This window comes from Temnothorax nylanderi, unplaced genomic scaffold (assembly GCF_030848795.1).
Source record: "Temnothorax nylanderi isolate EJ_2023f unplaced genomic scaffold, tnyl_v1.0 TNYL_tig0098_pilon, whole genome shotgun sequence".
Classification (NCBI taxonomy): domain Eukaryota; kingdom Metazoa; phylum Arthropoda; class Insecta; order Hymenoptera; family Formicidae; genus Temnothorax; species Temnothorax nylanderi.
This window is the reverse complement of record NW_027249160.1, coordinates 189322-413752: the sequence shown is the minus strand read 5'-3', so window position 1 is coordinate 413752 and position 224431 is coordinate 189322. Positions and strand designations below refer to the sequence as shown.

General features: G+C 35.1%; 22 protein-coding genes and 2 pseudogenes across 60 annotated transcripts; 11 read left to right on the top strand and 13 right to left on the bottom strand.

Moving 5' to 3' along the window:
- Positions 1 to 15101: 15101 nt before the first annotated feature.
- Positions 15102 to 21433, bottom strand: Kr-h1 (kruppel homolog 1). The gene is made up of 2 exons (XM_071711324.1): positions 21095 to 21433; positions 15102 to 17835 (listed from the first exon to the last, which is right to left on the bottom strand). Exon 2 carries the CDS (start codon positions 17820 to 17822, stop codon positions 16080 to 16082), a length of 1743 nt encoding a protein of 580 aa, XP_071567425.1. The 5' UTR covers positions 17823 to 17835; positions 21095 to 21433; the 3' UTR covers positions 15102 to 16079.
- Positions 21434 to 40815: 19382 nt separating this feature from the next.
- Positions 40816 to 88921, bottom strand: Nfi (Nuclear factor I). 11 transcript variants are annotated; one of them, XM_071711387.1, is made up of 14 exons: positions 87425 to 88921; positions 82887 to 83042; positions 75256 to 75447; positions 74896 to 75079; positions 72828 to 72881; positions 72517 to 72615; positions 71355 to 71495; positions 68991 to 69134; positions 67894 to 67980; positions 55148 to 55335; positions 54377 to 54739; positions 53975 to 54209; positions 53741 to 53880; positions 40816 to 53704 (listed from the first exon to the last, which is right to left on the bottom strand). In XM_071711387.1, the coding sequence occupies exons 1-14, from the start codon at positions 87503 to 87505 to the stop codon at positions 53585 to 53587; spliced, it is 2184 nt and encodes a 727-aa protein (XP_071567488.1). In that variant the 5' UTR covers positions 87506 to 88921; the 3' UTR covers positions 40816 to 53584. The 11 variants fall into 11 exon arrangements, with proteins under 11 accessions (XP_071567488.1, XP_071567495.1, XP_071567489.1 ...); XM_071711394.1 differs by adding an exon at positions 84307 to 84480 and having other exon boundaries at positions 40816 to 53880; positions 87425 to 87441; XM_071711388.1 differs by lacking the exon at positions 87425 to 88921 and adding exons at positions 84307 to 84788; positions 85742 to 86570 and having other exon boundaries at positions 40816 to 53880.
- A 1032-nt stretch (positions 88922 to 89953) lies between these two features.
- Positions 89954 to 93382, bottom strand: Arpc4 (Actin-related protein 2/3 complex, subunit 4). The gene is made up of 4 exons (XM_071711397.1): positions 93039 to 93382; positions 92201 to 92527; positions 91948 to 92118; positions 89954 to 91859 (listed from the first exon to the last, which is right to left on the bottom strand). The coding sequence occupies exons 1-4, from the start codon at positions 93039 to 93041 to the stop codon at positions 91854 to 91856; spliced, it is 507 nt and encodes a 168-aa protein (XP_071567498.1). The 5' UTR covers positions 93042 to 93382; the 3' UTR covers positions 89954 to 91853.
- Positions 93383 to 95137: 1755 nt separating this feature from the next.
- Positions 95138 to 103491, top strand: LOC139775444 (dnaJ homolog subfamily B member 6). Of its 7 annotated transcripts, none has more exons than XM_071711447.1 (8): positions 95138 to 95379; positions 98611 to 98717; positions 98894 to 99003; positions 100501 to 100611; positions 101398 to 101574; positions 101677 to 101941; positions 102054 to 102143; positions 102502 to 103491. In XM_071711447.1, the coding sequence occupies exons 2-8, from the start codon at positions 98653 to 98655 to the stop codon at positions 102668 to 102670; spliced, it is 987 nt and encodes a 328-aa protein (XP_071567548.1). In that variant the 5' UTR covers positions 95138 to 95379; positions 98611 to 98652; the 3' UTR covers positions 102671 to 103491. The 7 variants fall into 7 exon arrangements, with proteins under 7 accessions (XP_071567548.1, XP_071567554.1, XP_071567550.1 ...); XM_071711449.1 differs by lacking the exon at positions 95138 to 95379 and adding an exon at positions 95668 to 95799; XM_071711451.1 differs by lacking the exon at positions 95138 to 95379 and adding an exon at positions 95761 to 95785.
- A 93-nt stretch (positions 103492 to 103584) lies between these two features.
- Acbp1 (Acyl-CoA binding protein 1) lies at positions 103585 to 106721 on the bottom strand. Its single transcript, XM_071711455.1, has 3 exons — positions 106565 to 106721; positions 104096 to 104210; positions 103585 to 104007 (listed from the first exon to the last, which is right to left on the bottom strand). Exons 1-3 carry the CDS (start codon positions 106577 to 106579, stop codon positions 103868 to 103870), a joined length of 270 nt encoding a protein of 89 aa, XP_071567556.1. The 5' UTR covers positions 106580 to 106721; the 3' UTR covers positions 103585 to 103867.
- Positions 106722 to 113330: 6609 nt separating this feature from the next.
- On the bottom strand, positions 113331 to 126909 carry Glct (ceramide glucosyltransferase). Its single transcript, XM_071711356.1, has one exon. It carries the CDS (start codon positions 125351 to 125353, stop codon positions 124157 to 124159), a length of 1197 nt encoding a protein of 398 aa, XP_071567457.1. The 5' UTR covers positions 125354 to 126909; the 3' UTR covers positions 113331 to 124156.
- Positions 126910 to 127129: 220 nt separating this feature from the next.
- Hay (ATP-dependent DNA helicase hay) lies at positions 127130 to 132253 on the bottom strand. The gene is made up of 15 exons (XM_071711354.1): positions 131880 to 132253; positions 131124 to 131329; positions 130919 to 131029; positions 130676 to 130825; positions 130418 to 130591; positions 130129 to 130320; positions 129900 to 129997; positions 129687 to 129793; positions 129293 to 129589; positions 128949 to 129217; positions 128694 to 128858; positions 128383 to 128569; positions 128150 to 128298; positions 127458 to 127574; positions 127130 to 127334 (listed from the first exon to the last, which is right to left on the bottom strand). Exons 1-15 carry the CDS (start codon positions 131911 to 131913, stop codon positions 127206 to 127208), a joined length of 2385 nt encoding a protein of 794 aa, XP_071567455.1. The 5' UTR covers positions 131914 to 132253; the 3' UTR covers positions 127130 to 127205.
- A 97-nt stretch (positions 132254 to 132350) lies between these two features.
- LOC139775418 (uncharacterized) lies at positions 132351 to 139397 on the top strand. Of its 6 annotated transcripts, none has more exons than XM_071711358.1 (4): positions 132351 to 132427; positions 136036 to 136242; positions 136323 to 136716; positions 137883 to 139397. In XM_071711358.1, exons 3-4 carry the CDS (start codon positions 136548 to 136550, stop codon positions 138332 to 138334), a joined length of 621 nt encoding a protein of 206 aa, XP_071567459.1. In that variant the 5' UTR covers positions 132351 to 132427; positions 136036 to 136242; positions 136323 to 136547; the 3' UTR covers positions 138335 to 139397. The 6 variants fall into 6 exon arrangements, with proteins under 6 accessions (XP_071567459.1, XP_071567464.1, XP_071567463.1 ...); XM_071711362.1 differs by lacking the exon at positions 132351 to 132427 and adding an exon at positions 135548 to 135695 and having other exon boundaries at positions 136036 to 136197; XM_071711360.1 differs by lacking the exon at positions 132351 to 132427 and adding an exon at positions 135548 to 135695 and having other exon boundaries at positions 136036 to 136233.
- Positions 132978 to 135495, bottom strand: Dus2 (Dihydrouridine synthase 2). The gene is made up of 5 exons (XM_071711355.1): positions 135157 to 135495; positions 134247 to 134760; positions 133922 to 134167; positions 133511 to 133846; positions 132978 to 133432 (listed from the first exon to the last, which is right to left on the bottom strand). The coding sequence occupies exons 1-5, from the start codon at positions 135335 to 135337 to the stop codon at positions 133324 to 133326; spliced, it is 1386 nt and encodes a 461-aa protein (XP_071567456.1). The 5' UTR covers positions 135338 to 135495; the 3' UTR covers positions 132978 to 133323.
- A 3618-nt stretch (positions 139398 to 143015) lies between the features above and the next one.
- On the top strand, positions 143016 to 144366 carry Tpnc25d (Troponin C at 25D). Its single transcript, XM_071711364.1, has 3 exons — positions 143016 to 143173; positions 143452 to 143872; positions 144246 to 144366. The coding sequence occupies exons 1-3, from the start codon at positions 143171 to 143173 to the stop codon at positions 144272 to 144274; spliced, it is 453 nt and encodes a 150-aa protein (XP_071567465.1). The 5' UTR covers positions 143016 to 143170; the 3' UTR covers positions 144275 to 144366.
- A 138-nt stretch (positions 144367 to 144504) lies between these two features.
- Hex110 (hexamerin 110) lies at positions 144505 to 148533 on the bottom strand. Of its 2 annotated transcripts, none has more exons than XM_071711352.1 (7): positions 148396 to 148533; positions 147469 to 148076; positions 146915 to 147336; positions 146204 to 146826; positions 145895 to 146031; positions 145511 to 145799; positions 144505 to 145432 (listed from the first exon to the last, which is right to left on the bottom strand). In XM_071711352.1, the coding sequence occupies exons 1-7, from the start codon at positions 148493 to 148495 to the stop codon at positions 144654 to 144656; spliced, it is 2958 nt and encodes a 985-aa protein (XP_071567453.1). In that variant the 5' UTR covers positions 148496 to 148533; the 3' UTR covers positions 144505 to 144653. The 2 variants fall into 2 exon arrangements, with proteins under 2 accessions (XP_071567453.1, XP_071567454.1); XM_071711353.1 differs by having other exon boundaries at positions 146915 to 147333.
- A 5486-nt stretch (positions 148534 to 154019) lies between these two features.
- On the top strand, positions 154020 to 155458 carry Veli (L27 and PDZ_signaling domain-containing protein veli). 2 transcript variants are annotated; one of them, XM_071711367.1, is made up of 5 exons: positions 154020 to 154346; positions 154480 to 154521; positions 154595 to 154722; positions 154803 to 155048; positions 155122 to 155458. In XM_071711367.1, the coding sequence occupies exons 1-5, from the start codon at positions 154310 to 154312 to the stop codon at positions 155278 to 155280; spliced, it is 612 nt and encodes a 203-aa protein (XP_071567468.1). In that variant the 5' UTR covers positions 154020 to 154309; the 3' UTR covers positions 155281 to 155458. The 2 variants fall into 2 exon arrangements, with proteins under 2 accessions (XP_071567468.1, XP_071567469.1); XM_071711368.1 differs by having other exon boundaries at positions 154023 to 154346; positions 154595 to 154707.
- Positions 155459 to 157505: 2047 nt separating this feature from the next.
- Ckiialpha (casein kinase II subunit alpha) lies at positions 157506 to 163125 on the top strand. Of its 3 annotated transcripts, none has more exons than XM_071711345.1 (8): positions 157506 to 157698; positions 158594 to 158791; positions 158882 to 158993; positions 159095 to 159307; positions 160078 to 160272; positions 160723 to 161074; positions 161319 to 161396; positions 162864 to 163125. In XM_071711345.1, exons 2-8 carry the CDS (start codon positions 158697 to 158699, stop codon positions 162980 to 162982), a joined length of 1164 nt encoding a protein of 387 aa, XP_071567446.1. In that variant the 5' UTR covers positions 157506 to 157698; positions 158594 to 158696; the 3' UTR covers positions 162983 to 163125. The 3 variants fall into 3 exon arrangements, with proteins under 3 accessions (XP_071567446.1, XP_071567445.1, XP_071567447.1); XM_071711344.1 differs by having other exon boundaries at positions 158566 to 158791; XM_071711346.1 differs by having other exon boundaries at positions 158566 to 158791; positions 161319 to 161412; positions 162864 to 163003.
- A 4188-nt stretch (positions 163126 to 167313) lies between these two features.
- Uba5 (Ubiquitin-like activating enzyme 5) lies at positions 167314 to 170253 on the top strand. The gene is made up of 6 exons (XM_071711343.1): positions 167314 to 167862; positions 167986 to 168121; positions 168201 to 168397; positions 168541 to 168727; positions 169443 to 169779; positions 169874 to 170253. Exons 1-6 carry the CDS (start codon positions 167723 to 167725, stop codon positions 170062 to 170064), a joined length of 1188 nt encoding a protein of 395 aa, XP_071567444.1. The 5' UTR covers positions 167314 to 167722; the 3' UTR covers positions 170065 to 170253.
- On the bottom strand, positions 170240 to 175309 carry LOC139775405 (actin-related protein 6-like; annotated as a pseudogene).
- A 7167-nt stretch (positions 175310 to 182476) lies between these two features.
- On the bottom strand, positions 182477 to 186149 carry LOC139775406 (pre-mRNA-processing factor 6-like). The gene is made up of 9 exons (XM_071711335.1): positions 185998 to 186149; positions 185830 to 185889; positions 185617 to 185743; positions 185007 to 185557; positions 184132 to 184912; positions 183825 to 184040; positions 183382 to 183723; positions 182961 to 183304; positions 182477 to 182834 (listed from the first exon to the last, which is right to left on the bottom strand). The coding sequence occupies exons 1-9, from the start codon at positions 186090 to 186092 to the stop codon at positions 182555 to 182557; spliced, it is 2796 nt and encodes a 931-aa protein (XP_071567436.1). The 5' UTR covers positions 186093 to 186149; the 3' UTR covers positions 182477 to 182554.
- Positions 186150 to 186173: 24 nt separating this feature from the next.
- On the top strand, positions 186174 to 188000 carry LOC139775411 (uncharacterized). Of its 3 annotated transcripts, XM_071711350.1 has the most exons (4): positions 186174 to 186298; positions 186553 to 186936; positions 187073 to 187599; positions 187736 to 188000. In XM_071711350.1, exons 3-4 carry the CDS (start codon positions 187167 to 187169, stop codon positions 187960 to 187962), a joined length of 660 nt encoding a protein of 219 aa, XP_071567451.1. In that variant the 5' UTR covers positions 186174 to 186298; positions 186553 to 186936; positions 187073 to 187166; the 3' UTR covers positions 187963 to 188000. The 3 variants fall into 3 exon arrangements, with proteins under 3 accessions (XP_071567451.1, XP_071567452.1, XP_071567450.1); XM_071711351.1 differs by having other exon boundaries at positions 186201 to 186975; XM_071711349.1 differs by having other exon boundaries at positions 186203 to 186936.
- A 69-nt stretch (positions 188001 to 188069) lies between these two features.
- LOC139775410 (ciliary microtubule associated protein 1A-like) lies at positions 188070 to 189280 on the top strand. The gene is made up of 4 exons (XM_071711347.1): positions 188070 to 188270; positions 188358 to 188570; positions 188655 to 188859; positions 188996 to 189280. The coding sequence occupies exons 1-4, from the start codon at positions 188225 to 188227 to the stop codon at positions 189252 to 189254; spliced, it is 723 nt and encodes a 240-aa protein (XP_071567448.1). The 5' UTR covers positions 188070 to 188224; the 3' UTR covers positions 189255 to 189280.
- A 520-nt stretch (positions 189281 to 189800) lies between these two features.
- LOC139775407 (E3 SUMO-protein ligase ZBED1-like) lies at positions 189801 to 195156 on the top strand. 6 transcript variants are annotated; one of them, XM_071711339.1, is made up of 6 exons: positions 189802 to 190116; positions 190498 to 190728; positions 190875 to 190965; positions 191164 to 191408; positions 191492 to 191687; positions 193445 to 195156. In XM_071711339.1, coding segments are annotated over exons 3-6 (2013 nt in total). In that variant the 5' UTR covers positions 189802 to 190116; positions 190498 to 190728; positions 190875 to 190964; the 3' UTR covers positions 195016 to 195156. The 6 variants fall into 6 exon arrangements, with proteins under 6 accessions (XP_071567443.1, XP_071567442.1, XP_071567441.1 ...); XM_071711336.1 differs by having other exon boundaries at positions 190347 to 190728; XM_071711337.1 differs by having other exon boundaries at positions 189802 to 190507; positions 190581 to 190728.
- LOC139775412 (ethanolamine kinase 1-like) lies at positions 191461 to 193064 on the bottom strand (annotated as a pseudogene).
- A 2395-nt stretch (positions 195157 to 197551) lies between the features above and the next one.
- On the top strand, positions 197552 to 203327 carry LOC139775431 (uncharacterized). Of its 2 annotated transcripts, none has more exons than XM_071711399.1 (8): positions 197552 to 197785; positions 199940 to 200143; positions 200221 to 200482; positions 200636 to 200758; positions 201101 to 201262; positions 201386 to 201568; positions 201676 to 201875; positions 201970 to 203327. In XM_071711399.1, exons 2-8 carry the CDS (start codon positions 199953 to 199955, stop codon positions 202133 to 202135), a joined length of 1287 nt encoding a protein of 428 aa, XP_071567500.1. In that variant the 5' UTR covers positions 197552 to 197785; positions 199940 to 199952; the 3' UTR covers positions 202136 to 203327. The 2 variants fall into 2 exon arrangements, with proteins under 2 accessions (XP_071567500.1, XP_071567499.1); XM_071711398.1 differs by having other exon boundaries at positions 197643 to 197895.
- Positions 203328 to 204445: 1118 nt separating this feature from the next.
- On the bottom strand, positions 204446 to 206420 carry Slv (sugar transporter SWEET1). The gene is made up of 4 exons (XM_071711408.1): positions 206204 to 206420; positions 205723 to 205800; positions 205351 to 205633; positions 204446 to 205188 (listed from the first exon to the last, which is right to left on the bottom strand). Exons 1-4 carry the CDS (start codon positions 206269 to 206271, stop codon positions 204973 to 204975), a joined length of 645 nt encoding a protein of 214 aa, XP_071567509.1. The 5' UTR covers positions 206272 to 206420; the 3' UTR covers positions 204446 to 204972.
- Positions 206421 to 208241: 1821 nt separating this feature from the next.
- Positions 208242 to 216047, top strand: LOC139775433 (leucine-rich repeat flightless-interacting protein 2). 4 transcript variants are annotated; one of them, XM_071711405.1, is made up of 9 exons: positions 208242 to 208905; positions 209982 to 210159; positions 211162 to 211288; positions 213406 to 213545; positions 213625 to 213888; positions 214347 to 214491; positions 214563 to 214688; positions 214824 to 215038; positions 215154 to 216047. In XM_071711405.1, exons 2-9 carry the CDS (start codon positions 210076 to 210078, stop codon positions 215262 to 215264), a joined length of 1212 nt encoding a protein of 403 aa, XP_071567506.1. In that variant the 5' UTR covers positions 208242 to 208905; positions 209982 to 210075; the 3' UTR covers positions 215265 to 216047. The 4 variants fall into 4 exon arrangements, with proteins under 4 accessions (XP_071567506.1, XP_071567505.1, XP_071567508.1 ...); XM_071711404.1 differs by having other exon boundaries at positions 208242 to 208989; XM_071711407.1 differs by lacking the exon at positions 209982 to 210159.
- An 872-nt stretch (positions 216048 to 216919) lies between these two features.
- On the bottom strand, positions 216920 to 224125 carry LOC139775432 (lanC-like protein 2). 3 transcript variants are annotated; one of them, XM_071711401.1, is made up of 11 exons: positions 223962 to 224125; positions 221922 to 222076; positions 221644 to 221812; positions 221350 to 221529; positions 221123 to 221274; positions 220461 to 220608; positions 220174 to 220314; positions 219847 to 220029; positions 219615 to 219761; positions 217507 to 217609; positions 216920 to 217404 (listed from the first exon to the last, which is right to left on the bottom strand). In XM_071711401.1, exons 3-11 carry the CDS (start codon positions 221728 to 221730, stop codon positions 217328 to 217330), a joined length of 1218 nt encoding a protein of 405 aa, XP_071567502.1. In that variant the 5' UTR covers positions 221731 to 221812; positions 221922 to 222076; positions 223962 to 224125; the 3' UTR covers positions 216920 to 217327. The 3 variants fall into 3 exon arrangements, with proteins under 3 accessions (XP_071567502.1, XP_071567504.1, XP_071567501.1); XM_071711403.1 differs by having other exon boundaries at positions 221922 to 221970; XM_071711400.1 differs by lacking the exon at positions 221922 to 222076.
- Between the last annotated feature and the right edge of the window lie 306 nt (positions 224126 to 224431).

Below are 224431 nucleotides of genomic sequence, written 5' to 3'. Positions count from 1 at the left end.
TAGAAAAAAACGAAATTAAGAAATATTGGTAAATTAACAAAGTTCACTCTTGGAAAATTGTTTAAATACAACTATAGCTCAAACGATTTGATTATAAACAAAAGTAAAATTACTAAAAACAACTACAAACAATTCTGAAGCACATAGAAAAAAAACAGATTTGGGAAATCTTGATAATTAATAAAGTAAACTCTTGGCGAATTGTTTAAACAATCGTAACTTTTGAACGATACAACTACAAACGAAAGTAAAATCACTACAAATAACTACAAACGATTCTGAATCATACGGAAAAAAATAAAATTAAGAAATACTGCGATAATTAACGAAGTTCACTCTTGGCGAATAGTTCAAACGCAACTATTACTCAAACGGCAGAATTACAAACAAAAACAAAATCACTACAAACAACTACAAACGATTTTAAGTAACATAGAAAAAGTGGATTTGAAAAAAAAACTTGATAATTAATAAAGTTTATTATTAATATTGTTTAAACAATCATAATTTTTAAATGATACAATTATAAACAAAAGCAAAATTACTACAAATAACTACAAATCATTGCAAATCATATAAAAAAAAACATTTGAGAAAAAAGGACCGGTATAAATGAGGCCAAACTTTGCACACACATCCTGATGGGACCTAAATTAATTTTTAAAAATCCTTTTTCAGATCCTAAGAAATAGGAAAATAACAGTCATTTATCCGAGAAATGGTGGGAGTTGTAAATAATAGCGTATTAAAAAGTATTAGAATTTATTATTGGTTTATATATAGAAACCAACTATCTGCTCTATACAAATTATAAAAAAAATTTTTTTTTTTAAGTGGAATATGAACCAATACTGTTTTATTTATGACATTTATGAGTAGCTAACGTATTCTGGAATAGCCCTTAGTCTAGCCACGCATAAAAGGAACTCACGATATGTGACGTATTACTTCCATGGTAACATGTGTGAACACTGGTTACTTGCTTTTAATAATTAACTGTTATCGATTTTTTTATTGTGATTATTAATTTATTAATTGTTTTAAAAAAATTAAATAAATATTAAATCTTAAATCAATAAAGAAATTAGAAACTGGAAAAAAAGTTTTAAAATAAAAAAAATTCTTTTAAAGCGGACAGTTGGTTTCTGTAAACCAATATTAAAATCTAATATCGCAATGCACCATTTTCGCAACTTTTCCACCATTTCGGATAAATGTTAACTATGTTCGTATAATCAACAATCGTGTGCCAGTAAGAGACATTAAGGCTGCTGAATACTCATGTCTGTTTTATGACGTCAAAAACGATAAACGTCGTTCATAAAAAATTCTTGCAAAATAAATTGAAAGATAAGAATACATCCGCAAAACAACGCTTGCAATAAATTCAGTAAAATTGTAAAATGCTTTGAATGCTTTTTCTTTCTCATAACAAACAATAAATAGCTGTAAAAGTGACATAATAGAAAACATAAAGAAAGTCAAATGAAAAGGTGAGTAATGTGACGCATTAATTTTATGGATATTTGTTATTATACGGAAAAGAAAATGTTTGAAGCATTTTACAAATTTGCTGAATTGACTACAAGCCTCATTTTGAGAATATATTTTGTCTTTAAATATATTTCACAAGAATTTTTGGCAAGCCATTAAACTTCTAATGCCATCAAACACGATAGACGAATATAAATACTCATGAGTATACTTTTGCAAAAATATATTTTTTTAATTTTTTCCGATTTTTGTCTTGAAATCAACACACGCGCTATGTGTTTTCGTGCATACTTTAATTGTGTAAAAACAAATTTAAGTTCTGTGCAGTCTACGCAAAACTAGACCCTTCCCTGCAATTGTCGGTAATTTGGCTTTAGGATCACCTTAAGACGATCTTGAAGACTATGGCCGGTATTCATAGTTATTTAAGACCGTCTTAAGTTCAATCTTAAGATGTCATGAACCAATCACAGAGCCGTACTTAAGACGATCTTGAAGACTATGGCCGGTATTCATAGTCTTCAAGATCGTCTTAAGTAATGTCTTAAGACGCTAATCCGGCTCTGTGATTGGTTCATGACATCTTAAGATTGAACTTAAGACGGTCTTAAATAACTATGAATACCGGCCTATGAATACCGGCCTATGAATACCGGCCTAAAGAGAGGCCGGTATAATTGAATTTGAAATTTAAGGCTATCTTAAATGCTGTCTTAAGATATCATCAATCAATCACAGAGCGATATTGGGAGCTTTCCAGCAAGCGACACAAGTCGACACAAACGTCATTCTATCTTTCTTTTTTGGCAATGAGTAACAAAGACAAAACGACACTTGTGTCGATTTGTGTCGCTTGCTGGAAAGCTCCCATTAGTATTTTAAGACGTTATTTGAGACGGTCTTGAAATAAGAATCAATTTTTTTCGTTCAACTACAAGTTTATTTGTTAGCACAATACTTTTATTAACTCAAATGCATTAGGTTTCTTACTGGAAATACAGTATTTCTTTCGTTTAACAATATATTTAATTGCGCGTATTTAAGCATTCTAGTTTCTTATTGCAAATAAATTATTTCTGACATTCAACAAAATATTTCTTTGCAAGCATTTTTATTCATTTAAGAATATTATATTTCTTGTTGCAAGTATAGTATTCCTTTCGTTCAACAAAATATTTATTTGAAAATTGTTTTATTCTTTAAGTTTCTTATTACAAATAAATGATTTTCTTTGTTCAATACAATATTTATTTCACGTCATTTTACTTTTTTAAAAAATTCGGTTTTTTTATTACAAAGAAATGATTTACTTTAGTTTAATAATGATACTATTCATGTCATTATATCATTACTTAAAGGAACAAATCAGAGATATATGAAATGATTTTCTTAAAACAATAAAATATTTATTTACAAGCATACATTATTTAATGCTGTGAAAAAAATATTTATTTGTTTCGAAGAAATCTGTTTCAAGAAAATGCATTTACGTGTTTGAAAGAAATTTTTTTTCTTAGTGTATTTCTTAGGATTTAAAGAATTTTTATAGATTAGATTTTATAGATTTAGGTTCCAGGTTTAAGTTGCGATGCAAAATTTGACATTGTTTATTAGTCTTTTTTGATAATTAACAAAGTTTACTCTTGGCGAATTGTTTTAACACAATTATTACTCAAACCGTACAATTCTAAACAAAAGTAAAATTACTACAAACAACTGCAAACGATTCTGAAGCACATAGAAAAAAAACAGATTTGGGAAATATTGATAATTAACAAAGTTTACTCTAGGCGAATTGTTTAAACACAACCATTACTCAAACGGTACAATTTTAAACAAAAGTAAAATTACTACAAACAACTACAAACGATTTTGAATTATATGGAAAAAACGAAATTAAAAAATCTTGATTATTAACAAAGTTCACTCTTGGTAAATTGTTTAAACAATCGTAACTTTTAAACGATACAACTACAAACGAAAGTAAAATCACTACAAACAACTACAAACGATTCTGAATCATATAGAAAAAACGGAATTAAGAAATCTTCATAATTAACAAAGTCAACAGTTGGCGAATTGTTCAAACGCAACTATTACTCAAACGGTACAACTACAAACAAAAGTAAATTCACTACAATCAACTACAAACAAAATACTATTATTTTCTGTATTCAAAAATCATTTTTTTTTAAGTGGGGTTCCAGGTTCACAAACCTGCTATCGGGTGGTGCGCGATGAAAGAGTCATCGAAGCTTTAAAATGCGACGAACAACAACACTGGACATATCTCGAGAAATACGTTTATTTTAACATTGTTATCCTTTAATGCTTATTCTTTCTGCAGATGTAATTAGACGCTAAAAAGTTTTAAAATGCTACAGCATAATGTTAGACAAAGAGAAAAAGGTATATTTCTATCGTTTGCGATTGCCGAGATATATATAAGCGTTTAATGAAAATAAAAAATCGCGCCGCTTGGCGGCCAAGAATCCTTAAGATTTTGCGCGCTTATATTTCTCGTCTTAATAAACGGAAATAAATAATTGCCAATAATAAAAGTGAGCAATTCTAATAGAGTAGAGCACGATTTTGAATTATCTTTCTGTCTTTTACAATTGCCGAGATATAAACGTTTAATGAAAATGATGAATGCGCGGCGGCGAGGCGCGCGATTCTTTCGGCTAACTCGCGCTTTATTGTTTTAATAAACGAAAGTACATAATTGCGAGTAATACCAATAGGGCAAAGTACCAAGTACAAAGTCTTTTTTTAATCATCTTTCTATCATTTACGGTTGCCAAGATATGCGCGTTTTATGAAAGTCAGAAGTCAGAAATCATTTGGCGCCCGATCTTTACGGCACGCGCGCGCTTTATCATGTTAAATAAACGGAAGGACGTAATTGTTAGTAACAAAATCGAGATATTCCAGTAGCGCAGAGTATAAACTAAACAGTCCTTTTTGAATCATCTCAATATCTTGGGTGGTTGCCCAGATATTTGCGATAAACGATAGGGAAGATTTTCTCGCGCCAAGCCAGCGACACATGGCCTTGACCTACTTGAGCGATGATGGCCGGCGCGGCGGGCGGCGGGACACTTTTGTCACGAGCTGTACATTGACCTAGATTCTTGACCTTGAGCTAGATCGCCGAGTCCGGGAATGCCGGCGCGCGGCGTGCACGGAAACGTCTATCATAAATATTTCGGTGTTTTCGCTAATTGATTTTTAAAGGTTTACTTTAAGTATAATAGCGAGTGACCTGCTTCCAAAGCAGCGTCGTATACGCTGTCACAGCTTCCTGCCTAATGTGAGATGTAGATATTATTAATATGTAATATTGCAATCACATTAGCGCTAATTACAATATTTTGTCGTTTTTGAATGATGTTTATATCTGCGGTTGTTGCTGAGATATTTAAGAATTTATTAATCGTTGGCTATGCATGCTGCAAAAGCATTTTATAATTCGATCCTTATCGTTTAATCTTGTTCGAGAGAGCCTCACGTTAAAGGACACATAACAATGATAAGATAAACGTATTTCTTGAGATTAGTCCTGTGTCGTTCGTCGCATTTCGGACCGTCTCCCTGCCGAGCACGAGCGACACGGCATTCGTAGTTTCCTTTTTTTTCGTTGGCTAGCATTATGCATTCTATAACAGCATTCTATAACTCTTTATCGTCTAATCTTGTTTGAGAGAATATACTTCGCATTAAAGGATACATGACAATGATAAGATGAATGTATTTCTCGAGATTTGTTTAGTGTCGTTTGTCGCATTTTCGACGCTCTGTCTTTCTCGCCGAGTGAATTACAACGGCATTCGTAGTTCCTTTTTCTCGCTGGCTTGCATTATATATGCAACAACATTCTAAAACCTTTTATCATTTAATCATGTTTGATACAGTATGTTTCGCATTAAAGAACACATGGCAATGATAAGATGAGCGTATTTCTTGAGATTAGTCCAGTGTTGATCGTCACATTTCGGAGCTTCTTCATCCAGAACGCCGCCCGATGGCACTCGCCGCTACCTCTTTCTCGTTGCCTAGCATTATGCAACAATATTCTGAAACTTTTTATCGTTTAACTCTGTTCGAGAAAACATGCTTTACATTAAAGGGCACATAACAATGTTAACCTCATATATAACCTGATTTTTAAAGAATTCGTTAAAATTCGTATGCTGATTTATTGGGTGCTCTCCATTTACTGACAAAGTCGACAGTGTCGACACAAGTGTTGTTCTGTCTTTGTTACTCATTGAATGCAAAGAAAGATAGAACGACGTTTGTGTCGAATTGTATATCAATACATTGTGTTGTGTGATACATAACATATAATTCACGCGTACGTATAAGCGATATACACATATGTATGTAATGAATGTTTTATCCAACGAAGTATACCTTTTTTAGGAAACAGTTTGTTTCATTGATTAATAAACACAAATTAAATATTGCAGGTACTATTTTATAATCAGGAGAATCTTCGTATAATGCAAAATTCATTTGATCAGTAAGTATACGAACAATTGCTTTCTCGTTGATTTAATATCCTATATGTAATAATATCCTGTCAGTGATTACCGTCGGATCTTTTGGTTAAGATATATTTAAAATATTAATACATTGTTTATGCCTTCATGCCAATAAACAATATGCGATTCAAAGATTTTAAAATAAAATGTTTTAAAACGTTATTGAATAAAAACAAAACCATAATAGAAACGTTTTCTAAATCAGCATAGAAATTTTAAAGAATTCTTAAAAAATGACGTTAACATTGTTATGTGCCCTTTAACATAGGACATGATCTCTCGAACAAGATTAGACGATAAAGAGTTATAAAATGCTGTTGCATAATGCTAGCCAACGAAAAAAAGGAAACTACGAATGCCGTCGCTCGTGTTCGGCAGGGAGACGGTCCGAAATGCGACGAACGACACGGGACTAATCTCAAGAAATACGTTCATCTTATCATTGTCATGTGTCCTTTAACGTGAGGCTCTCTCGAACAAGATTGAACGATAAAGATCGAATTATAAAATGCTTTTGCATAATGCATATAGCCAACGATTAATAAATTCTTAAATATCTCAGCAACCACCGCAGATATAAACATCATTCAAAAACGACATAAAATATTGCAATTAGCGCTAATGTGATTGCAATATTATTAATAATATCTACAGCTCACATTAGGAAGGAAGCTGTGACAGCGTAAACGACGCTGCTTTGGAAGCAGGTCACTCGCTATACTTAAAATAAACTTTTAAAAATCAGTTAGCGAAAACACCAAAATATTTATGATAGACGTTTCCGTGCACGCCGCGCGCCAGCGCTCCGGCATTCCCGGACTCAGCGATCTAGGTCAAGGTCAAGAATCTAGGTCAATGTACAGTTCGTGACAAAAGTGTCCCGCCGCCCGCCGCTCAAGTAGATCAAGGCCATGTGTCGCTGGCTTGGCGCGAGAAAGTCTTCCCTATCGTTTATCGCAAATATCTGGGCAACCACCCAAGATATAGAGATGATTCAAAAGGACTATTTAGTTTATATTCTGCGCTATTGGAATATCTCGATTTTGTTACTAACAATTACGTCCTTCCGTTTATTTAACATGATAAAACGCGCGTGTGCCGCAAAGATCGGGCGCCAAATGATTTCTGACTTCTGACTTTCATAAAACGCGCATATCTCGGCAACCGTAAATGATAGAAAGATGATTAAAAAAAGACTTTGTACTTGGTACTTTACCCTATTGGTATTACTTAATTGTATTACTCGCAATTATGTACTTTCGTTTATTAAAGCAATGAAGCGCGAGCTGGTCAAAAGAATCGCGCGCCTCGCCGCCGCGCATTCATCATTTTCATTAAACGTTTATATCTTGGCAATCGTAAAAGACAGAAAGATGATTCAAAAAGCACTTTTTAGATCATGCTCTACTCTATTAGATTTGCTCACTTTTATATTATTGACAATTATTTATTTCCGTTTATTAAGACGAGAAATATAAGCGCGCAAAATCTTAAGGATTCTTGGACGCCAAGCGGCGCGATTTTTTATTTTCATTAAACGCTTATATCTCGGCAACCGCAAACGATAGAAAGACGATTCAACAAGCACTCGTTAGTTTGAAATCTGCCCTATTGGAATTATAGTCATTATTAATACTGGCAATTTTACAGTTTCGATTACTAAGACGAGAAAGCGCGCGAGATCTTAACGAAACGTGCGCCGCGCCGCCGAGCGACTTTTTATTTACATTAAACACTTATGGTATATATTTCGGCAATCATAAATAATATATAGAAAAATGATAGAAAAACACTACATGGTTTTAGCCTTTTTCCTCGTTTATAATGTTTTTTTTTTAAGCTAATTTCATGGATTTTTGTTAAGTATTTTTGTTCCGCGCCGACTCCGGAACTATATTAAAATCCGAGTCATTTTTGGCTAAAATTATTTGGAATAAATATGTTCTCGTCAAGATATAAGGTAAATTTATATTATTTGTTCACTATCGTCAAAATCGCCAATGTACCACTTAATATTGTCAATTTATATAGTGTCGATCGTGAAACTATATGCTTTTTATCGTTACGGTTAATTTAACGGCATAGTCATCAAAGTATATTATATGATTGAACGGTATAACTTTTCGGGACATTCTCTCATTTCTAAGATTTCGGGATTATGACATTTCGGCACATTGTCACGTTTCTAAGATTTTAAGATTATGCCCTTTCGGCACATTGTCATAGTTTTCAATTTTTGTGATTTTGATTTTTCGGGACATTGCATGACCCAGTGTTCGACGTCGAGAATCGCCATTTTCCTCTAACTTTTTATCCTAATATGTTTCTTTTAAACATTTTTATGAATCTCTAACGAGATTCTTTAATTACACAGGCCCACAAAAAAAAAGTATATTGCTCTGAGGTTGAGACCACATTACTCCTATGTATTTTGACCCGCTGAACACGAATCTGCAATAAAAAATAGGGGTCGCCCAGAGGATTTCAAAGATAACCTCAAAAAACCGTAAAAAACCACGTTTTTTAGTGGTAAAGGCTTAAAAAAAAGAATATGATTTGTCCCAGGTCAAGACCAACCAGAATTTTATTGGTAAACGCACAAACACACTTGTGTCATGTTGAAAAGAGAGAGAGAGAGAGAGAGAGAGAGAGAGAGAGAGAGAGAGAGAGAGAGAGAGAGAGAGAGAGAGAGAGAGAGAGAGAGAGAGAGAGAGAGAGAGAGAGAGAGAGAGAGAGAGAGAGAGAGAGAGACTATTTGCGTGTCTTATTACATATGTCCTCCGGGGCGAAGCCCGGGTAACCAGCTAGTCCTTTACATAGGTCGTTCGATGACAAACGCATACGCAAGCGTAAACCAATTTAGTTCTCGTTCATAAGATCACCTTCATTTAAGGCCTCATGCAGGTTTTCAATCACTAAATTCCCTTACAGTATAAAATCTTCTGATCACCAAAGTGGACTTAGGGTAGACCGGGGCACGTTGTCACATCGGCTTTATTTAAAAAACTAATAACCAGAGGGCAGCACCCGTCATTCCCAAAACGTGTTAGTGTATGCCCATCTTTGGTGTGTTTACAGTGTTGAGATTGCTCCAGCCGTGTTGACGTAAAATCAACTTGGAAGTTTTTTGCGACCGTAAGTAAAATTTTATTGTCTAATATTCAACGTACTGGACATGAAGCTTATGTTTTTTCAGAATAGACCTTTATATTATCTTAAAGTATGTACTTTTACCTACCGCGTGCAATACCTAACCTTATGAATATCTCAAACGTGTCGGCTATGAGGCTGTTTGGAGTAAAAAAATGCCCTCGGGGCACGTTGTCACGAATTTTAATGTCATAGGTGCAATTGGGATATGGTGCGCTCCTACAAACGGAAAACTGCGAGAGCCGCAGTAGTCGATCTAGAAGTAATTCGTCTTGATGTTAACGATCAATAAGTTGCGCATTCGAGTGGAATTCTTGTATTTAGATTAAGACGAAAACTTCGTGCTTTTTGTACTTTTTTGAAATAAAATAAATGTTTCTGTGAAGGATTTTACTTTTTTACATTGCAGCGCACTATAATATATTGATATTTACGTTGAATACAGTTTGGATAACATTTTGCATGCAATTACATTTGACCTGTCGTTATTTATTGTTATGTAACAACTGTAGAGTAACAATCACACAAAATTCGATACTGTCCAATTGAAGCTGAGGGTTCACTCGAAATTTTGGCATATCACAGTACTCTCAAATATTGAATGTAAAAAATACAAAAAATATTGAAAAAAATGTGTGACAACGTGCCCCGGTCTACCCTACAGACGATAACTGTGCGAGTATTGCCAAATTTTCCCGCTCTCAGAGGTATAACCATCTTCAGATTCGCCTTCAGCCTGCTGTTGTCTTCAGTTTTTTTTATAGTCTAAACATCAGGAAAGACTGACACAAATGTGTTTGTGCGTTTACCAATAAAATTCTGGTTGGTCTTGACCTGAGACAAATCATATTCTTTTTTTTTAAGGCTTTACCACTAAAAAACGTGGTTTTTTACGGTTTTTTGAGGTTATCTTTGAAATCCTCTGGGCGAGCCCTATTTTTTATTGCAGATTCGTGTTCAGCGGGTCAAAATACATAGGAGTAATGTGGTCTCAACCCCAGAGCAATATACTTTTTTTTTGTGGGCCTGTGTTATTATTGCATTTCTTTATATTATATTCATTTAAATTACAAATAATTTACGCGTGAGCAACATGCAAGACGCGGCAACATAAAGATATTTCTTGAGATTCGTGCAATGCCGCATATTTTAGTATTTGGTTTCCGTCATTTTTCCATCACAATTATACAACATTAATCTAAAACTTTAATGAATAATTTAGAACTTTTTATCGTGAAATTCTTTTGAAGAAGATATGTTGTGCATTAACACGTTCAGTGAGCATGCATAACGTAGTTTTGTGCCATTGCATACTTTTAGCAGTGCGCATAGCACATATCTACGTTTTATTATGCATCGGAATATTCCATATATGCCTGTATTACACACTGAGAAACCCATTTAGTTGAATCAACTAAAATCTTTGGTTGGATATGAGTTTGGTTGGATAAACAAATTCTTTAGTTAACATAACAAAAAATTTGGTTAACATAACAAAAAGTTTAGTTATTTAAAAAAATTTATTTTATGTTAACCAAATTTTTTGTTACATTAACTAAAGAATTTGTTTATCCAACCAAACTCATATCCAACCAAAGATTTTGGTTGATTCAACTAAATGGGTTTCTCAGTGTAGGTACGTCTTCACGCACGTTACTGATCAAGTGATTACTACTTATTTGTTTAAAATACTTCTTAAATTTTTTTTTAAATTAAATTTAATCCCTAAAATTAGAAAATTAGTCGAAAAAATCAGAAAGTAACTTTTGACTATCCACTGCCGCGTACATTTCTATGTACGCAAGTCTCGCGAGACAATCGTTCAATCCAAAAGAAATAAATATTACAAAAGAAGAGAAGAGAAGACTATTGAATTCAAAGACCAAGAATCACAAGACACACGTCATATACTCGGTGTTATTGATCATGAAATTGAGACATTAATTTCTTTCGAGAAATTTTGAAATGCATAAAAGCGAGTCGCGAATCATAACTACTCCGTTACATCGATCCATAGTGCTGCATAGTCTAGTAATTCGTGTCATTCGTGACTTTTGTGCATTGCAGAATTGATCGAAGAAAAAGTATCTCAATCATATTGTATACACACAAACGCATAACGCGGCGTTAGGCATCCTTAAAAAAATGGCATCCCATATGCCATGCTTAATTCGCTTTATTATAGTGTTACGCCGTCCTGATAACGATGTTATCTCATATATATTGAAAAAAATATCAGTGCAATTAATGATCCCGACATCAATCCCTTGCTTGACGTACGAAATCTCTCGGAGCGAAAATAGGTGAGCTCGATGCCCGCAATGTATGCAACACGTTGCATCGAGCTGCACTTTTGTTCAATGCAAATCCGGATTTGTTGACTTTCACGTAAATTACTATGTTTTATATGACTTATATGTATCAATTTTCAATTTTGATCAATTCCAGGAAAAGGAGGGTGTATGCATGCAAAGATGAAGGATATACTTATTATATAAAATCGACAAATCACCGATAAAAAAGAATACCGAACATACCACACATTTGGAAACTCACAGTTTTTTTATTCATTTATATTAAATTTTATAAATACAAAAACAATAATAAATTTTTATACAACTTTCACAACGCTCTAAAATGCTAAATTAAGAATGGGCCTCCGCTTGTACTTCGAAATAGGTTGCTCTCATTCGATTTCGCGAGAAAATATTCTCAGATAATGATTCTAACATACGTAATGAAATGGAAAATGCGCGGTGAAATGGTGTACCGTTTTTCTTTTATAAAAATGATACTTTTATATGTAATCAGTTCTACACGCCAGTTGAGACAAAATAGTTCTCATTTCACTAGCATGTACGCGGTTTCACAATAGTAATTATAAATAATAAATTGATATTAATAAAATTATAATATTAATAATGACAATGACAATAATAATAATAATAATGATAATAATAATCGTAATAGTACCGTGAAATAATAATAATAGGCATTCTATGCTAGTTATAGTGACGTTGTTATGCTACTTTTCCTCTCGTCATTAATATGTAATACTTATAATAATTAACACTCTCAATTCGCGTTACACCGCGCGGCTTACATTCGTCATACAATTACAATTGCCATCAGGGAGCAATTAAAGTCCCTCTAAAATTAAAATTTCGAAATTTTTAGAGTTAATCCAAACGTGAGTGAATTTTAACAACCCCCCTCCTTCGTAGCTTCCGAATCCCAGCTTCAGAATTTTTTGTTATGACATATCTCGTAATAAATTACATTACTTGAAAACATAGTTTCTATAAAAAGTCCATCATGGAAGAGTTTATACATTGGTAAGATGCGGTCCGTGACCGGTCGAGCTTAAAATTACGATTGCACTGTTTTCAACGCTAAAAGGGTATCGAAAGTAAGTAGAGAGTGGGCTGCGCGGTGTGCTCTCGTGACGATTGCGAATATTATGTGTGCGAATACACGATACAAGTTACACTACTCGTTATTGTTATGTGAACTTGGATGAACGCATATATGTACACGCATGTTACGGTAGCCAGGCGTCGCGAGCGGGCGTGTATTTTATTACTATCAGCGTCGTTTGCGGCAGAGCTCGGTTTGCCAGGCTAATTTAAATATGATGTATTAGAGTATCCAAAAATATTCGAGAAAACGATTGTTGGATAACAAATACGTTTTGAAGAAACAAAAATCTATAGATGGGATCTGAAAAACTCAAAATCATAAAATGTAAAATACGTCGACCAGAATGTAGAATTTGTTTAAAATTTCGGATTTATAACTTTAGGATTTGTAATTTATCTAAGTATGCGATTTAAGATTTACGTAGAATTCCGTAGAATTTCCGTGGGATTACTTTAAACTTTCAAAAATCGACAAAGAGTTTACGTAAGTTGAAAATCTTCCTGTATCAAACTGAATTCCGTCGTGATAGTATATCGTTACCGTTATACGATGTGTCATTGTAGTTTCGCATCACACTAGCATGCATGTGCACATATACGCTTGTACTCTGGCAGTGGGCTCGGCTCCGCTTAATACTCTGGTACTATGGAGTTCTTATCACAGAGATATTAAATTGTTTGGTGCACTTTTCTCCCCCTCCCCTCCCCCTCCCCCCTTCCCCATCCTCCTCCACCTCCACCATCCTTACTTGCGCTGTCAATCCTCTTTCTTTCTTACAATTCCGCAGCGATATATCGTTCTGGCTATGCCGATTAATATATATTACGCACTAATTTTCACGCACTAAATAACGACCAATTTCGAATTCTCACAAAAGCGATAAACAACTGCGACGATACCATTAAGGTCCGTTTTCCTTCCTTGCCTCTTCCTTCGTCAATTCAGTTTGTCGTTCTTGTTCCGTATCTTTTATATGCAAGCTGTATCTTATTATCTGTATTATACCTACGTATAAATATATATAATAATATAATCGAAAGCGTATGATTGTGGGAGCAAAATTCAAAGATTTTCCAAAGATCCACACGGTCGGTTTCGCCAAAGTTGATCAATCTGACTTTAGTGTGTTTAACATTGACTTCTCTATCTTCTCTAGTATTAGGACTGGAAGGTGGCAAAAGGCGTAAATTGGATCTGTGGTTGATAATTAATCGACTTTGGCAAAACTCGCCCCGGAATCTTTGAAAATTTATCTAAATTTTCTGACAAATTGTCGACGAATAAAAATTCGCCCGTCCGATCCAAACGTTTGATACGAGAGATTCCAGTGGCATCGTCGTCGAGCAAATAATAACTTGTATCTGTTACATTAAATACAATATGGTGTCAGATGGAACATATTTATTCCAAGTGTAGCACAAATTAGTTTTTGATAAAAGTTATGATTTGAAAAATAAAATTCTTAATTTTCTGAACTTGAGGAGAGTTATTATAAAAGTTGTTAAACGTCTGAAATCCTTAATAAGTTAAATTTTTTTTCTTACTTTGGGATTTCAAATTAAGACAGGCACATAGGCACATCTATCGCATGTGTTACTTTTATAAAATTATAGCAAACTGCCGAGAATAATATATGCGCTAAAAAATACATGATCTGTCTTAAATTTGTCATCTTTTACACAATTGGCGAATATTCAAACAATGACGATGATATTGACACTGGCAACTCCCCGTTAAATCGAATCGTGACACTAACGAGGTAAACTGACGTCAGTCTTGTTAAGGCTGGCAAGAGATTAGATGTTCGGCCTTCGAGCGTGCATCCGACACAGCGAAGGGCGAGTCGATCGGCATGAGTTAGACAACTACATGACAACACATGACAAATACACGACGTCGAAAGTTATACCCAAAAGTGGGCATGTAAATTATTTAAAAAAAACGGACATCGCTCGCGTGCAGCGATGAGGTAATACGTGCAAACGTCCGAGTTACAATTCCTTGCCTCGCTCTACTCAACAACTGAACGTTCATACACTGAACGGTCAACACTTTCTTCCATATCATATTGCATTAATCGATAATTGCGTTAATGATAGTCGATTGGTTGACCACGATATATTCGGCAGTTGTATGGCTAGCGATAATCATCTGACAAAGTTGGCCGGCCATTTAAATATAGCTTTAATCATTTTTTACGTTGATTACTGACCGCTAAATATTGCTGGCAATAGCTGCCGTACAATGTAAATTTACAGTAGCCAAATACCACAAATATATCTAACATATTTCTCTTATACTTGAACGAACCGCCTTTTTACCACAAGCACATTCTCTCTTTCAGGAATACTAAAAATTGTGCATCAGAGATGCTTGTGGTACTCTATTGTGGCCGCTCTATTACGAATCGCACAATGTTAAAAAGACGTAACCCCTCACATAATAAATCTACCATATACTTGAAATATAGACAACATGTACATAAAATAAATATAAAATATAAATAATATATTTTTAATAGCATATTTAAATTAAACGCAACATGAAATTTTCAATAAAACTTTTAAAGAAGCGAAATACATATGTGTGTTCGTGTATAACGTTTTAAAATTAACGTACAGATTTTTCCATCAAAAAAATTCTTTGTTTTTAATATAAGCTTCCCTTTTTTTCCAAACATTATTTACATTTTTATTCCAAATATTTAGTTTAACGAGATTACGTTTTTTTAATAGCTATAGTATTGCGTACGCGCGACTACCTCACGATGCACGCTCACGATCTATACGATCTTTTCGCGATCGAGGAATATATCCAGTCTCTCTCTTCATTTCTCACGCATCTAACATACATATGTAACGTTAAAGCCTCAAAAGACTAAGAGGCTATCGAACAAGATCGAGAAGTTGCGAGTGTTGTCGCACGTGAGCCGTTAGGAAAATACACGCAGTCCGTGGATGGATTGGATTAATCCTTATTAAATGTCATTAAGTAACAAACGCGGCTTCGATCGCCGAGCTAACTTGGCGCGATTGGCTTTTTCTCAGATCATGCTGATTGCGAATGGAAAGTTAAGCAAGGCCAACGAGCTACAATTTACTGGTTACGTTCAGGAGTTACCCAAGAGGCATGTGAGCATCTCCTCTTCCGTCCGATTCCGAAAACGAAACGCCCGCGCCGCCGTGCTTGTCGAACGCAGTTTCGCATCGCGGTTGACGAGTTAAAAGTCCGTTACTCGTTACACACTTTGCGATTATCATTTAACGTTGGAAAACCAGCAAAACTCGCGATGACTTTAAGTTCTCCTTCCTCTCAAATTCGCCCTACACTAGCCAAAGGAACAAATCGATTCTTTTCAGCTCTGGATCTCGGTATTACCAAAGTGGGATACCTTCCGGGGGATCCTTTCTTCTAGTCTCTAAAGTTCGCAATCTTCGCGAAGATTTGCTGGCGATTTCGGCACGTTCACTATGAAGCTCGCGCAAATTGTATGACAGAATTTTGTCTCTGTGAGGTCGCAATTAGGCCGCCACTACCACCGCCGTTTCTTCTGTATTCGCTCTCCATAGACTGAAGAATCATCTTGCTGCGTTTTCTGGGCGGCAAGATCAGCGTCTCCCGCGGTGGTATCGCTAGATCCAGGGCCAGATCAGGCGACGACGCCGGGCTCTCGGGATTGCTGCACGGTGGCGTGAGCAATGGATCCCGATCAACTTTGACGATCCCGGCGCTGTATTCTTGCCTCTGACGTTCTTCCTCGACCGCCTCTAGGGCGGCCTCGACTCTTCGACGCGCGTCATTACCCGGCAGATTTAGGAGAGACGAACAGTCGGTGGCATCGAGATCGACGTCGCTGCTGGTGGTCAAACTGAAGCTGCCGTACGCTGGCTCAGGATAGAAAAATACATGATGGGCCACTGGTTCCAGCGGCGCGCTCACCACCACGCTCGCTTGGAAGCGCTTCTCGTCGATGTCAGCGAGGACGGGTTCCGCTGTGTTCGACGGTGCCATTAATGGCTGAGAATACTGCTGCTCCTTGTTGCCGGAATAGAGATAGTACGCAAGGTCGCGTTGAACGACGTAAGCGTTCGATGTCGAATCCGGATAGGGTTCTTCAGTCTTCAGGTTCTCCTTGTTGTCGACAGCGATCCCCGGTAAATTTGGACTTGCCAGGATCGCGACCGGACCAAGATTGCCGCCGCTACCGCTGCTTCCGCTGCCGCCGATACCCTGAGAAATTTCAACATTCGGTTCGATCGGCGAACCGATCGCCGCAGGCGAGGAGATGCCGCTGTCGATGACAGTGGAGGTAACGGATGCCGGTGACTCCGGGTGCTTCTTGATATGCAGCTCCATCGTTTTCTTGGACCCGAAGGTCTCGTTGCAGATCGTGCACTTGTACACCTTCTCGCCGTAGTGCGACACCTGGTGCAGCTTGAGCACGTGGTTGTAGCCGAACGCCTTGCGACAGATGTCACAGGTGTAGGGCTTCTCGCCGGTGTGGGTGCGCGTATGTACCTTCAATTGTTTGGAACAGGTGAAGCCCTTCTTGCATGACTTGCACACGTACGGCTTCTCGCCGGTGTGCGTGCGCATGTGTATCACCAGCTGGCCGCTCTGTATGAACGTCTTGGCGCATACGGTGCACTTGTGTGGCCGTTCACCGGTGTGGATGCGCATGTGGCGGTGCAGCTTGCCGCTGTGCTCGAACGCGCGTCCACACACATCGCACTTGTACGGCCGTTCCTTCGTGTGGATGCGCCGGTGCACGCTGAGGTTTTCCTTCACTGAGAACGACTTATTGCAGTACTCGCATTGGTACGGTTTCTCACCAGTGTGAGTGCGATAGTGACGCGTCAGTCGCGCCGGCACCGCGAACGTCTTGTTGCAGATGTTGCAGCGATACGGGTCCTCGCCGTCCTTGCCGTGCGACCTTAGGTGACTTTGATACACGCTCTTCTGCGCGAAGCTCTTCTGACAGAGGAGACACTGGTATTTCCCGACCTCCGCCGTCGTTGGACTGGCCGGACCCACGCCTTCGACCCCGCTGCATCCTGGCGTAGCCGCGAACATTGTGAGATCTGGGCTGCACACCAAGCTCTTCACCGAGTTCATCGTCTCTAAGCCGGCCGCAGCCATGCCGCTACCCGGCGCCGACATCGACATCGCTGGATTCGGCGGCACGGACTCCGTCTGATAATAGCCCAACATCGAGGACGGCAGACTGAAACGAAAACATTTGGAGGAGCCCGATTAGTTGAATTATTCTTTATCTTTTATTTTCGCATGTAAATAATTTAACAATACGAAATCATAGTTTAGTCGCTCAGATTTGCCATACTCGCGAGACTCTCCGGTTGTACGGTGTGTACGGTGTGTAAATTACGATCGTGCAGCTTCCGTAGGTTCTTGATTACGCTTAAACTAAGACAGCCAAGGCTGTCGAAAACAAATCTTGTCAAATATCTGCTACACATTTTTTTGTCGGCAAAAAGACTACAAATTTGATGTCGGTTTTAACATATCACATGATGTCGGCAGAACACCAACAAAAGTCTAACAGAGTCTGCTAACATAATCAGACAACAGATTGGCGACAAAAATCAAGCAGAGCCTGCAGGAACCGCCCAAGCTCTGCGTGAGTTCTACTGCTACTCTGCTGTCTGATTATGTCAGCAGACTCTGCTGGCAGAACACGAGCTGAAAGTGGATGCATTTGATATCAGTCTGCTGATATGTTTGATCAAATCTATTACCAATCTGCCGACATATACTATTATTTTGCTTACTGGAAATATTACACGGTTAAGCATTTTGTTGAATTTTTCAAACTACGCGCTAAGATCGACAAGCTGTGCAAACTCGCATACAATTCTTGAACGAGCAGATTCTTGCCACAAGTTCATAATACCGTTACGATATTGTACATACGTGCGACATGTTATGGTAACAATTAATTGCGCTATTGTTAATGTTGCGCACGTCTGATTGTACGCAAACGAAATTTTAACTGCATCATTGTTTACGGACTAAAAAAGTACCAATAATAATTGCAGAACCCGTTATCGCTTTTAGAATATTCCGGCGATAAGATAGCTCGTAAGTGTTAACAAAAAAAGAATGTACGATTGCACATGGCTGCTCGTTAGCAGACAATTTACCGTAAATTCATCATGAATATAATACGATATCTTGTCGCGCTTGTCAAGGAAACTATAGGCAAACATGAAAAGAAAAAGAGGAAATATAAACCGTGCAAGAAGTTGAGCTAAAACGAGCAGGCCTTATATAACCGCGCGCATTGTAACAAAATTACGATATTTATCATCCGAAAGCCGATGCCTTTCGACTTGGATTTATGCCGTTCGTTCATGAAATTTTTGTCCAAACTAGGAAACAGACTCGAGATACCGCAATAGCAATTATAACAGCCTTGTGCAAATTTAAATTTTAGGTAAAAATAGGCAGTATTAGTGAATAAGTTGTAAATAAGCGGACGGAGGATAGTCTTATCTTTTAAATTATACGAATCGTCGAACCGCGTGCACGGCGCTAAGCGGCTGCACGCGCGCGGCGCTATCGTCCGACAACGGTCGCGGGAGGCTGCGGGCGTGGTTGGCGGCCCGTGCTGCCTGCTGCAAGCGTATTGCGCGCCGCCGCCGGCCCGCTTGCCCCCCGTCGCTTGCCTACCGCCGGCCGCGGCCGGTCGTCTTCGCACGCCGCGGCCGCCGAAACCCGCGCGGCCGCCTCCACGTGTACGTCGTGTACGAGTCGCATTTTTTTATAGCGATCACCGACCTCGTCCAACTCGGCGCGCAGTAAGGACGTCGAGAGTTACATCACAAGAGGAGCACGCGGCGGCACACGTCTGACGATAATCGCGCGCGATGTTTTTTCTTTCGTTTTTTTCCCCTCCCATTCTCTCAGCCCTCTTTTCATCCCTATGGTCCTTCTTTTCCTCCTCCACCTCCACCTCCTCCTCCTCCCCCCTCCATCTCCTCCTAATTCTCTCTATCCTCCCTCCTTCCTGCACTATCCATTTGTACAGGGACCGTTCTTCTTCTTCGTGGAGCTCGGACTAATCGGCCGACCCATGACGTGTATCGCAACGCGTAAAAAGGATACGCAAAAATCGTATTGATCCACGGAAACATCCCCCTTACTGAAGGAAAATCTCACCCTACGGCCAACCGTCACTGCTCACGCCCGGAAGACACTTTCGTGCCGAATTTCGTGGAACCGCGTCGCCACTCTTTCTCTTCGTGACTCGAATAACCTTGCGATGACTTCTGATCGCTCTTTATGAAAATTGGCCTAACTGCATAAGAGTAATTAACTGTAGTTTTTCGATTAACTAACAATCGATATCTTTTCCGGAGAGAAATTTAACGTGTCCACGTTTTATTGCGATTTTTTAAATCGCGATATTACTTATCGTTACTTATAACTGTTAGTTTTTACTTTCCTACTTCTTATTTGATTTATTTAACGAATTTCTGCTAATTTTGCAGATCTGCAATTATGCATTTTATATTATTATAATAAATCGTAAAATATGTTTGAAAATTAAAAAAAAATGCGTATAAGGCTCGCGAACTGTAATAAGTAGCGATTAAATGTTAAATGTCACATATACGATCACTAGCACAAGTATAATAAAAAGATAAGACTTTTATACAAGTATTTTTCTCGTGAATACATTATATCGATATATTCTATTACAAACCTTCTATTACAAAATGCGTTGACGTTGATATTATCTTTATTCTAACAATAAGAATATTCTAAGAATAAAAAAATTTGAGCTCTAATTTTAATAATAATCTGATAATATAATTTTAAAATATAATAAATTACATTTTTTTAAATAAGTTTACTGATAACTATTTGTTAAGTAAGAAAATGTTCCTATTAACATGCATGTACACAAGAAGAAAAAAGAAACGAGGTCTATCAGCAACCAGAATATGATGACGCGCGATTCTGGTTTAAAAAGCTGATGACAGTTGGTTCCTCTCCTCGCGCCTTCTCCGACGTGTTTTCTCTCTACGTCGCGAGAAAGTGACTTCGGAGTACAAGTCCACCATCCGTTTAATGCCCAAAATCAAAGTGGCAGACGCTCACTCTAGTCTAGAACCGTTAGAACCGTAGATACGATATATGTCAAAAGCGCTTCTCGCTTCGCTCAATATAATGGCAACTGTCTTTTTATTATGTGCGTGTGCTCAAATCTACAAGGTCTACAAGAAAACAAGAGATTGCAAGTCCGAGTATCTACGGATAAAGATGTATAAAAATAAAAGACAGCAGTCGAGAGAACTCTTAAAACTACGTGAAAAAAGAATTCGAAGGATCCGAAGACATCAGTTTTCACGAATCGGGGCTCGCGATGTCACTTCCAAACGAACAGTTAGGAAAGAGGACGAAATAAATGAAAAAAAAAAGAGGGATTAAATGTCCCGATAGAGGAGAGGAGCACCCACCTACACCGCCACGTTACACCCAAGTGTAATCCAAAATCTGGGCGCTGGTCGTCATCGTCCTTCGTTTCGGCGACATCCGGAAGAGTCTGCGACAGCGCCAACGATGAGTGGACTCGCAGAATCCCGATTTTGATCCAACCAGTCGGCGAGGGATCCGCGAAGCCGAAACCCGAGGAACTTGCACTCGAGAGATCGCGCAAAACTCGGAAAGAAAGGAAATCGCTCCTCTTCTTCTCGTAAAATACGAAGCCAAGACGAAAAAGCGAAAGACCCGCCGCCACGAGGCCGGCCAATCGTACTGTACAATGTTTACCTCCTCGGCCGCACCGAGCGATCACGGCCGAGGCGCACACGCACGAGCCACGAGCGCGCGATCCGCGTTCCCCATCCCCACCGCTCTCCTCATCGCATCACCCTTTTCAGCCCTCCCCTCACCCCGTCGTCGCGCTATCGCCCGCTCGCCTCATCCGCCCCACCTATCCCCGCGGCCCGCCGCTGCCTCTCGGTCTTCGCGAACCGACGACGCGGCGGACGGCGGCGACCTACAATTTCGGGCGGCTGGCTGAGTGCCGCTCGGCAGCACGTGGAGGCTGCCGGCGTGGTCGGCGCGACCTGCCTCGCGCGTGCAATTCGCCACGACGATGGGGCGCGCGGCGAGGGGCGCAGGGGGTGGGGCGCGGCGAGGCGAGGCGCGGCGAGGCGGACAACGGTGAGCGGTGAGCGGTGCCGCGAGAGAGTGCACAGGCGCGTAACCGGCGTTCGCGATGCCCTCACCACTTCTCGACGTGTCGATTATTTTTTCACATCCGCTATATTTGTTACATCAGTCATAATATTTTCTTCTGCCTGCAATATGCAAATGTGTAATTGATTGTCTTGACTCGACTTGAGTGATTAACGTTAACTTTTCGATATATCATATATCTTTAATACGACGTCCTAGAATCTAGAATCCTTCATTGAGGATACATATCCGTTTTTGTCAATTTCAATTAACGAAGAAATATCGCAAAACAGGTACTGACATATTTCATGTTGCATAATCCAAGAATTTGTTATCGCTTCGCATTATTACGCTACTATTGTTGTTCCCAACGGACTTAATCGTCTTAATCAGTAGCGCGCTTGTTACGCGTAGTAAAGCGTAGTTGCTGTTCATATATATAAGTGCTGTAAACAAGACCACACTCTTATCAATGATTCGTGTTGATATTTTCGTGTATAGTACGGCGCCTCACCGACCGCGATCGGCGGCTTTATTTCCAAGTTTAGGCGATAAAATGAAGCTTATTACTCTCGCTAATCAATTGACGTATTATTGTTATAAACGGCAATCACGTCACTCTTGTGCGAAAATAATCTCTGTTTAGTTCGTCAAGACCAATATCGATCGTAAAATTATACGAGACAACGGAGTTGGATGGTCAGACATCAATTAGATGTTTAAACTGTAATAAAAATTTAGCATTTTGATTAATACAATAATAAAGTGTGCAAAAAGCATGCCATCTCTTTGCAAATAACGCGTGACGATTTTTTAAGTAGATATAGAAATGAAGCTTAAAATGTTAGATTAAAAATGATCCAATTTTTAATTCTCCATAAAAAAGATTAAGCTCTGCTATATTCGAGACACGTCAGAAAAGATATTACAATTTACATATACTACGATGCACTTAAAATTAATACAAGATGCTCCGTACGATGTTGTCTGGAGAAATGCCCCTACACGAGATACGCCATTGTCTGAGAAGCGAGAAAGAAAAAGAAAAGGTGGAAAGGAAGAAAGGGAGTACATGAGATTGAAGAACGAGGACAACGAAAGGGACAAAGGGTGGCGGAAAGAGGAAGCGAGAGGGATTGCGAAGGGAAGCGACGCAAAGGGTGCAAAGGACGCGGTGACCTGCGGACTCTTCGCATGCGTGCAGTCACGGATTCACTGCCACACGTGCGCCCGCGCCCGCGCCCGCGCACGCGAATCTAACCCCTGCGTGCCAGCGTCACGTTAAGCGCACCCGCGACCCTATAACTTTACCAAATCCCAAATCCCATAAACACGAGGGGCTCTCCTAATATCGGTCTTCCCTAACTTTCGCTAGAGCTCTTTCACGAACTATTTAGCGAGGATAGAACCGCGATCTCTTCCCTTTATCGGTATTACGCACGTTCAGCTCCGTATAAGGGAGCGATATTTTGATTATAATCACGATATTGTTTAGTAGCGCGTATATCTAGACGTTTCGTTACTCCATATGTTTACATGTACGACGCGCAATTTTAGCATTTTTTCTTTCAAAAAATTATACTTGCTTATAAAAACAAAAGCTATATATATGTTATTTTAACTAATATTATTTTTCGGCGTATATATCAATCTACCTGTAGTTTAATTGTCTTTTTTATTTTGTATCTGACAAGATTTGACTTGAACATTAGAATAATAAATTGTAATATTTTTAACATGCGACAATTTTATTGCTCGCGCCCTTTTTAATACGATTCACAAGTAAACTCTCATATTATTTACGAGTTTAGATTTAATTAACAAATATATTGATTAATGAATAATTTTTGGAAGATGAAAAGCTTTTTCTTTTAAAATATAAAAAAATTATAAGTTATTCTTGAGAATAAACTCCTACAGGAAAATAACGTCTCACGTGTGTTAAAGAATGACTGTAATAGAGTTAATCATTTGAGGATTTGAGAAAATAAGTTAAAATTGTGCTCATGGCAAGGTAAATATTTCGATACGATACTGCACAGTACGCGTCCTGCTCGTCATTGATGGCTGCGTGCGCGCGCGCGTGTGTACGTGCGTCTGTATTCTGTATGTACATGCGTACGTAACGACTGATAGGGTCGCGTCTGTCTTTCGTTTTCACCGCGCTCTGCCTTGTCTTTCCTTCTTCGCAAACTCGGATAGCGCATGATCCACGTGGTTGCTACTACATTTATCAGAGCGGCGCGGCAGGGTGGCAAACGGGACAAAGATCGAAAAAGACTACACCCATATTATATTGAAAGAATGAGGAAACGCGATATCTGATTAAATTCTTTGCTTTATATTTTTCGACACCAATCCTCGGTCTCAGGCATCACCGTGCTATTTAGAGCAATTCAAATTCTTTTTTCTTTTTAATTAATGAGAATCTCGGGGCGGCACAGATCTTGGAGTGTTTCTAGATTCAAGGAATAACAATCAATAGATAGTACATAATTTAAAATGGATCTCAATAATAATAATAATAAATAGGTAGAAGGTAGCGCATGATTCTTTATTAAATTTTGAACGAATTTTATTTTATTAGAATTTAAATTCGAGCATTAGTTAAAATTTAAAAATTTTTAAAGCATAGAACATTCTAATAGACTACAAAAGACTTAAAAATTTGAAATATTTAATACCGATTAAATCAAAATTAACTTATAATTCAAAGGTCACAAGTACTAGAAAACTCCGGGATACGTTGAGCTGTAAGAGTTCTAAAATTCCAACAATATAAGCGCCATATGCATTGTGGATTATATTCGATGCAATGATGCCCTGAATCTGACGATTTCTTTTTTCTCTTTTTTCGTCGCTTTCACCGCCCAATCAGTCGATCGTAGAAAGTTCAAGAACACTGTGCGTCATAGGCGCATTTGGGTTCGTATAAGTATAAGTATTTAAACCATCATCATTAATCATCATTAAACGCACGTTTTTAACCCTACAAAAAAATGTTCTAGTAAACATTATGATAAAGTTTCTCTTATCCTAAGATCTATTGATATTATAACAAAAATTGCGAGATACTTTTATACAAAAAATTGTGCGCAGGTTTTATATTTTACATTATATATTTTTGCAAAAAATAATGTGTTTTATATTTTACAAGAGACTATATTGTATTATTTGACTTATTTTTATGTGTAATTTATAGATATGGAGATGGATAAAATTTCCTTCAAATAAAAATGAAATTTTATGATCTAACAAGAAAACATGAGCAAATAACCTCCCACAATTTCAATGAACTTACAATGTGTTATAGATCAACATAAGAGAGACATGTTTTTTTTTCTATAATTAAGTTGTCTTATGAAAAACAGACTATTGAAAAAGTCGATTTCTAAACACATATCGTGAGAACGATATAAGAGTTACGAGAGAATTAAGAAAAAATATTTTGACCAAAAGTTTTTTTAGTTTCAAAGGCACGTTAAAACAGCATATTTAAAAATATTGTACTTTTTAAAATAGCCTGACATCTATTGTTTTTAAAAAATTTAGAATTTTTTTCTGCAAATAATTTTGTCTTTAAATGAGCTTTAATCTTATTATTAAAAGATCTTTTATTTCTCAGAAATAGTAATGGCGTAGGCTACTTTGAAAAATATAACATTTTGGAAAAATTTAAATACTGCACCTTTAAAAAATCCCTTTAAAACTATAAAATGTATGTTTAACAATAAGACATTTCATATCTCTTACACTGTTTTATATTCTTTATATATACTAATAGATACGTACATTACCATTTTTTTATTATATATATATATATCTGATATACGCTCTTAGAAATATAAAATAGGATTTATTTTTCAAAGGGCTTTTACCCCCTTAACCCCTTGGCTATTAGGCGAAAAAAATGCTTTTGATAAAAGAGTTAAAAAAATTATTAAAAAGATGCTTTCTAGTGGGTTTTTTGAGTCGCTGAATCTAAAACTGAATCCAAATTTCAAAATTTTAAATGGTGGAAAAGTTTATAAAAATTCTTACAAATTAATTTTTATGTAAACCGAGTATTTAAAAAATTTTTTTGCCGTCATATTAAATTCGTCATTAAAATAAACCAATTTTAATTTTAAAAACAGAATCAGCGACTTCAAAAAAACCTTTAAAACTTTTTATGCAATTAAACCATATTTAAATTTTTTGCTTATTATATTGAATTTGCCGTTTTAAATTCTTGAATTTTTATTTTGAATTTGAAATCAGCGGTTTCAAAAAACTTTTAAATATAAATTATTATGCAAATCGAACAATTTTTTGCACTTTTGGTCTATTTTGAATTTCGCAATTTTGTTTCAGATTTGAGTTCAGCGACCTCAAAAACATATATAAAGAGAGAGATATAGGACCCTGTTCTAATTGCTCCTTTAAAAGTAACTTTTCTTGAATGTGCGGATTTTTCCATGAACAGTCCTGGCTAGTTTATTTTGCGGATATTTCCGTCATTGACAGTCAAGGGGTTAACATACGTAAAAGCATTCGAAGAATGTATCTCATAGAAATTCGATCTACAACATACATATTCATCAAAATCAGAGAGTGACTCTTACATAATACATACGTAAATGCAAATATCTGAATTATAATATAAAAATTTACGCAATTATTTCTACTTCATTTCTTACCATAATCGTGTACTCGTGACGCTCTGCTGATTCTTATATGAAATATATGATAGTGAAATATATGATAAGATGAATTTTTATCTGATTATGTGTGCATATAAAATTGATTGATCATTGTTGTGTAAAATTGATACATATTGTTGTGTGTGTGTGTGTGTGTGTGTTGTAAATTTTTACGTGGTCGTAGTAAGATTTACAATACCTACATGTCAAAACATGTACAATATTTGATTGGTAATATATATTTATGGAAAACTTTTGTTTTTAAGAGAAATCGTTTGATTGTTTTTTTAAATAAATACAATGATCAATAGTAAATTTATAATAGCGATAGGTATTGTAATCTTTAATAATACAAGTAAAAATTAATAAAAACTATGTGTAAGTAAAACATATCAGTTTTTATATCAATTTCATAAATCCTATAATGTCGTTACATTTTAGCTTAATTCATAAGAAGATGTAAAGAGAAATATATTTCTTTATGTAATCTGTATTATAATTATTTTTCCCCGTAGCATTACGAAAAAGTCTTTAATTAATATTAATTACGTAAAATATGTTGATTAATCATTATCTTCTGTTAATATTCTAGAATTAACACAATCACTATTCTTAAAAATTATTTGTAATACTACATTCTAAGTAATGTTGTATGTGAATATATTTTTCAATTCAATTTTACATTACGTGTCTTTAAAATGATATAATTAGATAAAAAACTCATCTTATCACTATCATGTATTTCATGTGAGAGCGTCACAAATACATGATTATGGCAAGAAACGAGTAAAAATAATTGCATAAGCTCTTATGTTATAATTCAGACTTTTTTCTTTGGATTTGGATACTCTTACGAGTATATACGGGATGAGAACCCGATGTAACACTTTGATACAAAGAATTAAAACGGCCCTCGATGAAGAGTTGTGTTGATTGTCTGAAAGCGCGCGTGGCACGTATCAATATTAGATAACGAACGTTCTGCGTTTTCATCAGACTAGCGACCTTGAATGGACGCAATAAGACACGTGTTGACTGCCGAAATGCGCAGCGATTAATATGTTATGCGTACATCAATAATGAGTAGAAAACATGTAAAATTCACTTAGGGGCGGTTGTTCCAACCGGTAAACTAACTAATAGTTAAATCATAACTATTTCTTTCTTTTTCCTTCAAATTAGAGAAAGATAGACATATGATTTAACTATTAGTTAGTTCACCAATAGGTTGAAACAACCGGCCCTTAGAGACGTTCAGCATATTTATGTATGCGCGTGCGCGTACACATACAATGTACAATTGTATATTTTTCCTTAAATTTTTCTTAAAATTAATTATTTTATCCATGGAAGCATTAAACTAAGATCATTAAACATTAATATGTTACGTGATGTATCTATTCCTTAGAGGAAGATGGAAAAATTCGAAGCACCTTAAGCCTTTTTCAAGATAACTTGAAAACTATTAAAGATAACAAACTTTGTTTTTGCTGAGTTATAATGCCAAATGTTTGTTACAACGTGCTCCTAACAAATTTTGTTTATTTATAGTAAGTTTAATATTATAACAAATTTTTTGAAGGTAGATTTTTTTGTAGAGTGATTTGAACCATGTTGGACAAGGTGACACACTTTATTAATCTCTGCAACATATTTATTATATTCTAATTTACTACAAACTCTAATTTTTGTGCGCTTTGTAACAATGCCATACAAATATATATAACATGTTTAAAACTTTTACTCACGATAATATATGTATACTCTTATAATGTATACTCATCATAATATTATTACTTCTAAAAGAAAGAAACAATAAAATATAAAATGCAATATTTTTCAAAAGTATTATACAAAACTATCTCAAAATTATCCGATATCGCTATTTTTACCTTTATATCGTACACAATGAAAATGTACACCATATGACACTTGCTAAATAGACTATTAAATTTCTTTAAGAAAATATTTTTTTAATGATAAAAAAAGTGCTAAGTTTATACGCGAAAATACTATTATACAGAACAATGCTTTTTTAACGCATTAAGAAGTTTAAAAATATTATGACTAGATAAATATTATTTATATAACATATTATGATTATTATTATTTCGCGCGCGCGCGCGTTTGTGTGTGTGTACATTTATACATTACTGTGACTGACCTTTTGAGATATTATCTGTAAACCTAAACGAGATGCAGTAACCAATCAACTTAGCGCTTTCTCATACGAGCGAAAGGCTCTGACGTCGCTTCTTTTCATACAGAAAATGTTTTCTCGCTTTGTTTGCATGAATCCTTAGCTTTTTATAATGATTAACATAAAAACAACCAATATTAATTGCAAGTTTCTTTAGGGTCATTTATATACGAAATTTGTAATTATATTTTTTTCTGACAATGATATTGTTTTTTGAATAAAAATTTCAAAATTTTTATTTAAGTAGTACCTATCATTAGGATATTACAATGAAAAGTACTCCCAAGCTGTATGTACTATCTCGCGTAAAGATACACTATTTGTCTCGCCGTAGCATGTGAACTTGGTGCAAAACACGACGATATACCTTAAATATTTTTAATTATAAAATTAAAGCTTCACTCCTTCTTCTCCGTCCGTATACATGTCAGCATATTTATGTTATATACTGATCAAAAAAATTATCGCAACATTCAATTCATAAAATTTCGCGTAACTCCAAATAAGCGTATCTTCGCGAAAAATTGTCGTATTTAAACAAATTTATTTTTATTGTAAAGGGTAAAATCCCTCCTTTAAGGAACTTTAGTTAGATTTTGATTTTATCCTCCTACCAACTCTTCAAAAGTAAGGACGTGTTTTTTCTCCAAAAAATTGCATAGTTTGACGAACTCTACGGGAATACATTTTTTTCGCAAATATCATGATAACATTGATAACCATCCTAAAATATGGATTTTTCCTTGCAGATTAAAAAGATTGAGGTCCGTACGATTTTTTTTTCGCGGAGTTACGGTGTATCAATGTTACTTATGCATTTTTGTTTTATGTAAGTTACCGCCAACTTTAATACACCGTAACTCCGCGGAAAAGAATCGTACGGACCTCAATTTTTTTTAATTTGGAAGAAAAAGTTCATATTTTACGATAATTATTATGATATTTGTGAAAAAATTTTATTCCACACCGTATAGAGTTCGTCAAACTATGCAATTTTTTGGAGAAAAAACACGTCTTTACTTTTGAAGAGATGGCAAGAGGATAAAATCGAAATCTAACGAAAGTTCCTTAAAAAAGGGAGTTTACCCTTTAAAATAAAAACCAGAAAATTTTTTTTAAATACGACAATTTTTCGCGGAGATAGGTATGCTTATTTGAAATTACGCAAAATTTAGATATGAATTGAGTGTTGCAATAATTTTTTTGACCAGTGTATATTAATATATATAATTTTATATTTGATATATATGTATCTATATGTACGGACATCGTATATGTGTAAAGGTACGATGATACATTCGTAATACATTCGCGATTGCCCGAAAAGGTCTATTGTGAGTACTAGTCTTCATTACGAAATTTGCTTCCTGCGCTTAAAATAGCCTCGACGAACATCGTCGTGTTTACGCTATCTAAGGATAGAGCGATAACGCGATGTCGTAACAGGCAGCATTGACGCAATTGCAGGTAGCTTGTTTTCGTTTGTTAATTAAAAGCACACAAGTATATATCTTTTATATAAGTCCGATCCGAGTAATGTTCAGCAATTGAGAGCTAATGAGAGTAATGCTATATAGTTAATCGAATCGTGAAATATATCACGATGATTTTTAAACAGACTAATAATATATTATCTAATTTTGCACCTAATTGTTGATAATAGTATTTAATTGCGAAAATAAATCAATGACATTTAGATGGGATTTATTACGAAATAATATGAAAACATCAAAATTAACATCGATTAAATAGGTACAAAGGTACAAAGCAAAAGCAAAAGATAAGAGCTCGTTGCGTTTTATATCCCCCGATATTAAACTCGCTTTCTCATGGACATATATGTTTGATATTCTCGAAATTCTCATTCCATTACGTATATCATATTACCAACATATATTACAGCTTTGTCAATCATATTTTTTTCCCTTCGGCCTTCGCTCCTCTACTACCTTCTTTCGAGGGTTGTATAATGTGTGTGGGGTATGTACGTGCGCTACATCGTGTAATATCCTGAATGCATTTCGTCGAAATTGAAGCTTCTGGACCGGTCTGCGAACGCCAACTTCGCAAGAGTTCCACGGTTACGCAGGACGACGCACGGAGAGCGGGTCGAGTTTGCGGCACGGCTCGCGCGATTTGGCGTGTCGTGGTCATGCCGCACACTATGCGGCAAGTGCTGTGGCAAGGGTCGGGTCGCTCCAGCTCGCTCCGACTCGTTCTGACTCACTCGCGATATTACTCGAGAGAGAGAGAGAGAGAGAGAGAGAGAGAGAGAGAGAGAGAGAGAGAGAGAGAGAGAGAGAGAGAGAGAGAGAGAGAGAGAGAGAAAGAGAGAGGGTGGAGGGGGAGGGAGAGGAGAGGAAGGAAGAGAGAAAGAGAAAGAAGGAGAGAACCGGAGTACGGAGAGCAATGACCTAGTGCGCGCGATGCACGTGTTCGGTTCGGGTAGAAACCACGACGACTGCCTCACGACGGGGCATTGGACGCCACGTGCGGTCTGTGGCGGAAGGTGGGAGAAGGGCAAACCGCCGGTTCCGCGAGAGGATCGCGGGAAGGAGGGTGTATGGTTGTGCCGGAGGTGCGCGGGGAAAGGAATGTGACGACAGTGGCACGCTCGCTTGTGTTCACGCACACAAGGACCAACGCTTGGTGCGATAGGAGCCCCTCGTCGATACGCCCTCGTTGATTCGGATAATGGAGATAGCTCGGTAAAACCCCGGCCCGGCGTTTCAGCGCTGGGCGCATGCGGGCGAAGCTGCGAATATATACGTTGCTCCAGGGACGAATCATAAAATCAGGATCGTAAATCGGGAATATTTAGGGAAGTTCCTAATATGTTGGATACATATGAGTTGTGAATGGAACCATTTATGACGATATTCTTTGACAGTATTGGCGCCATAAGATTTTTTGACAGAATTGCCTCTATGGATTTTACTCACTTTATCGATTTAGCTATACCTGTCGATGTCACAGCGATAATTTAAAATGCTCTATTTATTTTTATACTAGCTTGATACACCCGTGCTTCGCTACGGTATCCGTGAAACACGTTTTACCCCTTTTCATCCCGTTAGGGGTCGAATTTCTAAAAATCCCTTCTTAGTGGGTGCTTACGTCATAAGAGGAATACACTACCCGAATTTCATGTTCCTAGGTTCAGGGTTTCGGGCTGGGCGTTGATGAGTCAGTCAGTCAGTCAGTCAGTCAGGACATTTGTCTTTATATATATAGATTTGCTATGTTATAATCATAATTATTTAAAAATAATAAATGTTCCATTGACACAACAACAGATTCGAAAACTCTAAAAGTTCGAAAACTCTAAACTATATCTTTTAGGCAGAGCTTTTTACGTTTTTACATAGAAGAAGGTAGGGTAATTCGAACCATCCTAAGCTTTTTTCAAGATACTTGAAAACTATTAAAGATAACTAAACTTTGTTTTCGTTGAGTTGTAATGTCAAATGTTTGTTACAACGTGTTCCTAACAAATTTTGTTTCTTTATAGTAAGTTTAATGTGTTATAACAAATTTTTCGAAGGCAGATTTTTATAGAATAATTTGAACCATGTTAAGCAAGGTGACACACTTTATTAATCTCTGCAACATATTTATTATATTCTACGTTACTACAAACTTTAATTTTTGTGCGCTTTGTAACAATGTCATACAAATATATATAACATGTTTAAAACTTTTACTCACAATAATATATATACTTATAATGTATATACTCATCATAATATTATTACTCCTGAAAGAAAGAAACAGTAGAATATAAAATGCAATACTTCTCAAAAGTATTATACAGACTATCTCAAAATTATCGGATATCACTATTTTTACCTTTATATATCGTACGTCGTACACAATTGAAATGTACACCATATGACGCTTACTAAATAGACTACATTAAAGTTTCTATCTTAGTTTTACATGCATGCAACAAAAAGCGACTAAGAAGCTACGAAGTAAATTGACTGCGAAATAAAAGTTTATAACGTTGTAAGCGTTACTTACACATAAAAGTGTATCGCTTACAGCATAAGGTTATTATATAATCAGTTTTAATTTTTAACTTTATGACACATTGTGCCATACGTTAGCTTAGGGGGGGCCAGCAGCTAATAGTAATTCCACTGCTGTCCGCTAAGTTGTAACACTTAATAATCTAGATATCGTGATAGTTCAAGTTGCCCACGTGGTTCACGTTACCTCAACTTCCTCTATATGAGTGTACGCACACGCGAGTTTGTGTTTGTGCATACGTGCATGCATATATACATATCGCACACCGAGAAGAATACTGTCACAACTAAAAAAATTTCGATCTTAAGTCTATAAAAAGTACGGCTAAAATGATACCTACGTGCTATAATAGTGTCACAAGTTTATATGCGAAATCCGCTGCACGGGGCAGAAGTATCGTTATTCTTTTAAACCGATTATGTTGCGGTTTCCTGGATGAATAGTATCATAAGTGAATCACAGAATTGGCAAGTGAATCACAGCAGACTTCTTCAAGAAACAATATAAGTTTCATTGTATCGAAATATCGTAATTGTAATTGCGTTAGTTATTTCACAATTCAAAGAAATTAAATTAAATTTATTTTTTCTCTCTTTTAAAAATTGTGAAAATTTTGAGTTGTGACAGTATTCTTAGATAGTAGTATTTTAAAAGTATACAAAGTATACAAATATAAAAAACTAAAAAGCAGTTTTAGGTTTTCCACTTTTTGAATTTGTTGATGAAATAGTTATTATTATTATCATATTTCATAATTATGATTATATTATATATTTATGAATATATTAAAATATTTACAATTATAATATCTTAATTTATATATTTGTATGTAATGTATACGCGCGTGTATATGTTCATATTATGTACATATATAAAAATAAATAATTTGTTGCGCCTGTTGGTCTAAAATTCAAATTTTGTAGATACTTGTCGCAAAAATTTATAATGGACGTAAATATTGTGTTATTTCCTATAGATTACTTCGTATGATACGGGCCTGCGTATTATCAAGAGACCTTGACTTCACAACACTAAGCGCGCGAGATGCGACGAAAATTTGGCGATCAATACCTATAGAGCGGTCGCAAGCTCCAGCATCAGAGGTATAAGCAAATTGGATTACGGTAGGCCCGTTACCCCCCGGCACAGGCAGAAGGTTATATCCTTGTCTATAATTCAGGATAAACGAAGTTAGTTGATATCAATGTTTAATGAAATAAAAGTAGCAAAAGTGCTTCGTGTAAATCGCATGTTTGCATATTATCTATAACAAGCCGCTATTACACTCAGAAAAAAGTGTAGCATCAGATAGTACAATTGTGAAGATCTCTTCTACAAATAATAGTACAAATAGGGACAGGGATAAATTGTAGTAAATGAGTCTAAAAAATTGTTCTAAAAAATTATTCTCAGATTGTCTGAAATCAATTGACAAACTGTTTAAGACTGTAACATATTATAATATTAATTCGCGTGTTTGTTTCACAGAATCACAGTTTTTGTGTTTGCATGTGACAAAATAAATTTGCTACAAAATTGTAGTTAATCGGTGTATTTCATATTTTCTATTACATTACAATTTAAAGTTACTTATCTGACAAAATAAGGTCTACAATATTGTGTTAACTTTTTCCGAGAGATTTTTCTCAGTGTATGACAGACGTTACATTAAGTAAAACCATTGACCGCTTATACGAGAAAAATCATAACAATCTTACTAAGCTCGAAGAACAATTACACAAAATTGAGAAAAAGATAAATATATATTTATCATAATACAATATAATATATCAAATTTCACGATATGTTTATCCAATACTATTAATCTGTAAGTATATATAGTTTATGAAAAAGAACAAAGAAATTACAGTAATAATTTTATCATATGTATTTTTACATTTAAAATAAAATCCAACATTTCTATCTTCCCTAATGTTCGAGTTGCAAATTCCTACAAACACGTACAATTACTATCAAAATATCAGATTTGGATAAACGTTCGGTTGAAACTTCAATTGTGATTTAAGTCAGCTTATAGGTATCGTGTGATTTCTATTTATATATATTTACTACCAATCTCCTGATATAAAAGAGATCCTGAAAAATCCTTTTTAATAGAAAACACGACATCTCAGACTAGCTATGAGGGGCACTCTGTGTACTGGATGCCGTTCCTGGAGAACACGTGTGTCGTTTCGTTCGTACGATTCCCCCGAAACGGGGTTTACGTCGCTTTCAGCAGGGAAGCTGCGCGTTTGCATTGGGGATGGGACAGAGTAGACCGGAGACTAATGCTACGCTTGGAGGGTAGAAGGTAGAAGGGGGAGACGAACCAGCTTGAACCGGCAATGGAGGCGGTGGCAGCGGCGACAGCCGACAGCGCCGGCGGCGGCGGCATTGGATGGAGGGACGGAGTGGGAAAATGAAAAGGAGAAGTGAGGGGATAGGGAGAGGATCGAACGAAAGAGCGGGTCTAAAACGATGTCGTACCTTGACCAATCTCAACGCGACTTGTTTTAAGCTATGCGCCAGAGAGCGAGCAAGAGACGGCGAGTACGGCGACCTTAGAAACGAGTTGCGTGATCGCGCTGGCCGCTGAAACCGAAACGGCTGCGGCGGCGCGTGCTGGAGCGGGAGAAACGTGAACCCTCTCTCTCTCTCTCTCCCGATGGACCCTTGTTTTGCGCTTATTTGGGGCCAGGACTCATGTCCGCTGGGACTCACATTCGCGACTCGAATTCGGGCTAATGTCTTGTCGATGTCGTGGATATTGCGAATGTAGATTTGATTAAACCGATTTAAAAGAAATCGGAGTTGTGTACGCTTATATATGTTTGAGCGTCGCGGACTTTTGCCTGTTAGCTCACTGATACAAACATCGTGATGTCGAGTATTTTTATTAGCTTTTAATTAATGTAATAATATATTTTAGTGTTGGCGATAATCCATTCATGATAGACTAATTGTATAAGACTAAAAGAAAGGAAAAACATTCGCCACGTGAGACAACTTTATATTGATATAATATTCGACGCAAAAACATGAACAATAATGAACATATAGAAATGTAATCGCTATAGAATAAATAAATGCAAATTAAATTATAGAGATATGCAAACTATTCGATTCGAATTTCTATAATTTGAATACTATTCGGAAAATAAGCATCTAGATCGAATACGAATCATATACATATATATACCTACAAAATGAGGAAAAAGTATCGGACCGATAAAATATCTTGAAAACAATGAATTTCAGAAGAAAATGTTTCAGACAAAAGTTGTTCAAATTAATTAGTAGAAAAAGATAATACAGTAAAAAATTGGAATTTCCATTAAAAAAAAATAAAGCTAACCTGACTTTGGCAATGCTTATGGTCAACTAATATACTGCCATTAAATGGATCTTTTTAAACCTTACGACTTTTGTCTGAAACATTTTTTTCTAAAATCCATTGTTCTCGAGATATTTTACTGGTCCGATACTTTTTCCTCGTACCCTGCATGTATATCGCCAATTTCATAAAATCATATTTCCCATTAATAAGCAAAACAGTACGGTCATGTTACCTAATAGATATATATTCAGTGAGTGCATTCAACAGACAGTATTACAATCGCTCACTGAGCGGCTAAGTAGTAGTCCAAAAGTTTATTTCTAATTTTGTACACATGCTCTGTGACCCTATCAAATTGTAAATAAAAGTTTAAATATACATACAAAAATAGTAACAGTATATTGTGTTATTTTAATTTCTATCTATGTAATTATAGATAATGTTATTAGATGCTACATTAGAGTATTTTAATAATCTATGATTTTCCGTCTAATTGTTTCAGTTACTACAACATTAAATAAAGTATATTTAAATATGTTTTTTGCATTAAAAAGAATTTATATTATATATAATCAATACTATTTTTCCACAGAAAAATATTTTTTTATTATCTACGTGTTAAAATTCAATCTAATAATTATATTGTTAATTAAAAATCATATTTTAACAATTTGATTCAATTTTATTCGATTCGTTTCGATTCAGATGAAATTTTGTCGATTTGATTAAATTCGACATTAAAAATCTTTGAGAGATTCACACATCTCTACTAAATTATATGTATATTATACATTATACATGTATATAGAGGAAGTGTAGTTATTAATATTATGAGATAGTAAAGAAATATGATACATCACGACATCTAGCCTATTAAGTGTTACAACTTGGCAGACAACAATAGAATTAGTTATAGCTGTTGGACCCTTAATCTAACGCGTACAAAGCGGCAGCGTAATACAAAGTGTCATAGAACTAATACGTTAAATTGAAGATTTGGTGAGTATTGCTATACCTATCTGAAACTTTGAAACGCATTTTCTCGGAAATGATTGGGTCACAAGTAATTAAAAAAAAACTAAGCGCCATTGTAAAAAGAATTAAAAGACCTTTAAAATAATGCGCTTGACCCCTTTAATGCACTTTAATTGACCCCTGTTGCTATTTAAGATTTTTGAGAGGGTTGTTACCTCGCCTAAGGGTAGCCCAAAGTAGATAAATTTGTGACAAAGCTCTCCCTCTCGAAAATTGATGCGTCTCGGCGTTTTTCAGGAAAATAACTATCGCAGACAGCACATATATCTAAAAATAAAGACGTCGTATAGACATTTTAAAGACATGTTTTAGTCATACGTATCTAAAAGACATCTTAGACATTTTTATGGCGTCTTTTAGACATGCATGCTGTTTGCGTAATCTCCAAAATAATCCCAGTGGACATTCGTTGGGACCCTCTGTATAAAAAAATCGAGCATTTTTCAGTGCTCATTCCAAATTGGTTTTCATCGACATCTTCATCATTTGTAAGAACTTTTTATAGTTTTTATTAATATTTTATCATTTTTATTAATTTTCCATAATTATATTGCGCAATTTTGTTTATATTTGTATAGCGTATGCAATATTTGTGTTTTTTTGCACAAACTTTTGTAACAGTCAGAATAAAATCGAAAATAAAATTGATATCTAATAATAACTATATAATTGAGAAACTTCTGTTCGAGATTTTTGTCGTCGCAGATGTGCAGTGCCTACTCCAATTAATCCGCGCAAAGACTATACGTTCAACTTCATTCTTTAGGCATTTATTATTAAATATATCCAGAAATTATTTTATATAGGTAGTTTAAAATGTACAAGAAAAGAAATTAAATGAATTTAATTTCATTTTTAAATTGTAAAAACTTTGATATTTTCGTCATTTTTAAGTGCATCTTCTTCCTTAATTCCAATTGTAACTTTCTACCAATAGCACTCGCAAATAGCACTGTAAATTGAAAAGCTGTATCATTTAAATTGTAATATCAACTTTGTTGCAAACTGATGTTGCAATCTGTTTTAATCAAATATATTATGGAAACGATACTACAAATTTTGTAATTTTGTGAAACAAAGCTCAACGACTTCGCGAGCGCTATCGGGTTCCAAGCATTCGCGTAGAGATCAAATCTAGACAACAGATTAGAGAGTGCGTGAATGGATTTGAAAGGGGTCACTATTAGACGACACTAAAGTAGAAAGTGGAAAGAAGATTCCAATGGTAAGAGAGAAGAAAGAAAAGGGGATGGAGGAAAGAAAAGAAAGAAGGTCGACGACCTAACACACCACGTGCAACAATGTATAATGTATGCCATCGGCTGCATCACGCTCGCGGTACGTTATCCCTCAAGGCCGCGGTACCTTTGCTAAGTAAAGGGCTTAGTAGCTTTCTCCGCCTGGCCCGATTTCTCCTCTCGGCATTACGTAACACATGGGGTGTCATGTGTCGACATAACGAGAGAAAAAGGATGAAACGCGATCACCTCAACTCGTTAGGCCTCGACCCGGAAGCGATAAGTTCTCCCATGTGACAGATTGATCGCGCGGTTGACAACTGTACGTTTCCGACGAGGTTTAATCCTGCACGTCGCACATAATTAATTTAATTTTATATCAAATATATACTTAATTTCGTAGATTAAAATTTTGTCTATGCATCTTTTTTACATATTTTTACAACAATTAATTAAATCACGTTTTTGATCGCGTTTTAAAGAGGAACAACTAAAAATAAAACAATTACAAATGATGATGTTATTTATTTATACATAAAAACACCTTTTTAAAAAAAGGTAAAAAAAGGGCGCCAGGTGTTTGCGCCCTTTTTTGCGCAAAACAATATTGTTTTAATCTATTTTTGCTATAAAAGTAGTGATATTAGATATCGTGCCAAGTGAGCATGAATTTATACCTACTTAATAGAATATAATAAAATATTTAATGTCTGAAGACGAGCGTGGCCTAGTAGACAGTGTACTGGTCTATTGAACCGAAGTCCCGGGTTTGATTCCCGGCAGAGCCAAAATTATATTCGCTCGTTCTCCTCTCGGAAGGCAATGGCAAACCACCGAGAGTATGTCTTGCCAAGAACGCTTCTCTAAAAAATTATTCGGAATCGGCGTTAAACTGTAGGTCCCATATATAATGTGTATAATCCACGTGCGCAACACATGTATATGAAGAGGAGCCACCACGCTAGGACACGAGTAATAGGACTGAGGATGGATGGATTAATGTAAAAGAACTTGTTAATGAGCATGATCGGCCGATGGTGCGATGGTGTGATGAAAAATTATGTTTACCATGATATTTAATTCTTTTATTATTATGCCTATTAAAATAACAGAATATTTGTTCCCAAAAAACTTGGCGTTGCTAAATAAGCATCTATGCAAACCTTATAAGTCTACTTTATTCGCATAAGCTTCACACATGCCCATGAAACTTTGCATGAACATTTGTTTAGCGCAACACGCCAAGTTTTATTGGATCAAGTACCTATTCTGTTATTTTACTAGGCATAATAATAAAAGAATTAAATATCATGGTAAACATAATTTTTCATGCTCATTGACAAGTTCTTTTACATTAAATATTTTATTATTCTATTAAGTACGATAGAAAAATTAAATTATACATTATTTATGTGAGAAAGGATTAAATTATATATATATAAATTATAAATTCATGCTCACTTGGCACGATATCTAATATCACTACTTTTATAGCAAAAATAGATTAAAACAATATTGTTTCGTGCAATAGCTGTACGCACAATAGGGCGCGAATACTTGGCGCCCTTTTTTTACCCTTTTTAAAAAGGTTTTTTTATGTACCACTAGGCTAATTACTTCGTATCAATCTTTATAGCCTTTTAAAACGTCTTATTTTGTCAATTCGCGGTCATAAGCAGATTTATCCGTTTCAATTGCAATTTGTTATAAATACTTGAAAGAAAATATAAACACAGATACATATTCATATATAATAATGTACAATATATATATTTGTTTAATTGGTTTTCTTTTTTCCAAACTTTCGCAAAGTGCAGTTAAAACGGACAAACTATTTGTCATCATCATCGGGACGTAATCTGCGACTGTGTAACATTGTGTCACATTTAAAACGACTTTCTAAAGATAGAAGGGCTTCGTGAGTGAGGCGCGAAAGGGCCGAGCTCGAATAAATTCGAGTCAGATGAGACGTCCGACGTCCGACAAGTACGAGGCGATTACCGGAGACACTACCACCGAGCGCGTTGCTCAACGATGATGTTTCACTACATGATGATTTTCTCTCAGCGATGACCCAGAAACTGCCAAGAATTTATCATCTATCCGTTGTATAGCAGGGTCGACGCCCTCGAAGCCCATGCATCTACGAAATTGGGAGTTCTCGGTTGAAAATCTTACGTGATTCAGCCTACGAGTCATTGCCCGTTCCAATCGCATCTTCCAACACTTTTTTCGCGTTCAAGATGAAATAAATGCGTAATTGGTTCATGCGTATTTTGGATCCAGCAGATAGAAAGAGTAAATAAAGATATATGTAATGCCGAATAAATCTTTTTTATTGTTTTAATGCAAAAAAAGTAGAATCGCGATATCGTTAAAAGAAAGATAAATTACGACGTAATATGTCGGTTTATGGGAAAATAAAAAGGGTAATATATAGGAAAAAATAGGGGAAAAAATATGACATATATCTTTATAATATCAAGAAGTTTAATCAATATTGTCGGATATATAGTACATTATATATATATTTATATATATTAATATATATAAATGACAGTATGGACACAACGCATCATTGGCGTAGAAAGGTTACAAAGGAACCTTTCTTTTCTTAACTTTAAGTTCGTCGAAAGAATACCGGCCTTTACTATAAATATTATAGCTATTATTAATATTAAACATTAGAACTTTTACTCTTCTGCGCTTTCTTCCTCCCGCTATTTCTCTGCAGAAAAAGAGCTTACTCCAGGAGGCGTTCTAAGATAATTTTCGTGTATCGCAACATTCTTTTTTCTGTTTAATGCCGTTTAACATCACTATCACCACCGTGAATGCTTTCTATTTTTCTTATCTTGCTTTTCGCGCGCGTGCAGTGCACGTGCAAATAGATTTTTCCTGTCTTCTGCACGCGTTTCTTTCCCATCACTGCAAAGCGGTATTTATCACTCGTTTCTAACGGCGTATTACGCTAATTATTCTATTCCCTGATATATAACGTTCGTATCATAAAAAAACATTGTCACAAAAATGTGCAAATTGTGCATGAATTTCGATCAAGAAATAATGACTACTACGCTGCGTGTAACTTACACATTAAACGAAATTTAATTACATGTGTATTATAGCGATAGTGCGTGTAAAAAAAATATTACAAGAGACAACGAGTATTCTTACTGAAGGAACGATTACTCGAAAATAATTTTGATTGATATCACTGTGTTTTTTTATTTTCACATAATTTAATATAATCGCTTAATTGTGCGTTGTTCGTACCGAGTTTGAAATATTGACAAGAAAGAAATAAAGTTAATGAAAAAATATGTGCGTAACAAAAAAATATATAAAACGGTAAAAAAACCGGTGAAAAGTATGTTTCGTTACGTTACGTAATGTGTGAGTAGTTTATTTCTAAAAATAAACTTTTTTGTTGCATAATAAACTACGATTTCCAGTTTTGTTGTAGTATAGCTTTCCGAAATAAGAGATACATGTAAATTCTAATAAAAATCTCACGGAGAAACCAACACTTTAATTATATATAACATTATTAATGATCCTCTCGTTTCCTTCTTTTATAAAAAAGTCAACGTATACTCTTATATCAAACACACATACATACCAGCAAAATTATGTGTTTTAATAAAGAATATAATTATATTTATTAATTAATATGTGTCTATATGTAAAAATAATAACATATGTAAATAGAGCAATTTTAACGTTTTAATTATTAAGGACCTATCTCTCTTTCTCAAAATAAATAAGATAAAGCATACTGTATCATCAATTCACAAATTTTCTGCACATTACTTCTTTTTTTCTTGCTTATAGCTTCTGGAATAAATATTACATTTTATATCTTACAAATTAAGTTATGTGACCGGAAAACTGTCGTTTTTCGGTCACATTTCGACACTTGCTATGTAAAAAATTCTCGATAAAAGGTATAAAAACGAGCATTTGTTCCTTCTTCTAGTAAACATTGTCTTATTGATCTTTAAAGCTTTTTTAAAGTTTGCCAAAATGTCAAATATTAAATATTATATATACATCATATATAATATAAATTTTATTATTCGATGTATTACGCATCGGCGCAACATTAGCGCTTTCAGTCGAAGACTTCTCTAATTGTTATACATTTTATTGCTCTGACATTTCGACATTAATTTCAATATAAGTCGAATAAAATAAGCGCTTTACTTACTCTTACAGTATACTTAGTATACTATAATATACTAATCCTAGAAATCAATATCGAGTAACAACTTCTCATGTCAACTGACAACTTTTTAAATAATTATCGCCATTTCCCTATCAGTTGGATAAAAATTGTAGATGTATGTAAAACTAAATTGTATCATTATATATAAATTTTGTGTTTTACACTTTTAGATAGAGAGGGTTTAAGCACCTTGTATTTTTGTGCTACTTTGTAAACCTTTCTATTCGACTACATAGACAATTAAATAAAAAGATCTATACACAAAGTAGCATAAATATGCACACATACATATGTACGTAGATGTGCTATTTTGTATATAAACCTTTTTACTTAATTATACAGGTTTCCCCTGCTATCCGAAAGTTGAGCGTTTCTATGAAACCTTTCGTAAGCCGAAATGGCATGAAGCGAAGAAACAATTACCATTAATTCATATGGGGAAAATTTTCCTCGTAAAATTCTCCTCGGATTTCTTTTGGTTAGCGAAAACGGGTACTAATGTAGGTCTTTCATAAAAGCAAAGTGGCATAAAATGAACTTTCCAAAAGCAGAGGATATCTGTATATGTAATCAAATAGAGAGAAAGAGAGAGAGAGAGAGAGAGAGAGAGAGAGAGAGAGAGAGAGAGAGAGAGAGAGAGAGAGAGAGAGAGAGAGAGAGCTATATATAGTATACATATTGTATACTATACATAGCAATCTTAATGAGACGAAGCAAGCGTATTATCGAGACTTTTACTTTATAAAATAACTTTATATTAATGTATTTTTGATGCTCCTACGCTTTCCTTCAATCGTTTTGCACGTCTATTTGTCATTCTGTAAATACATTTTGCAATAATACTACACAACTATTTGCTAAATAAATATTCGATAAATATGTATAATAATAAGTACAACAAGAGCAATATTACCATTATTATTGTCATCTTTGTTGTAGTTATTATTATTATTATTAATATTATTATTGTTGTTATCATTATTATTATCATCATCATTATTATCGTTATTAGTACTATTACTATTATTACTATTTCATTTATTCATATAACTGTGTCTAATGTTATTGGTACCAGTATATTATTACTTACCGACTATTATATTATATTATTATTATATATTAATATATTTTATGACTTATATTTATAATACTTATTTCTAATGTTATCTCTCGCGGCTAAACTTGTACACGCACAGCTCTTTACTATCTTATCTAGCTTTACTACTTTATAAGTCGTAGCTATTGTTACCATCCTATCTCAGAATGCACATTGCACTGAATTGATGATGCAAGATTTTACCTCTCTATAATATTTCCTCATCTTACACCGCGCATGTTTACTCTTTAGACATTGTTTTTTTCCTGTCGAATTAAACACTTTTCCTATTTGTTTACTTACAAAGATAATTCCATATAAGACATGTCATAGTTTTCGTTACCAACAAATATAATTATTTTAAAATTTGAAAGACAAGATTTTGATCTTTTTTGCAAGTAAAAATAAAGTTAGGCATGCTATCATTCATTTTTATACATAATTACGTTGTCAATCGTATCATATTTAGCTACTGCCAATTTGAATTTTGTAGTTATTAATGGCATTGTCGTTATAAGCAACACCAAAAATTTTTATCAAAGACAGCTGTACCAACATTTTTATCAAAGAAAGCTGTACCTTATTTCGTCAATACCTTCATTATTTGATCTCTCTCATATCCATATTAAAGTAACATAAGAGCCATTCATATATTCGTACAGCTTTAGATCAAAGAGAAATTTACATATTTAATATTATAAGAAAATTAACCCATAGATATTTCCAAAAATTTAAATATTATAAATTCCGTTTTTTTATATGAAGATGCGACAAAAATCGCATACCATGGATACAAAGATGTAATGAAATGGAGGATATTATTGGCAGGATAAAATCTGAAACGGAAGAAATTTGATATCTATAGTAACATTTGCAAGCATACATGTACACTGTACACATGAGGATATATACACACACACTTAACGTTGCTCTCAGTTTTTAATATGGCCCTTTGTCGATTTTCTCTTTGTCTCGAACTTTAAATTTCTCATCATATATATTTTAATATTTTGCTGTATTGTATAAAGAAGCTCTTTTAACGAAAGTATAATAGAAATAAGGTGAGCAGAGACGTAGAATAACACACGAAAAAAAGGGAAAAAATATTATCTTGATATACTTGTCTGATATCATAAGAACAGCTGCCTTTTTATCTCAAATGTTTTGCATCCCTTAGCTAAACAAGTACCTTAAATCCTGAATTATCATATTTTAATGTTTATGATGTGCATGTATACATATATATTTACATACATATATGTATATGTATATGAATCATAATAAAATCAACTATATATTGTTTTATAATTTCAAATATAATGATAAACAAAAATTTCGAACTTTTTGCGAATTTTCTAGTATTTATATTTTAAATAATTGAAAATATCCATTATCAACCATTTATTCATGTCAAATATTCTTTAGATTTAATTTTTATATGCTTCTATTGTCTCTCCTGTTTTTTAATTATGTTTATCATTGAATAATGTAAATCTCACGATTTCTTCCGTGTGTGACGGCTTGCTCTAATTCTAAAAACTAACGTACCGCATCTCTTTTTGCGATACGTGAGTGGCTCGGGATAACGACGTTCGCGCTTAATTAATCGGAATTCCGAAGTTTCGACTTCCTTGACATAAATAATATAATTTATACATATTTCTACATTTTTTTTCTGCCTTCGTATATTAAGATTATGATTCAAAATCTGACATTTACACTTTAGTTTACCAAATTAGAAAAGGTTGTTCTGCATTAGAGTAGATTTAAAATTTATCTTATACGAAAACAGAGAGAGAGTTATTGATATCGGCTCATTGAAAAAGGGGATTGCGTGGAGCGACAAATATTGCTTATTGATACGAGACAAATACACTGCAAATCCAAGTGTGTTATTTTAACTGAAGCTCTTCTTACACATTTCTTGCCGTTTTAAATGACGTCATTTAACACGGTTGAACGTATTAATACGATTAAACGTGTTAATTTAACACGCAACAAAACATGTAAAACGAGCTTCAGTCAAATGTGTCATTTTTAAACGTTTATACGTGTAGAAATAACACACTTGGATTTACAGTGTACAATACAAATATAATGACAAAATGCAAAGTTACGAATCATTAGTGTGTTGACATTATGTCCTTGATGCATATACATATATAAATAATAATGCATTTAAAATATTTATTTAGCTAACATAGATTCTCCTTTTCAACCATCATTTATTTATGATAAATAAATTATGTCTCAGTAAAAATATGTATATCATGACCAGCGACTCTTGATTTCTATTCTGAATTATTCAATTATCATATCGATTTATCGCATAATCCATATTACAACTCCACATCTATTCTCTGCGACGGTTGAGATGAAACAATTTATTAATGCACTTTCGGTTCAAGGCAACTTGATATACTATACAAAATCTAAATATTTTAATCATTATATAAACTCGCGAACTGAATACAACTCTTTCTTACGTAAATTATTTAAATATATGTAGATAACTTCTTTTTAGCAAACGCCAAACGGATATAATATTAAGTAGAACAAAACAAATATTTTTACTCGACGGATATAAAAGCCAATGACTATTAAATTAAATTATGTCCTGTGGATAATAACAAGATATTCTTAAATATTTCCAAGGAATATAACGTCTCTCGAGTATTAGCCATGTCGCACGCGTGTCAATGATAGCATTAATTAATAATTAATAATTAATAATATTAACTACTCGTACAATTGTTCTATCTCTAATTAGATTTATATTTACTTATCATAATCGGATTTTCATGTATTTATCTTTGTGTATTTTTTTATGCGGCTATTCTGGATAAATAAATCTACGATCTAATTAACTTACATTATTATATCAGTTGGCACATTATTCTATCATCCACGCTTTAAAAGCGACATACTAATATCGTGATAATTGTATCATACGTATCACAACAACTTTTAACAATTTGTTAAAATTAAAATGAGATAGTTTCAATCTCATTTTAATTTTAACAAGTTGTTAAACTTTGTTACAATATAAAAAGTATCTAAGAAAACCAAAAGCGCTTTCAAAAATTATAACGCGATAAACTATTGCGAGAAACACAGGAGAAGAAAGAATTGACACATTAGAATTAAATTGCATTTAGTTCTGATAAATCGGCTGTTGAACCATTACAAATTTTTATCATAAATTGATCATAAAGGATAACATTGTATCCACCTATATAAATAATCCCAAGTTATTGCTTATATTGTTACTTTTTAATCAATTACACATTATCAATCACTTGATGTAAGGAACATTATTCAACATGAACGTACTCCTTCTTTCCTTTCTTCTTTCTCATGCATATCGGAAAAAAAATGTTTTGCGATGCACATATCCCGAACCACTCTGTTTTTTTTTAATTTATGTATATATTTTTTTAAGACATGTATATCACATCTTCAAGTTTTTAAACTTGTTTATTATTAATTAATTTTGTATTAACATGTTAAAAAATGGATAGCAATTTATCAACGCTGTTATCTTCTCACTTGCACATGCATACTTCGTATCGTCACGTACACATTTGTAATTTACTTTAGCTTAAAAAACTTTTAATAATATATTTTTTCCGCAATTAATATATTATCAAAATATCCTAACAAATAATAATTAATACTGACACTGCGACTTTGATGATAATTGCACGAAAAGAAGCAGTTACGCAATCGATAAAGAAATAATAATTAATATAAATTATAGCAACAATGTAATATCAATAACAACAATATTAGAGACTCGGTGGTAATAGTGATGATTCATACAATAATAATTGTAGTAATCACTCTGTTATTAGTAATACTAGATGTAGTAGAAATAATATTATTATAATTAATAGCTATAGTAATTGTAACAATGGTACTAATAGCGGTGGTAATAGTGTGAGATGGTGATAGGGGTAATAATAGTAGTAATAGTAATAGCTGTAACAACAGTACTAATAATAGAAATATGAAGATAATAATAGCATAAATATTAGTATAGTAATAGTAGAATAGAATCATTAATGATAGAACCATTAATAGCAGTGGTAGTAATAACTGCATAAGGCAGCAGTAGTAACAATAGAGAGTCATGGTCGTATCAATGACAATTGTTATCGTAACAGTAGCAGCAGCGATAGTAATAGTAAAGTACTTGTAGTATTTGTAGTAATAGAAGTATAGTAGCAGTAAGAATAATAACAGGAACATTATTAATAATAATGGTAGTAATGGTAATAATGGTAGTAATAGTAATAATAATAATAGTAGTAGCAACATTAGTAGTAGTAATGGTGGTGGTGGTGATAGTGATAGTAGTAGCAGAGCAATAGTAGTAGTAGTAGAAGTAATAGTAGTAGTAGTAGAAGTAGTAGTAGTAATAGTAATAGTAATAGTAGTAGTAGTAGTAGTAGAAGTAGTAGTAGAAGTAGCAGTAGTAATAGTACTAGTACCGATAATAGTATCAATAGTAGTAATAGTAATAGTAACAGTAGTAGTAGTAGTAGTAGTAGTAGTAGTAATAGTGGTGTGATAAATATTGGTAATGAGGGTGACAGTACGATGGTAATAGTAGCAGCAGCAGTAGTCGGTGTTGTAGTGGTAATATTAGTAGCAGTAATAGTAGTAGCAATAGCAGTAGTAGTAATAATATTAGTAGTAGTGTTAGTAGTAGTAACAGTAGTAGTAATATTAGTAGTAATAATAGTAGTGGTAGTAGCAGTAGTAATAGTGGTAGTGTCAGGAATAGTAGTAGTAGTAGTAATAATAGTAGTAGTATCAGGAGTAGTAGTAGTAGAGATAGTAGTGGTGGTAGTAGTAGTGTTGATGGTGTGAGAAGTAAAGGTACTTGTAGTGATGATAATATAAGCAGCATTGGGCGTTGTAGTAGTGGTATCATTAAGAGTAGTAATAGTAATAATAGTAGTAGTAGAGTAGTAGTAGTAGTATCAAGAGTAATAATAGCAGTAGCAGCAGTAGCAGTAGTAATAGTAGTAGTATCAAGAGTATTAGTAGTAGTAGTAGTAGTAGTAGTAATAGTAGTAGTAGTATCAGGAGTAACAGGAATAGTAGTAGTGGTAACAGCAACAGCATCAGAAACAGTGTTAGTGGTGATGGTGCTGGTGGTGGTGGTGGTGGTGAGTGGTAGTAGTAATGGTAGTCCTGATGATGATGGTACTAATAGTAGTAATGGTAGTATTAGTAGTAGTATAGTAGTAGTCGTAGTATTAGTATAGTAATCGTAATAGTAGTAGTATTAGAGTAGTAGTAGTCGTCGTAGTATTAGAAGTAGTAGTGGTAGTAGTAGTAGTAGTAGTAGTAGTAGTAGCAGTAGCAGTAATAGTAGTGATAGTAGTAGTAGTAATTATAGTGTTAATATTATAATAAAAATGGTAGAAATGTCAATATTAATAGTGATGGCAGCAGCAGTAAACATTGCAGTAAACATTGTATAAACATAGCAGTAACAGTGTAATAGTACAAGACAAGAGTAATAATAGAATTAGTATAATAATATATTTAATAGTAAAATATTAATAACAATAAATTAGTAATGGTGCACTACTCGTAGCACTAGTAATAACAGTTGTTGTTGCAGCAGTTTAATAATAAGCCTAGTTGTGATGTTAATAATAATATCGAACAATTTTATCATGATTATAATCTTCAATATAATTAGTAATTGTAAAGATGATATTATTTCGTATATTGCATATAACTGCACCAAAAAGATTCAATAATTTAATTTTATTATGAACTTATTAGTGCATTTTTATTATTGTTACCTAATCAAGTAATAGTATTTTTGTTTTTATCAATAAAACTTGAACTGCTTTTCTTCTTTTTTTGTGTAATTTACTTATTATTTCGTTATACATGTAGCATACTGTGTAGAGTTTTATATATATGTACCTTTTAAAATGTCAAACACTTTTTTATCTTGAAAAATGGTATGATTCTTTCATTACAGAGTGTGTGTTTCTGTTTTCAAGAAATTCCTCTTCTTCTTTTTAATAAACATATATTCATATGCAGGATATTTATTATTAATATAGGAGATACGCGTTGAAATTTGAACACTATTGCACGTTTTGAGAATGTTTGTAAAATGTTTATAAAATACTATTGATTAATTTAAGCAGAATTTTTATAAGAAACAAAGAATCGATGATTAGTGACTTTTAGATCAAATTAATGATAATTTTCAAATCCTACATTAAGAAAATGTATCATAGAAAAGTCACAAGACTCATCATTGATGAGACCATGTGGTAGAATTCATACACACCACAATCAATATATCTTTATAAAATTAGCAAGCTAAGTTAACCCTTGACACAGTACATGAGTAGAATTCCCGTATTTCTTAAATTTCCTTTATAGCTTTTGTTCGTACTGTAAATCAATAAATTGTTAGATTATTAATTTCGACGCAATTGTTTTTGTTCTTACTTTCTGTATTCTTAGGTATCTTATGTGATAATGAAGATAATGTGAATATAATTTCAAACGTAATGAGCAAGTAACCAACGCGTAACATCCAAATATTATCAATAAAAATGTAAAATAGAGGTAAAAGGATTCTATAATAGATTCCTCATCATCAATTTCATTATTTTTCCAACACTTTTGGTCACTACAAAAATTGTAACGATAACATGTTTTAATTAAGGATCGACATTAGTTTTAATTTAGTAAAAGAGGGAAAAACCAAGGAAATAAAACATTTTGCCGATCTGTGATCTTATTTTCATGATTCAAATAATAAAATATTTTACTTCTTATGATACAGTGCTCCCCTCCTCCTCTTTTTCACATCTCATCTTCTATCGCTGGGTTTATTTCGATTTTTCCACTTTACACGTGCGTCCACACACTCGCACTTTCTTCGTGCATCTTTTCTCGAGGAAACTTTATAACATATGTTATTTATGACTGTAAATTTAAAGTTGATACTTCATATCTCAACTCTCATAAAATAAATTGACTTATTTGGAATAGACAAGTAGAATTATCTCTCCATTTTTAGCAAGCGAGATATTGAATATTCAATCAAATAATCCATGTTTTCTAATGATGGATAAATAATTATAAAGATAAACAATTATATGTGCCGCTAGCACATGGAAAGTTATTTGTTCAACTACATTCGCAAACGTTTGGCTTTTAATCTTGCCTTATGATTTATCCACCATATTTACGTTTGTTAAAAAGAAATCGTGCTATAAATATAAAATATATTAATTAAAATATATTACAAAATAAGTTTCAAGAGATATTATGATTATAGTGAGATTTAATGCGATTTATATCTCGTTAAACTTTAGAAAAGAGAATATTTGTACTATTGGATTAAATATTCACTCGATTGAAAATAATTTTCAAAATATGGTTCTTCTCTTCCTACCGTGAATCTCCTCAATAAATCTTCATCAAATTTTTAAACGTTAATAAAACTAAAAAAAGGAACACATTAAAGAAAAAAACGCAAAAACATACGGTTGTTTGTTTCAACAAATAATCTTAATAATATAATATTAATATATAACTAATTTTTTTTTGTTATATGGATATAATGCACGTAAAATTGATAACATCTCGCTCACGTAAATCAAATGCTTTCATTATTTCATTTACATTCTTTTGTTTACGGATGATAACGAAAACAAGTTTGAATATTCTTTGTCACTTGTATGTAAAAAAAAAAGAAGAAAATTATTTTATAAATTAAGAATATTATTTCTGAAATATTTGATCAATTTACGAATATATACCAAAAATGTTTTGCTTGTCATAATTATAAAATAAATAACGAACATTTTTTAGTTATTATTGAATTAATCAAGTATCTTTTATATACAATATAGTAAACCCGTAGCAGTAATTTCATATTTTATGCATTTCTTTTCTCGATGTATTTTGTTGCCACAAAATTCATTATTGCCGAAAACAAAATTTATACAAAATTCGAACTTTATTCGCAATAATTGTTATATTGAATGCGATACTGCTCTATATATATATATATATATATATATATATATATATGTTTTCCTTCCTTCGATATATGTATATCGATATCGCCGATAACATATTTAAATAATTAAGCGTCTAAAATCCGCTACTAAACGATACATATCCATCTTGTCTCTAATTAGCAGCCTCTGATGACTAGTTATCATTAGCTCTCTTCTTCCTTAATATTAGTACTAGCCTGAGCATTATGCGACGTTGCTATATTTACTATCGAATATCACGCGTTCGTAAATCAGCAAATCTGCACAGATTTAACGGATCTCTAAAGTAGAACAGTTTATCTCCACCAACATTTTTCTCGCGTTAATCCGTTATTAATTTAATAATATTGTTATTCAAAGAGAATGGTGCGCACGCGTGCTGTATCATTGGCACGGAAAACTTTTATACATGGTTCGATTATTCGACGGATGAACCATGTGTGTTACCAATTCGTTTCTCATGAATTATTCATACATACCTTGATACGCGATACACGAGATAACGAATTTTATTTGTTCAAGCTACATCCGTATTTACTCCGATACTTTTAATACGCAATACACAATAAACTCTATAAAAGAGAAATACACGGAAATTCGTGTATGTACTTGTGCTCCAAAAATGTGGCGCAAGTTCTGAAATAAACGTAAAAGAATAATTTTTCGAAAGAGAGATAAAACTTTGGCACAGACATACAAAGAGTCGTTGATAAGCATATTGCTTTTTATTGCACTGTTAAACGAATATCAAAATATGCGGATGGGAATCTTTCGAAAAGTTTTCGACATAAAGAGGAGTATTCTGCGCTTGCGGGAACCGAATAAACGCTTTTACCGTTTTTGTATATGATACAAGAATCTCCCGACTTCCACACCTCCTTTCGGTATCATCATCGAAAACAAAGTAGTATTATAATTTTATACTTATTAGAAAGAACGTGTTTGCGGGTATATCACAATAATTTTACTATGAAAATAACGAATTTTTTTATTATAATACAGCACTAGAAGATTACCGTATTGCAATGCGATACAATTGCGATCGCGATCTTCTAAAGGATTACTTAAATAGCGTGAATAAGGGAACTCGGTTACTCTCATTTGTATATCTCGAGCCACAAAAAAACTATGGAAAAGAGAAAGAGAAAAAGAGAGAGGGTGAGGAGACAAAGAAATGAAAAGAAATGAAAACGATTTAGACCATTATTTGTAACTCATGGACCGTGTATCGATTGATACAAGTGCAGTTTATATGTAGTTGACTACAGATCAAAACAATACTCCACAATATCATGTAGTATCGTGTCCAACCGTTTGTGTGTACCAACTTTTGAAACTTTAAATTTGTCATTTTATCTAAATACGTTACATTATAGCTTGAACAATATTTCTTTGTAAGACACTGTACGTAGACAAGTTTCTGTTTTCGAGCAGGATAAGGCATGCACGGCGACGTTAACTTATGGCTATTCTAAGCGTCGCGAATTCTACCGCATGATAAACTATACTATAAAATACTTGGTTAGGTTGTCACAATATGAAACTTTGTATAGTACTAATCCATTCTGATAAATATGAATCAACGAATCTCTTCTTTTCTCAATTGCATTCCTCGAAAAGAGCATTCTTATTCTCTCACTTTGTAATATATAGATTAAGATCGAACTCTTAAGCATTCTATTCTCCGCAAGTTTAAATCACGTAATTGAATACGAGGCATAGCTTCCTGACAATTACTCTCGAACTCGGCTTCAGCCGTGACTTCGGCATAATTATTATATGCAACGCTAAGTACCGATCCTGACAAACACGACGGGTTTGTGAGTCTTTCGAGACTTTCCGTTCTCAGACTCCACTGTCACGGAGGAGACTTGGGTCCGCTGGATTTATCTGCCATTACTTGCTGCTGCTGCTGTTGCGAAGATGATTGCTGTTGCTGTACTTGTTGTTGCTGCTGCTGCTGCTGCTGCTGCTGCTGCTGCTGCTGCTGCTGCTGCTGCTGCTGCTGCTGCTGTTGCTGCTGCTGATGTTGTTGCTGCTGTTGGTGATGATGCGACGCAGGATCTGTGTTTACTCCGAGTTCGTTGCCTATTAAATTACCACTGCCATTTTTATCCACTACGCCACTCGTATGCACAGGATGAAAATACCGTTCTAAAACAATATATTTTTGTTTTAAGCAAGAAAAGAAATATACCTTACTAATATCGCTATTCAATGCTGGTAAAGACATTGAATTTAGCTTCACCTTCGTCCATGGCGGCTGGTGGCTCGCTGTTCGTTCCAGCGATGATCGGAGCGATCATGTTATAATCGTCTTCCAAATTGATAAATGGCCCGGTATTCCAACGCGGTGGGACATTAGAGACTGACCTTTGAGTGGCTACCGGTCTCGTTACCGACACAGGAGACGAGAATAGAGACAAGTTAGTCGGTGAAATTACTCCAGACATCGAGCTAATGGTCGGATACGTGAAGATTTGCTACAAAAGCGAAAGTAGATCACAACAATGATACATATACTTTCAAACAATACTTAGACTAGAATCAAAGAATGAAATGCGAGCGACTGTAATACAATAAAGATCAAATCGAATCCTCGACAAGACGAGAAAGGAATCGTAATATAAGAAGGCTCATTTTCACTAACCTGTCCGGGTTGTGAGTGAAAATGAGCAAATGTATATTCCCTGCTGGTGGTATGCGGTGTAACGAGAATTCTGGCGGGACTCTTTCGTCCAGCGGATTCGACAGAATTCTGGCAAGCGGAACCGACGAGACCGACTGCTGCCGCGGCGGTCATCTGTTCCTGGTTAGGCCCTAGCTCGGCTGGATCCGTGGGTGACGTGGACGATGTTGGTGGCGAGTTAGCGGTCGTCGCTGCTAGCTCACCCGTCGATCTTATTATCGCCACTGGTCTGGCCATAGGAGCAGGTGGCGGCGGCGGTAACATCGAACTCGGATAATACTGCGGGAACTTTTGTATACCGGTGCGTGATCCGGTTAGCTGCGCCTGAAAGTAATCAGTTACGCATAGCATCCTATTCTCTGTGTATTACTCTTTAACAATACGTTCCTCAAGTTAGAGACGAAATAAACCATCTCCTTTGTTAATTATTACTGGCGAAGAAAAAGATTACCACAGGTTTAAAGTTTAATTGTACAAGAGATTCATTTGTACATACAAGAGATTTGTACGATATGCTAAAGATTAGAAAGCTGCGATATATAATGATATTCCTCGATACTTTCGCTACGAAAAATGTCGAATCAAGGACTCTGCTGTTAAAAAATAAAACGCGAAAAGTAGAAGACACTGTGAAATTTTTGTCATTGCAGAAACGATAGAGATTTCATATAATCCATAAAACGTTCGCGAAACATCGCGTATAATTCTAAATGTTCGCTATATTAAGGGTACCTGGGAAAGTTGCTGGGTATTTTCCGCTTCTTGACAGACAAATGTCACAAAGTCTGAAAGAGTGTCATGTCCGTTCTCAGGATACTTTACTACCCCTGTAGATCCAGGATGTTCCGGCTGATAGTAAGCGAGTCCAGGCATACTTTGACCGGAGCCACCGGTTAGTCCTTCGTGAGGCGAATGCAATCCTGAAACACATTTCCCAATGATCATCTGGTCTGATTAACGACATCGATGTCATGATAAACCACCCCCTTAACTTAACGCTTGTTCTTTCCTTACCTTCGCGAGCAAAGAAGATTAATTTACTTAACCTTTGTCTTTCTCTCTTTTTTGTCTCTCTTTTTGATCGAAATTGGATGATTTACATTATATCGCGACCTATTTACAAAAATCCTATCTTAAAATCACATACAAAAAACGTTTCGATCTCTTTTGCGATACGCGAAAACGGCATTTTTCTTTCGAATTACAAGTCGTTAACGAGTCTTCACCTATTGCCGAAAGACAAAATTATTTTGTCCAATTTATTTGACGCCTCCGTGCAAATTTATTTCATCTAGGATTATTGCGTTTATTGTTTCTTTACATCATTTTAATTATCATCGATAGTAACGTGTAATTGAACAATTGGTAATAATGTTTCTTGTACAAATTAGTTGTGTTTAACACCTAGCTACGCTTAATATAGGAACATTAATTTTTTTTTATTATGATAATAAATCGCATTCAATTACGCTTACATATATGTACGCGTGTTTATACCGAATCACGAAATTGAGATAAGTTGAAATTGAGATAAGTTACACACATGGAGGTAGAGAGAATCGTAGAGGTAAAACGTATTAAGCTAATGAAAGTAAAATATTCGATTAAATCTCTCCCCGTATATACCGTTTCTTCTTTCGACGGCATTGTAGCTTAGCCCAGTTTCGTAACTAACACACGCATAAATATACAGATAGATAAATACATGGATAGTTAGATAAGGGCAGAAAAGTCGTTGTTACCATGAGCTTGTTAGGGGGTGGTTTTAGTGACGCATACAGAGCCGATCAAATTCTGATCGGCTTATATCGTCAGTACAGATTATATTCCGAAACTATCGCAGCTTCTTTCAATCACGAATTCTTCATAAATTTCGAATACTACTTTTAGTTCTAAATATTTCTGGTCATTTGGCCATTAAAATAGAAAAAATACAATTTCACTTAAATTCCTACAATTCTCATTGGTCGATTTAACAATCGAATATACCATCAAATTGTCACTGGAGCTTAGAAACATCGATCTCGGTGATTTAGTCGAAGAATTTATAGATGAAAGAAAGTACGATAATCCTGGAACACTGTACATAAATATATATATATATATACATATATGACGTACATACATACACATATACGTATGCATTGGATGATGCATTCCAAGCGTGAGACCGAATGGATGAAATGTACATTTATAAAATACTGCATTTTTAATATAATATGAGTTAAAATATATTGCGTGTTACAATAGTCACAGTTAATTAGTTATGGCTTTGTAATCCATCGCGTTGCTTTGTATCGAAAATGTAATAATATTTTGTTAAAATAATATATATATATACACACAAGTAAATCTTGCTGAAAGAAACTACAATTGGGTTGTAGATCATCAATTAGATCTCTCAATCGCGTTACAACAATCATGTGCTATTAATACTATCAATGCTATTAATTTAGTTTATACGACAACAGATAAGGTGTATTTTAATATGTGATATTTAAATAATTCTTATATATACATATCTGTGTGATTAGACATAGTATGGATATGGTATAAACTTTTTAATGGCGCTTTAAGTAATTTATTTTGTGCACGGCATAGATAATACGTGTACGCATAATACGTGATAAGAGATATATACATATACGTATGTAAGTGTGTGTACGTGGACACACCAAGTGCAACAATATAGTGCAAACATCAAACAAACAGCAAGATAACAACGACTAAACAACACATCAAAAACATCAAATTAACAACAACATCAACATCAATACAATGATTAGAGTATATATATATAGATATATTAAACAACAACACCAACATCGCAACGATAATAGTGTAAGTAGTACCGTACGGAAAGGGCATAAACGTTTAATCAATATATTCCACGCGAATCGAATGTTGATCAATTAAGTAAGTCAATTAATCCATCCAGCATACGACATACTCAGAGCATTGGCCGTGTGACAGTGAGTAATATGGAAACAATATCGAGTGTGTGAGATGAAACTAAATCATATAGTGCACGCTTAGACGGCAGCCTTGATCGTGGCTCGACCGATCGATCGTTACATCTATTTTCGGCTGAGAGACGTAATTAATAACCATAAAATAGGTCGCTCCTTGAATGTCATTCCTCAAAGGCGATTGAATGAAATTTGTATCTGAATGGCAGTCTTCGCTATTAAAAGTATTAACGCAAAAATATGTCTCTCCCAGAGAACTTTTGAATTTTGCTTTTTATCTTTCGTTTGTGTGTGTGTGTTCATTTGTATAAAAATGAATATATTGAAGATATTAATTCCGACGCACATTCTTTTTTTTTTTTTTTATTCTTTAGATACAACCAATGTAAAACACCATTTTAAAAAAATATATGAAGGAAGCAAGAGATCCGATCATTAACTTTTCATCGCCAACCATGTTATTTGCTTCCACGTTATCAATTAAAGTTTGCGATATATTATGTCATTTTAGTAGCCTAGAATGAAATATATTCTGATTAATTAATGAATATTAATTCCGATATTAAATAATGTTAATTCTGAAAATTATAAAGATTTGCTTTGGATCGCCGAGCCGCGTCGAGACTGTATCGTCGAATTATTACGTGGGGGTTGTTAAATAAAGACAAAAGAACAGATTAACAAAACAGATCGCCAAACATACAGACAGACAGACAGATAGATAGATAGATAGACAGACAGACAGACAGCAACAACTAGCTTGCTAGGTAGACCGTACTACGCATTTTAGCAAGAAAGGCCGTCCGTCTGTTTATCCACCCGGTTCCAATCACTATATCTGCCTTTACTATGTAATACAGACGATGCTTCCAAATGTGATGGAAAAAAGTTTTAGGAAATAATTACTTTTAATTTTGTTAAGTAGCATATTTATTAAGTTGAATAAGGCAGCCGTTAACAGGCAGATGAATCAGACGGACAGGCAAAGAACTTTATAAAAAGAATATACATATAATATATATAACGTTACATATACATAGATAATAAAAATATATTAAATATAGAGAACGTAAAATCTATCATTATTTTTTAACTGTTATTTTTCTTTTTTAAGATTGCAATATTGCAATATCTTTTTTGTAAAAGGTCAGAAAACTAGTATTTTATAGTATATTTATTTTATTCTGTAATCCATTTGTTTACCTCATATAAATGTTACTACCATTTTAATTGTAATTACGTTAGTTATATTAAAGAGAAAAGAAATGAGTCGACTGTAATAAAAGTTTAAATAAAAAAAAAAGATGACACGATTCTCAACTCGATATTTAATGCAAGCGTTGTTCCGACTAGTCGGGCTAATCTCGATCATACTACTGAATCGTTCAAGTTCAGCAAGTAAAACATTCGTCGCACAAATCGTGCGTAATAACGACTTGCAAGCAACACTAATCTGATAATCGCAAGTCCATAATCTGATAATGATAATTATTATATCCAAAAGACGTATCGTAAATTCGGGATGATTTATTATTGTAGTTCGGGCATTTAATTTATATCAATAAGTGTCACAATACGTGTGAGTATTTGAGGAGAGTGAGGCTCTGTGTGTGTGTGTGTGTGTGTGTGTGTGTGTGTGTGTGTGTGTGTGTGTGTGTGTGTGTGTGTGTAAAATACATACACATGTATCTTAATATTGATAAATTGCTTTTCTTTAATATATTTATGTTTATGTATATGTACATTTGGTATGTATATGCGATGAAATAAGCTGAATAAAAAAACACTCACAATGAATGGATTATTACTCAACTTATGACACGTGTGCAATAGAATCGAATGGAAAATATCGTCTCGTTTTGTTACCAGCAACACTATCAAAAGAAAGTAAGTAGATGATAGGACGATCAGTTTTCGGCTCGACAGTCAATGATATTACAGTACCGCATTAACGATGTTCGTGCATATAGCTGCAGGCGTATATATATGTATGTGTATAGATAAGAAACACAATATGCAACATCGATCTAACACATATATATATTGTCGTTAGTGCTAAAACATAACATTCTTGCGACCATGAGCGCAAACGTTTTACCATGTCGCAATCAGATGTCAGGCGGATTTCTCGCTCTAAGGAGGATTTGCCTGATAAACAGAGGATCTTGAATTAATCGACGTAATTTTTTTCGGTTTAAATTATTCGATTCCCGTTTAACAGGAATCAATAACAGGATTTGTTTTTTTTTTAGTGCTGCTTAAATGCTAAAGATATTTGAAGAACAAAGTCGTGAAGTAAAAATTTATTTATTTCATATTATATGTGATGGCTTTTCATGCTTTTTTTCACATTTTTTATTTTATTCTTACTAATATTATATTGGTGTATATGTATATACCGTATATATACATATATGTATATTACATACATATACATATATATACATATATATATGTATATATAAACTGTATATTAATAACGGGATTTGTTTTTCATATATGTATACATATACAAGGTGTCCTAAGTAAGTACAAAAAATTAAAGGGGATATTCCGTGACTTATTTTAGAAAGAAAAGGTCCTATAAACACATGCCCTAAACTGCTTCGTTTTCAAAATACAGGGTCAAAGACACTCCTAATAGATCTGAGAATGTTTCATCGGTACTGGAAAATGGTTCTTAATATCACATGTACGCATACTAAATTTGATTAAAATATCTTTAAACGTTTTCTGTAAACCTGTATTTTGAAAACGAAACAGTTTAGAACATATGTTTGTAGGACCTTTTCTAAAACAAGCCACGGAATATCCCCTTCAATTTTTTGTACTTACTTAGGAAACATCCTGTATATCAGAAGTGCGTTTCTCATATATCTTGTTCTTACATACGGTCTCGGATTTCAATCTGGACATGTCTCGATGACAGGTTGGGAGAATTACGGGCTGACATTTTATTGTAAATAAAAGATGATCAAGATCATGTTTCCGCGCTTACTTTATTTACGTAATAATCTGACGTCCGCGACGATACAACAAAAAATACTGCTACTACTATGGCGGACGTACGGATGCTTGTACATAAAGAAACATAAAGCGCGCTTATCAAAAATATTTCGGTAAGTTAATTCTATAATCAAACATAAGATTTTTATATAATATATTTAAATAATATATTCACTGATTTAAATAATATATTCCATCTCTATTGCATCTCGCATCATTTTCAACTTAAAAAAAATCTTGGTCTTACATTTTAGATAGAAATATATTTTAAACTCGTCACGTCTATAAATTATTTCAATTATCTCATCAAAATTCTAAGTAATTAGTCGTGCGACGGAAAAAAAGATAGAACGAAGCAAAATAACGGAAATTAACATGAGTGGAATAAAAACATAATTGTATTTATTAGAAAACGAAAAATGTGAAGTGATGTGCCGAATATGTGGAATTTGATGATTTCGAGTGGGATTAAGTTCCATAGAAAAACCTTTGGTATTAGTAGGCACTAGGCACAGCCTCCAATATTACTTTTTCGTCGGATATAAACATGAATAAAGCAATTTCACATACTGCTATTTGTACATTGAATTCCGTGTAGTCGTTTCAATAATTTGACTATTGACGGAATGCGTCAATAATCAGACATTCCAATTACGCGAAACTCAAAAAGAGTCCAATTGTATAAAATTTATTTTTTTTATTTATTTTTTCAAGTTCAGCGATAACGCTTTACAAGAAGTGGATGAGAAATGGAAAGATTATAGGATATACATATATGTATGGCTAAATGAATGGATATGGAATATATGTAGATGAATGGAGATTTTAAATAGAGAAAAGAATATGTAAATAAAAATATAATTAAAAACCATAAAGAGGAAGAAAAGGAAACAAAAATATGAATTTATGGTGATAATTTACTGCGCTCTTTAATATACCTTCCCTAAACACTTAATTAAAAATATACATACAACAATTATCGTGAACAATAATGACATAAAATAGTTGCATTGTAATTCTAGAAAGAGAGAGAAGAAGAGGATGGAAAGGGAAGATGGGAAGGGAGGGATAAAGGGAAAAGAAGAAAGAGGAGAGGAATAAAAAAGGCAAACAGGAATACAGGGATAAAAAAGAGAAATACGAAAATTGCTAAACGTTATGACAAAGATACTCAAGTTCGTATAAGATGTGATAAGCCTTCCTATTCGCGCCAATATTCCAGATACACATGTACATGAAGGCAGATAAACTGTCCTGACGACATCGATAGCAGAGCAGGAGAAAAAAATGTCATTCGTGTTAGTTTGATGACATCGCGCGCGAAAGTAAGAGCACGTACGCAGGAAAAACCTCGACGCGTTTCGATTCCGCCTTTCTAAAAAGTCTCACCGACACCCCATCTTCCGCATCTCGATAAGGACTACAAAATAGTATCATAGAGCGTATGACTCTCGTAATACGAGCGTACCAGAACATTTATGCACGAGTCCATGCGCATACAAAGTTATGAGTTTTTACCGAACTAAACCACGACATCCAGGAAGTATTTGCAAAAATCAGCCAAATTGTACATACAGCAAAATTGTACGGAGTTGCCCCTTCATGAAAATATTGGAGAATACGACGGAGAGAGGTTCGGCACATATACATATAATAATTCGTGAAGTAGCGAATTTCGCGTGACGCAAATATTTGGATACACTTTGAATGCACGGAATGATATTTACGATTTTTACGACTATACGATACAGACACCTACCAATCCAGAACAAATTTTCAATTTGGTTACGAATACTTCGTAAAAAATAAATACTAGTTTCAAAATACTCTTTTTTCATCGAGAGTTGACACGTCCCACATGAACGAATTCGATATAGCTTTTCCAGATACACAAGTATTTCGTTGACATATCTCGATCTATATACATGTACATTCACGTGATAGAAAGCATATTTGTTATTAAAGGAATAAATAAATTGGTAATTGAAAATGATTAATAAGTTTGACATTGATTATGTAAGATACTTTAATAATCATATCAGTTTTATATCTATTGCAAAATGTAAACGATATGGTGCTAGATACGCAAGCGTAGAATCTAAGAATATGCAGAGACTTACAAATCTCCCATTGTCTTGCAATTAACACATAATTATCCCGTATGTGTATGCGCGTACAATAAAACAGTCACGTGCGTAAAAATGTTTGTGTGTATGTGTGTGTATACATACATATACATGTAGAAAGAAAGAGAGAGAGAGAGAAAGAGAGAGAGAAATAGAGAGAGGAAAAGACAACAGTCAATAACCAGTCACAAAGTACCTTTTAGTCGAGTTAGCGAGCTTCTCTCTACGCTCAGGGTCAGACTGAAACAGACATCATGACGCGTCATTTTTAACGCGATTCATTAAGATAGTCGTTGATTGGTAGACAAGTCAGATAACTTGATAGGTTAATAGATGGAAAACGTTTTTCAAGACACAGACAAGACATAGAAATTGGCAACTCGATAAATCTACTTCGTCAATGTGACGAAAGATCAACGCGAAAATTATTTGTGATCGATTACACGTAGGATTTGCTCTACGATCGTTACATGTTAACCGTCGTGACGGAGCGAACTCGTTCTCTACTTTCTATATAGAATATAATTATGCAAGATATACAAAATATCCCACAATTTGCGATCGTAATTTTAATGACATATTTCTGAGCAAAAAATAAGACGAAAATGTCGAGGCTGTAATAAGTACTTTTCAAATAGAAAGCATTTACAAAAGATGAACCAGATAATCTAAAATTCGTACGTTTGGGGACGTTGCACAGTGATAAAGATGTTCTTGCACCCTTATCGACTCCTTATGAGAGTAAAGTTATTACATGTACAACAATGTTGAAGTCATTAATTGAGTCATATTTAAACATAGAAAATAAGTACATTGTACATGCTGGTAATCGTAATCACGTAAAAATATTTTTTATAGGATATTAAAAATAATATATATAATAAATTATCAATATTCATAAAATGTCACAGACAACTTCAAGAGCAAAAGCATCTTTCATCACTACGATGTACCGTCCATGAGTGCCTAAAATTTAGACTACTTGATTCGTCTACTGTAAATGTTTCCCATTTAAAAAGTATTACAGTCTTGATTTTATTGCCTTACGATTTTTGTCTTATTTTTTGCTCAGAAATATGTTTTATTCATTAAAATTACGAGTCGCGAGTTATGAGACACTCAGTATATGATACGTAATATATCAAAATATATATGAATATAATTGTGTGGGAGAATGTGCGAAAATTATTTATTTAATAATACTGTAACAGCATTTCTTTTCTTGTATAATCCCAAGACATATCTTATTGTTAGCAAGAACGTTACAGAGTCATTATAGTAATATAATTTTTTAAGTAAAATTTTCTTGACATAAGTGCTGCTCGATGATATAACAAAAAAGATCTTGTTAATTATTTGTACTTTTAAAGATTAATCGAATAAATTTTCTTAATATTTCCATTATTTATATTTAAAAAACCAACAAATAATTGTTAATAATGGAATAATGAGAGAACAGATATAATTTCTTTTTATATCTAACCAGATTTAATATATGTAATAGATCAGCTATCTATGTAAGTATACAGGATGTTTGATAATAGGTGTAACACCGCTCGAGGATAGATAGAGCAGGTTAAACTGAATAGAAAAGTCTTCTATCGTTTTGCGAGTTTCTCAATAATTAATAAGAAATTGATTAATAAAGAATCGCAACTGAATGTGCATCCGCGCAATTCAGCGGCGAGTCCAATTGTGCTGATTCTCGCAGATCTTTATTAATTAATTTCTCATTAATTTCATTAATTATTAAGAAACTCACAAAATAATAGAGGATTTTTCTATTTAGTTTATCCCGTTCTACCTACTCACAAAACAGTGTTACACCTATATCAGACACCCTATCCAATCCAGATAACACAGGTAATCGTTATGAACTCAAAAAGGATTCACCTTTCCAAATTTTTTACGAATTTGCGTAATTTGTTCGAAATAAACTTAAAAAGAATTCCTTGCTCTCGTCTTGATGCACTTCGCAGATAACATATATCATTTATATATGTAAAAACAGCATTGCTGCAATAATTAAATTCTTCTTCCCTATAATTCAATCATTTGCGAAAATGTAATACACACACGCATCACATCTTTGTTTTGATATTTCTCTAGAATCTATTAGATATTCAGATAATAATTTTTAATTTACATTCCCTACCAGGACCGATATTCAGTAACTTTTCATTCAGGCCGCGTTGATCGCATACATCTCAAGTTGCCGATATATTACATATACCTAATATTTATAAAACTATAAATTTATTATTATTAAGAAAAAGGTGTAATGTTTCGACGATGATAACTATATTATACATATTTTAAGCATCAATATGTAATTTTATGAATTTATTTTATGGCAGTATTATATGTATATTGTATGTATAGTAGCAAAAGTATCAAACGAAACGGAATGCATTAACAGCCTGAATTAAAAGTTCAGAACGTGGGACGCATACGCCCTATGCGGCAGGGGACGGGCATATTAAGATCGCAGGTTTTGCTGGCGTAAGGAATTGATCAAAACCGATCGACTACTCTAAGGAACGAATGATTACTTCTCAAAGAGACGAAACAATATAATATAATATGATAATAAGGGAGGTTTCGATCTTCTTCAACTATCAATTACCTACTTCGTATTTTTTATATCCAATCATCTCTAAACATTTACTCTATTTTGAACAAGCGTCTAATTAACGACGCACATTTGATTAGGTAACAGAAATAAATATATCGAATGTTGTGTCGGAAATAATCACAAATAAAGATTTGCACGAGGATTCTCATAGGTTTTAGTCCTTTTATATTTGACTTTTTAATTTTCAGTATATATTTCCCAGCGATCTCTGTATATCGACGATATCGCTTGTATAGATCCTGGACCGCTTGTTTAAATGTGCCTTACGACACATTTAAACAAGCGGTCACATTCTTTTGAATGTCATTGACGTTCTCGAAACGCCTTCCTTTGACGATTTTCAATTTGAGGAACAACATAAAGTCCGCAGGAGCCAAATCCGGAGAGTAGGGAGGGCGTTCCAACATTGATACCTCCTCTTTGCCAAAAATGTCTTCACAATGATACTCGATTGCGCGGGTGCGTGTCGTACGGAAGATGCCAACTGCGTTCGGCCGTACACACCGAATTCTGAGCAGTAGCCCCTGCGGACTTCATATTGTTTTCCAAATTGAAAACCACCCTGAAAGAAGACGTTTTCAGAATGTCAGTGACATTCAAAGGAATGTGACCGTCGAACTTAACAGCCTCTCTTGTGACACACTTAAACAAGCATTCCAAGATGTCATCGATGTATAGAGATCGCTGAGGAATATTTAAAACTAAAAAGCGTTTATTTTGTTCTATGTTACGTATTGTGATTTTTATTTCATCAGTCCCGAAACTTTTTGGTTTGACCTTGTATTATTGAGAAATTTACATTGTCAGAATTGTGTGTATTTGAGTAATTGTTATACGCGAAGACAATACCGCGTGTCACATCATAATCAGTCTGAGAAATTTCGGATATTACCGCATACACATACATAATTTTTTATATTTAATAATTCATATTTACTATTAAACAATATTTCTTTTTTAAAGTTTAAGCAATTTTCATAAAATTAATGAGCTCTATACGACTTAAACCGCTTCATATTTACTAGAGATATAATTTTTTTAAACATACATGACTCACTCGATATGAGTCAAAGGGTAACATAAACTTTAATCAATAATTTTAAATTGGCAATAAAAACAGAAGCAATCAAATACTATCTTCAAGATTCTTCATCAAATATCTATATGTCGATTTGATATATCAGTAAATTTAATTTAGACTTATCGCATAATAAATGTTAAAAATGTGTGAAACAATTTCAATCAAAATTTCAAGAAGGGTATGTATAATATAAAAATATACGCTGCATATTAATGGCAGATCATTTAAAATATATGGCTCGTTGATTATTAAATATAGATTAAATATAGATTAAATATAGATTGTTACACAGAAAAGAAAGAAAAAAGAAGGATGAACTGATCTTTCTAATTTAGCATATTTCCAACTTGTTATCACGTAAGTTTAAAAAAAAAACAATTATTCAGATTAATTATGTAAGTAAAATTTAAATTCTTTTTCTTATCGTTATTCACTTGCATAAATAGGTAGACTATGCTTTCCATTCAAATTTACATTTTAATATATTTAGAAAAGGATTAATGACACAAACTTTAAAAGATTAAATCAACTTAACAAGTTCACCAAAAAAGTACAAACGGAAGAAAATATTTATCAAACGGTAAGCCATTCCGTAAGCCAAATATACAGGATGTATCATAAATGTGGACCGTCACTTCAGGAGCATATTCTACTCATCGAAATGAGCAAAATAGTTCATATAAATATATGTCTAAAAATGTGTTTGTGAAAGGGTGAGAAGACGCTAAGAAGACGGGCGGAGCAGTGTATTTTGGCTGGGAGCGGTTACATTTGTGCTTTAAGATTTGTTTTTATTTCACTTTTATTTATTTTATTTCACTTTTATTTCTACTGTTTTGTATTGTTGGAAATAAAATAATACGCTTTGTAATTATTAAGTTTTAACCCAAACATGACTGTAACGTGAAAACACCCTATATAGAGAGAGAGATAAAAATATAATATATTATTAATTGCTGTATACAACTTTCAGTTTGATTTCACTAACCTATATAATTTATAGTATTCTTTTGTGAATTTCGATATGTATAATATGTACATGTACACATAGAATTATTAATGCCAATTAATTTCCAATAATGCCTCGATAAACACTGAAATTGACGTGTTGAGGCATTAATGGTACGGTGTACATACATTATTATAGTCTTTTATGAAACAAGATCATGAATGTCGTTGAAAAAAAATAATTGTTGCGAGTTCCAAACAGTGAGATTTAACTATTCGAATAGGTATAATTTTTCATTCGAATATCAGAAGTGACAAATTCGAGGAGAACAATACATATAACTGCTAACAAATAACAAATTAGCACACAACCCACCGCTTATCGCTTCTCAACAATATCGTTTCTCTATGATTGAGATGCATGCGATAATTAATGATCGACAAGATATATTAATTTGATTCTCTGCACTCAATGTGAAGCGCACTGATCGCTCTGAAAGCATGATCGACGCGATAAGTTCTGTTAGATGCGTATTAGTTAAATAGTTAAAAAGTTATTAGTCACCAAACATGCGCCCCAGATCCGTGCACGCACGCGAAAGGGAGAGAGGGAAGAAAAAACAGAGAGACAAGGGCGAGGAAAAGGAGGAGGCGGGAATAACGAAAGGACTCTACAGTCGTGTCGTGTCGTGTCTTACAGAATAATAGCGTACCTCGATAAAAGACATCGCGATTCGATGGTGCGAAGATTGTCGATGTCTCACTTCGATGATCACTCGTTTCAAATCGTAGTTGAAATTCTACAAATCTCCCAGTATTTATCGAGAAACACTTCCACGGAAATATTTACTAATGCGACGTACACGTTATTCGTTATGTATTACGTATTCTAATTTCGATTCTGCTATCGATAAGAAAACAGTAACTCCTTTTCCCTTGTTAGTACAATCTTCATTTATGTAAATCGAAGATTCCTAGATTCTAGCAGTTTCCACAAACTGTGGCTGCTTAAAAACAATGTAAGAATCTCATTCGTCATCAACCGCAATATTTAAGTTAGCTATCTTATAAATTATCACGTGCGGAGAATACACGGGAGAGTAACTAAATCTACATAAATCTCTAACTTCTTCTCGCGTTAATGAAACCTTAGCTTGTTAGCTCGATAAAGCAGGCTTACAAATATATCGTAAATTCTTCAAACAACAGAATATTTTCAAAGTTTTCGTTCGTTTTAAGTACCGCTAGATGTTATATAAAATCTATTCATAGCCTATTTTTCGTAACTTGACAAGCTTGGTTCATCAAATTGAAACGGTTTTATTAAATACGAATTGCAATATTTTCTCATTTCTAGTGAGCGTAAGATTTCGAGATATATCGCCGATATTTAAAATTTACATTAAGAAATCGTTTGTAAAAAAAACCCCTGATTTATAAAGAATTTGCATCGTTGGAAAAAGCATATCGCCCAACATTCTGCAGCAATTTTAGTAAATTATTCAATCCTCATATTAGAATATACATTTGCAGATGTCTCGTCCATCCTTCCCTCTTCATGCGAATCATTGGATGGCAGCTAGATTCGAAATAATTCGCAACGTTGCCGAGAGCGAGAGATAGAGAGAAAGAGAAAGAGAGAGAGAGAGAGAGAGAGAGAGAGAGAGAGAGAGAGAGAGAGAGAGAGAGAGAGAGAGAGAGAGAGAGAGAGAGAGAGAGAGAGAGAGAGAGAGAGAGAGAGAGAGAGAGAGAGAGAGAGAGACAATTCGTAGGTTCGATAACCGGCGAAAACTGAAAAACGAGTACATACCCGTTTGCGAATGCGGGGATTCTATTCCTCGGTGTCCATCTTCCGGCCTGAGAACCGACGAAAATGTCGGTGCACTCGAAACCGTTACTGTAGGCGGCTTCTCAGTCTTATCGTTCCTTATTAATTGATGAACCGGTGGTGGACCTACGCACGAAAGAATACATGGATCAACATGGATCGACATTTCCAAGCGACAAAGCGAAAATCTGAGATATTCTGCGAAATGATCGTAAGGCAAAACGCAATGTGATAGAGGAAGTGGGATAATTTGAAACACCTGGGCAAGTTGAGCTATCACAATGTCTAGATTATTAAGTGTTACAACCTAGCGGCCAGCAGTAGAATTATTAGTTGCTGGTCTCCCAATCTAACGCGTACAAAGCGGCAGCGTGGCACAACGTGTCATAAAGTTAAAAATTAAAACTGAAGATTTGATGCATATATCGCTTACAGCGTAAAGTTAGTATATAAACTCTTATTTTGCAGTCAATCTACTTCACAGATTCTTAGTCGCTTTTTGTTGCATGTAAAACTAAGATAGAACTTTAATGTAGTCTGTTTATTTAGCAAGTGTCATATGATACACATTTCTATTATGTACGATGAAAAGGTAAAAATAGCGATACCGGATAATTTTGAGATAGTTTGCACAAGAGCATAAAAATCAAAGTTTTTAATAAATTAGAATATAATAAATATATAATATAATTATTATTACAGACTATTTCATTATTAATATGCATTAAAATACGATAAAAATTACTTTTTGCAAGATTAATTAAGTGTTTCACCTTGCCCAATATGATCCAAAATACCCTACAAAATCTACCTTCGAAAAATTCTATAAATAAACGAAATTTGTTAGGAACGCGTTGTAACAAACATTTGGCATTACAATTCAGCGAAAAGAAAGTTCAGTTATCTTTAATAGTTTTCAAATTATCTTGAAAAGGCTTAAGCCCTTTGCACAATAGGCGATAGCGATAGCGATAGCGACAGCGACAAGATTGCCGACAAAGCTATACCTTTGTCGGCAACTTTGTCGCTGTCGCTATTGCTATCGCTATCGCTTATTGTGCAAGGGGCTTTAGAGTGGTCCAAATTACCCCAACTTCCTCTCCATATAAAGTTAGGACTGTGTTGTTCTTTCCAAACGCGACCGCACGGTACACCGCACGTGCCTCTTTTAAATACGTTTTTCATCGTTATCAAGTTATGAATAATATACGGTCGATCGCATGCTCCACGCGCCATCGTTAATATAAAGGGGAACGTACGTACGATAAAAAGAAAATAAAGAAAGATATCATGGAGATGCAGTTGGCAACGATTCACGTATGCTTATCGCTAAAATTTTTCTGTGCGTATAATAAACATGCTCGATAAAGTGGTTTTATTTTATTTCGACTGTAAATTTCGTCTATCTGTTTGGCAATTGGCACCGTCCCCTATTTTGCTAGGTAGGATTAACGCTTCTTACAACGAGGCTCATCCCTGAGTACCATCTCATGTATTTTCCTTTAATTATCCCTCTTTATGTCATCTTCTCTAAATCCTTACTTGTCCATTCTCGTTCTCGCTTCCCTTTATCCCTAACATCTTCATCGTTTCGTATTAGCCGAAAAAAGCAAATCTGTTCAATTACGCAAGTAAAATAGCTCGCTAGCTCAAAATATACGCTTCAGATATACTTTCGCTGGCGCGTTCTTCATCTCGTTATACGTTTCATCTTCATGAGTACAAAACTGAAAAAAATCACGTCCGCGGAAGACAAAGGGAAAAGATATATCGACAAACGACGTACAATCGATTATAACGCAAAACAGTTTAAGACACGCAAGTAATTTCATATTTTCTCTTCTTTCGCTTTCGATTTCGTCTACAATCTGACATTTATATCAGGAATGCATATATCTGTATATATGCTGAAAAAGAATATGGAGATAAAATAAAAGGTATCTTTGAGAGGAGACAAAACAATTCAAAGACACAAAAATTAACAGCCATCGTGATAATAATAGGATCAGCGCAACATATAGCTTTTACGATTCACGGACATTTGCGATTAAAAAAAAAAAAAACAACCAAGTAAGACCAGGTAAAGCGAGATTTCCCACCATTTCGATGACAGAATCAACACAAGGGAGCAACATTTACGTGCGAACGAATAATTTCCTCCCTCCCCTCCCCCTCCCCCTCCCCCGGACTCCCCCGGATCCCGGTTCCGAGTTCTTTCCGCTTATACGACGTGAACTAGTTTAGCGAGCCTAACGGACACGGACGAAAGCGTGTTACGCCGCGGCTACCGCTCGACCCCGACTCTGTCTACTAAAAATAAGGGCAAAGGCAGATTTTGAAACTCACTGAAGCTAGCCGCCGGCTGAACGTGATCCGCGGTCGTGGCTGCGGATGGTGGGGTGTAGCTGCTGCAGTAGTACGGCGGGTGCTCTATTTTGATCGCGTTTATTTGAGGCTGCATGTCGCTGAGGTCATGCAGTATGGACGCTGAAACCAGACGCACATTAGCAGCTACGGTTCTTAGCACGCTCGTACGTGTGTCATTCGTTTTCCTTGCACTCCGCGAGCACGATCGCGAAAGCGGTGCTTCCGCGCAAAAAACAAACAAAAAAACGAGATAGATAGAGAGAGGGGGGAGGGGGAGGGGGGAGGGGGAGAGAGAGAGAGAGAGAGGGAGAGAAGGGAAGGGGAGAAAAGAGGAAGAGAGGGAGGAAAAAATCAAATTATTTCTAATACTTTTAATAAGCGTAAAAAGAATTATTCGCATAAGCAGTTGTAGTTCTCTCTCATATTGTCAGTTATCGAGCTACGCACACAACGTACACGTATACGTAATAAATGCACGAGCACTAAAAATTCCGGTACACGGAAATAAAGACGTGTGGCAATCACACACAATATATGTACATAATTGAGAAATTATATTCTTCATCTAACACGCTCGCGTCTAAAAGATGTTGGACGTAAAATTCGGTCGAGTTATTCGAGAGAAGCGCGACAGTTTTTATTCGAATCATCTCCGATTTCTAACGAATGGCGTATTGCCATTCAGAACCGTTTGTTATTATTGAGATTGCCAATGATGAATCCACGCCGAGAACTCGCGTATAACCTTTCCAAAGGGGTAACGACCCGTCGCAGCGTTCAAAGCTTTTCATTGTAGACTTACCTCGAGATACTATATCGTATCCCTCTTACAGAAATATGACAATATGCATTTTTTTTTTTTCAAGCGGAAAAGTATCAACGTTTGTTTAACTATCAGGATGCTTTCAAAAGGTCTTTCGCATTGAGCTGTTCGTCACCTTTCGAAAGCATCCACAGAGGAATCATCGCGCATATGAAATATCTTGAGAAAAATGTTAATCTGGTAGTGCAAAGTCGATCCGAATGCGAAATTTATCGAACGTACAAACGCGGGTAAGCCGTGGTGAGGCTGCCAAAGTCAAGTTGCGTGCGATTAACGGGAGAAGTCGAGTTCGAATCTATGAGAAATGTAGCGCCGTACCTTTTGAAAGCATCCAGAGCTCTTTGGAGCTGAAGACACCTGTCGCAAGGATCGTATCATTGCAGACGACACCATTATATAGTTCATGGTATCCTGTACCTGGGAACAAAACCCAGCGAACAATATTTAATATCCGTTCAGATTCGCTAAGGCCCGATATATGTGAGTTTGGAAATGTGTCGGATGTACGTGTAAAAAATTTTATAGGAAACGATCAACCAACAAAAGCGCGTACGTGACTGCTTCTCTCGAAACGAGTGAATATAACGGATATAATTGCACAAATGTGAACTGCGAAATTGTGCGGGTACCTTTTCGACGCCTGTCCTCCTCCTTGCTAGCGTTGCAGATGCCGTTAAGTACCTCTATAACAGAAAAAAATGACAAACGCGCTCGATTAATGAAAAGTAATTAATTTACTTGCGACGATAAGTAATAGCGCGCTTCTTTCTTTTCCGCTTTATTTTTCAGATATCGAATAGTCATCGTGGAATTCTCGACGACTTTACAACATCGAAATATTCAAATAAAGAAAATTACATAAAACTTCTGTTTTGACGAAAAGCGCATAACGTTTTCCACCGCACGACGTTTAGGACCATCGCGTTTTACGCAAATCTCATTACGCAACATATCACCGAAATACTCGAGGGTCCGGAATGTACAGCGATTTCTCGAGTGGATCGAGAGGGGTAAAGAGGGATGCGCCGATAGAAACTCGAGCCTTATTGTAAATCCTACGAGAGATAAGCAAAAGTAAAAGAAGAATACGCGTAAAAAGAAACTACACAATTAATTATAATTGCATATTGTCGTACATTTGAAAAGTATTTTTCTCACTCTGTATATAACACACAAGTCGTATATTACAAAAGTCATATCCTAAAAAATCATTTAAAAATCCAATCAATTTGGAAGCATTTCTGAAAATATACGATTTACGTTTATTATACGTATAATAAAATAATGCGAGACAAATTTTTCAAATCTTGTTACAGTTGCCCGTCGTGAAAAAGCGAAGCTTCGTATCTCATAGATGGCAAACTGTTGAAAATCATGGATCACCGATCATTTTATTTCTTAAATGAATAGAGATTACGATATCCATTCGTATAAAATCCGACCTTTACTTACTTGAAATTCATATCATTTCATCATACTTCTTTTGAAACGCTACTTGGGGGTATCGCTTCGACATTTGAGAATCAATTGGAATGGCACACGACGAATCCTCACACAAGTGCAAAAATATTCAGGTATTTTCAGTGGCATGAGAGAAAATCAACGTATAAGCGAAGCTGTGTGAGCTCTCGCTAAAGATGTCCGTTGCCTATTTATTTATAGAGCGAGCATACAGCGGCAAGCATGGTCACGCGCTTGCGTGCACATTTTCTCTACATGTTCATTCGGCACACTGCTCGCGTCGATGCGCAGACATACGAAGACGCGAAAGACACGCATACAAACACGCAATAATATATATGGGAACATGCGTAGACTCTGGCTCGTACACGGATATTATACGACGTTGATACAGATATTTGGTGTGTCCGATAGAGACCAGGAGAAAGGTCCTTTTTCGTGACCTTCGCGAGGGAAATTGCACGGGAAATCGCACTATTTCTTTTCCACATTTTACGTACTTTTACGTACCTTTTTGCTCGTAACACTTGTTCACCAAGTAAATTATATTCGGATTAATTATGTCAGCCATGAATGTTAAAAAGAAAAAATTATGAAAAAAGATATTGGCGACGAGATTACTACATTAGCAATATTACCGATATTATGTATACTTTCTTTTTTATATTTTGCATTGGAAGTTGACGAAAATTCAGTCGAATCTATAGCTAGGTATGTATTTTGAGTTAATTACACAGTAAACTGAAAATGTATTATCATTTTCTGTGAGTGCTAGAGGGAGAAGAGAGGAAAGAGAGAAAGAGAAAGCAAACGTCAATGTACGTTTGTCGCTTCCGCGTTCGCCATTCGATTCGTTTCGCTTCAGTCTTATTGGAACTGTTTGAAAAATTCAAGTGAGAAAGATCACGTCACGTCGTCACCTTGATAATTTGATTGCGCGACTTGTCTCCGCATTGTCCAAAGTATGGATTCTCGCTAGCTGCGCTACGCTATGCTTAGCTTCGCTCTGCTTTAACAGCACGTTACGAGTCAAAGAGGTCACGCTTACACGTAATTACTGAGAAATATGATACGCATACACGCGATAAATAAATGTTTGCATAAATATAATTAATGTAAATGTTAGTGCTATGTTTGCTTTCTCAAATTAGATCCGATGAAAATTCTCGAGCAAATCGACCCCTTCTTTGGATCGACGATCCGATCGCGACGATTATCGATCGTAATCTTTCTTACCGTGACTCGTGATAAAGTTGGCGAGATAGAGATCCAGTTCCCGGACGGAAACGTTGATGTGATAAGGATTGACGCAAAGTCCTGGCTGCGCACATTCCGCAGTCTTCTCGAGCCGTTCGCCGTCTGTCGATTCCAATGGAATTGCCTTGAAAAGGATCACCATAACTAGATCCAGCCTCCATACCTATCACAGAGATGTCGAACGGAGATCGTTACGATCAGAGTGCGCGTAAAAACTTGTGTGAACTCTCGCTGTGTTAAATATCGGTGTTTCTTCACTAGCTCTTTAATAAAAATTCGTTTGAAATACAAATAAGGATGCGTGCGGAAGCGTACATAAATTCGATTCACCGGACTTACCTTGTCCGCTTGCCGAAGACAATCGATTCGACGCATTTTGCCCTTTTGATCAGGATTGCTCAAAACGCACATCGCTGGTCTCTTTCCCGTGATACTCAACACAAAGTCCTCTCGGTATTCTTGCGTTATATCCTTCCGCAACTTTCCAAGAAGCCGTGAGGCCCATTTCTGTTTTACTTCCAGCTTCTCGTTCTAAGGAAAAGAAAGGCATCGTAAATCGCAAATACCAGAGTACCAGAGTACCATTGACAATCGTTGACAATCCATCGATTGCTATCGTGATCTAACACGTGATTGCGCACACGTAATTGTCACTTCTTTCCTGATAAAAAAAAAAGGTACTTGCATGAGTTCAACGGTAATGTAACTATATAGAGAGCAATTTTGTTAGGGATTTAAATAAATATCGAAATTTTTGTACGGCGGAACGACCCGAAAGCATCTCAGTGACGTTCGATCTGGATATTTCGAGTCGAGTTTATAAAGTTCGTATGCCCCGAGCCGAGCGAGAATAGCGAGCAGCGACAATCGCTCGGCTCGAGGAGACGAGGGACGTCTTTCGGCCGTCCGCGATATGCAGCGCACGCGTGCGACCCCTGTCACCCTCGGAATAGCAAATACACGCATGCATAAGAACCCTGAGAAATGCATTGAAAGTGCGTGGAATGCATCCAAGCGTACTGCGCGCCGCGCGCGATCTATCTCGCCTAGCCCGTTTTGCTATGCACGTACACACGCCCGTACACTTTGTACGACAGGAGGCGGAAGATCTCTAGCCCACGTGTTCTAGCTTAGCGATGGAGGACGTTCAAGTTCTTCTCTTTAAAGTTTTCCAACAATTTCATCGTCTAAAGATTCGAATTGCTTATTTGAAACCGGAGGTCTCCTCAAGGTCTCGAATCCCTGAAAAATCTTTCCTCGGAAATCTTCTCCTCGAACACAATTGAAACATTTCGAATTTTCAAAGATGAACTTGTTTTCTATGTCTACCTGTAAAACGGATGAGGGGAAACTGAAATTATTGTAGATTCTGAAATGTTACGAAAACAAAAGATATAATTTAAGGAGAGAATAAAATTTAATTTTCAAAACACACATCCATGACTTTTGAAATATTCAAGCTCTTGATATTGATAATATTTGATACGATTCAAGATTATCGTTTTATGTACATATTTGAAACGAATGTGGGTTAGGTTAGATTAGGTTGTTGAGCCCATTGTTTGTTCTAACTCATCGCGATCAATCTTACAGTTAACTTTGATTAAACGGTTGTACGAGATAAAATTAAACAAATAACAAAATAAAATACAATATATCAGCAACTTGCAAGTAAATTCTAAAGAAATCTTTGGCAGGAAAATTATTACATCTACTGACAATATGGCCGGTATTCATAGTCGGTTCTTATCTCAAGACCGTCTTAAGTAATGTCTTAAGTAATGTCTTATATACAATTAACGGTATTAACTTGACGATCATTCGCATTTACCGTGAATTGCGATCAGACGAAGGGCGGTCGAGGAATAGAATAGTCGAAACGACGTCCCGACATTTCCGTGCACGGGCACGGGCGCGAGCGCGGGCCGCGGGCGCGCGCGGATAAAATGTCAGGCACGTTCTTACACGCTTACACGCTTGTATGTACGCGCCCGCGCGCGCATTCGCGAATAAAGCGGATAAGAGGTAAGAGGTGCATTTGCCGCTGAGGTCCGCTCCTCGCTGGAGAAAGCGTCGCGCGCTTACGGTGCATCCTGCGTATACTCGATATCAGGTATGCCGAATGCGAAGGAGAGCCGTGTTCACGGGAATTGTACCGAGAACGCATAATATCGTGACATGCGTACATGCGCTTGATGCGCTATCCCGAAGGCGCGGCAATCTCGCCCGCGTCACTAATTTCACACGATTGCGCTTATATCCCTTCGGCGTCTTCCCATCAGATAACACAATGTCCAAAATCGGGACACAAGATTCTAAAACGTCTTAAAGACGTCTTAATGACATCTTAATGAAAGAAGGAAGAAAGTTAAGAAATGTGCAATAACCAAACGTTTCAACTATACTATGTCTTCGTCAGCGGTGAATTAAATATTTAAAAACAAACATTGAATGTTGTTAAATAATGTATCTCGGATTGATATCAAAATTGAAGTACAATAATCAAAGCATACTTGATATGATAATATGTAACAATATATGTAAAAGAGCATCAAACGTCTTACGTCCCGATTTTGGACATTGTGTTATTTGGATTTCCCTTTATTGTCATTCGACAAAGTGTGACACGCGGAGCAATACCCTAAAACAATCAAGTTAAATAATCCAAACGTTTAATGTAAATTTTATTTACATGCCTCAGTGGCCGAATTGGTTTAATTAAACACCCGCACGGAATGCAGCTGTGGCTAGGTCCAGATTCGAATCCTGGCTGGGATGTTATTTTTCGCAACATATCCTATATATCCCGTACTTTCCATATAGTATATCTCTAATATTCTAAAACAATTTATATTAGTATCATTAAATTGATTATTAATTTAATTATGTAATGTTCCTTAGTTGAGACTGCGTTTCAAGTCCGTATAATAACGACGCTGGTTTGCTAGACCGATGAGTTGTACGTAAAATTCTCGCAAATAATATTATTAGGCTACTAAAATCCCGTCTTGACCGTAAATGGCATTTTCTCTAAATTAATTGTGAACTTTATTTTATATTAGATATTTTATTTTAGACTGAGAGGGAGATGAATCGATCGTTGCCGCTACGAATCTTATCGGGCGAATCTTACCCAACGACACCTGCCACGGCAGCTGCCGCCGATTTATTTTAGATCAAATATAAGAGTTCGCACCCTGTAATTGACCCTTTCTTTCTCTCCTTTTCCCTCCCTTTTTCTCGAGCGCATCGCGATTCTATCGATATACCTATATCGATACATTCCGTCGTATCCCGATAGATATCGCTTTGCCCGTGAAGAAAACCCTTCGTAGCTTCGCCGATGACATTATCAGAAGAGAACAATACTTTTAATTTGTCATACAGTATACCGCAACGATTTATTTCCTCGACGTAGTACACATTTCCTTCATTAATTTTATCATCGCTCCAACTCTCGATTTGACTTTGTCTTCCGCGATCTTGAATCTCTCGAGGCTAAAACGCGTCACTACGAACGTCCATATACTCACGAGCTATTTATAAACATGGAAAATAAAGTGCGTATTGCATTGTCGATCCAAAATGGTGAACGAACATTGGTAATGCATTTTGCATTATTGATATACAATTTTTCTCAAAGGCGACAACCGCTGTTATTTAGCGAGACAGAAAAATGAGAGAGAGCGTAAAGAGGAGAGAGAGAAAGAGAGAGAGAACAAAAAAGCGAAACAAAAACATCAAAATATTTTCATAATGTTATAAAGTAAATCACATCGGCCAAAAGACGAGTGATTTAGACGAGAAGTGAATTAAGGTGTTAAATACTAATTCATTCAATAAGAAGGAAGAAAGTTAAGAAATGTGCAACAACCAAACGTTTCGACTATATGTATAACTAAGTCTTCATCAGCGGTGAATTACTTAAATATTTAAAAACAGACATTGAATTTTGTTAAATGATGTATCTAGGATTGATATCAAAATTGAAGTACAATAATCAAAGCATACTTGATATGATAATATGTAACAATATATGTAAAAGAGCATCAAACGTAATGGCAATGTCGGACTCATTGTCAAAAATATAAAACAGAGTGAACGAAAACATTTCTCTCTCCCCCCCCCCCCCCGCATATTACAAGTCAGCGAATAAAAATGTACGAATTTCAACGGTTGAAGGCGCGAAACTGTAAATCCCCAAAAAATCATGCCTCCAGTCTAAAGTAATTCAAAAGATTTTAAAAGTATTTTAATTACTTTCGTAATGTATGAAGAAAACGTCATTGATCGAAGTGAAAACTAAACGTATGTAACGAGGATGAAATCTGTCATCGTACAAGTATCAACGCGAAATGCAACATCGCATTTGAGGTCGCGGATAATGTCAGTTCGGGCTGAATTGTCGTTCGACGGTAAGGATAAGTTGTAATACGTGGAAAGGAATGAAGAAAATTCCAAGTGTGGGATAGAGAGAGAGAAAGAGAGAGCCTGGGAATATATTTATTAATTTGGCAAACTTCCCAGCCATGTATATCTGCCCGACCCTTTACGTTACTACGTTATGACGCGAACAAAGCGACTCCGCGATTTCTTTATAGGCAATATTCCGAGGTCTACGTAAAACGCTGTAGTGATATTATATACTGTCTCTCGAAGCGGAGGGCATCGGCTGTCTTTCCCATTCCGAGTACGAACCACGGAAAGCATTAAAGTTGAAATCGTCGACACCCCTATGAGCTCGCTGTACTTTCTCCTTTCGTTTGAGGAGCAACACTTTCGTTTTACTTTTCCGCCCTGTGCTTCACAGTCAAGTACAAACAACTCGTAGTTTCGAGTTTTCGTTTAACGGTCGTGAAACGACGCGCGGATATCGAACATCCGCCGTCTCGAGATTCGCTGAAAATTTCTCACGGTGTTTTTACTCGCGATTCGCGAATCGTATTTGTTTTGGCGACGTCGCGTAACACGGCGACTCGCGTAACCTTTTAGATCCTCGTAAATTACGGATCTTACGCAAGAAAAGGGTCGTCTCGCTTACGTTTAAACATTTATATGCGAGTTGAAATAAATCTCAGCAATGCGCAAAAGGGAACTTTATGACACTGTACCACCAACCCAGACAGCATTTTACACCAGACAAATATTTAAGACATCTTAAAGATGACTTTATCTCGATTTTGGACATGGTGCAGTCTGGGAAGTTATTTTATTGAAACTAAAACATATTGTACCTGCTAATTATCGGCCAAACGACAAAACGTCTCAAAGTGTCTATTAATACGGATAATCGGACGATAAGGGACAAATGTGCCGAGATTCGTTTCAGCGCGGTATCGAGTACACCGGGTGTCGTAAAAACAGGATTTGTCTCACTCATCTTATAAAACGATTAATTTAACGTAGAATGTAGATGCAGGCGATCGGTTGTTATTCCTTTTGGATGAATGACGATTATAAGGCGTAACATATCTATCGAAGCGAATCCACAGTTACGTGGTAGTTCCCGGCTAACGAGCCGGAAAAGGTGACAATGCGAGCGACGAGCGGTACGGTAGAAAGGGTAGCGCGCTGCTAGTTTGCATAAATTTAGGAAATACAGGGTAGAAAATCGATATCTGCATAGAGATTATAGATGGTGGTTGGTAGGCGCCGCGTAGCCGCAGCCTCCGTCGCGACGGCGTATGCGCTACATGTCTACGTCCTCCAACACCATTTTCGACCGCCCCAAACCGACCGGCCATCCCTCCCTCTCCCAACCCCAACTCATCCCCCATTGCCGAAAAGTTGGTGCGCAACGCTCGCATAGCGGATACTTCTCGTGGGTGTTGGTGCCCTCCCCCTCCCCTTCTCACTCTCTCTCACTCTAGATCCTCCCGACCGTTCCTCCGCTTCTCTCGCACGGACTCTCTCGATCCACCGCGACCCTTTTCAACCCTCCGCCGAGCCGCACATACTCCTCTCGCATACGTACGCTCTTCCTTCCTCTTACGAGCGACGCGCCGCGCCGCGCCGCGCCGCGCCGGGAAGCGCCCGGTCGCACCGTACCGTACCGCGCGCACCCCCTTTCCCACTCTGGTTTATCCCCGTCTATCCGTCCATTGCTCACATTCTCTTTCTTTTGCTCTGACTTCCTACCTCTTTTCCTCCATGCTACTCGCTCGTCTCGGTCCCTCACAGCGCCCTACACCCGAATTGAAGTAGTCGATATCGTACTGCGGTCTGTCTCGAAATTAAGAGAAAACGACAGACTCGCGTCGCGCGTAGTCTGGCTCGTATCTCTCGTTGTTTTCCATCCACGTCCCTTTATTCCCGGATTTTCTTTCTCCCAACGTATAAATGCGCCGCGTCTCTACGCTTACAAAATGTACTGCACGTTACGACGATTGACAAGTCTCAATGGAGCTAAATAATGACGAAACGTGTACGGGAAGATATCTTGCTTTTATTAAAAACAATCGAGTTGAGGTCAATAGCTACGTGAGATTATCGTGTCTTTCGATCAGTCACTTTTCTTATTTCGCTATGACAATTAGACTTTAAACGAGACTGTTTCACAACGCTTATAATCCTATATCGTCGCTCGATCAAATCACGATTCAAAAGATCTTTGTTTTCCTCGTTCCAGCTTCCAGCTAAGTATTCTAATTAAATCGACCCGCTCTTTTAGCCTACAAAGTAAGCTACTTTGGAATAATGTCTATCACATCATTGGTTAATAGCCTTCAAAAATAGTTTGAAAAAGAAAAAAGAAAACGAAACTATATTTTGATTTCATAAAACGTAGTCATGTCACCGCATACAAACACCGCATCGTGCCAGTAGTTGTACAGAGAGAATATACTTTAGCATTGTGTGTTTTGTGTGTTGGCCAATGACCTTCCACTTTCATTTATTTTATTTATACGTTTACTGGACCGGCAAACTATCATTCGCGAATGATTGCGAATTTAAACGTAATTTTTTAGATGAAATTTTACCTGATGGGCTACTCCAAGAGACATTCCCGCGTCTCATGCGAAAATTATCGAATTTGTCGAATGTACAAAGATTCTTTACAATTAGCAATGTGAATTTGCATGAGACTCATTCTTCAGATGCATTCGGAAATGGGACGAAAACGGTGAAAATAGAGGAAGAAGAAACGCCTATGCGCCACTAGTTAATGCCGGCCGCTCTTCCGCTAAATACCGCAACATCGCGAAATTAAAATATTGATCGAACGCTGTCGCGAGGGAGGATGAGAATCACGGTGGAGAGAAGCAACGGGCCGATAGCATTAGCAATCGTGGTATCGTCAAACGGGCACGACGGGCCGCTAGAGAAAAAAAGTTAATCGAAAGATTCACTATTATTAACAATAATAATAAGTGAACTTTATTATTAACAATAATAATAAGTGAAACACGACCGTTATGATATGCAATCTATTAGAGAGAAAAACGCCATTTACGGTCTGGACTGGATTTCATGCTAGTGAGCATCCCTATTAAATGACCCCCTTCGGGTGATATTTTTCGCAATAAATTCTTTACAGTAATTTAATAAGGATGCTTATTAGCATCAAAATTTAAATCGATTATCGATTTAGATATGTGGGATTTACTGTTCCAACTAGGAGCTGTGTTTTAAAGACTGACAAAAAATCGACGCGTAATTGACTAACAATGAGTTTGGAAAAAGTATGCAAAACACAAGATTATTATTAGGTTATCAAGATCCAGTCCAGGTCGTAAATGGCGTTTTTCTCTTTAATCGAATTTATTATTAAGTTTTGTAATCGTTCAATTTATACCGCGCACGCAGACGCGCACACATCAAACACACACACACACACGCACAATTCTTGCCTCGAATTAATTGTTCGAAAAGCCAATTTATCCGTAGTTTGGTTTATGTATACCGATAAATAGGTGTTAAAAAAAGTCAAAGAGAAACGTCCATTAGATTAATTTCAAATAATCCCTTACCTGGAGTTCCTCTTTACACTGACGTTCCTCTTCTAAACTCATCCGTTTTTCGTGTTTCTTATAGTATCGCCTCTTGGCAGCTTGTAGGTTGAACCATGTATACGAGAAAGACTTCACGAATGGTAGAAGAGCCTCGATAAATGGATGGAACTCATCCTGCAATCGTACAATGTTTATTCCTTTCATAGGATTGTCCATATCCATATAGAATTGTCATCATATTAACACTTTTACTGCCAAGTGGAATAAAAAAATTACGCCCTGAGGCCAAGGCGGTTTTTTTTACCAGTTGCTGTATTTTATTGCCGATTCTTTCATGACAGTATTTAAGCTTTTCCATTTCTTTTTTTTGCAGCTTTTGACCTGATTACTCAGTGTATTATTTACGATACACCTGGCCTGCATGATTAGGTTTTAGATGTATCGTAAACACGTGGCAGTGAGTGTTAAGCACTTTAGGTCCCGCAATTTGAAAGTTTGTTTTCAAGTACACATGCAATTCTCGATTTTCATAAAAACGCAAGTTTTGTAAATCACTGATATCGGTGGAAAAATTCACGCAAAAGTAAAAAGAGTAAACGACACGAACAATATCCCAAACTAATTCAACTAGCTTTCATAGCTTGAAATATCTTTGTTAATAAAATAGACAAATACATCAAACATATGTTATTTACCCTATTATTTATGTATGTACACAAAACTGCAAACATTGAAGTAAACAAAATGTATGAGATTTATCATTTCTCTTGATGAACGTCTCTCGACGTAAGTCTTTACATAGAACTATTGAAAGAAACCGCTTTCTTTAAATTAAAAAAAAGTTTATCTGATTTAAAGAATAATCTAGTCTACTTAGTCTCGTTAAAAAAATATATAACCGTGTAGCAGAGAAAAAGCGAAAGAAAATTGAAATAATGGATAACAATGATGAAGTTATACCAATTAAATAAATTAAATTATAAAAATATTTAAAAAATTGAGGCTTGTGTGACACAGCTGTGTTGATCTTTTTATTAATTCCGCTATAAATTTAAGCTATAATTTTTGACTGAACAGTTTATGATAGTTTACACGTACCTACTTTGTAATACAACAAGTAATTTTTTTATCTTAATTTTTGTTTAACTATTCTTTCATGAACTTTTATTTTTGTTTTATTAGCGGTACTTTATCTCTTCATCGCTTATACTTGATTTATAGTTTCCTTTGTCCACGTATGTTAAATGAAATTTAAATTATATTTGCGATCCACTCAATATCAAACATATCGTATTTGATACGGACGATAGATAGCAGTGGACTTAATTCAATATCTTCTCCCCCCTCCCCCTCTCCTCTATTTATAACGAAAATTAGAATCCTTTCGTCGTGCGTATCTTGAATGCTACGAATAAACTGCTAAAGAACACAAACGAACCATCGAGTATTCGCAAACACTGCAGCCGCTGTAGCACACTACCGTCTGTCCGTCCCTCCTGTCAGCGTCCAGCTGTCAGATACAGCGATCCTCGCAGTAACGATTGCGAAGATCCCGATACTCCTTCGCGCCACAGTTGTGGATCGCTCGCGGCCTCATCTGTACCGATCGGATCTGTTCTCGAGAAGAAGCGATTGGTTTTCCCCGCGACTTTAAATCTTCCACGCGAGTAGCCGAGCAGCGGTTCAAGAATCAACAATCGTGAATCCTTCCGAGACTCCGAGACTCCGAGACTCGCTCGACTCCCGCGCTCGCGCACTTTTCTTCCTCACGTATTTTTCTAATTAATTCGACAAATCTATTTATCGGCACTCTTGACAAAATGTCTCACACCGTCGAGGAGCCGCCTGCCAACGCCGGCGATCTTGTTTGCGACACTGCGGTTTCCGTAAACGCTGTCGCGTCCATGTATTCCGCGCGTTCTGTATCAATCGTACGATAATAACGCATAATTTTTATCGATCGCCGTTACCGTGAAGTCATTTGGACATTCGTGCTAAGCGAGTGATCGTCCTCTCCAAGTACGTGGGATCTCTAACGTTAGGAGCGAGATGACGTTTCTTTCTTTAAGGAAAATCGTTCAAATTCGTCCCTATTGAATCTCACTTACGACTTCTTTTCCTTTATAAAAGAAACTATTCCAAACTCGCCGCGCAGTTTAAATTTTAAAAATCGAAAGCGCCAGCGATCTCGTCAGGTTCTCGAGACGTTTGCTCGCGAGACGAAGCGACGAAAAGAGAAAAAGGAATCGAAGGAGAAGTATATACTGATATGTGTTCGCGCTCTTTTTTTCGGCGCCTCGTCAGACGTCGGACGTCAGATGCGCTCGGTTATCAAACGAAGGAACGAACGTACGTACGAACGGAGTAATGAGAAACGAATGCAACTGGGAGACGAGGCCGTCGCTCACGGACGTTTTACGGACGCGCCATTGCACGTTTACCCGCGCGTCCATCTGTCTACGTAACGTTGTTATTTTCGGGGAAACCAACGAAAATCAGAAACGTTAAACACTCTCTCGTCATCGCGGCAGGGATAAAGAACACATTGGAGAGGAACGCGCGACGATTTTTGGGATATACTTCCCAGATAATATAATGTTCAAAATCGAGACATAAAAGAAGGTGTCTTAATGACGTCTTACTTGCCGATTTTGGACATTGTGTTATCTGGGCTGAGGGAGGTACAAGCGCGAGAAAGCCAAAGGAAACGCGTCCTCTCGTATTCTATTTTTTTTTATTTCGTTCTTTCTTTTTCTCTACTGTAAGTTACTTCTCACGCGAGAAAATTCATGCCAAAAACCGACGAGCAGCCAAGCGGGAAGAAGCGCAAAGTAAATCACTCCCGGAAAACGATGGTCACACGGGAAACGTACCATTGTCAGGTACGAGCGATTCGCGAACTCAAATTAGAGTCCGTCACCTCCTCCTCCTCCTTCTTCTCTTCCGCCACCACCGTCTCCTCCTCCTCCTCCTCCTCCTCCTCCTCTACCACCACCTCCTCCTCCTCTTCTGTTCTTACTCGCGCAATATCGCGTGGCGCAAACTTGTTCGAAAAAACTCACGAGTCACAACAATTTTTATCGCGGTCGTAGAGATTATGGAAACAAAGAAAAAAAAATAGAAATTCTCTACCTAACGGTAATAAATGAGCGGCGATAAAGAGACGACGGGAGCCGCTGTAAGAACGGGCCACCGGTAAATAGCTCTACGGTAAATAACGCATAAGAATGCACTAGATCGCGATCGGCGTGAAAAAACGTAAGGACAATCAATCGGCGGAACCAAACGTAAATTTAACACGTTGATTCGCCCACGCGAATAGCGAATCCGAATAGCGAGAATCCGTGTCGGCCGAGCATCTGGCTCTACACGAAGCGTGTGGTAGAGTTTTCCCATATTCTTTCGAGAGGTACGCTGCACCGCGCCATTTCAGCGCGTAGAAGCGATCCCCGACGAGGCGCAGCCGGGATGGACGATTTTGAAGGAACGTCGTAACTTTTTGGCACGAGATAACGAAATAACTGCTGAGACAACTTCTTTTTTTTTAGCGCGAACCCCGCTACCTCCGACAAGGCAAGTTGGACGCGTAATTACGTGGGAGGGCGCTGTTTTCGGATTCCGCGGGCTTCGTACGCGACCTACGTTTCGCCGTCGAACGGAACGGTGGATGCGACGTCGGTCGTCGCGACGACACTGAGACGCCGGTCGTCGGGACGCGCGTATCGAGACGCGGACGGTACCGCGCGCGCGGCGCCCAGGTACGGCATCCTAAACAGTTATTAATAGCCCCTGTCCTAGCTTACTAGATTTGCCCTCGAACTGACGCGACGCGACGCAACGCGACATCAACGCGATTCCTGCATCTCCTTTGTCAATCCCCCCTCTCTCTCTCTCTCTCCCTGTTTTAACGCTTTTTTTGTTCAAATGGTGAAATTCGTTGCTCAATTGTTCAAAATTCACGGTTTAACTCTGCGCACCGGTATATCCATGATACTCCGAATCAAATTTTAAGTTTGGAATTTGGAATAAGAAAGGCATCAAGGCACGTTGGATTGATGCGCAGTATATATACGTACGCACACGCGCGCACTCACACCAAACACACACATATATATATATATATATATACATCCCCAAAATTTACATCACACGAATTAATCGCGACATGCGGACATTATAGTCGAAAATAAACCGACGAGATTTTACGTATGCAGCATAAAATATCTCGCGGGACAGAAGAGAGCGGTCAAGTAAACAAGGTGATCCCAGACAACACAACGTCCAAAATCGGGACGTAAGACGTCTTATGTCCCAATTTTGGACATTTGTGTTGTTTGGGATGGAGCATCGAGAAGCGCGCGCATTTAAATCACGCGTACTCGGATGACCACCGTTACAATGTAAAAAAAACATTGATGTTTAAAAACTATCGATTAGCAAAACAAAATTTGAGTGGCAGCGGAAGCGCACGTAAACGAATCAGCAAAATCGAGCAACTTTCGCGCGCGCGCGCGGCGAACGTAAACGAGGCGTTTTAAAAATCTAATTGTAAGCACCTGTCCGACGGAAGGAGCCTGCAGGTAAGTCGAGACATCCGGTTCCACCATGCAGCTTCTCAGAGTGTCCGGGATGAACATGAGTAGTCTGAACGTTGTCTGAGAGCCAGGCTGGAGCTGGTTCGACCTTGCCGCCAGGGTCTGACGCCGCTCGACGCCGCGCTTTAACGCCCAAGTCCAACGGTGGTCGTTACCATGCGGAAGAAGAGCTTAATTCGGCCGACGAGCGCGGAGTCGAAGTTATCCGTTGTCGAAGCTCCGTTATCGTCCGAACGACGGGGACCACGTCCTAGGCGCCCTTCTCGGCGTACAGTTGCTGGCGTACGATCGCTCCCGCGAATTGCCGAGGGTGATGAGACACGTGGATCGAAGGTGCTCCGTTTCTTCGCGAGCTCGCGGGCGAGTTACGGACGACACGGTGGTGGTAGCGGCGGTGGTGATGCGGTCGTACGGAGTTGTCAACCTCCACGGGGATCTCCCGTCTTTGCAGGCGATTCGGCCGCTACCTCTCGCGAACGATCCCGCGCTCCCGAGAGACGTTCTCGCAGGACTGTCGTTGTCGTTCCCGGCACCGACGAATCCGCTGTTGGCGATGGTATTACGGATGCTGTTGACGTTGACACTGCTAAACTGTCGTTTGTCGGGTGGTGACGAGACGCCGCACCCAAGCACACGCATCCTACCTAACCGCAGCAGCCACAATTGCGAACTTTTCGATTTCGGATCTCCTTTGTGTCTTTCTCGCTCGCTCGCTCTCTCTCTCTCTCTCTCTCTCTCTCTCTCTCTCTCGTAACGCCACAATTCGCGGCTCTCCCCCACACACTATATGTCGCCCCTTCCTCGTATCTCTCTCTTACGCTTCCTCCCTCCTTCCCTCCCTCCCTCCCTTCTGCTTTTATCTTACCGACTTTCACCCCTTCCTGTTTTCGATATCGCTTTTTTTCTTTCTGGAAATGCCTGTAGGGATGTCTCCTATATTTCTATCTCTCTTCGGATCTTTATTTTTTATGTATTCCTTGCGCTCTCTCCCCCCCCCCTCTCTCTCTCTCTCTCTTTCTTTCTTTCTCTCTCCCTCTCTTTCTCACCCCTTTTTTGATTTTATAGCCTTGATTTTTGGTTGTTTTAATTTTCTCTCTCTCTCTCTCTCTTTCTCTCTCTCTCTCTCTCTCTCTCTCACTGTCTCCCTTTATCTTTATCAATAATTCGCACTTTTCCCTCTTTCTTTCTCCTTTTTTTGCCGCGTAATTTTTATATTGTCTCTATTACTCTCTTACTACATCGACGAGTACGATGACGACAACACAACGGTAGTAATGATGAAGGACTCTTTTGCTTCGGTTCCTTCTAGCTCCCCTGTGTCCGAAGACGGCGAGCCTCGGACTACATCGACTCCAAATCGCGAAAGCTGCGTCGACATCGGCGTCGGCGTCGGCGTCGGCGTCGGCGTCGGCGTTGGCGTCGGCGTAAAAAGCCAGCAGCGTCGCGCAAGCCCGAGTGCAGTCCGCTACGAGATATAGAAAGATAATCCAAAAGAACGAGAAGTAAAAACGTACGAATCGGAACGAATAGATAACGGGTTTAGATGATCCGCGTGTTGCGTGTTGCGAAATGGAACGTAATAGAAGAATGAGAATAAAAATCAATTTTGAAGCCTACATTTGAAGTAGAAATATCAATATACGTGTATAAGCTGAAAGATTTAACTTCGATGCATACGAAGAAATATTCTCGAAAGAAATGAGAAGGAATCTGGAGGAGTAATAATTCCGGCAAAAAGAAAAAAACAAAGCGAGAGACGTTAACGAAAACATAAAATAACGATAAAAATAACGATGACAAAGTTATCTCTCGATTGTTTTTTGTATCACTTGATTATTGCATGTATTGTTGACGTAAAGACAAAACGCAAGATTGTGCAACGCTATAGGCGGTGCAGCAACAGTCTTTCGTATTTACTACAGCCTGTAGTAAAACTCTTGAAAAAATCTTGCGTTTAAATTAACTTCGATCAAACTCTCGATTAGCTTAATCGGCGATTAACTTATCAAATAATATTCGTACTATTTTGTTAACATGGATGTAGAATTGTTAATTTTTTTGTTCCTTGTCGTATAGCAAAAAAGATTAAACCAGAAAATTAACAATTGAAAATTTTGCAGTTACAAATTTTACTGTACAATTCTCTGTCGGTTAAGAATTAATCGCCGATTAAGTTAATTGGAATTTGATCAAAATCGTTCTTAATGAGAACTTATGATCGTTTTGAACGAAAGAATTAAAGAAATACTTTATGTCCGTCGATTCACTTCAGTTTTATCAACGACAAATGCACTTGTTACTTATTATTATAAATAAAGTTATAAATTTATCAATAAAAGGATAAATTCGATTTCAAAAACTCGAATACACTATCGTTCTGTACCACAAATAAATAAATTTTTAACGAAACAATCTTTCTGCTATGCTAAAAATATATTCTATTTAATTCTAAAATAATGCAATAAGTTTCACATGAGAAGTTAACTGGAATTGGAGATTGACTATGAGTTTTATTTACAAATAGCAAAGAAAGATAGAATAGAGCTTAATAGAGATCGGTAGATTGAGAAGGGAAAATTCGCATAATCTTGGAAAACTTGAAACATACCGAATTGACGACTGACGATCGATCGATCATAGGAAAAACTCACCGGAAAGCTCTTCTACTTACTTATATTTACAGAATTATCATGAATTTTACGCAACAGTTTACGGAACTATACTTATAACCCCTATTCATAGTCCAAGCTCATATTCAAGATCGTTTTAAGTACGAGGATGTTTCAAGTTCTCGAGACGCTGTGCAGTCATTTCATTGATAGTCTGAAAACCGTTTACGATCAGGCTTAAAACGATCTTGTAAATATAAGATCGGATTATGCGAATACCGCTCTACAACTTTGCTCACAGGTTGCAGATACGAAGGCGCGCATCCGTTGCGGAATTTTCGAAACAGAATCAGAACGGATATTATCCACTACGTCTGACTACGTGAAATTCTCGTAATTAACGTGATAAATTCTAAGTACATGAAAATGATAAATTATCAACAACAATTTTGATCTACCCCTTTACAGCATATACGCGTACATATAACTCGATATTATTTTATTTCAAAATAAAACTTTATAGGTTTCTCTTGCAAGTATAACACGCGTTTTGATTATACGTAGTGTAAAATTGTCGAAGGATATTATTTTTCATTCTTTCGTTAAAGCCTGAAAACACATTACATCAATATATCCGCGCGTTTTTCTCGTTAAAATTATGTTTAAAAAAATTAAATGTAATAAACGATTTCATCATGCAGTAACACCATACTTAAACGCAAAAATATTCTTCGAGATGTATGCTTCTTATCGATTTCACACTCTCTCCCTCCCTCTCTCCCCCAAAATAATAAAACATTTTAGAAAAGTAAATGATATATTTATTAAACGATCTATTGTTATTATATGTAAAGATTTTTTAAACAAATTTTGAAATAACGAATCTTCCTAAATCTTATTTGGTATTGCAATTTGTCTACGATATTTGAATCTATGTTATTTCAATTAGAGATGTACTATTATAAGAAAATTGTATAAAAGTTCTCGTATATGTAAAGTATACAAATTTGAAAAATGAAATTTTGCAAAACACACCCATAGTTACTTAAGGTTACTTATTAAATCTTACTACGATAAATTGACAAAATAATTTCTATAACGATGTAACTTTGGCTAAGTATCGCTAATAATTATGAATGTGATACATAATTATGTAATACTTTTGTTTTGAAATTATATAGTTAGTTACATAGGGATAAAGATACATGCATGCATACGTACATACATATACACACACACATATATATATATATATATATATATATATATATAATATAATATAATCTCAAATTTTTTTAAGAATCTCTTTTAGCAAACATTAGTAAAAATGACTTATTCGATGTCAATTGATTTACTTTGAAAAAAAATTTGTATACTCGAGCTTGTAGATTTGCTTAAAACTAACTATGCTTATGATATATTATCAAAGTATCTTTCTTGTTTACAATTCATTGAATGCGAATTGGTTTCAGACTTACACAACTACTTCACTAAACAAATACTTAAAAAACATTCTTCACAAAAGTTTAAACAGCGATACTCACTTTTAATATCGCTTCGTATTATTTTCGTATAACAAGATTTGAAGCAAATAACATTGATGATTTAACATGGAACACTCTAAGTGGCATGTAGATAAGAACACGTCACTAGATACTTTATAAAAGTGTCTCTTAATATTGTCCAAGTTGTTAAAAGTTGTACAACGATCCACTGGACAATACAATCGCAACGTATCCCATGATTCTTCAAACAGCTGGTAATGATCAATAATAAATGAATTAAAACTGAAAAGAAAATCCAATATTGAGTAAATTAGATGACAAAGTGGGAGTAGATATGGAATTAATAGAATAGAATAAGTTGGATACTCACCCTTTTTAGGAATTCCTCCGCACATATGCGTGCTCTAGCATTAACCGATAATTTCATTTCGCTGATTTCTCTATCAATTTCTTCCATAAAGTGAATAACAAAATCTACTATCTTGTGTTTGTACATTTGTTCTACGTGAATATTGGTAATTAAAAAGCTAATGTCATAGCCCTAAAAAATAAATTACATTAATATTATTATTATTACAAATCATGGAAGCTTAAAAACTTGCAATAAACTTGTGGCTATTCACCTCTACCGGTTTTCTTCTGAGAATCATAAAATGTTCGGCCCTCATTGTCATGAATCTTGTAAAATTATGACAAAGAATTTTTTCTAGATCATCAGCTTGTTTCACAGCAATACTTATTCTCATACTATTTATACTGGATTCAATCAAGACTTTCTCCTTATCGTTTCTACTTATCAAGATGGGCGTTAAAAGCAGTTCTTTGCTCGCCCTTACTTCTACCTCGGGCTTGTTATGTTTTTCCACAATTTGAGAGGAGAAGTTCTCCAGGCACATAGCGGCGGTAAGCGTACGCCTGACTGCTGTCAAATACGGCTTTAGTGTTCCCGACTGTAAAATAAACAAGATAAATGGCACAAAACATATCAGATACATTAACAATTTGAAACTGACCACTGCGTCAGTATGCAAACATGGGTGACTTTAGCTAGAAAGACATTTAGCTTAAGATTAGAAATCTAAAGAAATGGCTATTAGAACCCACGAATTCTAGCTTGGTACGGCTAAGACCTGGTCTACAATAGGTGTAGGAAGCCTTTAGTCTTTCGCTTTCAGCTTTGAGCTGTGACGTTGACTTGTTCTAACAAGCTCTAAACTTTACAGCTATGATCTGGACAGTTTGCTTAAAGCTTAGGAATTAAGGCAGCACCGGGAAGGGGGGGGGAAGTGCTTTTTGCCAGGAAAAAACGTCAAGTTTAAAACTTGGAGCAAAAGGCTAGGAAGCTGAAGGCTTCCTACATCTATCGTAGATCGAGTCTAAGAGAACGTCATACTTCTTATAAGAGTTACAAGTCAATCAAACTTGAAATGCTTGAAACTACAGTTGAATAACGTGACTTACCATGTTTACGAAAGATAGATCACAAGTTTCGATATAACATTCGCATTCACGTTAGCTACTCGACTCTCAGAAGTCTATCAAGCTTTGCACTGCTCTATTCGGCTCGACAAGGCGTACGGAGACGACACATTACATTGACGAGAACACTTTGGCTCAATAATTCGACTATTCCGGCTTGCGAGCTGGCGAATTCAACAAGCCTGATCCACTCTGGTTGAATCAGTAATTCGATTCTCCTCGATACAGCTACAGCTACAGCCGGTATCTCTTTGAGACTTGACTCAACTTCCAGCAGTTCCAGCACTTGGGGCGTCAACGACAAATATCTCGAACTTGTTTCCAATCGTCGAAATTTGATTGTAAGGAAAGAAACTTGCCACGCTGGTTTTAACCAATCACAATTCCGAAAGCATATGAAGCATATCCAGTAAGTAAATAAACGGATTGGCCGTCATGCATATATGCCTTTAGTCTCGGGAACGTATTCTCGAGCCTGCCCTAGGCCCTAATGATTTTCGTATGCGACTTTCTATTTGAAAAGCATTGAATTTCGCATGCGAGTTTCATAAAAACGATTCGAGAATAGGGCCCCCGGTCTCCAATAGGTGCCGAGTGCAATCCCTAAATGCGTCCGTGGCTCTGGGGGTCGATTATGGTCAATTATGCTGGGTCTACAATGCGAGTCGCAAAGTCGTGAGTCGCAAGAATTGACCAATCACAGTCGAATTTGAGGAGAATAATCGACTGTGATTGGTCAATTCTTGCGACTTACGACTTTGCGACTCGCATTGTAGACCCAGCATTACGGTTCTTGAAACGAGGTGAAAATTACAAAAGTAAACAGATTTACTAGATTTCGACCAATGAAATTATAGATACTCTAGTAAATTTCCTCACTTTTGTAATTTTTACCTCGTTTCAAGAACCGTAAGTGCCCGTCTACAATAGGTGTTTTAAGCCCTAATGGCTTCTGCATACAGGACGCGGAAACGCTTGCCGCGCGGCAAGAAGCGACGCGGTAGCCAATAAACTTTTGGTTCTTACGGAAAAACAACACGTTGATTGGCTACCGCGTCGCTTCTTGCCGCGCGGCAAGCGTTTCCGCGTCCTGTGTGCAGAAGCCATAAGTTAGAGTGAGACAAAATATATACTTGTCTCACTCTTAAGCCTTGTGTACACGATACTAGAAATCGGTCCGAGTTTCGGTTTAAGCCAATGAAACTGCTGCTTTTCTGTAAGAGCTGCAAGTTGATTGGCTTAAACCGAAACTCGGACCGATTTCTAGTATCGTGTACACAAGGCTTAACTTATTGCACCAATTCAGCCTAGTTCAGCCAGTGCAGCTAAAAGAAACAGACCCTGTTTCACGCACAATGTGCAGAATCATTTATCCTTGTTGTTCACCAAATATTAAATAAGGATAAATAATATATGCATTATATACTACGTTTACGCGAGCGTTACTTCTGTAGTAACTTACGATAATTCCTCCGCGTAAACGGGATTTTGTAGTAAGTAACGCTCGCGTAAACGTAGTACTTGAGGAATAACTAATAAGGATTCCTTGTTCCTTATTGGTTATTCTACATTTCATAAACCTTCCTTGATCGATCAAGGAACCTTAAAATTTATGAAATGTAGAATGAGAATATTGAACTGTTCCCTATTCCTTTCATTGTGCGCAGCCCCTTGGTCTGTTTGTGTTGCTTACACTTTTTGCACTTATGGCCCTCGCACATTGGACGTGATGAGCAATGAGCGATTAGCGATAGCCAATGAGAGCTCTGCTTTTTCCGGACGTCACTGGAAAAGCAGAGCTCTCATTGGATATCGCTCATCGCGTCTAGTTTGCGAAAGCCATTATTGTTAGAATCTTTGCTTTCTCTCTTTCCAACGTCCAAATATATATTTATTATATATTCCGAATATATATTGATTTATTGATCATTACGCCACGTAATAATAAATACGCTCCATGAGACAGTCGATATTTGTGCTGGCGTAACGGAAACGAGCATCCGTGGACAACGATTCGTCCCATACCTTGAAACAGGGTAGACATCTTTCAGACTTGCTTCATCACTAGTATAGGACGAATCGTTGTCCACGAATGTAATATATACCAACTCCACCACGTCTAGAAAAATCGAACCGTCCACATTGTATATCGAAAGCTTTGTTGAGTCAACTTCATGGTATTGTTGCGTTTCTCTACTTTTGTTCGCGAATGTGTGTGTACTTTCTTTCCAATCGAGAGACAAAAACGGTTTACTTTGGACCATTAAAATCGATTGAGAGTGCCGATTGGCGATTAACGTGCAACGAACAGGAGCCATTTTCGGTAAGTACCGAAGGCAACTTGTAACCGAGTCATGTCACCGAGTGCCATGCAATCGTGAAATCAATTGTCGCATAGTTACACGTTACATGCTTCTGTCCGCTTTTTGGCTATAAACTTTTCGCGTTTCTACACGCGTCCGAACCTTCCAGGAACGAATAAACTTTCCAAGAAAAATGTCATTTTACGTAAACGCATTGAGTCCTCGCGCGTTCCGACCGACTGATTCCGAGTTCCGAGTTCCGAGCTAATGTCTATACGTGCCACAGCCGCCACAGGGCACGCACGTATTCGTACGTTCCGTATTGTTTGCTAAAGCATCTTCGAATATCTCGGCGTAAAAGTATTTAAGTACGAAGGAAACGAGGACACCACTTTCAGTAGTTTCAGTTGATAAAGCGCGCTCGTGGTAGGTCATGCCAGGTAAACCAGGTTAACGTTAAACGCTACGTGGTGTAGCAAAATTTCATTCCGCTGTTATTATTCTCAAGTTTATCGTAAACTGAAACCTATCCGCATTATCTACCATCGATCGTTTCCGTTACTTGGCTTGTAATATCACTACGACGACAATGATATTTTATCTATACGAGTACACTGAGTGACTTTCTGTAATTTTTTTCCACACACAATAGACTCTCAATAGACCATCTACACTCAAGGCACATTAAGAATGTATATATAATATAATTGTTTACAGATAAAATATTCGCAGTACATAGTATTATATTTATGGTACTAGTTTCTTGCTTGATATTACAGTTTTATGTCTCGCCGTCTAACCTTGACTCGGGGCAAAGGTTACGGCACACAATACACAATACAGGGTGAGATATCAAGAATCATAATATTGAATTGTATTAGGTGTCTGTTCAAGATTGCATCATATTGAGTAATTGGAAGAAACGAGCATTCTTGTTAATGAATCGCTTATGACAATTATATATTGATACTGAAGCATTTAAAGCATTAGATATTTCGGAACATTACACCGATTTATAATTAATATTAATTATAAATGTATGTAAACTATTCATTTAAATATATTAATTTGTATATATCGAATTAAAACTTTTATCCATCGCGAGTTACATTTAGAAAAAGATGAAAATAAGCCCATTGTTATTTTCTATTAACGTAATTTTATTATTATTTTTTTGTGTAAAAGATGGGATCCGATATAACTGTGCTATTTAAAGCAAATCCTAACAAATTCAAAGTACTTTCCTTTGAATAAGAACAATTCATTCTTTAACTGTTAGAGTTCAGAAAATAGCATATTGAAATGCTGAAACGTAGTTTCCTTCGATCCGTGAGAGATCAGTCTGCTCTTATCGGGCCATAAATCAATGTTGAAACAACTGTTTCCTGCGAAACACAAGTCGCTTTCCACGCGAGCAATGTATTAGAAAATTGTGAAAACGATGCGCATTTGCTTTGCGGAGAAGTAACAAGATAAGCGATAAGCGATCAACAGCGTAGCAATCGTCGCGAGACAAGGATAACGCGCGGAAAAGAGAATCGCGCGAGCGAGGACACGCGCTTTCGCAACGTCGCGCGTCGGCCGGTCGGGGTCGGCGTCGGCGTCGGCGTCGTCGCGCGAAATCCTTTGCCTTCGATATGTCGTTCTCTGGCCAAATAAGTAAACCTGACGTCACGCTACTCTGTAAGAGCATAAGGACGCCCACTAGAATCGCTCGAATCGCTTCCCTCTCGCACACGTCTCTCGCGAACGCGTATCCTCTTTCAAATTAACAGACAGAGACATGTAGGCATATGCAATGTCTCGTCTCGCGAGGCTCGTTTCCTCGCGCGCGCGAAATCGCTCCTCTCAAGTTTGATCGATCGGAAGTCGGAAGGCTGAGGAGGCTCGCTCAGTCGGAGGACTGAGGAGCTACAGGAGGATGTATCTCGCCGGAAACCGAGATATAAACTACCAAAGGTTTGAAAGAAATTTTGCGATAACGATAACGCGTGAGGGATAAGAGTGGTCGGGAGTGGGGATTCGCGATTTAAGCGATTAAGCGATCGAAACGATTGTCGAGGTGAAACGAACAATTTCCAGTCGCGGCGCGGCCCGTTCGCGGCCCAGACAGCACGCGTGTCCAAAATCAGGACATAAGACGTCTTGTGTCTCGATTTTGGACACGGGTCTGAGGGCCGGGTTACGCAGTCGCGTCGCGCGAAGCACCCACGTCGCGATGACGAGCACGCTGGCCGCGACTTCACCTGAGACAGGCGGACAAAGATAGAGATAGAGAGAGAGAGAGAGAGAGAAACACACGTGTGCGTAGGTAGCGCGCATAGGTAGACCAAAATCGAATCCCAAAGTGGAGTGAGTCACTCTCGAGCAAGTAGCTTCGCACTATTCCTAGGTAAAAAGCACGTACGCCCGTCCACCCGTCTTATCTCGGCTGGTCCTCTCGTCACCACGTGTCTCGTCGCCGAGAGATTTCCTCTTTCCGACAAGGAGTAGACGAACGCGATTCTACTTGGCGCCTGGCGGAGAGCCAGTTATCGCGAGAGCGAAAAGTAGTATCGGTCGAAGTAGCGACGAACGTCACGATATGGCGAAAGACCGTGAAGAGACGTGCGCGCATCTCCGGTCCTCCTCTTTCTCTCCCTTTGTTTCCACCTACAATTCGATTTAATTAGATTTAAAGCGAGTCGCTTTAAAGTTGAGCGTCGAATCGATGTATTGGTGGTGGCGGGCGGCGGCGCGGCGGCGGCGGCGACCGATGCCGGTAGTAGCGCGACTCTCGCTATCGTAATGACCTCCACCTCCATATTTCCAACTATTTTCGATAGTCGGCTTAGCTAACTTTAGTCATTTCGTCTTTGGGCTTCCGCGCTTTCGGTCTGCCATCGAGATCTCGCCGTTGCGCCACTCTTACAATTAGTAACACGCTCGCTCGCGCGTGCGTGTTCCTATCTGTGCTCGATTTAAAATCGTTAACGATACCCGCGCGCAGTTCTACCGTCGACTTCACGTCGGAACGTCGCGTCGGGACGTTACGTTAGAGATTGTCGCGTGGTGAAAATCGCGCCATCGCGCCTATCGCTATCGGAAGCTACCGCTCGAGGAAGCATGACGATGTTCGTGACATCAACATCTGGCTTTCGATCGTACGTTTCTTTTCTTTTTCTTTTTTTTTTGCAACCTGTCGCGGTATCGGAATCGGAATCAATATCGTCGATTCCCGCATCTATTGATTCTCTCGCATTGTCCGACAGGTGGTTTCCTAGATCCTGATTCATCCCCGAACGTGCCGAACGATGGTGGATTACTACAGAGTGCTCGAAGTACAGCGGACCTCTACCAGCGCTGACATCAAAAAGGCGTAAGTTCGATCCGTCCATTGACTTCCCTCATCTACTTATCCCCCTTTCGTCCCTCTTGTTGTAAACGATCTGAATCAAATTACGAAATCTTGCGAAATGACCGTTGCCCAGTCGTGTTTTTGAGTTTTGACAAGCTCCTCGCTAACGCAATATCCGGCATATTTTCGTTCCACAGGTATAGGAAGTTGGCATTGAAATGGCATCCGGACAAGAATCCAGAGAATTTGGAAGAGGCGAATATGAGATTCAAGGAAATTTCAGAAGCGTATGAAGTCTTGAGCGACGGTAGGTATACGCAGTAGACACGACAGACACGTACCGAGACAATGATAATTATTCTGAACGAGGAGACTGCGGTAAGAAATGATGTTTCAGCCACAAAAACAAATTGACATTCTGTGAGACGCGTGTCGAGATCTGACGATATTTTAATTAGATTCTCATAAAAGCGTGGGGAGATTCCGATAACTTTGGTGATGTGAAATAAAAACGTTTTTCGTCCTATGCTTGCTCGTCAATTAAGAGAGATTAAAATAAATCGTAAACTATCACTCTTCTGTCGCAATAGTGTATTTTTGGAAAACCCTAACAAGTAAATAACAGCTAATATATATTTAACGCGTATTCAACAAGTAAATATATTTTTTATCGTCGCCTAATATTAATTGCGAATTATAAACTGGCAACGACGCTGCTTTTTTCTTTTTGTAACTGTAACGATAACGAATTTAACAGTTACTCTTATCGTTACTTTTTATATTTTGAATCTATTTATGACATAATTTTCGTATATTTAATCTTCAGTCTTCGACCGATGTTCATATATAGTGTTATATTAAAGATCGTCTTAAGAATAATGAAACCTAGATCATACATGTTTGAACCTTTTATGAGTACTTTACTAGAAATTTTATGTGTAAAGTATAAAACATAATGTGTGTATGTAAATATATACATGCATACAAATATCTCTTTATTACAATTTTAATGATAACTTATATATTACTATAACATAACATATTCGAATACTACTTGTGAAAAATTCGATTCTTTACGATAGAAACTACTTATATAAGTGCATTTCGAATTCTCCGAGCACTCATTCTAAAATTTGAAACAAACTAATAAGGATTCGATTACTTGGCAAATACAATGTATGAATGAAATATTATTTCTTATGAATATTATTCGTATCCAAGAAAATAAAACTTGATTGTTGGATTTGACCCGGATTTTTAAGTATGTATTGAACTTGATCCCATCTATTTATGCTGGAAATCACGCGCTGGTTATTATCTGGTCAATTTTACAATGCGGTCTTTTAAAGATGAGGATTGAACCTATAAGTGCAAACAATCTATATTAATATCAATATAGTTATGTGAGGTTGCATTAATTTATTTAATCTCGTTTAATCAATCAAATGTTTTTGGATGACGCGTGACTCCGCGTGAGAGATAGTTAAAAATACATAGGAAACATAGTTGAAAATATTTATTGAATCACGTCGCCGAAGTTATCGGAATCGTTACTAGTCTCAGATCTGTAGGATTAACACGATTAAACACCGACGAGTAGTCGCCGCTTTTTTTAGCCAAAACGTCAACGCGAAAAGTAAGAAAGCTCCTTCTCAGATTATATAGAATGTGATAGATTGTGGATTATAGATTGTCGAACGAAACGAGCTCGAACGAACGCACTCGAGCGCAAACGAGAGATGTATGCGTGTAGTTTGTGCGTGTGTAACGAAAAAGATCGGGGCGATATAGAAAATCTTTCCAGATGTGAAGAGACGCACTTACGATCAGCGCTTGTATCAGAGGGCGGCGTCAAGGCCCGGCCGTGGATTCACCTTCCGGAGTTTCTTTGATTCTCCCTTCCAGCGATATTTCGGTACCACTTGAAAAAATACGATTTGCCGAGTGCTCAAAGCATTGTTTACTATAGTTTCTTTTTTTTTTACTTACCTTAATAACGTGCTACAATGTTTTTTCGCGTCTCTTCTCCTCTTCTTTCGAAAGGATTCAGGTGCCGCCGAGAACGGACGCGGAACGTTTGACGCGAATGGCTAGAATATTCGACAACTTTGAGTTGCAAGTTGAATTACGGCGCGACACGGCTATTTATGAAGATCGTTCTAGTATTTGATTCATAATCTATAAATATCCCACTTTGATCGAAACGATTTCGCCGAATACGAATATCGAGATGCAACGCACATTCGATCGCTCATATTTTTTTGTCTCTTTGAAAATGGCAATGGAAGAAATATATATTTTTCGAATTTGCTCTGATCTTTAGAATCCATATCGAATACGGAATAGCTATAACGCGTTGCAGTTAACCCTGCCTGTATTCTATTGTCAGCGTGTGCTAACAGCTAGCGAATTATAACTTGGTCGAGAGAGTTATACCCCTGATGAAAAATTCAGTGCGTCTTAGCTAAGCAAGCTAAGCTGAGCGATATATTTAATACGACATACGAAGCGATATACGATAAATTCTCTCCGAGACTCTCTTTTCGCATTATATTCCAAACTTACGCATCGATATTTTGGACTAACCTTTGGCAAGCCTTGCAGAAACCTCGCTTGTTGGGTTTTGGTTGAAAGGAGCAGAATTGAGATGGTGATTACGATCGAAAGCCAAATAATAAATGTTTCGCTTTAACGTTTTTAGAGAAGAAGAAACGTGTTTACGATCAGTATGGCAAGGAAGGTCTTCAAATGCCTGGGGGCAAACGACGCCATGGAGATGACTTTGACGCGCACTTCGGCGGCACGTTCGTTTTCAGAGATCCTGAGGAAGTATTTAGAGAATTTTTCGATGGGATACCGTTCGAAGATTTGTTCGCCGGTAAAGCCTACTAATACTATAACTAATAATACAAATACATCCAGATAGGAAATATAGTAAGGTTACCAAAGTCACAAACGTTACAAACATTGAAATTTGCAGGTTTTCACGGCGGTGGTCCACGAAGAAATCCTGGAGGAAGACATGGTCACTCGGCTAATAACAGTCTGAGTACTTCTTTCTTCGGACCCTTTGGATTCGGCTTTCGTTTGCCGTTTAATGATTTAATGGAGAATGCCGGTACCGCAGGAAACTTCGCTTCCTTTGGTACTTTCACTAGTTTCGACGGAATGAGCGGTGGTTCTGCTGTGAAACGTACCAGCACCTCTACTCGTTTCATCGATGGAAAGAAAATTACGACCAAAAAGTAAGTCTCATATATTTGATACAACACGTACACTGTATCTGGTAAGATCCGGCGGCGTTACATCTATTCTAATTGTATTTCTAATCTTTTCTCCTGTTCGTGTCTTTTACAGAGTCTTTGAAAATGGGAAAGAAACGATAATGTCTTATGAAAATGATGTGCTGAAATCGAAGACAGTGAATGGCGTACCACAGTCAATAACGTACAGTTAAAACACATCTCATTCGCTCGATCTCTCCTTGGCAATTGAGAAATTCCTGTCGTCACGATTAGAACATCTATAAACGAGTACTTGGTATCTCCGCGTTGGTATCTCTCGACACAGTTCCTCCCCTAGCAGAGTTGTTTACCATCGTTTCATCGAGAACGTAACATCACGTCGACACGCTCTTAACCGCGCGCTCTTACTCGCCGAAATTGACAATCGATGATAGTGAGATAGGCTCTCTAAGCCCGAGTGATCGGAGCGTTAATAATTGGAATTTATATAAAACAAGAGCGAATTGCCTCTTACACGAGCTTCAATTTTCCGTCATCTCGTTTGTTTGTGTGTGTGTTAGGTTCGACGAAGCATCGACGAGTCGTCAAGTCTGTGAGAACGTCAACGATAACACGATGGGTAGCCACAGCTCGAGCGCGACCCATGGCGACTATCTAAAAGCTAGCAGAGTAAAGACGCGTCATCATCCGCACATGAGTAAGAAGCACGATAGAAGTAAGAGGAAATAAATTGCTTCGCTCTTGTCTCAAGTTCCTTGTGTGTATCAAAGTCGACGAGTGTGCGCTCCTGATATACTCGATACAGATTTGATCCCGGGAAAATTTTCGTCCTGTTGATATATATGCTATTCTATCCATTATTACCTGATCTGATAAAAATTCATAAATTGATGAATAATAAAGAAAAAATCGCTAATCTGTGTACGAATTAAAGAGAGAAAGAATAACATCCTATAAATGACTGGCTTGACATATCCACGCGGTTCGTATAATAAAGTTCATTTAAAAGAAAATCATGATTTGTCGACTTTTAATTTTGAGAGCAAAGCGGCCCGCTATCCGTCGTCGTCGTTGAGTCGTTTAGCTTTGTAAAAACGAGTTGTTTTTTAATTTAGTTAGGTACTTGCGATAGCGTATCGCTTATACGCCGCGAATCGAGACTAATTTACAAGTAACATCTGCCTTGTCTCTACCTTGTTGTATGATGTAACGTAACCGATGCCGTTCGCTAACTTGAGCATCGATTATCGCTAGGTTACAGAACTGACGCAAAACTTATATATAATTTCTCAAAATGATAAAAGTATCTTATGCATCTCGTATCGATTAATAGTATAATTTATTTTCGTCGCTGCGTATTTTTATTGTCGTTGGCCCTAGCGTTATTTACCGATTTAAGTTTTAGCTAAATATACGCTGAGACACATCGTTGAGAAACTGTGTTAGAAGAACCGTTTTCGATCGTATTTTCTTCGATTAGCTATTTACATATGTGTATATAATGATAAGGAAAAAAATGTTATAGAAATACATTATTAATATACACTAAATTATCTTGAGTATAAAGTCAGAGTATGGAACTATTGCAAACGGCAGAGATCAAATTACTGTTCGGAAAGGGGAAGTCAATTATGACAGAGACATATGCGACAAGTAGTTTTATGCTGATTCTAATAAATCATTGGATACAAAATTCACACAAACGGGAAACCAAAAAAAGTGCATTCCTATAAATGGCTAAATAGAAAGTTGATATTGTACCGTATCTATACAAATGCATATTACACAAATATAATTGCACATGCGAATTACATAATAATATTCCAAGTGCTTCTCATCGATAGTGAAAAAGTTTTAATAGAAATGCGTTCAAATAAGATGACGCGCAAATCTTTATGTGCGCGTGTACTCGTGACAATGAATCAACTACTTCTTTCCGATCGAAGCGATTAATGCCTCCACTTTAGCAATGTATTCTTCTTTCGCCGTTTCTTGTTCCATGCTTTTTTTACCATTCCAAGCGTCCCATTTCGCTTTTCCTTTGAAATCCAACATACCCGGTCTCTCTTGAAAAAAAAAAAAAGATTTACAAGGATCATTGCAATTGTACACAATGAGCATGAACTGGACGCATAAAATTCCATAAAAATGTACCTGTATTACAATCACCAACAGTGGATTGCTTGTACAATGCGTACAACTCGAGTAAATCTTCGTCTTCTGGCTGCGCAGCCAATTCCTTTACCGCTATGGCCGCATTATTAAATCTCTAAGAATAGAAACGTATGTTTATGATCACTTGATAAAAAGAAAATACTTTTTGAAATGTTACTTGGTGAAATGTTATTGAATTTAATAGAAATCATAAGCAATTTGGATGATTTAATTTATCGGAACAAGAGTAGCGTACACACCAACGATATAATTTGACGCTAATTCCAAGTAAAATATAAAATGTTTATTTTTTTTATCTGTATCATAACTAGGATTATCATCATTTAATTAACGATTAACCGATCTGATCAAATCGATTAAACTGTCGGTGGAATTCACGCTTGAAGCGGTATCGCAGCATATTTATATTAACTACAAATATGATCTCGATCTACTAATATTCGAAGTCTTTTAATTCACTGAATTATTCTATTACTCAAGTTTGGATGTCCAATCTGTTCGGATGATTCGGATCTTAATGTACAAAGAGTCGGATCTCACAATTATAAGAAACAGAACGGAAGATTAATCGCTAAGTTAGCTAGCTCTTGATTTATTTAGCTCTTCTTGCTTTTCCTACTGAATGTATAATTTTTTCATGCTATGTAGATCCTCAGTGTATGCACGCGCGCGCACCCTGCCCCAGATTTTTCTGTACAAACTTGAATAGTATGTTCTATAAGCAGAAATAAGAAAAAAAATGTTACATAGATCCCAAAATGCTTCGTTCGAAATTTATAAATTATAACAAAAGTACGAAATGTGAAAATTTGCGGCATTTTGAGATAATGTTCTACAAGGTGTATTGCTCGTTACTAATATACAAGCTTTTATAATCACCTTCAATCATTTCAAACAGTAAGCACGAAGAAGCGGATAAGATAAATGTATCACTTATGGTATACGGCGTGCCACTTATCTATGGCAAGACCGTTATTATTTCTTCAATACAAATTCGTTTAGAATTCGACAAATTATTTAGATTTAGAAAATAACTTTACACGGGTATATTCTAAGCTAACTTTTGCTATAACTTTCTAATGAAGCATTTTGAGACCAATATTTGTATAACATTTTTTTCTTATTTCTGCTCATAGAACATACCATTAAAGTTTGTACGGAAAAACCTGGGGAACACCCTGTATACTCAGTAAGCAAACTGCCCGCGGTATGACAATAGATTTACGGCAAATTTGCTCAGTTATCGCATCAGATCCGGTATATTATCTATATATCCGCATTACTTGTTGGCCGATATAATATAATAGCAGATTATCGGCAGAATCTATCCATTTCATTTAATAAACATTATGGTTATGAAATAGCAGATTTTACTTATTGTTAGTTTCTACAGTCAATCTGTCATTATATTCTCCCAGATAGCCATACCTGCGCAGACAGATTCTGAACAGAGCCCGTAGAATTTTTTATGTCAGAAAGATAAATTTCACATAAAAGCCGTTCTATCACACGATATTGTCAAACTGTTGCCAGAGAAATGCGACAGAGTCTGCTGACGGGCAATGTGAGTAGAAACACTGTATGGTTTCTGCTGCCAATTTGCACACATTGCCTCATTGCCTGTCAGAAGACACATTGCTCTGTCGACAGAACACGAGTTTAATGCAGACACAAAAGGCTATGATTTTGGTATGAAATTCTGATCAAGTTTGCTGTCAATCTGCGTGCTATTGGTTTCCTGCTCAATCCTGGTTTGTCCTGGATTTCGGATCTAAATGCACAAATTCGGCTCTTCCGATATTATGACTCGAATTATCAGAACCATTAGGACAAACACATGGATTTAAATAATTAATTGGGTAATAATTATTTCGAATAATTCGGATATTACGTTAAAATATTTATAGTCCCGGACTATGTACATACATACGAAATACGAATATGTGTTAGCTGATCTAAGATCTAACCTAATCTTATCTTAACCTATTCTAACGTAGACCTCTACACGTCTCCATGAAGATATCAGCGTTTAACCTACTAAATTTCTCCTTTTTATCGACTGATCGTTAGTTCTTAACCTCTTCAAAATTAATGAGCTTAGATAGCTTTTCAATGAAGCTATCTAAAAGAACGCGTATATAGTAGTATATACTACACACCGCGTTAGTATATCGTCTATTTAAAATAATTTCGGAAATAACGATCAGTTCGATATACGTGATCATCACGTGCTGATGTGAGTATTTAAAAGAACAATTAAAACAAATCACAAACGTCACTAATCTCATCGATCAAACTAGTACCTACTAATTGCTAACTTCACTCGCTGTAAATTAACGTTCCGGAGAGGAGAGGAGAGCAGGGAGATACGCTCCATTTTCGCGTGTCACACTATTCGAGTTATGGTAAAAATGTTTTGTAAAAATAAAGCTTGTTCGTTGTCCTTACTTCGTCCAGCGACATAATGCAGAATATTAGTTTGGAATTTTAGACGCAAATTTATAACGACTGTGATGCCGAGAGAGAATCGTATGAGAGGTTACGAGACTTGTGTTAACGGATGCCACGATAAGGAACGACTAGACGTTCACGTACGTGGCCGCCGGCCGGGCAGGCCGGTGGCCGGCGTATACGCGATGACATACGTGGTCATAGTCCAACTTAAAGCAACGATTAATTTTTAATCGCTGACATTACTGACAACCTTTGACATGATTTAGACTACATCGATAAATGGTTCGATGTGTCCTTAATATTCCTGTTTATTTGATTATATATGAGCTATATACTATAGATACCAGATAAAAATTACAGATATTTTAGTATGTTCTAATATATACATAATATATATTTAATCTGAGATAATGAATTATATTTGTAAAATGATAAATTGTGCAGAGTTCTAAAATTAAATAACATATTTTTATTTTGTGCCAATACATTATTGCTTTGATATACTTTTGTTTTCAGGTCAATGTCATCTTTTTATTTTGAAATTACAGTTATATTCAAAAGTATTACGTAATAAAAGTTAAAAATGACATTTCTAAATGCAACAAGCCGAGAAATTCGTCTACAAAGACACTACGTTGACTCTTTGTCAATGAGATTATATTTAAATACCGAGATTATATTTAAAAATTATTTATAATATTATATATGACTATAATTCTGTTTCAAATAAGAGATAATAAATTAAAACTTTTCCACCCGCTTATAACTTTTAAGATTAAGAAATATCATCAATTGAAGATACATAAAAAAATTTCACTAATAATAACTCTTCAGTAAAATGAAGGTTACAACCCTTATTATATCATATTCTGTCCTACATCGACTTATACATCCTCCAACACATCTTGTGTAGAAAGCTGTATACTTATGATTAGACATAGGATTTTTTATATGCAGATTGGTAGAAAAGCACAATTAATAACTAACATTATGTTATTTATAATGTCTAACATATTTATATCTAACATATGTTGCAGTATAAAGATGTTGGATATTATAAATAACATAATCTTATTGTTAGTTATATTAATTGCTTCTTTCTACCAATCTGCATATAAAAAATCCGATGTCTACTTATGATATTTTGATATATTAAAAGTTCGCCGTATTAAAATGGTCATTCTTGAGATTTTAACATTATTTTCAAAATTAACAATCTCATAAAATTAACTCTTTGACTACACGGTTGGATGCGGAACTGTATCTACCGCTGTACGCGGGACTTATTCACGGACTACTAAAATGACATTAGTAGCGCAGTCAGTGTAAAAAAGTAATTTTAAAAAACGATGTTACGAATAATAGAGTGTTCGTATATCAATTCCAAAATAGTAATCCATACCTGATACTGCTGCGTAAAAAAAAAAGATTATTTCGTTCAAATATTTAATACACTATTTCAAGAAATAATATAGGGTGTGTTCCGATATTCACTGCCAGTACTGAAAATCTATAGTATACGTGACGCAAACTATAGATTTTCAGTACTGGCAGTGAATATCGGAACACATGGATAGTATTTCTTAACTGTAGTAAAAACTTATACTGAACTCTTTGCAGCTGCGTGTAATAATTCTATCGAACATTCTATCGATAAAACAAATACGTATTAAGATTAAGGTATTCCTGCTTTGGTAACGTCGAGATATAGAGTTACAGAACAAGGCCATTACAGTGGAATTTTATCTTAAAAGATTGTTTAAAGACGAATCACTATATAATTTCATTAATTGTGTGAAATTGCCTCCTCTCTCTCCCCTACTACTGAAAATTCAGTTATAATATAATATTACCATATTCATTTGGTGATCATTTCGTGATGTTTGACAATCCATTTCCGACGATTGATCACAACTGTAATTAATAACATGGAAAAGAAAGTATGTACGCGTGTAAAATCAACTTCTCCTTTTTGTTATTAGCATCAACCAATTCACGCTTTATTCAATATATCGAAGTACTAGCAACATGAAGTAGCTAGTACTATACATACATTAGTTTTATTTCTCTCTGCATTTTGCTTAAAAATTTAATTTAAATTTCAATTGTCATTTTGTTAGTTTTGTTACATTCACAGAATTTAATCGGATAATGGAATCTAGAAAAGGGCTTAATTATCTCATAAAAATGAATTCAAAAATCTATTTAGACTCTTCGAAAAACAAAAGCATCACTTCTAAGCAACTCGAATCTGGACGAGATGGGTTCAAATTTTTGTATGAATATTTCGAAAAATATAAGCAGAACGGCTTTTCCGATAGAATCACATATATACTGACCAAGTTAATTTGAATTTTTATAATAAGTGTTTTACTCCGGGACTTTTTACCAATGAAATTATCGGCGTCTTTTCGACTTTTAAATTTCAAAAATTTCGATTCCTTTTTACATTGAATACACTTATAAATACATTTTGTATCATACATGTACCCATATATATATACAATATATATATAATCGTTCTAAGGTCCGAAAACAATTTATTGAGGTCGATTGTTTCGCAATATATGATATATCGATTCTTATAATATTATTTCAAGTTCAAGAAATAAAATTAAATTGTTGAATTTGATTCTGATTTATAAGTACATATTGCTTTCAATCCCATTCTTACAATTAGTGTCTTATGTATAAAAGTATATGTACTCTTCTACTGAATGAACTGAATGATAATCGTTACCGTCATATGATATGAGCAATGACGCAAGTCGTGATGAACAAGTATGCAAGTAAATTGCGTATAAATAATTTTTTTACGATTATTAATTATAAATAGTAAATCTTAAAAAAGAGATGTTTTCTCGAAAACTATACATATATCCTGTTTCGATCGATTAATTAAGTTAAAAACAGGATATATTTGGATTTAAACAAAACGAATACTTAATAAATCAGAACTAAAAATTAGTTACAATTTTCTGATTATTTTTCGTAGTTGATGCCCATTGCTTTCCTCTTGCTGCTCGCGTTTTAGCAACGAGCATCTAGATGCGCGCGTGCATTGATAAAGTTTTAAATGCATAACTTTGCACATATACACGGGAGAAAGAATCCAATAAAAAAGTAGAAATTATATCATGATTTATGTATTTCGAGCCTCTCATAAATATGACATTCTTTAATTTAAAATGTTTACGTACAGATAATCAAAATTAAATCTGTGTATTTGATTATCCGTACGTAAACATTTTAAATTAAAGAATGTCATATTTATGAGAGGCTCGAAATACATAAATCATGATATAATTTCTACTTTTTTATTGGATTCTTTCTCCCGTGTATATGTGCAAAGTTATGCATTTAAAACTTTATCAATGCACTGATGTGGCGCATCACGTAACAATAAGGCGCGTGACGTTCAGGGCACGTATTATGGAATATTTCGAAATAGATTTTGGTCAGAATTATTCCGTTTTCTCTAGAAAGCACAATAGAAATCTAGGAAATAACTAAATAATTCCGATCGAAATCAATTCCATAATACGTGTCCCAGCCAGCCCAGGATTCATATTCTACTTCAGGAACGGACGTATAACAAGCGATCGTACCTCTATCGCCAAGATTTCCATTGAAAATTTATTTCCTTTTAAACAATTTTATGTTATTTGTAATTACAAAACTAATTCTCTAAAGAAAAAACTTGTCAACGAGTCTTGACAGCACTCGGGAAAGTAATTCTATCGCACTTATACAATCGTTCCCGAGACAAAGCGCGTTGGCGCGCCTTATATTACGCGCATCCGGCGACTCATTGTAGACATAGAGCGACAAGGGAAACAATGGATGTCATTTACAAAAGTTGACTTGAAAGTTGCTAATTCTTATAACTCTGCTTTAAAAAAACTTAAAATTTGCAATTTTGATTGTCTGTACGTAAACATTTTAAATTAAAGAATGTCATATTTATGAGAGGCTCGAAATACATAAATCATGATATAATTTCTACTTTTTTATTGGATTCTTTCTCTCGTGTATATGTGCAAAGTTATGCATTTAAAACTTTATCAATGCACGCGAGAAATAAGGCTTACGTAAGACGAGTCTTGCATTCAAGAACCAGGTATGTGTATATATATACAAAAAAATGTGTAATTCCAATCAATCCAATCGAAGGTTCTCGACAACCAAGATAATGACGGAGTTACGTAAAAAGAGATTTAGTCGCTAATAAGATTAGTTTTATATCTTTATCAGTTATATCTTTATAACTGTGCAACAATAAAAACATCTGTCGCCAAGTTGCACGAGTGATCGATACCGCGGGGAAGGCCTTATAGAGTCTTATTACGCGAATAATGCTACAGAATTATTATCAGCGCGATGGCTTTTATTTTAATTGAGTTTGCCGTTACGATAAACGAAAATGGAAGATTAAAGATAGACTCGATCGTATTATGGACGTACAGGTACTATGTCCGATCATTCCGTATGCTGCATCGCGTCGCGCTGCACCGTATTGCGGTATTTTTACCCTTGACAACGAGCGTTTCGAGGCGACCAGCTGTTCGTGATCGTTACCGCATCTCGAATTTTAGTATAGTTGCCACCAATCCAATATCGTCATAAAACAATTGCTTAATCCTAATATGCTTAATCCTAACGAATCGTTTTCGAATACAACTCGTTGCTTTTTAATTCTAATAGCCGAGACATTGTGTTTTTGTACATGTTATACATGTTACATTCTGAGTCTCTCAAAAACCGAATACTTTTATACATTCTGATAAAAGTGCATATTTTTCGATAGATTTTTGCTTCCAGAGAAATGCTAGAGATGGTAGAATAAAAGCTCAAATACTAAACTGCTAAACTGGTATTTAATAATTACTCGCAACTGAACTGACTGAATAATTGACTGAACACTGACGGATGATCGACGATGACTGCCATGACTCGTGGTGTAAGGCAAATGACAAGTTGGCGAGTGGTCGTAAGTTCCGAGATTTTTTATATACGCACGCGGAGCAAAAAATATGTCAGGATGACGAACCCTTGGCAACAGTTAGCGGAAATGATAGACTAATAGATTTCACGAAATTCTTATGACAAAGATCCAGATGGATCGTTAGTGATTATCTTTCGATTAAATATCGATAGCCGAAGAGACTGTGCCGACGAAATACCGAAAACGATTCGAAACGGTAATGATATAAACATAAACGAGAGAATTGATAAAACTGCCGTGAGACTTTCGATGAGTCTAATAAGTTTTACTTCTTAAGCTATAGAAATAATGAATCTCTACAACTACAAACATCTAACGGTTTCCGATGACGGAATCATTGATATACCCACCCAAGCTTTCCATTTATGACAGGTTGATCATTGACGGCCAACATTGTAGACCACATTTGATATGTATGTATAACATCCCAGTGAACATAATGTCTCAAATCGAGATATGACGTCTTTAAGACATGCGTGTTATCTAAGATACAATTATTTATATTTGTAAACGTATGACTATGTTATTTAATTATAATAGAAATGCACTAGTAAATATTTTTATTTATTACAATTCAATTATAATCTAATTTCATATTTTGTTGTTGTTCTTATTACAAAATAATGCACTTGGTGTAAAAGGAAAGTCAGCTAAAAGGCATTTGGCAGCAAACGTGTCGAATAAAAGAAATTTTCACGATTTAAATTTTGTCGGTTTTCGGAAAGTCGTGTGTGTATATAGACCTATAGAATTAAAATAATGCGTCAAGAGTTATAAGAGATATAAAATTAAATGAAATGCAAGATTAATATACATGTTTCTCCTTATTTCCACAGTATATTATACAAAATCCTGTATATCTCTTCTGCAACATAAGTAGTGTACTATAATAGGAAAAATAACCTAGCATAAATAAAATGAAGTAGCATAATGTAATGTGATCTAATATAGGATAGGATAAGATGTCGTTACGTCACATACTGCGTAATATGATATGCTGCGAATGTGAGTAATATATTTTGCTTTTATGCGGTTATGTTTTTTCCACTAGCACATATTTTAAGGATAAAAATATAAGGGTACTTTAATTCTTTTTTTCGTCAATAATTTTTTGAAACCTTGAAAAGAGAATGAGGAGCATCTCTTAATTTGAGACGATAAAAAGATGGCTCATTACAGTAATAGATTTTTTCCTCATTTCAATGATTTATTTGATGAAAAAGAAATATGAAGTTTTATCTGCTTTTTTGAATTTGAGGCTATAAAAAAATGTTGCACTGTTGTCATATATAAATACACCTACAAGATGTAAAAAAAAATATATACATATGTATAAAGAAAATATAAAGAAAATTATAACGCACACAAAAAAAGCATAACATTTCTTTTTATTACATATTTTATTGTAAATCATAAACTAACAAATCTCCTACAAACCTGATTTTATACTTCTGAAAAATGCTTGCGTTCTAAGTGTACCGTAGATATAATTGCATTCCATCAAAATTTAGCTTCAGAAATGTATATTGCTATACCTTCAATGTATTCGATTTCTTCGACACTCCATCTTTCGCTAATATGTTTACCATAACTCTCGAGATATATAGAAAAAAAATCATAAAATCTTTATTCGAGAGATTAAATGCGTGGAAAATTGAACTCTGTATATTGCTGTGTATTGAAATGCGGGAAGGGAGCAAGATAAATAATTACTAACCTTCAGGATGTATTGTACACGCTCGTTACACATTTAAATAACATTTGGAATAATACTTTATTTTTCAAAAATCATTTTTTGAACACACGTGCGGATGGTAGTCTTTCTTCAATGTGGTTCGCAAACGCAACGATTGCTCCGAAAAAGAAGAGAGATCTATGTATAAATTAAGAAAGAATGCAAAGATACGCCGCTGTAAATTGTAGTTGGCATCTTTTGCGTCGCTAATTTCTTATGCATGTGTATATGTATATATATGTACATTCTACATTCATATTACAAACTTGTTCGAAAAGTTGAAAAATCTTCCAAATTCGCTCTTGAAAGATAGAAAATAGACGAAAGGAGAAAGAGAATGGAAAATACTTAAGTGTGTTTTTATAATCATTATTTTGTTTCTGATGATAATTGAAAGTACAAGTTGTCTCTATCCACACTTTTCTTTCCTACATGCACACACACATTCTTTCTCTCCCTTTCTTTCTTTCGTTTCTATCTTTTTAAGGTCATGTACATAGATATATACACTATGGTGCAATGATTATATTACATTTTACGCTCAGTATGAAGAAATTTATAATACAAAGCATGGACTTCTAATTTTTATCGTGTAAAAAAATTGCAACAAAAAAATTTTATGATTGCGCACGAATATATGAATTTAGATGATACGGACACATCGCATTCAATAACTACATCCAGGATAAATAGAATATACAACTATTAAATAGGTAAAACTGAAGAAAACTGTAGAAGAAAAAACGAATAAAAAACTGTATCTTAATTATAGCACTGACATCGCTATACCTAATATATAATAATGTATAAAAATTTATCGATCTTTATAAGATCGAATTTAAAAAAACTCGATCTTATATTTTTAGATTAGAGGAAAATTATATATTTCAATGTGACATATCACAGCAGCCAAATATAAAATCTCCACCTAATTCAAAGTGCATCTGCCTCAAGACCTTATCCAGTACAATATATTTCAAAAATAAGATCATTGGTGATGTAACTTTTTACGATTGCTTAACATATCTTTTAATCAAGGATCCGGACGGAACTAGAATTGATAATTCTCTTGTGACTTTTTAATCGAATGAAATTTAAGTCAAAATTCTACAAAGTTTTTAATACCTGATCCATAAATAATCTAATTAAATTATTTTCGCAATCTACAGTTTTTTTCGGTTCTTAATCTACAATCTGTTATTAGTTTCAATATGTTTCGTCAACAATTGTAAGAAGAGAAGAGTTTCGTAGAGAGTTATGTGTAATGCCTTGAATATGAAGGGGTTTGTCGTTGTACAAGGTCATGTAAAAACATAGCATATTTAATTTCTTTTTTTAGGTATCATAATTCCTTTTTCTTCTTCGCTTTCGATCTTTATAACTTAAATGTATTGCATATACACGCGCGCGTGCGCGCAACATGCACACGCATTATTAAAAACAAAGAAAAATAATCTTAAAATATTCGAGATATGATATAAATCTACTTGTATTTCATGTTTTTTTTTATCGCGACAAAAATAATCGTTTTTTAACCGTTCAATGATATTTTTATCATCATTATTGTGTATATGCATATGTGTGCGCGCACGCAAACTGTATGCTTTTTATAGAAATAATAAAAATATAATAGGAAATGAAAAATTTAATTTAATATAATTTAATAGAACAGAAAAAATGTAGGAGAATAATTTTGGAGGAACGGTAACTGTAATAAGAAAGAATTGTAACTTAAACAGTTCCGATTTCTTAGCCAATAAAGAAAACCGAAATCAAAATGAAAACCAGAACAGTTATTAAGTTTGGTTACGGTCTTATTAGACCGTAACCAAACTAAAATATCATTACGATCCGAATCCCCACTGTTAATACTTAAAGGAATCTATGCATCATCCAAGAATCAATCTACGATATAATTAGCCGGTTTATTATGAGCAGATGTTTAAGCCACATACCTGACAGCTACAATCTAATTAAATTACGTCTTTCGTTAATGTGAGGAATGCTAAACACAATCCATACATGTAACGCGAATAAATATTTAAAATTAATTATACAATTAACATATTCAACTGTCCCCGTATCATTTAATATCACTGGAAGAATAACATACGACAATAATACTAAGATAATGGCGAAGGAGCAATGATAACCTACTTAAGCAGCTGATAAGTAACGGAGTAGCAAAGTGTTTCTTTTATACAATCGACAATTCAGGAATAAAGTTTATACGTTAAGGTTGATCCTCCTGATGAGTACTCGCCGCTTCAATCCTTGTTTGATGACGTCAGACGCGAGAAATGACACGTTGAGAATTCTTGCGTGCAACTTCCAAATAAATACATGTTTACATAAAATAACACTTTAGATCACTTCAGCACACAAAAGTACTCTGAGGTTTATTCCTTTTCCTTGACAGTTAATAAACAGTAGCCGTAAAATGAATGTAATACAAAACCTAGTCATGCGCCTGAGCATATAAGCCTGCATGACTAATAAGCTTCGTATTAGATTAATTTTACGGCTGTTTATTAACTGTCAAGGTCAAGGGAAAGGAATATTTTCGAAATATGCTGAAGTGATCTAAAATGTTATTTTATACAAATATATCTTTTTTATTTGGAAATCGCACGCAAGAATTCTCAAGAGTTCTCATTTCTCGCTTCTGACGTCAAACAAGGATAGATAAACGGCGAGTGCCCAGAGGAGCCTTAAGGACGTTCTCCGGTCCTTATACTAGAGAAAATCGATTTTCTTAGGATTTTCTTGAAACTGTGAATATACGTTAATTTAGGTATGCTTTATGCGTGGTATAAATTTCAGTACCTCTTCCGGTATAAAAAATAAAGATACTGAGCCTCAAAGTTTCAACTTTTACTAATGAAAAGGTTTTCCAGGCCAAACGGTAAGAGATACGAGGTTGGCCAAGAGGACCAAGGTTGCTCCTCTCGTCGAGTTCTATAAGGAAAAAATGCCAAAACAAAAAAAAATTAAAATTAAAATTTTTTTTTAAAACTTTGAGGCTCAGTATCTTTATTGTTTATACCGGAAGAGGTACTGAAATTTATACCACGCATAAAGCACACCTAAATTAACGTATATTCACAGTTTCAAGAAAATCCTAAGAAAATCGATTTTCTCTAGTATAAGGACCGGAGAACGTCCTTAAGTCCGGACGAGCGTGGATAATGCAAATTTAATTTTTCAATTATCGAATCCTCGTACACAAGGATTACATTCAGAATTAGGATTAAAAACCGAATCGAACTTGTCTCGACGTCCAATTCTATTAAGATTTAAGATTTGAGTCTGGAATTTTAAAAAGTATTTTTAGAAGTTGACGAAGTTGTTGCGGGCATCGCAGTCTGAAAATTCTTTCACGCCGATTATTCTATAAATACTATAAATATAGAATATTTAGGCATGTACTATGTGACAAATTATACGTCCGATCTCATTTGATTAAGCCCGACTCTAATCTGTAATATATTTGCCATAATTATCTACATATTCCTAATAATATTACAATTGCTTTTTTTATTTCGAAACAATAACTCTTATATAATCTTTAAATCATTAATATTATTTTGGTCTTTTGTCAAATATGCCACTTTGAAATTTTGAAGATTGCATATAATCTATATATAGAATAAGTATAATTAAATCATTCATATTGTAATGTATCAAGTATTAGGATTCTATTCGCTCAAATATCGAATAAAAGGGTGTTTTTATGCTATTATAAGCCTCCGTGTCTGTATACCAGATTAACCGGATTAATCGTGTAAACGCCTCTTTTTATTATTTTATTATTTTAAAGTCTCTAAAATCAGAAACTGTTGTACTTCTTGTTTAGATTTTTCTACAAACGAGCCATTGCTCATATTTTACTCGTTTAGTTTTTACAAAGAAAAAGAAAACAAAAAAGAATCCTACGAGAACTGAACACGATGATAAAGTAAAAAAAACTTGAATAAAAAATTTCTGATGCAAAATGTATGATTAGAAGCGTTTGAGAGAATGTATATAAGGCTACGTGAACTGGCCGCGAGTATACTTGGTAAATAAGTCTGTCGTTAGGCATCAACGTTAAGTGGCTTCGTAAAAACTTAATGCGTTTGACCTTAATGACACTCATCAAGTTTTACGCATATAAGGAATTTTAGAAATTCTCGATATCTCTGCCGCTAAAATGTTTTTCTCTTGCAATATTGTTAGTAATTTTTCTAGGAAACCTTAGCGCAAACAAAGATAGTACGTACACGTATCGTGTCCGTGCCGTGCCGCAGTCGTTTACTGAAATCATGCCGTTCGACTCGTGTGTCAATCGATAGCACAGTTCGATATCACGCGAAAGGTAAAGATAAAGAACTTCCTTTCGATATCGGGAACACCCATTGAAAAGTTAAGACACGTCATTGAGGCCGCATCGAGTTTCACGATATTACGCGAGAGAGAAAAACAGCGCAAAAATCGAACGTTTTAACCGATGTAAATCAGGTGATATTTATTAACGAGTCACGCTTGCTACGAGACGCGCGGCTATACGATACTAAGTACTGCGTATATCATGTGTACAATTGTCATACGAGCCCGCGCGCGTCCTTGCATACGCTTGTGCGTTGCGCGATGATGGATACGTTTGTATGGTAATCTGAGACACGGATTGTACACAATTATGCCCATAATGAGGAAATTATAATATGGCTGCTATTGAGGCCCGCGCACTGTCATTGTCATACGATAACATGCTCGGAGGTCAAAAATTATGCCGAGATTCGCTACTTTATTTATGACTCGGACGAGTCATAGATATGGTTCGAATCATCGAGGATAAATCGCACGTAATGATTTACGCGTTTCTCAACGAGGGACGCTAAACAGAGCTAGGGAAACAAAACACGTTCGCATTACTCGGTACTTATCTTATGATTCACGTTGCGCGCAGATAAACAAGTTGGTTCTTTTAACAACGGAAGCCGCGATTTTTCGCCAAGTGTTGTGAAAAAAAAGAGGATATTCGACTGAATTATTTATTCTGATTCATCGCGAATAATTCAAAACTAATTACGGAGACTCGGTGTTTCGCTATCGCTATCTAATCGGTTTATCATGACTCATTGTCAGCAGGCGAGTATACAAATTCCTATAGCTGATATAATAACTGTAGTGTTATTTATTAATCATATCCGCGCGCGATAATGTTTTCGGAGTATTTTTAGATTCATAAAAATGCATACGATCAATATATACATATACGCGTGTTTGATCTAATAAGAGAAAGAAGTGAAATAATAGATCGAAACTTTTCATTTACATCTTTCGTGATTTTCACATCTCGCAGGCTCGATTATTTTAGATGAACTTGTGATTTAAAATGGATTTACGATTGGAATTCATCAATCCTATTTCGCGCGAAATCGTAGCAAGTCGAATCTATGAATGGTAGAGATATTCCTATTTTTTTAATGACTCTCCAAACACATCTGATTTGCTCTGTGAAATCAGAATCATTAAATCTCGTAGTCGCGTCCGGAAAACAAAATCTTCCTATCATATATCGGACGCATACGATAAGAATGAGTAAAATATCGTGCCAACCATTTAATGACCATCTAATATGGACGTATAAAACTTTTAAATTTTGTAATCGATTCCGCGAGAGCTTAGGAGGAAAAATATTTAACTCCTTGACCGTCAATGACGAAAATATCCGCACATTCAAAAAAGATACTTATATCGCAGCAATTAAAACGGAATACTATATTATGTTTTTGGGGTCGCTGAATTCAAATCTGAAACCAAAATTGAGAAATTCAAAATGGCGGATCAAAAGTGCAAAAAATTGTTCAATTTACATAAAATTTTGTATTTAAAGGTTTTTGAAACCGCTGAATTTAAATTCAAAATAAAAATTTAAGAATTAAAATAGCAAATTCAATATAATGAGCAAAAAATTCAAAATATGGTTCAATTTGCATAAAAAATTTCGAAGGGTTTTCAAAGCCACTGATTCCGTTTTTAAATTTGAAATTTGTTAATTTAAAATGATAGGTTTAATATGACGGCCAAAAAATTCAATATCGCTCGGTTTGCACAAAAATTAATTTATAAGAATTTAAAAGAGTATAAATTATAAATTTTTCCGCCATTTTAAACTTTGACCTCAGATTTAGATTCAGCGACTCAAAAAACTCACATAAAACATCTTTTTAATAATTTTATTAACTCTTTTGTCAAAAGCATTTTTGGCCCACATTTTTTTCGCCTAACAGTCAAAAGGTTAAAGTCCCGAAAATTTGTTTTATTCAAAATATCTATCAATTGAGCCTTTCAGTCTTCACCAAAGTTGAAATTCCACGCATCGTACGTTTATAATAATAATAAATCGTTCAATAACATACATTTATCGATACGGTATATCACATAAACTATAACACAATTATACCTATTGATAATTTCGACGTAAATTAAAAAATTGAGACAAACATAATCATTTTCAGGGTAGTACGTATTTGCTTTATTTTATAAAGCATCGTAACAACGTATACAAAGTCTACCATTTTCGGTGTTTTATGTCCAGTGGTAGCTCACGAATTTCGCGGAATTTTAAATAGTTCTTATCACTCCAAATGTGCATTATTCAAATTTCAAATGAATGTCGCCCATACTTAACGCAGAGTTGTAGTAAACCTCGTGCTTACTAAGAACAAGCGCATCATGGAAGTTTCCAAAAACCACAAAAACTTGCGACGCAACTACTGTAGTAAGGCATCGATTATCGGGACACACACAAATCGAGAAACTAATACATCCATTATAGATTGTACGCAGAAAAAGAATATAAAAAAATAAATTGTAAACGATATAATTGTAAACGGTACATAATTTAAATGTAAACAGCATGAAAATATAATAACAACCTGATTGTTAATAGAAATCGCTGTTCGGATTGTCAATGTCCAGACAATTGACGTCCATTCGTCCACTGTACATATAGGGTAACTGGGGGGAATATGCCACTCGTTATGTTTAACAAAGCTACGGCTAAAAGCGCTCTTGTAAATACCATGAAATTGTTCATAGTTCTATATTTGACGTTTTGCATAAGTTTTGTTCATTTCCTGGCAGTATTATAGATTTTACGAAATAAGTTCATTTGACAAAGGTTTAAAGTTTTAAGATTTAAGGTTTATAAAGTTTTAAAGTTTATAAGGTTTAATGTTTTAAAGTTTTTAAGATTTATTTTTCATTTTAATTTCAAATGTTGCAGTTCAATATTACAATAATTTTAATATTACAATTTAATTTCAAAATTTTATTTTTTATTTTAAAAACTATTTGTACCAACTTATTTTAAAAACTATTGTATTTGTATTGTTTTTATGAATACTAAAATGAATATTTTATGAATAATAAAAGTAACTTTTGAAGCTAAATTACTACATGCTTATACGTGGTATATTACCTCATACTATGTGACATATTATCCACATGGTTGGGTAATATGCCATTTTGCCATTTTGCAACACTTTTGTATTTCTTTCTTTTTAATATTAAATAATCAAAATATTTTATTAAAAGATATATAGAAATAACAGATGACATATCAAGAGACACGGTAGTGTCTCGCGCCAAGTACGCGCGGAGCGAGACCGACCGTGACTCGTTTACGCGACGCGACGAGTTGCGAGTACTCGAGATGTTGAGATCTCGATAATTAGTGATAGAAATAACAGATAAACATATAGATATGACAGATTAAAAAAAAAAGGAAAAAGAAGATTAGTTTGCAAAGATACTTCAGAGAAAAAAAATAGGAAAAAAATCAACTTTTTGGCAAGTGTGGCATGTTCCCCCCAATTACCCTACGTATGTACAAATGTATCGGTTCATCTAAATTAGTTAAGTACAGCGCGCAAGTACAATTCAGTAAATCGGCGAATATAATCTTATTATCGTAAAAATACATCATAAAAATTTATCAAGAGCTAGATCACTAGCGATTTTGCGCTCTGCTCGAAATCGAATCAAAGATAAATAGGACGCATCGAAAATTATACATGTGCGTATTACACAAAAGTCAAATATACATATATATGATACAGAGTACATTTGCAATAAATTGAAACGTTAATCGTGCAACGTGTACATTCGTACGTGAGGAATGGGAATATATTTATCCACGGTTTGATCCCAGACGATTAATCATAGAAAAACCACACTCCTCCGGATCCCATATCTGACGATGCGTTTAATTGCCAAGTCCGCAATGAAAAATGATGTATCCGCGCGCATTAATCTCGAACCGTAAAATGAATTTCCATAACGACGCATGGAAAGATGAAAGCGTTGCCGTGTAGTATCGCTACCGAAAAAGAACAATACCACATCGATCTGTACATTTAATCGCGACTAGTTTTACGTATCAATAAAATTAGTAGAACTTCTCTATTCTGGAATCTCCTCTTAATTCTCACTTTTGTTCCAATAGCATGACGTAGATGAAAATGTTGCGCGCTCTATCTTCCACTCGCTTTCTCGCTCTATGCACGGTCATGAGATCACTTAGCGAATGCGTGATAGTAATGCAAAATAAGAATTCCAGTTCACAACAAGTTGTTTCAAAAACAAACTTTTATGCAGAATATCTACTGAACCTATCGCTAACGTAAATGGATTTTGATGAAACGCACAGGTGTGAGCCATGCTGCCACATTTAAGAAAGACAAGAAAAATGCAATGTACGTCAATTGTCAATGGAAATTAAAAATTAGTTAATAATTTTAATTTCAAGCATACAGCACTCATTGAAGAGTAATTAAAAACTAAGCTCTAAAAATCTTGAATCCTTTAGCATCCTATATATTTCCATATGACTTTATTATTTTCCTACTATTTTTTTATATACGTTGAAGTATTACGCAATTTTTCAGTTATAATTAAACGTTGCAAAACGGTGAAGAATTTTTTTATTTTAATCCACTATACCTGCCCTCTGAAAGCTCTGTTACATATATATCTATTACCAGATACCCTGTATAGAACCTAGATTTAAAAATTTGCCGCGTTTTTAATAGTGTCTCGTCGATGATAATAATCAAGACTTAAAATATTAGATTTCTTATTATTTGCTTTTCTTAAGTATGGCCGCTGTGTTCACTGCATGCGTTTGACATCAATTTTTCAACTAAATTTCCATAGATATTAATGTAATCGAAGTAATCTATGTAAATGTAAAAGAATACATTCCCAAAATAAATATATAGAAGGGAATGTAAAGTAGAAGATAATAGAATAGAGAGGTTCTACCGTACCATACAAATAAATAACCTTCACAAAAAACATTGCACCATATTGAGCATACTTAATGGGAATAATACGTGTCGAACGTTTCTCTTATTGGCTGACGCGTCAACGTATCGCGTGCGGATCAATTCGACCAATTTTATTTACTCACGAATAAAATATCTGATTTTCAACTTTTTTATGTATATATTTGATATAATATTATGACTTGTGTCCATTAGTAAAGCCTAAAATGCAAACGATTTATTTAACGGTTCCTTGACGACTTTACATTGTTTAAAATATAAAGGGAAGAATCAATAAAGCTGGACGAATTGGTCTGCGTAACAATTGTTTAAAACGCGTACCAATCAATCGCATACAAACTGTAAGATACTATTTCGTTTGTCGTACGATAAATTTTCCAAATGTTAATTAACTGCATAGAAAGAGAATTTGTTGTCTCCAGGAATTCTCTGTCCCGCAGCCACTCGACACGCTTGAAAAATTTGTCGTATGTACAACAAATAAAATAGGAAGTTCTAAGCTAAGAGTTCCTCAAGTAAGAGTTTGGACTTGGAGTTTAGACAATGAGTTTGATTAATCCGCTATATGTTTCCAACTAATTACGAAGAAAGTTATTTACAATAATTTATTTTACAGATTTACTTTTTATAGTAATAATAATACTTATATATACATATATGGACTATTGAAAATTCCTTTTTCATTAACAAACCACATGCTAAACTAACTTGAACGTTTTTAAAAAGCACACTATCGTGGCCTGAAATCGTGGCGATGTCCAAACTCTTACTCGAGGGACTCTACCCTAAACGAGGTGTTCCAAGCAAGCGTTTCCATGCATTTTTAAAACAGTAAGGTCCTTCCATTCTGAAATTTCTCCTCAATCTCCCTTTTATTCTAGTGGTATATACAAAATGAAAATGTCATTATGTGTTCCGTACGACAGAAGAATTCCAGTTTATGGAAGGACAGTTGTTTCAAAATGGAAAGAGATTTAACTTGGAATAAAAAAACTTTGTATCGTATCATATATTCCCTGTGCCAAACCTAACGCGATAAGAGTTTTGTCGAGTTTTAAAGCACGGTACTATGGTCTTCGCCTCAGAAAATGGATATTCAATAAAAAAGAAGGCAATATTTATTTGGATTTCATTCATATTACTTAATTATCAAAATATTGATAATTAAGTAAAAAATTAAAACTCTGTTAAGATACATTTCCTTTATAAGACAATAATTTACGTTCAGCTTCTTAGCGTAATCCGCTAACATCTCTTTATCTTTGATTCAGTTATAAATCAAGAGACTATAATTGTAAGAATATTATCAAAAGATTAACTAAGAAAGAGAGATCCACGAGGAGAAAGATGCGATAACCAGAACACCTCGCATACGTACGCGCGCGCTTATCAGTAAAAAAGGAGAAAGAAGGAACGCTGCGCGCTGCCTCTATTTCTCTCTGTCTAGTTTGACACGTACGCACGTACGCACGTACGCGCAGCCGCACACACGCACTCATGCTCATGAACTCTCAATATTTGACTTTCGCCTTAACTTCCTCCGCGACGCCGCCCCATTTGAGCCTGTAAACACGCGAGCGCCACTGTATGAGAGGATCCAGGACAGCCTGGAGGAAAAGATACGGTCTCGTGATCTCGCTGAGCAACCAACCGCACACGAACTCGAGTTTGTTGAAGGGTAGCGGACCGTTTTGCACTAGGCACAGTAGCGTCCAGTCGAACATAAACCACAAGAGTATGTGTACCAGATAGAAAACTAGAGAATCCCATTCGAAGAGCACGCTGGCCGCCCAGGAGGCGAAGCCGCCGAGAACGAGGCACTCGCTCAGCGGCTCGAAAACGATGGTGGTGGGTAGCATCGCTACCCTGAGCTTAGCCCACCGTCGTAGTCGCGCCTGGAAAGAATCGACCGCGCAGTGGCCGCTGTTCTGCAACGCCGGCTGCGAGGAGATGGTGATGCGCCAGCCGCGGTCGGTCAAGGATTTCGCGTAGAAAAAGTCTTCCGCGAGATAGATGCCGAACGCCCTCAGCCCGCCGACCTCGTCCAACGTGGACTTTCTCAGGAGAGCCGACATGCCGGTGTGGCAGTTAATCCTGAGCATATCTGCGGCGAGATACATCCGCGACTGCACCGTGCCGAAGAAGATCTTTTCGTAGGCGGCGGCAAAGCCCTCGCGGTCGCAGGTGAACGGCATCTGATGAACCAGAGCCACCCGGTCCGTCATGTGATGGACCATGTCCAGGAGAGTGTCCTCCTTCATGCGTATGCCGCTGTCGCTGATGAGCACCAGCTCGTACTTGGCGGCCTCGTACGCCGGCTGCATGTTGTTGATCTTCGGATTCACCCCGACCTTGGTGCCGCCGACGAAGAGCCTGGCCTCGACCTCCGGATACTTTTCGACGAGCTTGCGCACCAGCATCAGCACGGGATCGGACTCGTCTTCGACGCAGAACAGGAGCTCGTATCGCGGATACTCGATGGTGAAGAAGGTCTCGAGGTTGCCGAAGAGGTTCGGGTCGACCCCCATCAGGGGCTTGATCACCGACACCCCCGGCAACGGCGTCTCGTAGCTCGGCGCCTGGTTCGTCTTCCGATGCAGCTTCCAGCGGCCGGCGATCAACGCCAGCACGTGCACCACCCACATACCCGACCAGAATATCATGAAGAATATCGCGAACCCGTAGAGAGTATATAGCATGGAGTTCATTTTCCAAGGGAGCGCGAGTTTGAGCGAGGGGCTTTAGGCCACCGCGGATCTAGCGTGCCGGCCTGCGCCTGCACCTGCACCTTCCTCCTCCCTCCTGCCCCGTTTCCTTTCCGCTATTTCTCGCCTCGACCGGGCACCCTCGTGCGGACGCATCACGGCCAGGAGTCGAGCGACGACGCGCCCTACTGACCGCGCATCGTTCCCTCAGCCTCAGCCTCGGCCTCAGCCTCAGCCTCAGCGCGGCGGCGGCGACGGCGACGACGACCACGACGGCGACGACGGCAACGTGCTCGCCTCCTGCAACTCATTCACGCGCCTCCTAGCCCCGGCCCGCCCTGGCCCGCTCGGGCGACGGCGACGATAACCTCCGAGAGCCGCGCCAATTACGAGCGCGTCAACTACGCGACCCGTCCGTGGCGCCCGTGCCGATTGTGCCGAAGCGACTTGGCTCACTTGGCTCACTTGGCTTTGGCTCCTGCCCCGCTTGCCCGAGATGTGATTCCGTCTTCCATCGGGTGGTCGAGCCGCGATCGGATCGCATCGTCGTCACGCCGACGGAGACCTCGAACTTACCGAGCTCTCGACGACGACGGCGACGCGCAGCCACCGACTTCACGTTCACCGGTCTTCACCCCGAGTCTGTCACTCAGCACTCTTCTTCGCGGCGCGGCGGCTGCGCCACGCAAGTCGCAACATAGACACTCTTCCTTTCTATCGACACCCGCGCGTGGCGTCCGGCGAATCGCGCACTATCATAGTCATACTCATGCCTCTCGACGACCGGCTCTCGGCGCCTCGAATCGAAACTTGCTCCTTGCTCGCCGACCTCGCCGTACCTCGTTCGTCGCGCGACTCGGCCGACTCGCGCGGCGGCGGCGGCGGCGGCTCGCGCTTTTCGTCACGCGCGCGAATCGAACGACAGAGCGAGAGCGAGAGCGAGAGGGAGAGGGAGCGGAGCGGGGCAAAGCGGAACGATCTGTCTCGCCATGGAATGCCTTCGACGTGACGCGCGCAATGACGCGATGACGCGATGTTGCGCGTCCCATCGACTATCTCCCCTCTTCCATCCTTTTTCTTACACCGTACACCGTACGTGTGTATGTACCGGAAACTCGCACCTCGCACCTCGCACACACCTTTATTTCGTCACGGATGACTCGCTTCACTTGCCTGACGCACGTTCCCTCACTTCTCTAGGGGAGCTTTCCTTCTCTCTCGCGTCAGTCCACTTGACGCGCGAGGCGAGCACCTCCTCGCGCGTCGCTCTTCGATCGGGAGGAAAAAAAAGACGCGCCAATGATCGAATCGGCAACACGCGACTCGCGGAATCGACTAGGAAGGAAATCCAATCAAATTTGCTACGAGTATAATGCCCGAAGCGTCCGCCTTTGCGACAAACATTTCTCGCGGTATTCAGAGAACCGCCGATCGCACCATTTTCATTCGATACTGAAATATTTGTATCGCATTGCCCAACTAACGAGAGTAACGAGCGTTTCGTTAGTTAAGTAACGACTATAACGATCGAAGTTGCTTCCGGATGTAGACGCCGCCTACGTCTATTTTCGCTTTCTGAAACCTTGTAACGAGATCCACATTTTATCGCCGTCGATAAGACTAATCTGAATATGAATCTGAAAAAATTCCTTGGAATAATGTACTCGTTTAAATTACGAATTATGAAGATTACGATTGTGACTCATCGCAATGTCGTGACTCATCATATCGTCTCTTACGATGTTTTTTATCGATACAGGATACAGATTAAACTTGACAGTAATGAAATTGTTTATTTATTATTTATCACTTATCAATTTGCGACGTTAAGAAAATGTTAAGAAAATCGTGCAATTTATGTTCTGAACTTTTTAAAGAGAGGATGCTTATTTGCCGTCGATGAGCCAGGAGCTTTCTTGTACTCGTAATAAACGGCATCATCCGCTCCAGACATTGATACCATCGTGCCAGCTTTACGTACAATCTGAGAAAAAAAATTCATTATCACTTAATCAGACACACAGATGTGACAGAAGTTGTTAACTGTTATCTTTAAAAACTTTACGTTTCTATACGATATTTCTATATTCATTTTTTGTACACTCACCGGTCTTGGTCCTTCGCCAGGTATTCTTTCTTCGTCGGCATCCGTGTCGCTGGCTGTTAACACTTGCTGCAACAATTGACCCTGTTCCTCTCGATTTCCATACATTAGATCTGGCTCCTAGAAAAATTACGATCGTAACCGTATTTTATGATTGTAAAAAAGATCATACAAGGACCCCGCACGATTTATATGGAAAAAAAACCGTTTTTTGTCAATTTGCTTGAATTTGTGATTATAGTTTTTGTGTCCGTAAGTCTCAAATTTCATCAACTTTCTATTATTAGTTTCTGAATTTGCCAGGCAAAGCATTCACGGACATTCGTACACACAGATGCGGGTAGGCACACAAGTGCAAACTTGTATACAAACGTACGAACGGTTCTTGTACAGGAGATTTTCAAATGTCTACAATTCAGAAACCATCATAGAAAATTGATGAAATTTGAGTTTGAGACTTTTCATCAGAGACACAAAAAACTACAACATATTACAAATTCAAGCAAATTGACAGAAAACTTTTTTTTTTCATAAATCGTGCGGGGTCCATTAATTGTAAATGTTAATGTCTTAAATTATATATCTTGTACATGTTAATCTTATATATAAATCTACATCTTAAATAATACTGTGCATGTACAAAGATAAAAAGAGAAAAAATGCAGCACTAATTATTTTATCAACCGTATCGTTACCTCGTCCATGCCTGCAAGTTTCGTGATAACTTTGTAGGCGTAACCTTGATTCACAAGGAACCGCTGACGCTTTCTCGAGTAATTCATTTCCATCGTATCTTGCGATACGAGCGTATAAAAAAATGCGTTATATTCCTCCGCAATTGCACCTACATAATGAAAGTTTTAATAACACGCGCATTTGTTTGAAAAATAAATAAATTAATTAATTAATTAATTAATTAATCATATACCTTTTTTAGCCCTAAGAATACGCCCTAATCGTTGTGCTTCTTGCCTTCTAGATCCACCATGGGATGAAATTTGAATCAAGACATTAGCCTCTGGTAAATCAAAGGAAGTATCCGCTACTTTGCTGACAAATATCGTATTCACTTTCATGTTAAATTTAAAATTTTGCAAGATCTGTATCCTTTCGCTCTGAAAGAAGATACATGGATCGTCGTGAGAAAGAAATGTAGGTAGTTACGAACTATAATTTCGCTATAATTATATCGAAAAATAATCGTTGTTACGTATGATCGGTGCTGAGGATGATATTTACCTGACTAGTAGGGCCATAAATATATGGCTTATTCATTTTAATAGCGTAGTGTTTCAATGCAAACACGTTATCGGAGAAGACGATCGTTTTATCGCCACGCCTCTCGTGATATCGAATTAAATATTGGCAACAACGAAATTTATTTGGATTCATCACGTACAGTAACTAAAATTATTAACAAGTATAGCAGAGGATGGAGATGCTCAATGTACATTAAGGTTATAAATTATAGTAGACATAATAACAGAATCTAACCAGTTTTCTGCTCATCTTGCAAGCGAGATATTCTCTGTAAAATTCGGATGTCATGGGACACCAAACTTCCGCACATTGTACTCTTGCGATAAATCCTCTTTTTTGCAATTCTAACCAGTTAGCCTCGTATAATTTCGGGCCAATCAAAAAATTCAGATCGGCAATTTTGTCGTCCTCTCGCAAGAGCGTAGCCGTTAAACCCAACTTACAATGTGACTGAACGATCGTTAATACTCTACGGAACATTTTCGCAGGAATGGTATGTACCTCTAAATAAAAATCACAATTATATCGCATGGGAACAAATATTACTTTGCTCAGTAATTCGAATAATGAAAATTTACCGTCCAAGACCATAATACCCCATTCCTGTTCTTGAAGCCAACGCATCGTTTGCTCAGCCTCCCACGAACGTTTCTGTGTATGAGTGATCATAGAATACGTGGTTATCAATATTCCACAACCCATAGGCTTATCCTTCGCCTCGCTAGTAAAACGACAAATCATTGAATCGTCGGCAGTAGACCACATTTTAAATTGTTGCTTCCATTGTTCCACGGATACACCGGAGTTACATAGTATTAGAGCGCGTTTACGTACTGTACAGCAAGCTGTCACTCCAACTAAACTTTTACCAGCACCTGCGTTTAAAAGGATTGTTTACAGAAATACTGCTGCTGCCGCCGCCGTTGTTTCTTCTGTATATGGTTGGATAGAAATTTTATCGAGTGCACTTACCACAGGGTAAGACTATTACCCCGGATCTAGCCCGTCCATTGCCAAACATTTTCCGCAAACTTTTTTCTTGATAAGGTCTTAATACAGCTGACGGCTTCAAGTCAAAACTAACGAGATATTACGAGATGTTAGTTTTAATGCCAAAATGTCACTTGATTTGTATAAAAACTACTTTTTGGGATATATACTATTTCTTTTTATCTATTTACTTACTTTATATCAGGATTTACGCTATCATTGCGAAAATCATATTCCGCCAATAAAGGATGCTCCAGCTCGATGCATCGTTTTTGTATCACTTCAATTTTTTCCTTTTCACCGTAATAAAGCACATAATTTTATAAAATATTATACATATAATACCTTATATCGTATTTTGTACAAACAAATGTAAAAAAATTGAATGCGTTAAATATGCTAGAACAGATATCTATATATTTACCTGATTCACTTCAAAACTAACTGTTTTCAATTCTTGATCTTCTTCCTCGTCTTCATCCTCCTTGTCGATCTTGTCGTAAAAAGCAGTTATATCTTCTGGAATGACAGCCGTCTCTGTCAATATCTGATCAGATTCAGTCTCTGAATTTGTCTTACTAGGCATAGGCGTATTTACGAGTGCTTTTGATCCAAACTATATTCCGACATAAAAAAACAGACCACATTTTTATTATTGACATTACTTGATTGACGATTAATGATTAATGATCGTCACGAGTATTTCAACAGACCTGAGGGACTTTTATTTTGGTTTGAATATTCGTTTGAATGTCATCAGTTTCTGTATCTTCCATAAGTTTTCTCAATCGACATTCTTGAATCACTGGGTCCTTCAATAACCTTTGCAGCACTTCAGGAAATGGCGATTCGATAAAATATTTGTTATGTTTTAAGACGAGTTTAACCTGCATGCGAAACGTGCAATGTTTTATTAAGCTCATTTCTTCGCGGCATTAGACAAAACGTTTATGAAAATCTCTGTTACTCACTTTCCCATAGGACAATGTACACAGTTTGATAAACTCGATTATACCATCAGGAATACTAGTCTTACTCAATCTCTTTAAATACTCTATTATATCTTGCGTCTGTAGGCCTACGCTAACTGCAGCGTAAAGTGAATATGCAGTCAATTTATACTAAAAAAGACAAAACGCCATATCGTATACTTGTTGCCCACTCTCTTTCTAACACAGTTGAAAGTTTTCTATCAATTAAATTTTTAATTTTACCTCGTGAATATATTCTGGCCGGCATACAGGTTCTGATATAGCTATTAAAAAATCATGAGCGTGTTTATATACAGGAGAAAAGGATTCCAAAAAAATATGTCCGTTTGGCGCCTATCAAAGATACAGATTATTTTGGGACTTATTTCACAATGGTTTTGTAAAATAAATTTAATTCTTTTGTCAAATTTTAGAGTTAGATTCTTACCACATATAATGGTCTAGATGAACAATCTGGCTTTAAAATCATTTGCGAGCGATAATCTTTCGCTCCAAATTCATCCTCGATTGCGCACTCATCTTGTTTTTCTACATCATTTTTTGCTGCATCGGGAACACCATCCGCCTCATTGCTGTCTATCGAATCGTCATCGTTGTATTCGTCGTAATCGTCCTTACGCTTCTTCCATTTACCTTTATTTAATGTAAGTAAAAAAAAAACAAGTTAATGTAAAAGGAGATGTAATGTACAATTACTTTTTGGCGTACGCGTAGCGATATTAATAGCATAATATTAATATAAAAATAAACCATGCATTGTGAATAATCGAGTAAAATAGAAAAATTCGACAAACAAAAATTTTTTTTTTTTTTTTGTTGTTTCCCTCGGGTGAGGGGGGATAAGTGCCTTCAGCTCCTCCCTGGAGCTATATAGCACATCGGTACTTGTCCTATGTATTTGTTCTACTTTTCCTTTATTTTGATTATCCTCTTAAACCGGAATGTGCGCTAGGCACGCTAGGTACGCACGCGTAGGTGCGCTAGGCCCAAGGAATTGCGCGGATCACTTCCCCCTGCGGCTGTATGTGTGTGTGTGTGTGTGTGTGTGTGTAAGTATGACTGTTTGTTTATGTCCGCGGTGTTTTGAACTCGGGATGCCGTAGGTACGTTAGGCCCAAGGAACTGCGCGGATCACTTCCCCCTGCGGCCTCGACAAACAAAATATAATGTATAGGTTACGTACTGTTATCCTTTTTGAAGCGCTTTGGCGGACTCATTATATGGAGACACCGTAATTCAAAATTTTGGTTAATTAATATTAAGTTGAGGCTTCCTTTTTTCTTCTTTTTCTTCTTTGATATAGATGTCCCCTTTAGGACCACTTTACTCCATCTAACTTTTGTCAACCTCTGTCGCACGCAAGATACTCAGACGTCACCGAGCGCAATATTACACCCTACAGTGTCTTTTTCTGCTTCTTTTTCTTTTCAGTAAAAGTTGCATTAGATTGCCTCCTTATAAGAATTTAAATAAACTCCAAATTCGTCTTGTTAAAAGCGCATTGTCCTAACGAAGATCAAATGATTGCAAGATCAACCGCACAGCACCGCACAGCTGACAAGTTGTGTGACAAGTGACAACTGCTCAACCATAGGCTAAGCGTATCTAGACCGTTTGCCTTTATTTGAGGAGTGGGAGTTCGGAGTATATATACAAAGAGAGGCACTCTGCGCTTGAAGGACTTGAAGATCGTTCGTTTTCTCTCGCTCGCTTGGGCGTTCTCTCACGTTCGTACGTTTTGAAGTTATTTACAAGTTATTTTCACTAAAGAATATAGGTTTGTTCGCGTCGCATGCCCCACCATGCTCCTAATCACTCCAACGCACTCCAAAAACTCATCTGCTCCAATCGCCACCTTTTATCCGTGATCCAAGTGCTCTTGGTGTTTATTGGAGTATGCGACGCGAACAAACCTTATGTAAGTAGGACGTGGGTGGTTTACAGAAGTTTATCCAAATATAAATAATTTTTCTAATTATTATAAATCCCAACTATAAAGTACATACAAACCAAATTAATTTAATGTTAATTTAAACTTATGTTTTATCTTATTTAAGATAGAACAAATTTAAGAAGTTAACGTTAAATTAATATGTTAAGAAACACGTTTCCATCATTCGTTTATATATTAAATCAATTCTAAAATATCTTGTTGGATCATTAATTATATTGATCGCAAATACAAAAATCTAAAATTACCGCGAAATCGCAATTAAATCAAGCGTTGATTTAGCGTTTAAATGATAAAAATATGACAAATTCTTAATAAAATAAGAGTACATAAAGTCAACAAAATTTATTTATTTATTTACAATATAAGAATGTGTTTGTATCTTTTTATATTCATATGAAATATTTTTTTATACATTCTGATATCCGTATTGTAAAGTTTTTCTTATTCTCCCTTTAATGGCACATGTACAAAGTAAAAATGTTACACGCTCGGCATTTAACACTTGCCTTCCCACTTTAATATGGTTACACAATTACGTGGTAAATAAATGAAATAACTTCAATTTACAAAATTCCAACTCTTACATCTAGCCAAGATCACGATGTAAGATTTTACTATATGGAAATTTGATTGTATGATAAATAAATAGAATAAAGCAGTAAAGCAGGTATTATCATGAAAGAATGTTGCCACCAGCAGCAAGACTTTTCTCGTCGATAATTCCTAAAAAGTAGAGACATACCAAAGCAGCACCCTGTTCGGCCCATTTTTTATTTTTTTCCCTAAAAAAAAGAGGATACATATTGAAGCAAAAGTAAAAGAGAAAAGTGAAGAAAATTATTTTTTAAATTATAATTTACCAAAAGGAGGAACCATATTTCCTGCCATCCACAGTAACAACAGAACAAAAAAGCTTATTCTCCTGCCGTGTATCGTATATTGGTATTTTTTTACGATTTTCCTTGGTCCACTTGAGTAGCCTAGTCTTTGGCAGCTCCGAGTCTGTCACATAACTGTTTCTTAAAAAAGCACAACGCATCAGAGAAACATCTTCCTCTTCGTGAATTTTTCTCTTGTAAGAAACGCCATTGTCTTTGTCTAGGATTCCCGGCGTTATTTGAAAGCGACCTAATAAACCTCTATCTCGAAACTCTTTACTTTTGGATCGGCAATAATCATTCAATCCCCACACTTGGCTGAAAAAAAAAAGTTTATTGAGCAAGAATTAGAAGAGCAGCGAAATGGAAAAAAAAAGAATGAGAAACATTCACCATATTTGTTCCAGCGTTTGCGCATCGAGGAATCTTCTGCCTAAAGGAGATTCCTGAAGCTCTCGTAGAATATTTTGTACGCAATACTTAGTATTGGAAGGTGGATTATCGCAATCGATCGCGTGCTTTAAATACGACTTTATAATATCTTCCATCGGAAGAGGACCTTCTTTACGAAATATTGAGCAGTTCCACTCAGCGGCGCGAGCGAGCATTACGCTACTACAACCTGTTTCCTTTTTAAATCTGTGAAAACATGCTTTAACAAGTTACGAGTCAAAACAGGATCTTCTGACGGATGTATAGATATGCGTTAAAGCGTTACCTAAGTATATCGGAATGTTTTTGAATATCTTTGGATCCGCCATTCGCGATAACCGGTATCGAAAGTCTAGCCGAGATCTGTTTGAGAACGTGGTTGCGATTAGGATGCTGCGGTCTCTCCTCGATAGTGCGACCGTGGACGGCAATGGCTGCGATACCGGTGGAGGCGAGGGTGTCGCAAAGTCCAAGAGTTTCCTCGAGATCGGGCAGAACGCGTATTTTGCACGTGACCGGTATTGATACCGTTTCGACCAGCTTCCGCAAGATATCGGTCGCTTTCTGCGGCTCGCTGAGAAGAGAAGCGCCCATTCCTCCGAGTATCGAAAATTTCTTTGGGCAACCCATATTAACGTCTATGCCTGCAACGTCATTTTCCACCATACGAGCGACTTGAGCCGCTCTTGCTGGATCAGACGTACCAATTTGAAGAACCACGTGCTCTCGTTCCCGAGGACAAGTACGAAACGCCACGGTACCGTCAGTCTTATCGATGTAATCGACCGTGCCTAAAACATCTGCGAACAATGGCATCGAGTCTAGTAAATGTACGATAATTGAGGATAAATAAGATTACGTTGAGTTAGGTTACGTTAGATTGGTAGTTAGACGAGGATTAGGATCATGGTTTAGAGAAAAAGCCCAAGGACAGACGTGTTATAGGTTAGACTTGGAAAAAAGTACAATTCGGTTTTCAGAGAAGCAAGATCACTTTATTCGAATTAACAGAATTTGACACAAATAAGACAGATGATATGATATGCGATAAATGTGACGCAATTTATAGCTATATTGAATATGAAACGTAATTGATAGAAAACTTTTTGGCATCGATGTGGACGATGTGTAGGTATATATAAATTTTAATGGAATTATTCCAGTTGCAGAACGAAAGGAAAAGTGCAGTATTTTACCATTCTCTCGACGAATCGAACGAAGTAGTTTTCTGTCGATCAATTCCTCGGTGTAAACTATATCCGCGCCGTAGTCCAGGGCGAGCAAACGCATCGGAAGGGTCCCGATGCGCACCATGGGCGCCAGGATGAGCTTGTCCTCGTAATCGAGTCTTTTTCTCGCAGTCGACTTTTCTTCCATGTTAGCGTGAACACGTTGCGACTCATTCGGGATTATAAGTATTATAGACGACAGTCGAGACGAATCCACGTAAACACACGTGAATATCCGCTTATCCCACTTTACCACTTACGTATTTACATTTACTACCTGCTGCTACCTCCTACTCCTACTCCTACTCCTATACGCGTGTGCGCATATGCGGTGCGGCACATGGCACTGATGGCTGATGGCTGATGGCACATGGCACATGTCATAGTCATATCATCGATAAACGAAGATGAAACCTCGAACGACTCAAACTCGAACTCGACTCATCGTTCCGATACTTCTCGATTCATTTTAACTCGTCGGTGCCCATTGGTGCCCATGTGGAACTGTATGTACATACTGCAATGATAGACCTTATTGTTTTGCCTTGTAAGCAATAATTGTGTTTCGATATCTTGATAGTATATTAAAAATGGAATTTTTCAGTACCAAATACGTAGAAGCACTAGACTTATATAGTTTTTCAACACGATCCTTCGAATCACTCATCTTGTAAACTGGTCGATCGCGCGACAGACACAGTTCAAATTCCACGTATTACGTATTATATTTCTTGCGATAAATTTATATTAGTCGCTGCAAACGTAACTGGTTAATAAATTTGATTGTGTCATCCATAAATTGTACTAGTAAAAAATTGTGTTGCAACTCATTTCCTATATTTCAAGAGGGCTCTAATGATACCCCTCTGGGTGATGATGCGAGGTACGTGACTGAGGTCTAATAGCATCTGATGCTGATGCTGATGGTCATCTGCTGTCATCGTCTGCTGCTAGCGATCACGACTCACGACTCACGACACTTGATCACGATTGATCAGGTTGACCAAGGTTGATTAGATTGATTTGGGTCCAGATTGCGGTCTAGTGCGTGGTGTAATTTCTTCGTTCCTTGTAATCTTTTCTACGAGTCACTAAATTTCGCAATATATTGGAATTGGTTTGTCTTTTTTTAGGATGACAGGCCTGACGCACCACACTGACCACAGCACGTTGACGACGTCTCTGCTCCCGACGCTCCCGTTCAGTTAAGAGCGATAAAATCGCTGCAGAGTGACGACGCGGACGCGAGATTCGACACCGGCAATTCGGATGGAAAATTCGGTCGGCCATTCTCGATTAGACGAGCGTGAATGCCGTGAATTATTTAGAGAGACGACGTTCGCGACGAGACGGTGATCATGGTGAGCGCGAGCAGCGTCGTGGCGCATCTCGTGAAATTGCTGGTGACTGCGGTATGCATGAGACACCTCGCCGAGCCCTACCGGGCGAAGGCCCTGCCGATTACGTGGTCCTTGCGTGCCTTTCGAATCCTCTTCATGCATTCGATCCTCGGGATCTTCAGATTCGGTAAGACTATATAATGTTACTCTTTAAGACTTTTGAATCCGTCGCCTGTCGCCTCCTTTACCTTTACCTTTACCTTTACCTGTTGCTCCTTTCTCAGATAAATCTCATTTCTATCGAGATGTCGACGTAAAATCAAAATCTTGATTCTCTAAGATTCCAAGTAATCTTAGAATGAGATCGTAACAGCGATCAAATTGTATATCAGTGTGTCGCTATTCTTCCAATTGTAAATTTCCGACATATTTTTTTCTCTTAACTCTGCATTCTGCAACATACCTATATACCTTCTCTCGACAAACTGCTTTTTTAAATTGCTACCCTCTTCGTTTAAGATGCAATAACTTATAGGTATGGACCACCTAAGATACCATGTCATAATTTTGGGGGGGTCATGGTGAAGAATGATTGATACAAAATGACACATGGCCACACACGGTATTTAATTTTTGTATCTAAATCAGGAATGGGAGAGGAAGATGTTTTCCACATTTACCAACATTAAGGATTTATGGTAATTCATGCAAATTATTTGCTATGGTTGGAACACGTGAGGAACTCTGACAAGAACACATTCAATTGTAGAATACGTTTGCCTTAAATTTAAGATTTTTGTATTTCTCTCATCAGTTACCTCGATCAAAAGTTAGTATTTCATAGTTGCTTTTATATCTATTACTACTTTTGTTTTTAATTCTCTTTAAAAAGATTTTAAGTAACTTTAGGCGGAATATTAGTATTATAATGTATATACATTATTAGAAAATTATATGCCCTATGATTCAGCAACTTGAAAGCTCTCGCCTTCACGTGCACGTTTACAGGAATGTTTTAGCACACACATCCACTACGATATTAAATTTTTTTTGTATTTGATGTGAGTTTTGATGAGCACTATTTACTTTGTTACTGTTCTAATTGTATATCCACGTAATATTATTTCTTACATGTTCCAACAACTTGATAACGATCTAATAGTTTATAGTATGGTCATGTGATCAAATTACATTTATTTGCATTTACACTATTTTTTTTACAAATTATTGCACAGTTATAACATCGACGAATCTTGTATCCTTTTAAAGTCTATTTCACTTGAATATATCATGCGTATGTATTTTTTTTTTACAATTTTTTTCTAGTTTTTAATTATTATTTTAACGTTTCAGGAGTTCCATTTACTTCGTCATCGACACCTACAGCAAGATGCTTCCGAAGTTTTTACGATTGGTTTTCCAATGTCATTGAAATTGTTCCTTTGGCATTGCTGACATCTGGTATATTGAGTGCATATCAGATAGACGAAAGGATTCGTATGCTGCTATTGTTTCTTGGTACAGTACCGATATTTTTTCCACTAGCAATAAAACAGAAGGAAAGCCAAATCAGGAAACTGCGTTTTTTGACCAATATTACTGTCGTGCTGCAAATACTGGCGATAATGATACTCGGCTTGAAAAACGGCAATTATAATGTCATTAGTTTAGTTGCTTCCTATACTTTTGAACGTTTCTTCGTGGAAGAATTTTGTTATCGGTACAGTATACCGTATACCGATTTGATGCAGTATTGCATATGCTTTGTGGAAGTCTTCACAGTATCAACGCTCAAGGAATTGTAAGAAATATGAGACTTGAACTTTTTACTATTCATCTATCGCCTATATTTCAGGCAACTGTCATTCGAGGTTCAACACACTGTTCGATTATACTTGATATAAAAAAATGTCAATTTTCAAAATGGTATAAAAAATCTGTGCCATTATAGTTATAACATTGGTTGTCTTGCAACAATTGTTCGATAATAGATGATCCCTATAATATATAAGGATAGCGTCAATTTTGCTATCAGCTTGCAAATTAATTGACATAAGTCGGAACAGAAATTTTCATATGTATTTTATATGTGTCAGAAAGTACTGCCAATTTTCAAAGCGAGATATAAATTACAATACAATGCAATATAATATGCGAAAATCATTATTCTTTTTATCTCTTTTTCATATTTATTTTTATATAGTAGGAAAATAAAATTTGTAATTTTCTTGTAACAATTTGTTACATTTTATACGATATAATTAAGTTTTAGCGAAAAAAGAACAGCACTGAACTTTCTGACACAGTTAATATAGTTAATTAATAAACAATTCGAAGTGTTGCCACTAATCTAGATTCTAGGATTTACCGAGAGCGCTCTTTTAATGGACAAATTAAAAAAGCGCACGATAATTTGTGCATGAATTCAATTTGTATAGTCGACTTTTTTACTTATATAAGACTTGTGTATATAAAAAGATAATCGATTTGATCGGCCTATTTAAATACTACAGATACACAAACAAATGATTACAAGTATGATCTTTTCATAAGTAATAACGACTGATGGTGATTTGTTTGATTTTAATATTAATATCAGTAATGTGAAGACTGTTATCTTGGCTTATTATTTAGGCAATTTTTTGTCTAGAACAACTAGAACTAGAACTTTTAAGAAAATGATCTATCCCGATGATCTATCCAATTTCAAGACTTACGTACTGCAATTTAAATTTACTGTATATCAGGATTGTACATCAGGACATTTTGATATGTGATTTATGATAATTAATTTTTCCCGCAAAATTTTGCTATGAATTTACTGGAAATGTACATCGCATTTTTTAAATATAAAATTTTTCTTACAAACTTTATCGTGTTTATTCATTCAATATTATCACGATTCTCAAAAATGTTTTCAATATAAGAATTCTTTATCAATATCATAAATTACTGCACATACAAGCACATTGAAGTCTATATGTTTAATGTTAAATAAATGTAACCATTATTATCACGTTTGTTATCGAGAAGCTGTCCTTGATCTAACGAATGTATTTCGTATAATATGGTAGAAAAATTCAACGATTTTCCATGAAAATCTTCGTATTCGTGGAACAGAGTGGAATATAGTCGAGATGATTTTAGAAGCGACTTTTGCTTGTCTATGTGCCTATTTATTCTTAGCTGTTTCTAGCATCTTCATACTTCGAAGCTATTCGTACAGTCGGTATTCACCTTACTACCTATTCACCTTATACATATTATACATATGTGTATTATAGGCACGCTTATGACACGCTATCGGTATAAAACTATATCGGTATAACTAAAGCTCATTTATTTGGAGTCTAAGTGATACGAAATTTTCACGTGTTAAAACATATAGCAAATTTATTGCATAATAAATAATTTATTATCAGAGATTTTAGTGACGCGACTATTTTGTTTGTGCTTTTTTATACGATTCCATTTCTTTGGTAATTTCTGTCTTTCAGTTTTGGGTCCATTGTAAATGCTAGGATCCTTAGCAAAAGTAGCGAAGCTAAAGATATCGATATATTATATTCTCATATTATATTGTTTTATATTTTTATATTCTTCACTATATCGATTCCATTTCAGTGTTGCATATGCGACATGCAACATGTTGCATTATTACTCGAGCCAAAGACTATCTCGATTCACTAATATTCCGATATTCGGATAATTAATTCATCAAATTATCTGATTACTCAAATTCGGTTACTCATATTCGAACGATCCGAATGATTTGGGTTGTTAATATTTGAAGGGTCGAATTTATTAACGGCTTCAAATCATCCGTTACGAAAGATAGAACGGAAAATTAATTGCTCAGCGTTAGAGTTAGGCTATATCTTATAGCTATTCCCCCGTTTCTTCCATTCAGCTATTCCTGGCTCTGAAGGAATATTTTCCACAGCGGAAAATGTTACGTCCAAAGAAATTATCTATCATCATAAATGCATATTGCATAGTTTTCGTAAAACTAAGGGGTTTCAACACCCTGTATATGTGTATAGCGTATTTTTATCACTTATTTATTCACTATATTTATATTCACTTTTATAGCTATAATTATTTGAGAGAGAAAGAGAAAAAATATGTCAAAATTTTACAAGTGCAAAAATTTCTCTAGATTGACTGCCCGGGTAATAATTCAGAGCGATCCAATTTAGCGACCCAATATTGACATCATGTGGGGCAGTTTTATCAAAGCTGGGCGATATAAAACGAGCGATTAATGGCTATAACGTGACAACAAGCTACCCAGATAGCAAAACATGAGTGTGCAAAATCGCGCAAATCATTGCTGAAAACAATTTATGTATTTGTTATCACAAACACGAGTCAGATCCGTTTAGGATTTATATTTATGGTGCTTTTGCAGTAAAGATGTGTAAATTGTTGTTACTAACTATGTTTCAATTGTTTCTATCAATAATATGTAAACAATTAAAACAATATATATATATATATATATATATATATATATATATATATATATATATAGCAATGGAGCCTCCGAGTTCCGGGGGTAAACTGTTGCTGCAAAAATGTATCGAATATTAAATAAACCATTGCTTGAAACAAATTCAATACTGTTGCTGAGCATTTGCGGACGCAGCTTTACGCGTTATTTGCGCAAACACTCGTCACGATCGTTTACGCACATATTTCGTAAATATGACAGACGTTTTGCTATCTGGGTATATTCCAATGAATGAAAACTCGAGCCTCATAAAATTCGAATCATATTTAATTTAAACCTACGTTAAAAGCGAAATATATAGATTCCGTTTTATATATTTGCCATTGGCATAGAGAGAGCTAATAAATACTGTTGCGACAATAGCAATTAAACGCCGCGGTAACGATATCATTCTTTTATGTTACAGTTTCGTCTACTGCACTGCAGGGGAAACTATGGGGAGAGTTGACTCTAAAAGAGAGGTTTATTCATCCAACTTTATTCTTTTAAAAAAGGCGGGTGAACTTATAACAAAGATATTTTGAATACATCAATTTTATAATATACTAGGGTGGGTCAACCCTCCCCATGCAGTTTCCCCTAAAAGATGAAACATTTTAATTCTCAGAAATGTCCGCGCGCGTGACGTTGGGATTGAGAAATTCCGTTAATTTGGTCCGAGTTGAAATTGCATCGTAAAATTTGGCACGATAGTGCAATAGCCATCGGATTTATTTATCTCGGTCGGCGACGCGTGGTTAGACCAAAAATATTTCTAATAAGACTATTTAGCGTGCGTCACGCGCGGTTCACGCCTCACGGCTCACGGGCGCGATAATATTGTCATAACTACGAGTAATTTGTTAAAATGTAAATGAATATGCCATATATATGCTCTCCGCCGATCAGCAGCTTCCGATGTTCCGATTGATAATAATCTCGGCGATCGGGCAACGGGGTAACGGATGAGGAAATATCTCCTGTTTTTTTCCCCTCGCCTGGAAGATGCGCGAACGGTGATGAATCGTTCGCGTGCAGAGGCCGCCGCGCCGCACCGGAGCGGAGGCGCGAGAGAAGGAGCGGCCCGATATATTTTTACATCGTTCCGGCTGCATGTTAGATATATAGAGTCGCGTTGTAACGGTTTGCAACCACGAGCCACGAGTACGCGTAGGCAGCAGCCTAAGAACGGCAATACGTTGCCCCATTTCAAACTTGGAATATCATCCGACGCCGACGGACGATTTCACGGCGCGCGGCGGGATGGTCCGATTCGAGCGAGGCCAATTTTCGTTTCTGTTTTAGCGCGAATATATACCGCTTGGAATTATTCTATTCGTCTATATTTATCACGCGGATATAAAAATATCGCCGTATAGTTACGTAAATGCCGTACAGTTACGACAATTTTTCTCTTTTTCTCTTTTTCTCTCTCCTCATCTTTTCTCATGTACGGACGTAGGTACGAATTCATTCATAGATTCGCACCAATTCGCACTACCAATACGCGCTAATGTCCTACGTGTATCGTTCGCCTGACGGTAATCTGGCATTTTAAAGATCGCCCGCGAATCGAAGCTTCGACCGCGTCAACAGGCAGATATAATTATTGGAATGTGACGATTTTTCGCAAAATTTGATCTTATATAATAGCAACATATCTCAGACAGCACGCATGTCCAAAATTCAAATGCAAACTCCATCGGGACATATGACGTGCTGTCTACGATGTTTCATCGCTAAATAAATGCCGTGTAGGATTATAGAAAAGATCCCCGACGTACAAGGCTATATCTTTACGATAAAAAATGTTTCGTCGTAACGTACGGTGAATGCAATTTTCCCTCTAGCACGAAACTTATCGGTAATTGCGCGATATAACAACGTTTGTACATACGACCTTCGCATAAAATGACAACACGGATGAGAGGTCGTGGTATTCACTTATAACATATTTCATTTTTCGTCGGCGTCGCCGCTCTATTTTTGCGTGCGTCGTCTTTCTAGCTGGTTTAGCAAATGCGGAGAGGAAGTCTTTATACTGGGACGGAAGAACCAATTCTCTTCAAGTCCGCCGTTCGTTCTCCGTCGTGCGCCACTCTGGTGGTTTGCCTAATACGGTGTAAAAGTTCTCTGGTTTATAACCATCATGGTAAGACTAATAAAGAGATAATCTCGGTTTGGCGAAAAAAGAAACCTGTGAATTAAATACACAATTCGTAGAAAAAGACTATAAATTCCACATTTTTAGAAAGCAATACGTAAAACGCTGTCTTAGCTGCTACTTATAAGAAAAGTATTTAAAAATCACCGTAAAGAGATTTAGATATAATACCTCAAAATTGTTAGCATTTTTGTTTTCTTTTCTTTTTATTTTTATTATAAATGAAAGTAAACTCTCCCTTGAGATTCTCCCTTGGACATTCACAGGAGGAAGATGATCAAAAAGTGGCTGTGATGCGTAAGGCGTTCCAAATGTTCGACACAACGAAAAGTGGTTTCATCGAGACTATGAAAATCCCAACGATACTAAATACAATGGGACAACTATTTGACGATGGCGAATTAAACACCTTGATCGAGGAAAATGATCCCGAAGGTCTCGGCAAAGTGAATTTTGATGGTTTTTGCAAGATCGCCGGTCGGTTTCTCGAAGAGGAGGATGCGGAGGCGATGCAGGAGGAACTGAAGGAAGCGTTTCGATTATACGATCGCGAAGGTAACGGATACATTACCACGGCTACGTTGAAAGAGATTTTAGCGGCGCTCGACGATAAACTTACTAGTTACGATCTCGATGGAATAATCGCGGAGATTGACACGGATGGTTCCGGTACGGTAGATTTTGACGGTATGTGTAATATATATCATACAATACAGTATAGATAGAATATCACCATATATTATATAATTAATATGTCTTTTATAAGACACCCCAGATAGAACAGAAAGTGACAATAATGATGGCAAAATGACCTAAAAATCATTATTTTGCCAACATTTTGACATTATTTTGACTTTATTGTGACCAGCTGTTCTATCTGAGAGAGAAACATTGCTTGTAAAAAATATATATATATGTAATAAAAATAGTTATAATACATTATAACTAAATTATAATAGCTATAATACCTTAATATTATATGAAACTTATTATTGAAATGAGCTATTTTATTTATCATTTATTTTGGAATTATTAATGGAAAAACTAAACCTGTTTATAGAATTTATGGAGATGATGACTGGAGAATGATTGTACATGAAAACGATGACGGCTTTACATCGCTCGAAGAGGATCGCTAAGAAGACAATAAACTTTCTTAATAAAATAATATTTGTGCAAAAGACCGTGAATTTTATTATCATTAGTTAATCTTGACTTGTACATGTATTATAATAGGTAGGACATTCGAGGAAGCGCGCATAAGGAAAATAGGTACATAGAAAGAGGAACATTGCGTTATAAGTAAATATATCCAGAAATTTGCGTTTTAGGGCAATTTATTAATTGCATTTGCTACAATAAACTGACAAATCTTTTTTTTTACATTGGATGAAAAAATAGCTTTTGGTCAAGCATCGTAACATCTAACGATATCATACATCTATTATATCTGATTTATAGGAACATTTCACTGATATTGCACTTCGTTGGTGGGCTGGCCTTCATGCTGAATGTGGGCGGTTTGAACATAGAGATTAGGCACGGAAAGGGCACCGGGGGTCAAGGGTCTGTCCAACGGGTAGCCAAGAGGTTTACCGTCGAGAGAGATAGCTCCACCGATGATTTCAGAGATGTGCTTATTCTGATAATATTGGCTGACGGATGCGTCCTGAGTTTGTTGTCCTTGACCTTGACTCAGGATGTTTTGGAAACCACCGGCGTGATATTGTCCGCTACCGGTATATCCTACACCCAATCCTTGCTGTTGTTGGCTCTGTCCTTGATAGGTAACGGGGTATTTGCCCTGGATTCCATACTGAATGCCACTGTGGACGCCTTGGTTTCCCTGGGAGTATTGCGCACCTTGGACACCTTGTACACCTTGGATACCTTGTAAACCTTGTAAACCTTGTACACCTGACTGCACTCCTTGGATTCCATGGATACCCTGTTGCAAGCCATGTACACCAATTGGTACTCCACCTTGGACTCCTACCGTATTTTGTTGGCCGTGTTGATTCTGTCCCTGCTGTCCTTGGTAGATACCCTGAGGTTGACTCCATTGTTGCTGTCCTTGGATGTTTTGTCCATGTTGTCCTTGTTGTCCCCATTGTCCCTGTTGTCCATGGTGGCCTTGCACACCGTAGACGTTATATCCCTGTCCTTGGCCTACTTGGTACTGAGAGTGCGTGTACGGGTACTGTCCGTGTTGTTGAGTGTAGAGGTTAGCAACATGGTTCCTTACAACTGTAAAGAAGAAATTGCTTATTTTTTTATGCTACTCAATAGGCAAGCGGCCTTGTCTCTCTGATATCGATAGCGTACCTTGATTCTGTTGCTGATTGATCGGCAGAGTTTCTGGTACAACCTCCACAGTCTGTTTCACACCGACTACTTTGCCAGCTTGGTGCTGGATCTGTTGATAATCCTCGGTACCAACTACTTGATATTGGCCTTGTTGGTAGGTCTGATATTGTTCTGGGACCACCGGTCCGTAGGGCACGTTTTGTTGTCCCGGTTGAGAGATCACAACCAACAGCTGAACTGGGAGTCCTTGACCTTGTTGACCCTTGGGAAGAGCCAGCCTAGCTGGGAAACCGAAGAGCTGCTGTGGCTGAAAAAATATTAACGTTTAGTCTTGCATCACTCATCGAAATAATCGTCGATGCAAAACATCTATACAAAATAGAAAGAGAGAAAAATAATTACCTGGGTGATATAGTATGGTTCTTGGGCATTAATAGCATTGTTGACACCCTGTTGAATTTCCTGAACAGACGGGTAGTCGTGGCTCTGGCCTGGTGCCTGCTGGGATTGTCTAACGATGACATTCTGTCCTTGTTGAACTGTAAAACAAAGAGATTAGACAATTTAATTGTTTAATAAAAAAAATCAATGAATGTGTGTATGTGTGTGTGTGTGTGTGTGTGTGTGTGTGTGTGTGTGTGTGTGTGTGTGTGTGTGTGTGTGTGACGTTGTGTGTATGTACGGTGGGTAACCTTGCAATCGAGTACATACGGTTAGTTATGAATTGGTCAAGTTCGACGAATTGGTGCCTGTGTTGAGAGATGCTGATGGGTTTGCCATTATAGTCGTATTTCGGTCCCAAGTAGACGCGGACAACGGCACCAGGGACGTTCTGCTCGCTCTGAACAGTGATCTGGTATTCGTAGGGTTTGTGGTCTAATCTCTTCACTTGCGCTTGGATGTGTTGTTGCTGTTGTTGTTGATGATGCTGCTGCTGTTGCTGCTGCTGAAGCTGTTGTTGTTGTTGTTGTTGTTGTTGTTGTTGTTGGACTTGCTGTTGTTGACCGACTTGTTGTTGTTGTTGGCCGACTTGCTGCTGAGTAGCTGCATCGAGATCAACATAGTAATTGTTGAAGAGAGTTACCAGTGGGCTGATTTGAACGTCCTGGATGCTGACACCAGGCAAGAGGATGTCGTTATATTGGTACGCGGGCAAAGAGTTTTGGTATTGTTTGAACAGTTGAATAACGTTTTGGTAAAGCTGATAGAAAGCTGGGTCGCGAACAGCAACTTCTCCCAATTCGAGAACGGAAGGAGTGTAATCGTAGATATTCTGTGCTTCGGGAGCATTGCCGAGAAGTTGACGCGCGGCGGCTTGAAGACTGCCGTAGTATCTGCGGTAGAAAATGTATTGTCATAAGTATTGCGATATTAGTAAGTTATACTGACATTGATCAGTCAAATGATTAGTTGATGATTAACCTTGGGTTAACACTTCTGCCGGTTCCTTGGATAAGTTCTCCAAGAATGTTCAAACCTTGCGGCTGATAAAGAGAGAGGAAGGCGGCTTGCGGAGTGATGACATGTCCAGAGTCAATAGCTTCGATCAATCTTTGTTCAATCTTCCTGACAGTCTGGATAAGGTTGTCGTTTTTGGGGCTGAGCTGCAGATTCTGAGGACGTCCAGGGAATTCGAGCCCGTTTGTGTGACGGAGGTGCGGTTGATACGGTGCTTGTACGTTGACGTAGTCTGTGTCCTGGATTGGACCCAATCCGTTCGAGAGACGGTTCAGTTCGTAATGAGCCAGCAGTTGTTGGTGAAGATAATAGTAAATAGATCCCTGACCAATTTGACTTTCCTGATTCTGAATGCCTTGTTGTTGCGCAGGCGTTTGCTGACCCTGCTAGTGTTATATATTTAAAGAATGTTTAATATATACATAAAACGCGAATTTCAGTGAAACAAATTATAAATATATATTTTTCTTTTTATATGAGAAATTGTTTTTATTTGTATTTAAATGATGCACGCTTACCGGCAACAAATATCCAGCGAGATTCACGGCGCCGTAGTAGTTGGCGAGGCCGACGTCTTGCGTGAAGTAAGAAAGTTGTTGTTCACTGTTGGACAATTGGGCGGAATAGTTAACAGGAATTACACCTTGTGAAACACCTTGTACAGCAATGTTCTGGGCTTCTTGGATAATCCTAGCATCGAAATAGTGCTGAGGAACGATTTCGTACAGAGGCGGCAGAACGACACCCTGCGTCTCCGGATGCTGAAGAACGGCTCCAATGAAAGCCTTGATGAATTGTTGTTCATTAACGTGAACGCGGGCCCATGCGGCGGTTGCCAGTAACGTCGGGTAGTTCTTAGTGCCTAATAAGATTCTGTGCAGGAGGGAAACTTCCTTGCGAAGCTGGCTGATGGAGCTCGAATAGGCGGTGCCTTTTGGCTGAACCAAACCGGCCTGTACAGCGCCAACATAGTATTGGACAAGGATCGGATTTTCATATTGTTGGATGTTGTTTTGGATGTCATAGGTGGTACCAAGGATCTGCAGCTGCTCGTTCGGGATTTCTTGAGTAATCTGTTGTAGCAACAGTATAACGTCTTGTTGCTTCTTCAGAAGATCTTGATCAGCTAAAGAAAAGTAAAGAAATGATCACGTGCAATCGCATTCCTCGATTTGAGTTCCATATAAACATTAATATTTCACAATATTGACTATTAGACAAGTATTTATTATATGTATATTACATGTATAAAGCTTAATAGTCTAAATCATATGAAAAGTATAGAAACGATAAAAGCAGCAGTAATTTTTTTCAAGTAGGTATATTTACGAAGATTATACAGTCCTTTGATCGCAAGAAATAAGGAGAGATATAGAAAAAGAACAGAAAAAGAGAGGGCTATAGAGAGAACATAAAGGTAACCGGATGGAACAGCGATCACTTACCAGCCTGTTGTTTCTGCTGCTGTTGCTGTTGCTGTTGCTGTTGCTGGGGTAGAGCCGCCCCAAAAGCTGCCAGAGCCAGTAGAACGATCGCGCACCTCATTGTGATGCCGTTAATGCCGTTTGCCGCATGCTGTCTACCGAGCGGTGCGAGTCTTTTATACCAAAATCGTATCGAACAAAGACATTATCGGCGACCTGTTGACCTACCACCGTGCAAGATTTCGCTGTCTACGCGCGATATCCCTTGTTATTTCGGATGGATCGAAGTTAATCGAAGGTTATAATGATAAATTTCTTTTGAGCAAGACAAAGTTGCATCACCAATTATGGGGTCAGAGCTTTGTACCTTTATTTTTGGCAATTTCTTTCTCTTTAATTCTATACCGTTAGTATAACTACATTTGTATGTATAAATATCACTTTTTTAGTTGTATATAAACATAAGTTTGCCTTTCAGCTGAAATCTCACTTCATTAAAACAAAAGCGAGATATAAAAGATTCCGAGAGACTCTCGTCTGTTTGTATAAATATTTTGGAAATCTTATTTAAATACGTATTTTTAATATATGATTGATATATCTTTGAACAAAAATCTTTGAATAATTTAAATAAAAATTAATTAATTCAAATCAATTTCGAGAAATTTACTTTTCTTCTTGCAATTTTCTCTAATTAAACACAGAGTACCTTATACAATTAAATAATTTTGAATAATAGGAATTAATTTTTTTTATCTCCCGATCTCTCGTAACAATGAAAACAAATAAATTGCAAATGAAAAAGGTATTATACAAAGTAATTCTATAAGTCCTGTAAAGTCCCCCGCAATCGCCAGTTTCGTAAATAAGATATATTTATAGCTTTACACAATGAACTGCTATCAAAATTCCTTTTAATTGATCTATTCTTGGCTGGGAAGCGATGCCATTAAATGTCATCAAATAAATTGCTGTATCGATACAAGACATAACATAGATAATATAAAACTGCATAAATTTGCACACTTATATATCAATTACAATACTCTGCAGCTCTGCACAATTAAACTTCATCTTTCAAAATATAAGAGACTCAATGTACCTAGATTGCAAAACATCTGTCATATTTATGAAATATGTCCGCAAACTCGTGACGAGTGTTTGCACAAATAATTATATGTAAAGCTGCGTCCGCAAATGCTCAGCAATAGTACTGAATTTGCTTCAAACAACGGTTTATTCAATATTCGTTACACTTTTCCAGCAACACGCCCGGAGGTTCCATTGGTGTACAGTTTACAATGTTTACATATTATTGATAGAAATAATTAACTTACATATCTTTGTTGTAAAAGCACCATAAGTATGAATCCTAGACGATCTACGATTCATGTTTACGCAATAATGTTTGAGGCATACATATAAATTGTTTTCAGCAATATATGGAGGGGTAAAAACCAGAGTGGTGTAAGTCAAATTTTTTTAAATATTTTCTCGTGTGCATAGATGCAATCTGTACAATATATAAATTGCATCTATGCACACGAGAAAATATTTAAAAAAATTTGACTTACACCACTCTGGTTTTTACCCCTCCATATGTTTACATGATTTTGCACATTCATGTTTTGCTATCAGGGTAAGAGGATCAAATCTGTAAATTTTATAGTTTATAATTATATCAATTTTGTAATAAAAAGTAAATATTACATTTAATTAGTTATTAGAATTTTTAAACAATATCTGTGTAGTAAATAATTTGACAACTGAAACATATGACTATATTTGTTACTTATTCACGTGCTTATTTATCTGTGCTTCAAACTTTCCATACGTCAATATTTGATAATCGCGGCTATTATCTCGTATATATAGTCTGACGTAATTCGTGTGTTATTGATTATTACATTGCATTCTAATTTCTTTAAAATACATACAAATTTTTTATAATATTCTGTTGGATATATCACATAAAATCCTAGAAAAAAAATGGAAAATATTATTTGTTATAATTTTTATATAGTTATATAACTATAATAAAATTGCCATTGATTTTGACTTATCAAGTAAGTATAAGCGCGCACATGTATATGCATTCGCCATACATAGCTGCAGCACATAATAAAATATAACAATTAAATAGATAATTAAACAAATTAGAAACTTGCACATTATTGCTTTCTCATAATTTTTTTCGCTCATAAAGCTTCCGCTATGAGGAATTAGCAAAATTATTAGCATATAGATTAATAGATAATAGATTGGCTTCCTCATAGAGAAAACTTTATGAGCAAAAGAAAATGGTGAGCAATATGCAAATTACTAATTTGCACACTTTTTTATTTTTATATAACCTTCACAGAAAATAGAGAATAAATAAAAATTAATTTAAATAAAAGTTTGGCATTTTCTCAATATATTATTGTTTAATATATTGAGATCAATATATTAATTGGTGACCCCTATAGGATATTACAAAATATTTATTAAAAAATCGACAATTTACATTAAAAAAATTTTTTTAATTCAAAATTTCATAAAAAATAAACCCTTTCATCAATTCTCATCAAAATCAAAACCAACCATTCTTCAATGATACTCTATTCATAAAAAAAAATTAGCCCGATATCTCAAAATTTGCGGAAGTTAGAACTTTCATAGAGACATTTTTTGAAAAATTACAACTTTTTTAAAATCTAAAACACTGTATGAATTTTTATAAAAATGACAGTAAAGTGTTGTACTACCTTACTTATGTGCCAAAATGCAGCGCTGTAGCATAAGCATTTCTTAAGTTATAGGCATTTCAAATTTTGGAAATCCGCGTACACACACACACGTACACATATACGGGGCATTTTTTAAAGTGCAATTTTTCGAACGTTTTAGAACATTTCTGAACACATCGGCATCAAAAAAATAAAAAAAATAAATAAAAAACGAAAACGGAGCTTTCTCTACGAGAAAGCAAAATTATATTATATATATAGTCTTATTTATAAACTGAAACTTAAATATTAAATACAAAATCAATATAAAAATTGGTTAAAAATTACATAAATTGTAATAAAAATTATAAATTAAATTATATAAATCCTATGTTTGTAAAAGTATTCAAATCTATATGTTATTTAAGAAATAATAAAATAATTTTTATCACGCTATAAATAAAATGAACGCTATAAATAAATTGAATGCAAATGCAAATGAAATTTCAAATGTATAAAAGCCAATGTACGAAGAAAATATTTTATGGAAAGTTATTTTTTAATAAATATAAATAAGTTTTTGAGACACTGCTACATTAATTTCTATCCATAAAAATACAACATGTTTTTATACGTAAGTATAATCAGATTTTTAAATAAATATTCTTCTTTTTTAAATTTTGCAGCAATAACTTGATAATTTTATCAGATTTTATTTCTATTTTTAAGAGAGAGATGAGCATTTTAAATATCATTAAGTATTTATTTTCTAAACCATATATATTTTAAATTTAAAAATATATAATCTGAACTGTTATTTTTATTACAATTCCATTTATCATTTTTTAAAGTATACTTATATATGTATACATAAAGATTACAAGCAATACTGAGTTATCGGGTTATCTATATTTGCTTTTTCTTTGCAACAATATATAGTTGTGATAAACTTCAACAGACTGTTGTGCGCGCACACACACACACACACACACACGCGCGCACGCACGCACGCACACACACACACACGCGCACGCACGCACGCACGCACACACACACACACACACACACACACACACACACACACACACACGTAATAATAACAATATACAAATATGTACATACATATATACATAATATATATATTATACATATAGCATATATATATGTATATATGGTATATGTCTCATGATGTCTCATTGTAACTGCACTCCAGATATTTCAATTGTTTTTTGCTTTAGAAAAAGTATTTAAAATAAATATTTTACAAATAACTACAATATTTTGTAATTGTTAGATGGACTTTTTCCGTGTGATATCTATCTTGAAGCAAAAAATCTCTGAAGTTCGCTTTAACAGATTTGAAATTTTTGTGTAGTCTTGGAATGTATATAATCTTACCATGTGTGAAATTGCAAAACAATTTTCATCGAGAATTGCCGTGAGAGTCACGGTTTTTTGCTTCCTCATAGAGGAAGCTTTGTTTTCGTAAAAAAATTTTTTTTTATTTGTTTTTCTGAATGTGTTCAGAATGTTCTAAAACGTCGAAAAATTGTAATTTTAAAAAATGTCTGTATGTATGTATGTGTGTGTGTATGTGTGTATGTGCCAAATTTACCGAAATTTCTATAACTCCAGAATTAATCAACCAAATCTTAACGAATTGTATATGAAATATGGGTAGAATTTTCCGGGGAGTGCTATAGAATGTATAGTTTTTCGTTATCTATTTTCTGGAAACCAATTTTTTAAATTTTTTTACCCGTAAGAATTAGAAAAATTAAAAAATCGGTTTCCAGAACATCGGTAATGAAAAACTACACACTCTATAGCACTCGCCGGAAAATTCTACCCATATTTCATATACAATTCGTTAAGATTTGGTTGATTAATTCTGGAGTTATAGAAATTTCGCTCACAAAGCTTCCTCTATGAGGAAGCCAAAACAAATAAATAAATACTAATAATTATGCATCGAATAAAATAAAAGCTTAAGAACTATAAGTAAACAATTGCATGAGGAAGCAATGTGCAAGTTTCTACTTGCACCATTTCTCCATGTTAATTTTTTAAGTTGGATTTTTTTTTCAATTTTTAAATGATTTATTTAAACAATATCAAGTATAAAAAATAGAACAAAATAGCGATTTCTCTGATGCTTTTTCTGTCCCAATGATAACATGTTTATGAATCATTTCTGAGACTAGCTTTACACTGTTTAATCATGAAAACAAAATTATACTACAATATAGGAAACAGTCGTTTCGGAACAGCCAAAACGGTTGATAATGGCTACGGTCAACGTGACGCTACAAATGCTTCGAAGCATTCCTCTTCTCTTTTCTTTCAATGAAGAAAGAAGGAGAAGAAGAACGCTCCAAAGCATTTGTAGCGTCACGTTGACCGTAGCCAATGTCAGCACTCTTCAGTTATCGCCGGGCCCCTGGGGCCGCTTTGGTGGTCACGAAAATTTGCCCAGGGTTGTCGGTGCAAAAGAAACAATTTTGAGCATTTATGTAATTTTCTTTGTTTAATTTTGTTATTAATCTTCTAATAAAGTTTTATGTTCTGTTTAAAGTATAGATGTGTTTAATTTGTGTACCGATTTGTAATGCTTATTAATATGTTTTCAAAAAAATTCCGGGAACTTTTGTGTTACCCCTGTATATGTAATTAATTTTTAAAGTATGTTTTTATTATTTTTACTATTTTATTTATTATTTCATAAATAATAAATACTATTTTATTTCATATAAATAATAAAGTGTAATTATAAATAAACCTCTAAAATATTTATTCTTTTATTTCTAATACATGTTTAATTTTAAGATATTAATATTTTACTTTTAATATTTAAAATTTTACGATATTTACATTTTCAAATATGGCGCTTTATTCAATCAAGGATATGGCGGTATGTCACGTGATTGGTAACCCACAACATCAAAGAAGCCGACGCACTGTCGTAACTGTAACTGGACGATCTAGCATAGAAAGAGGACACGACACGTTGTGTGCACTGTGCCCATAGGCTTTAATCTTGTCGATTTGAGTGAGATGAGAAAATAAGGATTGACCCATTTACGATCGAAACATTACTTGGATACGATTTTGCAGTAGCAGATAAACACGTTGAATTAAACTGTATTTTCGTCGATATTTCGCAGTACATACATATACGCATAGAAGTATAAGAAGAAGAAAATCATAAATTGTCGTAACATAAAAATATGGCTACCATGGGCGAGCCTCTCACTTTAGCAAGAGGTAAATTTTTACTAATCAGTTTCAATTATGCAAATATACGTATTATTATGCCATACAAATGACATTTGACGATTATTTTAACACTTACTCCAACAAATTATACACTTACTCCAACTTTATCTTTTCTTTGTAGATGTCAAGAGGTCTATAGAATTATTAGATAAATTGCAAAAAGGTAAGCAATTATGGAATAGAGCATTTCGTGTATTTTGACAATTATCTAATTTTATAATATTGATTTTCTTTAGGAGGGGAGGTTCCTACAACAAAGTTAGCAGCATTACAGAAAGTGTTACAAAGTGATTTTCTTAGTGCAGTACGGGAGGTATATGAACATGTATATGAGACTGTCGATGTTCAGGTAACAATACAAGAAGTATATACCTAATGTTTTAATTTAACAGATACTCGTTATTAATAGTCATAATTACAATTGTTGATGACAATTTGTTAAAGGGTTCGCAGGATGTACGTGCATCTGCAACAGCAAAAGCAACCGTTGCTGCTTTTGCAGCTAGCGAAGGTCACGCACATCCACGTGTAATCGAATTACCGAAAACGGAAGAAGGACTTGGTTTCAACGTAATGGGAGGTAAAGAACAGAATTCGCCGATTTATATATCTCGCATTATCCCTGGTGGGGTTGCTGACAGGCACGGTGGTTTAAAACGTGGGGATCAACTTTTGTCCGTTAATGGAGTGGTTAGTAGAAATCTGTCTCTTTTCAATTTATCAGAAGTAACATTTTACAATAATTAGAGATAATTTGTTTTAGTGCGTCGAAGGTGAAAATCATGAAAAGGCGGTAGAATTACTAAAGCAGGCTCAAAATTCTGTAAAATTAGTAGTTCGTTATACTCCACGTGTTCTCGAAGAAATGGAATTACGTTTCGACAAACAGAGGGCTGCTCGTAGACGTCAACATATGCAATAAATATTATTAGTGCAAAATATTTAATTCGCTAAAGAAATGCAAATTTATTGATTATAATGTATCTATACATCTACACATTTAAACTATTTATGCTTTATAGTTATAACTTAACTAACGTTCAACATTCTGATAGTTGTATTCATATTCTCATTCATCAATAAATGTGGTCTATTAACTACATGCTTTTGTCAACTCTTTATACTACATTTATGTGATCAATTTTGAGGTATATTAAACATTGCAATATTCGTATATTTTATGATATATATTGCTAACGTTGCATACAAATTAGAAATTGTTGTCATTCGTGAGATGGAGAAGTCAATTGAATAATATAATATACAATATACAATAGTATAATGCGAAGAGTGAACCAATAAAAAGGAAGAGTCCTATATAAGAAACATAGCTTATGAAATAATTAAATATCTTAAAATTTTTGCCTTTATAAATAAGATGAAAAAAGTAGCGAATATAACTATTCCGCTATCGGCATTGTTCAGTATTTTTGTTATTTCTTTAATAAATGTCCATTTCTATGAGAATTAAGTACCATTTTTAGGGCCACTTCGACTAAGCTTCGACCAAACTCCGATTAACTTAATCATTGATTAGTCTATTGGAAATGACCAATCGCATTTGTCAATCTGCTTGAAAGAGACGAAGAGTGAGTTTTAAGCCAACGGCACACGGAGCATGTTTTCCTGCTGGATTGCTTACGATCTAGTAAATTACAATAATTGCACCACTCAACACTCAGAATTTCTAATAATTTACTAGATCGCAAGCAATCCAGCAGGAAAACATGCTCCGTGTGCCGCTGGCTTAAGCCTTGTGTACACGATACTAGAAATCGGTCCAAGTTTCGGTTTAAAGCCCGGTGTTCACGATGCAAGAACTGTGTCCAAGTTTCGGTTTAAGCCAATGAAACTGCTACTTTTCTGTAAGAGCTGCAAGTTGATTGGCTTAAACCGAAACTTGGACACAGTTCTTGCATCGTGGACACCGGGCATAAAGCGAGTCAGTGGTCTCCTAGGCTAGACGCTGGATTCACGCTCCGGAGATCCGGGTTCGATCCCAGCCGGGTACACAAAATCCTGGTGGGGTTTTTTTCCCGGTGATTCGTGGCGGGTCTAGTAGAAGGCGGCGGGGACTACAGGATGCGCGCCTCCTCGGAATTTTCGGAGGTCGCCATCAAGTCGATTTCTCCCTCCTAATGGGGGACTCGCCCTCACCTGCCCCGTGACGGGTATGGTGGGGAAAGAGGAGATATCGGCGCTACCGTCTATCGGAAAGAGACGTAAAACCGTTGGTCCATGAAGGAAGGAAACGGGAAACCACCTTCATCATTTATCCCAAGAGAACATTATGGCTTCATTCAGCGTGTGGTTCGCCACTGTACATGACCATATCTCTCTCTCTCTCCCTCTAAGGCCTAGGCCTAAGTCCTAAGGCCAGCTCAGCGAGGACAGAAACCTCGCGTAGAGCAAAAGGGCAAAAGCTGGCTTGATCTCGATGTTCAGTACGCATAGAGACTGCGAAAGCACGGCCTATCGATCCTTTTGGCTTGAAGAGTTTTCAGCAAGAGGTGTCAGAAAAGTTACCACAGGGATAACCGGGCATAAGGCCCGGTGTCCACGATGCAAGAACTGTGTCCAAGTTTTGGTTTAAGCCAATAAAACTGCTACTTTTCTGTAAGAGCTGCAAGTTGATTGGCTTAAGCCTTGTGTACACGATACTAGAAATCGGTCCGAGTTTCGGTTTAAGCCAATGAAACTGCTGCTTTTCTGTAAGAGCTGCAAGTTGATTGGCTTAAACCGAAACTCGGACCGATTTCTAGTATCGTGTACACAAGGCTTTAAACCGAAACTCGGACCGATTTCTAGTATCGTGTACACAAGGCTTTAAGCCTTGTGTCCACGATGCTAGAACTGCGTCCGAGTTTCGGTTTAAGCCAATCAACTTGCAGCTCTTACAGAAAAGCAGCAGTTTCATTGGCTTAAGCCTTGTGTACACGATACTAGAAATCGGTCCGAGTTTCGGTTTAAGCCAATCAACTCACCCCACTGCGGTCTCAATCTGGCTGCTTCAATTAGGTGGGGGCATCAACCAATCAGAAATCGCGATCAATCGCGATCGCGTCATTCGCGACGCCCGCGCCGGCCGCCAGAGTCGCTTCTCTCTTTATATAGGACTCTCGTACGGAGGGTTTCCGGTCTAGATTTTTGAGGTTTGTGGCGGGTTGCCGGCTGCCATCTTGCACCTCGCTCGTTTGAGAAGCCGGCCGCCCTAAAAAATCTGGAGTTTCACGCGTTCGCGCGGCCTTAGCAACTCCGCGAGTGAGTTTCGTGCACTCGCGACGAATCCAGGAATCCATCGTGTTTAATCCGATCAAGATTCGGGCTCGGAATGCTTTAGGTGAGTCCGAAATGAGCCTACGTGAATTCCTTGGTCGCGATGGCGTGTAATTTACTGGGTACATGGTACATGTGTATACGTGCCTTGTACCCCTTGCATGCTTTTGCGTGCTTTTGCCCCGTTGCGCGTTGGCCGGTAGGATGACTAGGATGTTTATCTCGTAATTCTCGCGTTTCCTCGAAAAGGGATTCTATTTTCACGCGTATGATTTTCTTGTGCCTTCGAAAAACTCAAGGTACACCTTTGGATATGTCCAAAATTCTAGCGCTACAATCGATAAATGAAATTATTATCAAGATAACGTGCTCTCTCTTGATCATATAGTCGGTGAAAACTCTGATTCATATTTCTGTCTGCGTATTTCTATCCTACCTATCTTTATTCCTTTATTTCTTTATTTCTTTATCAGTTTAAAATAGAGCTTAAATTTATGGCACAGCCTCTGCATCTGTGTTTGGAGATTTTGGATCTTTTTGAGATCTTCAAAATGTATTGTGTGTTCGGTGTTTGTAATACATTCTAAAAATAAGAGTATAAATTTATATATTTTAAACTTATATTTTATATATATATATATATATATATATGCATAAAATAAATGCTACACACATACAGAGTAAATGCTAATTCACTGTTGTCAAATCATCTATTATAAATATGGGAGTTTTTCAGCAAGCGACACAAGTCGACACAAATATCGTTCTTTCTTTTTTGGCAATGAGTAACAAAGATAAAACCATACTTGCGTCGACTTGTGTCGCTTGCTGGAGAGTTTCCTCCAGCTTCTTAGTTGATTTCTTGTTTAGATTATTTTTCTTTAATTTTTTATTGATATAAATACTCAACAAGATTGTATGAATTACTTAGGTTTATTACTGTTCTCACACACACCTAGCTGGATAGGCAAGAGAGTCGCTAATAGCTGTAAGTTTGGAATAGACAGTCGAGATAGTATACCGATCAACAAGACGCTTATCAATAATAATACTTCTGAGAGAATGGCTTTACCGAGTAGAGCACGTGTCTACGCCGATGTAAATTCACATAAACCAAGAGAATACTGGGATTATGAATCTTACGTTGTGGATTGGGGGTAAGACTTATCGCAACCAAGTGTCAATGATATTGCTGCCATTATAATATATCATTTTATTTACTTTTCCGTGTATATTTCTTGATGTAGGCAACAAGATGATTATCAGTTAGTGAGAAAATTGGGCAGGGGTAAATATAGCGAAGTATTCGAGGCCATAAATGTTACAAACAATGAAAATTGTGTTGTAAAAATATTGAAGGTAGGATAATTATGTTATATATCATAAATATTTACTAAAGCAGCAGAATGTAATAATTTATAATATTATTGTTAATAATAATAACTTTTTATTTGTTATAGCCTGTTAAAAAGAAGAAAATAAAAAGGGAAATAAAAATTTTAGAAAACCTTAAAGGTGGGACCAACATAATTACACTCCAAGCAGTTGTCAAAGATCCAGTTTCAAGGACACCGGCACTGATTTTTGAACATGTCAACAATACAGATTTCAAGCAATTATACCAGACGTTAACTGACTACGACATAAGATACTACCTCTACGAATTATTAAAAGTGCGTGTATTGTTAAGTGCAATGAAGTGAACAAAATATCAGTCGATGGTGAACATCGAGATTATTGTTTTGATAGATGTAGGTGTATATCATGAGTCCGAGAAAGAGTTAAAAGATATTGAATTAATATATTTATTTTTCTTATTAATGTCAAGGACATGGGACGGTTAGTACTTTAGTTTTGCTTTATGCAGTAACGATCCCATAAACTATAAAGCATCCAAGCAAGATGTCGCAATCTTGGATCAAGACAAAATTATTACACGTGTTCTATTTTTAAACAGCTTATTTCTTTATAGACTTTGGTTGGTCTATGGTTTTTGTACGATTTTGTTTTACCTTTTCTTCCTTATTTGTAATTTATCAATATTAATTACATTACTTTACCTTACAAAAATAACTTTAATATTAATAGCTTACAATTTATAATTAATTTATGTATAAATTGACATTTATATAAATATCTAATATATAGTCTTACATTTATCTTATCCATTTTTATTACAATTTAGAAAAGCTTTAAAAATACATGTGAAAATACATGTGAAATTTTACACAAAGGTGAAACATGTAAAAAAAATTCTTTATCATCCTTCTAAGAATTCATCAACAAATTGTAAAATTTCAACAATTTTTTTTGAATTTTGGACTTATGAATATCTGTTGTAAGCAATGTATTGAAATAGCATGACTAATGCATTATTTAATTGGACATGGAGACGAGAGTATTGTAATGTTTAATAATTGTTTCCGTTTTGTTTCTCGCACAGGCACTAGATTATTGTCACAGTATGGGAATTATGCATAGGGATGTGAAACCGCACAATGTTATGATAGACCATGAAAATCGAAAATTACGATTGATCGATTGGGGATTAGCAGAGTTTTACCATCCTGGTCAGGAATACAATGTACGAGTAGCTTCCCGCTATTTTAAAGGCCCGGAATTACTCGTAGATTATCAAGTAGGTATTTTGCAACATCAAAATGTAATGGAATAAAGGCGAAGGGATTTGGGGAGACGGAAAGAAAGAAAAAGTAGTGGGATAATAATAATTCTAGTTATCTTAATGTGAAAATCTGTCGTTAAAAATATCATGTGTGCGCGCGCGCGCGTACACACACACACACACACACAAAAGAACACTACTTAAAATGTCTTAATAAACTCTGATATAAAAATTAAATTTTGTTATGTTTACATTACTTTGCTTATTGAAGCAAACTCGAGTACACAGGCATGGGGCAAGTAGGAAATTTGCAAAATGTAAAATATGCGATTTTTTTTATGACATACATTAATTGAACACCCTGTATACACATACATACATACATATATAAGCATACATATATTTCTATAAAATGTAAATCTTTTATATATAAAAGCTAATGAGAAATATCTTGATGTCTTGCAGATGTACGATTACTCATTAGATATGTGGTCATTGGGTTGCATGCTCGCTAGTATGATATTCAGGAAAGAACCGTTTTTTCATGGACATGACAACTATGATCAACTAGTTCGAATCGCAAAAGTTCTTGGAACTGAAGAACTGTTCGAGTATCTTGACAAGTATCATATTGAACTAGATCCTCGTTTCAATGACATTTTAGGCCGACATTCGCGTAAGCGTTGGGAACGCTTTGTGCATTCGGAGAATCAACATTTAGTATCCCCAGATAGTTTGGATTTTCTTGACAAACTCTTACGCTATGATCATTACGAGAGATTAACTGCACGTGAAGCAATGGAACATCCTTATTTTTGTAAGCATACATCTACGGGATACATTTTTAAATATTTTTTGGAATATTTGTTTGCCTTTGCATTATCTTACGATATATTTAAAAGTATACAAGAAAAAGGAAATTATATTAATACAATACACATTTATTATTGTACATGGTGCATTTATATCTCGTTGAGTATGATATTGCATCGAATATATCCTCTCTATGTACATACGTGTAAACGTGTGTATTTGTCTAATTATACTTTCCTCTTTTTTAGATCCCATAGTAAAAGAACAGGGTCGTTTGACCATGGTGTCATCATCACCTACTCCCATGGCAGGCTCAGTGCCTGTAGGTGAGTAGCGGCCCAGGTAATGTCACCACCTTAACCTACCTCTAACTCTATACTAATTGACATAATTATAACATAGTTAACTTATATATTACAAATTTAATATTGTAAAATATGTTTTTCTTATTTCATCGAAATATGCGTTCTTAAATATGTATCTTTTTTCTAAAATTGTTATGCTCAATATTTTATATCTATCATTATGATTAGACTTAATAATAATATAACAAGCAAAATAAAACGAATACGTTTGCATATAGAAATTTTTATGCCTGAAACCATGTGCAGGGATGTAGTCGCGAATGTTTGCATTTTACATTGGAATATAATCTGTATTTAAGTAAGATAAAAGAAATGTAAGTTGTAAATACATTACAAATAGAAAATATTGATTATACATACATACATATATATTTATATATATACTGTTTATTTGTTATATTAACTAATTTTATACGCTAATTATTGACCAAATGTATATGTGATATTTGAATGACAACTATATATTTAACTATATATACGGTACCGGCCAAAAGTTTGGACGCACTGGAAATAAATGTAAAAAGTCGAGATTAATTGACAAAATAAAAAATGATTATGACATTGTTTTAAAAATGCTTCTAAGTTGTGTCGAGGATATGTGGAAAGACTCGAAAATTTTCGCAATGTGACGTGGCCTTCTCAATCACCGAATTTGAGTCCTATTGAATTATTATAGGATGAACTGGATCGACGCATAAAAGAAGTTAATCCCAAAAATAAAAAACAGTTTTTCGAAGCACTACAAACGGCTTGGAAAGAGATTTCAGGTGAAACACTCTTGAAACTTCTTAATAGAATGCGAAAAATTTGCACAGCTATGAAGGCTACATAGCCCCTAGAAAAACTTGTGGAGGCTACATAGACGCGAAAACAGGAAAGTAAAAGTTATGTGATATTTCTTATTGATATGAATACTAAAGTATATTTTGTGTTTCAATGAATCGTTTTTGTCAAATAATGTCATAATCATTTATTTTGTCAATTAATCTCAACTTCTTGCATTACTCCCGGTGCATCCAAATTTTTGGTACTGTATATCCAAGTACACGGTGATAATGTTTAAAAAATAATTATATAATATCACATTCTGGCGCATTCTGTACTCGTGCAAGTCTTCCAACTCCCGTTTATCATGCCGCCGCGTTCGACATCCCCTCTAACGAATTTAAAGATAATTTTTGGCAATTATTTGAAAATATTAAGCTGGTCAGGAAATGCTGAAATGTTGAAATAGAAAATACAGTTTAAATAAACTGTATCGATAATATATAAACGGATACCTTTTAAAACGGAACGGTTTACTCTCATTTGCCTTGAAATTAAGCGAGATAATAGACATGAGATATATTCGTGCGTAAATTGCGCAATATATTGATACAATAAAAGGTTTCGTGTCAAAGAGATTTTTTAACTAGCAGATTATTACAGATCATCGTGGCGTAACAATGAGCAGCGTACCGGTTCATGGGACAAACGGATTGGAAAGCATGGAAGAAATTGGAAGTGGGTGTTTGACACTTTCAGAAGAACTGCCTCAACTCTTATAAATTCAACAATTTTGAACAGGAATTCTCAACCGAGTCCCAATCCACTACAGAATATAATGATACAACAGCAGATATTTCGTATCGCCAAGTACATTCTTCTCTGCACGAAAATCATTCTGGTTTGTAGCAACGGCTTCATCAATCCCATCGTTAAGACTGAAGTATCTCATTTTACTGTATTACCTTTAAAAACATACAATTATTCAAAATTTGCGACGTACTTAGAGAATCACGGGAGATTAGGGTTCTGGCGTAAAATTTATCGCGTAAAGATACATGCTCCGTCCATATTGGCCGGTGTGCATGCGATGTCGGAATCGGAGGTAGCGCATTACGATCTGCGATGCACTTTTCTATCTCTACTATTTTTTCTGACGTTACTACCATGTTTTTGGCAGATCTGTAAATGCATAGAGATGCAGCTAGATTCATTTTTATCCGAAAGATGATTACTCGTGGTTACATAATACGCGCAGTGGCGGAGACTTTAAACAACCACCCTTATTCGCATTCACGTACACGGTACACTCGTACACAACGGACACGCAACAAACATATACAATTACACATACTTTAGACCATTCGGTTTAGTACTTTTAACAATAATAAAAATGTTCGTTTATATCTGATGCAACAATAGTTGAATAAAATGTTTGTTATAGCCAAGTACACTCTTTGTGCTTTGTGAATCCTGCTCTGTGCATCCAGCGATATCTTCCGCCGTTATTAATCGACGAAACTATAAAAAAAAATCAATCTAGAGGCATGACCAGGCATGACATAAAATAAATTTGTATAATCGTTCTGTGGTTTTTATCAGAGAGGAATTGATATGAATAGAAGCAGGTTGTGGTAAATTCCGTTTGTTACCGCACGCAAATTCACAAGCACCTCAAAGCAACAACCTCAAAGCAACTTGGCACAAAGCCTACAAACATCGACACACACACGCGCACACACACACACACACACACACATATACAGGGTGTATATGAATACCTGTTACAAACTTTTAGGGTATGTAGGGTTCAAAGTAGATAAACTTTTAATAAGGAAACGCGCGTGTCCGGAAACGCACCGTTTGCAAGCAGACTGGAACTGTTGGTATGTTCAGTAATAAAAATCATTCTCATAATAATTTTATTTGCTTACATCACATTACAAAAATGTTTAGCAACATTGTCAAAACAGATGACAATAAATGCTCATAGTTGACGACCGTCATTGCACCATGCACCTTGCACTTGCAAAGCATGTTCTGGTACACTATTTCAAAAATGTCATCAGCCAATTATTTGGGGACAGATGGATTGTAGCTATCTGTTTTGACATTGCTAAACATTTTTGTAATGCAATGTAAGCAAATAAAGTTATTATGAGAATTATTCCTATTATTGAACATACCAACAGTTCCAGTTCTGCAGCTCACAAACGGTGCGTTTCCGGACATGAGTTCCTTATTAAAAGTTGGTCTACTTTGAACCCTTTACCTACTCCAGAAAGTTTGTAATAGGTATTCATATACACCCTGTATGTATGTGTATATACAATATATATAAAACATGCTATAGTTTAAAACATAAAATATATATGTATATTTGTAAACTCGATCTCTGTGCGCTGATCAATCTTACGCCAATAATTTACACCATAAAAAGATTTACTTTCCGTGGTTATATACAATTGCCAGTATCTTTGTTATGCATTGAACACGTGAATTATTCTATATAAATATGTAAGGTCGATTCACATAATGTACATTCGAGAGGATTTGTACATCAAGATAAGACATACTTGTAAAGAATGTATAGGAATACAATACGCTCCATTCTCTTATATACTGTATCTTTTTATATAATTTTCCAAGGATTTGTCAGTTCCTATGTGAATATGAATGATGCATTAAGAAAAAAATTAATCGATCATCATTTGTATTTTCGTGTATTAACGCAATGCATATTGGTATTAAGCGGAATGATGGAAAATTAGTGAGCGTGTGAACGCTTTACTTTATTAGTTAAATAGTAATATTTACTTCTCAATCTGAGTATGTGCCGTTTTTGCCCAATTGCGTAATCTAATCTAACCACACACAGCGCGCACGCGACACATACACTACATACATACCACATAAACGCATATAAATTCTTATACACATATAGAAGATGTAATAATATACAGAGGAATGTAATATATATACATATATATATACACACGTAAAAGTATACGTAAAATATCTAAAAGGAACGAGATTGTTTATCTATGAATAGTTATATATAAATATTTTTTATTTATTCAATTTTCTGTCACATATTATTAAATAGTATTACTTGTGTATGCGTGACAGAGAATGTTTAATTGAAAATTCCTTTTACGTGGCAAGAACGGCGCACATACGTACTTGTTTATTCAAGTTTTATACTACTTGTTCATACGTTAGAGAATTTATAATAATCTAGTTTTTAGTATAATGGAAAAGGAATATGGAATAATGATTATCAAAATAAGCAAATTAACTTGGGAACGAACATAATAATTAATTGTCGCTAATAGAAATAATACATTGCGCTAAGTTTGGGCTATGATATATCTTTTTTTGCATCATAATATGCGACTTGTTTCGAAAGAGACACGATGCATAACTGCGTTTAAGATACTTTACCTTCCCAACCCTGCCTAAAGGCTATTGTTTTGAACAAATCACTTCCTATCTCTCATCTCTTTCTGAATCTCTCCGCTTTTCATCCCTCTCTTCCTCTTATACTCTCCTCCTCTTCTCTTTTCCTAATTTATTCCATTTTCTCTTTCCTTTCTTCTTCGTTTTATCTACGCTTCCCTCTTCTCTCCTTATTTTTTTTGTTCCTATCTTTCCTTTTTCTCTCTTCTGTTTGTCTCCTCATTCTTTTCTCCTTTCTTATTTCCTACCTCCCGCGATAGAAAAGATTTATAAGATTATATGATGAACGGTGGTATATATATATATATATATAATATATATGTATATATAATATATATGTATATATAATATATATGTATATATCGGTGTTTGTTAGAGTGATTTTGCTTCTAAATGTCGAAATAATTGAACAAACATTTAAATTTGAAGCTTAATTTCTCAATGTTTCTGCAAATATGGCTGTGTTCCTAAATTCATTGCTAGCGCAGAAAATCTATAGTATACGTAACGTGTACTCTATAGTTTTCCAGCGCTGGAAATGAATTTAAGAACACAGCCTTTAATTCATTCAGAAATTTCAGGCAAGAACGCTGCGTTATGAGGATTCGAATCATCTTATTGTTAGCGCAATAATTGTGCAATTCCTCTCAATTGAATGATGCAATTATTCATTGTAGAATATTTGCGCAATTATCTTAGGCTGTTCTCCGTCCACTTTCTTTCCCTTTTCTCTCACTTTTTATTCTCCTTATTTTCCTTCTTTCCTTTTTTCTCTTCTCTCCATTTTTTTCTTTCGCGCTTTTATTTTTCATCCTTCTTACACCTTTTACTTTTCTTTCTCCTGCATTACTCCCTTTCTTACCTAATTATAGATAGAATATTAATAAAACTAAGCAAATAAGCGTTCTATTACTTTTTATTTCATTTGTTTGCAAATAAATATCTTTAGTACATTCGCTGCGTAACCGTAATGTTGACAACATCGATCAAAATATGGTCACACACTTTTTCTGCACAAATTAATATATATAATGGCTACGGTCAACGTGACGCTACAAATGCTTTGGAGCGTTCTTCTTCTCCTTCTTTCTTCATTGAAAGAAAAGAGAAGAGGAATGCTTCGAAGCATTTGTAGCGTCACGTTGACCGTAGCCAATATCATCTCGAGTGTGCTTATGACACAGGCATGATTAAGGTACGACAATAAAATTTGCCAAAGTGCGCGGAATTGCATTAATTTAAATTAAATGATACTGCAAGGCATGAAAGTAAGCGTGTTTAATATTTTTGCGATAGCTACGAGAGTCAAAGTTGTAGCTTATAAATTAGTAATATCCAAACTGTTTTTCCTGTGAAATATTAAATACTTGTCTATATGCATGGTGTAACGATAATGTTATGTAATACTGCCTGCTATATGAATAGGGAAAAATTGCAAAACTAAAATAACGTTGCGATATAAAATTAAAGATTAAAACAAATACAACTTCGTTTCATAACGAACGTAAATGCCTTCATTTTTTAAATAATTTGCTCGTGCAATAGCATGTTTTATTATTATTATTATTATTTATTTAAAGGATATGATCAATTATAAAGGATTAATGGCTCCTGCATACAGAACGGGTAGGAACAAACGCTTGCTGCGCGATAAGGCCGGTTCTACATTGGTCGTATCGTAGCGTCGCAAGTCGTAACTCGTAAGAAATTGACCAATCACAGTCGATTATTCTCCTCAAATTCGATTAATACCGACTTTAGGCTGATATTTCATGTCGTATGACGAATTTTTTAAGCATGTTAACTGGCTGCAGGATAGAGAAGTTCTCGAGTTTCTAGAAATCCTCTATCTCGTAGCCAATCGGTATGCTTGACAAAGCTTGTCGTACGAGCGTACGACACATGAAATATCAGCCTTAAAATTGTGTATTTGTATATGTATATTGTATATATGTATCTGGTGTCGGTGAGCTGTCAGCTGTCACCAACTGTCATAAGTAGCGATCTCTCTTTTGCAGAATTTATTTCAGTTAAATTTGAATTAGTTTTTTCTAAATTGAAATATGAACGAAATAGAAAATTTGCGACAGAGAATCAAAGAACTTGAAAGCGAGTTGCGAGAAAAGAAAGATAGAGATGCGACGATAACGAGGGGAAGAATCGAACATATGTCAGATGAAGTGGTGGATTCGAATCCGTATAGGTAAATTTCAAAAATAATTCTCGATATTTTTCATCACTCACATTACTTTAGTATATGTAAAAGATACAAAGATTTCCAAGTTTTGTAAATTTGTAATTTTGCCTACTTTCTAATATCTTCCAGCCGATTGATGGCACTGAAGCGTATGGGTATCGTTGAAAATTATGAGAAAATACGAGAATTAACGATAGCTATAGTTGGAATTGGTGGTGTTGGTAGCGTAACAGCAGAAATGTTGACAAGATGCGGTATTGGAAAGGTAGGAATATGACAATACCATATACTATATATCGCATGCTAATGAATCACCGTTCAACATGTTTTATTACATGTTTCAGTTGATACTGTTTGATTACGATAGCGTAGAACTTGCAAATATGAACAGGTTATTTTTTCAACCGTATCAAGCAGGTCAGAGCAAAGTGGAAGCAGCAGCAAATACTTTGCGTTATATAAATCCTGACGTGGAAATTGAAATACGCAATTATAACATCACAGCTGTCGATTATTTTCAAGATTTTATTAATACAATAAGGTATCAATTTATAAATATCTCTTTAATATGAATTGAAATGGAATAATATTCTGTTTTACATCTATAGATTTTTATGTTGAACACTGTTTAAAATTGACATACGTTTTAAGTTTTAGTTCATTTAAATTCATATATTTTTGCAGTAATTCCAGTTTGAAAAATGGCCCCGTTGACTTGGTATTGAGTTGTGTCGACAATTTTGAAGCTCGCATGGCAATTAACACTGCGTGTAACGAACTTAACGAGAAATGGTTTGAAAGTGGTGTATCTGAAAATGCAGTGTCTGGTCACATTCAGTTTATTGTGCCTGGTGAAACGGCCTGCTTTGCAGTAAGATTTATTTTAAGTAACATAATGATTTTTCCATGGAACTAACTAAACGTATATTAAGAAAAATATTTCAAAAAAGGTTTTACATGTTACAAATAAGTTTTACAGTTTTAAGATGCAAACAACAAATGTTTTATACAATGCTTTGTGACATTAGCATCATCAGTATTTTTTTAGAAATCGTATCATATGACTTTTATACATAATTTCCTGTTTTCTTAGTTTTGCATAAAAATATTAAGATAAAGTTATCCAAAAATCAATAGTTAATAAGATATTTTATTTTGACATATTTTGACATAAACTACAAAATATATTCATATTTTGATTACCTTACTTTAATACTTTTGTGTACAAAATAATGAGACGAATCAATTGTAAAGAAAATGCAGTTGCTTTTAAAAAGAAAAGTATATAATTGCAAATTGTATATTTAAAAAATAATATGCTTATCTCAAGTAATTGCTAGGTAGTTTTCTTTACGATTGACTTATCTTATTATTCTGCGCATAAAAGATTGAGATAAAAACATTAAAAAATGAATATTTTATGAGAATAAAACTTTTTAGAAAATATTTAGCTCAGTAGAAAATTCTGTGTATTATTTAAAACAATCATCTTATTAAAAATTGATCATTTTCTTTTTTTAAAATTCTGTGATTATTTTATAGAATTTATTCGCTAATCATTTTATTGCTGTATTTTGAATTTTCAGTGTGCTCCACCTTTGATTGTAGCATCTAGCATTGATGAAAAAACGTTGAAACGCGAAGGAGTATGCGCTGCATCATTACCTACCACAATGGGTATTGTAGCAGGCTTTTTGGTGCAGAATGCTTTAAAGTTCTTACTAAAATTTGGAAAAGTGTCTCATTACTTAGGTTACAATGCTATGGAAGACTTTTTCCCTACTATGACTTTGAAGCCAAATCCAAATTGTGATGATGCACATTGTAAGCAAAGGCAAAAAGAATATTTGGCAATACCAAAAATCCAACAGAAACAAACTATTGTTATCGAAGAAAAACCCGTACACGAAGATAATGAATGGGGTATATATAAGCGAATAGTTACAATCTCTACTTGAAATACCTTAATTTATATCCTCACATATTACTCTTAACTAAATATTATTTTTCTTGCTAGGAATATCCTTGGTCGATGAACGTAGTGGTCACTCAGATGAAAAAACATGTGTGTCATCAACTCCAGGTGTGCGACATGCATATACGGTATCAACGCCCACATATGGAAACAATTCGGAAGAAGAACAAACTGTTCCTGAATCTACAGGATTAAGTTTAGAAGAATTAATGGCAGAAATGAAATCAATTTGAAGATAATTCAATGTATATATAATGCCGCATTTCATATTTAAAAAAAATTTCATCTATTCTTTTACACAATAGCATATGTATTATAAGTTGTACTTTATCACAGAAGTAATTTTTGAATAACAGTGCAATATTTTACGTAACTGTAGCAGTTTAATATGGTTAATAAAAAGATGAATTATGGAAAACGCACATAGCGTAATATCATTTAATTCCCATAATTTGATATTGGAGCTAAAATTAATTTATTTTTTTGAAACATTTATATTTTTAGATATTGATTAATAGTATACAATAGCAAAACTTTTTTTTTTTAAGATATTGCATAACAAAAAACAAGTGTTATACGTCAAATTTTTCAAAACATACAGATGGTCCCTCTTCTTCATACTCTTCTCTCGTCACCAAAAGATTAGGAAATATTGTGTCTTGTGAAAGTTGTTTTCCGCCACACCACGCGTAAGTCATTGGACTAAAAGTAAAAGGAATCTCATTAGGTTTTTTTTACAAACATGATGTAGCAAATGGAACATTAATGTAATACTTTTGTGGTAAGTAGACGTTCACAGGATATTCGGCTGGAGCTAAACTTCTAACTTCTTTGTAGACTCTGTCTTTAAATCCTGGAAACTTTGCGTTACCACCAGTAAGAATAATATTGGATAGAAAATGAGGCCACGTTTCTTCGCTGCAAGCCTTTATAGAATCCATAATAGCTTCTGGGATACCCATTTGTCGAATGCCAACATCCAATGGATGAAATAATATTTCTGGTATCGTGTAAATCTCTCATTGGTCAAACGTAAAATTTGTTGCTCGTTGGATGGCTCTGGATCCTTGAGGTATCCACGTCGTAGAGTTGTATAATCTGGCAAAACATAATCCTTAACGATGGTATTATTCTCCAATTTACATTTGGCTTGTTCCATATCTTTAAAGAAATCTTGGGATACGAAACAACAATCCTCTTTCACTTGATTAATTACATATGTTTCATCCATAACGTGCAGCTGACGATAAGATATTATCTCTTTCAGATGATTTGTTAAAAGTTTGCTACCCACATCTATTCTTCGTATTCCTTCTTTTATCTTGGCATCATTAACATAAGGGATAATGTACGTAAAACTGTAACCACTGTCCACTACTATACAGCATTTTGTAGTAGGATACTCTGCTCTATAATTATAACATGAAAGACTTGCTGCGTTTATTCTTAGGAGACTGTGACATTCGTATTCCTCGAAAAAGATCTCTGTCATAGCTTCTTTTGAGAATATATAGTCCCATACAGTTTTCTCAATATCCCAATTCACTAGATAAACCTTTTTCGAAGGGTAAAAGTGCCATTTCACGTTGACGCTCGACGCTCATTTTCAGCGAGCAAAAACCTTCAAATATAATATATTTTATTTATATACATATATAAATTTACTTATATAATATAAATAAGTAAAAAATATTATTTCTAGGGTCACGTGGTTTCGCTTTGACGCTAGCGTCAAGAAATAAAGCTGAATTTATTCAACATCCAGCGTTGACGCTGAATCGTCGTTGATCGTCTCAGTACAATCAAAAATAGGGCCGATATCACAGTCTCCGATTAACGTGATCCTCCGATTAAACTCACTCTGCATCTCTTTCTAACTGTCCCCCTAGAAAGAGACGAAAAGACAGTTAGAAAGAGATGCAGAGTGAGTTTAATCGGAGGATCACGTTAATCGGAGACTGTGATATCGGCCCATAGGCTTCGAAATACGTAAAATATTAATTATTTTCAAGTAATATCTTCAAGTAATAATATTTTACGAATATATATATAAATAAAAAATATTATTTCTAAAGATTTTTGCTCACTGAAGATGAGCGTCGAGCCGATCGAGCGTCAACGTGAAAAGGCACCTTAAGGGGATCCTGGAGTGACAGCGACAAGGCATAATCGGTCTAAGCAATATCTTTGAATTGGCTGAACAGAATGGAAAATCCTTTTACACGATTAAAGTACGCACAAAAATGTAGAGGGCTGTACATGATTTTTTCTGATAAACTAAAAAAAAATTTTATTTTTATAAATATTGTCTTCACCTGACGACAATATTTGCTTTATACAAAAATTCTGCAGTTTTTCTATAGAAAATAGTGATGCAGCCCTCTACAAAAAACTGTCAGGAATAATATCGTGCAATTAGAAGTAAGATTTGAAGCCTAAAAAAAAAGATATTACTTAGACCAGTGGAAGATGCAAGGTTAGGTGCTATCCTTGTCTATATCCTTGTCTATACAAGGACAGATATAGTCGGTGAGCACTTCTTTATCGACGCTGATCGAGTTCGCCTGCGGCTCCAGCATCCCCTTAAGGGGATCCTGGAGTGACAGCGACAAGGCATAATCGGTCTAAGCAATATCTTTGAATTGGCTGAACAGAATGGAAAATCCTTTTACACGATTAAAGTACGCACAAAAATGTAGAGGGCTGTACATGATTTTTTCTGATAAACTAAAAAAAAAATTTATTTTTATAAATATTGTCTTCACCTGACGACAATATTTGCTTTATACAAAAATTCTGCAGTATTTCTATAGAAAATAGTGATGCAGCCCTCTACAAAAAACTGTCAGGAATAATATCGTGCAATTAGAAGTAAGATTTGAAGCCTAAAAAGAAAGATATTACTTAGACCAGTGGAAGATGCAAGGTTAGGTGCTATCCTTGTCTATATCCTTGTCTATACAAGGACAGATATAGTCGGTGAGCACTTCTTTATCGACGCTGATCGAGTTCGCCTGCGGCTCCAGCATCCCCTTAAGGGTCGGCAGGAGACACGGTGGAGACCTCTGTCGGGTTGGCTTAGCTGCGACTCGCTGCGAGTCCGTATTTTATTTATTATAAATTTTTAAGAGCAAAAATGCAAAATCGGGCTCTTTACCTCCCTGCATTATTATATAAAGAATATATCAAAAAAAAATTCACGAATCTATGTAACTTATTTTATGAGAAATCTGGATATTACGAATCCGTAATTCGTAATATCCATATTTCTCATAAAATAAGTTACATAGATTCGTGATTTTTTTTTTATATACTCTTTATATAATAATGCAGGGAGGTAAAGAGCCCGATTTTGCATTTTTGCTCTTAAAAATTTATAATAAATAAAATAGGAGTTAAAGTGCAGTTTAACGTGCACTTAGTGCATAAAGTGCACCTGAGTGTACTTGAGTTTGCCTGGGTCTCCTGCCGACCCTTAAGCAGAGAGAAACCTGAGAGCGGCCATCCCGCTTCGGGGGACGCCTGTCCTAATCTGCCCTCTGAGAAAGTGGACGTCAACTACGTCGTTACGCTCGGTAACGATACATGGGTTCGTATCCGTGCTATGGTTCGTGTCCGAACTACTCAGATGGAGGGGATATACTGGTCGCGCAAGACCCTCCTCTGTCCGTGTACGCTCGGCACTCGGCAAGCTTCGAGCGGGGAGAGAAGGACAGACATACGATCTGCTGTCTCCTTCTCTCTTGAGCTGTGACGTCTGACGTTGCCGGCGTTGCCGCTAGCACGCGCCGGCTATACCACGATGCCACGCATTTCGGGTATCGCTCCTCGCGTCTCGCCGAATGCCGAGTCTCGAGTTGGCAAATCGACGATGCGCTATACGTTACATTTGCGTTTATATTTACAAATTTTAATTTTTATATTTTTAAATAAATATATATATATATATGTATATATATTTGAAATTTATAAATATATAAAGATTGCAAATATAATTAATTAAATAAATATTTATAAACATAAAAACTAAAATTCGCAAATGTGTATAGAAATCACCGTTCTATACATATGCTTTTCTATCTAAAAAAGTCTTACATTAAAAACCTTTACTTTAGCATAATAATATTTACATTTGATATTTAAATGCATACCAATAATTATATTATTAACTATGAGAAAAAAATTGTAGTTTATAATGTTCCTTTTACTCTTATTAAATTTATTTTACCTATGCATGTTCAAGCGGCCAAATTACGGCTAAATTACGAGCAACAACAAAAGGATATTGGATAAAAATAAAAACACTTTATTAAATAAACAATACACATGGGTAACATTTCGACTGTACTTATTATAATTAGTCTTCTTCGGAACGGATTACTATGAATATAAAAAGAAGAAGATAAATATCAAAACATGATAATGTTTAAGTTAACATACTAAAACATTAAACATTAGTCTAGACTAAAACATTAAACAATTTCCTAATAATATAAACAAAATAAACAATAATCTAATTGAATCACAAATATAAAAACGCCGGAGTAATCGAATGAAACCATGACAAGATAAATTTATATTTATATATTGAGAGGTGGTAAAATCTCTTCCGTCAGGAAGAGAATGTAAAAAATTAACGGGGGTATTCTGATTTAAAATATCTTTAAAATAAATATTTTTCAGGAATTTTTTATAGGGAAACAAAGAAAGTGAATAACGTTAAACTTTGCATGTTCTCTTCACCTTATTTTGAAATTTTATTTTTATTTAAGTAACAAAAATGCTCTTCTTTTCTGTTATTCCTGGTCACTATAAATGACAGACGGTGTAAATAATTCTAGCTGTTCTAGGTATCTGAAACACAAAAAGCTAAAATTTTCTTATTCTGCAGAAGTGTGGCTATCGTCTGAACTAGAATAAAATATTTCCATTCTGAGCGGTTTTTTTTATTAAAAATATTATAACTTTTTTCAAAATTTTATTAGTATTTTATTAAAAGAAAAAACTAATAAACAATGTTTATTCTATAGTTCAGACGATAGCCATCACTTATTTTGAATAAGAAAGTTTTTGGTTTTTACGTTTCTGATACCTAGAACAGCTAGAATCATTTACTTCGTCTCTCATTTACGTCTTTTAGTGATCAAGATATAACATAGATAAGAAGAATATTTTTCTTACTTAAAAAATAAAAATATATTCTTAAAATAAGATTTAAAAAACATGCAAAGTTTAACGTTATTTGCTTTCTTCGTTCACCTATTAAAAATTCCTGAAAAATACCTATTTTTAAAGACCTTCTCCGGCTCCAGTCGTGCTCAACTTGTATTCATACTTAAAAAGAAAAATTTATTTTACTAAAGTTAATTGTTTATATACAAAATATTACATATAACAACTAAAAAATAAGAAGTTAACTTCACGCGTAAGAACTCATGCGGCGTTGCCAAGTAACTGACGCCTCTCCTCTTCTGTCATTCCTGAACCGAGCGAAAAATTCATCAAATCGCGTACTTTACACAAGTATTTCTCGAAAACGCGTACCACAAGGGTATTGACACTTATCGCATATTATTTCTATTTTTATGGATCATATACTAGTTTTTCAAAAACATTTAGGGAAAACTTTTTTCACAATTCATTATAATGTCTGTTTCACAATAGCTCGGAATAGGAATTCCATGTTAAAAGTTGAAACTTTGAAGCTCAATATCTCGATTTTTAATACCGCAAGAGGTACTGAAATTTATACCACGCATAAAGCACACCTAAATTAATGTATATATTCACAGTTTTAAAAAAATCTAGAGAAAATCGATTTTCCGGAGAACGTCCTTAAGATCTTTCAAACCAGAATACGCCCTTGTAATTTATTATTTGTCATTAACATATTGTTATTAATTACATACATATAAGTGTGAGAAAGCATATGGTACAAAATAATTTTAATATTCAAATTATTGTAATAATAAAGAAATAAATTATTTACATTTTCTACTGTGTGTGCGTGTGTGTGTGATATTATTGACAAGTTTTTTTGCACATTTATATTTCTTTTGCAGATTTTTTACACGCTTAACTTTCACAAGTGTGATGTCAAATACGGACAAGATTTTTATTTATTTGTTATAAGCGTGACTTCAAATGCAAGATTTTGATAATCAAACGTTTAACATTTTCAATCTGCAAACGAGTGACCAGCAATTTCATCCACAGCATGTATAGTCTTAAAATACTACGATCTTCTCTAGAAGCACTAGCGTATAATTTATTCGCCGACATTACGAATTTCTTCTGCAACAATCACATAAAATATTGAACAGTTTTCTTGAACGGTTAATTGTAACAACGTCTGCATGCCCTTGCATCATTAACCCTCCGAGGCCACACCTCTTTTTTTTAATACGCCCCGGCCACGCGCGTGTGAATATGAAAATCCAATTTGTGTTTCTAAACATCGTGAATATTATTAATTAAACAGACATATTTTACATTTAATTATATATATTTGTGTATTTTTATGTTGTAAATTTTTTATCACACACAAACGTCTTACCGTTGAATTTATCATATTTAGAAAAACAAATTGCATTTTCATACTCATACGCGCATTAAATGCATTAAAGAAATTTAAAATATATTTTAAAAGTTAAGATAAGTTTCTGTCTCTATATAGAAACTCTTTCTTCCAAGTCTGTCAAAATTTTTTGAAAGAAGAACATTTGAGACAGCATTTTCTTTAAAGAAGAATAAACATTTTTTAATATTAGGAATATTATTTTAGAATGAGAATGTGAGCAATACTTTAACGAATTAATAATGCAAGGACATACAGACGTTGTTACAACCATTCGAGAAAACTGTTTAACATTTTATATGTTGCTGCAGAAGACATTCGTAATGTCGGCGGACAAATTATACGCTATAGTGCTGCTATTAGAAAAGATCATAGTATTTTAAGGCTACATGCTGTAGATGATATTGTTTGTCCCTCGTTTGAAAATGTTTGATTATTAAAAATGTTTGATTATTAAAATCTTGCATTCGAAATAACGCTTATAACAGATAAACAAAAATCTTGTCTGTATTTGACATCACACTTGTGAAAATTAAGCGTGTAAAAAATCTGCAAAATAAATGTAAACGTGCAAAGGAACTATTGTCAACAACATCACATATACACACACAGAAGAAAATGTAAATAATTGATTTTTTAATTATTATTACAATAATTTGAATATTGAAATTATTTTATACCATATGCTTTCTAATACTTATATATATATAATTAATATGTATATAATTAATAATAACAATATATTAATAACAAACAATAAATTAAGGGCGTATTCTGGTTTGAAAGGTCTTAAAAATAGGTATTTTTCATACATAGGAATTTTTTATAGCGGAACAAAGAAAGTGAATAACGTTAAACTTTGCATGTTCTTTAACCTTATTTTAAAAATTTATTTTTATTTTTTAAGTATATAAGAAAAATGCTCTTTTTTTCTATGTTATATCCTGATCACTAGAAGGTGTAAATGACAGACGGAGTAAATGATTCTGGGTGTTCTATAGGTATCAGAAACCCAAAAACAAAAAATTTTCTTATTCAGAATAAGTGTGGTTATTGTCTGAACTAGAATAAACATTATACGTTTATTAGTTTTTTTCTTTTAATAAAATACTAACAAAATTTAAAAAAAAGTTATAATATTTTTAATAATATAAGAGAAATAAGACCGTTTTATGACTGTTATACAATCAATCAATATTAAATAAGCTGTTTACGGTCCGAGCTTGGATCTTAAGGAGGTTCGGTTGCTTCATCGGGGGGAGTAGTGGGACGCGGGGGTTCTGGCAACAGCGCACTAGCGTTTGAAGTAGTGGGAGAGAAAGGAATTGCTATGATTGGTCGCTGCGTGATAGTGCGTGAAGCTGCTCACGACCGTGGCAGTCTAGCAGACGAAAAATCAAGCAATTTATGCTTTAATAATTAATTTTTCTACGAAATGTGCGGTAACCTTCCCCTTTCTTTCACTCATTTATTTGTAAATTATTAAGTTACATGTGCATATTTTTTTTCCTTATCATTTGCATTTTTTCTTGCACTTATTTCATTCTGAAGGTGTGCAATATGTCATTTCTCATAAGAACCTATGTACAAGAACCTAAAAAGTACAATTTTTGGAGTAGATTTTTTTCAAAACGGGACGGTGAAAAATTCCCCAAAAATTCACATAATTTTATTTTGCATTCCAGAACAACATATTAAAATTTCATAAAACTGGCTGCATTTTTTTGTAGCGACGGAACCTCCTTAATAGCCTAATAATATTTTTTGTGTACTACACGTATATTTTTTCCAACCTTAATAAACTGCGCGCCGACTAACTTGTCAGACTTACAACACAGCTCCTATTGGAGTAGTAAATTCTTTACTATTATTTAAATCGATTTAATTAGAGGGGAGTGAGGGGATTTTACTACTCCAAGGAGCTGTGTTGTAAGTCTGACAAGTTAGTCGGCGCGTATATAGTTTATTAAGGTTGGAAAAAATATGTAAATATAGTATATAAAAAATATTATTAGGCTACTATATATAAAATCCAAGCTCAGACCGTAAATTGTTTATTTAATATTGATTAATAATATTTTTGATAAAAAGGCCGCCTAGAATGGAAATATTGGTTTAGTTTTAGTTCAGACGATAGCCACATATACTTCTTCTGAATAAGAAAATTTTAACTTTTTGCGTTTCAGATACCTAGAACAGCTAGAATTATTTACACCGTCTGTCATTTATACCTTCCAGTGACCGGAATACCTATAATATAATAGAAAGGAAAAGCATTTTTGTTACTTAAAAAATAAAAATAAAATTTTAAAATAAGGTGAAGAGAACATGCAAAGTTTAACGTTATTTACTTTCTTTGATTCCCTATAAAAATTCCTGAAAAATATATATTTTAAAGATCTTTTAAATCAGAATACACCCGTTAATAATTTTTTACATTTTCTTTCTGACGGAAGAGATTTTACCACTTCTCAATATATAAATATAAATTTATCTTGCCATGGTTTCATTCGATTATTCCGGCGTTTTTATATTTGTGATTCAATTAGATTATTGTTTTATTATTAGAGGTGATTGTTTAATGTTTTAGTCTAGACTAATGTTTAATGTTTTAGTATGTTAAAATAAACATTAATTATCATGTTTCTTGATATTTATCTTCTTCTTTCGTAATAATCCGTTCCGAAGAAGACTAATTGTAAGTACAGTCGAAACGTTAACCATGTGTATTGTTTATTTAATAAATTATTTTTATTTTAATCCAATATCCCTCTGTTGTTGCTCGTGATTTGGCTGCTTGAACGATCATAGCTAATATAAATTTAATAAAAGTAAAAAGAACATTATAAACTACCTTTTTTTCTCAATATAGTTAATATATAATTATTGTTATGCATTTAAATATTAAATTTAAATACTATTTTGTTAAAGTAAAGGTTTTTAATGTAAGACTTTTTTTAGACAGAAAAGCATATTGGCCAGATCGGGGATTTCTATACATTACATTTACGAATTTTAGTTTTTATGTTTATAAATATTTATTTAATTAATTATATTTGCAATCTTTATATTTATAAATTTCAAATATATATATATATATATATATATATTATATATATATTTATTTATTTATAAATATAAAAATTAAAATTTGTAAATATAAACGCAAATGTAACGTATAGCGCATCGTCGATTTGCCAACTCGAGACTCGGGATTCGGCGAGACGCGAGGAGCGATACTGGAAATGCGTGGCATCGTGGTATAGCCGGCGCGTGCTAGCGGCAACGCCGGCAACGTCAGACGTCACAGCTCAAGAGAAAAGGAGACAGCAGATCGTATGTCTGTCCTTCTCTCCCCGCTCGAAACTTGCCGAGTGCCGACCAGCATATCCCCTCCATCTGAGTAGTTCGGACACGAACCATAGCACGGACACGAACCATGTGTGTACCGTTACCGAGCGTAACGACGTAGTTGACGTCCACTTTCTCAGGCGGCGCGTCAGTATACGTCCGCTGGAACGGAATGATCCCGGTGGCCGCTCTCAGGTTTCTCTCTGCCTTAAGGGTCGGCAGGAGACACGGTGGAGACCTCTGTCGGGTTGGCTTAGCTGCGACTCGCTGCGAGTCCGTATTTTATTTATTATAAATTTTTAAGAGCAAAAATGCAAAATCGGGCTTTTTACCTCCCTGCATTATTATATAAAGAATATATCAAAAAAAAATTCACGAATCTATGTAACTTATTTTATGAGAAATCTGGATATTACGAATCCGTAATTCGTAATATCCATATTTCTCATAAAATAAGTTACATAGATTCGTGATTTTTTTTTTATATACTCTTTATATAATAATGCAGGGAGGTAAAGAGCCCGATTTTGCATTTTTGCTCTTAAAAATTTATAATAAATAAAATAGGAGTTAAAGTGCAGTTTAACGTGCACTTAGTGCATAAAGTGCACCTGAGTGTACTTGAGTTTGCCTGGGTCTCCTGCCGACCCTTAAGGGGATCCTGGAGTGACAGCGACAAGGCATAATCGGTCTAAGCAATATCTTTGAATTGGCTGAACAGAATGGAAAATCCTTTTACACGATTAAAGTACGCACAAAAATGTAGAGGGCTGTACATGATTTTTTCTGATAAACTAAAAAAAAATTTTATTTTTATAAATATTGTCTTCACCTGACGACAATATTTGCTTTATACAAAAATTCTGCAGTTTTTCTATAGAAAATAGTGATGCAGCCCTCTACAAAAAACTGTCAGGAATAATATCGTGCAATTAGAAGTAAGATTTGAAGCCTAAAAAAAAAGATATTACTTAGACCAGTGGAAGATGCAAGGTTAGGTGCTATCCTTGTCTATATCCTTGTTTATACAAGGACAGATATAGTCGGTGAGCACTTCTTTATCGACGCTGATCGAGTTCGCCTGCGGCTCCAGCATCCCCTTAAGATATAATAAAATAGCCCAGAGGCATCCCTGCATTCTTCAATTTGGTTTCCTATGAAAGGCCTGCGACGTTCGCTTTTTGCTTTCATTATGCAATTTGGAACTAGTCTGAAATATTTTCATGGATTAAGAAATAAACACATTATTGCTGAATGTACAAATTTGCTTTAACTTGGCATACTTACTTGAATGTCTCGCTGGCTAAACCAACTTTTGCCGTGCAGGCACCGTTATCAAGAATGAAAGTAGAATTAGTCATGTTTTTAAAAAAAATTGCAAATAAAATTTTAAATACAATTCTCTCACTCTTTTTTCACAACAAAGACTAAAGAGTGACGCTTGGGGAGCATCCCGTTTGACCACGTTGCCGATTGACTACAGCCACTCACAGCCCCCAGTGGCCCCCAGTGCCTGGTGTTTTTCCACTGGACCAGCCAATCAGATATTTTTATTTTAAATCAGCCAATTGACGACGTAGTCAATTGAGTCCTGCTCGCCCTAAACTGCTTTGTTTTCGAAATACATGGTGTCAAAGACGCACGCCCCTGATGAATCTAAAAATTTTATCGATACTGGGAAATAGTTTTTAAAATTTGAATAAAATATTTTTAAGTGTTTTCCAGATTTTTGAAATTTTTATTTTTTTTTTTTTTCACAACTTTGATACCCTGTATTTTGAAAATAAAGCAGTTTAGGGCATATGTAGGATCTTTTCTTTCTAAAATAAGTCATGGAATATCTCCTTCAAAATTTTTTAGGAAACACTCAAACACCAAAGAGTAAAGCGAAACAGGAGGGAATAATACATATATCGGTAGTGACTAGTGACCCCCAGTAAGCAAGGGACATTAAAGTAACGTTTAGAAATATTTATTTTATGTATATTTTTAAAATGTTTTTTAATAATATTAAATATATTTCTAAAAAATATTATTTCGTAATATGATTTTTTATAATCCCAGGTAGCAAAGTGACATCAAATGACGTCTTAATAAACGTCTTAATGACGTCAATAAGACGTCATCTTTGCTACTTGGGATGTTGTTAAAATATTTTTAAAACATTACATGACATATTTTTTAAATTTAAATGTTACTCTAACAGTGTCAGTGAAGTCAGTGCAAAATTGCTTATAAATTGGACTTAGAAATAACGTTGGTAAAGGGCTCTGCACAAGAACTTCTCTGTACTATCCGTAAACGTAAACTTGCTGTATTTTTTAATTCATTCGCAAGAGAAACACATGCGTAAACATTCATACATTCTGCTCTTACAGAAAAGTTGTAAGTCAGTTGGCTATCGCATGGCTTTTAACTTTTGACCAGTCAACTTGCAACGTTTCTGTAAGAATAGAATTTGCGCGTACGTTTCTCTTGTGAGTAAATTCAAGAATCGGGCCCCAGTCAACGCTGGTCAACGCACAAAAAAATCTGTATCCGTGAGAGAATTAAGTGTCATAGCGTCATCTTGGGATCTGAAGCTCATGGATACGGATTTCTTCGTGTGTTAACTAAAGTTTACGTTTACGGAAGTTGTTATGCAAAGGCTCTTACCTATCTACGAAAAGTGACACGATAATTACTAGATACCTAGTAAAATGATAATATAAGGTCAATTGAAGTTTTCCAGTTTTATTTACAAACTTATATATTAATTTATGATACATGCATTCTGATTTATGGTAATTTTTATCTTATATAGGAATAGGTAATTCTTTTGCAACTAATACCAAGATCTGATCTACACTGAGACACCAATTTGCTATATTTTTGGAAACTTTGCACCAATGTTCGCCGTGATGAGGTTCTGCAGCGATACATCTTTTCTTTACATCTTCTTGTTGCTCTTCCGTACCATTCAGTAATTCAAATTTGTAAAAATATGCCCATGCATCTCCTAAATCAGGATCTATTTTCACCGTCCTGTTGAACCAATCTCTACACTTTGAAATCTTATGTTCGCACCAAAATAATCTGTAATGGAAAAATGTGTACAATATTCGCATTATTTCAAAAAGAGAGTGAAAGAGGGGGAGACCTAAACTATTTAAAATATAAAAATACTAAACTATTCTAAGTAAACTTTGAACGAAAACTTACTTTGATACCGCCAAAAGAACGTGTGGATCATGTTCGCATTTTTTAGTGGCATCAATACTTTTAGTTTTTCGTTGAGGTCGCGGTTCCATAAAAATTGCCTCTGCATAGAGTAGACCGGATGTGGGACATTCTTGTAATGCCTTAGCCATTAGTGTATTTGCCATGTCGCGCGTGCCACCGTTTCTTAATTCATTCCGTATAGCTTCCAGCCATAATTCTGCATTTTTAGGATTCTTAAGTCTCGCTTTCTCCAAAACAGAACGCGCTTTAGTTACTTGGTTTTTCTTGTGCTCCAATCGCGCCAGCAGACGCCACAAAGGTATCGATTTTTGACATTTTTTGATCTATAATAAAAGGTATGAAAGTGTAAATATAACATTTCTTTGTACTTGCATTATTAAATTAGAGGAAAGTCGCTTACCGCTTGATTATACGTTTCTATCGCTTTGTCTAAATGACCCTGCTGTTCCTCAATTTGACCTTTCATTAACCATAATTTAGGAAAGTCGTCAAAGGCTTCTAGAGCTTCCTTTAATAGATGCAACGCTGCGTCAAGATTATTAAGGGCCCATTCCAATTTCGCGCTTTTCATCATCACTCTGGGCGTCGGAGCGGATGCTCTGGCTTTTGCCAATAAACGTCGCGCTCTCTCATATTCTGAGTTTTCAGATTCAAGCTTCACTGCCGCCAGCCAAATCTCTTCGGAATTTGGATTAGCTTGAAACGCGAGAGATAAGATACCTCTAGCTGCTGGTACATCACCCTGAAGAAATGAAATTGGAGATAAGAAGAAACGATGATTAGAAGAATCAAATAAAATGGAATTAATAATAATTGTGCACATGATTACATGAATCTACTTACAGCCAGCCATTTTGATTTAGCACCCATCAGCCAAAGCACTTCGCTCTTGGGACAATGAGCAACTGCTCTTTGTAATAAAGTTTCCAAGGATTCTCGCGTGCCGTATGTCTTTTCGAAATAAGCGGCGCGCAACCAAATTGATTTTTTACTGGGAAATGCCGTTAACGCATACGCATAGACAGCTCTAGCGCACTCCAAGGCTCCTTGTTGGGCGCACTGCAACCAATAAATATCTCAGCATGGATATTAATTTTCGTGCATTTATATCGTGCGTTTGTATTACATAGAAAATTACAAAGAGCCTTACAGTCTCCGCATCTTCCATCCAAGTGTGTTTCCGGTCTTCCTCTTCTACGCCAAAACCAATAATGGCTTTAACGATAACTTGACAACAGTGCACCGCTCCTGCTTTTTCAGCTTCCATAGCTTCCTTGAACCAATGTTCTCTGTTGATCTCTACCCCATTCGCGCTCAACGAGGATATAGCACGTTCGATGATCTTCTCCACCATGTGTTTGTTGCCATTTGCTTCCTCCAATTTGGCAGCGGTAGTCCAAATTTGTCTATCGGTTGGGATATTCTCTCTGGCTTTGTTCAAGACTTTTCTCGCATTATCGTAAGTCTCCAATCTAGCAAGAGCGAGCCACAAGTCCACGCTCGTCGGACAACACTCAACCGCACGACTGAGCAAGATGCGCGCGTCCTCGGGCTCTTCTAACTCAACGGCCGCTCTCCATAATCGAACAGAGTTCGGGATATGTTCCAGCGCCTTTCGGTACACCCTTCGCTTCGCTTTTACTTCTATCTCCAAGTCCGCGGCCTTTATCCAAATTCTAACAGACGTTGGAATGTGACGTACCGATTGTGCTATCACTGCTTTCGCCGTGTCTGGCGGTTGCAGTCTCGCAGCTTCCAACCACAGATCCTCAGAAGTAAAATTTACCTCGCATCCTTTCATTATTAAGTTTCTCGCTGCTTGAACCTTTCCAGTCACCTCTTCTAGACGCGCAGACGCGATCCATGCAGGAGGATGATTAGGATTAGTCTCTCTGACGGATTTTAACAATAATCTAGCTTTCTTTATGTCGCTACAAAGATAAAGAAATTGTGTGTTAAATATATAATCCATTTATATAAATTTAAGTTTTTCTCAAGTTACATACGTATAATAATCATCCTTACTTTATGTCACCACCATAAGTAGGTATCATGCTCTGCAAGTCTGTAAGGTATCCTTTTGGATCAACCACGGTTTGACCTTCCACAGAATCGGATACCTGATTCAGCTTGACGTTCATCAATGTGTTTCTGGCCTGTCCGATCTTTCTTAGATCAAGATCTCCCGTGGGAGTCAACATACCGGGTGTTGCCACACCTGGCATCATAGAGGCCAGACCGCTAGTCGGATCAATACTGGTGGACGTCTCGCCTCCTAAATTTCTCGCCAGTACAGAATCTGGTAACGGGGTGAATTTCTCTGCTCTTGGATTACGCTGTTTACGATTTCTGGCATCTCCCACCTCAGGAACGTTTTTCCATTCGTCCTCGGTTACGTTAACCAATTCTCTTTTCAGATCTGAGAATTGCTGTTGAATCTTGGGACGTTCCTGACGATAGCGCTCCAATTCTTCCCTGAGGCGCTTCTCTCTGTATTCCTTACGTTTTTCATCCATTCGTTTGTCAATAGCTTCATAAATCGCATCTGCTTCTTCGTCATCTTTATCATAAGGATCCTAGCAGGAAGATGAGAACATTATTATCTGTAATTATTATCGGAGACAGCTGTACTTACCTTACTGAAAAGAGAACCTCCATATCCTGAAAATTCATCATAATTTGAATCGTTCAAATCCTCTTCATCTTCCTCCTCCTCTTCCTTCTTTTTCGCACGTTTCGTAGGTGGAGCGTGTCTGTCATCTCTATATTCAGAATAAATTATTTACGTACGATAATCTGTAAGTCTGACATTTCCTTATTTGTACAAAAATTTTAGTTTACTACTTACGAAACGTCATTGGCATCTCGAGCAGGACCGATATCAGACCGTGTTGTAAATCCTGTTGCTCTGGTGAGTAGAAAGTGAGGTTAACTACACATATCACGATCGTTAACTCATTGTAGTTGATATTAGAGACAAATAATTGCAAATGCTATGTATTGGGTCAAAACTTACCCTCTACCAACACCGGCAACATATCCCAAGGGTGCAGGTACACCTAAAAAATGCTTTTTATTTCGCGTATTCAGCGAAACCGAGGGAGCCGCCATCTTGATGTTATTGATTCTCTATTGGGTCCGTTCCGTTTCACGCATTTGCGCGCATTTATCTATAGCATACGTAACGTTTACTATAGAAAATGCGCGCATATGCGTGAAACGGAACGGACCCTCTCTCTCTGTTTAATTCCGTTCCTTTATTCCGTTCATTGTGGTTCATTGTTGTTCATTGTGCATTGCGTCCCACATGGCAGATGGCACATGGGTGATCAATTCGCTCAACGTGCGCGGACCGGTTCGGACGTGTTTCGTCCGGAAGTAAAATTTTTTTTAAGTATTGCGACTGTTACTGTCTGCATTGATCCCCACTCAGACTTTCGGTTAATTCCGTTTAGACTTTGTCACGCTAACGTGTACCAGACTTTGTTAAACAAACAGTGGAAAATGCTGGCCATATTGTCCTCGGAATAGAGGCAGGAGCCATTAAACAAAGAAGAAGAAGAAGAAGAAGGCACATGGGTGATGGGTCCGGTCACTCCGGTCCTTATTCCCTGTTCTTGCCTGTTTTTCAATGTGCATGTTGTGCATCCAGCTTTTAAACAATTGTAATTATATACATATATTCGCTCAACGTGCGCGGACCTGTTCGGACGTGTTTTGTCCGGAACGAAAATTTTTTAAGTATTGCGACTGATACTGTCTGCATTGATTCTCACTCAGTTTTTTAGTGATTTCCATTTAGACTTTGCCACGCTAACAGTCATTCAGACTTTTACGCAAACAGGGGTAAATGCTGGCCATATTGTCCTCGTACTAGAGGCAGGAGCCAATGCAAATATAAGAAGAAGAAGAAGAAGAGTAATTATATACATATCATCAAAGCTGCATTTTGGTGGTAATCATTATAATTTTCAACGTATCAGAGACTTGCGATGTAAAATTTTTCTTATTGCATTAAGGAGCGCGATAAGAGCTCCAAGAATTCTATAGTTAGGTTATTAATGTATCTTATCTCAGGCTTATATTTTCAGGTAATAAAGTCTACGTTTGTCGTTTAAGGAAGAATCAGATTCCTTATATTGTTTAAAAAGTTTAAAAAGTTGCAAAAATATTACAATAAAAACCATGAGTTGTCAGAAAGGAAACGCTAGTCGTTCGAGGCCTCAAAGATACCAAAATCACACGTCCTTTAAAAACAATCTGCATGACAACTCTCAAAAAACAAAGCTAATTAACAGCATTGAAGTTAATAATGTATGCGAGCGTTGTAAAAGAATAATAGAGTGGAAAATCAAATATAAGAAATATAAAACGCTTAAAGCTCCAATGAAGTGTACCAAGTGTGAGCAGAAAACTGTGAAACATTCTTATCATAATATCTGCTTACTTTGCGCTAAGCAGCAAGGAGTTTGCCCGAAATGTGGACAGAAGAAGGAAATTGTAGGAGGGAAACCTAGTAAAGAAGAACAAATTAAACTAGATGCTGAGTTTAAAACAATTCTGAAGACAATGTCAGAACGAAAACGAAGAACATTCTTACGTTATATGAGTCAATCGAGTATGTAGTTTGTGTGTTGCGTATTGAATTATTTAACAGAATTTTATTTATGTATGTATTATATATGTAATAGGCATAAATGTATGTTTTCATGTAATAAGCAGTGCTTGGTCTTTTTTTTTTTTTTTTTTTTTAGCAAGAAATAAGGAAAATAGTAAATCTCGTACCCCTGGATTTGATACCGATACAGATGGAATTGACAGCAAAGATAGAAATGAAGATGAAACAAGTTCGAAGAGAAGAGAAGATTTATTAATGAAACTAAAATCGTTAGCTATAGAAGACGATGATGACATTGATAGTGATACTAATGATGAAAGTGGAGACGATGATGTCAATAGTGATGTTGAAGATTTGTCGTGATACAAAAATATTCTAAATAAAGAGTTTTTAAAATATAATCTTTTTATTTCATTTTCATAATAATAAGTCACTAAATATTTGAGCATGTTAAACATATATCGATTGTTGTGAACATATCAACTTGAAGTTTACACCTTCATATTTTATTAATAATTTCATAAAGATCATTATGTCATGAAAAGTTTTTATATTATCGTTTAAACTGGTTTTTATAGATTTTACGTTTTATTATGCTTTTCACATACGTCAACTAACAATAAAAATGGAGGACAAAGAAAAACCAGGAATGTTAAGTTGTACCATAAAAGGTGAACTACTTAATAATTATTTATTTTGATAACAATACAAACTACATGAATTGTCCCTTTTATATTAATATAAATTTGTGAATGTAGGTCCTGGGCCAGTTTACAAATTGCCAACGTTAATTGGCTATAGTGGCCATGATCCATCTCGGCATAGAAGTCCAGCGTATAGTATACGAGCTCGAACTGGTATCAAGTCTTATGTGATAGGGCCCGGTCCTCATTACGATGTCAGAAATTTAACAAAATCTGGGCCAGACAATCCACCTGCTTACACAATCAGAGGAAGGAAAGCATGGAGCTGTGAGTATAAGATTGTTCCTTCTTAACTACAACTTGAGAGAAGCAAGAAATTAATATTAATTCATTTAACTTAATATTTTGTAGTGCAAGACCATGCTCCAGGACCTGGAGCATACTCCCCCGAGTTGTGTCCACCGATGAATCATAGTCGTAGAGCACCAGCTTACAGTATCAAATCACGAGGTATGACAAAGTATCTAGATGAAGGGCCTGGACCAAATTCGTACTATTTGCCAACGTGCATAGGGCCCAAGGTGCCTGATAAACCTGCTCAGGGTGCATTTTCTATGTAAGAAAACGTGGCTAGATCTGTTGCCATTCAATTGAATATGCATATGCGACAAAATCAAAATCATCTCTTTGTTGTCTATATATCATATATTTATTTATATTTATAATATAATATATTTCATATATCTTTTCAGCATTGGTCATCGTAAGACACGCGAAGAAATTATGGGTCCAGGCCCGGCTGCATACATCAAAATAAACTATGATACGATAAAACGACGGAGTCCGGCGTATAGTCTAAAGGGAAGACACATTTTATTAGAAAGATATGACGGTCCGGCACCAATCTTTTATCCATTGTACGATACGCGAAAACGTTCTCCTATGTATTCATTTGGTATAAAGCATAGTGAATGTACCGGAATACCTATGACACAGCTGGACGAGGATTGATTTTATAATTAAAATTTGTTATCGTATTTTTGGTATTTGTGCAAAATCTCGAATCTATTGTTTGGAGGTTTGGCATTACGTGTACATTACATTACATTATATTAAGGCCTTCGCACAATGAAAAATATAAGGAACAGCTATTAGCAATTAGGACCTAGGACTAAAGAATCAGAAATAAAGCTGGATGCACAATGAAAAACATAGGCAACAAAAACAGAATAACACGCGCACCAGAGTTTTAACCTATCGGAAGCTGTGTATCAATGCTACTATTCCTGCCTTCCTGTAGTGCGATTCTGTAACTCGTTATGCGTCGTTATGTGCTATAACGACAATTGTGCAGCTTTTTTACCATATAAAATATCTGCGCAACGATAGTCGATACCTCATAACGAGTTACAGAATCGCACTACTGGATTCCTTATTTCTAATTGCTAATATCTGTTCCTTATATTTTTGATTCCTTCCTTCCTATTTGGACAATTTGGACTTATATTTTTGATTGTGCGCCGTGTGGGGGTCTTTGTTCGATTCCGATTCGATTCATTAAAAGATCGATTTTTTGCTATTCGATTTCTTTGCGAATCGATTCTTTACTCTCAGAATCGAATAAAGATGGAAGCACATAGGGCCGGTTTCACCATCTCCGATTAACTGTAACCTTCGATTGAACTCACTCTTCGTCTCTTTCTAAGGGGGACAGTTAGAAAGAGACGGAGAGTGAGAATTAACTACTAGTTAAGCTAACTGGCCACTGTGAAACTGGGCCTAAAAGTTGGAGAGAGAGATAAAGCTGTTTAATTGGTGTTTCTGCTAGAGAATTTATTTGTCACCAACACAAAAACCAATTGTCAACTTTAAGGTGCTTTTATGCCCGTATCACACTAGCGATTAGCGATTGCGTTTACGTTTGCGTCTACTGGCGTTTTCGATTTGCTACTCGACCCGAATCGGGTCGCATCAATGGACGTGGAATACATACACAGATATGTATGTATTCCACGTCAATGATGATAGAGTCCTGTATACATGATGCGACCCGAGTCGGTTGAGTCGCAAATCGAAAACGCCATACGTCTTTTGACCAATCAGAACGGAACAATCGCTAGTGTGATACGGGCATTAGATGGGACCGTCGAGCGTCCAACACGCGCGCAGCGCGCAGCACCCTTGCGCAGATGTTTAAACGCGCGTACAGAACGTGCAGATCAGCCAAGATCAGCAGATTTCAACGTGATTTCAGCTAATTCATAGTAAGTCATTAGCCTGTAGCCTGCATTTTATTGAACATCTTGACGCTCAAATCTGCGCGATCTGCATATTTAGACGCAAGCGTATTGACGCTCTCATCTAAAAGCACCTTTAAATAAGTGTGAATTCTCAATTCTCCGTAATAAAACACGGAAATAACCGTCGGCGAGTCGAAACGAGTGGGCACGATATTTACTGAAGATTATAATTAACACAGAAATTGGTACGTACAAAATTATAAACATTTATTGCACAAATATTTTCGTGTGATGTTTGATAAGATTGATGTGCATTATAATACTTTCATATTGCATGGTTTTATTTTCATTTCATAACACGCCTTTGCATTGTCTTCCTTTTTTCTCACAGCATTTTTGTAACGTCTCCTGTACTTACCAAAAATCATAATTTGAATGTTAATGGTGACTGACTTGGTGTTAAACAAAAAACAATACAAAAAGTAGGTATATTTGCTAATGCTGAAGTATACTTTTTCAAAATGTCGAACATAATCTCCTTTCCTAATCTAATATTTTTAAATTATTTTTTCTTTCCTTTATTCTTTTCTTTTAATTAACATTATTTTTCAAGAAATAAAATATATATATTTTTCATTGTTTGCATTTCATTACAAGAATATAAAAATATGTTTTTACAGTGCCTAAAGTAAAGCGATCTTTAATTTGGAAATTTTTCATACAGTCAGTGGACACTGATAGTGGTAATGCTACATGCAAAATTTGTAACAGAGAAGTGAAGTCTGGTGGAAAAGGTGGTGGTACAACTAATTTCAAAAATCACTTAAAACGAAATCATGCACAAAATAAAGAAGTGAGACAGTTTTTAGGAGAAAGTGAGAACAGTAATGAAAAGGCTCCTAACTCGGAACAAGCAAATAATTCGGTAAATCAATATCTTACAATATTTACATGCATCTTTTGATCATTTTATCGCATCATTTGTTTACTCTTGTTGTTTATTTTCAGAATCAATTGTCAATGCCATCTACCTCTACAGCCATGTCTATTATAGACCTATCTGAATCTAATTTGGCAACTCCTACTTCTTCTTGTTCTTCACCAGTACCTAGCTTGTCAGAATCAGAAAGCAGATTCTCTTATTCGGATAGACGGATCCAACCAAGGATCGATAGTACTTTTAAACAAATAAAATCATTTGGAGGTAACATTTATATATAATGGATCGAGAGGGGCACCCGCCATGGCACTACGTTCATTCGCCTCCATAGGTGTTAAATACAGACTCTAATGTCCTTTGCATAAATTTCTTCGTTTTTTCCCAAATAAAGGCTTCTTTTGATACGGATTCGTTTTCAAACTTGAGAGTGTGCATTTCAGCCATACGTTTCGCAATTAATGGGTATACTTTTGGATTCTTGACTGTTTCAGTGGTCAGAGTTTCACCCTCCAAAAATTCATAGGCAAATCCATTGTTAAATGTAGCATAAATGCAATGAGTATAGCCAGCCTTGTTCAATATCTATACAAAAATATTTATTCTATACATTAGTTACTGTTTATACGTTAAAATGTTTGCTATATTCGCTATATTATACTTCTCTGTGTGCATTTTTTAATAATATCTATGCACGTTAGTAAAATAAATACATATAAATTACAGTAGCTAAACAAATTATTAATTGAAATGTGAATGAAACGCGACGACATATATAATAACGTTACAAAACCGATAAGATTTTTACCCAGATATTATTTATTTCGCTTTTTCTGTCGATCAGTAAATCTGAATTGTTGCCATAAATTCTAATCAGGACCATATCTGTATAATATGTCCCGAGTACCATACTCCTACCAACTTATTTGTTCTTCCATCAGTAAATATCTAAAATAAAAGAAACAAAGATATTCTCATAGTTCTTTCGGACTGGTTCGGACATACTGTCGGTAAATGCAATAACACTATTTCTACCTTTAAAAACTTTCATTATTTATGTCAATGTTTAAAACTGTATGGATATAAGAAAAGGCTAAGACATCTATGTATATCTATATTTATTATTACTTATTAACAAAATTGATAAAATCGATTCTTTCAAGTCAATATTAATCGCCTGCAAGAAGTGACTACATCGAATATAATGATTAATGAATTTTGATACATTTATAAGAGGTATTGAAACTGTACAGCATAACAATATAAGTAAAGGTAAACAAAAGTTATCAGCAGATAAATTAGACAAATTGATGAGAGAAGCGCTATAAATAGTCAGATGACCTATTTTTTAAACTTTACGATTTGATTTTGAATCATTGTATTACCTTAAAATGCAGTTGTTGTAAAGGCCAGGACGGTCTAATTTTCCTTATAATATCTTTGGCACCAACAATAATTTCATTTTCATCTATCGTAATGTCAAGATGTTCCTCACATATATTCATAGCTCAATGCTATTTTATGGAACGATAAAAGTTTCTTATTTAAAGATTACTTGAATTAAATTATATAAAATGTAAATAATGTAAATAATGTATATATATATATATATATATATATATATATATATATATATATATTAGACTTGGAGAAAATATATTCTATATTTACGATAGGCAAATTAGATGTAACACGGATCTGTTGACAATTTCGCTAGGGATAAAGTATACCTATTATTTACATAAATGGTATTAATAATTAAATATTATATATACACAATCGAAATTCTTTAGGGTCTTAAAGGCCCTAACCTCAAAATTCAGCCTTCATTTTACTGAAAAAATATCTAACTCTGAATATTTAATTAGTAAAATCTTAAGATTGACTTTGGACGTTAGAGTCTGTATTTAACACCTATGGAGGCGAATGAACGTAGTGCCATGGCGGGTGGCCCTCTCGATCAAAAATTTAAACTTTATTGAACCTGTGCATAAATTCATTATATTTATTATTTATCTTTTTAGAGGGAGGTACAAGAGCAGGTGAAATCACTAATGCCATCCTTTTTATGATTGCCAAAGACAATATGCCTTTCCAGACAGTAGATAATGAAGGATTCAGGTACCTGATGAAAACTACTGTGCCTCTTTATTCTGTACCTGGAAGAAAGTCAATCACAAAAAAAATGGAAGAAAAATATGAATACCTAAGTGCATGTGAAAAACAAAAATTGGAAAAAATTGATTATTTCTCGGTAACGGCAGATATCTGGACCGATGTACTCAACACCATCAGCTATTTAGGGATAACCGTTCACTATGAATTTGAAGAAGAATTGCTATCCACCACGATTGGTGTCACGGAAATGACAGAGCGACACACCTCTGAAGTTATAGGAAGATGGATGAGAACCATTTTACAGGACTGGCACATCGATGACGAGAAAATAGTTGTTGTCGTAACTGATAACGGAGCAAATATTAAAAAAGCAGTTAGAGATACCTTTGGGTTTTCTAGACATATTGCGTGTTTTGCTCATTCAATAAATTTAGTCGCTGAGGATACAATGAACTTTCAAGATGCAATAACATTGTGCGCAAAGATTAAAAGAATTGTCACCTATTTCAAACAGTCTACTATTGCTGCTGATGCGTTGCGGAAGCTCACCCACCTTAAGTTAATCCAAAGCGTTGATACACGATGGAATTCAACCTTTGCGATGTTATTTCGATTTATTTTGCTCTCGAAAGATGTTGGATCGATTTTATTAAGTCTCCCGGATTCACCTGAAATGTTGACTGCGTGTGAACTGCAATTGGCAAACGAAATTGTGGAAGTATTGCAACCACTTGAAGAACTTACAAGGGAACTTTGTGGAGAACGATTTGTCACGGCTAGCAAAGTCATTCCATTGATCAATTGCTTGAAAAAAAAAATCGAAAATCTTCGCGGAAGCCTAAAAACGCAAATTGCACTTTCTTTACTTGATCGTCTCGAAAAATCTATTTCGATGAGATTTGGACAAATAGAAAACAATTCTATTATGGCAGCTTCAACGATCCTGGATCCCAGGTTCAAGAAATTACATTTTAATCAGCCTATGGCATATTCGCAAGCAATTAATCGTATTGCTAGATGGATGAGAGAATTAGATCGAGAGAATCAGACAAATGAGACGAATGTGTCTAATAATGTAGTTGATGAAACGAATATGGAAATATCGGACAAAACTGATGTATGGTCCTTTCACGATGATTATCTTAAAACTACGAGTGTAAATACTATGCGACGGTACCAAAACGAGAATGACGAGATGCCAACTGACTTAGAGCACTACTTGGATCAACCAATGATAGATCGTAAGGAAAATCCAATACGTTATTGGATAAACTTTGCATCAGTATACCCAACTCTCAGCGTTATTGCTAAAAAATACTTGGCAATTGTTGTTCCGTCAGTGCCTTCTGAGAGATTATTCTCAAGGGCTGGCAATATCTTAACGGACTCTAGAAACCGACTTTCGCCTGATCATCTACAACATTTGTTATTTCTAAATTCACTGTCCATTAAAGATTGGCAATTAACAAAAGAATAATTTTGAAATAAAAACGAAACAGTAAAAGTATATTAAGAATGTATGTAAAAAAAGTATAATAAGAACGTATGTAAAAAAAGTGTAAAAAGAGTAAAACGTATGCTTTGTACTTTTTTAATATAAATTTTTTTAAAAATCTAAGGCTTAATTGTTTAATTACCTATTTCATTTATTAAAGTTTTAAAAATTAAAAAACAAACTAATTAAAATTTATTAATTCAATTTATGCATGTTTTAGGATGCGGTCCACTTGATGCTACAAATGCTTCGAAGCATTCCTCTTCTCTTTTCTTTCAATAAAGGCTGCGGTCCACTTGATGCTACAAATGCTTCGAAGCATTCCTCTTCTCCTTTCTTTCAATAAAGAAAGAAGGAGAAGAAGAACGCTCCAAAGTATTTGTAGCGTCAAGTGGACCGCATAAAAATAGTTTTTTTGCGATTTTTAGATCGATTCTTTGATTTCGATTTTTAAGAGAATCGATTTTCGTGATTCGATTCAAGAATCGATTTATCTAAGAGAATCGAACATCCCAAAAGCCTTGTGTACACGATACTAGAAATCGGTCCGAGTTTCCGTTTGCTTTTCTGTAAGAGCTGCAAGTTGATTGGCTTAAACCGAAACTCGGACCGATTTCTAGTATCGTGTACACAAGGCTTTAGGGTGCCATTACATGGAGCGCGGAAACGCGGAAACGCGGAAACGCGGAAAGAAAGTAACTAGATTCCGCGTTTCCGTCGCTTCTTTCTATCGCATTTGAGCGGAACAGCGGAAATCATGCGTGTTTTGTGTGTGTGTGTGCCAAGAAGTGCTAAACAATAAACATCAAGTATATAACTTTAACAGTTAATATCTCAAGCTTGAGATATTAAATACAAGATATTAAATACATATACAATATTTTATACAAGCTTGAGTAACTCATTGAAGATTGTTGATGACATTCTGAGATAGTTGAAGTATTTTTCGGGATCTGTCAATCTCATCTCTACAAGTAAATTGTTGCTGTCACCTTGTGCAAGTCTTCTTTCTTCGGTAAAAATAGGTCGTACCCATATTCTTCGATTCTTTTTGTCTTCCAATTTCTTGTAACGCAAGTACAAATAATACATTGAAGTCACTTTTTTCATTGTTATTTCTGCATGTCTCATCGGTTCATCTCTTGCTTGTATGAGAAACTTCATAATAATCATTAACATGATATTTGGATCCATGATATACTTTTAAAATAATTAATAAAATACACAAAGTACAAAATAACTTTTTCTTCCGAGATTTGTAATTAATAGAATATATATATATATATATATTTGGAGTCTTTCGCACGTGCCACAACTAGCCTGCACTAGGAGTCACGGCTATAGAGCACTTATGCATTAGCGCTTGTTCTACCGAATAGTTTATAACAATTAAATCACTTTTCCAATTTCACGGAGAAATATCCACAATATTCTAAGCGGGATAGAATATATTATAAAAATACATAACCTATCTGAGGTATCTGCGTGCAACAGTACAGAGAAAAAGAACGAACATTTGACGCGTCCGTTCCGCGAGTTTGTTTCTCCTTATATTACATGGAGCACAATTTGCGCGGAAAAGCGGAACAGTATAGTGACAAATAGACATTTGTATTCATTTCTTAAAATTGTGTTTACTTAATTCATTGCAATTTTTATTAATATGCTTATCTTTTCAGCTTATCTATTGAATACAAGCATTTTAATCAATAAATACCGTTAAAAATTAATATTTTATAATTCTCCGTTCCGCTTTTCCGCTCAAAATGTGCTCCATGTAATATAAGGCATTCAAAACAGACGGAACGGATCGACGGAAATCTAGTCAATTTTGTCTTCCGCGCTTCCGCGTTTCCGCGTTTCCGCGCTCCATGTAATGGCACCCTAAGTCGGACAACCTTTCTGTCCACGAGTGTACACGATACTAGAAATCGGTCCGAGTTTCGGTTTAAGCCAATCAACTTGCAGCTCTTACAGAAAAGCAGCAGTTTCATTGGCTTAAACCGAAACTCGGACCGATTTCTAGTATCGTGTACACAAGGCTTTAAACCGAAACTCGGACCGATTTCTAGTATCGTGTACACAAGGCTTTATGAACCAATAAAGCCTTGTGTACACGATACTAGAAATCGGTCCGAGTTTCGGTTTAAGCCAATGAAACTGCTGCTTTTTTGTAAGAGCTGCAAGTTGATTGGCTTAAACCGAAACTCGGACCGATTTCTAGTATCGTGTACACAAGGCTTAACAAAGCCGTAGGGCCTGAGCAGAATAGCTGACTTATAATTTCAAGACAGTGTTTTATGCTTTAAATCTTTGTTTTTAGCAACGCACAATACTGTCTTGTGTCTCAAGTCTTAAACGAGTGTACAAAGTGTCAACATTGTAAGACTTGAGACATAAGACAGTATTGTGCGTTGCTAAAAACAAAGATCTAAAGCATAAAACACTGTCTTAAAATTATAAGTCAGCTATTCTGCTCAGGCCCGTATTAGCATCTTAAGACGGTTTTGAAATAAGATCCGACTATAATACCGGCCCCAGAGTGAATTTTGGAACGCAGCCCAGTGGTCCTTCAGAGGTCCAGAGCTTCGGGCTTCCACCACATGAGGTCTCCAAAATCAATTTGGAGTTTGGACTGTTTGGAGTTAGCTCGTCTGACGTCTCGCTCGTCCCTTCTGTTCATCCTTGACGAACACAACAATGGCATACTCATTCATTGATCACGAAATGTCAGCATAACAGTTCTTGTGTGGTTATTATCTGCTTCCTCATATTTACTTATATTACACGAATAAGATTTGGCTTCGAAAGTGACGCTGTGTTAAGCGTCAAGTTACGCATTTGTGTTAAAAAGTTTGTGGGGTAAGTGCGACGGAAAAAAAAGATTTATGCGTGATACGTAACGATTTATTTATATGTATTATATTGAATTCTGTCCATATTGATATGTGAGGTTTCTTCTCATTCTTATATAGAAATTAGAAATTAAAAGAAGAGAAAGGATATATATTTATATATATATTTATTTATTTATGAAGATTGTGAGTTTTTTAAAAAGTAGCTTTGTCCTTCATACTTTCAGAGCTTCGTATAATCGCAGCCAAAAGTTTAGTCAGTGTTATTCAGAGTGATTGAATCTCCATGTTTTAAGTAATTTTTAATACCTCTTTTGTTTACAAACTAAAAAAAATTTGTCATTTAAATAGAAGGATGTCTTGATGTATCAAAAATATGGAAACGTCTTTTTTCTATAAACTAAATATTTTTTTTTTATCTATGGGAGATTAGGTAATCACGTTATCAGCTCATGGTTTAGGTAGGCACCAGTGTCACCAGCGTGTGCCAAGTTTAACCTATAAATATATTGCTTTTATTATATATATTATGTACATTTGCTTATATTCATGTCGCATACTAATTTTGATTTACTTCATAATATTTTATGTCTTGAATATTATAGATAGAAGGCTTTTACTCAACTATTTGGCCTTAGAAATTTTCTTACAATTGTGTCAATCATAACAAAGTTTCAGATTTAGTGAAAAAGGTTTAACCAGCAGATTTACAATCAATCGCACGTTGTTGTTTTATATTTGTTTATAATAAAAACACCTAGAAAGTACTACTTGACATTGAATTTTGGTAAAGATGAAATTAACATTACTTATTTGTATGTTTTTTATATTAAATATACATAAAATGTTTATGCAAATAAAATTTGAGAAAAAAGAAAATAAGTAAGTGTAAAAGTAATTTCTTTCTCATATGTAGAACTAAACAATCATTAAAAATTACAAAAGTAAGGAAATTCGCTAGAGTATCTGTGATTTTATTTGTCGAAATCTAGTAAATCTGTTCACTTTTGTCATTTTTACCTTGTTTCAAGATAAGTACACAATCGACCGTCTGTGTCCTGATTCTGTAACTCTTCACGACAATGTCGTTATTATTATATTGTCGTTGCGCAGGTATACTATATGGTAAAAAAACTCAGCAGCGACAATATAACCGATAACGATACTGTCCTTAGAGTTACAGAATAGGAGAAGAGCAGTTACCATCTATATACATGTGATTGGTTAAGATTTTCTTACTATTTCTAAGAAAAATGATTATTCAGCAGTTAAAGTTTAATAAATTAAATTTTTATTGTGTCTTGGTATTTCTTTTATTAATACAAAAAATTAATCTGATAAATTTTATTTAACTCTGTATGAAAATATGCAGCAAAGTTTATAATTTCTGTTTAACAAAGGCTCTTTCTAAGCAAATATTATTTATCATATATCGTTTATCGAAGCTTTCCAGAAAATGAATTTGAATGTTTTGAATCATTAAAATTTTGTAATATTAATTTTAAAAGTGATATAAGGCCTGTTTGTTTTAGCTGAACTTCATAGTTCATCTTTTCTCCTTTTCTCTCCAATACGAGAGAAAAGAAAAAGAGGAAAGATGAACCGTGCAAGAAGTTCAGCTAAAACAAACAGGCCTATGGCCTATGGTATAACAACTGATTGTAAAAGAATAAAAGTAGCTACGTATTAGCTTTTCTTTCAGTATTAAATTCTTATTCTTTTGCAAACAACTAAAAATGACAATTTTCGAGTTATATCATTGTTAAAGCAAATGAGCAATAACAGCTTTTTTTACAAAAAACAATTAAAATATATTAATTATAGGAAAAAACAGAATAAAATATAGTTAAATATAGTTAAAAACATAGTTAAATTATGCTTTATGTACACGCATTAAAATTTTTTACTTACTCTTCGTGATATTTATAGTTACTTGTATAGAAAAAAAAGATTGCCTCTTCTCTAAATTGTAGAATCATGAATTATTTGTACGTTCTCTTAACATGTCGCTAATTTTTTAAAAACGTTTTTTTATTTTTTATATTTTACAGGTAAAGGAAGAAGATGAAAATAAAGCGCAGTAAGTCTCTTTCTCCTGAACCATCTAGTAGCAAAGATACAAAACGTATAAAACTTGAAGAATTTGCAAATTTTAATGGAAGAACATCATCTCTAAACATTCTTGAATTCTCGGATGATGTTTTACTTAATATATTGAAATATTTACATCCGCAAGATCTCATGGCGATCAGTTTGTGAGTTGCATTTATCTATCATATCTTCTATATTATATCTTTTATGATGGTTTATAATTGGTTTCTTTGAATCACAGATGTTGTCAAAGATTTGCGCAGTTAGCGCAAGACAGAACTCTGTGGAGAAGAGTAGATTTTCGAACAAACCCTATACTTCTAGATGATTTGAATCAGTACATGAAGTTTTTACAGCCAATAACAATGAGTCTAGCAATACGTGGCAATCTGATTTGTCGCGAAGGTTCATCTCTTACACAAAAATTCTTTAACAATATGAAAACGCTATGCGATCAACTTAAAGAATTGATCATTGAAGAATATTACATCAATGGAGATAAGGTATATTATAGAAATGTTTATAATGTCATATCATATTCTTGTGTTTAAAATGTTTATTGATATAAAGAAGGAGTTTAATTTTCTTTTTGCCTTTCTCTTTCTTTCTATCATACAGGAATATATATTTAATCTACTACAATGCGACTTTTACAGATTCATATAACAGATTTTCCATGCACCATCGAAAAGCTTTCATTGAAAGGTTGCAAAATGAATTACTTACAGAATAATAAGTCTTATTTTTTTAAAATGGATCTTCACATGCCTAATTTGACAGTAAGTTGATATTTTATATGTAGATACATATATAGATCTTTTAACGTCAAAATAGTACATTGTTTCTGTATTTTTGATACTATGAAATACATTTACTTGTAATATATATTTGACACTCGATTTATTTTTCAATAATTAAATTATTTTGTTTATGATTTTTATATACATATTTAGTTTTTAAAATAAAAATTCATCTATATGGACAAAAAATTATTTCAAGACATGATGAAATAAATACACATGTATGCATGTATATATATGATATTTATTCATCGTTTCTCTATGCTGTAGATTATAATCTACAGCAGTTGTATTGTATTAAACATTTAATATTATTTTTAGTGTTTGATCTTAAGTAATTGTGAATGGTTTACGCCGCATTCCTTACTAGTTATCAGCAAAATACCAAAACTTAAGGAACTCAGATTGAACTCGTGTCACCGTCTGGGCGAGTGTGTTGCTTATGCTAGTTTAGCAACTAGATTTGGATTCAAGACATTAGAGGTATAATATTTTTCTTATTTATGTATATTTTAATTCATACTATAGCAATTATTCTTATGCTTAATCTTACTGGAAAGACATTTTATTTCCACTGAAAAGAGATATTTTTATGTTTTACATTAGGTTTTAGACTTACGGGATACAGCACTTGGAGATAGTGAAGTCGGTTGTTTTAGTAGTACTAAAACTCTAACGCATCTCTATTTGGAATGTCCTTCTACATGGAGAAATGAAGAATCGCCCGAAGCGGTTATACAACAACAGGCTTTGCGATTACCTATTTTTGAAGACGGCAATCTAGCACAGGTATTTGAAGAAAGCAAATTTATAAGTATTGAATACAACGATAAGTACATGTTTTTTTTTAGTATAAAATGCCTGATAACATCATAAAAAGAATTTTTTTAATTTAGTTTTTAGTCGAGGATGCATTTTCTTTTGAGAATTATGGATTTCAACGATGTTTGATATCAGATAGAGCAATCTGTGCACTTGGAAGCGATACTTGCGATAGGGAAGTAGTAAATAGCTTCCTTGCTCCACAAGGAATGATAATATTACGAGAAGATAGACGGATATCTAATAATCCAAATCTTAAAACATTAGTCGTTAGGTAAGTCAATTGATTTACTTGATAGGAAATACCGAAAAGTTTAAAAACTCTTAAGAAAAATAAATAGAAAATACTTTAAATGGTTCTTTTTCAGAAATTATCCACGTGTAACAAATTCGAGTCTTATCCATTTGGCTTTAAATGCATCGAGATTGGAATACTTGGATGTTACTGGTACTTCTGTGACAAGAGATGGTATCGAATCCTTCAAATCACAAAAAAACAATGTTAAAGTAGTCTCGTCATTTGATGAGACATAGTTAAGGTCATATCTAGCAAATTAGGAATTAATGAATATTTATATTTTATTAATACTTTTCGTAATTTAGAAATTATAAATACTTTTCGAAAAGTATTAATACTTTTATATTTGAATACATGTTATGCTTCGAGATTAAGATTTGTCTAATGTTCAAACTATTTTCTATAAATAAATAATTTTGATTAAATATAATTTATTTGAGAAAGTAAGACAGAGATAGGTAAAATTTGTTTTTTTTTACAAGCCTGCAATATAATTATATTATGAAATATCAAATATTATCTATATAAGTATTTTCTAGATATTGATTCTAATCTTGATATTTTATTAATTATGATATAACACTCATTGCAATTATTATATCTATTATTGTGTTATCATTGTGGCTTTACTTTTTATTTATTTTCAGTATTATTACTATTATTTTTTATTCTTTTCTTTTTCCCTTTTATTATCTTTGTATTGTCTATACTATATTTTGACAGTCATGTAAGATGGCTTTTTGTATTATTATAGAATTATTGTTTTAATAACAAATGAATAAATAGATAAGTGAATATTATATAGATATCATTACTGAATATTATTATCTTGATTTATGCATGATTAATAAGCGTACATAAAGCGATATATTTAATATACCTATGTAATGGACGTTATGTGAGTGTGTCTCATGCTTGCAAATACATATATGTGCTGTATTATATTATTTCAAGTTTTTAAAAATTATGACATCATATAAATAAAGAATCATAGAGTGTATGTATATTAAATATTAGATTTTTTGTGAATAAGGTGCAAAAACATAAGAAAACAAATATATATGTTTAACTGGTATTTAAAATTCAACATTATAATATTCTAACACATTGTACGAAACATTGACTGCATGCTTGTAAAATGTAATCTTGAAAAAAGAATATTTTAATCTCTACAGTTTTACAGGTATAAATTGCCAATGTAAAATATAAAATAATGGCTTTATGACACGGCTAAAATTGAGAATAAATCGAGTAAATTAACGTTTTAGCTGGCAAATTAGAATTATCCATCACTATCCTTTAAAAAATTTATTTCTATCAAAAATAAAGTGTTAGAAATTGATTGGTTAATACCTTGTACGTTGCAGGGTTTGTATTGTAAAGAGTGTATACAACTTAATTCGAAAGATAAATATATCTTAAAAACATTTCAAGTCTAAAGAAATAATATAAGAAATATATTTCTACAAAAATAAGAGTGCCATACTTCTTCTTGAAATCAGAAACATAAGAAAGGTTAATCTTGAATATGTAGTGAAGAGAGTTATTGATACAAGTAGCAAGGTGATGATTCTGTATCATACTTTCTCATGTAGGACTTATTTTTGAGAAAAAAATGGACTTTGAAAAGATTAGAAGATTCATGATCATTTTGATTTTAAATTTTGAATAAACATGTACATGTTATCATGCTTTGATAACGAATTATCAATGTTATCCAAGATACAAAAAATATTTAACAATTCATTTAAAATATATTTTGTGTATGTGTGTGTGTGTGTGTGTGTGTGTGTGTATGTATGTGTGCGCACGCGTGTGTGTATTTAAATTTTGTGTGTGCATGTGTGAGAAAATAAATCAAGCTCATATTACATATATCATATAATATAATATCAGAATAATGGCATATGTTGTGTAGTGTGACTAACACTACAAAAGACTTTGTAGTGCTGTAATGCTGTAAGTTTCGTAGTGTTTAATTGTCCAGTTACTATTATGATTAGATTAGAAACAGAAGAGAACAACGTACTACATAAATTGAACTAATTTATCTGTCAATTGTTAGTTTTATATATGTATATTATACATATATAACTCTTTAATTTATGATATACCTCAATCCGAAAGAATATATTTGTCTTCAGAAACATTTATGCTGTTCAAAAGCATCTATCGTAAGAATATAAATCAAACAATGATAAAATATTTAGATTTATATGAAATTATATGATTTAAGGAAATTTAAATCAATTTATTTTTAAGAGTCGAGGATCACGTAAATACATCAATCATGGAATTTTTGCGTATCATGATATACATATGTACAAAAGTTTGAGCGAGTCTTTTAAAATATCTGAAGGAAAAATGGAGCATTGTGACATGAACAATGGCATGCGTTTAACTTCGGAATACAAGAAAGAATTATCCATCACTATTATTGGATACCTCGCTTCTACCAACGGGTGCAATGTTTGAAAAAGCGAAGGAACGTGATAGTGTATTATTTTTAAAGCACACATTATTCCAAGTAAATCAGAATGCACAAAGAATTGTAATATATTTATTTAAGTATTATATATTTTAAACATTTATATATTAATTTAATACTATACATATGTATTCAAAAACAAGCATTTCTAAAACTCCAACGACACTCACTTTAAACCTTCGTATTTTCTAGTTTTAATTTTTGGACTTTGACCCGTGGAAACTTTTGATCAGCACCACCTAAACCATATTTTTTAATTTCAGCCAATTTAATCGGAACCACCTATAAAATGTGCGGAATCCTTCGTTTGGAAATGGTATTAAGACTTAATGATCCAAATATAAGAATTTATCTCTTCGCACTTGAATAAAATTGATGTAGAAAAGATCAAACAATTAATATATGTATATTATTAAGAGCTACTTATGTGTAACATGAAAAATTAATACAAACTTATATATAGCACAGGATAAAATAAAAATATACTACTTTATGAAAAATTATTGATTTATAATATGTAATACTTCATTGTACAGTATTAATCGATCTGATTAATCCATAGAGCAAAATATATGATTAATCTTCTCATATAAAATAAGCTTGATCTGCTCGTTTGTTTGGGTAAATCAAGAACAAAGAAAGTTGAAAAGCTGACAAAATACAACCCATAAAATTTGGTATTTGTATAAATTCGTCACTGAGCAGACATCCATATGCGAACCACTGGCAGGATACTATCATGGAGGCCATTATGACTGGAAATGGTAAACTTTCTGTGCTTTTCATTCTTATCACATGTGCCTGTAACAAATTTAGAACTATCGATTACCGATGCAGTAATAAAAATCAGTATAATATAAAAAAGAAAAGACCAATTTTCTAATCAAAAGTTTCATTATTTGAACTATTCAATAAGATTTTGTGAATACATATAACAATTAAGAGGTGTTATTTCATACTTACAAGTGATATCAATGGCGATGCAAAGAATAATATAGTCAAACTGCAACTAAGAAATCCTACATATCTCTCAGCTAAAACTTTGTCTCTTTGATAAATACTGTACAGATATACAAGCAAAACCAAACAAATCGCTACTGTAAACTGCTTAATAGTAGTTGATCTTTTTACGTTGTATAAAATATGAATTAATACATAACATATTTGTAATATTGTTCCAAATATATTTACAGATATAATGAATGAATCTCCAATAAGTATTCCATATCTTAGCCACAGACTACAACTGTAATGATAACAATAGAATTCCAAATTAAAGTCATTATTTACTAATATTGGCAAATATTGCTTAAGTAATTATATTACGATACGTACGACATGAAACACGTCACAAAGGCCAATCCCGAGCTATCCCCAGTTGTACCATTTCTAATATATTTCTTGCATACCAATCTAAGTACAAGAAAATTTATTGACTTTGTTTGATAGACAAATCCAATAGAGTTTAACTATTAGTATACTATTACTACATGGTAATATAATGTTTCATAAGATCCGATAAAAGTATTAATTTAACATTTTATTAAATCTTTAACAAAATGTGCAATTATGTCAGTGTTATGCTGAGTAAAAAATAAGTAAAATAATATCTATCTATAAATTACATTTGAATAAAAAAATATGTAAATGAATAGCGGTCATACGAAAAGAAATTAATCGTCTAGATTGATTAACGTTAAATTAAATAAATTTTTAAATAAAGAAGGCATAAATCACGATAATAAATTTTTTAAATAAATAAAAAATCAAATGCTTAGTAAATTATCAAGGTTATTTGTTATCGTATTATACTCACACGCCAGCTAGAAACTGTAAAACTGTACAAATTGATGCCGATAATGCAAGTACATTCTTAATCTCCATCAATGATTTAGAACATGCATTTCTTTCACATTAATTATCATTTGACAATGTATTCAGTTTATCTAATCACACTATTATGCTCAATATCAGAAATCAGAAACGTTCCTTCTGCTTCTTTTTTTTAAGGCCATACGTATTACACTACGGTGTGTAACATCCGTTGATAATTTTTGACGCGAACGTTCTCTCCAGTGATGCGAGATCGCGCCACCGTTTCCTTTTTGTTGTACAGTACAACTTGTATATAATGCTGGGTCTACAATGCGAGTCGCAAGAATTGACCAATCACAGTCGATTATTCTCCTCAAATTCGACTGTGATTGGTCAATTCTTGCGACTCACGACTTTGCGACTCGCATTGTAGACCCAGCATAAGGGTGCCATTACATGGAGCGCGGAAACGCGGAAACGCGGAAGCGCGGAAGACAAAATTGACTAGATTTCCGTCGATCCGTTCCGTCTGTTTTGAATGCCTTATATTACATGGAGCACATTTTGAGCGGAAAAGCGGAACGGAGAATTATAAAATATTAATTTTTAACGGTATTTATTGATTAAAATGCTTGTATTCAATAGATAAGCTGAAAAGATAAGCATATTAATAAAAATTGCAATGAATTAAGTAAACACAATTTTAAGAAATGAATACAAATGTCTATTTGTCACTATACTGTTCCGCTTTTCCGCGCAAATTGTGCTCCATGTAATATAAGGAGAAACAAACTCGCGGAACGGACGCGTCAAATGTTCGTTCTTTTTCTCTGTACTGTTGCACGCAGATACCTCAGATAGGTTATGTATTTTTATAATATATTCTATCCCGCTTAGAATATTGTGGATATTTCTCCGTGAAATTGGAAAAGTGATTTAATTGTTATAAACTATTCGGTAGAACAAGCGCTAATGCATAAGTGCTCTATAGCCGTGACTCCTAGTGCAGGCTAGTTGTGGCACGTGCGAAAGACTCCAAATATATATATATATATATTCTATTAATTACAAATCTCGGAAGAAAAAGTTATTTTGTACTTCGTGTATTTTATTAATTATTTTAAAAGTATATCATGGATCCAAATATCATGTTAATGATTATTATGAAGTTTCTCATACAAGCAAGAGATGAACCGATGAGACATGCAGAAATAACAATGAAAAAAGTGACTTCAATGTATTATTTGTACTTGCGTTACAAGAAATTGGAAGACAAAAAGAATCGAAGAATATGGGTACGACCTATTTTTACCGAAGAAAGAAGACTTGCACAAGGTGACAGCAACAATTTACTTGTAGAGATGAGATTGACAGATCCCGAAAAATACTTCAACTATCTCAGAATGTCATCAACAATCTTCAATGAGTTACTCAAGCTTGTATAAAATATTGTATATGTATTTAATATCTTGTATTTAATATCTCAAGCTTGAGATATTAACTGTTAAAGTTATATACTTGATGTTTATTGTTTAGCACTTCTTGGCACACACACACACAAAACACGCATGATTTCCGCTGTTCCGCTCAAATGCGATAGAAAGAAGCGACGGAAACGCGGAATCTAGTTACTTTCTTTCCGCGTTTCCGCGTTTCCGCGTTTCCGCGCTCCATGTAATGGCACCCTTATACACCCGTATTCATACTATGAATACGGCTCAAAGTCGGACAACCTTTCGGACAACCTTTCTGTCCGCGACTATACACAAGGCTTTAAGGCTGTGTTCCAATATTCACTGTCATTTCTGAAAATCTATAGTTTACGTGTATGTATGTATGTATGTATGTATGTACATATGTACATACACTGTAGCACTTTAGTTAATTAGAGTGAATTTTGGAACGCAACCCAACGTACATACATATGCCGTCGGTTAACGATGTTATCGATCGGTACAGTCGATAACATCGAAATAGTATCTTAATCCTTTCAAAGATGACTCTATTCAGTTAGAAGAAAGCCTGTTCGTTTAGCTGAACTTGTTGCACAGTTCATCTACTTATTCTCCTTTTCTCTCCAACACGAAAGGTAAAAGAAAAAGAGGAAAGATGAACCGTGCAAGAAGTTCAGAAAACGAACAGGCCCTAGACATAGGACACGGCAAAGAGCGGTGAAACGCGGCGCGGCGCGGCTGCGCGGTCACGCGGTGCAGCATAGTGCAACACGGTGACGGTGTGGTGCGGCGCGGCGCAGGCTACTCTTTAGGTGTTTCGTTTCGTGTTCATCACTATTCTCACAGTCTCACAGACCACACACACGCCGTCACACGCAGACAGAGTGCGAGCGAAGTGGTGCGAAGTGCGGAGTAGTGAGGTTTGGAGTGGATGCAAGAGCGCGATTAAAAAATGTATCTTTCGCTAAGCTCAAGTGCGGCACCGCGCACCGCATTTGTCGAGTCTCACGCTTGAGTGGACCAGTCGCCGGTCGGCCGACGGCCGGTTATTGAAGGATCTTGGAACGATTCTTACGTATCTCGAGACGGAGCCCGTAATGCCTGTAACCGCCGGTTGTAAATTAAGATAGACTCGACGATACCGCCAAGTCCGCCAAAGTCATCGCGGATCGCGGAGTGTCCAACCAGCCAAGTTTCGTATCGCGTTGTGACCAAGTCATTCGATTATATTCCATCGATTGTATTTATAGTACGTACTCGGCACTTATCCTTGCATGCGACTTGGTTCGGGAAATGTCTATCTATCCACCGCGACTGACCACGTATTCTAGTCGTAAGTGTTCGCCCGTAATGAACAACAGAATGGTGGAATCGCAATGAAAAACTCATACATATGTACATACATATACATACATACATATTATATATATATAATATATGTGTACGTATGTGCATCACGCGCGCGCGCGCGCGCGATGTGTGTATGGTGTGTGTGTGTGTGTGTGTGTGTGTGTGTGTGTGTGTGTGTTGTGTGAGAGAGAGAGTGTGTGTGATTGTATATGATACGCCACCCAAGCGCACGCGCGCGCATATGTCGTCTAGAATGGCTAGATGTTCGTTTGTAGTGTACATAATATATCGTAATTCTTTCTTACCTCACGCGTACCCGATTAAATTCTTTTGTGTAGCTTTGTAATAGTTATGCTGTACATGCATTAAAATACAAAAGTTCTATGTAGAAAAAAGAAAAGAAAGAGGTATATATTAAAATAATAAATATATTGAATTTACATGCGTGCGCGCATACAGCGATTGCAAATTTTTGTATTTGGAAAATTGTTTCATGTGATTCCTGTGATTGATTTTCGTTTTCGTCCTTTTTGAGTATAGTACATGGACTACAAAGTGTCATAATTTTCATATAAAATGGGATTTGAAGGAAATAACAATCAATCAGATTAAATTAATAATTTAGCGTAATAGAATCTCTAATAAATTAATAAAATCTCACTATAAAGTTTTGAAACTGTCTATCAAACTTGGCAAATACATATAGGCTGCATTCGAGAAGTGCGCTATTAGCGCTATTTGCTTATTCTAGCCTTGGTTTACACCTAATGAGCGATAAAGAATGATACGGTAGCGCTAATAATGAATGCTCCCCGAATGCAGTCACAATAAGATTAATTGTGACCAAGTGATTACAATTAAAATTATAAACGAAAGAGAAATCCTATTTAAATTCGGTACAACATTGATTTGTCACGTTATTGACTTTCCTGCAAATAACCACTCCAGCTTACATTTGTATAAATTTGTCCTTAGCTAATCGTTTACCTGTTAATGTGGTGTCAGCTAGACGTGGATTCTTCTAAAATCGTTACGTTTGAAACAAAAGTTGTAAGAAAAGAAATTCGAAATGGAATCGGCTATAGCTGGGCGAAGGCGTACTGCCACACGGCATTCTGCAGAAGATCAAGCGCTCGATCAAATAGCTAAGGAGGTATGATCTCGATGATACAAAAAAAAAAGAAAACAATATATATATACATAATATGTATATATACTATGTTCTATGTTGAAAAACAATTGACATGCATAAACATAAGTTTGTATTACAAAATTATATTAGATATTATTTGTACAAGTCACTTATTTATTTAAAGTAGTACGTATAGTTGTTCAGTTATCCTTTTATTTAATTTTTCAGTGCAGTTATCCTTTTGTTGTGTATGTATGTATGTGAGTGCTGCAATTAAGAAATTAAAATTTTTGCTTCCAAGGGTTTTTGTCAGTCTTTACAATACTTTTATTCTGTTCTATGTTAATTTGTCTTAGAAATAATTAATCGATACAAATTGTGCTTTTTTTCGCTTTAAGAATATAAATTATTATGTTAAAGCAGGAGCATTGCTTATATCTTATTACTGTTGGCTTAAAACAGTGCTTGTGAATAGACTCTTATAGTTATAATTGTTTGCAGATTTCTTAGATCTTTATACATTTTAGTACAACCGTCTTATGTATATGTCTTTGAGGGAACAATGTTTCATAAGCACGTTACAAATGTTTTCTTTTGTAATTTTTGTAACGTCATCAGATACTTGCAAATATAATTCTTTTATGTGTAATCAGATATATGTATTCACAGATAAAATATATTACTAATATTACGCACATTTGCTTGTTATTTATTAATTTATATTCAGATAAAATGTATTGTTAACATTTCCACATATTTTGTTTATTATCTATTTATTAATTTATTAAATTAGTTAATTAATAATATCTAATTATAGCTTGATTTGTACAGCAACTGTACATAAGTAATTTGTCTTTCGATAAAAATAAACTTATAATGGAGGAGTACATAATTCCTTTTGTTTTGCTAGTTACTCTAATAGATGTTTCATCCAAAAACTTTCTAATATGGTTATAATGAATGAAATGTAATTATACATATGTTCTTGATAATATATTGGATTTTCTATATATGTACTTTCAGGCAGAAGCAAGACTGGCTGCTAGGAGACAGGCAAGAGCAGAAGCTAGGGAAATACGAATGCGTGAATTAGAAAGACAACAGAAAGAGGCAGAGGAGAATGCTGATAGGGTTTATGACATGTGTGCAGGTAGTTTTAAAGAAATAAATCGTATCTTAAGTTTCATGCTTTATACTTCGATACGTTTTCAATGATTTATTTCTAAAACAGCTTTCTTTGTGTGATTCGCAACAGTTGTGACAAACTTCAAGGGAAGGAGGAGAAGGAGGGCAAATCTCGTCAAGCGCATTTTCGGTAACCAATGCTTTAAAAGTGCAATCCGTGTATTCAGATTGAACATCATTGCTGCAAGCGGCTATTTATAAAAAAAATATATTGCAAAACAAAGCAAAATTATAAATAACATCAAAACTTACCTTTCTTCTAGACGTAAGGAAATATTACTTAATGTTCTAAATTGACGAGATTTATCATCCCCCAAAAGTTTGTCACATTCTTCTAAATCATTGCGTACGCGTATACAATCTGATGGCGTATTCAATCTGAATACATGCATTGCACTTACAAAGCACTGATTACCGAACCCTTTCGAAAATGCTTGACGAAATCTGCCCTCTCTCCTTTCTTTCCCCAGAAGTTTGTCACAAGTGTTGCGAATTCCCAGTAAACACAGAATAGGTATAACTGCTATGTAAGGCTGATGGAAGAGAACGAAACGTAGGTTCTTACGTCTATCGTAGACGCAAAGCAAGGCAGAGAGAAAACCGTATACGTAAATAGTGAGAAGCAATCGTGTGGATGCGTGTAGTTACGTCTACGATTACGATCATTACGATAGAACCTACGTTTCGTTCTCTGCCATCAGCCTTATACAGGAGTAACATAACGGATGTTATATTTAATATTTAATTAATATTCAGGTTATATATGTATCTTTTATTAATGTATAATATGTGTACCATGCGTATCAAAAGTTCTAGAATGGTCAGTTATCTCAAAACGTATTGGTTTATTGGAAAAAAAGTTAGAGAGTTCCAAGGGGATTAATAGACGATCTTATTAGATTTTGGGTTCGGGACTCGTGTTAGATTCAGTGAGCCCTAGTAGGGCCCAACACGAGCCCCGTACCCAAAATCTAATAAGATCGTCTATTGGCCCCTTTGAATTCTTCAACTTTTATCTGAAATATTTTTCCAATAAACCAATACTTTCAGAGATAACAGCTTGTAACACTTTAAATGCCTCACCCTGTATATGCTATATTAAATTTTTGTTACATAGTTGCAATTTCGTAAGAGTAAAACTAACATCTATATACGCGCGCATATTATATATACAGGGTGAGTCATTTTAATTAAACGCAGGTGACGCAGTCAAATATCTCGAAAAATATGGACGATACGGAAAAATGTTTCAGACAAAAGTTGTATGGTCTAAAGAGGGACACATGATTCCGATGTGAGTCATGTCGTCGTTTTCAAAATATTTTTAAGGCAACATTTCTTAAATGGAACTTGATTTTTTCCTTGAGATAAAAGTTGTAGAACTTGTCGAGACGTTTTCAAAACTATAATAAAGCTCTCTTTCGTTAAGAATTTCCTGAGATATTTAAAATTTTATTATAATATTTTTAATATAAAACATGAAATATCTCGTATTCACTTTTCGATGACTTTACCTTCATACTTTTATACGTAGAATAATGAAAGGAATCGATTGTTGTAAAAAAAAACAATAAAAAAGATATTTTAAAAATTTTGATTGCATCTTGTAGACGCATTCAATTGTGCAAAATTACAAATGTAAAAATTAATATTATTATTCGCTTCCTTTCATTATTCTACGTACAAAAGTATGAAGGTAAAGTCATTATAGAAAAGTGAATACTTCACCAGATATATTTCATATTTTATATTTAAAAAATATTATAACAAAGTTTTAAATCTCAAGAAATTCTTAACGAAAGAGAGCTTTATTATAGGGTTTTGAAAACGTCTTGACGAGATTTACAATTTTTATCTCAAGGGAAAAATCAAGTTCCATTTAAGAAATTAGTCGCCTTCAAAATTTCTTGAAAATGACGACATCTACGACATGACTCACATCGGACTTATGTGTCCCCCTTTAGGCCATACACCTTTTGTCTGACATTTTTCCGTATCTTCCATATTTTTTGAGATATTTGTCTGCGTCGATTAAAATGGCACCCTATATATTATATATTTTATATATATATATATATATAGGCGATGTAAATAGAACTATGAGAGTAACTCCAGATCCAGTGCGTACATCACGACTTCTTACAAATTCCAACAATTTCCAATCAAGTCGTAGATCTTCAGAAGATTCATTGGAAGACGCAGGGTTAAGCAGAGATATTAGGGTATATCTACAAACCTTTTCGTTCTGCTACTCAATTTTCAATGATACTAATACGTAGTATTTTTACAATTTATATGTAGATGGAATTAAAAGAATTTGAAGAAAAGTTCAGGAAGGCAATGATAGCTAATGCTCAGCTAGACAATGAAAAATCATCATATGCCTATCAAGTTGATTTATTAAAGGATAAATTGGAAGAATTAGAAGAAACCACTGCGCAATTACGTAGAGAATTGAGAGAGAAAAATCGAGATGTTGAGCAGTTAAAACGGGTCAGTCAAAGACTGAAAGAAGATTTAGATATTTGTAAAGCGCAATTACTAGAAAGAGATACACTTATACAAGTACGTATATTGAGTACGGCTCAAAATACCATATATAATATTGTTTATGTGAAAAAGTATCTTGTGTAATATAATTTTTATCATATAAACCTGAAATAAGGGTGCAATCCCATGTAGAGGAAAAAGCAGAACTGAAAAGAAGCATAGTAGGAAGTCACCAATTAGAACGTTTCTCCAAAAGACATCTGTACCGATTTTAAATGACCATGTCTTGAAAAACAAAGATAATTTAAAATCATTGCAAATTTTCAGTTAGAATTCTCTCCGTTTTTACGTAAAATATATTCCATGGAGAAAAAACTCAGTCATAAAAGCGGAACGGAATGAAGGGAGAGCATAACGAGTTAGATATGCATATGATCGTATTTTCGAGAAACGTTCTAATTAGTTACCTCCCATGCTTCTTTTCCGTTCCGCTTTTTCTTCTACGTGGGATTGCACCCTAAATTTTAATTTAGGAAAACGGTTTAGTCATTGTTGACAATAACGAAAGTGAAGATGAAGATAACGAAAATATTGAAAATGGATTATGTCATAGAAAGAGGGTACTAGTCAGTACAGAAGCTGCAGAATTATTAGAGACGGCTGGTAAAGGTTCACTAGGTATATTAATTAATTGAGAAGTCAAACATTTATTACCGGACAAGATTTTACAATACCTGTATACCTTTTAGATATTCGACTGAGAAAGTTTGCTTCGGAGAAAAAGGAATTGCAAGATGAAATTCGCCGTTTAAGATTGGAATTAGAAGAAACTAGGAATCGCGCGAGACCCGAAAAATCATCTGGCTCAATCTTAGGTTAATATTTACATAGACTTATTTAAAAAACCTAAATTATATGTGTAATTATCGATGTATTACAATATTTACATTATTTACAATATAAATACTGTAATACTGTTTTATTCATATTAATTGATGTATTTGTTGCAGGTTGTTTAACAGATAACGAAGATATTCAACGTGAAGCGAATAAATTATTGGCCGATTATAAATTTAAATTACAAAAAGCAGAGCAAGATATGTCAACGTTGCAAGCGACAGTAGCTAGATTAGAAAGTCAAGTAATTCGTTATAAATCAGCTGCGGAAGCATCTGAAAAAGCAGAGGATGAATTGAAAGTAGAAAAAAGGAAGTTGCAAAGAGAAGTATGAATTCATTTTTATCGCAGATTAAGAGATCTATACTCGTATCATACATATCAAAGCGACTTACCAAATTATAGATACACTTACGGGGTTGTTAATATTTTTATATTTTTAGGTAAGAGAAACACAAAGCCGTGTAGAAGAATTAGAAACAGCAAACTCTCATCTACAAAGGAGGTTGGATAAACTTAAAAACGCTAAATCAGCTCTTCTAAAAGAGCTTTGACAGATTGATGTTTGCAAAGATGTACAATAAGTCTGTTACTTGTATCCTGAACAAATCGTGATCCGATGTTGCCTCCATATTAATACCACTTAACATTTTGAATATAATTTACAAAGGCAAAGATTACGTATTACCATTATAACATTTTACTGTAGCGGATGTCATCCAGACATGAAACCACAAAGAATTGCTGTGGAAAAGATCCCTACCTCTTACATTTACCAAGTCTTTGATACCAACTTATTCTCACATTATTCTTTAATAGAATAATAAGGCACTTTTTAATACATTTTGCGTTACATCTTTCTATATATTTATAAGCAGTTATAGAGCTGATTTAATACTTGATACTTTTATGTAAGTAACAAGTAATAAAATGTATTCGTTTTTGTCTTGTTGCAATAAGTTTGTGAAAATTATTTTAAATTACTAATATATATTTTTAAAAGCACGAAATATATTTATATATTATAATGAACATAATATAAACGTCGAATATTTTTTGCCATATTAAATTTAATAGAATTCAATTCATTTTTTTTCTCCCTTTAACTATCCCTGTGATAAAGGCATAATAAATATTTTAACAGTACTATTAATTAAATTGCTGCATTCAAGATGGACTAAAAATGTAATATTTTATATTTAAATTGCATCTAGAACTGACTTTTGTAACAAAATATTTGTACATGCCTTTATTCGGCAAACTGATGTGAAGTAATATACATGTATAATAATGTGATCTTTGTACACATTTAAAATAAATTAAAAATATATTGTTGACATTTTTTTCATCCATATACATTTTTTATATTATATAAAATACAAACTTTCTAAAGAATAATATTTAAGTAGATAATACTAATTTATTGAATTTATCTTCACTATATAAGTGGAGTACACTAAAGAAATTTAATCTAAACTGAAACAGAAATTTATAAATATCTACAGAATATTAATAGGAATAAAAATTATTTATAACATATTGGACTTCTATATTTCTGCAATTGCCATTATTATTCTGACTTTTTGCATTCATCCTTTGATTCTTTTATAATAAAGAGACTCAAACAACATATGTATTTAAAAGACATCTGAGAAGATGTCTTAAGGCTCGTGTTATAAAAATGTTTTTCAATAAAATTACGCTTATAATTGATAAAATAGATTTGTAAAATATACCAAAAACTTCCCTCTTGTTTGGGTAATCAATAAATAATCCATGTATGTCTAAATGAATTGTGTATAATCAAGGATAAAAATAATTCGTTTGATAGTTGCCAAATTGAAATAAATATTTGCCTTTACATATAAAATTGTAACAAAATGGGAGTTTGGTATATTTTAACACTACAATTATTTTATATCTAAAAACGCTGCACTAAAACGAAAAACAAAAACAGCACTAAACGTTGAATCAATATCTCAAAAACATTGCATTCCAGCATTTGCGATGTTGTATCAACGTTGTGAAATAGATTCAACGTTGAAAAGACACTATAGAAACGTCTAATGCCCGCTAGATTGCAATGTCTTGACGTTGTAATTTAATCATTTATTAAAAAACATTGTTGAACAAGAAGAAAATTCTACGTTCGATAAAAGCAAAGCTAAACGTGAAGTCAACGGCCAACTTTTGAGCAAAACAAAGAATGTTCTTTTTAAACTATATAAACGATTTTATTATAATCATAAATACAATCGTTAATGTTTCGACGATAATTTTACTAAGTCTTCTGCAAAACGCCAAAAAAATATTTTGATCAAATGACATGTAATTTGATCAAAATATTTTCTTTGGTATTCTGAAGAAGACTTATTGTTAGTAATAGACATCTGTAGTCTGCTGACATGTCTGCTGATCAAATCTGTTACCAATCTGCGGACAAATTGCTATTATTTTGCTTATTGGGTTAATATTACAATATGTACTATATTATACAAGAGAACAAAGAATATGAAATATTTTTAGAATATATAAACTTAAGGATACTTAAATTTAAAGAACATATTCATTATAAAGATATTTTAAAAATTAGTCTTTTTAAATAATATATCTTTATTTAGATATCATACGTTGGAAATTTAGTTAAATGTGGTTGTTGTATATCTAATAAAAAATAAATAACACCAGCAAGACCTGAAAATACAAATAATAAATATATAACATTGTATAAAACATTCCTAAGATAATATGATATATTTTCCAATATTATTTTTTCTAATTTAGTAATTGATTTACCTTCAAACAAAGAAAAAGGTCTATCAGGAAGTCGATTTTGATGTGACCCATAATGAAAACACCATTCAGCAAACTTACAAGCCCGATATAAATATTTGATATCCTAAAATGATTATAATAGCCAATATAATGAAACATTTGTATTCTATCATTTCTATTCTGGATTCCTTGTATTTTGAAATAACTATTCTTTCTATAAACTAGAATTTATTTGTATTTTGCTATTACATATTTGACATATAACTATGTGATTATATACAGGGTGTTAAAGAAAGCATTTAACAATTATATAGATAGTACACACAGTATTGAGTAAAAAAGTCTTTGTTAGTAAACATAGGTCAAATACTCAATCATTTCAGAGATATAAACAATTTTGTATATTATTATCCCGACTGACTTACAAGGAAACATCTTAAATTCGAATTTCAATTTGAGTAAACTTTTTGTGGATATTTTTTATGGATATATAGAGTGACTCAATACACGAATAATAGTATGCTTTATTCGTGTATTGAGTCACTTTATTCGTGCCCCATCGTCTTTTAAAGGCATAATTTTCAACCTAAAAGTCAAAATTACTAACGCTTTAAGAGTTATACATGAAAAAGTGAAAGCGTTCTTTTAACTTTTAGGTTGAAAATCATACTTTTAAAGGGCAATAGGGCAAAAGCAAGCATACCGTTAGTCATTATTGAGTCACTTTACATACTCACAAAAGTTTATCTAAATCGAAAAGTTTGGGTTTGGCGTGTTTTCTTATAAGTCAGATATGGTAGTAATATAAAATTGTTTATATCTCTGAAAGGATTCGATCTATGTTTACTAAAACTTTTTTAGTCAGTACTATCTACCATATGAATGCTGAATGCTTTTTTTTTAACATCCTGTATATATAGCATGAGAAAGCAAATAAAAGGTAGAATCTGTAAAAATCTTCACGCTATACGTATGCTATTAGAATAAGAATGATAACTGAGTAAAAATTCTAGAACAGAAGAGTGGTTCAATCACTTCTAAATCAAAGTTTTTATATTGATCTTTTACATTGTTACAAGTAGATAATTTTAACAAGACGTTTCCAACTGGTCATAAATCATAAATAACATGGATACGAATACTTAAAGATTACGAATATCTTTAATACATATGAATTATGTTTTGCTAATAAGTGCATTTGTTATTTTGAATAGAGTTAATTAAAGTCTCAAATATTTGTATATTCAATAAATTGTGATAATTAAAGGGCTATAAGAGTACAACGCGGTTGTTGACGCGTAATTTTTAGATTACTACTGATTTATTCAAATTTCACAGTATAATGTTCCGGACGTTTCGTCTCCACATTGAGCCATCTTCAACGGTATACAAATTAATATCTGTTTCTAACGTTCTCTATTGTGCCAAAGGTGAGTATTTTGAGACTGGAACATCAAAAAGCCAAATTAGAACTTTGGCTCTTTGACTTGTAATTAGACTAACAATAAGAGATCGCTTCTGTAATGTAGTCTAAATCTGTGATTGATTATGAATCGAATTTGAAGAATTCTTAGTCAACTCACCAAATAGTCTGGAGAACGCGAGTGTAAACCATAGTCGAAAAATACATATATTGGTCACGCAATAAAAAATCAGATGATAAGAGTTAAAATAAAATTAAAATCAAAGATAGTCAAAAGTAAAATGATATCAAAACGGCTCACACACAATGTTTAAAGTCAAAGAGATTAAATAATACTGTCCCTGATTTTAATTACAGATAATAATCTTTTAGTCCAATTACACACCAACGTTCTAATTTGGCTTTTTGACTTCCCAGTCTTAAAATACTCACCTTTGACACAACGGAGAACATTAGAAACAGATGCTATTAATTTTTATACTGTTGAAGATAGCTCAATGTGGAGACAAAACGTCCGGAACATTATACTGTAAGATTTGAATAAATCAGTTGTAATCTGAAAATTACGTACCAACAATCGCGTTGTACTCTCACAGCCCTTTAATTACCACAATTCTTTGATTTAATATCCAAGTATTTTCTTTTTATTTGAATTTGAACTTATTTGAATTTTCCACATCTAAATATCCAAGAAATAAAATCAAACCTTCGTTTGTTGGAATAAATGCATAAATGCATAACCATTGCCAGCAACACCATGACAAATACTATATCCTTTTTTTAATAATCCTCGTTCCCATATTACCTCTCCGCACTGTATTGCAGTCTCTAGAAATGTTCCGTCTTCAAACACCTATTTATATCAGTAACAATGAATGGATGTTTTCTACTTGAATATTTTTACTAATTTAATAAATTCTATATAAAATGTATACAACCTTATAAGCCAAACAAAACAATGCTGACATCCCAAGTGCTCCATGACACCATTGTACTAATTTGTCAGAAGAGTTACCCATTGAAGAAGGAAAATTTCCAGAAGAAAATTGTAATTTTTGAAGATAATATAAGGATGGTTTTATGTAATTATCAATCTGTACTTGCGTTAAATACTGTCGTGCCTAAAAAAAAATATATATATATTAAAGAGAAAATAAGTATAATAAAAACACTATATGCTTTCAAGTATTAATATAAGATGATAAAGTAGCAAATAATGAAGATAATGTACCACTTTCTGCAAAATAACAACTTTTATAACATACCTGCAAGAGCAAATATAGTATGCCTGCTAATCCATGAGCAGCACCAATATATTCTTTATTATGCCAAGAATACATTAAAGGCGATTGGCTATGAGTTGACGTTGCATATGATATTCCAGAGTTAATTATAGAAGAAACAACCTACGAATAATTTTAATACAAATGAAGGTTTCTTTTTACATTATCTTTTTAATAGAGACAAACAAAATCGATATTTTCATATCTTTTAATAAAAATCAACTAATATGCCTTTTTTTCATAATCTTATATAAAATACCTGATAATACCTTTTTGATAAGATCTGCTTCTATAGGAGCTGTAGATAAATTTGCATTTACATAGAGTAAACCAGCTAGATATCCAGCTTTTCCATATAGTAATTCATCAGGAATATTACTATGTTCGTCCAAAACATAAGTAGATATGGATTTCAGCCTATAAATTTAAAAACCAGGTTTTGTTTATCCTTATATAGCAGTGTTTTTATAAAGTAATTATTTACTAGAATAAACAGATAAATTTAAAGTATACTATAAATTTAAATTTTATTTCTTAAATTCATTATCTTACAAAATAATAAAAACATAATAAAATAAAATATAATAAAGTAAAAGTAATTAAATTATTTTTACTGGGAGTTAATATTAATATATGTAATTTTTATTATTATCAGTGATATAAATTATCTTACTAAAATTTATATTAATTATCAAAATATTTTTATTACTTAGTACTATATCAAAGCAGCAGTAATTAAAACTCAACTTTTTTGTAAAAATAAAAAATTAAATCCAATTAGACTTATGTAATGATTAAAACCTATTTGCAAGTAATTTAAATAATATATACAAAATATCCACATCATGTTAATCATGGAAATATTAAACAAATAAAAATACATAGTTTTGAATTTTTTAAAATATTTTCAATTTAAATATTACAAAATTACTTAAGAATTAATTGTTTGGCTTCTTTTTTCTTTTGTTGTGATTCTAATATAACTGCTGTCAATGCTAATGGACCTACAACTCCAGTCAGAAATGTGATGTTATGCCTGCTTTTGAATTCTGTAGCACATCTTTGTAATATTTCTGTTGCCATCTGTAGACAAAATATCATATTAATATGAAATCTGATTTTAAATTAGAAAAGAGCATATTACAGCTTCATAATTACATTGGTATACATAGAGTCACTGTAATATTTTCCATAATAATACAAAGTATATGCAATTCCTGCTTGTCCAGTATATACAGAATAATCATCACTGTTGAGCCATTTTCTTTCATTTTTTTTCAATACTTGTATAAACTTTTTAATTTCTGATGTTAATAAAGATTTAAATGCATCATGAATCTGAAAAATAATTGGTTATTTATATCAAGTACTTTGTGAATATCTTTTATAAATATATTTGATTACTATAATGATTTTTAAATTACAAAATAATATATAAAAACTTCTTTATACCGTATTAGTATCATTCCTGACTATATTATGGCTAACAGAAATGGAATAATCATCAAATTGATTTTTATAATGCTTAGTGGCATCCATATGTACCCAAAGTTTCTATAATTCTTATTCCTTTTTAATATAGTAAAATCATGCACGTAGTAAATTCTCAAATGCTCTGAAACTTTATATTAAAATTAGAATATGTACAAATTATAATACACTGCTGAAATAAATAAGCCTTACTATTTATTTTGAAGATTTCAATGGTATTAAACTATAAAATTACATACGTTTACAGCAAAAAATTATTTTGAACTATCCTAGATAGCACATGATATCCTGCAAATATTTATCGTCCATTTATGTCTATTTCATGTCTGGAATGTCTACGGATGTTATAAGGATATCGGATATCCGTAGGACATCAGTGCTGTCTGTGGATAACCTGTGGATAACCTTGATTTTTAAGTATGTTGTCAAGGTCACTCTCCTGAGTGACCTTTAGAAGGTTTCAGCTCGCTCTCGTTGTTTATTGAAAAGTTATTAACAAAAAAAATTTGAGAAATGTAGCAGTTATTTTGAGTATTAAAAGGTATAAATAAGATTAATATATATGTTAAAATAGTACATGCATGAACAAAGAAAAGTTATTTAATTTATCTTTTTGCTTTAATAATACAATATACATTGCCACTATTCAATTAAATATTTAAAGCAGATAATAGTTTATATTTTTGGATAGTTCCGCGGGGGGCTCCACTATTGTTAAACTAGACACATAGTGTGCCTTCAAAGTACATGCGTGGGCTTTCCACACATGGAAAGTTATAAACTCATGTGGCGTTTTCTGTGAAATTATTATACGATGTTCATAGAACAACAATTATAGACCTCGTTTCGAGCCGAAAGCAACGATTCGCTGCTTTAATGAATATGCTAATTAATGAACGTGCAATTGTATAATTGTTAATAACTTTTCAATAAACAACGAGCACGGGCTGAAACCTTCTGAAGGTCACTCAGGAGGGTGACCTTGACAACATACTTAAAAATCAAGGTCATTCAAGGTAACCTCCTCCATCTACACAATTACTAATATTTCTTATAGATTTTTGGATAACGATATTGCAAATCAAATTTCAACCTAACACGTCAGGTTTCTGAGGTAATTAAAATTTAATGAATTAAAAGTAATTTTTTTGGAATATTTGAAATTTGTTGTAAGAAAAGTTAATATTATCTCGAAATTCTAATTAGAAATTATTAATGTATTTATCCCTTGTAAAATATATTTTATTTATTTTCATATCTTACTTTCTAACTATGTTATAAAGGATAAAGTTCTGCTGCGGAAAGAAGTTATGTAAAACATAGTAAAAGAAATAGATATATAATAATAGATAGAGTAATAGAATAGAAATAGAAAAAAACCTTGTTTTTATACATATGCACATACATACATATATACTCTATTTTATTTTTGCTTTATTGTTCCTGGTACAGATTCTATTTGTTACTATCTTTTTATTGTTTGTTCCTAGCATAAGAGTTTCCATCATGAAGATGGAAAGTCCTGTGCTGAAGTGATACCTCCATATATGTGATACAGGATGGATAACACTAAAAATAACATTGTTATATATATGTGTATATATATATTTAGTTGTGTGTGTATATATGTGTGTGTGTGTGTGTGTGTGTGTGTGTGTGTGTGTGTGTGTGTGTAAAAAATTATAAATATATGTCTATATTGTCACAGACAGAAATTTGCTAGCAAAAGTCTGTATTTAAATTCTTCATAACATGATTAAACGTAAGATACTAAAATTAAAAAAAATGTGTTTTATAGAGAATTAACAATATATTTATGGCTTCTAATCAGCATTTCAAGATAATGTTAACTTTTTTACAAAATAACTTAAAATATCGCAAAGAAATCATTTTTGACGCATTTAATCTTAATTATTTCTGAAACCTAATAATGTATAATGAGATGTATCATTTATTTCAGCGTCCAAAAATCTGTAAAACAGTATCTTGTCTGATACAAAATAAAAAAATTTTTTTTGTAAACTTGTGTTATCCACTCATACACTTTAATAAATATAATTATGAAGGAAAAGAATTTTCTTACTGAATTTGTTGAAACTTTATAATACCACATATTTCGTTGCATGGAAACTTAAATTAAAAATTGAAACAGTTGTGTCTATCGTCTATCTTTAATTATATTTATATAAACATTTATACTAAAGTAAGGTTAAATATGTTCAGTTATTTTTTAGAAATATGAAATATTTTAGAGCTATATATATTACTGGAGTACTTACTCGTCTAAAAGTAAATGGGTCAAGAGTGACGGTACAAAACAGAAATACCAGCCTATTCCTTTATATTCTTAAATAGTTTAACCAGTTACGACAGTAAAGTCGGCACTTTTGACGTGTGGGAGTGGGACTCAGTGGGACTGTGTGGGACTTGTAGCACTTGTAGGTTATCGATCACGTGACATACCGCCATATCCTGATAGATTAAAGCGCGGAATTTCAAAGGACGATATTCATAAATAGTTAAGTAGGTCTTATATATATAAGATCGTCTTCAGATGCTTCGTAGCGTAGTTAATGAAACGAGTAGTACAGCGTCAGAAGACTTGAGACGATCTTAAATATAAGCTCCAACTATGAATAATATACTAGTATAGTATAAATATCATAAAATAAAAGATATTAAAAGTAAAATATTTATATTTTAAAACTAAACTTAATAGAACATAAACTAGAAATAATAAAAATAAATA

Coding starts and splice junctions, on each gene's coding strand:
- Kr-h1 (XM_071711324.1), bottom strand. CDS start 17,822: ATGTTGGGCTATTATCAGACGGAGTCCGTGCCGCCGAATCCAGCGATG.
- Nfi (XM_071711385.1), bottom strand. CDS start 87,505: ATGTTCATCCCGGACACTCTGAGAAGCTGCATGGTGGAACCGGATGTC. Junction 72,616..72,827: donor GGAGGACAGGCGTCGAAAAG/GTACCCGCACAA, acceptor TTTTGTTCCCAG/GTACAGGATACCATGAACTA. Junction 54,210..54,376: donor TTCACTCACAACCCGGACAG/GTTAGTGAAAAT, acceptor TCGCTTTTGTAG/CAAATCTTCACGTATCCGAC.
- Arpc4 (XM_071711397.1), bottom strand. Junction 92,119..92,200: donor TCAGAAGAAAACCGGTAGAG/GTGAATAGCCAC, acceptor TTTATTTTTTAG/GGCTATGACATTAGCTTTTT.
- LOC139775444 (XM_071711447.1), top strand. CDS start 98,653: ATGGTGGATTACTACAGAGTGCTCGAAGTACAGCGGACCTCTACCAGC. Junction 100,612..101,397: donor TCCCTTCCAGCGATATTTCG/GTACCACTTGAA, acceptor TAACGTTTTTAG/AGAAGAAGAAACGTGTTTAC. Junction 101,575..101,676: donor GTTCGAAGATTTGTTCGCCG/GTAAAGCCTACT, acceptor TGAAATTTGCAG/GTTTTCACGGCGGTGGTCCA.
- Acbp1 (XM_071711455.1), bottom strand. Junction 104,008..104,095: donor TGTTGGTGATTGTAATACAG/GTACATTTTTAT, acceptor TTTTTTTTCAAG/AGAGACCGGGTATGTTGGAT.
- Glct (XM_071711356.1), bottom strand. CDS start 125,353: ATGAACTCCATGCTATATACTCTCTACGGGTTCGCGATATTCTTCATG.
- Hay (XM_071711354.1), bottom strand. CDS start 131,913: ATGAGTCCGCCAAAGCGCTTCAAAAAGGATAACA. Junction 128,570..128,693: donor TTTATGGCCCTACTAGTCAG/GTAAATATCATC, acceptor ATCTTCTTTCAG/AGCGAAAGGATACAGATCTT. Junction 127,575..128,149: donor AACTTGCAGGCATGGACGAG/GTAACGATACGG, acceptor TAATTTTTCTAG/GAGCCAGATCTAATGTATGG.
- Dus2 (XM_071711355.1), bottom strand. CDS start 135,337: ATGGAAGAAAAGTCGACTGCGAGAAAAAGACTCGATTACGAGGACAAG. Junction 134,761..135,156: donor TTCGATTCGTCGAGAGAATG/GTAAAATACTGC, acceptor CATTGTTCGCAG/ATGTTTTAGGCACGGTCGAT. Junction 133,847..133,921: donor CAAACGCTGGAACAAATATG/GTGAATGTTTCT, acceptor TTTTTTTTTCAG/CCAAGTGTGGGGATTGAATG.
- LOC139775418 (XM_071711358.1), top strand. CDS start 136,548: ATGGTGAGCGCGAGCAGCGTCGTGGCGCATCTCGTGAAATTGCTGGTG. Junction 136,717..137,882: donor CCTCGGGATCTTCAGATTCG/GTAAGACTATAT, acceptor TTAACGTTTCAG/GAGTTCCATTTACTTCGTCA.
- Tpnc25d (XM_071711364.1), top strand. Junction 143,873..144,245: donor CGGTACGGTAGATTTTGACG/GTATGTGTAATA, acceptor ACCTGTTTATAG/AATTTATGGAGATGATGACT.
- Hex110 (XM_071711352.1), bottom strand. CDS start 148,495: ATGAGGTGCGCGATCGTTCTACTGGCTCTGGCAGCTTTTGGGGCGGCT. Junction 147,337..147,468: donor TCGCTGGATATTTGTTGCCG/GTAAGCGTGCAT, acceptor ATATAACACTAG/CAGGGTCAGCAAACGCCTGC. Junction 145,800..145,894: donor AACCATACTATATCACCCAG/GTAATTATTTTT, acceptor ATATTTTTTCAG/CCACAGCAGCTCTTCGGTTT.
- Veli (XM_071711367.1), top strand. CDS start 154,310: ATGGCTACCATGGGCGAGCCTCTCACTTTAGCAAGAG. Junction 154,347..154,479: donor GCCTCTCACTTTAGCAAGAG/GTAAATTTTTAC, acceptor TTTTCTTTGTAG/ATGTCAAGAGGTCTATAGAA. Junction 154,723..154,802: donor TTCAGGTAACAATACAAGAA/GTATATACCTAA, acceptor AATTTGTTAAAG/GGTTCGCAGGATGTACGTGC.
- Ckiialpha (XM_071711345.1), top strand. CDS start 158,697: ATGGCTTTACCGAGTAGAGCACGTGTCTACGCCGATGTAAATTCACAT. Junction 159,308..160,077: donor ACCTCTACGAATTATTAAAA/GTGCGTGTATTG, acceptor TTTCTCGCACAG/GCACTAGATTATTGTCACAG. Junction 160,273..160,722: donor AATTACTCGTAGATTATCAA/GTAGGTATTTTG, acceptor GATGTCTTGCAG/ATGTACGATTACTCATTAGA.
- Uba5 (XM_071711343.1), top strand. CDS start 167,723: ATGAACGAAATAGAAAATTTGCGACAGAGAATCAAAGAACTTGAAAGC. Junction 167,863..167,985: donor GTGGATTCGAATCCGTATAG/GTAAATTTCAAA, acceptor AATATCTTCCAG/CCGATTGATGGCACTGAAGC. Junction 168,728..169,442: donor GTGAAACGGCCTGCTTTGCA/GTAAGATTTATT, acceptor TTGAATTTTCAG/TGTGCTCCACCTTTGATTGT.
- LOC139775406 (XM_071711335.1), bottom strand. CDS start 186,092: ATGGCGGCTCCCTCGGTTTCGCTGAATACGCGAAATAAAAAGCATTTT. Junction 184,041..184,131: donor GGATGGAAGATGCGGAGACT/GTAAGGCTCTTT, acceptor TATTGGTTGCAG/TGCGCCCAACAAGGAGCCTT. Junction 183,305..183,381: donor TAGAAACGTATAATCAAGCG/GTAAGCGACTTT, acceptor CTTTTATTATAG/ATCAAAAAATGTCAAAAATC.
- LOC139775411 (XM_071711350.1), top strand. CDS start 187,167: ATGAGTTGTCAGAAAGGAAACGCTAGTCGTTCGAGGCCTCAAAGATAC. Junction 187,600..187,735: donor ACGTTATATGAGTCAATCGA/GTATGTAGTTTG, acceptor TTTTTTTTTTAG/CAAGAAATAAGGAAAATAGT.
- LOC139775410 (XM_071711347.1), top strand. CDS start 188,225: ATGGAGGACAAAGAAAAACCAGGAATGTTAAGTTGTACCATAAAAG. Junction 188,271..188,357: donor GTTAAGTTGTACCATAAAAG/GTGAACTACTTA, acceptor TTGTGAATGTAG/GTCCTGGGCCAGTTTACAAA. Junction 188,571..188,654: donor AGGAAGGAAAGCATGGAGCT/GTGAGTATAAGA, acceptor AATATTTTGTAG/TGCAAGACCATGCTCCAGGA.
- LOC139775407 (XM_071711339.1), top strand. Junction 191,409..191,491: donor CGGAACAAGCAAATAATTCG/GTAAATCAATAT, acceptor GTTTATTTTCAG/AATCAATTGTCAATGCCATC. Junction 191,688..193,444: donor ACAAATAAAATCATTTGGAG/GTAACATTTATA, acceptor TTATCTTTTTAG/AGGGAGGTACAAGAGCAGGT.
- LOC139775431 (XM_071711399.1), top strand. CDS start 199,953: ATGAAAATAAAGCGCAGTAAGTCTCTTTCTCCTGAACCATCTAGTAGC. Junction 200,144..200,220: donor GATCTCATGGCGATCAGTTT/GTGAGTTGCATT, acceptor TTTGAATCACAG/ATGTTGTCAAAGATTTGCGC. Junction 201,876..201,969: donor CTTAAAACATTAGTCGTTAG/GTAAGTCAATTG, acceptor GTTCTTTTTCAG/AAATTATCCACGTGTAACAA.
- Slv (XM_071711408.1), bottom strand. CDS start 206,271: ATGGAGATTAAGAATGTACTTGCATTATCGGCATCAATTTGTACAGTT. Junction 205,801..206,203: donor TTACAGTTTCTAGCTGGCGT/GTGAGTATAATA, acceptor TCTTGTACTTAG/ATTGGTATGCAAGAAATATA. Junction 205,634..205,722: donor TTTGTGACGTGTTTCATGTC/GTACGTATCGTA, acceptor TTATCATTACAG/TTGTAGTCTGTGGCTAAGAT.
- LOC139775433 (XM_071711405.1), top strand. CDS start 210,076: ATGGAATCGGCTATAGCTGGGCGAAGGCGTACTGCCACACGGCATTCT. Junction 213,889..214,346: donor AAAGAGATACACTTATACAA/GTACGTATATTG, acceptor ATTTTAATTTAG/GAAAACGGTTTAGTCATTGT. Junction 214,492..214,562: donor GGCTGGTAAAGGTTCACTAG/GTATATTAATTA, acceptor TATACCTTTTAG/ATATTCGACTGAGAAAGTTT.
- LOC139775432 (XM_071711401.1), bottom strand. CDS start 221,730: ATGGATGCCACTAAGCATTATAAAAATCAATTTGATGATTATTCCATT. Junction 221,275..221,349: donor GTGACTCTATGTATACCAAT/GTAATTATGAAG, acceptor TTTTGTCTACAG/ATGGCAACAGAAATATTACA. Junction 220,030..220,173: donor TACTATATTTGCTCTTGCAG/GTATGTTATAAA, acceptor ATTTTTTTTTAG/GCACGACAGTATTTAACGCA.